The 208,429-nt window shown below is 49.2% G+C and overlaps 4 protein-coding genes across 16 annotated transcripts; 3 read left to right on the top strand and 1 right to left on the bottom strand.

The window, feature by feature from the left end:
• Window positions 1–28,600: 28,600 nt before the first annotated feature.
• On the top strand, window positions 28,601–36,373 carry UPK3A (uroplakin 3A). The gene is made up of 6 exons (XM_086711815.1): window positions 28,601–28,732; window positions 29,748–29,903; window positions 31,017–31,293; window positions 32,372–32,454; window positions 34,315–34,447; window positions 36,048–36,373. Exons 1-6 carry the CDS (start codon window positions 28,681–28,683, stop codon window positions 36,193–36,195), a joined length of 849 nt encoding a protein of 282 aa, XP_086567941.1. The 5' UTR covers window positions 28,601–28,680; the 3' UTR covers window positions 36,196–36,373.
• Window positions 36,374–43,334: 6,961 nt separating this feature from the next.
• On the top strand, window positions 43,335–68,219 carry SIRAL2 (SIR2 antiphage like 2). Of its 5 annotated transcripts, none has more exons than XM_086712028.1 (9): window positions 43,335–43,455; window positions 53,339–53,394; window positions 54,159–54,414; window positions 57,395–57,616; window positions 59,263–59,391; window positions 60,672–60,957; window positions 62,832–62,864; window positions 63,661–63,744; window positions 66,996–68,219. In XM_086712028.1, the coding sequence occupies exons 2-9, from the start codon at window positions 53,348–53,350 to the stop codon at window positions 67,013–67,015; spliced, it is 1,077 nt and encodes a 358-aa protein (XP_086568154.1). In that variant the 5' UTR covers window positions 43,335–43,455; window positions 53,339–53,347; the 3' UTR covers window positions 67,016–68,219. The 5 variants fall into 5 exon arrangements, with proteins under 5 accessions (XP_086568154.1, XP_086568156.1, XP_086568155.1 ...); XM_086712030.1 differs by having other exon boundaries at window positions 43,336–43,455; window positions 54,162–54,414; XM_086712029.1 differs by lacking the exon at window positions 43,335–43,455 and adding an exon at window positions 44,566–44,790 and having other exon boundaries at window positions 54,162–54,414.
• A 1,686-nt stretch (window positions 68,220–69,905) lies between these two features.
• SMC1B (structural maintenance of chromosomes 1B) lies at window positions 69,906–146,785 on the bottom strand. Of its 7 annotated transcripts, none has more exons than XM_025926719.2 (25): window positions 146,615–146,785; window positions 131,332–131,520; window positions 128,523–128,635; window positions 128,232–128,435; window positions 124,810–125,048; window positions 123,279–123,537; window positions 122,186–122,326; window positions 117,297–117,379; window positions 116,294–116,501; window positions 113,423–113,608; window positions 112,064–112,243; window positions 103,925–104,071; window positions 95,994–96,131; window positions 95,603–95,719; window positions 94,110–94,216; window positions 83,780–83,921; window positions 82,808–82,953; window positions 81,358–81,511; window positions 79,276–79,374; window positions 77,330–77,486; window positions 76,704–76,858; window positions 75,514–75,665; window positions 73,632–73,701; window positions 71,408–71,518; window positions 69,906–70,197 (listed from the first exon to the last, which is right to left on the bottom strand). In XM_025926719.2, the coding sequence occupies exons 1-25, from the start codon at window positions 146,721–146,723 to the stop codon at window positions 70,096–70,098; spliced, it is 3,708 nt and encodes a 1,235-aa protein (XP_025782504.1). In that variant the 5' UTR covers window positions 146,724–146,785; the 3' UTR covers window positions 69,906–70,095. The 7 variants fall into 7 exon arrangements, with proteins under 7 accessions (XP_025782504.1, XP_086568143.1, XP_086568144.1 ...); XM_086712017.1 differs by lacking the exon at window positions 146,615–146,785 and adding an exon at window positions 145,339–145,747; XM_086712018.1 differs by lacking the exon at window positions 146,615–146,785 and adding an exon at window positions 145,151–145,254.
• Window positions 146,527–165,683, top strand: RIBC2 (RIB43A domain with coiled-coils 2). Of its 3 annotated transcripts, XR_015253235.1 has the most exons (8): window positions 146,527–147,168; window positions 148,425–148,506; window positions 151,265–151,609; window positions 155,707–155,825; window positions 159,018–159,245; window positions 163,991–164,157; window positions 165,136–165,394; window positions 165,497–165,683. XR_015253235.1 is itself a non-coding variant. In XM_086712024.1 (7 exons), exons 1-7 carry the CDS (start codon window positions 147,055–147,057, stop codon window positions 165,573–165,575), a joined length of 1,134 nt encoding a protein of 377 aa, XP_086568150.1. In that variant the 5' UTR covers window positions 146,530–147,054; the 3' UTR covers window positions 165,576–165,683. The 3 variants fall into 3 exon arrangements, 2 of the variants coding, with proteins under 2 accessions (XP_086568150.1, XP_086568151.1); XM_086712024.1 differs by lacking the exon at window positions 165,136–165,394 and having other exon boundaries at window positions 146,530–147,168; XM_086712025.1 differs by lacking the exons at window positions 163,991–164,157; window positions 165,136–165,394 and having other exon boundaries at window positions 146,530–147,168.
• Window positions 165,684–208,429: the final 42,746 nt, after the last annotated feature.

The raw sequence follows: 208,429 nt of genomic DNA, 5'->3' as shown, positions 1-208,429 counted from the left end.
ACACGGGGATTCTCACCTGCGTGGGGGATGGCACCCCTAAAGCCCCACATCCCTCAAGGATCAGCTGTGCTCTTCTCCCCCACCGTTGTGAAGCCTGTTCCCTCATTTCCCTCAGGTCCCCGTGGCACCTTTCCTGACCATCTCACCTGAAACCCCGCTTTCCCTCCGCCTCTAGTCCCTTACCCTGCTTTATTTGTCTTCACAGCACAGCACGCACCTCCGGGGACATCACACTGCATAGCTATGAATTCTGTTCAGTGTCTGATTCCTGCACGGCTCACAGCTGGTACCTAGAACACTGTGGAGACATGGCGGACGCCCTGTAAATGAATGTGGGAGGAATGTATTAAGAATGGACCGGAGGGGTGCCTGGGTGGCTCAGTCGGTTGAGCGTCCGACTTCGGCTCAGGTCATGATCTCGCAGTTCGTGAGTTCAAGCCCCGCGTCGGGCTCTGTGCTGACCGCTCGGAGCCCGGAGCCCGTTTCAGACTCTGTGTCTCCCTCTCTCTCTGACCCTCCCCCGTTCATGCTCTGTCTCTCTCTGTCTCAAAAATAAATAAACGTTAAAAAAAAAAAAAAAATGGACCGGAGGCCTGATAGGAAGCAGGAAAGCCTCTTGGACGAGGCAGTAAGGAGGCCTGGGACCATGGGGCATAATAGCCTGGGGGAGGAAATGGGTGGTCTGGACCCTGCTTCAGGCCTCACTGCTGGTTTGGGGCACCTGGGCCCGTGTCTGGCCCCACTGTGCCCTCAGAGCCAGGCCTGGGGGTGGGGTGGGGGGCATACGGCCACCAGTTCTGAGTCTGGACAGCTGGGCTTCGGGCTGGTAGAAACGGGAAATGAGACTTGCCGAGGGCTGCCAGGCTGGCAAGTCCAATGGTCATACCCCTGCCTGCTCCCCCTGCTTCCCCTTTGCTGATGCTGTCCTCCCCCGCCCCCCCCCCCCACCACCACCCCGGGGCCTGAAATCCCCTCGTCTCCACTGAGCTTGGCTTCAAGGCCCACCGTCAACCGGTAAGCCTTCTGGTTAGTTTTGGCCAATGCGTTTGTGTTCTTACCTGCTTCGCCATCAGCTCCACCTCTCCCCTCACGGTCACCTCCGTAGACTGTGCCATAGGACCAGCACTGGATCAGCTCACGGTCTTTACCCCGGTATCCAGCCCAGGACGGGTGTCAGAAAATATCTGTTGAATGGGGGCGCCCGGGTGGCTCTGTCAGTTCGACTTCGACTCTTGGTTTCAGCTCAGGTCATGATCTCAAGGTTTCGTGGGTTCCAGCCCCGCGTCGGGCTCTGCACTGGCAGCAAGGAGCCTGCTTGGGATTCTCTCTCTCTCCCTCTCTCTCTCTGCCCCTCCCCCACTGCCCCTGTCTCTGCGTCTCTCAAAATAAATAAACTTAAAAAAAAATTTTTTTTTAATTTGTTGAATGGATAAATGAACGTCGCTTGTGCCCTCTGGTTTTTGTTTCAACGATACCCCAGGTATGGTTGACATAGGGAACTTTTAAATATCAGCGAATGTTGAATCGCGTCTTTCGCTTAAAGTGGGTGTGAGCAGGGACCATAGAACATGTTCTGTTTCTTGACGTGGGGGCTGATTACATGGAAAATGTACAAAAGGAGCTGTACTTTTGTGAGTTAGGTATTTTTGTGTATATAAATATTCAGAATATAAAATAGAACTAAAAATAAACAATTTAAGGGGTTATTGGGGAGCTCAGTTAAGTGTCCAGCTCTTGATTTCGGATCAGGTCACGATCTCACAGTTGGTGAGTTTGAGCCTGGCGTCAGGGCTCCACAACGACGGGGCGGGGCCTGCTTGGGATTCTTTCTCTCCTCTCTCTCTGCCCCTCCCCTGCTCTCTCCCTCTCTCTCTGTCTTTCCCTCTCGCTCTCAAAATAAATAAATACACTTAAAAAATCAAATGCAGGGGCGCCTGGGTGGCTCAGTCAGTTAAGCACCCAACTTTGGCTCAGGTCATGATCTTGCGGTCCATGAGTTCAAGCCCCACATCGGGCTCTGTGCTGACAGCTCAGAGCCTGAAGCCTGCTTCGGATTCTGTGTCTCCCTCTCTCTCTGCCCCTCCCCTGCTCACACTCTGTCTCTCTCAAAAATAAATAAACGTTAAAAATTTTATAAAAAAAAAAATCAAATACATAAAATTTAAAAATAAAATAAAATACATTTAAAACACAATAAAAGATCCTTGGAAAAATTCTGGTTTAGCCATATTTCCTATGATGATGAAAATGTTCTTTTCTGCAAATAAATGAGCTGTGCTTTTAGAAAAGCCACGTGGGGGGAAAAAAGTGTAGGCCCACTAATGTCCCCCAAAGATGTCCAACCCTAATCCTTGGAACCTGTGAATATTTGTTACAGGGCAAAACGGACTTTGCAGCTGGAATTAAGGGTATGGACCTTGAGACAGAGAGATCCTCCGTGATTATCCGTGGGGGCCCAATCTAATCACACAAGGTGGAGGAAGGGGCCACAAGTCAAGGAACACAGGCAGCTTCTAGAAGCTGGAAAAGGCCGGGACACAGGTTCTCCCCTAGAGCCTTTAGAAAGGAACACAGCCCTGCCTGCACCTTCGTTTTAGCCCAAAGTGTGACCCCAGTCATACTCAGAGAACTGTGAGATACTAAACGTATGTTGTTTCGAGGCACTTCTTTTGTGAGTTAGGGCAGCGAGAGGAAAACAATACAACGAGCCAACAGAGGGAATCACGAAAGCCCTACAGCTGAAGCCTCTTTTCCCCGAGTGGCGATTGCAAAACACACTAGGGCAACCACTAAGCAACGATGAGCAGAAGGAAAAGTCAGCCACAACCCATCTGCTTTACTAGGTCAGTTTTCTCGTTTTCCAACGTTCTTGCCGGGGCAATGCCCAAGCACCATTCTTGTGTACACAGCTCTCTTTTGTAGCCCTAATGTTTGGGGGCTGAACGGATTCAAAGAGCCAGTGTCACCAAGAGATGCTCCCAGAGAACCCTTCTCCCGGCGGTTCTTACACAGCTGAAGGCCTCAGGGGCTCGTGTGAAATGGTGCCACCGACCCTCTCTTTTCCAGGCTTCTGTCTACTGTCTGTACGAGGGTGGACAGGACCGGATGACGGCTGAGATTCCCTCCTGCCCGTACAGTTCCGTGGGTCTAGAGTTGGGCTCTGATCTTTTCTCCTTGGTCCTCAAGAAGAAAAGACTGTTCCCCGGGGGTAAGTTAGGTCTGCACAGCCCCACCTTCGATCATTAAGCACAAGAACCACAAGGGTCAGGTTCAGAGGCTTTTCATTCATTCCAGAGAATCTATTAAAATACTTTTCACAGTCATGTGAGTTTCCCGGCCTGACTTCTCCCGCCTTGTGACTCACTTACGGTTCTCCTTTGCTGAAATCCCTGTCCCTCATCCTTCTGTTTTTCCGGAAATCGAAACCCGACCGCTCCCAGATCTCGATCGCAACAGCGCCCGAAACACTGGGGTTTTCTCACCTGCCGCCAGGGTAGGGGTACCGCCCGAGAAGGCTCACCGCCTCCCTCCTCCCCTCCTCCGGCCCTCTTTCCACCATCCGCCCCGCCGCACACGAAATACTTTCACATCCTCAGCTGCTCTGCTTTTTCAAAATAGATCCCTGCTAAAATTCTCCTGGAGGGGATAACCTCAAAGTTATTTTAGGCACCGACACAGTAGCGAGAAGAAAGGACCTAAGAAGGTTTGCAGGAAGACACGCCTGATAGGACTGGGGACGGGGGACGTGCTCACATTGCCCAAGGAACTGCTTTATGCCGGAAGCTCCTTGAACGTGGACAAGTACGGTCCTGAGCCCTGGACGGCAGCTTGTATTGTCTTCATGTGTTGGGTAAGACCAGCACCACCTAGGGAGGCTGAGTGATGCTCAACATCACACAGCAAGTGAGATCTGGAGCCAGGATTTGAAGCTTCCGAAGGAGGAAGGGAGAGGCAGCCACACACACACCATCTGGCATCAACTCATCTAGTTCTAGGAGGCAAGGGCCGTTGGAGAACGGACGTGGGGTAATGAGTTTCAAAGGGAGAAGATTCGCTTCGAGGAGCTGCAAGGCCCCGGGGTCATTGCTGGGAAGTACGGTCTTGGGCTACCCCGGGACGAGGCCAAGTGTGGGCAGGGATCAAACAGGGAAAGAAATTTTATCATCAGGAGCGGGGACCTGGGACCAACACAGTTCGGACTTTGTCTAGTCTCTTTCGCTCCAGAGCCCTGGGCCTCCCGTCTGTCAGTGAGGAGGCTGACTCAATGTCCCCTTGTACCTTTCCAGCCCCGACATCATGGAAGGACCGGCGGGGTGAGCCAGGGCCGAGAGCTAGAGAGCCTGCTTCCGATTCCGTGTCTCCCTCTCTCTCTGTTCCTCCCCCACTCACGCTCTCTCTCTTTCTCTCTCTGTCAGAAATAAATAAACGTTAAATTTTTAAAAAAATAATAAATAGAATTAATAGATGCTTCATTAAATACCTACAAGATATGACACCGGATCATCTTTATGTTTGGTTTGACATTCATAGAAGTTTCACGACATTTGAGAACTCTTTGTGGGTTCGATTTTCTCAGGCAGCAAGGATTCTGAGAATGCCAGACAGCCAATGGGAAATCAGAAAATAAAGTGTACTGATATGTGTTTCATCTTATTTAGCAAACATGGATGCAGGACTTACCATGTTTTCTGACTTTGCAAGTGCTGACATTGAATTCTGGGACTTGGGGCCATCATTCATTATCCCTCTTTCAGAGATGAGCAGGCTGAGGTACAGAGAGGCTAGGTGACTGGTCCACAGTCATCAAAGGCAGAATCAGGGGGCGCCTGGGTGGCTCAGTCGGTTAAGCATCCGACTTTGGCTCGGGTCACGATCTCGCAGTTCGTGAGTTCGAGCCCCGCGTTGGGCTCTGTGCTGACGGCTCAGAGCCTGGAGCCTGCTTGGGATTCTGTGTCTCCGTCTCTCTCTGACTCTCCCCCACTCACACTCTGTCTCTGTCTGCCTCTCTCTCAAGAATAAACAAACATTTTTTTTTTTAATTTTTTTTTCAATGTTTTTTATTTATTTTTGGGACAGAGAGAGACAGAGCACGAACGGGGGAGACGCAGAGAGAGAGGGAGACACAGAATCGGAAACAGGCTCCAGGCTCCGAGCCATCAGCCCAGAGCCTGACGTGGGGCTCGAACTCACAGACCGCGAGATCGTGACCTGGCTGAAGTCGGACGCTTAACCGACTGCGCCACCCAGGCGCCCCTAGAATAAACAAACATTTAAAAAAAAATTGTCTTTTAAGGCAGAATCAGGAAGCCAAGTAAATTCCAGAGCAAAATTATAAAACTCCTTTCAGTTTTTTTTTGTTTTCAGTACACTTGAAAAAGGTACGTTCATGTTTGAGATGATATGGGCATCCCCATTTGACAGGAGAGTAAACTGAGGCTCGGAGACACCAAGTGGCTTATTCACACAGCCAGGGAGCAGCAGAGCTGAGATTTGAGCCCACGAGCCTGGAGGAGAATGCTGTGACTGTATTTGTACATTTTGGTCTCGCTTCGGTCCTGGTGGTATACTTACTAACACCTGCTTTGCGAAGGCTTCTTGCTGAGCGTTTAGAACCCAGCAGCTGTCCACACCCACTGCTGTCCTCTCCTGGCGGATGTGTTGGGAGCAGTGGTGCACCCTGGGAGTGGCAGGTAAGGGGCTGGTTGGAGGCCCAGCCCCTGCAGGACCCTCAACCTTTGGGAGTCACCTCTAGATGCTGGAAGGTGTTTCATAAGTGAGACCAGGGTGGGTGTGTGGTGGCTGATGACAGGAATGTATTTCCCTCTCGGCTCTAGAGGCCAGAAATAAGAATTCAAGGTGTTGACAGGGCTGAGATCCTCCGGAGGCTCCAGAGGGGGACCCTTCCTGCCTCTCCAGCTCCTGCTGGCTTCAAGTACTCTGTGGCTTGTCACCACATCACCCAGTCTCCGCCTCCGTTGTCACATGGCCTCTCCCGTCTGTGCCTCTGCCTCTCAGAAGGACACTTGACAGTGTCCTTGGGCCCATCCTAAACCCACGATGCTCTCATCTCAAAGGTCTTAACTTAATTGCATCTGCCATGACATTTTCCAAAGAAGGTCACTCACCTCCCCGGATTCCAGGTGGGCGTATCTCTGGGGGAGCACAGCGGGCTTCTGCTAGCTTTGTGGGTGAAGCACACGTTCCATCTTCTGGCCAGGGGTCTGGCTTTTCCCACTGGGACCCACTTGGCCCCCATTTCGGTCCACCTGGGGTGAGCACTTGAGCCAGAGCTAGCCCATCCGAGCAAAGCATCTCTCTGGCACGGTGATGGGTCCAGGGCTGGTCCAGTCGGGACCAATGTGGGGCTCTGGCTGTCGCTGCAGCGGGGCTGTTACGAGACCAGGTGCTGGCTTCCTCCGGAGGCCGGAGACCACACAGAGGAGAGCAGGGCTGAGAGATGGCAAGTGATACCCATCAGGGTATCGGTGACAGGGACTGACACACGCCCCTTCCTGCAGAAGCCAACTGAGAGGCTTGTCCCTTGCTCAGCTGTTTCGGGCCATGACCGAAACAGAATTGCACCATAAGCGAGCCCTCGCTTAGCCGAGGGAGGATTCTGGTGGACAGTGGGATCAGGGCCCTATTCACCAGCCATGAAAACGAGGTGCAGGCAGTCAACTGTGCGAGGCACCCGGAGGCACCGTGCGAGGGCCCGCGGAGGCCTCTGTCCCATCTGCTCGTGGCACAGAGAGGTGGGACCTACCTGCCCGAGGCCGCCCCTGCGGTGCCTGCCGCCTAGAATGCCCCCTGACCCTCAGACCCTGACCCTGCTCGCCCTGCAGGGGGCCGCCAGGGGCCCCATCCGTCCTGTTCCGCGGAAGGGCCCTGCAGATTCTGCTGCCCCAGCTTACTGACGCTTTCTTCCTCCTTGGCGATGCTGTTCTGCTCACAAAGTGCACTGATTCACGCCTCATGGTGGGAGGGAGCTCCACCTCACGATCTTGGGGTCTGCGGATAGAATTCCCGGGAGGCCTGGGCACTTGGGTGGGAACGACATCACATGCTTATGTTCACTGACTTCTGACTCAAAGCTAGCATCCGTCCACCACGGTTGCAGGCCACAGGCCACGGAAATGTCACAGACCACAGCGGTTATCTACAGCTTTGCCGGCAGCACCCACGCAGGGCCCGGCAGGCAGGGGGGCGGGCAGGGGGCGTCAGACATCGTTCCTGCCCTCTCAGAGCTGTCCCAGGAGCCCAGGGAACCCCCCCCCGCCCCCGCCCAAAGACGCCAAGCAGGGACATGATCTCAGATTTGAGTGTGCGAGGATGACCATAGAGAGTGGGCGTCAGGGAGGCCCCTTAGGGGAATAAGTTGCTACACCGGGTCAGGGAAAGGGCCAGGAGTCCTGGGCTGGGGGTATCAGTGCCGGGAACGGGGAAGAAGACCGAGTCCAAAGGCAGTGAGGAGGGCACAGCGGGCCCAGGCTCCGTCCGGGGCCCTCCTCCTCACTCCCATGGCGCCAGCCCCCCCCCCCCCCCCCATGCTAGCAACTGCCCGCGTGTGCCTCACCTCGCCCCGGGCCCAGCCAACGGCGTGACGAGTTCACTGCCCGAAACACCCCAACCTCCTCCTGCAGGTCCCCCACGGCGGCCGCTCGAGCCAAAAATCCAGCAGGCTCTGCCTTCGCCTCCTCCCTCCTTCTCGTCTCTAACCGGTCAAGCGATTTATCTTCTGAGGGCTCCTGAGCCCCTCTCTTCACTCCGTCCCCACTGTCACCGCCCCGATCCACACTGTTGGCTCTCTTCCGTCTGAACTCTGTTAACATGTATTTGCTTCCTGTCGCCCTGTAACAAAGCACCACACACTTAGCGGCTCCCGGCCTCAACAGTTGTCGTAGGTCAGAGGTTGAGGCCCAGCACGACTGGGTTCCTTCCTGCCCGGTCTGGCAGGCGGAAATCCTGGTGCCAGCAAGAGCCGAGGTCTCACCTGAGTAGAATTCCTCATGGAAGCTGTGTCTCCAAGGCCACAAGAGTGCCTCTCTCGGACTTTTCCTGGTCTTTAAGATGCCCTTTGAGAGCTCACCTGATTAGGTCAGGCCCACCCTGGATAATCCCCCTTTGGATTAACGCAACTGACTAGGGATCTGGTTTACACCTGCAAAATTCCCTTTTGCCATCTAACAGAGCCAATTATGGGAGTGATATCGTCTCATATCTATAGGTCTCACTCACACTCAAGGGGAGAAGATGATACAAGAGCACTGGTGGTCATTTTAGAGTTCACCTGCAACAGAGAGCCTCTCCACGGGGTCTCCCAGCCGGGGACGCCTGGGCCCCTCCACCCCCAGCCTCTGCTGGACAACCAGCGTAACCTTGCCTGTCCGTCTGTCCGTCTGCCTATCTATTCATCTACCTATTAATGATCTGTGTTCCCTACTTTTCCGTTCTTTTTTTTTCAGTTTCACGTGAAATATTTCAAATAAACCCCCAAACTGAGAGAATAGGAAAACGGACACTTCTTACACCTATCACCCAACTTTAAATAATTGTTCACACCTTGCCTCATTTTCTTTATCTTTTTTCCTTAATATTTTGAAGTCGGTTTCGGATGCGACGATTGTCCAATTCTAAATGCTTCGATATGTGCATCATTTTTTTAATTTTTTTATTTTCAATTTATTTATCCGAATTCAAGTTAGTTAACACACAGTGCAGTGTTGGTTTCAGGAGTAGAATTTACTGATTCATCACTTACACGTAACGCCCAGCGCGCGTCCCACCAAACGCCTCCTTAAATGCCCATCGCCCATTGAGCCCACCCCCCCCACCCCCCACCCCTCCAGCCACGATATCATCGCCTCCTTAACAAAATCAACGTTAATCCTCTCGCCCTTTCTTATCACTGGCCACATTCAAATTTCCGAATGTCTCACCTCCCCCAACTCCTGGTTTCCCCGGCTCGGCCTGAAGCTGGTGACAGCCACCTGCCCCTTGTGTCCCCTCGCTCACCCCTGCCCTCCTGCCCGCTGGCCTTCTTTCTGCTTCTCAGCAAGCCATCTCTCTCCAGCTGCTCACCCTCACATCTGTTGTTTCCTCCACCTGGAACTTTCTCTGCGCCTTCTCTTCCAGTTCAGCCGCCGTTCCCTCGGGGGCCCCAGGAATCTCTGAACCAGGTCCCATCCCCGTCTCCTCTGATCTCTCGGAGGGAACCCTGTTTTCGCCCTGAACGCACTCCTGTCCTTCAGAGCACCCACCGCGGTCCACGACGACCCGCTCGTGGGCGTGACTTCTTGACTGCTCTCTCACTCCCCGCCCAGCCTGGGACCCCTGAGAGTGAACGTGTCTGTTTGCTCACCATCATATCCCCACCTGACTCACAGCCAGGGGCTCGATAAATACACGCGGAGCCCGTGGACGAGCGCGTGAACCGGGTGTGAGTGAGGTCTGTGCCGTCATCACGGGAGCCTGCGAGCCCTGCTGACCAGAGGGGAGTCGACGACAGAGGGGCGTGGCCCCTAAAGGACAGGGCCAGCCACGGGGGTGCTGTTGCTCCAGTGGTCATTATGAGGCGCTAACAGCCCAGCACACCTCACCTCAAGGCCCTGGAGAGAGGCCAGCTGGAGCTAACCTTCCTTCTCTCTTGTGCTGCTCTTAAAGCGGGGGGATGCCTTGATGATGGGGGCGCAGGCAGGGCGAGCGGCTGGCAGGGTCCGCGTGCTGGCCGGGGCCTCCGTGCTGCTCCCTCTCAGCAGCCCGGGCCACACTCGCAAGGGTGTCTGCCGACCTTCCCCAGGTCTCCCAGAACCGAATCAACAGAGAGATGCCACGGAGAGCAGGGGGCCTCCCTCTCAGAGGAGGAGACGCTGATGTGGGGCAACATCAGGGCAGAGGGTTCCCGGCCAGGTCGAGCTGGAGCTGAGGCCTGGAGACGGGAGGTCTCTGTGGGAGACCAAGCGGGGGAGAGGCAGGGCCCAGAACAGGTGGCTCAAAGATGGACTTCGCTTTGGTCCGCATGGCATGTTAAAAATATTCGAGTTAGCTGGAACAGAACTAACAGTCCAGAAATAGACCCACACATACACGGATCGGTGGGGAAAGAAGACGGTTTCAGCAAATAGCATTGGATCAATTGGATGTCCAGATGCATAAAACAAAACAAAACATGAATTTTCACCCTGACCTCGCACTACACACAAAAACTAAATTTTGCGTCTATGAAATGGGTCATAGACCTTAATAAAAATAGGACACGGCTACAAGAAAAAATAAGAGAAAATCTCGGTGGCCCAGAAAGCTGTACACAGAATGCACAAGCTATAAAAGGAATGATTGATAAATTGGACTTTATCCAAATTTAACATTTTGCTCTCCGTGAAGCGTATATCCAACAAAGGCCCTGCATCCGAAATGGTGTTTCCCAGCCTTCTTTTCTCCCCACCCTCCCCCAGGGACCCCTTTTCCACATTGCTCTCCCAATTGCCCCTATGAATGTTTAATCCCACATATGTCTGTTTCCATCCTGCGTGTGTATTGTGCTCTCACATAAAAAGAATGATTTTTTGGGGCGCCTGGGTGGCTCAGTCGGATAAGCGTCCGACTTCGGCTCAGGTCACGATCTCGCGGTCCGTGAGTTCGAGCCCCGCGTCGGGCTCTGGGCTGACGGCTCAGAGCCTGGAGCCTGCTTCCGATGCTGTGTCTCCCTCTCTCTCTGCCCCCCACCCCTCACTCATGCTCTGTCTCTCTAAAATAAATACATGTTTAGGGGCGCCTGGGTGGCGCAGTCGGTTAAGCGTCCGACTTCAGCCAGGTCACGATCTCGCGGTCCGTGAGTTCGAGCCCCGCGTCGGGCTCTGGGCTGATGGCTCAGAGCCTGGAGCCTGTTTCCGATTCTGTGTCTCCCTCTCTCTCTGCCCCTCCCCCGTTCATGCTCTGTCTCTGTCCCAAAAATAAATAAAAAACGTTGAAAAAAAATTAAAAAAAAAAAATCAGTACATGCCAGGGGCGCCTGGGTGGCGCAGTCGGTTAAGCGTCCGACTTCAGCCAGGTCACGATCTCGCGGTCTGTGAGTTCGAGCCCCGCGTCAGGCTCTGGGCTGATGGCTCTGAGCCTGGAGCCTGCTTCCGATTCTGTGTCTCCCTCTCTCTGACCCTCCCCCGTTCATGCTCTGTCTCTCTCTGTCCCAAAAATAAATAAACGTTGAAAAAAAAAATTTTTTTAAATAAATACATGTTTAAACACTTTTTAAAAATGAAAAGGAGAACTTTAGGGGCGCCTGGGTGGCTCAGTCGGTTGAGTGTCCAACTCTTTGATTTTGGCCACGATCTTGTGGTCTTGAGATCGAGCCCCGAGCGGGCTTAAGATTCTCTGTCTCCCTCTGCCCCTCGTGCCCATTCACACATGTGCTTTCTAGCCCTTGCTCTGTTTCTCTGAAATAAATAAATAAATAAATAAATAAATAAATAAATAAATAAATTTAAGAAGAACTTTAAACACCAGGCTTTGGACTTAATCTGGGAAGAGTGATAGCTCATCAATTCATGATGGACATCGTACCATTGGACAAGACCACTGTCCCGTTCTACTAGGATCACAGGGACTGTCTGAATGGATGAGGGGGTGAGGAGGGTGGCAGGACTTGCACGAAGACTCCTTTGTACACTATTTCTGTGCTGGGTTGTTGAGTCCACGGCTGGCCTAGAGCTCTCTGCCCACACGCCCCTTCTTCCCCTCTTGCTGGGGGACGCGGGGGACCTGGCTTTACTCACGTCTCTTGCTCGGTGCCTCCATCGGTCCAGCTGATATAAATATTTGCAGAATTGACCCCTGTGGCATTAGCCACATCCCTTCCCCTCTTCCCTGCCTGCGTTTCCCCACCGCTAAAGGGGAGGTAGGCCTGATTCTCTGAGGATACACCTTCCCCTCTCAGCCTGTCCCTCTTCAGAGCTGCTAATTACCAGGATCAGTTGGGAAACACGAGATCCGAAGGCTCTAGAAACCGGTTCCATCCTGTGACCCAGAGTTTGCCCAGAGTTCTGGGCTCTTGTAGTTCACCCAAATCTGGGGGACATTTGAGACCCCAGAAATCTCGAGGAATCTTGACTAGTGACTCCTCACTCCTTAATAGTGACGCCTCACTATTCTTATGCACTGAACTAATAAAAAAAAGCGGATGATTTCCCTTTGTGCTCTGGTTTCCAGGAAGCTCGAAGGCACTTCTCCTTGACTTAGAAATGGTGGAGGGTCTCCTCCTATCTGCCCGTGGGTTTCTACCTATGAGCCCTGAGGAATGAGGTGGGATGCTGGGACACATGTCCAACGTGTGGTCCTTCAGGAGGACGGCCTGTGGTTGTTGATGGGGCCACGGGGGAGAGAGAAGGGGCCCAAGGCAGGGGGACAGAGGGGAGGGGAGACGTCCGGGGGTGGGGGCACCACATGGCTTCCTAGCTGGGCTCCCTGCTTGCACTCGCAGGCCAGGCGGCCCTCCACCCCACAGCCAGGGAGGGTCCCCATCCGAACCGTGCCGGGGGACGCCGCCAGGGGGCGCCCGACACCAGAGCGTGGCTCCCACTGGGCCGCGAGAAGGAGCCGGGCTCGCCCCCGGCGGAATCCTGCTCTGCGCTCTGGGGGCTCGGGCCCTCCGCACCAAAAGCACACTCTGGGCACCTCACCGCCTCTCTTCCCCATTCGACACCCAGTTGAGGTACCATCGCCTCCAGGAAGTCATCCTGGGTCTCAGGCTGGGCCAGGCTTCTCCTCCAGCCCCCAGAGCCCCCTGGGCTCTGTCCACACTGCCAGGCCCTGCTCCCTTCTTCCAAGGGAGTGGACAGTGACACCCTGGGCAGGGATGGGCCCGGGTCACCCATGACCCCAGAATGGCCACTCTGGCAATGGTATTCAGGTGAATACATCTGGGAGCTGGGAGCCCCACGCACCTTTCCTGGGTCATCAGTGGTGGAGGTCCTGGCCCCCCACCCCTCCCTTGCTTAGGGCCTAAGTGGCTACAGACGGTCAGTAATGGGTTCCCTGGCTCCCACCCCCGTCCTATCTCATGTCTGTAACCTCTGAGGAGTGCCCTCCTAGCCTGCAGGCTGAGCCCTGCCTCAGTTTCCCCACCCCTTCCGGCTCCCAACCTCTGGCCTTTGCACCAGCTGGTCCCTCCACTGGGACGCCCTCCCTGGTACCATACATCTCTGCCTGCTGTTTCCTGCTTAAGAGGAGCGGTCAGCTCCTGACACTCTGGCAAAGGACTCAGAGATGTTTGGAAATGATTTTCTTACAATTAATAAATTCGAGAGGGTTCCGGCTATCTCTGTGATGATCTGTTTCCCTCACGTGATTTGACCTCACAGCGGTGGCTGCTCTTGTAGACGTCACGTGTCTGGCAGGCAGGATGGCTTTGGAAAGGCTGCGTCTGAATGTTCTAGAACATCCAGACCCCCCTCCCCAGGGTCCCTGCTGGCCTCTGGCTCATACACGCACCACGTAGGGGATGCGTGATGCACGCTGGAGAGACACCTCCTGGGTTCGGGTCCCAGCTCCATCCAACTCTGGCTCGCTGTGTGACCTTAGGTAAGCTACTGAACTTCTCTGTGCTCTGATTTCTTCCTTTGCAAAACGGGATGGTGATATCGAAGCTACCCCCCAACCCCCAGCCCCGGCCTCCATTCTCAGGAGGGTTAATGAGACCAGGCCTGCAGAGGACCCAGGAGAAGGCCCAGCACAGAGGAAGGGCTTAGAAGTGATTCTCCCCTGCAGCCTCCAGGGGGAGCACGGTCCGGCCGACACCTGGGTTTCAGATGTTAGCTCTGGAACTGTGAGAAAATACATCTTGGGGGTTGGAAGCCACCATCTTGTGGTGATTTTTTTTTTCCAGCCCCAGGAAACAGACACACCTCCCTTTAAAACGGGCATAATAAGAGCTCCGACCACAAAGGATATGGTGAGGACCAGATCCAAGGTACAAAACTCTTCGAACAGCACCTAGCTAGCACATAGTTGGCGCTGGATGTGTGAGACCCTTACTCTCTCCTGGCCCCCTTCTTGGCCAGCGGGGACCAGCGGGGGGCACAGGCCAACCGAGGCCTGGCTCCAGGGACTGAGCAGGGGAGCAGGGAGGATTTGACCCTAGGAAGCGTCTCCCACTCACAGTGACCTCCGCTCCGGTTCCCGCAGGCTGATTCGGCCCAGGCCCCGCACTGAGACGTCCGTGCTCTGAACCTTCTGCATTTAGGGCACTGTCCTAGGCTCTAGGGACATAGGGAGCCCGGTACAAATGGTTTCAGCTGTAGGCAGGGGTGGGGTGGGGCGGGGAACAGACAGCCGAACAAGTGATGATTTAAATACGGTTTTCAGAAGCCGGCGAATGGGGGTCAGGAAAAGGTTTCCCTTCCGGGGGGGTGGGGAGGGACGTTTCAACTCGGATTGTCAAAGATTAGTGGGGGTCAGGCGGGCGCAGGTGAGGACAGCAGCCTGATGCAGAGGACAGCTGGCCCATGCGGCTGAAACTCAGCACGGAGGCCACGAGGTGCAGGAGGGGCTCCCTGGAGGGGTGTCCAGGGTGGCAGCACCCATGCCTGCCAGGCTTGGAGGGTCAGGGGAGGATTCTGGAATTTTCCTGAGATGAACAGGAAGCCATTGCAATACTCCAACCCAAACGATGTGATCTCGCCAGGGTTTTAATTTTCAGAAACCTCTCTGCGCGAGGAGATACCGTTTCACGCCTACTGGGGCGGCTGCGACAAAAAACGACAGTGTGGGTGAGGCTGTGGGGACAGCGGGACCCTGGGGCATTGCCGGAGGGAATGTTAAATAGCGCAGCCGCAGTTTCTCAGAGGGTGGCCTGGAGTTGGCGCCAGTCCCAGCAATGTCACCCCAGGTGTCTCCCCGGGAGAAAGGTGCACCTGCCACGCAGACACTGTGCCCCAATGCCCACGGCAGCGTCAGTTCCTGATGGCCCCAAGGCGAGAACCACCCAAAGGCCCATCTTCGATGAGCGGATACAGGCAATGCGGGTTGTCCGTGCGATAATAGACGGCCGTCCGTAAGAAAGGAAGGGAGTCCTGACAGATGCCATGACCTGGATGAACCTTGAACGTGTTGCGCTCAGAGAAAGGAGACGGTCACAAAAAGCCACCTGTTGTCTGACACCCGTTGTGCAAAATGCCCGGAACAGGCGAATCCCCACAAAGAGAGGCCAGACCAGGGAGAGGGGGCGCAGGGGTGACTGCTAATGGGCACGGGGCTTCTTTTTGGGGTGATGAAAATGTCCAGTAGGGGTGAGGACTGCGCGGCCCCGTGGATAGACTGAAGGCCACCGAACTGGGCACTTTACGTGGGACGGAGAGGTCCTTGGGACGCTGTCTTTGCTCGGACGATTCGCTGCTGGGGCTCGTTTTTCCTGGGGTGAGGGTCACAATTCTGCTTTCTTTCCGCTCCCGCTCTCAGTGATGCTTGTCCTGCCGTCCCAAGCTCGGACCTCGAACCCACATCCACGAGTGCTCGTGCTGGCTGGGCTGGGAGACATCGCTCTCGCTTCCACCCTCCCTCGCCGCCCAATTCCAGTCCATCCCACAGTTCCTGCCCCCCCCCACTCACCCCCAGCCCTTCCCCCGTTGCCCCGGCACAGACCCCGTGGATGCCAGGATCACTGGCTCCTCCTGCCCTCCGGCTTCTCACTCCTACTCTCTCTCACTCCTTCCGTGGCCCCCTACTTCGTGAAAGCTCTCCTTTACTTCTCTCCCCTTCTTCTCCTCCTGAGCGGAAGCCCCCCCCAGTCCCGCATCCCTGGGGCCTCCACATCAATGACTCTGGTGGATGCTGGTCAGCCCCAAGCAGCACGCAGCCTCGGGCAACGCTGTCCCCTCCTGATTCGGCATGATCCCAGAGTGGCCCCGTAGAGCGGACCCCCCTCTCCTCCGCGTGCTGTATGTTGCCCCCAAGAAAAGGCCCAAAGCTGGAAGCCCCCCGGGATTGAACCATCACATTATCCGCTCAAACCGAAAGCAAAAGGGAACAATCGAACTCACTATTCATGAAGGGACTGCTTACAAATCACGCGGGGCAGGGGGGTTAACATGTGCCTTGAGAGCAGAGCTCTTGGGGTCCCACGCTGCGGGCACTGGGGGCTGGATCATCCTTTGCTGTGTGCGGTTGCCCTGTGCGTTACAGGATGTTTAGAGACATTTCTGAGCCCCACCCGCTGGATGCCCCTCCTCATCACCCCGGATGGGACAACCAGCGCTGTGCCCGGACATTGCCACATGTCTGCGGGGGGCAGAATGGACCCCTGCTGAAAACCCTCTGCTCTGGAACAAGCATTGGATAGAGCATCTTTGGAAGGTGCGTTGGGGTCCTCCAGAGAGACCTGGCCACAGCAGTGTGTGTGTGTGTGTGTGTGTGTGTGTGTGTGTGTGTGTGTAGAGAATGAGATTTTAATAAACTGGCTCACGGGATTGTGGAGGCTTAGTAAGTCCAAGGTTTGCAGGGCAGGCCGTCAGGCTGGAGACCTCGAAGAGCTGTGGTCGAGGTCCAAACACCATCAGGAGACAGAATCCCCCCTTGCTCAGGTGAGGTCAGTCTTTTTTGTTCTCCTGAAACCTTCAACTGATGGGATGAGCCCCACCCACATCATGGAGGGTAATCTGCTTTTACTCAGAGTTCACTGACTCACAGAAACATCTAGAATAATGTTTGACTAAATATCTGGCGACCGTGGTCTAGCCAATGTGAGGCATAAAATTCACCGTTGCAACGGGATGCAGCTTCCCCTAAAAGAAATCACTTAGAAAACTTTGAACTTGATTCGGTTGTCCTCCTTCCTTCCTTCCTCCCTCCCTCTTTCCCTCCCTTCTTTCCTTCCTTTCTTCCTCTTGGTTTTTATACTGGCAGAGTTATTTTCGAACTATTTTATTGTATTTTAAGCAAAAATACAGCTAAGTATATATGTTCATGGGTTAGGAGTCAAGATTTCAGGTAAGAACATAAGTACCAATCACAGAATCAAATAATGTAAGTAAGAATGTGAGAACTACATTAGAAATATTGACACAAACTCATGATTTTAAATAACTACATTAACAGCTATTAATGATTATATATATATATATATGCCCCTGTGTCCCTGTGTGTGGGCCAGGAGCTACGCGGTGGACCTGTAACACCTTGGTGAGCCACAGGGCAACAAGGCTTTTAAGGATTCCTGGGGTCACGTCAAGAGGACACAAGAGCTTACTTAAGGGACTCCCACTGGCCAAAGTCCTGACGATTTGGAGCTCAAAAGAAAAAAAGTGACTATACTTGAATAAAGCACACTAACGCTTTGAAAAACCAAGCCCATAATGATATAGAACATTAAAAAGTTACAATAATGGGGGGGGGCTGGGGGGCTCAGTTGGTTAAGCACCCGACTCTCGATCTTGGTTTGGGTCATGATCTCATGGTTCACGGGATCCAGTCCCTGCATCCAGTTCTACACTGACAGCTAAGAGACTGCTTGGGATTCTCTCTCTCTCTCTCCCTCTCTCTCTCTCTCTCCCTCTCTCTCTCTCTCTCCTTTCTCTGTCTCTCCCCATGCTGACTGGCTCACTCTCTCTCAAAATAAATAAATAAACATTTTTGAAAAGTTACCATAATGTCTTACAGAAGGTGACCATAATAGAATGTGCTTGTGCTGTCTCATCATTCATTTGGTTATTGTATCAATAAAGAATACCTTTGTTTGGGGCACCTGGGGGGCTCAGTCAGTTAAGAGTCTAACTTCGGCTCAGGTCATGATCTCACGGTTCGTGGGTTCTAGCCCCGCATGGGGCTCTGTGCTGATGGCTCAGAGCCTGGAGCCTGCTTCAGATTCTGTTTCTGTCTCCCCTGCTCATGCTCTCTCTCTTAAAAATAAAATAAACTTTAAAAAATAGTAATAAAAAGAATATCTTTGTTTGAAGACATTTTCCTACTCGAAGGCAAGGACTCAGTAGAATAGTCCAGTATTCTGTAACTTTCATAATGGTAAATTAGGGTTTGTTGAACAATAATTCAAGGGGAGGGACAAGTGGGTGTGAGGGCAAAGTAAGATTAATACAAGAGTTGATAATTGTCACAGCTGGGGGGTGGGCACAGAGAACTGTTGTGCCATCGGTCGACTTTTGTATATATTTATAATTTCCATAAAAAATTTTTAAAAATTTTTTATTTGATTTAAAAAAATTAAAAATATTTTTTAACATTTATTTATTTTTGAGACAGAGCATGAATGGGGGAGGGTCAGAGAGAGAGGGAGACACAGAATCGGAAGCAGACTCCAGGCTCTGAGCTGTCAGCACAGAGCCCGACACGGGGCTCGAACTCACAAGTCGTGAGATCATGACCTGAGCCGAAGTCGGACGCTCCACCGAATGAGCCACCCAGGCGCCGCTCGTGAGAAAAAATGTTTAAGTCAGAAGGACAGATGAAACAAAGTGGGCCAAGTGTTGACTATGGGTGAGGCTGAGCCCCAGGCACACATTCTCTTATCTCTACTTCTGTGTGCGCTTTACGTTCTCCGTAACAAAAATCGGGTTTTCTAAGTGTTCGCGTTTGTTAGCGTCATACGTCAGAATCTTAGGTCTGCAGGCTGAACTCAAACACCGAGGAGACCCTTAGATATCACTTCCCGTGGTACGTTCAGCCATCCAGCCCGAAGGGAAAAGACCAGGCTGATCCCTTTTCATCTTCCCACCCTCCTCTGGGCCCCCTGCCCCCCATGGGCTGCACCATTGGGCTCCCCACTCCCAGGCTTCCCTTAGGGTCCAGCAGCGGGGGTCCTGGCTGGAGATGGCGGGGGGCTAGAGGAGAGTGAGCTGGGTGTGTCTGGCTCTCCTGGAGGCCACCGGCAGGAGCCAGCTCTCTGTCTTCCAGCAGATTCTCTCCTTGCCCCTTGAGGCCTAGGAAAGGCCACCCCATGCCTCGTTTGTGCGCAGTCCCAAATTTCCCATTCTGGTGTGCAAACCTTTCCTGCACGGACTCAGGACCCCTCTGCCCAGCCAAACCTCATCCCCCCCAGAGCCCAGCCTAGGTGCCGCCTCCTTGGGGAGCCTTTCCTGCAGCCTGGAAGGAGTCCAAGCCCGATTCTAGGCTCCCCGAGCCTCCCCCTAGGAGGAGGTTTGTTTTTTTTTTTTTAAATGTGTTTCTCTGTGATTATTTGATGAATGTCCCCTTTTCCTAATACAGAGCATCCTGGGCGCAGGGGCTGTTTCCCCCTGCAATGTTGGAATAATGGTATTCCCAGCACACAGTTGTAGGCACTTTGTAAGAAGTTTATTTATTTTTGAGAGACCCAGAGACAGCGTGAGTGGGAGAGGCAGAGAGAGAAGGAGAGAGAGAATCCCAAGCAGGCTCCATTTCAACCCGACCCGGGGCTGGGGGCTCGAACCCCGGAAACCGTGAGATCATGACCTGAGCAGAAACCAAGAGTCTGGCGCTTAAGCCCCTGAGCCACCCAGGCGCCCCAGCACTTAAGCGCTTGTTGAATGCATATTCCTTTGAAGGAAGGAATTAGTGAGGCGGTTTATCCTACAAGCAAGTGGCTTAAGGAGCTGAATTTTTTACTTTAATTTGGATGACCTGTGAACAGCACGTGTCCGGCGGCTACGGAATCGGACACGCGGGTCTAGAGAAAGGGGCGGGGCTCAACCATACGGATGGATTTGAGGAGCAGCCGCAGACCCGCCCCTCCCGAAACACACCCTCCTCTCTTCTCCCCTCCCCTCCCATGGTCTAGATGATGCGATCGGGTTATTTACTGCCCAGGATCTGCTTATTCAACCTTTACCGGCTCACTTAATCCTCACAATTGAGTCCTTTGTTATATACATTAGTTACTGATTTTATTATTTTTTTAAAGTTTATTTGTTTTTCAGAGAGAGTGAGCAGGGGAGGGGCCGAGACAGACAGAATCCCAAGCAGGCTCCGTGCTCACAGCACGGAGTTCAGTCTGGGGCTCGAACCCAAGAACCGCGAGATCATAATCTGAGCTGAAATCAGGAGTCTGACGCTTCCCCGACTGGGCCACCCAGGCGCCCCATTCCATGAGTCTATTTCATCCTTAGAGCAGACCCATGAGGGAGAGATTATGATCATTTCCAAATGAGGACATCGTGTAGCGAGTATTTTATTTGCCCAAAGCATAGCCTGCAGGGGCTGACAAGTCCCTTGGGCTTAACCCGGGTGCCTCCTGGCCTGAGTATTTTATTTGCCCAAAGCACAGCCTTCAGGGGCTGACAAGTCCCGTGGGCTTAACCTGGGTGCCTCCTGGCCTCCGGAGGGAACTGTCTAGGGAGCCCTGAGGCATTCACGGATTCACAAGAACTAGTTTGTCCTGCCTTTCCGGACAGGGGGTGGAGTTAGGGTGGGGACGCGACACTGAAAACTCATTTTAGATGTGCGGTTATTGGCAGGGTGTTCAGATGCAGGAGTAAAACCCGAAGGGCAGTGTCAGAAAACACCAGATTGATCGAGATGTGGGCACACATAGGGCAAGAACAGGGGTTTCTGAGCCTACCCTGCTGGGCTGTGCTGCCTGGCTGTCCCCGGCTCTTCCCTCCGGGCCTTGGTGGCTGTAAACGCACACGGGGCGGGGCTTCCAGCTGGCTGGGCAGTGCCTGGGTTGGGTGGGCTTTGGGAGGGGGTGAACAGCAGTAAAATCAGGCCGAGGCCTGGAGTACAGGCTCCCAGTGCCCAGCCGTCACCCGAGGTCTGGGGGTGCCCCAACCTATCCCTCCATCCACAGCCCCCGCCCCCGCACCCCCACCCGCAGAAGTCCTGAAACACACAGTCAGCGTAACAGAGCGTAAACAGAACCAGCGGCCTGGGAAGCAGGCTCAGCTTCCAGCAGGAGACAGAGGAAGCCACTGCAGCTTGTGAATCCTGTTTTCGCCCCTGTAAGGGCAGGGGTGGGTGTGGGGGGATGAAGGAAGGAAAGCGAGAGAGGGGGGAAGCGCTTGGAGCTAGAAAGTCAAGCCTCTGACCCACCCAGGTTGGTTGGGGGTGAGGGGCCAGTGGGGACTGAGCCATGAGGCAGAGGGAGAGCAATTCTGAGCCAACAAGGACCATTTGGGGCCGGGCAAGAAAGGGCCCCATGCCTGCCAGCCTCCAGATCCCACAGATAAAGAGAGATTAATGTCTAATCCAGGCTTCATTCCAGAGATGGATAAACCAGTTTGCCAAGGCTCAACCAGAGAAGCCTCACCTTGCCCACCCCTCCCCTGCCCCCTGCCCCGGGGCAAGGGGGTGGGGGCCCGAGCATCCATCTGACCTTCCTGTGCCTCGAGGCAGAGCCCTTGACCTTGACTCTCTGTGGCAGGAGCAGTGGGGGATGGGGCTCCAAGAGAGTCTCCAGGACCCAGCGGGTCTGAGGGGCTGCCCTCAGTCCCCTGCGCCCTAAGGAACTTGGGGACATTCGGTAAATTCGGGTTGTAAATCAGTCCCCTCACCTCCTGCCACCCTCAGGTGTCCCTGGGTGGGAGAAGCTGTTGCTGGCCCCAAGAGATCCCCGAGACTCTAGGACAGAGGACCAGTCTCGTAGACCCCAAAGTGGACGCCGTCAGGAGCAGGACGAACATTGTAGACGGATCACTGCGCTGGGCTCCGCGTGGCCTGTTCTAGCCAATTTGCTTCTTTCCCGGAGCCTCACCTGGGAAAAAGGGAATCCAAAGGTCTAAAACTGACATCTTGATTCCCTGTCCCCTCCAGACCCACTCTTCCTGTGCCCCTCGTCTCCGTTTACGGCCACTCCAGCCGGTGGATGGTGGAAGGTGGCCCAGCCTTCAAAATATATCCTCAGGGGGAACATTCCTCCTGCCCCCGCTGATGCCAACCTGCTCCGTGCCTTGCCATAGCTCCTTCTTTCATTCATTCAACGCTGATGGGCACCGGAGTCACTAGAATAAAGGAGACTCCGTCGTGGCCCAGGGGGGGCTCTTATTCTGGGGCTTGGGGAGCAAGACACGCCAGTGGAATGACGTCATCAGCGCTAGAGAGGTCGTGCGCGGAGAGCCCCGGAAGGAAGACCCCCCGGGAGAAGGACGGATTTGGGCTGGGCCTTGGAGGACAGGGGACCCCCAGGCAGGATCGTGGCCCAGGCACCCCAAGCAGTGGGCACAGGGGAGGGGCCTTGAGAAAGCATCAGCTATTGATATCAAAGTTGGGGAGCACAGAGAAAGCTCTCATTTTTGGAGCCACAAAGGGCAAAAGAGAGAGCATGGGGAGCTTGGGGACATGCCAGCGCCCAGTGGGGCTGGTGGCAGGGGTGAGGGGAGAGTGGGGAGGCAGACAGGTTGGCGGGAGCTGACCCACCATGCAGGGCCTTGGGCGCTGGGGTAGGAAGTGTGGCTGTATCCTGAAGACCGTCAAGGCCCCCAAGGGGGTTTTCTGCACAAGGGAGGTGACAACCAGATTCATATTTTAGGACGGCCCCTCTGGAAAAAATAGTTTCAAACGGAGACGGGGGGCAAACCATAAGAGACTCTTAAATAGAGAGAACAAACTGAGGGTTGATGGGGGGGAAGGGGAGGGGGAAGTGGGTGATGGGCATTGAGGAGGGCACCTGTTGGGATGAGCCCTGGGTGTCGTAGTAAGTGATGAATCATGGGAATCCACTCCCAAAGCCAAGAGCACAATGTATATATACACTGTGTGTTAGCTAACTTGACAATAAATTATATTAAAAACAAAAAAAAAAAAAAAAAGGAAGTCCCCGCTGGCTTCTGGGTAGAGATGCACTGGAGGGTGACAGGTTAAAGAGACCCAGGAGGAGGCAGGGCGGCATAGTGGTTAGGGACTGGGCACTGGGGTCCCATGACTTACATTTAAAATCTGCTTCCTACTTCTTACCTGGGGGCCACTGGACACACCTATTTGTCCAGCATAGCGGCCGACGCTGGATGCTGGGGTTAGAGACTCTGTTCCAGAGAGATGTTTACATTCTAGGTCCTCAGCCTCAGTTTCCCCATCTGTAAACTGGAGGCAATAATCATACCCGCCTCCCAGACCAGATGTGATAAACGAGTTAATATAGGTCAAACGCTCAGCATAGTCCCTGCCCCCGGGGGGGTCCTGCTGTTACTGGTTACTGGTCCAGGCAAGAAGGCACGGACAGAACCAGTTGTGTTCCCCCAAATGCACATGCTGAGGTCCTGACCCCCGGTGTCTCTGAAAGTGACTGTATTCGGAGACGGGGCCTTTAAAGAGGTAATTAAGGTAAAATAAGGTTTGGAGGGTGAGCCCTAATCCAACGTGACTGGTGTCCTTAGAAAAAGAGGAGGTCGGGACACAGGCACACAGAGGGATGTCCACGTGAGGACACAGGGGGAGGACGCCCAGGAGAGAGGCTCAGAAGGAAGCAGACCTGCCCACACTGTGATCTCAGACTTCCAGCCTCTGGAACCGTGAGAAACAAGGTTTCCATGGCTTAAGTCCCCAGCCTGTGGAATCTGTTTCTGCAGCCCTAGCAAACTGATACACACACCAGGCAGCGTAGCAGGACCGGAAAGGAAGACACGGATATGAGTCGCTGGGGGGAACTCGTGTGCCCAGCACACAGTAGGTGCTCATCTGTTGAATATGGTTGGATCTGGCAGGACAGGGACCGGGAAGGGAGGGCTGAGGACGGTCGAGAGAAGGCAGGACAAACCCGATGGCACTGGGCAGAGGCAGATGAGAGCTCTAACCGCCAGCACTGCCCAGCCCCCAACCCCCAGCCACACAGCAAACACTTCATGCCTCTGCTCTGCCGGGGGCACCTTGAGAGCCCACATTTACTGAGAAAGACACTAAGGCTTTGGAAAGGGGCAGGGACTGCTCCCGAGGGAAGCAGGGGCAGGGGCCTCCGGGACCACCAGGGTGGGGACGCTCTGCAGGACAGGTGGCTGGAGCCTGGGAGAGAGGTGGGAACTTCTGGGAACAGCCTGGAGCTGGGGGGGGGGGGGGTGGGGGGGGTGGATGGCCAGGCTCCCAAGGCTCAGGGCTCAGGTTATCTTACTTACATTCATTTCATTTTGTTTTCACCTGACTGGATCCAGGGGCACCTGAGTGGCTCAGTCGGTTAAGCGTCTGACTTCGGCTCAGGTCATGATCTCACTGTTCATGGGTTCGAGCCATGAGTCCGGCTCTGTGCTGACAGCTCAGAGCCTGGAGTCTGCTTCGGATTCTGTGTCTCCCTCTCTCTCTGCCTGTCTCCCACCCATTCCCTCTCTCCCTCTCTCTCTCTCTCAAATATTAATAATAAACATTGGGCACCCAGGTGGCTCAGTAGGTTAAGCATCCGACTTCAGCTCAGGTCAGGATCTCACAGTCCATGAATTTGAGCCCCGCATCGGGCTCTGTGCTGACAGCTCAGAGCCTGGAACCTGCTTCGGATTCTGTGTCTCCCTCTCTCTCTGCCCCTCCCGCACTCATGCTCTGTCTCTCAAAAAATGAATAAATGTTAAAAGAAATTTTTTTAAATAATTGAAAAAATGAATAAACATTAAAAAAACAAAAAAACAAAAAACAAAGTGACTGGGTCTCAGCACCTTGGAAAGTTTCCAGGACTTTTCAGACGTAGCCAACACTAAAGGCAAGAGCTCACTGCGGTGAGGGCTTCTGGCAACTTCTCTGGCTTCTAAAGAAAAGAGTCATGGAAACCAGAGGCCCAGGCCTCTCTGGTGCTTGGAGAAACATGTCGGGGTCAAGAATTTCCCACCCGTAAATTCCCCACGCTTCAAGTTCAGAGGAGGTCTGCGCAGGGCTGGGGTTTGCATAACCTCTCACATCCCAGCTCTTCCTGCTTTGCGGCCTCCTGACAAGCTTGTCATCTGGGCCAGGGTTCACGAAGATGGTCTGATGCACCGAGACACACAAACAGATGTAAAGTCAGACTGAAGCTCGGTGCCCTGGAATTTGCTTGATCAAAAAGGGAAATTAAAAAAATATATATATATATATATATATATATATATATTTTTTTTTTTTTTGACAAAAACGGTTTTGGAATGTGCACCCCGGGGCGCTGGGCACAGGAACCCCCTGTCAGGGCCTCCTGGTTCCCCATTTCCCTCCACGCACACCAGCATGGTGTCTCCCAGCCAATGTGCCACAGTGACCCCATTTCCCCTTGCACTTGTCCCTCTTCAGAATTCACCAAACAAAAGGCAGCATCTTTGAAGTGGATGTTTATAAATCCAAGACTTTTTTTTTTTTTTTTTCCCAGAATGTTTGGAGGCCTTAGCAGATTATTTTAACTCTTTTCTCCAGATGTTCTTGCCATATTTGGGCAAGACAAGAGACAGGAGGGCTTTTTTTTTTGTTTTTTTTTTTCATGAGAAACTGCACTGTCTGGGAGAAGGCCACGGGTGCCTGGGTCTTCTCTCTCTCACGGGCGATTCTGGGCTGAACCTTCACGAACAACTCAACCAGGTCCTGTTCCAGTCCAGGTACACAAATGATCATCGGACGGGAAATGTCAGCCTGTAAACATTTTTGGAGGAACCCCCCCAGCACCTTGCCCAAGAGATCGCTATCTCTGGGGCAGGGACTTTCTGTCACTTTCTGTCTCCCAGAGATAAGGATCTGATCATCCACTCGGCATGGCAGGGCTCGGGGCGATCGGACTCGTGCCCATTTCACAGAGGGGAAAGCGAGGCCCAGAGAGGGGAGCCGCGTGTCCGGTTTTTAAACACATCTTCGCGTGGGCACATTTCAAATCTATAGACACGTTTCAAGAACAGTATAATGAATACCCATGTTTTTTTACCAAATGTTAACATTCTGCGACATGCGCTTTCTCTCTCTTTCTCTCTGTCCCTCCTTATTCATGTATCTGCTCTCGCTTCGGAGGTGGTGACATCGTCCGGCATGCAGCTCCTTCTACGTGACCACGATACTGTGACTGCATTCTGGAAATGGCAGATCTACTCAATATTATTATCTGATACGCATTCCATAATCTGGATTCCCCTCATTGTCCTACTAGCCGTAATAGGGCTCTTTGTAGGTAGTTTTCATCCAGGAATTAATCAAGGGTCACCAGGGGCAGTTAGTGGTTGAGCCTCCTTCAGTCTTCAACAGTTCTCAGCCTTTTGTTTTGTGTTGTGTTTGCCTCTGGCTCTGCTGATATTAACATTTTCAAAACACCCAGGCCAGCTGGTTTGCAGGAAGTCCCTCAATTTGTGTTTGTCCGGTTGTTTCCTCTTGGTCTGATTTAGGTTAAACTTTTGGGATGGGAACACTGCAAAGAAGATCCTGGGCCCTTCTCAGAGGCATGACACCAAGGAAGCACATGAAGTCAGTCTATCCATTATTGGTTATCTTACGTCTGATTACTTCCCTAAGCTGTTGTCCCCAGATTCCTGCACATCTTGTTCCTTAAAAAATCTTTCACCTATGGGGCGCCTGGGTGGCTCAGTCGGTTAAGTGTCCGACTTCGGCTCAGGTCACGATCTCGCTGTTTGTGGGTTCGAGGCCCGCGTCGGGCTCTGTGCTGACAGCGCAGAGCCTGGAGCCTGCTTCGGATTCTGTGTCTCCCTCCCTCTCTGCCCCACCCCCGCTTGCACTCTGTGTCTCTCTCTGTCTCTCAAAAATGAATACACATTCAAATTTTTTTTAATTTTATTTTTTATTTTTTAAAATTTACATCCCAATTAGTTAGCATATAGTGAAACCATGATTTCAGGAGTAGATTCCTTAATGCCTCTTATTCATTTAGCCCATCCCCAAACATTAAAACATTTTTAACAAAATGTTTCATCTATGGTTTTAACATTCATTGAGATGATTATTTCTTGAAATCAGTTATTACCAGGATGTTTGCAAAATGGCGATTTTTGGTTTGTCATTCCTTGCACATTTATTAGTTGGTGTTCTCCGAAGAAAAATGTTCTCTTTTACAACATTTAAAAAATGTTTTTTTTAATGTTTTTATTTATTTTTGAGACCGAGAGAGACAGAGCATGAGCAGGGGAGGGGCAGAGAGAGGGGGAGACACAGAAACTGAAGTGGGCTCCAGGCTCTGAGCTGTCAGCACAGAGCCCAACACGGGGCTCGAACTCACGGACCGCGAGATCATGACCTGAGCCAAAGTTGGACGTTCAACCGACTGAGCCACCCAGGCACCCCATACACGTTTTGTTTTGTTTTGTTTTTACTTTTTAAGTTTTTTAAAGATTTATTTATTCCGAGTTCGAGAGAGAAAGAGAGAGAGAGCAGAAGAGAGGGGCCGAGAGAGAGGGAGACAGACAAACCCAAGCAGGCTCCACACTGTCAGCACAGAGCCCAATGCAGGGCTCGAACCCACAAATCACAGATGATGACCTGAGCCGAAGCCAAGAGTCAGATGCTCAAATGACTGAGCCACCTAGGCTCCCCTGTTTTATAACATTTTTTAAAGTGCCAGTATTGGCCCGCGGATTCATGTTTCACCCAAGGGGCTAGATTTGTTACTTTTATTATTTATTTTGTGTGCAAACTTTCCATCTGGCCGCTGGGCGCCCCTTCAAGCCCCTTCTGGGCCTGCACCTTGGACATAGTCCCATCGTTTTCCAGTACTTTAGTTTCTAGGCTCCTCCTGACATTCTCTGTCCCAGCCCGGAAGTTACCATCTCTCCCAGGGGGCCCAGTGCCTTTTACTGGGGAAGGCTTTTGCAGGACCCAGAGTGCTAAGTGACTGTGGCTAGGCCCTTTGAGCAGACAGAGCTAGGGAGTTGCTATTTTTATCTTAGCAATACTACCAATTCAAAACTCCCTGAGTTCTCCTCCCCCCCCCCCCCCGGCCCCCCAAATCTCCCTCGTGCTGTATTGAGGACCTGGGTCCTGACACCAGTTCTGGGGCACACCCAAGTCGCTGCAGAACTGCTCTGCCCTCCCCACCCCTGCTTCACTCCTGCGGTCCAGGCCTTGGCTACAGCTCTCCCTGCCTTCGCAGTGCTCTCTACAAGGGAGCACAGTCAGACAGGCCTCGTCAAGTTTCTAGGTAGTTTTCTGCACCGGGTTATGTCGTTCATGCTATACCCGGATTCCTTACTTTCTGTTAAGTTTCCAATTTTAGTTCCCCCCCCCCCCCCGCTTGTTGATTTATTTCTTGTATGTAAAATACAGTATTTAAGACACACTTGGAGATTCCTGACGCTGGAAGAGTGTGTGTGCGGCCTGGAGAGTCCCTGGCCGTCCACCTGTGAACCCCAAGGGTCACAGCGGGGTCTCTGGAGAGCTCACAGGCCCGGGACCTCGTGGTCTCTATGACAGCGCTTTTTCTCATTAGCCTGTTTAATCTTCACAGGAGCCGAGAGAGTATCTGGCACCTAGTAGGGTCTCCGTAAACAGCCGTAGGAATTAGAGGCCCATTTCACAGGGTGGAAGCCGTGGCTCAAAGAGGGGACGTCTTGCCCGCAGAGGTCTCATTAGGGAAGAGACGCTGTGAGAGCGCCGCCCCAGCTCCTTGCACACAGTAGGCGCTTCGGTGGAGACGCGGGGCGGGCGTGTGCCCCGGGGAACCAGAGTTCTGGGTAGACGGGGCGGGGCGTATGCAAATAGCCAGCGAGGAGGCCGGGGATTGGCCGGCGCGGGCGGGGGCGGGGCGCGCCGAGGGAGGGCCCAGGCCGCCAGGTGCGCGGACCCTGAGACGCGCGGTGCCCGCTGGACCGCGCGCCCCGCGCTCCCCGCGGCTGGTTCAAGGCCATGCTTCCGCTCTGGGCCCTGCTGGCCCTCGGCTGCCTGCGCCTCGGCTCGGGTGAGCGGGGAAGGGGAGAAGGGGCCGTGCCTCGGGAGGGCGGGCAGCTGTGACCTGGGCCCTGACCCTCCCACAGTCCTCAGAGGAACCTGGATGCAAAGGAGCATTGGGAACGGGGAGCTTCGCGTGTTCTCTCCAGGAACGGGCACGCCTGCCTGCTCTGTGCCAAGCCCTGTGGATCCTCTGGGGATTCGGGTGTTGCTAACAATAGACCACACTAACTAATAAGCTTCCTCAGGTGGGATTCCAGGGCTCAGGGATCACAGATCCCTGTGATGGGTGCTGTGAGAGACAGATGCACAGGGGGCTGCGGGAGAGCAGAGAAGGGGCGGGACTAGACCCTGGAGAGGCCTGGACTGGCGGGGATGGAGGGGCATTGCAGGGGAAGGGGCAGCCCCCGCAAGTTCAAGGAGGGAGGCAGTATGGTCTATCCTGGGAACCTCCCGACCACTGTCCATCAGCGTGGCTGGAGCATAGGGTGGGGGTGGGTGGGGGGCGTGCTTTGGGGTGAGGCCGCAGGCCCAAGGAAGCAAAGCCCAGAACCTCAGGACTTTGATGCCCCTTCAGAGGGGCTGGACTGTGTTGGAGTCCCTTCCAACGCAGTGGGGAGCCACAGAAGGGGCCCAGGAGGAGAGTGACAGGGTCAGGGTTGCATGTTAGAGAGCCGAGAATGGGGGAAGGGTCCACGTGAAGAGAGTGGAGCCGCTGGACTGGGCTGACTGCGTGAAGAGATGCTTAGGAGAGGCAGTGGGGTTCTTGGCAACCGAAGAGAGAGAGGGCAGCAGGGGGCTGGGCCGCTTGGCTTCAGGGGGTGGGAGGGGGGGTTGTGGGGGCAGGGGTGCCGCCTGTGTCTGAGACAAGTTCCTGAAATGGCCCTCGGGGAGGGCGAACCCCAGTGCCCGGCACACTCTGGGTGTCGGGAACCCTGTGCAGACATGGGGTGGGGGGCAGAGTGTGCCCAGGGGTGTGGGCCCTTCTGCTGGGGGTCAGCTCCTGTCCCCATTGCCTCCTCTAGGTGTGAACCTCCAGCCCCAGCTGGCCAGTGTGACCTTTGCCACCAACAACCCGACCCTCACCACGGTGGCCTTGGAAAAGCCTCTCTGCGTGTTTGACAGCTCAGCGGCGCTCGATGGCGCTTTTGAGGTGTACCTCTATGTCCTGGTCGACTCAGGTAAAGGCCTTCTTCCCGCGGGCCGCACTGAAAGGGGCGTTGACCTGTCTGCAGGGAGGAGGAAAGGACACGCGTAGTGGGGTGCTTTAGCACCGGAACGCGACTACCCCCGTGTACCTCGCTGACAGGCAGCCCTGGGGGCTCCGTGCCAGCCCTGGGCGGGGAGCTGAGGCCACATGTATGGACTCGTCCCCGAGAAGCGTCCAGTCTAGCGGAGAAATAAAGGCAGCACCAGTCACTGAGCACCTGCATCGTGCTCAGTACTTCCCACACCTTAGAGCTAATGTTGACAACCGGCCGGCAGGACAGCTGCTAGGATGCCCACCACAGAGCAAGGAATCAAGGCTCACAGAGGTGGAGTCACTCGTGGGAGCCCCCAGGCTGGAAAGGGAACCCAGATCACTGTGGTGTCTCAAGCCCCGGCCCTTCCCCAGGCTCCCCGAGGTGGTGCCTGATTGGGGTTTGCGAGGGAAAGCATGCACTTGGACCCACGTGCTCTGGCCCGGCCTCGCCTGCTCCCTGGGGCGATCCTGGGCTTCTGAGAGAAAGAACCCAGTGACGACCTCTGACGTTTCTGGCAGCCCGTTCAGGGCCATCATTTCATTCTTTCAGCCGACACTTCCCGCCTGCCTACCTGCGCCCGATCTGTGCCCACTGCAGGGGGGTTCTCTCCCATTTTACAGACCAGGGCCCAGAGAGGTACAAGGGGTTGTCCAAAATCACCCAGCAAGTAAGGAAGGGACCCAACGCAGGTCTGTCTGCCTGCATGCTGTTTCCCCTGTACCGTAGCACCCTCCTTTCTCATTTTACGGAAGATCCAGGGCTCTCAGGGGAAAATGGTGGAAGTCTGTTGGGGCGGGAGGGTCTGTAGGAAGAGGAGGTGGGTGAGAGCCGGGAGCCGGGCACGGCGCCCGAAGCCGAGAGGTGATCCCGTCTGCCCCCTCCGTTGCACAGGGAGCCCTCGAAGCAGGGCTGAACCTGCCTCGGCCTGGGACGCAGGGCCCAGCATAGCGCTGGCTCAGGGAGGTTGTCCGCGGGTATTGGGTGAATGGCTGAGTGAGTGCCTTTGAGCTGAGGTGGCCAGGAATCTCACTCCGGACCCTGTCTCTGCAGCCAGCTCCAGGAACGCCTCCGTGCAGGATGCCAAGACCCCGCTGAGCTCCACCTTCCAGCAGACAGAGGGGGGAAGGACAGGCCCCTATAAGGCAGCGGCCTTTGACCTGATCCCCTGTGGTGACCTGCCCAGCTTGGATGCCATCGGGGATGTGGCCCGGGCCTCGGAAATCCTGGACGCCTACCTCGTCAAGGTGGGCGCCAACGGCACCTGCCTTTCAGACCCCAACTTCCACGGCCTCTGCAACCCGCCCCTGTCGGCGGCCACGGAGTACAGGTGGGTGTGGGCAGCTGTGGGTGACTGACCGTCATGCCCCAGCCCTGAAGGGCCAGAAGGGCCCAGAAGGGCCACGTTTCTTGTACCAGGACTGGCCCAGGGCTCACGAAGGGGCCTGCTTCAGGGCGTGTGACCATGCCAGGGCCCCATGCACTCAGAAGGACCCCTGCTTGGCTTAATCCTCTGCCTTTGTCATCTTGAAATTCTTTTATTATTTTTTAAATCTTTTTTGTTTTCACATTTGTTTATTTTTGAGAGAGAGAGACACAGAGACAGTGTGAGAGGGGGAGGGGCAGAGAGAGAGGGAGACCAGAATCTGAAACAGGCTCCGGGCTCTGAGCTGTCAGTACAGAGTCCGACACGGGGCTCGAACTCACGGACCGTGAGATCATGACCTGAGCCGAAGTCGGACGCTCAACCGACTGAGCCCCCCAGGCGCCCCCCCCCTTTTTTTTTAAGTGTTAAACTAGAGGCTGTTGATTTTTTGGTTCTCAGAATATCCACTGTTTTAAACTGACCATGTATGAGACCGTCAGTGGGCTCTTGGTACTTTGTGCTGATTCTCCTTTATGATTAGAAACACTTGATTGGGGTTTTCTACATAAAAATATAGCCCTGTCCCAGGAAAGTTGAGTTGGGAATGAATATTATTCCTTTTTTTTTTTTTTTCTTTTTTAAAGTCCCTTTTGTGTGCCAAGGACCAAGCTGGGAATACTGGAAGGCAAAAATACCACCAGGACAAATGGGTTAATACTCAGCCAGTATGCTACAGGCCTCGTATAGATAATAGAGAAATGGTGGGGGCGGGGCTCCCAGAGGGAGAGCTGACAGGAGGGCCGTTGGTCCCTTCCCGGAGGCTTCCTGGAAAGAGTCCAGGGGCAGGAATATGGGGCAACGGTGCCGTTGCCAAATCCAGCACTGTCCTGTCGCCCAGAGCCCACCCTGTGGCCGCCTAGATTTCCATCTCCTAGAAGTACCCCGTCTGTCCCCCAAACCTGTCCTCCCAACCCCTCCCACCTGCCGGTGGCTGGGGCGCACAGGATGAATAGAAGTCGCCCTTTCCTCCGTCTCCTTGCAGGTTCAAGTACATCCTCGTCAACATGTCCGCGGGCTTAGTACAGGACCAGACCCTATGGTCCGACCCCATCCGCACCAACCGTCGTAAGTGGGGGGGGGGGGGGGGGAGGGCTGCGGGGCAACCCTCAGGGGAACCCGGGGAAGCAAACTCAGCCTGTCATGGGGAAAAGTCTCCCCAGATGCAGGGCAGGCTGTTGGGTTGATGAGGAAAGTGCATCTTTAAAAAAATGTTTTTTAATATTTATTTATTTTTTTGAGAGAGAGAGAGAGAGAGTGCGTGCATGTGTGTGGGGTGGGAGGGAGGGGCAGAGAGAGAGGGAGACAGAATCCGAAGCAGGCTCCAGGCTCCGAGCTGTCAGCACAGAGCCGGGGCTCGAACTCACGAAGCATGAGATCATGACCTGAGCTAAAGTCGGATGCTTAACCGACCGAGCCACCCAGGGCCCCAGAGGTGCATCTTAAAATGGTTTACCTGACACTTGCCCCCTCCCTTGTCTGAGGTGTTGTAGCGGGTTTTGCTGGAGTAACTGAGGTGGGTGTGGCGTTTGTCCTGCATTCCATCCTGACCCCCCCACCCCGTGTTGAGTCCAACCCCATGGTAAGCTGACGGGCCATGCAGTAGCTCTGAAAGGTAGCTTGAAGTCACATGGCTAGTGACGGGTGTGGACAGGGCGTGTGTGCATGTGGCTGGGGTGGCTCCCCACCTGCCCATGCGTTGTGCCCCCCCCCCCCCCCCCCCCCCCCGGTAACAGTGCTGCCTTGGGACCAAGAGTCCCGAGTTCAAGCCCAGCCTCTGCCCCTCACTGCTGTGTGAACCCTTCAGAACCTCAGTTCCCACATCTCAGAAGTGGGAGGAAAAACCCTTGGTCTGCCTCCCCAGCCGGATTCCTTTGAATTATCCAGGCAAAAGCACCAGGCCCGGTTCTTTTTGGGCAGGGCCCGAGGTCAGTTTGTGGGAAGACTGTGCCCTTTGGGACTAGACAGACCGGCACGTAAACTCGAGTCTAGAGTCCGAGCGCCCTGGGACAGGAACTCAATCTCCCTGAGCTGCAGAAAGTGATCTGTAGAATGGGCATCTCGTGGGTCTATATGGGGCAATGACCAGAAAGCAGCTAGTTCACCGTAGGACCTGTAAGTTGTTCACTGAGTTCTAAAGGGTTACTTTGGTAGAGGGGTGGAGGGGTTCTGTTAGACCAGGGCCATTTGCCTCATCTTTAAAAGTTTTTTTTTAAATTTTATTTTTGAGAGGGTTTTGAGAGAAAGAGAGTGAGCAGAGGAGAGGCAGGCACAGAATCCAAAGCAGGCTCCAGGCTCTGAGCTGTCAGCACAGAGCCCGACGCGGGGCTTGAACCCACCGACCACGAGATCATGACCTGGGCTGAAGTCAGATGCTTAACCCACGAGCCACCCGGGTGCCCCAGGCCTCATCTTTAATTGCGGATAATCCGTATCCCATCCATTTCACCAGAAGAGTTGAGTTAGGTTGTAATTTAAAATTATGCAAAAGGCCAGGGACACCTGGGTGGCTCAGTCAGTTAAAGCCTCGGACTTTGGCTCAGGCCATGATCTCACAGTTCGTGAGTTCAAGCCCTGCATCGGGCTCTGTGCTGACAGCCTGGAGCCTGCTTGGGATCCTCTGCTCCTCTCCCTCTGGCTCTCTCTCTCAAAATTAAGTAAACATTTTTTAAAAATAAAATTATGCGGAAAGACAGTTAAGAGAGGAAGAGACGAGACACGCGAGGTAGTTGGGACGTGGGTGTGGAACAAGCAAGATAATTCCGCCTCAGACCTGGGGGGGGGGACAGACACCGACCCGGCTCCCTGCTTCATCCTGAGATCTGCGGCTGCCAGGCCTGGGGGTGGGGGGGGGGGTCCCCTGTGTGTCCCTGGGAGAAGGCTGAGGGGTGCAGTGTCTGGGGAGTAAGTGGGCCCGTGTCCCGTTAGCCACCCCCTACTCCGCGATCGACACGTGGCCGGGCCGGCGGAGCGGGGGCATGATCGTCATCACGTCCATCCTGGGCTCCCTGCCCTTCTTCCTGCTCGTCGCCTTTGCTGGTGCCATCGTCCTCAGCCTCCTGTGAGTAGCCGCGGGCTGGAGGGTGCGACTCGGGGTGCACACCAGGCACGCTCCTCCTCGAGCGTTCCCCCCCCCCCCCCCCCCCAGGCAGGGGAGAGCCCAGAAGGCCATGGAGCTGCCTTCCACCCCGGGGTGGGGGCGGGGCCAGGGGCTGGTGAGAGAGGAGCAGTGTCCTGGGGTGTCCGAGGTCAAATCATTCAGCTGGGTAGGGAGGGGCTCGGTACCCGGGCTTTGCGGGCAGCTTCCGGCTCCGACACCTCTCCTTCTGTGCCTCAATTTCCTCATCCGGGCGACGGGGATACGAATAAATACTATCCTCTTTGTGGAGTCTTGAAGGTTAAGTGACATAATCCCTAGAGTTTTCAGGGCAGCAGCACCTGGACACTCAGGAAATATTAGCTTTGTTGTCGTAGTTCAGTTCACCTACTTGCTGTAAGATGGGGAAACTGAGGCCCAAGGTCACAACAGCCAGTTAAAACAGAGTTGAGCTCAGAGCCCTGGGCTTCTGAAGCTACCAACAGCTCTGATGTTGGACGAGGACTTGAGGTCTCCCGTGGGGGGTCCGTCGCAGCTCACAGGGCTGCCTGGTGGGAAGTCAGGTGTGCCCACAATCCACTCGTCCTGGGACGATGGCGCAGGGGGGGAATCAAGGCACCGGCAGGTGCTGTGGGAATCTAGAGGAAGGGGAGGAAGGTCCTGGCTGGATCCCTGCCAGGGAGGGCTTCCTGGAGGAAGGGGCAGGAGGAGCCGAGTCTGTACAGGGATGAGTCGTCAGGTCCTATGCAGAGTGCTGCTCAGAGAGAGGGAGGCTCTGAAGGGGGAGAGGGTGCCTGCCCCAGTGCTGGTGGGAGGACAGATGGGAAGTCCCCTCGGAGCAGGTGAAATTAAGGGGACACAGAGACCAGCCAGGTGGGAAAAGCCCTGTGGGCTGGGTGGGGGATGGGGAAGGGGACAATGAACTTGCAAATCAGGTTGCCCTCTGCCATTTAAATCCTTAAAAACACAAATAACAGATGAGATTAGTCACTAGGAGACTGGTCTGTCTGGTCAGACTTGGGAGCCCTGGGGACGCGGGTATGTCCCTCCCTCCTTGTGGGCAGCACGTTAATCTGGCACCAAAGGTCCTGTTACCTGACGTTAGCCTGGCTCTCCCATTTATCCCTCCTCTATCCCCATCCCAGCCCCAGCGACACCAGACTGCCCACTGTTACCCCAGCCCTTCCTGTCACCTGCCTGGAATGCCTTTCTCAGCCCCCTCCTTCGGGATCTATGACCTGTCCCCTCCTCCAGGAAGCCTTCCTGTCCGTTCTGTCTGGTCATTCTTTCCTGTGGCCTGTCTTCCACAATCTTAGCTCTTTGGGGATTTGGGACGGCGGCCTCCAAGTGTCCAGCTCATGGCAAGATCTGTAAATCGTCTGTTCCCGCAGTTCCAAAGGGGGTGCCCCTTCCCTTATCCCGGGGCCCTGGCACGCAGTGAGGGCTCTGGAAAGACTGGTCTCTGGCCGAGGGCAGCGTCTAAGTAGAAAGGTCCCTGAGCAGCTGCAGGGGTTTAGGCTTGCTCTGTGCCCCTAACCCTTACTCTCTTCCTCTGCTTGGTCAGGGACACGGGCGGTTCTGACAGGGAAACGACACACGACTCCCAGATCACGCAGGAGGCCGTCCCCAAGTCCCTGGGGACCTCGGAGCCCGCGTACACGTCTGGGAACCGGGGGCCGCCGCTGGACAGGGCTGAGGTGTATTCCAGCTAGCTGCAGGACTGAGCCCGGGCCCGCTCCTGGGCGGGAGGCCTTCTCCCCACTGGCCTTGCCCAGGGGGTGTGCGGGCAGCCGGTGCCCTGACCCCACCCACGGCGGAACGGGGTGTGTTGGCCCAACCTGCGGGAAAACTGTCAATAAAATCTTCCCAAGGTTTTGAGTTCCAAATGAATGAGGGACAAGACAGATGAATGAATGCTTGAGTCCGTGTTGGGCGGAGGGGCCGGATTGTTTCTCTGGAGGGTGGGGGCAGGGGACTGAGTTTCCATCAGAGTGGAGGGGGTGAGGGTTAGGAAAACGGGTGTCAGAACCCCTGGAACATCCGGAAGATGGGGGAAGCAGCACCCCCCGATCGCCTCCCGTGAGCTGGAGGGGTCCCGAGAGACGGGCCAGGCGTGCAGCCACTAGATGGTGTTTGGGGTTCGCTGACTCCGAGGTGCTTGAAGCTGAACTGGGCCCCACAGGGGCAGCGGCCATCAACTCCTGTGTCCCCCAGCAGCCATCTCCTTCTCTCCGGGGCTCAGCTTCCTCATCTGTAAAATGGGCTGATGTGTAAATGGCTACTTTCAAGGCTCCTTCCCTGCTTTCCCTGAGGGCACCGCGGTGGGCGGGCCGAAGAGGCTTCCGGAAACAGAAGAGGAGCACTGAGTCCACTTGTGGGGGTGCCGCAGGGACCCTCCTACTCCTGCTTCCCGGCTCAGAAGACTCAGTTCTCTCTTCTGAGCCAGGTAGCAAGACCACTTCCCTCTGGGGAATGTGCAAAACGAGTCATGGTTTTCCCATCACGGAAAGGAGAAATTTCTCCGAGCAGGGCTGGGTTAAAGCAGGCACGCTAACCTGTCAGCTGTGAGGTTGACAACACTCCTGAGAGGCGGCGGTCTCCCCGCTGGCCTTCGTCAGCAGTGGCTGATGGGGTCCACTGAGACCACCAGCTCTTCCTCTGGGGGTACGGATGCTGAGACCAGCACGGGTCCACCAGCGGGTTCCAAAGCCAGGAAGGCAGGAGGCAGAAGCTGTGAGAAGAAGCCTAAAGGCAGGGAAGGGTCAAGAGAAGCCAAAGCGGCTGAGGGTCCATCAGGGTGGCCTCGGCCACGGGAGCTGAGAGGAATCCAGTCCCTGGGCCGTGGGGAGGAGGGAGAGGTGGCACAGACTGGGTAGGCTCCGGCCAGCTCTGGATCCCTCGACACTGTATTCCAAGCCCAGGAGCACTAGCCTGGGCGGCCACTGTGCTTCTGTGCTAATTCGTCCTCCCCGAGCCCTGCCTCCAGTAGGGCTGTGCTTCCAGAGCTCCTCCAGGAGAAACCCCAGCGGCCGCAGAGGGGAGGCAAGGCTTCCGGAAGTCTGCCCTTGTTAAAAATTCCTGCAAATGTGCATTTTGGTTTTTTTCCCATTTTTTAACAAGTAATCTCTACGCCCAGTGTGGGGCTCGAACTCACAATCCTGAGATCAAGAGTCGCACCCTGCCTTCTGTTTTGTAACATGCCTGTATTTATTTTAATTGAGGTGGGCTTCACATAACACACAATTAACCACTTTAAAGCAAACAGTTCAGTGGCATTTAGAACATTCTTGATGTTATGCAACCATCACCTCTGCCTGGTTCCAGAATGTTTCCATCACCCCAAAAGGAAACCCTGTACCTATCAAGCAGGGACTTCCTGTTTCCTCCCCCCCCCCACCCCCCAACCCGAGTCCCTGACAACCACCAGTGTCTCTGGACATTTTGTACCCACGGACTCATACGACGCATGGGCTTTTGAGTCTGGCTTGTCATGTTTGAGTCTTTGGTCATGTTTCTGAGGTCCAGCCACACCGTAGCAGGTGTCGGTGCCTTGTTCCCTTTTTACGGCCGCGTAGCAGTCCGCCGTATGGCCCTGTCATTCTTCGGTGGACGGACGCAGGGGTCGTCTCCACCGTTCGCTGTCGTGTCGCTGTTGTGGGGGGCAGTGCTGCTCTGAACGGCCACCTTCACGTATTTGTTTGGACACCCGTTGTCGGGGGTCTTGGGTGCATACCTCGGAGTGGATGGCCGGGTCATATGGCCGTTCTGTTTCACGCGTTGAGGACCCACCAAATTGTTTCCCACGTCGGGAGAGGCTGCTGGTCCCGCGAGTGAAGCACAGCCTTTCTGGCATCAGATCTGACTTACCTGTCAGCCGGAAGACCTTAGGTGAGCCGCTTCGTCTCGTGCAGCCTCGGTTTCCCCGTTTGTAAAAAAGCTTTGGGCCCTCGGTTTCCCTCTCTCTCTGCCCCTCCCCTGCTCATTCTCTCTCTCAAAAATAAAGAAACATTAAAAAAAAGAAGAGGAAGACAGGGCGCCTGGGTGGCTCTGTGGGTGGCTGAGCCGTCTTCGGCTCGGGTCATGATCTCACGGTTTGGGAGTTCGAGCCCTGCTCTCGTGGGCTCTGTGCTGACAGCTCGGAGTCAAAATCTTTGTGTCCCTCCCTCTCTCTCTGCCCCTCCCCCGCTCACGTTCTGCCTTCTGTCGTGCTCTCTCTCAAAAATAAATAAGCATTATAAAACAACAAAAAAAGGCGACTCGTGGAGCAGCTCCCAGCCTGTACCCAGAAGCCCCTGCACATACTCACATCGGCCGCGTAGGCAGGGCTTCCCCACGGCTGCTCCGAGCCTTGGCCACACGCCCTGTGACCTCCAGGACAGGCGAGCACAGGAGGCGCGGGGGGTCCGTGCCACAGAGCCGCCGCCAGCCTCCGCATCTTCCCTGGAGGCCGCCAGGGGCCGGGTTCCCATCCCGGGTTCCCATCCTGGGTTCTGATGAGGTTTAAGGCTTCCTGCCTTACGGTGCTGCTGGAGCAGGAAAGTTCAGTCCAGGAGTGTCCCCCTACTCATGAGGCAGTGGTCTGGCCCCTGGTGATTCTGGGTCAGCCTGCAGGATCGCAGGGGGCTGGGGTCTCGCCCGGCTTTCCTTGGCTGTCTGAGTCTAACAAGGAAATTCGTTTGTTCCCCACCGAATCTGCCAGCCTGGCCTCGGCAGGTCTGTTACGGCATAACCCACAGACTTTCTTTTTTGTTTTCTTTTGACTTGTTTTTTTTTGGGGGGGGGACGCGCAAGTGAGTGAGGGGCAGAGAGAGAGAGAGAAGCAGGGCTCACCTGACGCAGGGCTCGAACCCACGAACCGCGAGATCGTGACCTGAGCCAAAGCCGGACGCTTAACCAACTGAGCCGCCCAGGCGCCCACAGAGGCTGATGCGCGGAGCACACATGATGTGAGAGGCCCGGGGACTGGCTGAGATCACTTAAGGGGGATACAGAGACTGCAAGGGACCGAGCGCGTCCGCAGTGGGGCCGGGATGGAGGGACGCCCAAGAGAACAGGAGGAGAACTCACCGGAAAGCTGCACCCTACCTTCTGTGACCCCGACGCGGTCTCTGGCCTCTGTTCTCCCGCTCGGCCCCCGAACCTCCCCATCACTGAGATGGTGACAGTGTTGCTCCCATGTCTCCAAAACCTCCTCCCCAATACACACTTCTGTCCACAAAACAGCCTCTCTGGGGTCCTTCGTTTGGTCCCTCCCGTAAAGCACCGGGGGAGAGAAGGGAAACCAGCGTCTTTCAGAGGGTGGGTTTAAGGGGGAGGCCAAGGCCCTGCTAACTCCCAGCCAGCTCTATCCCGTCGGAGCAGAAGAACCCAAGCAGCTGGGCGGGGAGGTGGGTGGAAGATATCGCGAGTGGTGCATGCGTTCTGGGCTGCACTAAGAAGGCTCTCGGAAACTCGTCATTGTAAATACCCACAGGAGCGATTTTCCTGGCCCCTCCCCCGCCTGCCCCACGGCTGAGATGGCAGGACCTTCAAAATGCGCTTTCCATCTCCGCATAGACACGGCCTCAGCTTCCCTCCTACCCCAGGCGTGGCTCGTCAATGAACTAATCACATAGACGTGCTGTGTGACTTGGGGCAAGGAAGTAACCTCTCTGGGCACCCTTGACCTCATGGGTGCAGAGAGGGTCGGAATGCTTGGGAAGCCCGCTCAAAGATAAGTCATTTTTTTTTTTCCCTCAGATCTGATCAATCACAAAGTGATGTCATTCAGTTCAACCCAATAGAGCCCTGAGCCCCAGGCTTGGGAAAGCTGGCCAGAACAGAAATGCACAGACGAATTGTCAGAGCAGAGCCTTGGACAGAGCACGGTCTGGCCTTAAACACACAGGTCGGGCTAGAAGTCCCGTCGGATTCGGAGGTATGATCCCCTCCCCACCAATCAGGGCCGGAATAGTCAGGAGGGCTTCCTGGAGGAGAAGGTACTTTTCTCAGATCCCTACCATCTCTAACCCAGCTCCTGAGCCCCGAGGCTGTATTCCACGGCCCTGTCACAGGTAGATAAATGCTGAAACAATAGGAACAAGGTCTCGGGACGTTGTGTTTCTTGTTCTTCCATTTTAAATTCAGGATTCTGAATTTTACAAGCGACACAGCACACTGGCTGCTTGAAGAGGACCGAGGAGGCTAGGGTGCTCTTTGGCGGGGCCTCAGACCTGTGCCCCGGTTACTGATCCCTTGAGCCTCCTTCCAGGCCCCTCCCCAGAGCCCTCTACCTGGCTGGAGAGGTGCCTACAGTCACTATCCCCCCTCCTTTGTGGGTCGTGTGACAATCTGACGATGGACATGGAATTACTGTGGGACGTCTCTGCCCCTGGGAGCTCAGGAACACTCGCCGGGGGCCCCTTGGCACACAGGGCCCTGCTACCGCTCGACCTCGCCCCCAAAGCTCACCCTCTCTTCCCACCTGCACTGAATGGCTGTGCCCTGTACGACAACCCCAGGCCTCGGAATGCGAAGGACGGTTCAACCTTCCGTGGCAAGGGGCAGGGGGAGAGGTCTGTCCCAAGTCCCACGAGCTCTCATCACATCAAGAATGGCCCAGGGGAGGAAACTATCTGGACACAGATGCATCTGTCCCTGTCCTCCAACACAGCTCCTGCTTCCTTCCTCCGTCTTCATTCGGCTCTCCATGCAGCAGTCAGGGATGCTGTGAAAATGTCCTGTCCGCACGTTGGCTGCTCCTCCCCCCACCTGCCGGTGTCCCCGTGTCTCCAGGTGTAGAAGCCAGAATCTTCCCACGACTGGGAGAGACGTCCTACCCTGAAATGCCATCGGCTGCTCTCACTTCTCTCTGGCCACAGCATTCACCCAAGGAGGGGCTCTCGGGCGTTTCCAGTTCGGGGCTATTCTGAACACGGCTGCTGTGAACCTTTATGTGAGGTTTGCCACCAACACAGTTTTCATTTCTTTCCCCCCTGGGATGAACACCCGAGGGTGTAATTGTTGGTCTGCACGTTCACTTTTGAAAGAAGCTGCCACGCTGTTTTCCACAGTGGTTGGAAACCATTTACGGTTCCCCCAGCACTGGATGGATCATCCGGTTTTTCTGCATCCTTCCCAGCATTTGGTGTTATCGCTATTTTTTATTTTAGCCTTTCTGATAGGTGGGCACACCTCACCTGCCCAGCAGCAGAGTGTGAGTTCTGGTTCCTTCGCACCCTAACAACACTCAGTATGGTTAGTCTTCTTAATTTTGGCCATTTAATTTTACATCCGTATGTAAGGCTATCTCTTTATGGCTTTGAGTTGCATTTCGTCAGCGGCCAAAAAGGTTGAGCATCTTTTCAGGTCCTTATTTGCCGTCCCTGTATCTATACTGATGAAGCATGTGTTCAAGTTTTTTTTTCTTTGTTTGTTTTTTAATTGGGTTGTTTGTCTTCTTACTATGAGTTATAAGAGTTCTTTCTATATTCTAGGTTGGGTCCTTAGAGAAATGTTTTGCAAATGTCTCCCCAGTCTGTGTATTGCCCTTTCATTTTCGTTCTCCTGTCCGCCCCTCACCCAACTTCCTTTTTCTTTACAGCCTCGTCACGCCCTGACAGGTATGTTTATTGCTTGTGTTCCCTTCTACACAGACAGCTCCATGGGTTCAGGGGATGTTTTTCCTGCTCTGTCCTTGGCTCCTAGCACAGTGCGTACTCAGGACATATTTGTTCAGTGGCCATGCCGGGCTCCCTGGCCATATCCCAGCTGCTAAGGGGCTGGAGGGGCACATGAGCTGGTGTGTGGAGACCTTAGAGTGGGCTGTTGCAAACTTCCAGGTCAGCAGTGAGGAGTCCTCAGCTGGGGCATGGGCACGGGCGGGGGTGGGGCAGAAAAGGGCTGGAGAGACTTTCCCAAGGTGCACGTGCCAAGCTCCCTTCCTCCCTTCTCCTGCCGGCGAAGCCATCCCACTCCGCACACGCCCCACCTCTGCCCGGTGCTGGATCACAGCCCTCCCTGCCTGTTGGCCTGCCCAATGGCAGGGCAACACAAGTTTCTACAGGAAATTGATGGGGGGTGGTGTCCAAAAGGTATAATTAGCTCCCTTTCCGTCAGTGTCTACAGTGCATGTGTAATTGAGGGGGTGTATACACAGAGGGTGAGGGTGTGTATGTGCCCTGCCTGCTATCTATGGAGGGTGTGGTCCAGGGTATATGATGTGTGGACATCCGGCCTCTCACACCAGCGCGGGGCGTCCGTGCGTTACGTGGGTCCTTCCATGCAATAAAGTGACAGGCTCCTCTCCAGGATGGAAGGATTGTTGGCTGGTCTCTGACGTCTTTTCTGGTCACCCCTCCTGGGACCCTGTCTGTGACTCTGGGCCTTCTCTCCTTTCTGACAGTGCAAAGCTCCCTGTGTGGCCAGACAGCCCCTGGCAGCAGTCCCAAGCAGATGCTTGCTCGCCAGCTTGGCTTAGATACTCTGAGTCCCCTGGGTCTGGTTTTCAGTCTGTTGAAGGGGAACGATAATACCGCCTGCATTTGGTGACTGTGTGGATGAAGCAGGATGTGCGTGAGAGTTTAGAAGGTGGCCCTTAGCAGGTGCTCAATAAACGGGAGCGAACACACGCGCACACAAGCACGCCTGGTCCCTGGGCTCCGGGAGCTGAGTCTTGCTGTTTCACCCACAACCATATTTACTCCTTTGCTCAACGCACACTAGGACACGCTCAGGCCGGCTGGGTGGAGGCTAGGACGCAGACAATCATAGCCCGCAGCGCCCAGCGTGCTGTGACACACACACACACACACACACACACCAGCCCACCAGCGCCATTCCAGTCCCTTATCTGCCCTGACAATGCTCCAGGCAGCCAGGTGGCACTACCTCTCAGTAATTTTCCACAACTTGAGAGAAGACGAGCCTCTCGCACACTTTCCTCTTAGGGTTGCTCTGAGGACTGAACGAAGGCACGCATACAGCAGGCTCAGGTGAGTGCCTGGCACCACCCAGGAAGCCCACCTCTGCCTTGTTTATTACGAAGCCACAGTTCCCCACAGTGCTCTGGCCCCCCCCCCCCCCCCCCCCAAAGTTCACAGGCTGCTGAAACGCATGAGCTTCGCCGGGTGGGCTGGGGGGATGTTAACAAGCAATTAACGCCAGGCAGGGACAAAGATGCCAAGGAGGGAAGGAAGAATCATCAGCTCTGGCTGGCTTGGGCAGGGCAGGGCAGGGAGAGCGGAGCTGGACAGGCTGCGCAGAGGAAGTGGTTTTTGGTCCAGTTGGGTCTTGTTCGCGGAAGGAGATTTCCAGGGGCAGAGAAAGGGGGGAGGGAGCCACTTGAATAACAGGCGACGAGTCCAGCTGCGTGTTCCCGTGCCAAGTGCAACCACGCGTGATCTTGAGTTCGCTCAAGCACCCCGTTTTACGGACGCAGACCCTGGGGCACGAAGGGGACCCGAACCCAACTGTCAGACCCTGGGGAAGGGCATTTCTTGATGAGGGGAGAGCGCGGGGGTGGGGGTGCACTCGCGCATTCACAAACGCCTGGCACCGACCGCCCGGCTCCGTGCTAGCTGCTGGGGACACAGGGGGGTCCTGCAGGCAGGGTCCCGGTTTTCTCGGGCAGGGAGGCAGCAAACAACAGGCGTGCGCGGTTTCAGAGACGGAGGAGGGCTCTGCAAGAGCAGAGCGCGGGGCTGGGGCCGGGGGCTCGGCCAGGAGGCGCATTTGGGACCCGCAGCGAACGCCTCGGGGGTCGGGAGCGCCCAAGCCGCGCGCGAACGCGCTTCGGGGCGCGGCTGCCGAGCGGCGCTTCCGGGCTCACAGAGACGCTCGCCGCGTCCCGGCAAAGTGCGCCTGCGCCCATTTTGCAGATGCGAGAAGCGAGGACGCGCAGCCAGCCCCGGCAGGGCGGCGGCGCGGACGCCGGGTCGCGGGCGCGAGCTCCGTGCGCGCGAGCTCCGTGCGCGCCCTCCTCTGCGCCTGCGCGGGAGAGCCCGAGGAGGGGGCGGGGCTCCGGGGGGCGGGGCCGGCGGTTTTGGGGCGGAACCTCCGCGCGGCTACGGCGGGCGTGCGGGGGAAGGCTTGGCTGCGGAGCCGCGGCCGGCCCCCGGGAGCCGCGCGGCGTCCGCTCGGGCTCCGGCTCGCGCGCCGGCTCCCACCCCGGCTGCGCGCGCAGCCCTCGGGCCGCGGGCCGCCCTCCTCCGGCCCCGCCCAGCGCGGGGAGCGCGCGGCCGCCGCGAGAGCCGGAGACGAGGGCGACCGCTGAGCGGGAGGCGGCGGCGGGAGCCCGAGCTCCGGCCAGCGGCGCGGCGGCCCGGCAGGTGAGGGGACCGGGCGGGCAGGCCCCGGGGGGTCCGGGCCGAGAACCCCTTCGGGAACTCCGACCGACCTCGGTCCCCGAGACCCCTCCCAGCCTTCCCCTGGGGACCCCAGCCTCCCGAGACACCCTGGGGGCCAGCCCGCGCCCCTCCGGACCCCTGGTCCCCGAGACCCTGTCGCAGTCCCTGGGCCACCTCTGGCCCCCGCCACTTGGAGGACCCCGCAACCCGAGACCCTTCAGGGTTTCCCCTAGACTTCCAGACACCCCGAGGACTCTCGGTTCCGGAAACCGCCCCCCACATCGCCTGAGGACCCCCTGAGCCCGCCCCAGGTTACCGTCCCGGTGCGCGGGGCTCCTGAGAAGCCCCCTGGGCCGCGCAGGCCCTCGGTGCCCTCTCCCCCCACCCCGGGGCTGCTCCCCTGCCCCTCTCTCTTACCACCTGCCCCGAGTGTCCACTCCCCCTTTGGCTGGTCTCCAGGCTGGGTTTCTCAAACCTGAGGTCCGTGGACCCCGAGGGGCACCCGTGAGTCTTCGCCTGGGGTTTGTGAATTCACGAGTACCCAAGAAGTGGGGGCCTGTAACAGGTCAGCCGATGAGCCTCTGTAACAGAGCAGGGGGTGCGACCTCAGCCCCTGCAGGATCATTTGTGTTTGCTGTTGCATTGAAGCCAGGGCAGGGACAGTGTTTAACTTTTAATGCTCTTTGATGAGACTCACATGGCCTCACAGAAGAGTCTAGAGAACAGCGCTGATGTGGTGGAGGGAGGGAGAGCTGCGTCGGTGAGGGAGTTAGGGCAAGTCAGCCTTTGAGGTCGTCTCCTCGGCTTAATCTTTTCACTGGTGGGACGCGTCTTTTTTCTCTTGAAGGCCTGATCATTAGGAGGAATTGACACTGGAGCTGGGGATGACAGAGTCCTTGCTCTCGGGGCCCCATGCTGGAGGGGTGGGGGTGGGGGTTAGGAGGCTGAGCAAGTGGGTGGTTTTTCCAGCGTAGTGGCATTGAGCCCGGCTGGGGTGGGAGCCGGATTCTCAGGAAGTGGCGTTCCGGAGGGCTCGTTGAAGGGGAGGAAGCCTGATGGGTAACAGGTGAGCGGATTCTTGAAGGGTGGGGTTGCGGAGAAGCCTGCCAGAGCAGTTCCAGGGAAGGGGACGGTGTGTGAAAAGGCACAGAGGTGTTGCCACGAGGCACAGCCGATCTTGGAAATGGGAAGTGTGGCTGGAGACGCGTTGCCTCCCTTACTGACGATGTTCTCGGGGTGGTGTTGGAGAATCCAGCTTCGTTCCCTGAGGCTCATGCCCTTGGCCCTGTGCTGATTTACTGCCTCTGCCGTCACCCCAGGCAAGTGGTGATGCAGCGCAGGGCTGAAGGAAGGGAGGACTTACTTGGTGGGTGGAGAGGAGGGAGGGGGATTCTGGGGAGACCAGAAGGGGGGAACCCGGCAAGTTTGGCCGAGGGCGGGGTTTGAGGCAAAGAAAGGGGCGGGCGAGGGGGGTCAGGGTGAAAGTCCGGAGTCAGAGTCGAGGCCCGCTGACGCTGACGGGTTTAAGGAGGGAAGTGAGATGGTTTCTGTGTTTATGAACAGCCACTGGCTGCAGGGGGGTGGGAGTGGGTGTTGTCTGGAGGAAGCCGGGTCATGGGAGCACGTGAGAGAGGGGTCCTGGGCCGGGGTGGTGACAATGGGGAACGTGGCTTGCTTCCTCAAGTCCAGAGCCCCGGGACTGCCGTTCAGCTCTTTCCTGTCTGAGCCTACAGTTTTCTGCCCGGGAACTGACTTTGGAACTTACTAGTTCCTGGAGGAGAGGTTTTGTCCTTTTTTAACTTTAACTTTATTTATTTATTTTGAAAGAGACAGCGTGTGAGTGGAGGAGGGGCGGAGGGAGAGAGAGAGCGTCCCAAGCAGGCCCCATGCTGTCAGCACAGAGCCCGAGAGGGGCTCCATCCCACAAAACTGTGAGATCAGGACCTGAGCCGCAGTCAGCCGCTTAACCGGCTGAGCCACCCAGGCGGCCCTAGGCTGTGTTCTTTTAAGTGTTACCGCTTTTAATGTTTCCAGCAACGCTAGCAGACGGGGAGATATTATTCCTCTTCTTACAGACGGCGGAGATAGAGACTCAGAGCGAGTAACTTAGCGTTAAGAAGGACCACCAGCACCTGGTTGCTTAACTTGGAAGGCCGGGCTCTCCCTGCTACACCCTGCATCCTACATCCTACAGCCTGGAGCATCCCCTGGCCCAGAGAGGGAAGTCCTGGGAGGTGGTGTTGGATCCCCGGTCCGCCCTCCTTGCCCGTCCCTGCGGAGGTCGGCGGCGTAGACCAAACAAAACTGTTGTGAACTGCTCGTTTTGCCTGCCGCTGCCTCTGCTGCCTCTTCGATCTTCCTCATAGTGGCCTCTTTTAGCATTTCTGGAAAATGAGTCACGTAAGCAAGTGAAACTAGCGGTCAGTAGCGAAACACCGTGGCTTGTTATTTGTGGAGATTTGGCGGTAAGAAGAGGTACGTCGGATGCAGTGAGTGCCTTAGATGGGGGTTTGGGGTCACGGTGGAGCAGGCGGTGCCCAGGGTAGTGCAGAGTTATGGGCCACGAGCCAGCGGTGAGTGTAGAGCGGGCCCCTGACTCTTTGGGGGGCCTTCACCAGGTCACTCCCTCTGAGTCTCCATTTCCGCTTCTCTAAGACGAGGGCATCTGGCATCCCGTACCTTTCGGATCCCTCCGTAATGTTGCATTTCACTAGAGGTGGACTTTCTAGAACATCTCTTCTTTTTGTTGGGTTGGAGACATGCTGGGGGTTCGGCCTGCCCTTGGCCTTGGCACTGGTGTGTCTTCACCATTATTGGCTTATCATGAAGTAGCACATCTGTTTGAGTTAATTCGACGTGTCTCGTCTGATGATGGACAAACTCAAACAGCCAACACGTGATTAGTTAGCGGGGTGCCTGGGAAAATGTCAGGTATATTTGCTGTTCTGGACCACACTCGTGTTAGGAGAAAACATCATGGTGACTGGCCTCTTCGAAGGGTTTAATGTCAGCCTTGGCCGGATGAGATGTTAAGAGAAATAGCTATTTCAAGGGGTTATTGGGAGGATTAAGTGAGAAAATGCATGCAAAGTGCTTGGTACTTTCCCCTGAATCTCATACGGGAACAAAAAATGTCAGTAACAAATGTGGTTTTTGGACTAAACTGTGACTTTTATGTTTTTTATTGGTGGGGGGTTTTGTTGTTTTCTTGGTTTGGGAATTTTTGCCCAGTTTATGCCCAAGCAACTCCAGAGGCGTGGTTCATTTATAACTGGTAAAAATAAGCATTTTTTTTTTCCCCTGTCGTAATTGATTTTGACTGAACTTTAGAAAGCGATGGGTTAAGTGTCATGTGTTCAAATTAAGGTTCAAATTAAGTGTCATGTGTTCTGTAAAGTGAAGAAAAACAGTTCGTCCTGGAGATCCCCTATTAGGGATAGCTGGGACGAAGTTTAAGCTGCACTGTGGGCAAATTAGGGTGTGCTTGTGCTCCGGCCCTGGCACAGTGGTGTCTCGGAAATAAGCTGCCCGAGGCTGGGGGAGGTGAGCCGGCCGGTAGCGGCACCCCCTTTCCGGTTGAGTGAGAACCTTTTCGGATGTTTGGCTCACCTGGAGTTTTCACAACAATCCAACCGCCGGTGTGGCTGGTGGATTCCCAGGTGACAGACTTGGAAACTGAGGTGCAGAGAGCTCTCCCCAGAATCCCCCTCCCTCCTCTCCACCCACCAAGTAAGTCCTCCCTCCCTTCAGCCCTGCGCTGCATCACCACTTGCCTGGGGGTCACCCCCAGGTGACTCATTTGTGGTTAGAAGCCTGGCTGTCAGCAGTACTTGAAAGCTCGGGCTCTTCTTACCCGGTGATTTGTGCTTCTGTGCCCCCCGCCCCCAAGTCTGCGTGGGAAGCCGGGCTGCCCTGAAGAAGGCGGTTTGTGGGAGTCACGTCGGAGTAGGAGAGGACAGCGGTAACCACGGGTGTCCGTGCCGGGAGCCGTGGGAACTGCCGTGGGACGCTGCTAAGTGGGAAGTGCTCGCTTCGGGGCTCCCGGGCTTTCAGACCCGCCTTGGTGCAGCCAGAGTACAACAGGTGGCTTTTGGCCTCCTCGTAGGACATCCCGGTCTTTAGGAACCCACGCTGGTTCCACGGATTGCACTCATCCTTGTACAGTTGACCCCTGAACCACACGCGTTTGAACTCTGTGGGTCCACTTGCCTGCAGCTTGTTTTCAGTAAATGTATTGGAACATGTTTTTTTAGAGTTGTGAGTCTGTGAGTTGAAAGAACACAGACAAGCCACATAGCCTAGAACTGTCACAGGAACTCAGAACAAGTCAGGTATGTCTGAATGCATAAAATATTTGTAGATACCAGTTTATTTGATCAGTTAACTACCATAAAGCACACACAGATCCATTAAAGAGTTAAAATTCATCAAAACTGGCAGACTGTGTGTGACTTCATTCTCCGTGGAGAGAAATGTCGACAGACGTAGAAATGCACTATTAAAACTGCATAAAATTACCTGTAGTCCTACTGTACTGTCAGTATTTTGTAGCCACCTCTGGTCGCTGTTGTGGTGAGTTCAAGTCCTGCCAGTATCTGCTTAAAATGCCACGGGCACCGATCTCCCCGTGAGCATTTCATCTCTCTGTGCATTTTGTGTCTCGGTAAAAAGCGCTCTCTTGTGGCTCTTGCTGTTGGTAGTTAAGTTTTGGGGGAGTCAAAAGTTCTACGCACATTTTCAACCATGTGGGGTGCTGGTGCCCCACCTGTCCAAGGGTGAGCTCCGTCCGAGTCTGTCTCCTGTGAGCAGCACATTTACACATCTCTCCGTGTTGGGTTACTTCTGTAACAGTGGTGGCTGTACCGTTGATGGAATGTTGTACAGAGGGCCGCCCTGTTGCCGGGCCTTTGTGGGAATCCAGTCATCTGTAGTCACGATGGCCGGTGTCACCCTTGAGCACACCTGGGAGCATCTCATTCCGTCGCTCTCTGGATGGACTAGAGGTGAGGTGAAAGCCAACACGTGCAAACTCTGGCGGATGTTTGCAGTACCTCCTCCCCTGCTGTGTGAAGGGATTATGTTTTGAGTACCTGTCTCTTGCCTGTGATCAAGGGCTGTACGACTTGAGAGCTCTCCCCACTTCCCTGGGTCGCTCAAAACCCGTATAATTCACTTACAGAAAGAAACGAAGGGGTTTGTCTAAGGACGTTTGTTGATCCCACAGACTAATTCATGGTTTGTGCTGTAATTTGTAATAGAAGGTAATTAGTTTCAGTTTAAGGTTTTTGTTGTGCTAATGCAATAAAGACCATTCTTGACAAACGTTTTCTCCCTCTGCCTCAGCACTCCAGATCCAAGCACTCATTGATCCGTTCTCTTGACGCTTTGGTCTCCTTCCTTTGCCGTCTCTGTGCTCTTCGTGGTGGTGGAAAACAGTGGTGGTGATGGGCACTCCAAACTAGGGTCGGTTCTGCAGCTCAGCGTCTGGGCCTGCTCCGGCAGGTCGTTGGCTGGCCTCCTGGGCGTCACCCCTGCCCTTGTGCTGATCTGGCTGCTTGACTGGCACTGAGTGGCCCCGGGTAGCCTCTTCTGTGTTGGGTCGGGGGTGGTGCTGGGTTGTCACATGGTGTACCTCAGCTCTCCCCTGGGGGCTGTTCACCCTCCCAGAAGGCTGGACTGCACTTGACAAGGCCCGAGTTCCAAGAGGGCTGGTTCCAGTGTCAAAGTGCCCCTCAAACTTTTGCTCACTGCCTGTGTCCCATTGGTCAAAGAAGTCACATGATGATGAGGTCCAGAGTTAGTGAGGGGACCGTCCAAGGGCGTGGTTATCAGGAAGCAGGATGTTAAGGGGAAGGTCCTTAACAGTCTGGCACAGTGGGGTTAGGGAGTTGGGAGGGGGCCTTGTTTTGCTAGCCGTAATCACAAAGACCATGGTTGTAGTTTATTCTTTTTTGCGTTGGACTCCGTTTGATGAACATTTATTTCATGCTGGATGCTGGGGGTTCAAAGAACAGGACAGTCTCTGGTTACTCTAAAGCTAGTTCATAAACTGCATGATCTCAAATTAAAAAAATTTATTTTTAATGTTTTTATTCATTTTTGAGACAGAGACAGAGCATGAGCAGGGGAGGGGCAGAGAGAGAGGGAGAACAGAATCCGAAGCAGGCTCCAGGCTCTGAGCTGTCAGCACAGAGCCCGACGCGGGGCTCGAACCCACGGACCATGAGATCATGACCTGAGCCGAAGTCGGACACTTAACCGATTGAGCCATCCAGGCGCCCCTCATGATCTCAAATTTTAAGCAGAAAACATCCTGTTAAGACTTTTATTCGTGGTTTTAGAGAAAAAGGACGAGAACTGCTTATACAGATCTGTGCTGGGGCCTGATTCCACTTTCAGAAAATGCTGATAGGTCCTTGAAGAAAAAAAAAAAACGGTTGCTCTGGGCCTGCACACTGGTGACGACATGGTCACCAAGGAAACCAAAAGATGCAGCTTCTAAAAGGTCTCTGAAGGCTTTTGTTACTGTTGTCTAGAATCTGATTGGCTTAGCAGAATGGTGTCGGGGATGGGACCAGACTGCCAGCGGCCTGCCCTGCGTCCTGCTGAAACTTCTAGGATCTGGCGCTAATGGCCTTGGAAATCTCCTACTCGGCCCTTGGATTAAGAAGAAGGAGCGCTTTGGGGGTACTTTCTGGGTTATGGTGAGACTTGGCTCTGCTGAAGATTCTGCTGAAAGGACAGGAAATGAGGTAGTGTCTGTAGCGTGCAGTGTTCAAACGAACCGTAGATGTCTAAATATGGGCAGCTGTGCGGTTCATCTTCACGGTTCTTGGGTTGAGTTTTAATATAATTGAGTGCTTCCCCTGCTGGCTCCTTGGATTCTTAAAGGTGCACAGCAGTGTCTGTGTCTCAAGGCACATCTGGCCATTGCAGTTGGAGCCCGTGACTCGGTCTGAAGTGCCGTCTAAGGAGCTGGCTTCTGACCTTCATCGAGCTCCGGCAGAGAGAGGTTTGAGCACTTAATCCAGCAACAGACCGCGCGGCAGGGCAGGCTCTCATCTGTTATGTAAGCGTTCAGCACTTGCCGGATGAGTTCCTTTGGCAAACTTTGAAATCACATAATTTCGGAGTTCCGTCGAGCCTTCCAAAGTTTAAATCCTTCATACTTTTTGACAGGTGTGTCAATGCAATTTTTAGATTTCCAGTTTGTAACTAAGGTCCTGCCTGTGTGGCGAATCACAAGCAGTTGAACAGAAGTTGGGAGAACGGCAGACAGGTGGAAGGAAGGTTTTTACCATGGAAACAGTTTGAGGCATTTCTGAAGTCTTTGGTTGACCAGTGACTGTTTAAGAAATATTCTAAAATGTTGCGTAGAGAAGGCCGAGGTGAAAGGCTCCTCCCCAGGAGTAACTATTTCAAAGCGGTGTGTGTTATTTTGGGGGGGAGGGTGGGAGGCAGCTGGATTGGTCAACCGATAAGCATCTCACGTTAACTTTTCTTTTTTTTTTTTTTTAATTTTTTTTAACGTTTATTTGAGACCGAGAGAGACAGAACATGAACGGGGGAGGGGCAGAGAGAGAGGGAGACACAGAGTCTGAAGCAGGCTCCAGGCTCCGAGCCGTCAGCACAGAGCCCGACGCGGGGCTCGAACTCACGAACTGTGAGATCGTGACCTGAGCCAAAGTCAGACGCTTAACCGACTGAGCCACCCAGGCGCCCCTAGTTCTGAATCTTTTTAATAAGGAAAGGAAAATGCTTTTATTATAACGCATGGAAAAAAAGTAGGGTATGACCTTTGGACTCAAGTGATGGGAAAAATGTAAACCGTCTTGAGGGAAATGTACAGATGTTCCTAATAGTTCTTGCCCATAGGTAGCAGAGTAATGGGCTTTATAAACTTGATTTTTCTGTATATTTCCTTATTTACAGAAGTATTAGTTCTGGAATTGGGGGAAAGTGATTCTGTAAAATTCGTAGACTATGGAGATAGTTTGGCTGTAGAGACCTAACTGGTTTAAGATGCTGGTTTTACGGAAGCTAAGAATCGACCTTTTACTTAGTTTGTATCTTTGGACTAGATTTCAGCCTGGCTGCAGGAGGGCTCCGCGCCCTGGAGATGTCGTCCCCCTGGCTTTGCTCTGGTGGGCAACTTGCCATCCTTCCTCCGGTGACCAGTCGTTTGTGCGCGTGCCCACGGGAAGCCCTCTGGAGTAGAGTCCTCTCACGGACCGCCGTGCCGTCTGCGCTGGGCACATGTTACTTTCCCTTCCCTTTCTGCCCAGAGTAGAGCTTCGGAGAGTCTGAATCTGAGCCTCCGCCTGGCCTGGTTGGTCACACGGACGTGGGAACGGTGGCTTGGGAAGCATTCTGGATGTATGTGTTTTGTATATGGCATTTTTTAGGTATTGTGATTTAACAAAGATCCAGGACCTTTGATTTGAATTCTAGCTCTCACTCTTCCAGAGTCTTAACGAGAGAACTTTGATCTGGGAAATAGAAGGCACGGCTGACTTATTTTTCTCTCTAGGATTTACAGATGGATCCAGTGGAAAAGACCACAAACAGAAGTGAACAAAAATCCAGGTAAATAAAGTCAGCTACACCTTCATGCAGGTGTAGAGCACCTGTCACGGGTCTCCTGAGCTGGTGTTTAGCCCCCGCACAGGGAAAGTGGAAGGAGAACGTTGTGTCAGGAGGGATGCTCGGGCTGTGTAGCCGCCCTTTGCTTCAACATAAGAACTGTTCCAGAAGGCAGTTCTCTCTTTGCCTGAGCAAGTGACTGTAACCTGGTCTCCAGACCAAGCAACAAGGGAACCCGGGGTCACGTCGGAGACTGGGAGGAGACTGGGAGTGCCATGCTTCTCTGGCTCAGTGGACCGCGGGTTACGGGCGTTAAGTGGTGTCGGGTTAAGGAGGTGTCAGCCTGGGGTGGGTTGCGATGGATAAGCGGCAGAAACCTGGTTTGGGCCGGGGACTTTCTTACCTGTCGCCGCCAGCAGGATCATTCTGTCATCGCGGTTGGTCTTTCCGAGCTCCCAGCAGCGTCAAAAGAGTTAAAATTGCCAGCGTGTTGTCCCCGTGTGTAGATGACTTAAGTACGCGCTGCCCTCCAGGGGGACTTGTGACGACCAAGGCACAGCCGGCCCCAGCTCCTTTGTGGACGGAGGGCAGAGCGCGTGAGATAAACCCACAGCACAGCATGATGGGCGGGGCCTCTCTTCCAGCAGTGGCAAGTAGGGGGGTGACCGTGTTTGACCTGAGCCCCGCAGGTGTTCCTGGATGTCACGTTCCCTCTGACTGTGGTCCTTCCAGGGTGACTTTCGCGCTCTCTTTCCCTTGTTTTTAAGCAGAAAGTTTTTAAAAAGCCTCATCCGGAAGCAGCCCCAGGAGCTGCTCCTGGTCATCGGGACGGGCGTCAGCGCCGCGGTGGCTCCGGGAATCCGCGCCCTCTGCTCGTGGCGGAGCTGCATCGAGGCCGTCATCGAGGCCGCCGAGCAGCTCGAGGTGCTTCACCCCGGGGACGTCGCGGATTTCCGCAGGAAAGTGATGAAGGACCGGGACCTGCTGGTCGTCGCCCACGACCTGATCCGGAAGATGTCGCCTGTAAGTCTGTTTCAGAGGGCCGCTTCGGGTCTCCCTGGGTCGCTTGCTTCCGGACGGGGCTGCAGAAGAGGGCGGAGCTGATGCGAACGCTTGCACGAGCCCGCGTCGCGTTCTGTTCTCGGCCGGGCCGGGCTGACGAGCCACCATGTTCGTGTCCTTTAGAACCTGAACCGTCCCTTCCGACAGCGGTGATGCGGGCGCACCGCGGGGCTCCTGAAAGAGCCCGTGCTGAGTGGAGCCGGGATACGAGACGTGGTGACTGGGGTGTCATGCCACACTGGGGATGAACCTTGGTTTCACGCCCATTTAGCAGACGGGTATCCTGGAGGTGTGGTTTTGGTTTAAGCAGGCCAGCCACGTAGCTTCGGAGGACAGGTGGTTCCCGAAAACATTTTAAGATGGGGGAAGCTAGAGCGTCTTTGTCCGCAGGGGGACGTGATCTGGTGGAGAGGCAGAGCGGTCCCCTCGAGTCGGGGGTGCCGGCGCAGGGCTGGGGGTCCGCCGTGAGGCAGCCGCTGTGGACAGGCAGGGACGCTGGGAAGCTACACGATGTGGAAGGGGCCAGGGGCGGATTTCCTCTGGTTACTTCTGGGTTTATTAGAGCACAGCCGTCACCTGAGCGTTGGGGGTGGGGGGGAGGGTGTTGGAGACGCTGCACAGAAAGCATGAGAGGGTGTCTGCAGGGTCATCGGGGAGACCGGGAGAGTTTAGGCCGCTGTGCCCCCAACTACTGACTTAATGTGGTCACATTTGTGTCCCCCACGTGGAAGTCCGGGCAGGCAGCCCCGGGACAGCATGCTGGTTTGCCAGGGCCGGGGCCCCCGGGCCTTGTTTTGTTCCTCTGCCAACATGTGCCTGTCCGGCAGGGCAGGAGGGGAGCGGGGAGGGCTCCCGCCTCACCCCTGCCTGACGTGGGAGCCGCATCTACCGCCTGTGTTCTCGTCGCGCCGGCCTGAGTCTCCAGCGTCTGGGAAGTGTTTCGGCTGGGCAGCTGTCCCGGGGGACGTGTTCTGTTGGCTCGGGACAGCTGGGACGTGGGGCCAGGTCTGGCCCGCTGCCTGTTTTGTAAATGAAGTTGCCGGTGCCCAGCCACGCCGATCATTTGCGTATTGTCCACGGCTGCTCTCGCGCTCAGGCGCAGGGTCGGGTAGTTGTCACAGAGAATGAGGCCCACAGAGCCTGAGGCAGTTGCTGTCTGGGTCTTTGCAGACGGGGTTGCTGAGACGGACGGGGACGAGTCAGTGGACAGAGTAGTGTCGCGGGGCGGGTGGGGCGGGGCTGCGTGCGGTGAGAGGTGGTTCATTTGTTGAGAGGCCACGAGGCAGACACTTGGAGCTCCCGCACAGATGGAGCCTTCATCTACTCTTCTCTTTACTTCTGTGCGCTTTTTTAAACTTCGTAAGACAGGAGTTAAGGTGAGGCCAGCCGGAATGGTTGTGTTTCCCCAGCCACGGTCAGCAGGTTGAGAACAGGTATGGGGTAAGTGGCGAGTTTTTCCAAATTGCCAGGAAATACTGGCAAAGGACGGGAGGGGCAGCGAGGTTGAAAGCTTGGTCAGGGGAATAGTTGCGGTGATAGATCATGGAATGTAAGCTGCCTCCTGGGAGAAGGTGGGTGGCCGGGGGGGGGGGGGGGGGCGGGTCCGCGGGACCCGATTCGGTGGTGGGCGGGTCCTGCTGGCTTCGGGGTGGCCCTGGGCACCGAGGTGCTGGCAGGGTGAGCAGGCGCGAGGGGAGGCCCGGCCAGAGGTTCTGAAAGGGCCAGGCTCTTGGTGGTGGTGAGGCTCGGGATGTGACAGCAGGCCGGTGGCGGAGATGGGACGCGGTGGAGGGAGGGAGGTGCTTCGAGGGTCAGCTGAGTGGCTGAAGGAACCGGCAGGAACTGGCCCAGAAGTACAGCTAGAGAGACTTGATGGGGAGCTGGGTCCACCCCTGTGCTCCCAGGGCCGGGCCGGTTTTCAGTGGCACCAGGAGGTGGACGCTCACAGAAGTAGGTGAACGTGTGGGAATTTACCGATGACGGGCCCATGGGAACAGGGGAAGGGTTTTTGGGGTCGGGGAAGGAGTCGAGAATGTCAGAAAAGGGGGTCGAGCGCCGTCCTGGGGTCTTGGGACCTGGGACCTGCACCGGGACAGAGGTGGCTTCTGATGGACAGAACTGAGGGCGGGCCGGCGCATGTCGTGTCGTGTGCGGTGGGGGTGGCCGGGAGGCTCAGCCTTCCCGAGTGCACGCTGCCGCCTGACCCCTGCGCCCCCCTGGCTGCCCCCCAGCCCCACTCCCCCGCGGCCCCTCTCAGCAGGGCTCTTCAGAAGCTTGTGTGTGTTTGCGGCTCCCCCGCCCTCCTCTTCAGCCCGGGCTTTGCCCCCGTCGCTGCACGGAAGCGGCTCTGGTCAAGGCCGAAGGTGACCTTTGGTGCTCCATCCAGAGGCCGGATCTCCTTCCCGTCCCATTGAATCACCCAGCAGCATGTGCCTTACTGTCCTCCGCCTAACTTTAAGATGCTGTGGCACCGAGAAAGAGAAAACCAGCACCTCTGCAGCTCCTCACAGGGAATCTGAAGTCCGCAAAGCCCCACGTGATCTGGTGCCCGGTCACCTCACCTGCCCGCCCTTACCCGCCAGGGCCCCGGATCACCCTCGGACCCACCTTTGCTGCTGCTACCTCAGTGCCTTTGCGTCCGCTCTTCCCTCTGCTTGGGCCGCTCCCAGAGGGTGTGTGCTCCAGTGTCCCCATTCCTAGTGCCCTTTGCCCCCAGCAGCGCCGTCCCCCTTTTCTGCTTTACTTTCTCGTAACGTTGGCCACCATCGACGTACCGCTTATGTTTTGTACGTTGTCTCCCTCCTCCAGGGTTTTAGGAAACTCTGTCAGGTCGGGGTTTCCTTTCTTTCTGAAATCAGCAGCCAGAAAGAATGTTGCTGCCTAGGTGCTCAGTAGTTGCTGCGAGAGGATGTTTTGGTAACTCTGTTCCCCCTTTCTGTAGCGTACAGGTGACACCAAGCCCAACTTCTTCCAGGACTGCCTGATGGAGGTTTTCGACAACCTGGAACACCACATCCAGAACCCGCTGGTGTTGCAGTCCGTCCTCAGCCTGATGGACAGGGGCACAATGGTCCTCACCACCAACTACGACAACCTGCTGGAGATTTTTGGGCAGCAGCAGAGCAAGCCCATGGAGTCCCTGGACTTGAAGGACAAGACTAAGGTGCGGGCTGCAGGGTGGGGGGCGGGGGTGTCTTACCCCCTCCGCAGGCCGACCGAGCCCTCCCTTTCACGGCAGCACATTAGCGATCGCGACACCGGGAGGGCGACGACTTGTCTCACCTGCGCGTTTCCTCTGTGCCTTTGTCCCACGCACGTGCGAGGGCTGCTCACGTGTGTGTGTGTGCGCGTGGCAGGCCCTGTGGGAAGGAGGGCCAGTGGTTTGGGTAGCCCCTCCCCCTCGTTCTGGATCGGGTGATGCTGTGCGTGATGTTGTTATCTTGATATTTTTCCCTTAGTACCGTACTTGGAATGTTTCCTGATCACGAAGCTGTTTCTAAAAGCATGCTTACAAACGGCAGGGCGATGGGAGAACTGAACCAGAATTGCCATCCTTTCTCTGTTATTATTAGCGTCTTTGCACAAGTACAAATAACACTACCGTGAAGATGTTTACACTGTGTGTCTTTCTGGTGACTTCTTTAGGGTAAAATCTCAGAAGAGCGGCAGGGTCAGAGGGCATGAGTATGTTAGATGATGTGAATCACCAGGTTGCTTCCCAGAAGATAGCCAGTTCCTGCCCCCACCAGCCGCGTCAGAGAGCACGCGTGTCCCACCTCTTGTCAACACGTGTCACCAAAAAACAAAACAAAACACATTTCTCCCGTTGAGGTGGAAATCGGTGAACAGTGTACGTTTCTGTTTCTCTTATCGCTAAGGTCGATCCTGGTTTCATTTTGTTGACTGTATTTCTTTTGTGAAATGTTTGTGTCTTTGTGTGTTTGCTTAAAGATGTTGTGTCATTACTAACGCCGCTGCTGGGTTATCCAGCTCATCCGCCCAGGAAGCCGAAGCGCGTAGAGATCGCGCCTTGACGTTGAGGGCTGCTCCTTGCGCCCTCCCCCGCGGAATGTGGCGAAAGCGCGTGCCGGCACGGTCCTCATGGTGGGGTCACGCCCTCCCCTGAGCTCTTTGTGACACGTGACGGAGCGCCTGCTCGCCGCACCCCAGCCACGCGGTCCCATCTGCGAGGCTCTCTGGCTGCTGCTGTTGTAAATCGCGTCCCTGGAAATCCAGTGCAAAGGGCCTGTGGCAGAAGTGCCGGCCCACCTCCTGCCCGGTGCCCACAGAGCTGGGCTCCTGCGGCGTGTCTGGTGGTGCCAGGCCTGCCCGCCGATGTGACGGTGGCCCTGGCGTGAAGACAAAATGGAGTGTGTGTGATGTGCAGCTTTTCAAGGGCCTTGTTCTAGATCTTGAGGTGAAGTCAGTCCAGGGCTGTTTGATAAGTTATGGGTCCACACGTGTGCTTTTCTGGGCGTACAGACGACACGTCCACGGCAGTGACTAAAATAGAACGTGTCACTCAGAAGCGAAAGTCCCCTTCATCCCCCTCAAGGAACCGGTCTCGGCAGGTAGCTGGCATCTCACGTGCTGAAAGCCATCTGTAAAGCAGTTCTTGGTCCGACAGGACTCAAGTGGCACAATAGCCCGGTTCCTCTTAGGCTTTAAAGGTGCGATTATAAAGTGAAGTATTTCTCTCGCTCTTTCCAAGGAACGGTTGAAACCCGCGAGTCCGGCGTAGATGTCTTCCTCTTCTGCCTCCTTTAAATAATAGCTTTCTCCCCTCTGTCCTGGCTTGCTGTCCCACAGGTCCTTCAGTGGGCGAGAGGGCACATCAAATACGGAGTTCTCCACATTCACGGCTTGTACACCGATCCCTGCGGGATGGTCCTGGATCCGTCGGGGTACAAAGATGTTACTCAAGACCCGGAAGTCATGGTACGGCCCCCCTTCCTCAGGCACTGCTTGCGCCCCTTGGGACTTGGTGGCCTGCTGGCTGCTTGCTGGCAGTCCGAGCGGGTTCCTGGCCTCCAGGCATATTCCTGCCCCTCTGTCCACACAGCTGGCGCTGTTCTCAGCTCTGTCTCCCGGGGCTGGCGCGTTGAACGGATGCCCGGTCCTCGTGCGGTGCGGCCCGGCCGCTCGGGGACGCAGGTGAATCTCTTCGGCGTGATCCGCGCCGGTTTTCTCCGGCCTCTCGTCCCGACCTCACGTGGTGCTTTTTTGCATTCTTTCAGGCCTCCCCTCTCCTTTCTCTGCTTGGCATTCTCTCTAGCTTTCAAAACCTTGTTTTACACTTCATTCCTTCCCTGTGAGGCTTTTTTGATATCCTGGACAGAACGAAGTGTGGGAAAGCTGCTTTTCAGCTTTCTATAAACTCTTTTAATTAGAGCGCTTACAAACCACAGTATTCTCACGGAGTCACCGGCAAGCTCGGGGTCGGGCGCCGTGGTCCTCGTGCCGATCCCGGCCCGGGGCCCAGGTGTGGCCAGACGGGTGGCCGGGCTGATGCTCCTCAGCTGCGTCGGTAATGCTGTGAGGACGTCTGGGTGGACACCGGACCTCCCCCTGGGGTGTTGGGCGTCTGAAGGGGCAACTTCCTGCCGCACGCCCGAGTGACCGCGCAGAGTCCTGATGGCCCCCTCTGGCCCGCTCCCTGGGGTCCCTGTCCTTGGTCTCCCCCCTCCTCAGCTCTCTGCTCTCACTCCCAGAAACCCAGTTCTGACCGCGGCACCCGTTACCGTCTGTGAGCCACGGAGACACGTTAATTCCAGACCGTCATACATAACAGTTCTGGACAGAAACAAATGGAACGTCCTTAGTTCCCGTTTCGAGAATTTAAAATTGTACTTAATTCCAGGAGATTTGACTGGAGGGACTGCACCACAAGGTGGGTGGTGGGTGGGCGTCAGACTCTCCTTACTTTAAGGCACATCTATGCTGGACGTCGACTGGGACCTGGATCCGTGACCCCGGCTTGGAGAGGAAGGGGCTCCCGCAGGTGCCGAGCAGGGAGTGTGTGTGCAGCTCGGGCCTCAGTTTGCTCACACGCCACACCGCGTTGACGCGAACGGCTTTGCCTCTCACACTGGGGACGGTGTGGCTGGTGGGGATGGCCTGTTGCCAGGCGACATTCTAAAGGGGCAGGCACGCGGCCGGGCCGGGACCTCGCCGTCTTTCAGACGAGCGTCCCTGTCTCTCGGCTGGTTTCTCCGCAGGAGGTGCTCCAGAACCTGTACCGCACCAAGTCCTTCCTGTTCGTGGGCTGCGGAGAGACCCTGCGGGACCAGATATTCCAGGCTCTCTTCCTCTACTCGGTGCCCAACAAGGTGGAGCTGGAGCACTACATGCTGGTGCTCAAGGAGGACGAGGACCACTTCTTCAAGCATCAAGCGGACATGCTTCTGCACGGGATCAAGGTCGTGTCATACGGGGACTGTTTTGACTATTTTCCCGGATACGTGCAGGACCTCGCCTCTCAGATCTGCAGGCAGCGCAGCCCAGGTACCGGCCATTCCCCCTTCCGGGCGTAAAGCGAAGGGGTTCTTTCTGATTTTCCTTTCTTGGGGATAGAACGTACGTACCGCGAAACGAAGTGGAGATGTAGTTTTACACACCCTTACGTTGACCGGCCCTCCAGCCACGTTTTATTTATTTATTTATTTATTTTTAATTTTTTTTTTTTCAACGTTTATTTATTTTTGGGATAGAGAGAGACAGAGCATGAACGGGGGAAGGGCAGAGAGAGAGGGAGACACAGAATCGGAAACAGGCCCCAGGCTCCGAGCCATCAGCCCAGAGCCCGACGCGGGGCTTGAACTCACGGACCGCGAGATCGTGACCTGGCTGAAGTCGGACGCTTAACCGACTGCGCCACCCAGGCGCCCCCAGCCACGTTTTAAAAGGGTCCGTGTGTCCGTTACAAATCGGAGGCTGGGGCGAGTGGTCTGATGGTAACGTCTGCGAGCGGAGCCTTAGCGTTTAGCGCTGTGCGTGCAGGAGCCCCCGTGTACTCCTCTGTTTCCGATGGCCGGCTATGTCCCCGCCGAGGCCCTTAACCAGGAGAGCAAACTGCCCAGCCGGCCGCAGCCGTTGAGATGCTGAAACCCCAAAAAGTGCAGAGACCTCATTTATTCTCACCGTGTCGCTGCAGCTCACGACTTAGAACCGCAGAGACACGAGACGATTTCACGAAGACTTTTCTTTTCGCAAATAACATCTTTTCCCCGTTCTGCCGCGTGCAGCACACCCTCGTAGGTGATTCCTGGCCCGGCTGGGGGGCAGTTGTTGACCTGCCCAGGAAGGACCAGGGTAACTGAGCAGCTTTTAAGTGGGTCAGCCTGTCAGAAGGGCAGTTGATGGCTTGGAGGTCGGGGACGTCAAACACGGATGATGGTGGGCGTGGAGCGGTCTTTACTGGCTGCCATTTAATTGCAGCCAGAACCTCCCCCCACTCCCCCCGGGCAGGGGACTTGGGTCAACCACGTGGATGGCTGCACGTGGCCGCTGTGACCTGGAAGGCCAAGATTGCGGCCGACCGGATGCGTACATGGTCCCGACAGCTCCGTCTCTCCCCGCTCGTCCTAGCGGACAGTTGGCTTTACGTCGAGGGCAGTGGTCCGTGTCGTAGCCGGAGGAGCAGCGGGGACGGACCCTCACGGGGCCCCACCCGCCGTCAGCTTTACCTTCTCCACCTTCGTGTTCGGTCACAGGACCCGGGGCCACGAAACAGATGATTCGATAGATGGCGAGGCCAGCTCAGAGGCGAATCACTTGCCCGGTGAACGCCCAGAGGTTTCGGAGCCGGAGCGGGATCCGGTGTGTCCCAGGCAGGCCCGCGCGGCCTCGTCCTGCCCCTCCCCACGGCCTCCCCCGCCTCCGCACGCACGGCTGCCCCGAGGACCGGGGCTCACGAAACCCGAGTGCCTTCCTGTCCCCGCTAGACCCCCTTCCATGACCCCGGGTGCATCCGACGAGCTGTCAGGGCCAAAAGCTCTTTTGGACCCGGAATCTGTGACCGTGTCCTTCAGGACGTTTGTGCTTACCTTCGCGAATTCTCTCTCTTGACCGGAGGGGGTGGTGTCCTGGCGAGGGCAGTCGTGACAGTGACCGCGGGTACCGTACCTTCCTCCCCGTGTGCCAGGCTGGCCCAGACATGCCGCACGTGGAGCCCCTCGGTCCTCACGGTAACCCAGGGAGGAGGCAAGGAGGGGCGCTCCTGGCCCGGGGCCCCACGGCACAGCGGAGCTGGCGCTCAGGTCCCCTTGTCGTGCTGCCTCTCCGAGCAGCCCTTGCCGCCGTCCCTGCCGCTGCCCTGAGGATGAGGACCAAGGGCACGTGACGTCTCGGTTCTGCTGACTCTCTTCTTTCTTCTCCAGATGCTGACCGAGTGGACAGCACCACGCTGTTGGGTAAACAGATCTTGATTTCTGCCAGCCCGTTCTTTGCCTACACGTGCTGCTAGCTCGCTGCCACTGTTGCAGAATCACCAAGTGTTTCTCGTAGTAAATACTTAGCCTGTATTGAAACGGCCCCCCCAGAGGTGATGGCCAGCCCCGCCCTCGCGAGGGTCCCTGCCACAGCGTGGGGGTTAAAAACGCATCCCCCCAGCAGGGAGGCGCAGCTCAAACACGGGTCATGTGCTGGCACCCGAGAATAATTTCCCGTCTTACAAGTGAGAGTTGCAGGGCGACCAGACGAGACTCCGTCTAAGGTGTAGCAGGCCTGGCCCGGCCCCCTCAGAAGTGTCCATCGCCAAGGTTCTGAGCTTTCAGATCAGTTTTTCTGCTTGCTGCTTGTTGGAAAGGTGCAGCTTCTCGCTGCCAGGCCCTCTCTGGCCGGTTACGAATTTGCAAGACAGAGCCGGGCCGGCTGGCGGCCAGTGTCCTCCTGTGGGCGGAACGGGCACCGGGCTGTGCACGGAGGTGGGCTGGTGGGGGAGAAGGGGCTGGTCTGTGCGGCCCTGGTGCCCCTGCCCTCCTGGCTCGGCCCCTCCGCTTTCCATTCCTGCCTCGTTTCCCTGTGAAAGGACGCCTTCGTTAGACCCTTTCCCACTTAAACGTGACTTTCTGATCCGTCCCTTTCTTTGGAAGAAAGCGCAACCCGTGGGGCACGGCAGGGGTTATTTGGCTATTGTTTCAGTAAAATCCGATTTATTGGCCCTTGAAGGGTGGATTCTAAAACAGATTAAAAATTTTCACCTCACAGGTAACGCGTGTCAGGACTGCGCGAAGAGAAAGCTGGAAGGGAACGGGATTGAAGATTCAAAGAGGCCCCGACGGTCCGGTGCAGGTGCGCGTGCTCTCCGTGCAGCGGCCGCTTGGCCACACACAGCCGTTGGCGGCCCCTGTGTTTTGTCCGGTCATGAGGCCCCTTGCCGTGGGCGGGAGGGGGGAGGACACGTGTGTCCGTTGAAAGCGGCACGCGCTTGAGGAAGCGCACGGGAGGTCAGCCCAGGCTTCTCGCAGTGAGCGCTCTGTGCCGTCACACCCGCTTCGAGAAGCAGCATCGCTGGGAGCCTGTCCCCCCCCCACCCCCGCCGCACCCCGGCTGACCACCATCCTGCCTTCTGTCCCTCGGTCCGCAGGGAAAACCACTTCAGGTCATCTGTCTTTTGTTCCCCGTGTCACCGACAGGGAGTCACATAAACTGTTGATTTAAGCGGACAACGTCCGTGGCTCCGGGAGAGGAGACGTGGCGCCCTCACGCCTGCCTCCAGGTGTCGGCGCATCACCTCTAGTTGCCCACGTGCCGGCTCTGACTCCCGAACCGGCCCCTGCTGGTTGCCAAGGTCATAGCACGGATTGTGCCCTTTGGTCTGTCTATAGGCGGTAGAGTTTAAAAGGTGAAAAACAAAAGCGATTACTTTATTAAAACGACGCAAACGTTTTTTTTCTGGCCGAGCAGCCATCCCCGGTGCTGTGTTAACGGGACCAGTGTCAGCGGCGGGATGTTGTCAGTATCGAGGGCAAATGTGCTCTTTTGCTTGTTGCGTGTCGGTGCTTTTTATTTTTGAGGGATTTTCAGATTTCTCTTTGCCCTTGTCCAAAAAATAATGTTTTGCGGTATTTTTTTTTTTTAAGTTTATTTATTTATTTTGAGAGAGAGACAGCCAGAGCCGGGGAAGGACAGAAAGACAGGGGGAGAGAGAGAATCCCAGGCAGGCTCCACAGGCAGCACAGAACCCGACGTGGGCCTTGAACTCACAAACTGAGATCATGACCTGAGCTGAAATGGAGAGTCAGACGCTTAAGCGACGGAGCCACCCGGGCGGCCCACGTTATTTTCCAATGGATCATCGTCTGTCATAGGGCCCCTCCCTTCCCGTGACATTCGGCCTTCTGCCCGGCTCTGGACTGTGCACACTTGCCGCGTGGGAGCTCTCTCGCTTCCTAGGCCACTGTTGCAAAGACCTGTCTTCCTGCCCCGGCCGTCTGGCCAGGACCTCCTCAGGGGGCGCTCACAGCCCCGTGGGGTGGGGGGGGGGGACACCCCGGCCCTCGGGTGTCCTCATACTCCACTCACGGCCTGGGTGTGGGATTCTGCTGGGAAACCCACCGTCTCAAGGGTCCGTGTTTCCTGTTGGAGATGGTCTGTTGCCAACCCAGTTCTCAGTGGTTTGTAGGTGATCTGTTGCCTGCCTTTCTGGAAGCTTTCAGGATCTTCTTTTTCCTCCTGTTCAGAAATTTCACGAATTTAGGTGGAGCTCTTTTTTATATACGTTGCTCAATTTTTTTTCCTGTGTCTCCAGCCCCAGGGATAATCTCTGGTTTCCCTGATTATGTCTTTCTGCTGTGTCCCCTTGTCCTCAAATTCATGCTGGCCGGGCCTCCTGGATTGCGTTCCGAGGTCCTGCATTTTCTCCGATGTCTTCCTGTTCATTTTGTGTTCAGCTCTTCAGAAACTTTCTGGGAGATTCTCAAAATCGTGTCCTAGTCTCTGGGTTCCGTTTTTATTTTGAGAGTATTACTGTTGATTTCTGGGAGCTCTTCTGTGTTCTGATTTACTCTCTTTCGTGGCATCTTTCCTCCCCTCCCCCCAAGACCGTGATCTTTTCAAATCTTGAGGGATACCAGAGGCTTCCCTGGTTGTCTGACTCCATTCCTGACAACATTGGGATTGAAGATTTTCAAATAACAGTTTATTTTTTTTGCTTTACATAAGAAAACCGAAGCAAAGTGCTCCTAAACGTAATAATCCTCTAAGAATTTCTAGGCCTATGAAGCAAGTAACTCATCAGTTTACCTATTTATTCGGCACCTAGAAGTTACCCCTCGGTGGGGCTGCCGTTAGAGTATCTTCCCCTTCTACATCGTGGGGAGCTTGTGCTGTCGAAGCGGCCTGGCACAGGTGCAAAGATTCACGGTGAATGCGGAGAACGCTTAGTGAAAGGAAGCAGTTTTATTTGATTTATTTATTTAATGTTTTTATTTGTTTTGGAGACAGAGACAGAGCATGAGCAGGGGTGGGGTGGAAAGAAAGAGGGACACAGAATCCCAAGCAGGCTCCAGGCTCTGAGCTGTCAGCACAGAGCCCGACGCGGGGCTGGAACTCACAAGCTGTGAGATCATGACCTGAGCTGAAGTTGGATGCTTAACCGACTGAGCCACCCAGGCGCCCCAAAATGAAGTAGTTTTAAAAGTGGGGCTCCGTGCAGAGTGTCATCACCGGAGTAGGGCTGGTGACAAGGGGAGACGGGAGGCTGTGTCCTCGTTCATACCGGTTGGATGGACACCGAAGGGGCAGGCGTCCGGGTCCTTCGGCCGATTTTCTATAGCTTCAACACACTTCCCTGTAGAGAGAGGATGCCATTCCAGGAGCAGTTCCTCTGAAGTCTTTTGGCAAATATTTGGGTTGTGAATTTCGCTAGTGGGGACATTTATAACCAGACAGCGAGGGAAACGATGAAATTAGCGTTGACCTGTTTCCTCCAGGACAGGTGGTGGTTTCTGCTGGTCTGTCTCCTCCGTTTTCCTCCTGTCTGTCTGGGGCTCCTCCGTCGCCTGTGATACTTAAGAAGGCAGATCTTCTGGTCATTCTCTGCCGGTAGTGTTTCTGCTGCCACTGCCGCGCGCGTGCGCTTCTCCCGTCCAGGGCCTCCCCTGGGTAGCCGGCCGTGTGCCCGGTGGCCGGGCTCACCGCCTGGCAGACTTCACGGGATCAGCGGACGGGCCCCGCGTGCCGGCACCCGCTGCTCCCCAGGCGGCCGTGAGTGATGCTCAGAGGAAGCCCTCCGGGTCCGCGCTTAGTGCGGTGGCCCTTCCCGTAGGCAGGCGGCGCGGACCCGCTGTTCCTCCGAGAAGGGAAAGGCGCCCGTTTCCACGGGTGGCGATTCCCGTCGGTCTTTGCAAACCTAGCACGGTGATTTACTTTGTTCCCGATGGCGCGTACGGGTCACAATGCCGTTTCTAGACAGTGGCCACTGTGTCAAAGTCTTCAGCGTGTGCAGAAAACCGAACGGTGTGGGACGCCGACGTCCCGTCGTGGAAGCTCCTCCGAGCTGAATCTTAACATCTGGGTCTTTCTTTGTTTTGTCGCAACAGACGATGCCGGAGGGTCTTGAAATCTTTAAAACCGCCAAAACCTGCCACTTGAAGACCAGCCTTGTGTAACCGCAGTGCCGTAACCCAAGCAACGAGGAATGTTCAGAGAACTCCGCGTGGCATCTCTCGCTCCAAAACCATCCTACACCCCGGGAGAGCCGCGCGGGCGCCTCGGAGGCCGGCTGCAAGTTCCACCGTGTGGTTCGCGCGTTCGGGAGGTAGAGCCTCACACGGGCCCCGACGGACGGCTACCTCAGGGACCGGCGTGGTGGGAGGGAGACCGGACTCCTGGCTTCTGCCCGACGGGCCCCCTTCGTCAAGGTGGTTTTTCTAGTAAAAAGGGGAGGGTGAGGACTGTCCAAGCAACAGTAGTTGCCAAAGAGGAAAAAAAAAAAAAAAAAGACACTTAAACTTACGATTTTTACGTGGAAACGTGTTACTGTAGAAAAAAATTCAAAGTACGGTGGTTGCGTTGTTCACTAGGAAAGAACGAGCGGGTGCTTGTTTGAGGCACCGAGCCTGCTGCTGTGAGAGTGGTCGGTGTTGAAGAGGAAAGGCCAGCTGAGTGGGGTCGCTTTGGAATTCCCTAATTTTGGTGACTTCGGCTCCAAGGAGCGGCAGGGCCCAACTGGCCGCGGGGCCCCAGGGCCTTTGCACGAGCGCAGCTCGGCGCTGCACAAGTCGGTGTTGCGACGGGCGCCTGAGAAATGACCAGTGGAGCGCGAGACCAAGTTTGCAGCTTTTAGTTAGAATAGAAATCCCACGTTTTCAGAGTCTTTATTCTATGGGGGAAGGTCCAGCCTTTCTGTTCTTATCTCTTAGAAGTGTCTCCCCAGGGCCCGTTTGGGGTTTGCCTGGAATGAGGTGGGCAGACCTTGTCAGGGGCGTTGGGGTTCACGCAGGCAGGAGAGCACCACGCTGGGGGCAGGGCTCACGCCCGATGGTGGCCATGGCGGTGACCCTGGGACCCTGCTTGGTTTCCTCCCAGAGGCTGCCTATTTTGGATGTGCTGTCCTTGCCAAATTCCATGACGCTCCCCATTGATGGCGCTGGCCCCCCTCCCTCCCCCCGGTACAGAGAAAGTTAAGAACAAGAAACATAAGTTTGGAACATGTTGCGAGTGAGAGATAAGCCAGAGACCTGCTTGAGACACTTTTTTTTCTCTTTTTGAAGCATGAAAAATCTTTTATGTTACTCTGGTCATAAATAAAATTTTAACCTCGACTATGTGTGCTCGGCTTTAGTTACGACAAAGCTGGGGGTAGTGGATTTAATGAGAACTTTGGCCTTGACTTCTCACTCAGCTGAGAAGTGACTGCTTGTGTTTAAATCTTCTAAAAAGCAGAGATTATAATTTGTTGGTTTTTAAAGACACATTTCCCAAGTGCAACCAGAGGCGAATGTCTGCGTCTGGAAGTTGGCTGGACGCGGGGCAGGCCAGAACGACCGGCGTGGAAAGGGACACGGAAGAGGAGAGGTTGGGCCAGCTGTGCGCCACGCTCCAGGCCGTGAGGCCTCATCGCCGTGACGGGTGGCCTCTGCAGTCGGGTCGGCTGTCCACTGAGCGAATTCAAACGCACGCTGGTTCCAATGTCCTTGGTCTGCTAGAGGCACCTGGAGCATGACTCGCTTGTTGGTGGCTCGCCGGCTGGCTCCCTGGGCCCGTGGTGGCACCCCAAGCACGAGTTTCCCGCCAGCCTGTGGTTTTCAGGAACGGGGTAGCCGGTGCCATGACAAACCGTGCTGTGAAGGATCACCGACGGCGTGGGTCCCGGTGAGAGAGTGAGAGTGGCCCAAGGTGCGACCGGGGTCGACTCAGCTCACGTGGCAACGGGGACGTCTCGGCGCGAAGCTGATGTTGTGTAAAGCGGAGGAGGTCCGTGAGGCAGAGGTGTTGCTGGTGTTTTCTTAGGAACAGGAGACAGAGTGGCCTCTGCTCTCTACGCTCGATAAGAGATTGATTGGCTGGGTGAGGGCAGGAAGCAGGTCTTCTGTGACTTTGGTCTAGGTGGGCACACGGGGCACTTCGTTTACGTGAAGCAGTGGGTGTTCAAAAGTGGCCGCGTCCCTGCTTCGGGAGGCTGCTCCCTCGTTAGCACTTGGGTCCAGCCCGTCTTAAGCGGAAGACCACCAGCATCTCGGAATTCTTTCTGTAAAGTTTGAGAGCGCACACACGAGCGTGCGTGCGTGTGTGTGTGTGCGTGCGCGTGCATGAGCACGGGAGGGGCAGGCGGAGAGAGAGAGAGTGCCTGGTGTTCAGGCTTTGCACTGACCACCAGGAGCCTGCTCGGGATATTCTATCTCGTGAACTGCAAGATCACAACCTGAGCAGACGTTGGACATTTAACCGACCGAGCCGCCCAGGCGCCGCTGGTCCTCACATGTCCACAGACCCTGTGTGGACAGGTAACTGTCAGTAGATTGCAGTGAGGGAGCTGCTCTGCTGTGTACAAAACTCTAATCCATTCTGAAAGGGAAACGAAGTATTATTGAAAATGCTGCAACTTTCCTCCCCAGAACCACGTATTTAAGCGGAGGAGTCAGTTGTTACTTAGGAAAGCCTGTGTACGATGTTTTCCCAACAGATTTATACTTAGAAAAATTCAGATTGCATTGAAGCAGACATAATTGTTTCACCTTAAAAGAATTTTTGTTTCTAAAATGATAGATCAGAGACATCTGCAGTTAGAATATTCTTTACTGAGATTTCCTGTATTGACATCAGTTCCCCTGAAATAACTTCCCATAAAACCCAGGTTCAACGTTCTATAACTAACAATATTTGAGAACCAAGAGTTTCCCTGAAAGATCACTTAAACATACTAGGCAAGACCTAAGTGAAAATAATGCAGAATCCAAAATTATTCTGACTGGCTTTCAAAATGACACAAAATTACATTTTTTTTTAAAAATAATTCGCTCAACACTAACTCAGGAAACCGTACCCACGGGAAGGGGGCCCGAATGATGGACGCGAGCTACAGCGGCCCAGGCTGTCCCGACTGCTCCAGCAGTCTGTCATTCAAGAGCAACAACTAGGCAGCCGTGACCGTGACCCAGGTCACGGACACCCCCAGGTGTTCAGGGGGCACTCGCGGTCCTAACGCGACTCTTGGTTTCTTTTGCTGCTTTCTTGGCCTTCAGTGTCTGGATACTGAGAAAGATCCAGGGTCAGAACTCTGCTGAACATGCAGTCATCGAACTGAAATGAGAAAAGACCGCTCAAGTCACCTGTCGACTTGGGGGAGAAATGTGTTATTAAACATAAAAGGAGGCCACGAGCGAATATGGATTTGCACTTAAAAAGGAATCTCCTTATAACCACGGGTCTCCATTTACATCAGCTTTATGTTTTGTATTATCTGGTAAAAGGTCCCAGCGCGTGCCATCGCGGCGCACGGACTGCTCTGAGCTAAAGGCTACCGCGAACCAGCTGACACAGGAGCAGCTCTAAGGACCGAGCTCCATATTCACAAAGGAAACGTGCTCGATGTAGGAGGCCCCGCTCCGCTCTCACCAGCTCTCACCGGTGGAGAAGGCGCCCGCTTCCACACGCACCACAGGACTTGCTAAGCGATCCGTGCTTACCACGGCTCCCCTCGCCTGTCCCCCAGCCCCCGCCCCTCGTGTTAGCCTGGAATGGTGTGTAAGCGCGGGGTCTAGCCGGCAGCCCTTGGGGTTACTCTTCACCAGGGCCTCTACGTGTACATGTGTGATGCACGTGTTAAGCCGTTTTCCTCCTGTTAATCTGCCTTTTGCCAGTCTGATAACAGGGCCCCAGCCAGAGAACCTAAGTGCGTAGAGGAAAAAGGTATTTTTTGTTCCCCTACGCTGGTGTGAGAATTTCCGGTGCTCCCTTGCATCTTGTAGGCACAGGAAGGGAAATTTTTATCTTCGTTTAGATGAAAACTCAGGAGGTAAAGCCTTACTGTCCCCAAACTGAATAATCTGAATTAGCTGCTCTACTCCATTAGCTCAGGTAAGTATTTTGAACAGCTGTAGGTGTGTTTGAATTCTAAGTTACTATACAACTTGGAACGTCTGGTGAATTTGTTTTGTTCCCCCTCTGGTCCTTTCTGAAAGATAAATGGGCCCTTTAGTGCTACCCACAGTGCATTTGTTTGGTCTAAAACATGCAGACATTACGGAAATATGGAACACAGTATTAACAGTTTAGTGTGTACCTTACAGCTGTGTAATTTTGTTTGCTTTTTCACTTCAAGTCCATCTTAAAAATTCTGTCTACTATCGTAGAAAAATAAGTCGTTTTAAAAAATCCTATTTGATTCAAAAAAAATCACTTAAGCCTAATAGTTATCAACTGCAGAAATCAAACAGCATGTGCAGACCCCACTGGTACTTGTAATTTCACTTCGGGTCACAACAGGGAGACTCCTGGGGCTGCCTTTTACCTCCGGGTAGATGCCTATCAGCGCATCGGCCTGGGAATAGAACTCCTCTTTTAGGGAAATGATTATCATCTGAAACTGCTCCTGAGTCTGCTCTTTGATGTAACTTGAGACCTGGGGGGGGAGGGGGACAAAAAGCACACATTTCACCAGCAAGGAAAGGCTTCCTTTCTAAGGGCCCCGGGAGGGTGACTGTGCCCATCTCTGCCCATTGTAGGGGACAAAGCACTTACTTGCCTTTCTGGTAACTCAGTAAACCCAGTAGAAGTGCAGAAATGGAAACCGCTCAGATTAAAAGGTGAAAAAAATTGTAAATCTTATGAAATCTGCCATCTAAACTTTAAGAATATTTTAAAGAACAAAGCTCTAACTTAAGATATCATCAAGTGAACATGCAATCAGTTTTCATAACAAGGTAAAAACGACCACTCAGACATTGAGGAAGGACCGGTCTTTAAATTTCCATCTTCCTATTTTGCTAATAACTCAGAGCCAGAAGATGGGAAAAGTGGCAATTATATATATTCAGGAACCATCCTCAAATCCAAGGAATGGGAGGGAGTAAGATAGAAAGGGGTCTTGTTGAACGAAATCTGCTGAGAACCCAGAGGGAGATGGAGAAGGACCGGGCACAGCCTCCCAGGATATTTGCCCACCCCCCGCACGTCTCTGAGGGGCTGGATGGCTCTGGGCTGCGCGTACGGGTCCCGACTGTGTGGGACTATGGCCCAGTGCTGGGCGAGGAGTCACTGGCGGAGGTGAGGGACCAGGAGGGGAAACTGCTTCTGGTGAAGGGGTTGAATTCACAGGCAGAAAGAACTCGGTTCAGCATCAGAGGCAGCGGTAGCCACTGTGGAGCGGCTGTGAGCGGCTGTGAGCGGGAGGGGGGCGGGACGCACTGTGTTTGCCGAGGTGCACGGCGGGCACCCCGGGCACCAGAGGGGGTGGCCGTCACTTGGGAGCCGCTCACACGTCCGCCCGTGCTCAGCATGGCAGCGGAGCGGTCGGCAGGGTGGATCCTGGGGGAGACTGAAAGGTGACAGGTCTTTAATACACAGGCTGGATGCCACAGAACAGTCTTAAGTAAGACCTCGTCCCTGGAGAGGCCAGTAATACAGCTCCATCTTGCTGGAAGGCAAGGATACCTTAAAAGCTAATGAGAAAAGAGCCCACAAAAATAGACCCCCGCCCTCCCACCCCAACATACAGAAGATGGGCTACAAAGCGCCAAAATTCACCTCTTCGGGGGAAGAGGTCTCCTAAATGAGGCCGTTGAGTCCAATCAGCCGATGCACGCTGGCCGGCGTTCAGGAGACAAACAGATTGTCTTTTGTTCCTGTTTTCTTTCCCTTCCCCAGTTAACCTGATGCCTGGCAGGTCACAGAAGGTGGCTCTTTCCTGTCCTCTACAAAGTTCAAAGGGATCGGGGATCTGGTTTTTAAACCTCTGACTACGGAGCGGACGTGTTCAGAACGCGGGGATGAGAAACCTGGGCTGGACGAACACAGCTCGGGCAGCGCTGAGTGAGGCCACGTGGGCCGCCAGAAGGGCCTCAGCCGCAGCTCCCGAAACCCCCCCGACTCTGGCATCTCCTGGCGGGCTCCAGGGAGCCCAGCGTCAGGGACCCAGGACTCCCTCTCTCAGAGGTGGACTCCTCAGCTAAGCTCACGAGACTAAGGTATATATGCCACGATGCCAGTTTACAAAGGGCCCGGTCGTCTCTGGAAGATGAACGTGCCTGGAAGCGGAACCAGGAGTCCAATTCGCCCAACTCCAGAATGGACGGCTCTGGCAGCGGGACCGTGACGCCAGGAGTCTGCAGGCAGAACCGCCCCTCCTCTTTGGTCGCGCTTCCACGGCTGACCCCGTGCTCCCGTCAGACTCAGAGTGGGGAGCTGTGGCCTCACGGTCCGTCTCTTTCAGGTGGCTTTACACTGACGTCTAGAACCGGGGAGAAGCCACCCGCCAGCAGTGCTGTGGATTCAGCACAGCGATCCTGACCTGACTCCCTGTTTTGATTCCCCAGCAATTGACTGAGGATCCCCTGCCCTGCGAATGAAAACTGCTCCCCCACAGCATCTCCTGTTTAGATCTTTAACTTAGATTTGATTTTTAATCAGCCGTTCTCCAACCAACTGGGTGTTCCAAGGTAGGCGGCCTTCTGACCAGCACGTGATCCTTGGACCACAGGTGCTCTTTTGGAAATTAAAAGCAGGGAGACACTCACTTTGCCAATGTTCGTGTTGTCCAGGGCTGCGTCCACTTCATCTAAGACAAAGAACGGAGCGGGCCGAAAACTAGGAAGAAATTACAAGTAACAGCTTTGGTTTTCGAGAGACCTGGAGAAGATTAACAGTATTCAGACTGAACAAGATCCATCCCCTTGGATGCTTCCGCCTCAGTCACCAAGTCACCAGTGACCCCGACGGTGCCGAACCCAAGGGGCAGTGCTCAGTCGGCGTCCCGCGTGACCTTTGCGGGTGGCATTGGGGGCTGCCCCCACCTGGCGGTCTGATGTCACAGATGACCGTCTACTCCCCCACCTCCCCCACCGCTCCTTCCGGGTCTCTTCCGCCAGCCCCTCTCTGTGCGGTGCTCGAACGTTTTCACACCGCGGTGCCCTGGGGCACGGTCCATGGTCCTTCCACGCTAATTGGCTCGCGCGTGGTTTCATCTCATCTCTGGGATTTAAACACCACCCGTATACCGATGGCTCCCACACCCTACCTGCCTCATGTGCCCAACAGCTTGCCCGACGGCTCCTGGCGGGTGTCTGATAAACAGCTAAAGCTCATCCCAAATCCCACTCCTCAGCTGCCCCTCCAGACCTGTTCCCTCCCACGGTCTTTTCACTCGAGCTGGTATGTGTCACCCCTGCCGCCTCCCTCTCACCCCACACCTTGTCTGCTCAGCCGACACTCACCCTGGTCCAGCCCCTCTTCCCCTTTCTCCCTGACGGCTACCACAGTTCCTATCCCTGTGTCCACCACTGTTGCATACGGCCCATTCACTACGGATGCCGGCTGTCTCTGGCCTCAGGGCCTTTGCACATGCTGTTCCTCATGTCTAGAACAATCTTCCCTTAGCTACATCCACATGACTTGCTCCCTTCATTCCTTCAAACTTTGTTCAAATGTTGCCTTCTCAAATAGGCCTTCCAGGGTGACTCTAATATTGCAAATCCCTCCCTGCTACTTACTGTCTCCAATTCCCTACTTTATTTTCTTCTCTATAGCATCTGCCATCTCCTGATAGTCTCTCTGTCAGAGAGTTAGTTTACTAAAATACCTTCTCCTCTGTCTTCCCCAACAAAAATAACATATCTTTGAGGCAAAGATTTTGTTTTGTTCCCTGCCGACTCTCCGGTGCCTGCACCACCACCCGACACACAGCAGATCTCTAATCAGTATCTGTCGAATAAATGGATGGTAACAGTAATTACTAGTAAGGGACCCCTAGTAATAGTCTTATTCTGCTGCGATTTGCTCAACACAGGCTCACGTTTCGATTCCTGCTGCCTGCCTTCCCCAAAGTCTCCTGCATGAATGGTGGTATTTTCTTTTCCTTTCCTGTCCTGGCCTCCTCTTATGAACATCAGCTGATGCTAATCCTTCTGGTCGTGAAAGTAGAGAGGGAGCACCATGCACACCCGGGCCTTCATCTAATGACTGGAATGTTGAACACTAGCCGTCCTGATCTTAGCCGACATCTTCTCCATTTTCCTCACAGATTGCCACCACCATTAGTGGAGAGGAGGAGGTTAAACGTTTTTTCAGAAGAAATACTCTGTGTAACATTCTCTACCTAAACACGGCTCTCTGAATATATACTAGGAAAACAACACACGGGTTGGATGTTTTGTTCTGTTTGTTGGCAATCCTGATGTCACATCTGTCCATCCCAGGATTTCCTTTTCTTTCCTTTCTATAAACTTGGAATATTAGTAGCCTCTGGTAGCTGCAGAAATTTAGTGAAAATCTGTCAAGGACTGAATTACGTATTAGATTTTCAGTCTAACTAACTATAGGCCTAAAACAACCTGAATTGTCTGGCTGAAGAAAACAGTTTTGTAGCACATATGCTGAAAGACACTTCACTGTGGCCTTCACCTGTGCACCGCGAACAGGAGGGCCAAAGCCGCCACACACTTTTCTCCCCCCGACAGATTGTCCATTGGCATGAACCGTTTGCCTGGAGCCACGCAGTTATAGCCGATTCCCTCTAGGTAAGGCTCTTCTGGGTTTTCTGGGCTAAGAAATGCCTGAAACACAGGTTATTTATTAGCAGTATCACAGAAGCAATTAGTAAAATTTCGACTTTGGAAACTGAGAGAGGTTGTGAAATATTCTATTGGTGAGGTTTTCCTCCATTTTGATGGGAAAATACCAATGCCTGTAAACAATGTGTATAGCTGTTCATGCAGTCACAGGAAATAGGGTTGCGTGGGTGGTAGGAGAGGGAAAACATTCTAACACACACAAAGGAGCAGGCCTTCCCGTAGGACTGCCATTCAAACGTCAGCAGCACATGTCGCAGTCTGACAAAAACAGTCTTTGTTCAGCTCACCTGTTGGCCCGTCATCAACCACTTATTGAATAGCCGTTGCGGGCCAGGTACTGTAGATACAGGCAGGAATCCTGCCTTCAAGAAGTTAATGGGTTTATTTTAGTCTTACTTTACTGAAGATAAGTAAATTACTTTCAGCTAAAACCCTAAGTGTCTGATCCAGGATCAACTTTCAGCCATGAAAGAACACCAGCAGAAAGGTAAAAGCAGGTGTAGAAGTCCCCATGCACCCCTTGATTCCACGCTCAGTGCCACGGGGTCTGCTGTGGGTACTGACCGCGTCACGGGCAAAGGTTATAGCAAACGGACTATCGACACAGTCCTGCCTTTGGTTCCTTCCTCTCCTTTGTACTCCGCCCAACTTGTCACAGACCCCAGGTCAGCCATTCCCAAGACCCTCTACAGAACGTGACCTGTACTACAGAGACCACTGACTGTTCCATGAAACCAAATTAGCACCAGGCAACAGAACTCAGAACTGAAGAGAATCTGGAAACAAATGACTGAACCCCCTCATTTTTCGGATGAAGAAATAGAACCAGAGAGGTTCTGCCTTGTCCAGGCTGACCAGTGGGACAGTGAGTGGGATCTAGAACACAGTTACTATGGCAACCAGTCTTCTGGAATCGACTGGAAGTGGGTCACTCAGATAACGCGGTGGATATTTATTTCCCACCAGAAAAAAACGACCAGCAACACGGTTTCCAGCAGCATTTGGGGTGGAAATACCTACTTGGGCGCTGACGTTTCTGCAGAGCTTCTTGTAGATTTGATCAATGGAGACTGAGACGTGCTCAAAACACTGGCTGAAAAGGTCGTATCTCCTTTTTTTCACCTGTTCAAACTCTTGCCTACACATTCTGGCTTCCTTTCTGCTGGCCTCAAAAGCTGAGAGAGAAGCAACGTTCTTTACTTTGAAGACCACTGGGGGGAGGGCTTCTCTTATTGCAACTTTAAAGCATAGAGTATCTTAAAAACTGGATTTTGAATTTGGTTGTCTTGAGTAAAATCTACCTTTAAAATACCCCAATTGTTATTAATTCTAAGAACGTGGCTCTTAAAATTGATGGGCCCTTTTTCTAATAGGGCTAATTTTTAAATAATAGCGACAAATTCTGTGAAAGAGAATCTAAGATGGCCATCACACTGGTATAAAAAATTATGTTCTAAAATAACCAGTATACTTGTTTTTTTTTTCCTTAAAGCAGAGCACTTTTTACAAAGGCAGCAACTAGTGACTCAGTACTAAAAGTACACATTAATATGGGATGATAGAGAAAGATCTAAGTTAAAAATAAAGAGACAGAACCCACGACCCCCAGGAGTGCGGCCTTGCTGACAAGTGCCGCCCAGCCTCACCGTCTGTGGACTCCTGGAACTTGTCCCTGATGGTCTTCAGGTTCTCCAGGGCTCTCAGGTTTGGGGCCGCCGTCTTCAACAGGACCTCCTCCTGGGACGCCACCTGCTGCAGGAGGAGTCTGAGGCTGGCCTCCACTTCTTTATCCGTTTGTAGAGCCTATTGACAGAGAACAGCGGTGACCGCTTGCCTTTCAGATCCTAGCTGCTGAGTAATTAGGCACAGGGCCCTTCAGGACCAGGTCCCTGCCTCCCTTTCTCCGCAGCCACCCCTTCCCTCCCTTGGCGCCTCGGAGTCTGAAACACAGTTGGGCCGCGCTGTCCGCAGCTCCCTTAGCCAGCTGTGCTGTGCCGTGGCTCCAGCGTTCTAGATACTGCTCTCCCGGAACATGCTTCACCTCCACACTTCCTAATGTGGGCAAAAAGCAGCAACTCCTAGATCGCATTTTCTCATTCGTTAAAAAATACTGATCGTTTACTTATGGATTAGACCCTGAGGATTCAGTGATGAAAACTGTTCTGTCCTTGCTCTTAAAGAGCTCACTGGGAAGTCGGACACCCAGGCTGGCATTTACAACAGTGTGGAAACCCTCTAACGGTAAGCGGAGGTGCTGCGGGGCAGGGAGAAGGCATCCAACCAGTCTGGAGGGGGAGACGCTTCAGCTGAAACCACCAGGATGAAGAGACCTTAAGCGAGGAGGGAAAGGAGGAAGGGGTGTAGGCGTGACCTTCCAGGAAAGCGTTCTTGGCCTCCCAGGGTGGTTCATTAACATGAGGAATGTGACGGTTTTAAGGCATTGAGAAGAGAATTATTTGAAAAATGTTGGGTACACTGGCTAATTTAGGTAACTTCTTAAAAACAGATACTTACCTTATGCCACCTACCAAAATAAACTTCAGACGAATTAAATAGGTAATGAAAACAAAACACGAACAATATTTAGAAATATTTACTCAGTAATAATGTGGGTAAGGGTTTTCTAAATATGAAAGCACTAAATAGACTGCAGAGAAGACAAAAGCTGTTTTGTGACTGCCTAAAAATAGAACTGCGATCCAAGAGCCCAGCAAATCTCATAGCACCTGTAAGAACATGTGAAATTGAAAGGTGGACATTGCTACCTGGCATCTAGTCTCCACCCCTGTCTCACAGAGCCCATGTTTGAGCTTTCCTCCCTCACGGGTCCCTTGTAGCAGGGGGCGGGGGTCCCTGCTCCATCTGAGGCTCGCCAACCCTGTCCCCCCGACGGTGACTGGTCACCAGTTCTGGCCACTGTGATGCCAGCACAGCTCCTGGGGCTCTGTCAGAAGAGCCCTTCTTCACCCTTGACACACCACTACGAAGGTGGCCGTCTCCTGCCTGAAGGTTGCGGGGCTGTGTGGCCGGAACGCTAGGACCGGCTGGTCGCTGTGCCCTCAACGGGAGACGCGGCCTCAGGAAGGAGGCAAAACACAAACGCAGTATCGGAGCGCGGCTCACAGGGACGACGGAGCAGCAGAGCCAGAGATGCTGGATTAGAGACCCTGAAACCGGACCCCAGGTCTGTGCTCTGCAGCTGTGACGGATGGGTCTGTCCCCTACTGTGGGGGCCACACCGGGATGGTGACAGGCCGACCCAGGCTCCTGGAGTACGGTGGTCACTTGTGTCTGCTGCGGGACTTCTCAGAGACTAATGGTCACTGTAAATCTCCAAGGAGACAGCCTTTCAAAAAACTGGCTGCCCACAGAAGACTTCATTTGGGAAGCATTTCCATGATACTCACGTTCTGTGAACAGTGAGAAAGGCTGACAGAAACATTTTTAAGAAGTTGTCTATTTATACCATTTCTTCAAACACCATTAGCAAATCTACTTTTTCCCCTGAACCTATGGTCAAAAAACTCTTCTGTATTATATGTAAATATTCACTGTCACCATGAACTAGCCCTAACGGAAATCCTCCATTTACCTTCAAATCCTCTCGTAGGGAGCTGTAGTCTACCTCAATGGCTGCTTCTTTTTCATAGATGTCACTTGTTGCCTGGGTACTTTCTGCTTCAGTTCCCAACTGAAAAACAGATGAAGCCCCTCCTTTGTTATGTGAAACGGGGAGCTCTACTCCTCCACCTGTCCCGAGCCCTTCAGTTGATCGCCACCTCACTCGGGTAAAAAGTTAAAATCCTCACGTGGCCTGCAAGGCTGTGATGACCCGGCAGCAAGACCCCCAGATGCTCCATGTGCACAGAATGATTTTGGAACTAATGATCCGACACAGTCTCTCCCAACATAGAAGAGTCTTCTAGGAGAATCCTGGAGACCTAGGGAACATACCCTGTCTCCACACCTCCAGTGGAAGGGAAATCTCAGGTTCAGCCTCAAAACAGTGATAAGACAGTTACTCCTATGACAACTGTTGAAATGATTTCTACCTGGTGTTCCTTGTTCAGCCCTCTGGAGAGAGACAATTTCTACCTAGTGCTTTTTCTATTTTAGCCTTTATAGAAGATCTTATATTGTCTCCCCATTATGTGGCCACTACCAGACGTGCTTACCAAATTCCAATCAGGGAACTCACCACTCAAGTAGTGGTAAAAGTGTTCCCTAGGAGAGGAAAGCTGTTTCTGTGGCCTCTCCTTCCCAACCCTGTATCCACCTTGGGACCAGAAAGAACCAATGTGATCTTTCCTCTGGGACAGGCCATCTTCTATTGGAGGAAAATGATCGTATTCCCCAAGACTTCTCTTCCCAGGACAATATGGTTGGGACCTTTTCACTCTCCTCAACACTTTATTCTTAAGAAGCATCATGCTTTAAAAAGTGAATGCAGGGGCTCCTGGGTGGCTCAGTTGAGCATCGGACTTTTGATTTTGGCTCAGGTTATGATTCCAGGGTCGTGAGATTGAGCCTCATGTCAGGCTGCTGCTTAAGATTCTCTCTCTCTCTCTCTCTCTCTCTCTCTGCCCCTCTCCCCTGCTGGAGCGCTTGCTCTAAAAAATAAATTAAAAAAAAAATACTATTTCTCTTTCTAGAGTATAATGACTATTGTTTTTCTGCTTCCATGTACTTCTGCTGTTAACAGACCCCCTCCCTTCTCTCTCTGCATCTACACAAGTGGACCTGTGACCCAGAATGAGCCAGAGTTCTTCCCCAGGATCTTCCCAGCAGAGAGTAGGGGAGAGAGTTCTCTTTCCCCTCTGGTCAGAACTAGTGGTTACAGCTGTAGCCTTGTGGGGAAGGCCCATTTGGGAGAATAAAGCCAATATATACTGAGCCAGAAAGAGTTCTTGATGGTGTTCAAATTCCTGGACTGAGTCTGGCATGAGATCGCCTCCATTCCAGTCCAGTCCCTTTACGCCCTTTAAAGCCTCTGAACTGGGTTTATGTCATTTGTGGCCTGGAAAGGGCTTTCTCCTTTCCTTACCTCCTGTCTGGAATGTGATCTCTGCTAAAATAGAGAAAAAAGACAAAGACTTGGAGTATAAGGTCGTGAGAAGTAGTCATGTTAGCAAGGACGAAGGGCTTCTGGAGTGGAGGGTGGACGGAACAGAGTAGATGTCTGACTGCCGGGCAGAGCAGGGCGGGGAGGAGGGAGGTAGGGGGGAGACCCCAGGGAAGAAAGGGCTCAGAGAGGAATGACCTGAAAGGCAGGACCAGCCGTTTCTGTTGCATCCTGTGGCGAGCTAACCGGAAGATACTCTGTCTGAAGCCACAGCACAGCCTTCCTAACATCACCCCCAGAGGTCGCCAACTCCAGCGGCTCTCACTCTACTCTCGGGTATCTAATGTGTGGGACAGAAACTGGCCCATCCCGCGGGGGCTCAAAGGGCGTGGATGCGCAAGCGATGGAAGAGACGGCACAAGACGCCCAGTCCTCTGTAACGACGATCCTTTTGCCCCTTTTGCCTCCCAGGAGATGTCTCCTCCACTCCTGACGGGGCTCTGGGTGGGGCCAGGGGAACCGTCTGCAGCGCTGGGACTTGGCTAAGCAGCCACCGGGCGTTACACAAGTTCCCCACAGCTGCGTGCATTTTGAAGTCACGTGGTAGAATACCTCCACTTCAACGATGTCGTCCAGCGATCCCAACAAAAGAATTATTTCAAGGTCTTGAACTTTGCAGTCAAGCAGCATATTGTGCTTCTCTAGCCGTTTCTGTTCCAAAGAAGTCTGAATGATGACAACTTCTTTTTGCCATTTTCCCACTTCCCTGTAAATACACAGATATGAGAAGTGATTATATTTTACCCATTCGAGCTGTACCAGAGAAGAGAAACGAATGTGTTACAAATAAAACTGCATGGAAAAGATTTTTTCCTAAGAGTGCTGTAAGTTCTAGAGTTATCGCACTGATGCTGTTATGTAAACTTTAACGCTCTTGAGAAAGGCCATGAATGTAATTAATTTATCCAATGGAGCATTTTCAAATAATAAACATAATTACTTTCATCGGGCTAGTTTGGCTTTAAAATCTATATAATTTTTCAAGCTGCATTTCTCCCTCAATATAAGCTCTACACTTTAGAGCCTCAAACCAAGAGAAACAATCTTTTAACAAGAGAAATGTCTTACCAGGTAAGACATGACATACCTATGTCCTACAGCCCCTATTAATGTAATGCCTTCTGTCTTAAATGAGGGTTTGGGGGTTTTACCAAGTAAAACAACGTGGTATTTTTAAGAGGTCCCAGAAACAGGACCAAAAAATAAAATAAATGAAGAATTATGTGGTTTTCAAGAATATGATGATAAACAGAGATGTGGTTCTGTTTAAATACAACCATGAAAACAATTCAAGAGTAGATGAACTTTAACTCCACTCAGAAACCTTAGACAAAGAACTTTCTGCTCTATCTCGAAATGCTGAAGGGCTTTGAACAGTGAGGAAAACTACGCAGTGCCAAGAGTGGAGCAAAAACAGCGCACGTTTCGTCTGACCACTTACGGCTGAAAAGCAGAGGTCGCTGGGGTGCGACAAGCCACCTGACTCCAAGTGTCCTTGTCACCATCACCACAAACACACATGCTCATCACGTGCCAGGTTCTAAGTGTCCTATGAAGAACCCCTCACTGAATCCCGACAACCGTCCGGGGAGGCAGGCACTATGAGATCCCCACGTTAGTATTTCCTTCTGAGGAAAGGCAGGCACAGCGTGTAAGCAGCAGAACCGGGGTACCAACCACACGGGCTGGCTCCAGATCCCCCCCCCTGGCCCGCCGTGCTTCCTCACCCAGACGGACTGTAGGAAGACGCTGTACACCAGTGTCAGAGGGACTCAGGGTAAGGGACTCTCTGTTCAGGGCCACGTCTGCATCTGCCAAAAAGAACTATGCATTCTCAACAACTGACCGCCTCTTTTGGTTTTCCCCTAAATGAGAATGTCTGAAAGGTGTGATGTGGGACACATATTCAAATAACAAACTGCCTCTAACAGATTTTAAGTTGGTAGTAAATGTCTTTAAAATTTTGGTTATGGTCCTTTAAGCTGACAAACTTCTTCATTACCTATCAATAGCCAGAACTTTCTTCCGTTCTTCTTCAAGCTGAGCTTGGACCTTCTCCGTGTTGGCATTCTGAGTGACAAATACGTCCTTAAGTTGCTGCCGCTTCGCCATGAGTTCATCCACAATTTGCAGACAAGTTTCTTCAGCCTGAATGAAGATGATTTGCATGTAGACTTAATTATCTTTTACGTTAACAAGGTCAACAGATCATCTCATCGTCAATAAAGCAAAGCAGTGATTCTGTGTGCTGCTTGAACTTCTATTCCCGAATGTGACCCACTCTTGTTCTACACTTCTTGGAGACTGGTAATTACTACCTGCCTTTGTCCTTCACTTTGGATTCATTCCTCAGCTTGCTACCCTCTGACTCTGTTCCATTGGACATTGTCCAATGAAAATGTTTTTGCAAAAATGACCTCTTAATTGGCAATTAAGCAGACATCTCCCAGACTTTACCTTTTTGACAACTGTCCTCACTTCCTCCTTCCCGAGCTCCCCCCTCGCTTCACTGTTCCTCAGCATCTACTGCTCTGTCTGGGCGGTGGGGCGGGCTTGGGGGGTTGGGGGGGGTGAGGTCTCAACCATGCACATATGGCTTCAATCTACTCCCATTAACCAGCCTGGGCTTCTCCTGTTCTCCACGTGCCCTTCACCTGCTAGAGTTTGCTATCTAGATCTCACACAGGCAACTCAAGCTCTGTGGGTCCAGACTTTCCTCTCTTTAACTTGCCCCTCTATCCACGAATTGCCCAAATTAGAACTCAGGAGTCCTCAGCGGCACCTACCCCCCACACGCCTCTCCCACTTCAACACCTAATAATTTGTGAACCTGCTGATTTTACTTCCAGTATTTCTCAAACCTGCCCCCTACCCTTCCCGTCACTATGAGAACACTTCAAGAGTCCAACAGTGTTTACGCAATGAAAGAAATCATTTCAATGGCAACGCACTTCAGCCGCCTATAATTAGTTACCTTCTTTAGGTTATCGATGTCTTCTCTGCCTTTTTCGATGGTTTCTTCTAATGTACGGATCTTATTCAGCTTCTTCTTCAGCTGATTGCGACTATATTCAAGTTGAATATTAAGCCGAGTTTTCTGTTTCTCAAATTCTAATCTAGTATAACAGAGTCAAGTGTTACAAGTGGTCAAGAGCCTTTAGTTCTTTATTTTTAATTGTTATCGTGGAAAATTTAAAAAAAACTACAAAAGTAGAAGGAATACTATAATGAATCCTGTTTCATCTAGAACTCTACTGGGCACTGCTCTCCAGCACTGGGTTATTTGAAGCACATTTCAGACATCATATCATTTCATTTGTCAACATTTTAGTATGTGTCTCTGAAAGTGAAGTGACCATTAGAACAAAACCACAAACTACTATAGATAGAACTGATGACAATTCCTTAATATTAAATTGTGATCACTGCCAGATTTCCTGAGTCTCATTAAAAAAAACAACGACTGGTTTGTTTGAATCAGAATTCATACATTGCATATGATACATGTTTCTTCAATCTTTTATTATCTCCCTCCCTCCCTTCCTCTTTAAGTGACAATTTATGTGCTTATTCTTGTTTATTTAGTCAGTCTTTGCAAATGGCTAGTCGTCCACAAACTCCAAACTTGGGAACTAAAGAACATGTTCCTTCCTGAAGCACTTCCTACTTTGCCAGCTTCACAGACTCCTCGTAAAGAATTCCAAGACCAACTGTAGCTCATTCTTCCCATCCTGTCTCCCTCACATACCCTAACAGCAACAGTCAATCCAGAAACATTTTACAGCACTGTTATCAGAGATTGTGCTAGATCCTGCTGATACACAGACCGCAACAAGAACAGGAATGATAAAAACCGAGTGCTATTCCATGAGAGGTTACTACATGCCAGCCGCTGTTACAAACACCTTGATGTGATTTAACTCACTTAAGTCCTATGACTCTCTGAGGTGGGTGGTAGTACTATCCCTGTTTACGATGAGGACGAGCAGACCAAGGCAGAGCCAAGTTTCCTGCCCAAGGCTACCCGGTCAGGACATGGTGGAACCAGGCGTGACACCCTCGGAGGCTCTGCTCTTAGCCGCTGACAATAGCGCCTGTGGTGGTGGTTAAGAACAAACCCCCGAAGGACTTATTTCTGCTGCAGACTCGTATGCAGACCACATATGAGTGAGACACTTCTTCACTGGCTCTGGACACCACACTACTCCAGCTTTCCTCTCCCCTCACTGGCTGCTCCTTTAATAGTTTCTGGTGATCTCACCCAGGCACGTGGCTTTAAGTGCCATCTGCATACAGACCCAGACTTTATACCTCTCCCTGCACCTCTCCCATGAACTCCTAGCCTGGACATTCAACTGCCTACTCCACATTTTCAGTCGGATGTCAGAGGCATCCCAGGTACATAATAGATAAGCTACTGGAGGTAACGAGAGATTTTAGCAAACTTATCATATGTTACATCGATCTAAACGTCGATAGCATGTTTCTACACCAGTAGAAACCAACTAGAAATACAGCATAAAAAGAAATACTATTCATAAGAGAAAAAAAAAGCCTCTAAAATATCTAGGAAGTAAATTATGATAACACAAGATCTCAATGGAAAAGAAAACTTTAAAATTCTAATAAAGAATATAGATGATTAGAATAAATGAAGAGTCATACTATGTTCTTAGATGAGAGGACTTGATATTTTGAAGATGTTCTCCCCGAATATATAATCAGAACCAGAATCTCAATCAGAATTCCAGTTGGATTTTTATGAGAAAGTCAATAAACAGTAGTAGACATAATTCTTTAGAAAGATAATCTACTGAAGTTCAAGCAGACTTCAGAAAAAAAGAATATGACAGGGATAAAGAGGGGGGCATTTTACAAGGATAAAGGGATTAACTCAGCAAAAAGACCTAATGATCCCAAATATGTATAGACCTAATCACAAGGCTTTAAAATACATAAAGTTGGGGCGCCTGGATGGCTCAGTCGGTTAAGCGTCCGACTTTGGCTCAGGTCATGATCTCGTGGTTTGTGAGTTCGAGCCCTGCATTGAGCTTTGTGTTGACAGCTCAGAGCCTGGAGCCTGCTTTGGATTCTGTGTCTCGCTCGCTCTCTGCCCCTCCCCTGCTCACGCTCTGTCTCTGTCTCAAAAATAAATAAGACATTAAAAAAATTTAAATTAAAATAAAGTAAACTCACACCACCAGAAGAAGAAATGGACAGATCCAAAAGTACACTTGGAAATTTCAACACCCCTCTCAGTGTTTGCTGAACAACCAGGCAGAGGACCAGTAAGTTACAGAGAGGATTCGAGTGACTAGATTTAACTGCCACCGAGAGAATACTCCACCCACCCCCCAGCAGGTGTCTATTAAACAACACACTTCTGAACCCCAGAAGGGTCTTTGGAAGAAATCACATGGGACGTTCGAAAATATTTTGAATGGGATGAGACTGAAAACACAACATACCAGAAGTAGTGGGATGCAGTATAAGCAATAGTTGCAAGGAAAGATACAGTTCGAAATACTTATATTAGAAAATAATGCTTATGTACCAAAATAAGTAGAAGGAAGAAAATAATAAAGGTGAGAACAGAAATCAACAACATAGACAAACCACAGAGAAAACCAACGAAGCCAAGAGCTGCTCTTAGAAAGGATCAATAAAACTAATACACCTCTAGCTAGGAATCAAGAAGAAAAGAAAGACGATAAATCACCAATATCAGAAATAAAAGAGATGATATCAGTACAGATCCTACAGGCATTAAAAAGGATAAAAAGTGATTATTATTAATAATAATGTTATTATGTTAATATTATTTATGTTATTATGTTATGTTATTATGTTAATATTATTTATGTTATGTTATTTATGTTAATAAATTTGACAACCTGGGTGAAACACATAAATTCCTTGAAAGAAATAAACTACTAGAACCCATTCAAGGAAAAAAAATACCCTGACTAGCCCTACATCTATTAGGAAAACTGAATTTGTAACTAAAAACTTTCCCACGAAGAAAGGTAGGTGGCCTCAGTGGCTTCACTGGTAAATTTCACCAAACTTTTAGGAGAGAAGTCATCTAATTCTACAAAAACCCTTCCAGAAAAAACAAGAGGAGAGAACAATTCTTGATTCATTTTATGGGTTTGGCATTAGGCATTACCCTGATACAAAAACATGACAAAGATATTCCAAGAAAAAAAAAAATATGTATACCAATACACTCATGAATGTAGATGCAAAAATCCTTAACAAAATTTTAGCAAATCAGATCCAAAAATATTTGAAAAGGATACAGTAGAGTACGACTGAGTCGGGTTTATCCTAGGTATATCAAGTTGGTTTAACATTCTAAAATCAATCAGTATAATTTACTACATTAATAAACAACAAAAAACCCCAACCATGTAATCATCTCAAAAGACGACAGAAAAAGTATCTATTCATGATGAAACATTTAAGCAAACTACAAATAGAAAGGAACTATCTCAATCTGCAAAAGGGCACCTTAAAATTAAAACCATATCTAACTGTGAAAGACTGAATGCTCTGCCCCTAAGACTGGGAATAAGGCAGGATGTCTGCTCTCAACACTTTTACTTACTCGACATCGTACTGGACGTTCTAGCTAGTGCAGTAAGACAAGAGAAAGGAATAAAAGGCACACTCATTGGAAAAGAAGAAATAAAATTATTTTTACTGAAATATGATCGTTTATATAAATAATCCCAAGGAATCTATAAAAAGAGCTCCTAGAACTAATAAGTTTAGCAAAGTTGTAGTATACAAGGTCAATTTATAAAAACCAATCTTATTTCAATATACTACCAACAATCTATTTGAAATTGATTATTAAAAACAGTTCTATTTATAATAGCATAAAAATATAAGGTACTTAAAATTGAACAAAATATGAATAAAATTTGTACACTGAACACTAAAGAACATTAATGAGAGAAGTTAAGGAAAATCTACATAAGTGAAGACGGTGACTATTCATGCATTAGCATTAAAACATGTCAATTCTTCCCAAATTGATTTATAGATTTATACAGTCCCAATCAAAATCCCAGCAGACTTTTACGAGCAACTGAAAAGCTGATCCTAAAATGTACATGGAAATGCAAAGGACACAGAATAGGCAGGGGCTTGACCTGCTTTGTCCACTGTTGTAGTGTCAGTGCCTAGAAGAGTGCCTAACTCATGGGAGGCTTACATTAAATAGGTGTTGAATAAATGAATGGACTATGAATTATAGAGAATAAAATTAAAGGAATGGGCCAAAATATTGATAGTTTTTTATTTCTAGACAATGGGATGATGACTGATATTTTTTAAAAGTCTTTTCTATGTTCTCTAGGAGGTACATATTACTTTTGTATTTAAAAATTATATTTGATTATATGAAAAACCCACAACTAACATTATACTCAATGGGAATAAACTGAGAGCTTTTCCCCTAAGGTCAGGAACAAGACAAGATGTCCATTCTCACCACTTTTATTCAACATAATATTGGAAGTCCTAGCTATAGCAACCAGACAAGAAAAAGGCATAAAAGACATCCAGGCACCTGGTTAAGTGTCCAACTCTTGATATTGTTTCAAGTCATGATCAGCTCATGGTTCGTGGGATCAAGCCCTGCATCAGGCTCTGTGCTGACAGCACAGGGCCTGCCTGGGATTCTCTCTCTCCCTCCCTCTCTGTGCCCCTCCCCCACTTCTCACATGCATGTGCATGCTCTCTATCAAAATAAATAAACATTTAAAAAATTAAAAAAAAAAAAAGTGGGGCACCTGGGTGGATCAATCAGTTGAGCATCTGACTTGGGTTCAGGTCATGATCTTACAGTTCGTGGGTTGGAGTCCCTCATCAGGCTCCATTGCTGACAGCTCAGAGCCTGGAGCCTGCTTTGGATTCTGTGTCTCCCTCTCTGTCCCTCCCCTGCTTGTGCACTCTTTCTCTCTCAAAAATAAATAAACATTTAAAAACATTTTTAAAGAAATAAAACGCACCCAAATTGGTACTGAAGAAATAATACTTTCATTATTTACAGATGACATGCTAGCATATATAGAAAACCCTGAAGACTCCACCAAACAACTACTAGAACTGATAAATAAATTCAGTAAGGTTGCAGGACACAAAACCAATATACAGAAATCCATTGCATTTCTATACACTAATAATGAAGCATCAGAAAGAGAAATTATGAAAACAATCCCATTTACAATTGCATCAAAAATAACAAAATGCCTAGGAATAAACTAGGAATTAACCAAAGGGGTGAAAGACCTATACTCTGAAAACTATAAAACACTGAAGACGATACAAAGAAATGGAAAGACATCCCATGTTCATGGACTGGAAGAACAAATATTGTTAAAATGTCTGTACTACCCTAAGCAATCTACATATTTAATGCAATTGCTACCAAAATACCAATAACACTTTTCACAGAACTAGAACAAACAATCCTACAATTTGTCTGGAACCACAAAAGACCCTGAATAGCCAAAGCAATCTTAAAAACATAAAACTGCAGATATCACAACTCCATATTTCAAATTATACTATAAAGTAGTAATCGAAACAGTATGGTACAAGCACAGAAACAGACACACAGATCAAAGGAATGGAATAGAAAACCCAGAAAAAACCCACGATATGGTCAATTAATCTTTGACAAAGGAGGCAAGGCTATACAAGGGGAAAAGGACAGTCTCTTCAACAAATGGCGCTGGGAGAACGGGACGGCTCCATGCAAAAGAATGAAACTGGGCCACTTTCTTTCACCATACACAAAAATAACCTCAAGATGGATTAAAGACCTAGATATGAGACCAGAAACCATAAAAATCCTAGAATAGAGGACAGGCAATAATGTCTCTGACATTGGCCAGAACAACTTTTTTCTACATATGTCTCCTGAGGCAAGAAAAATAAAAGCAAAAATAAACTATTGGGACTACATCAAAATAAAAAGCTTCTGCACAGCAAAGGAAACAACCAACATAATTAAAAGGCAACCTACAGAATAAGATACTTGCAAATGACATATTTGACAAAGGGTAGTATCTAAAATATATAAAGAACTTATACCACTCACCCAAGAAACAAAACACCCAAAAAACAAATAATCCATTTAAAAATGAACAGAAGACATGAACAGACATTTCCCCAAAGGAGACATATAGATGGCCAACAGACACTTGAAAAGATGCTCCACATCACTCATCATCAGGGAAATACAAATCACAGCGAGTTATCACCTCACACCTATCACAATGGCTAAAATTAAAAAAAAAAAAATGCAAGAAAAAACAGGTGCGGGTGAGGGTGTGTAGAAAAAGGAACCTTCATGCACTATTAGTGGGAATGCAAACTGGTACAGCCACTGTGGAAAACACAATAGAGGTTCATTTTTAAAAAGTTAAAAATAGAACTACCCTACAGTCCAGTAATCACACTACTGGGTATTTACCCTAAGAATATGAAAACACTAATTCAAAAGAATATATGCATCCCTATGTTTACAGCAGATTTACAATAGCTAAACTTTGGAAGCAGCCCAAGTGTCCATCAACAGAGGAATGGATAGAGAAGATGCAGTATGTATATACAATGGAATATTAGTCATAAAAAAGAATGAAATCTTGCCATTTGCAATGACCTGAATGGAGCTACTTACAGAGTATTATGCTAAGCAAAACAAGTCAGTCAGAGAAAGACAAATACAAAACAAATGAACAAAGGAAAAGAAAAGAGGCAAAGCAAAAAACAGACTCTTAACTAGAGAACAAGTACATGGTTACCATAGGGGAGGTGGGTGGGAGATATGTGGAATAGGTAAAGAGGATTAAGGGTAAGTACCCTTATCTTGATGAGCATATGGTGTAACACATAGAGCTGCTGAATCACTATATTGTATACCTGGAACTACTATAACACTGCATGTTAACTACACAGGAAATAAAAAACTTTTACAAATAAGTAAAAATAAAAATTATATTTGATTTTTGGTCTATGTGAGATGATGGATGTTACCTAAACTTATTGCGGTAACAATCTTACAATGCATGTAACTCCGACCATTATGCTATACACCTTAAACTTAACACAGTGATGCATGTCAATTTTATCTCAATAAAACTGAAAAAAAGAGAAGTACCTAATACAAAATAAACCAATCATCTAGATGAGTGTAAGTCTAGACCTTAAATAATCTGCAATCATAAATGCTTTTGCGTTTCCTGTTTCTGCATGACTTTGACTACTTTTAAACATAAAATGATTACACCCCTTGGGCAAAGGGACTGTCCTCTGACTTACGGTACAACCTTGTCATTGTCACTATTGTATCCTTAAATTCAGAATTTATAGTCCTATTGTCAAAACAATCACATTTGAATAGATAATACATGGATGTGGTACAAAATTAAAAAGGTGCAAGAATACACAAAAAGTAAAATATCTCTCTCCCACCTTGTCAGTCTTCTCAGAGGCAACCACTCTTTACAATTTCTAAACATATATGTGTACATATGTTCTCCCCCAGATTGTCATTTGTCTTGATTTTCTTCATGGTACTGTTGCCATGCAAAACATCTTTATTTCTATACCTTTGCATTTTATCCTTTCCTTTATGGTTCCCGGTGTTTAAGTCATACTGAAAGACCTTCTCTAATCTGAGATTATTTTTGAAAATTCTCTTATGGCTTATCCTAGTATTTTTAGGCCTTCATTTTATTTACTAGAATGTTTGGCATTGATCTGGGTCTGAAGAATGAGACAGGGACCCAAGTATGTTTTTCCAGGTTGGAAACACATGTATCCCAACATGATTTACTGGAAAAGTATATTTTTTCTCTACTTATATGAAATGCCAGCTTTATATTAACTTGAGTTTCCCTTATACATCTGGACTCTATTTGTGAGCAAGTACCTCAAGATTTTAATTAATCCAACTTTATACATGTTTTCAAATCTGGGAGTCCTAGTCCTTTCTCATTACCCTTTTCAGATTTTTTCTTAGCTAGTTCTGAATGTGAACTCTAGAATCAGCTTACCCAGTTTTTTTTTTTTTTTTTAAAACCTTGTCCATACATGTGTTGAGATGAAATTATGGCTTAAATTAGGGAGAACCAACTTCTTTATAATACTGAGTCTTCCTATGAAAGAACTAGTATGCCTTTCTTTTTTTTCTTTCTTTCCTTTGTTTCCATTTATTTATTTTTGAGAGACAGAGACAGAGCACAAGTGGGGGAGGGGCAGAGATAGAAGGAGACAGAATCCGAAGCAGGTTCCAGGCTCCTAGCTGTCAGCACAGAGCCCAATGCGGGGCTCGAACTCACGAACTGTGATATCATGACCTGAGCCGAAGTCGGACGCTTAACTGACTGAGCCACCCAGGTGCCCCTGTCTTTTCTTTTTATTCAACTTTATTATTTCTCTGTCTTGTTTAAATTTCTTTTTTTAAAAAAGCTTATTTAGTTTTCAGAGGGGTGAGGGGCAGGGAGAGAGAGAGTGGAGAGAGAGAGGGAGAGGGGGAGAGAAAATCCTAAGCAGGCTTCCACACTGCCAGCACAGAGCCCAATGCGAGGCTCAAACCCACGAATTGGGAGATCGTGACCTGAGCCGAAATCAAGATTCGGACACTGACTGAGCCACCCAGGTGCCCCTAAAAGTTTCCTTATATACTTTCACATTTAGTAGCTTTATTCCCAAGTACCAAGTATTTTACACCTCTTTCCTAACATAATTGAGATATTTTCTCCCTACACATTGTCTCCCTGGTAGTTTCTATCTAGAAAGGCTACTAATTTTAAAATTAAATTTTAATCTAAAATTTTCAGATTAATATTTGTATTCAGCCACATTACTGAATGCTTTTTTGTTTCTAACAGTTTTCTAGGAATTTCAATTTCTAATTTGTTTTCTAGGAATTTCTAGATATATATCATATAACCTGCCAACAGTGGAAGTTTTGTTTCCTCCTTTGCAAATGTTTATGCCTTATTTATATATCTTGTCTAACTCTACTGACTATTATTTCTAGGAGCACATTAGGTAACGGTGATACTGAATATTCTTCTCATTTCTAATTTTACTAGGAATACTTCTAGTGTTTTCCAACGTTACTCATGAAAACATAATGCTGATTTAGGATAAGGTATATTTTCTCATATTACAGATACCTACTCACATTGTAAGAATTTCAAATCAAGAATGGATGCTGAATTCTGTCTAGTTCTCTTAGTCATTTCTAGAGTTGATTGATTTTTTTCCCCTTTGATCATTAATATGGCAAATTATAGCAATAATCCCTGATACGGAACCATCCTTTTATTTCCAGAATGAAATCTACACTGATGATGGTGGAATATTTTGCTGTTGTTGTTGCACTGCTTGTTTCCTTTTAAAACTTATTTGGTTATTTACAGGTAGGAATGATTTAGATGTGTATGTACATACCTTTTTTGGATTTTTTGCATCAATATTACTCAATATTATATTATGTTCATTTAATAAAAAGATGTTCATTTAATAAAACTTCCTCTTCTATACCATGAAGAAGTTTAAATATCGAACATTCGTTTAAATGTTAAATGTTGAAGTTCCTTATGCCTTTAAAGTTTGCTGGGATGATTCATTTGTGAAACCATACATGCCTGGTGAATTTGGGGAAGGGTGTGGTGGGCAGAAAGCTTTTTTACTTTCCTTTCTTATGGTAACTGATTTTTCTATCCTGGTAATATGTTATTTCTTGAAAATTACAAATTTTATCCATATACACGGATATTTATAGAGAAATAAGTAAATTACTGCCTTATTATTCTTTTAATAACTACTATGTTTGTGTAAGTATATCCTCATTCTCTTATTTCTTATATTTATGCTTTCTCTCTTTAAAAAGTTACTGAATAGGGGCACCTGGGTGGCTCAGTCAGTTGAGCTACCGACTTAGGCTCAGGTCATGATCTCATGCTTCGTGAGTTCGAGCCCCGGCTCTGTGCTGACAGCTCGGAGCCTGGAGCCTGCATCGGATTCTGTGTCTCCCTCTCTCTCTGCCCCTCCCCCACTCATGCTCTGTCTCTCTCTCTCTGTCAGAAATAAACATTAAAAAAAAAGTTACTGAATAAAAGAATTCTATCTCTATTAAGAATATGAATGTTTACTAGATATTTCTTGATGAACTGAAATAAAGATTCGTTCAGCCACAATTCCCTTAAATTAAGAAATAATAGTTACGTTTATATATGTGTAAGTTGCTTACTAACATCTTCTGATAAAAATACCTTTTTTGATCAATTTCTTGTTGCTGTTTAACATGTTTCTTCTCAAATTCACGAATATTTTCCACACCAATTTCTTCACAGAAGTGTTGGAAAATACCATCTTCAACCTTTTAAATTATTTCAAAACAACTGGTTTACTAATTAATTTTTAGAAAGTATATAGACAATGCTTAAATCTAAATTCTTCCCACCAAGAACTTCCTGTATTAGGCTAAATACTAATCTGAAACGCATTATTGTACTCTGAGGAGCCAGTGATTTCTTTCTCTTTAACTCCACAAACGACACCCATCTATTTTCAAATTTCTTACTCTAAAAACTAAATAAGAAAGCTCATAATTGGCCTTATTAACGGTTTTGGCTTTATGAAGTGTTTAACAAAATCAGAAATATTTCCTTTACGTTAGCTACACCATAATATAACATTCTACATAAATAAATAAAATATTCTTTCTATGTAAGTAATGCTATAGAGTCTTGGGCAATAGAAGCCATGAAGACTGGAACATTGAATTAAGACTCAGAAGGATCTGGAAATCCCAACAAAATAACATTTAACCTCAATATCTTTAAAGCCCTGCATTTATTTATGTACAATTACAGGATAAGAGAAACTTGTTGTTTTAAACAGCAGGACATGTTAAAAACTTTCAGGTTTTAGTTGAATATAAATTAAGCATGAATGTGATATCATTCATGCAGTGGTAAGTCATAATTTACATAACTAGATAATCAAAACTATGGAGAGTTATAGTTCTATGTGTTGAGTCCCATGGTACTCTGTAGAGGTCAGACGATATTTTGGCCTTAAACTTTGTTCTGGGCGTTGATAAACAACAGAGAGCCCAGGGGATGGCTGCCAGAGCTGGTCTGAAATCCACGGTCAACATACATGATTAAAGCATTAGGGGTACTTAACCTGGAAAAAAGCTAATTAAAGTAACATAAGTGTGGTTTCAAAACCTGTGACACGAGGCAGAACCAAAGCAATGAGTGGAAGTTACTCAGCGATGGTGTGACAGACAACTTCCTCAGGATTAGACAGGATCAACAGCGGCATGAACTGAGCCACAAAGTTCCTGTCATGTTACCAGCAGAGGCTAGATGACCAGATCTTTGTTGCCCCAGAGGCAAGCACTGTGCCTGGGATATACAATAAACGTTCAAGAAATAATTACTGAGGGAAGAAGCAACTTTAAAAACGAATCTGAATGAAAAGTTCTTTCTTTCTTGCCGTTAAGGGCAGTGGGAGAAGAAAAAGGCCCTCATTTTTACAGTGGGCAAGGAGAAGAGAGCAGGAGTAAGTGTGCACTGGTCATGACCTCTCGAGAGGGGCTGCAGTGGTTCTCCAAAGCCGCAAACTCACTTGGCAGACCAATAAAGCCAGGCACTTGTCGAACTGCTTTAGTGTATGTGCAAGAAGCCCTAAATCTGCTATCTGGTTGAGAACTCTACTTGACATGCCAATCGGTCATAAATACACGATGCGTGACCTTGTCTATCTCCTCTTGAAATTCTTTGATTCGTTGTTGCCGTTCTTTCACACCTTCACTCAACATAGTACATTGAGACTCAATGTTCAGCAGCTCACTCTGTAGCTGAGATTGCTCCTAATTACGAAAGAGAAAATTTTCTTTTTAAAATAGCGGTTTTAGCTTTAGATGGTGAAGCAAAAAAAGGTGACAGGAATCTTTTGGAATAAAAAGGGAATCCATGAGATAAGGTAACTGCAGGCACACCTGTATATCCAGATTAACAACCATACAAATATAATCTCAATCATGGGATAAAGTGTAGAAATTACATGGTGTTATAGATATAGAATTCCTGAAATTCTCTGTCCTGGTTCTAATCTCCACCAAGTTTTATGTAAGCCCATATTACCCGGTAAAAAGCAGCAAGTTGCTTCTTTTTAATCATCTCTAGTTCACTCTGGGAATATTTGAGTCGTGTATGAGTTCCTTGTACTAGAGTCTGTATTTGTTTCAAGTCAGCTTCCTTGCGAAGTATCTTCATGAGATCCTAACAAGGGAGAGAAACATGAGAACGTTTTAGAAGAGAACAGCACTTTCATTTACCAGTGATCTCACTGGAATAATTCACTGATTTTTATATATAACCACACCCACACCCCACCATCCCTTCTTCCCTCTTTAAAATTTATTTATTTGAGAGAGAGGGAGAAAGAGAGAGAGAGAGCCAGCAGAGGGGAGCAGAGAGACAGAGAGGGAGAGAGAGAGAATCCCAAGCAGGCTCTACACCAGCAGGGCTGAGCCCGATGCTGGGCTCAAACTCACGAACAGTGAGACTGTGACCTGAGCCAAAATCAAGAGTCAGACGCTTAACCGATGGAGCCCCCCAGGCACTGCCCATCTTCCCTTCTTCTGATAAGAGACTGGCAACTAAGTACACAAGCCATCCGGAGTGCCCACGATGCCCTACAACAAGCACCCTCAAAAACTAACGCACTTCCGAACAGGAAACAGAAATGAAAAACGAGGAATGGGAAGCGTGTGTTCCATACAAGGCACGTAAGCGGCTGAAATGGAATCAGCCTTGCTTTTAGCGCATCCCCTTCCTCCTTCGCCCACCCTATTATGCAACCAGATTAACTTCCTAGTATATGTCCTTCTGTATTTTCCTCCTAGTCTTTACATGAATACATGCGTACACGGAGTCACTTCTTTTACAAGTTTAGAATCACGTTGCATATGTGTTTCTGCCTCCTGTTTTTCTCAGTTACTCACAAAAGGCAATTGATTAAGCTCTGGATCAATCCTTTCAATGGCTGTGTATTATTCCAGAGCGTACCTGTACCAAAATTATCCAACTGTTCTCTTAATGATGGGCTGGGTTTCTGCCACTGCCAGCAGCTGCAACAACATACCATTAAGTGTTCACATTTTCATTTCCATGCAATAGATCCTCAGGGTGCGATCAAGGGGTCAAATGTATTCACGTGTTTAACAGCAGCTACCGCTGCTTTGCCAAAGGCTAGAACTCTCCTTTCCATAAATAACGGAGGAGTACATGTCTCTTTACTTCTCCTCCAGCATTTATATATATTTCCAAGCCTTACGGATAGGTATGAAGTAATCTGAACTTGCTTTGTATTCCCTTGAGTGCTATATTCTATACTGAGCATTTTTTCATGTTTATTGGCCAATGGACAACTTCTTTCCACAAACTGTCTAATCTTATCCTTTCCCCAGATGTTCTATCATGTCTTTTTCATGTCAACTTGGAAAGAACTCTTTGATAAGCAGAGAACCTAGTCTTCATTTTAAACTTAAAAAACGGTATACGATGGGTTTTATCCTCATTTAACTTTTTTACATTCAGGCTTTTAATCTGGAATTTATTTTTGTGTTATAACACGGGGCATAGCATTACTTTCTCTAGATATGCCAATACCATTTACTAAATCATCTATCCTTTTCCCACCAAACTGAAACATCATCTTTGTTGTACACTAAGTCGTCAGTATACTGGGAGTATTTCCAGAATTCCTCTTCTGTTTCATTAATCTGTCCATCCCTATGTCAATAATGCATCAGCTTGACTGCAATGGCTTCTCATGGTATTCTGTACACCAGCAAGAGAAGTTCTACCTTCCCCACTTTTGTCACATATTTTCTTTTACTAATCTTAGGGAATTCTTCATTTGTAAAAATTAGAACGTCATTTTATCAAGTTAAAAAGTCCTCAATAAGGGGCACCTGGGTGGTTCAGATAGTTAAACGTCTGACTTCAGCTCACGTCATGATCTTGTGGTTTGTGGATTTGAGCCCCGCATTGGGCTCTGGGCTGACAGCTCAGAGCCTGGAGCCTGCTTCGAATTGTGTGTGTCTCTCTCTCTCTCTCTGCCCCTCTCCTGCTCACCTCTGCCCCCCTCTCTCTAAGATAAGTAACATTTCAAAAAGTTTAAAAAGAGATTCTATGTTTAAAAAAATCCTCAATAACATTAAAATTTCTTTTTCAATGTTTATTTTTGAGAGCGAGCAAGCAAGCATGAATGGGGGAGGGGCAGAGAGAAAGGGAGACACAGAATCTGAAGCAGGCTCCAGGCTCCTAGCTGTCAGCACAGAGCCCAATGCGGGGCTCGAACTCACAAACCTGTGAGATCGTGACCTGAGCTGAAGTCGGATGCTTAACCAACTGAGCCACCCAGGCACCCCTCCTCAATATTTTAATTAAAATTGTATTTAGTTTTATATTAATTAGAAGATTTCTAACCCAAGAATATAGTATGCCTTTCCTCTTTGTGTTTTTCATTAAGATTTATTTTCTAGAAAAATTTTTTAATCTTTATTTATTTGAGAGAGAGAGAGAGAGAGAGCGAGCACAAGTTGGGAAGGGGCAGAGACAGAGAGGGAGAGAGAACTCCAAGCAGGCTCTGTGCTGTTCACGCAGAGACCAACATGGAACTTGAACCCATGAACCCTGAGATCATAGCCTGAGCTAAGATGGAGAGTAGGACGCTTAACCGACTGAGCCACCCAGGTGCCACCCAGGTGCCTCAGTTACTGTGTCTTTAGGTTTACAGTTATTCCTATTGTGAGAATCTTTTCCCACTTTTAGATGTTTTTTGATAATCCAGAGAAAAACTAGAGTTTTGTTTATCTACATAGCCCTCCCATTAGCTTATTAAATCTAGTAGTTTCAAAACTATAATCCTATTATCAGCAAAAAGTTAGTTTTTTTCTTTTCAAAGACTTATACAAATTTCATTTGTGCCTAACTATATTTACCATAATTTCCAAGACCACATTATATAATAATGTTGATAATAGATATCTCAGTCTACTTCCTAATTTTAACACGGCTTTAATGTTTCACCATTTAAGCAATTACACCTGTTAGGTTTGGGTAAAAGCTATTTATTTAAATAATTTCCACCATTTACTCTTTTAGTTAGCACTTTAATTAGAGCTACCTGCTGAACTTTACCAAATACATTTTTACATATAATGATATGATTTTTCTCCTGCCTTCGATTTGTTATTATAATGGATTATGTTGATTGATCACTTAATATTGAATTGCCCATGTTTTCCTGGAACAAATGCTATTCAGGCAGATGTATTTTTCTGTTACTACATTACTGAATTCTCTATATTGATATTTAATTTGAGAATTATGCATTTATATTCATAGCAGAAGTCATTTCCCAGTTTTATTTTTTTGTATTATCTTCATAATATTTGAAATTTAAGTTATACTAACTTTATAAAATAAGCTGGCAAGTTTCCGTCCTTTTCTATAATCTAGAATGCCTTAGTGAAGATTAGAATTCTATTAGAAGTCACCTGGAAACCCACGAGGCCCAGAATCCTGGTTTCAATTGTGGTGAAACACATAGAACATTCACCATGTTTACCATTTTCAAGTGTGCAGTTCAGTGGTGTCTAAGTTGCATGTCTGTTGTTGTGTGGCCCTTCTCCAGAAGTCTTTTCATCTTGTAAAACTAAGACTTTTGCCCACTGAAGAACTTTATGCTCAGTGAACAACAGTCCGTTCTCCGCACTCCCGAGCCCCGGCACCGGGCAGTCTACTGTCTCTATGAATCTGACTACTCTAGGGGCCTCATGTACGTGGAATCCTACAGTATTTGTCTTTTTGTGACTGGCTTATTTCATGTAGCATCACGTCCTCAGGTTTCCACTGTGTAGCAGGTGTTGGAATTTCCTCCCTTTTTAAGGATGAGTATTTCACTGAATGTACAGAACACATTTGTTTGTCCATTCATCCAGCGATGAACACTTGGGTTGCTTCTACTTTTTGTCTGTTGTGAATAATACCGTTAGGAACATGGGTGTACAACTATCTCTTCTAGACCCTGCTTTCAATTCCTTGGAGTATACACCCAGAAGCAGAATAACTGGATCATACAATGATTCTAGTTTGAATGTTTAAAGGAGCCACCACACTGTCTTCCACAGCTGCTGTCTATTTTACATTCTGGGCGTGTTTATTCAATGGTGGGTCACCCAGCTAGCAGTGGCTTAAAAAAAAATGTGGGTTTATTTTTCTCACACAAAAGCAGTGTGGTGCAGGCTGATGCAGTTCCTCAACAACGGCATCTAACTTTTAGTTTCCTAGTACAGTGGCTTTATCCTCATGCTTGCTGCCTCTTGGTGCAAGATGGCTGCTGCCTCCCCAGGCCTCTTGACTGAATTCCGGTAAGGAAGAAGAAAATGCAAGTGACTACCAATAATTCCATCTGTATCTCGAAAACGGTCACGTGGCCACTGGTAGCTACAATGAAACTTAGGAAATCAAGTTGTCTTAGTTTTTTTATGATTCTGTAATAGAGCCAAGCAAGAAAGGAAGATGTTATGGATGGGGCCTGGCCAGCAGACTGCACCACTGCCTAACTTTTCAAATGTCCCACTTCTTTTCTAGTTGGTCGGCCTCTCTATCTATCTATCTATCTATCTATCTATCTATCTATCTATCTATCTATGTGTGTGTGTATGTATGTATGTATGTATGTATGTATCTACCTATCTTCTTTTAAGTAGGCTTCATACCCAGAACAGAGCTCAGTGTGGAGTTTGAACTCATGACCGTGAGATCAAGAGTTGGACACTTAACTGAGCCACCCAGGCGTCCCTATATTTATCTTTATATTTTTAATTATATTTTTCTGAAAATATCCCATTTCTTTCAGATTTTTTATTTTGTTATTACATAGTTATTTGCTTTTAAGATTCTCTTTAAATGATTTTAATTTTCTCATTTGCAGGCTGTATATTTTTGCTTCTAATTTTTCCTCCCTTTATTAAAATTGCAATTTCTTAGCCTTTCAAAAGAACAGCTTTTAGATTCACTAGTCTTTTTTCTATTTTGACTTGTTCTCTAATTAATTTTAGCTTAAAAAATTGCATTATAAGTTTTTTCTGTTTATTTTGTGGCTGTTGTTCTAATTTCTTAAAGTAATAAATGCCCTTATATTGAATCTTTCTTCTGAAGGTATTTCCTCTTGATGTAGCTTTTATGTCTCACAGACTTCCCATTTACCACTTTAGAGACATGTTGTGATCTGCCTTTTCATTACTTCTTTGATCCCCAAACTACCTATAAGTACATTTCTTAATTTCTATGCAAACGAAAATTTTTTTAGTTGTTACTTCTAACTTAATTTAATTATAATCAAGGTGACCTTTTAAAAACCTATTGAGATTTCTATTATGGACAAGTATATGATCAGTTTTTATAATTATTTCATGGATATTTTAAATAATATCTCACATTTATTGAGTACTTTGATCAGTGTTCTATAAAGTTTACATTTATTCACCCACTTAATCCTCTTAACAGTGCTATGAAGGTGCTTTGTTACCCCCAGTCTCAGTTCAGGGTCCAGGGGAGGGGGCCAACCATAAAGAAATTTGGAAGGTGATAGAAATGTTCTAAATATGATTGTGGGGGCAATTACATGACTACATACAACTGTCAAAACATACTGAATCACACACTTAAAATTGGTGCCTATTACTGTATATAAATTACACCTCATTAAAGCCAACAAAAAGTCACACAATATATTTACAACATATATGACTAAGAATTAATTTACTTATACAAATCATTCTTTTTTTTTTTAAGGTTTTCTATTATTTATTTTTGAGAGTGAGCGAGCGAGCGAGCCAGGGCACACACAGGTGGGGGAAGGGCAGAGAGCAAGAGAGACACACACACAGAATCCGAGGCAGGCTCCAGGCTCTGAGCTGTCAGCACAGAGCCCTACACGGGGCTCGAACCCACGAACCATGAGATCATGACCTAAGCTGAAGCCGGATGCTTAACCGACTGAGCCACCCAGGTGCCCTGAAAATAATTCTTAAAGTAGGTAATAAAATAACAAGCAGCCTAATAGAAAAATGTGCACAAGAAATAAGTGCTTTATAGCAAAAATTACAAAGAACCAATGAATATATGAGGAAATGCCCAACCCCAGTTATAATTTAAGAAATGCATATTCAAACAATCAGATATTTTTTTTAACCAATCAGATTGGCAAAGATTAAAAATCTGTTAATATCCAATGTAGCCCTCTAGGGATATACACATTCTACTATAGGTTTTCTTTTGATGGGAATTTAGTAACATACATACCCTTAGACCTGGAAATCCCACTTATAGGAATTCATCTTAGATATGTATTTATACAAAGATATTTTATTTATTTATCTACTGTTTATTTTTGAGAGAGCGTGAGTGGGGGAGGGGCAGAGAGCGAGGGAGACACAGAAGGCAAAGCAGGCTCCAGGCTCTGAGCCGTCAGCACAGAGCCCAACGCGGGGCTCGAACTCACAGACCATGAGATCATGCCCTGAGCTGAAGTCGGACGCTTAACTGTATGAGCCATCCAGGCACCCCCAAATAAAGGTATTTTAAAGAATAACAACAAACATGTATACAGTACTCACACATGCCAGATACCATTTTAAGTATTTTAACTGGATTATCTGATTTAATCCTTAAAATAACCCTAAAAGGAAGGTACTTTTATTCTCCCCATTTTACAGGCAGGAAAACTAAGATACAATGGGGTTAGGTATCTTGCCCAAGGTCATACTGCCAGCAAGTGGCAGAGCCAGGATTCAAACTCAGGCAGTGTGGCTACAGAATTTATCCTCCTAGGTACTTTGTTTTTCATCCTCTAAAGACCATGTAATGAGGGGCACCTGGGTAGCTCAGTTGGTTAAGCGTCCAACTCTTGACTTTGTCTCAGGTCACGATTTCCCAGTTCGTGAGCTCGAACCTTGCATCAGGCTCTGTGCTGACAGTGTGGAACCTGGTTGGGATTCTGTCTCCCTCCCTCTCAGCCCCTCCTCCACTTGCTCTCTCTCTCTCTAAGTAAATAAAAATAAACTTAAGGGCGCCTGGGTGGCGCAGTCGGTTAAGCGTCCGACTTCAGCCAGGTCACGATCTCGCGGTCCGTGAGTTCGAGCCCCGCGTCAGGCTCTGGGCTGACGGCTCAGAGCCTGGAGCCTGTTTCAGATTCTGTGTCTCCCTCTCTCTCTGCCCCTCCCCCGTTCATGCTCTGTCTCTCTCTGTCCCAAAAATAAATAAACGTTGAAAAAAAAATTAAAAAAAAAAATAAACTTAAAAAAAAATTTTTTTTAAATATATAATGATGCATCATTTGTAATAGCAAAACCCAACACATCCATTATTGGAGACTGATGCAATAAACACAATCTATATAATGAAATACCAGGCAGGATTCATTAAAAATAAGTGGTTCTCTGGGAGCCTGGGTGGCTCAGTCGGTTAAGCGTCCGACTTCCGGCTCGGGTCATGATCTCGTGAGTCCGAGCCCCATGTCAGGCTCTGTGTTGACAGCTTGGAGCCTGGAGCCTGCTTCGCATCCTGTGTCTCCCTCTCTCTCTGCCCCTCCTCCGCTCGCATTCTTTCTCTCCGCCAAAATAAATAATAAACATTTAAAATAAAAAAGTCATTCTCTGTATGCTAAGATGAAAACATGTCCGTGTCATAACATTAAATGAAAAAACTTGTTGCAAACATTATTTGTAGCAAAAGTCTATCATAAAACAAGTAGGAAAAATAATATATATGCTTACATATACAGAGAAAATTTCCAGAGGCTATATATCAGACTGTGTTTAGCAAATATCATGGAGATGTAAGGATAGGTAAGAGAAAGATTTTTATATTTTAATTTATTCTATTTTGCTTTACTTGAATTTTTTTAAGCAGGCATAGTCCTTGTATTAGTCCAAAAATGTGTTTAAAAACACAATTACTCTCCTTAGTATGCCACAATGTCTACAGCATGGGCTTACCTTTAATTCCTGGATCAGCTGGGTTCTTCTGTCTCTTAAGTTCTTTATCTCCTTCTCATCCCAGCATCTAGCCTTGTATTTTAAGTCACTTGATCCTCCAGAGATCACCCCAGATTTTAAAAATAATGTTCCATCAAGAGCTACTGTCTGTAAAATTAAAAACATTTTATCCTGGACAGATGCACATAAGGAAGATAAAGATTGGACATAATATGGAAATTTTTCCAGCTGAGAATTTATAGATGAGAAAAACCACTTAATGAAATTTATGAATAAAATACCCAACTTATGAAGGGACAGACACTAGCCAATAAATGAACCACAAATACAAGTCCTGTTTTGCTAAGGCCCAAAGCAATTCTAGGCAACAGATTAGCAGCAATTAAAAAGTTTCAAAGTAAATTGTACATTAGTTCCAAACATATTCAATAATGAGAGGCAAATTTGGTATCAAATAGTTTGCATTATATATTCCTGTGTTTTGAAGAATTTCTTACCACATGCCAGTGGCATATTATGAAAACAGCCTTAGATACCAAGCATATCACATTCTCCCCGATGCAAATGAAACCGGGAGGAAGAAAAAAATTTAAACAGAGTCAGAGGTACAAAATAGCTTCAAGTTTATAGTCCAGTGAGTAATCATATGCTTTATGCAGTAAATGATTCTCAGTGTTTTGCAAATGTTTCTAATTATTTGGTGAAAGCAGGTGCAGACCAACTGTGTAAGACTAAAACCATGCAATGTGAGCTTTAAAAAAAAAAAAAAAGTCAACAAATAGGAATCTCATTCATTCCTTCATTCAGACAAACATTCCCTGCGTGCTACTGTATTTGAGACGTTCCATACCGGGATCCAGAGTGACCAAAGAAGTGACATATGGTACTGACCCTCAGCAAATCACTCTCGTGGGGAAAAGAAACATATCATTACAACATAAAGCGATGAGAAGCTAGAATCATACTCAGAATAACCTGGAAGCATAAAACTGGAGGATTCCAACCCAGCTGCTCTGCAGAAGGCTTCCTGAAGAGGCGAAGGCTTCCTGAAGAGGCGAAGGCTTCCACTGTATCTTATCAGAGGAACTAGTTAGACGTTAACTAGCTATATTTACCAGAAAACTCAGTTTATTTCTGTCTCACAATTACAGAGGTACGCGTTCCGGGGTTTTTATGGTGACTCCAGAGTTAACAAAAACCCAGACTCCTGATAGAATGTTGCTGTACCATCCTTAGCATTTGGATCACTCTTCAAGGGAGACAGCCTTGTTATTTTCTGGAAGGCTTTAGGGGCTCCTTTCCTTCCCAACTGTCGGCTTGGAGATCAGTTTGCTCATGGTCTGAAATGGCTCTGGGGAAAAGCGTTACATCTTCACTGGATAGCAACAGCAGTGGCATGGAGACTGAGCTCCTAACGGGAAGCTCTCTCTGAGCGGGAGGGCAGTTTGGGAAGCCCACTGGTACACACCTTGCTGACTCCTCTGACTTCTTCACAACAATGTGCAGTGATATGGAGGCAGCATCCCTCTCTGGGAACACTTTTAGCTGGGGCTATGTCTGCCCGGCCAAACCGTATTTCATTCACACCGAAGGAAAGGTGAAGAACCACATAGGCTCCTCTCCTTTTCCGCTTTTAAGTTCTCCACAAAGCTTTACTTTACGTTTACACTATGTGTCACTAGTGACGTGTATGTCTGAATCTCTTACGTGACCGTTTCAGAGTCATTTGGTAGTCCAGGAGAATCCTACAGCTCCAGCTACTGTGCCTATGTTTCACAAAAGGAGGTAAAAGTTCTATTAAGAAACTTTCCTGGCAGGACTCCTGATGACTGCCATTTACTTCCAATTGTCCCCCCTAGATTGTCACGCAGGAAGATCAGGCTTCTGTTAGTAAGGAAAACAGGGAAAGGGATACTAAGCAGGCAACTGCAGTCTCTGACACACACAGGTAGGAGGTAGGCCAGAAAAGGGCGGTGGTGGAATGCAGGCAGCGGGGCACGGACACACAGACTGTGCGTACGTGCATGTGTCACAGGGGTGGGATGGAGACAGAGGCAACGTGAGTTTGGAATTCCTAGAAAGTAACGCGACAGTGAAGGAACAGCACAGAGGTACGGCTAGCAGGCAGGGCAGATCGTGGAGCTCTTTGTGTGCCCTCACGGGAAAATGGGGACTGAACACCACTAAGGACCAGGGAGTTTATGGAGGGCGCGGAGGGGATTAACATGGGATGGGATGGTAGCACATAGGAGACAGAAGTGATCAGACATGAGCTTTAAACAGACCATTCTGGCAATTATTTGAAAAACAGACTGGTCCAATAGACTGGGATTATAGAGGTTATGAGGAAATCCTTGGGGAAAAACCAGAACTTCATTTAGCTAGAATAGTGGTACCAAGAATTAAATACAGGAGATCAAGATTTAGAAAGGACATTAATTTAGTTTCAGACATACTGATTTTACAGTGCTTGTAGGCTAGTATTTTATTTACTTATTTATAATGCATATTTTGATTACTTTCTAAAAGAAATTAGATTTCATAAATCATAATAAAGATTATAATAAATATAAATATGCAGTAAGATAGCCTCAAATAATAACTAGAGATAAGAAATTATACTAGGTGGAAAAAGAACCAAATATAATAATCTATAATGAGAAATCACTGAAAAAGAGAAAATGAGAAATCACTGAATTCAATTAAGCAAGCAGAAAAACAAAAATTATTCAATATATGATATTGGGATAGGTAATTAACCATTTAGGGGGAGAGAGCTAATACCTATACCTAATAATACACATCAAAATAAATTTCAGATTAAAATTCAGAACCGGTACCACCAAAAAACATGAGAAAAATTAAGTAAATATATATTTGATTTTATAGTAAAGACCCCATTAAACATGTAAAAACAATACTTACAAAAGTTAAGAATGATAGAACTGCTTCCTAAACATATAGCTTATATACCATAGTACGCACTAGAGCTTGCTAGGGTATGGTTGCCAGATTTAGCAAAGAGACAAGCAGCACACCCAGTTACATGTGAATTTCAGATAAACAATGAAAAAAATTTTAATACAGGTGGTATGTCCAAATGTTTTCTCTGGTAACTCTAGGAGACAAGTTAGGGATGGCTTTCATTTTCCTTTTTGAGCTCTATTTTCCCAAATCTCTGAATTGCACATTTATTAACTTGTGTATCTGATATACAAAAGCCAAACATAACAGTGAGGAAAAACCTCACCGGGGCTGGCGTGGAGAGGGGCACAAAGAGCTCTGCGCTAATGAGAATCTGCCATATCGTGCATGGGAATACAATGCCAGCGCCCTCTTCCCAGCTACAAGTCAACTTCTCCTCTTTGAGCAGGGGTACAGTTTTCTGAGGCTCTTTTTACTTCATTGCTTGGTTGGCTGCTGCTGTTGTTACTACAACGGTTTACTACTGCATATAACGTGCTCGGCACAGTACAGAGATGCTGTTTAGTTCTATGTTCACAACCCCATTAAGTAGATACTATTTCCATTGTACAGATAGGGACCAAAAGATATTAGGTAACTTGCCTAAGGCCATACACAGGGACCAAAGCCCAAGTTGGCTGAACATCTATCCCCGTGTTCTCACCGACCATGTTATACACTTCCTTCAATTCCAAAAACATTGTGAGCACCAATCACAGAATTATGAATCTTACTTGTTTTAATAGTTTCTAGGCTTATTAAAATAACATTTCTTCTCAAGGTAAATGTAATCTCCAACAACCTATTTTCATTTGATTTACAGTCAAATTCCTATTCCAGAGGACTATAATTATAACTTCCAGCCTGCAATTTCCTTAACTTAAATCTTACATTAGTTGGTCAGGGTAGTAATCCTAGTCGGAGGTCACATTCCTGAAAAATACCTTGGCTGGCACAGTTGGGATTTCATAACAGAAGAGTGGGAGGAATTTTTAAATAACACTAAATGAAACTTCTAGAGAGTATGTGCTAGAAAAAAATTCTTAGGCATTAAACACTTATTCTGCAGGATTACCAACCAATCCACCGAATCAGCTTCGACTGTTTCAAGAATAGCGTTTCAGTCTTACAAACTGCTAAGGTAGATTCTCCCATAAATTTTTGTGTTATGCAGATTCTACAAATTTTTAACGTTCCCTTTCAGTGGTATGAAAAATAATATACTTTAATATTTTATTTCTGAACGGAAAAGATATTCACTGAATTCAAAATCCAAAAGATACAAGACTGTAGAGTGAAAAATTTCCCTGGCCCCTACCACCCACATGCCCTCCCCAGAGGTTATCAGTGATGTGATTCTCCCAGAATGTTCTTGCATAAACAGATGCATGCAAACATCTCTTATTTCCCCCAATGTTTTACACACATGGTAACACACTACACACTAGTCTACATAGGACTCTTTTAAAAAACTGAATAGATCTTGGAGGTGGCCTCATACTTGTACATAAAGGACTTCATTCTTATTTAAGGTTGCACATTATCAGTATTCCATTCTATGAACACACTACTTTCATTGAATTAGTCTTGTCTGGAATGTTTCCCATTTTTCCTGTTACACAGAATGGTTCAATAAATAAATCATTTCATGTACATGTGAGTTCATCTGTGTGTGAAGTTCCTAACAAGTACAACTGGTAGAACGGCCCTTCGCAGAGCTGATACGAATTTTATACTCTCAGAGCAGGGGATGGAAGGGTTTCTCTCCTCACACGGTGTTAGCAAACCTTCCAATGTTTATCAACCCGACAGGTGGAAAAAGCATTGAGTGCAGTTTTAGTTGGCATTTCCCATATAAAGGGAGAATGAGTTTTCACATAGAAGAGCAATTATATTTCCTTCCACGATAATACATTTGTTCAAATCCTTCATCCATTTTTCTGCTTTGTGTTCTTTTTTTCCATTGATTTATAGGAAAATTTGCTCTTTACTCTGAGCTGCAAATATTATCCCTGGTTTGCCATGTCTTTTGATTTTGCTTGTGGTTTGTGCCATGCAGAATTTTTTATGTGAACTTACCCATCTTTTATGGCTTTGGGTTTTTTTTTTTTTTTTTTGTCATACTGAAAAGGTCTTACTATCTCTGACATTAAGAATAAAGCCCCGGGGCGCCTGGGGGGCTCAGTGGGTTGATCGACTGACTTTGGCTCAGGTCATGATCTCGTGGTTTGTGGGTTTGAGCCCCGTGTCAGGCTCTGTGCTGACAGCTCAGAGCCTAGAGCCTGCTTCTGATTCTGTGTCTCCCTCTTTCTCTGCCCCTCCCGCACTTATGCTCTGTCTCTCTCTCAGAAATAAACATTAAAAAAAAATTAAAAAAAAAAATAAAGCCCCATGCTTTCTCTTAGTAGACTTACAGTTTCATTTCTCGCATTTATATTTTGAATCCATCTGAAATATATTCTGATATAAGGTATGAAATTTAGATTCAACTATGTTCTGTTCTAGATGGTGCCCAGTTTTTAAATTAAAAAAAAAAAATTTTTTTTTAACGTTTATTTATTTTTTTATTTTTATTTTTAAAAAAAAATTTTTTTTTTCAACGTTTATTTATTTTTGGGACAGAGAGAGACAGAGCATGAACGGGGGAGGGGCAGAGAGAGAGGGAGACACAGAATCGGAAACAGGCTCCAGGCTCTGAGCCATCAGCCCAGAGCCCGACGCGGGGCTCGAACTCACGGACCGTGAGATCGTGACCTGGCTGAAGTCGGACGCCAACCGACTGCGCCACCCAGGCGCCCCACGTTTATTTATTTTTGAGACAGAGAGAGACAGAGCATGAACAGGGGAGGGGCAGAGAGAGAGGGAGACACAGAATCGGAAACAGGCTCCAGGCTCTGAGCTGTCAGCACAGAGCCCGACGCGGGGCTCAAACTCACGGACCGTGAGATCATGACCTGAGCCGAAGTTGGACGCTTAACCGACCGAGCCACCCAGGCGCCCCTTAAATTTTTTTTTTAATGTTTATTATTTATTTTTGAGAGAGAGACAGAGTGAGAGTGGAGAGTGGCACAGAGAGAGAGGGAGACACAGGATCCGAAGGAGCTCCAGGCTCCGAGTGGTCAGCCACAGAGCCCGACGCAGGGCTTGAACTCACGAACCGTGAGATCATGACCTGAGCTGAAGTTGGACGCTTAACTGACTGAGCCACCCAGGCGCCCTGGTACCCAGTTTTTTCAATTTACTGTAGCCTGCATTTTATTTTGTTTAATGTGCATAATTTTTGGAAAAATGATCTTTTCACAAATTACTAGCTAGCTCATGACATTTTTCTGGGTCTGTTTTTTGCTAACCATGTTAAAAACATAAATATATCTTTCCATATACTTTTTAAAGTAAGTCACCCAACTTATGGGAAAGGAAACAAATTATTATTGTTTCTCTGGTTAAGGGGAATGGATGGAATAATCACATGCATTTAAAGAGAGTCCAGATTTTAAAATGTGTTATATAAATTTAAAAATATTTAGAAATGGAGTTATCATAAAAATCTTGATGACCAAACTATAGCTAGCAGAACTGCTATAACTTATATTATGTAGTTCATATATACTGTGTAGATTATAAACTAGCCCAAATATCATTTTGTGACGTCACTTGCAGTATTTGAATTTAGAAACATTTTAAACCCAATATCAAGTCTGTAGAAAGATATCAAGTCCATGGAAAACCAAAAGCACAAATTGAAGACATTTTCTGTGAAATGTGACGTCTACACAGAAAATTCTTTAAGTGGAACAGGAAGAAGATAAAGTCCCTGAAATATACTTAAGATACAAGTAAGACAAACGAAGCTAATTAAAATTTTGAAATAATGAAAAGAACGAGAGACAGCCTAGAGGAGTAAGGCGTGTTACTGTGAACAAGATATAGGGCCGTGAAAGTTCGTTGAATGAAAGAATAAACAGTCTTATCTTCATGTGACCTCTTTAAATTGACCATACAAATCTTCAAAATCAATTTTACAAACATATTTTACAAACATACAAAAATCAATTCTAGTATAAATAGGTAGCAAAATATCTTAGTAGCTCACTTATGATACCTCCTTAAATTTAATGTGTAGAAGTCAATGACAGTGACCAAATTACGATTACTGAAAGAAGTACTAAAATGTATGAGAAATTAATCATGTTAGGTAAGTTAATAAACTCAATACTGGAAATTCCTACTTCTCATAACAATAGCCTATTTTGTATTAATCTGCAATTCTGGACATTCCAGATCTGATGTGTAAATTAGCTTAGTACTAAATAAAAAAACAACTGGCACTTTTTGAGAGCTATTTGCTAGGCACTGAAATGGCATTTTGCATGTTATTACTTAATTTAACCCTCTAACCCTATGAAATGGGTACTAGTATTTCTCCAATTTTAAATGATAAAATTAGATGTGTAGAAACTCTCTGGAAGGTGTATCATTAAATACTAAGTAGCATCACTGGTCTTACCTCATAACTTATGCTCTCAGACTCTATGTTATAATTCATAACAAATGTAGTTCAAAAAAACCCTATGTCAGATAATTTGAGGAATTTAACACTGCTTAACTAAATATAAATTATTCAACTGAGTAAAACGGTATTTTTTAAATAAAAATTATCCTCTTGAGATTAGCATTCAGTAAGCTCATTTCAATTGTGTTCTCCTTAGAACTTCAAGTGTGCCAAAACCGTGAATGTGTAAAAGGACAATGTCTGCGTTGAGCTACGGAAGAATTAATATAAAATATAAGCCCCTAAAACCTTTTTCCCGGTATCCAGAAACACATGTATGATATATGAAATGCCAGGAAAGTCAGAGATGCACCAAGGACATTTACTGCATGTCAGGTAAAAAAAAAAAAAAAAAAAAAAAAAAATTAACTGCGTTAGGCTATGATTACAATAGATCTAATTTCTAAAATACAATTTATGATAACAGGGAATACTACAGAAATTAATTCTTTGAAAATTCAACGAGACATTTTAACAATCACCGAAGCCGTAACTGTCCTAGGTTCTGTTAGTTTTCCTTCTAAAAGAGAGCATATGAGCATATATAAATATTTGTGTGTATAGTATGTTAGTCTCATAAATACTGCTTCAAATTATCCCAAGGTGTGATCTAAGCCTCTTACTTTCCGTCTTTCAGGTCCACCGAATGCAATATGCCTTGCTTCCTCCACAGTCTCACAGACAAGGCCATTTCCACACACGAACTGAATTACTTTCTTCAGCTGAGGAAACTGAGTCTTTATGACATCAATCATCATTTTACAGCCTTTAATCTCCCTCAGTCTTTCATTGATTGGCTTGATCTGAAAGGTTAAAAAATACTTGTTATATTAGATACACTAAAATAAAAATGCAATATTTAGTACATGCTCAAAAAGCATACATAAGCATGACAGCAAAAAATTAACAGAATGAACTTATATGCAATAAAATTTGACAAGAACCTGATGAACTATATCCCACTGACTGGCCCACGTAACATTTAAAGGAAACACACTTGAGCAAAAGCCAGAAGATACAATTTCCAGATTCAACTCTGCCACCAGCCAGCTGGGCCAAAGCAATGGCTGACCAGGGTTCCAGGCTCTCAAAATGAGAAAATCTAATGGGAGATAACACCCATTTACGTATGTGTCAAGAGAGTGGCACATCATGGAACTCTGAAAATCATTTTAGGCTTAAATGACCAGGAAAGCCTTCAGACCTTTTTCGACATGACTTTTAGGCTGGGTGTGTAAACAGATTTTTAAAAAGTGTCTGCGATGATTACTGGAAAACAGCAGGTAGGTATGACCTCACTGTTACGAGAACAAGCCAGTGAGAACTAATGACAGACAAGGCGGAGAGTCAAGTGCAGGGCAGTCCAAGTCTAGGGCACAAGCTCTAACCGCTACACACACTGCCTGCAGCTCAGGGTCTTGAAAGCTGGACCAAGCAGAGCATTTTCTCTAGGAGGCAAAAAACCAGTAAAGGACGTCAATTATGATAACGACAAGCCTCCTGCTATGGGAATTTACTCTGGATACTCTAAGGCCTCTCAATACATAAGGCCCCAAATTTTGTCTGCTCTACCAAAGACTGATACGTGTTTCCTGCGATGTATGTAAATACGTGATTGCATATTTAACAACTGAGACCCAGGGTTGGCATTTCAAGGACAGACTGATATGTCTTAACTGTTCCTACCGTTTGCTACAGAACAAAATGAATTGCTGGCTAGCAGGCAGAGTGGTGTACCACTGGAGTCATGTCCTCAAAATCATCAAGGTACACTTACAGCAAAACTAAATTAGAAAGAAATGATATTAAATCAAGAACTACTATGCTTTGCCTACCAATACTCTAACACCAGCCATTTGAGTGACTAACAGGCATTCAAGCTATGACTTTTTTTCTATCACTGCCTAGTTTTAGGCAATAAAGACATGCTTTAAAGACAAGATTTTGTCACCACTAAGTAATAAACATTACAAATCTCTTACATCAAGGTAATCTAGAGCAAGGAATGTCTCCGGTTCAGCTCTTTCCTCCTTCAGAAATCGAATACAATCTTTTGCTACCTTTTCAGAGGCTACAACAATGGCAACCATGTAGCGACCAAAAAGTTTAGTAACAGCCAGTTGGTATTTCTTATGAATAGGGTGGCAGAGGTCAAGCAGTCTTCCAAACTTAGCAGGTGTCAAAACAGGAGAGAACAAACACATTATTGAGGGACAAATAATTCACTGTTTTTCAATGTCACAGAGCATAATGGACCATAAACTAATTTTACAGAACTATAAATAACACATCTGAACGCTGTCTCATTCAAATGGACATAGGTTTAATCAGGAAGTATCCATTTAGGTGTGCCACACTTCATTTAAGAGCAATGAGGAGAGACTAGCCTTACCAAGGTATCGAAATGCTTCACGAAGCCACGGTAACTCGTCCACTCTCTGAGTATTAAATAAGAATCTATGAGGTGCCTGCTGCATGCAGTTTACTGAGCTAGAAATTGTGTGACCATCACTGAACAAGTGACCTTACAAGGCTTTCAGTCCAGTAGAGAAGATATGAATGACAATTACAAGCATGCACAAAATAGAGGGATAATATACACTGTGATAACACGAAGTATTCTGAGCGCGTGTAACAGGGACCAGGTTGACTGGAGAAGCCGGGGAAGTCTTCCTATGAAGAAGTGTTAGATGAGATCTGATGAATGGCCAAGAAGTAATTAGACTGAAAATCAAAACTTTACTAGAAAGTGTCAGCATATCAACCGTCCCGTATCATCACTGCTCCCTAGAATATCTGAAGATTCAATTTTACATCTTTCTACTCTTTCTTCATTTAATAGGTTCTATTTCAGGAACACCAATTTCTTTATGATAGGGCATCGTTGTCTTTAATATTCATTATCTTGCTGTTTGTATTTTTCTTCTCCGCTCAACCTGTGATTAACTCAAACCTTACTTCCGGGTCAGTCATTTGACTTTCAGCTACATAACCCATTCCTCGCTACTTGCAATTTACTTATTAGTTCAGCAATAATATTTGTTCTTGATTTGTTTTCTTGGCTCTATGTTTTACTTTTTATTTTGTTTTAGCTCAGATGTGAATCTGGTTTTATGAATTCAAGCTCTTACTAAATTATCCATAGCACACCATACTTAAGGGGGATTTTGTTCAGTAACCTTCTACCAGACTAGCCTCTTTGACTCCTAAATGCTTTTTTAAAAATTTTATTTAAAAAAATTTTTTCAGAGACAGAGCGTGAACAGGGGAGGGGCAGAGAGAGAGGGAGACACAGAATCTGAAGCAGGGTCCAGCTCCAAGATATCAGCACAGAGGCCGACATGGGGCTTGAACCCGCGAACTGTGAGATCACGACCTGAGCCAAAGTTGGACGCTTAACCAACTGAGCCACCCAGGCGCCCCATTCTAAATGTTTTTTAAATTGCTCTTTCTTTTTATTATTGCATGTACCTACAGCTGTTGTATTGATTCTTTTCAACTTGCTTACGTGGGCAGCTCTGTTCAGACCTTTAAGTTGCTGTGGTGGATAGCTTTCCTGAGTGCCTCACCTACAACTGAGAGCACCAAGTGGTGGACTAAATTAGGTATTTTCTGTTTTATCTCCTCAGTATTTTCTGGTCTGTTTTCTATCACCTAATGGCGTGGAGGATAGGGGCAAGTGAGAGCGGAGTTGAGGCTGTGTAGATCTTTTGTCTGAATACTTGAGCTTTGCTCTTTCTTCTGAGTTTTTAATCAATATCCAATACCAAGGTTCCTCTGCCTCGGGGGAGGAGGGAAAATTCCATTTTGGGTACAGGGTTTTGAATTGGCCTTTACTTCCATCTAAGAACATCAGAGGTTTATGTTTGCTGACCCGCTAGTTTTGAATCAGAAGGAAACAAATATATATAATATATATACACACATACATACACACACATACACACACACACACGTATATACTTGTGTTTACTTGTTGCTATATTAAGGGATACTAGGTGAGAACTCTCAGGAATTTGTCAGTTTTCCTTCTGCAGAGTTAAGAACAAGAAATGTTCAATTTTTTTTCTTTTTTTTTTTAAATCATGGACTATCACCATTTTCTGAAGTTTACGGCATTAGATGTAATAGCCCCGTTCCTTTTTTGGTTGTTAAACTACTTTTTAAAACTAGTTTCGTCATTTTGTTTGGTACTGGGGGGAAGGATTGTGTGACCCAGCCTTATTCCTCCCCCATCACTACCCAGAAGTCAAGACCAGTTCAAAACAGTTCAAGAGGTTGCCAGGGCCAAAAGCTAAGAACAGGCCCTCCTAAGAGAAGGACTGCACGGTGTCCCCTGGTGTTAATGACAAGAGAGTGAGACACCACAACCCCGACAGCAGAGGAAGTCATTCTGTGAAGCTGATGCCCCAACAACCGGAGCTGTCCTGCAGCTAATGAAATGTATCAGCAGAAGCGGATATACAGATTTAGAGAATAAAACATCATTATTTCAAAAGTATGCCATTGAGGTTAACTGAAAATACTAAAAACAAAACAAAACAAAACAAAACCAAGAAGAACATGAGGCTTGAGGCGATCTGTTGTGACCTATGGGGATAGTGGTCATAACTCAGACTTTCTGGGTCATACTGTTAATGTCCAGGTTTCTCTCAGATAATTACTTATCTTTAGACACTGTTGGAAGTTAAATTTTGTCACAATTATCTACTATTATATTTTCAATACAAATAATCAAACACAAAACTAAAAGACTTCTGAAATAATTCTGCTTCCTAATAATGGTAACTTTTTAAATCCCAAATAAGAAAGCTTAGCCCTTTTGTTTCAATTAACTATTCACTTCTAATTACCACAGAATCTGGGTAAAGTCTTTTAAGGTGTTCTAGAACTTCTGCTCTCTTCTGCTGACGTTTTCCCTCATGGTTATCAATTCCAGCATTCTGCAATTCACTTCTAATAAGGTTCAATTCTTCATTAACTTCAGACATTCTTGATTTTGTGTTTTCAATTTCAACCACTAGGGTTTCCTCTTGCTGTTTTTTCTCTTTCAAGCAATCCCTAAATAACAATAACAACAAGTTACTAGCAAAAAGAAAAAAAAATTAATTGCAAGATACAACATACTGTGGTCTGGCACTGTAGGGGAATGGAATAGTGCTTATCAATTTTAAATGATGAAAACGACAATAAAATAAGCTTAGCACCGGACATGGGCAAAGAGATTTTGATCATTCTTTGTTGATTCAGAAGATACACATTTCTGAAGACTGAGAGAGTGAAAGTAAGGATAGATCACTATAATCAGAGGAGTCGTTGTGGGCTTAATAAGAAGTAAATGCCAATGAAAAACAAAAATCTTAGTGGGAGGATAATCAGGTCCATGCCAGCTATCGTGACATAACTTATTATAAAACATCAATACCAACATTTCAAGTTTCATCACTTGAAAGTTTATATTTTAAAACTTAAATAGTGTATTTACTTATGTGGTTAAGTCTAATTTTTAATTATCTACAATGAAATGAAAAAAATGGAGGAGTGAGGGGCCCCTGGATGGCTCAGTTGGTTAAATGTCCAACTCTTGATTTCAGTTCAGGTCGTGATCTTGCAGTCATGGGATCGAGCCCCACATTGGGCCCCATGCTGAGTATGGAGCCTGCTTGGGATTCTCTCTCTCTCCTTCTCTCTCTGCCCCTTCCCCCCTCAAAACAAATAAACATTTTTTTAAAAAAGAAAAAAAATGCAGGAGTGAGAACATTATGATACAGTGGAAGCTTTCATTTCACAGATATACCCCAAATATACCAGACCCTTGAGACATAAGAAAGCCACAAGAATTTCCCCTGTACCCACATGCATGTTTTTGTATATTCTTCCAACTTCTCTATTCGTTTTTTATGATCTTCTATCTGCTCTTTTATTTGTTTTAGATTTTCCTAAAACAGGAAGAAAACTTAAAATCAATTACAGCAACTCCAAATAAAGTTATTTTTCACTATCCTCCTAGAAGTTACTAGAGAATTGTAAGATGTTCTAAACTTGAAATATATCAAATATAACCATATGAAAACACCTATAAGCGCAAGGTTTAACTCTGAAAAGGCAGTAAAGCATAGAGCTTTGAGTCTGTAAGGGTCAAGGTTCAAATCCTGGCTCCACCATTCACTAGATATTTGGCAACTCCAAACTCTAAGGGTTGATCTTCAAATGTCTACACATTTCTTATCCGTCCCTCAAACTAATTCATTCAATAAATATTTATTCCCTGGCTGCCATGTACTGGGAACTAGAGATATAATAATGAACAGGAGAGAGTCTCTGCTCTTAAGGACTGAGGGCTGGTGGGAGACACACAAGTAGACACTAATTCTAGGGCAGCTACTTGGTGTTACAAACAGCATAGGCACCCGGAAGGCAACCACGGGCTTGTGAGACTAGGACTTTGCAAAAGTCTTGCTCCATTCACTGTATCACTAAATACAAGTACTGTGCTAGCCTTCAAGGTTTCATATCTAACCTTTCCCGTATTCACCCCGTGCACTACAGCCAGATTAACCTTTCTTACTCCATTACTAAGTGATCTAAAACCAGGAGCGTACCAAAGTAAAAACAATTCCTTTTCAGTATATAATAGCAGATGAAATGACAAAATTTTCATCTGGAAAAGGAAAAATATATTCTATGAAGATAATTATGTCATTTTACTCATTTGTAATACAAATTCACTGAATAAACATCTACTGTGCTAGGTGCCGGAGTTATAAAAATAAGCAAGACATAGTTTCTTTTCTCTAGAACTCACACATTTCACAATTAGAGTCGTTATACTGAAATTCTATTATCACAAACTTAAGAATTCCATTCAAAGAGGGGCGCCTGGGTGGCTCAGTCATTTAAGCGTCCGACTTCGGCTCAGGTCGTGATCCCACAGTTCATGGGTTCGAGCCCTGCGTCAGGCTCTGTGCTGACAGCTCAGAGCCTGGAGCTTGCTTCCGATTCTGTGTCTCCCTCTCTCTCTCTGCCCCTCTCCTGCTCATAGTTTGTGTCTCTTTCTGTCTCAAAAATAAACATTAAAAAAATAAAACTTTCAACAACAAAAAAGAATTCCATTCAAAGAAGCAAAAACAAGATGAACGAGGCATACCAAATTAAGTCAATTGGAAACACCTGCCTCTGCCTTTGCTCTGGCCACTCCCAGGGCTTGTATCACGCCAGCTGGGCTCCTTTGTGGTCAATACTTATCAAGGTCACCATCTGTTATGCCAAGAGCTCAGAACAAACTTCAGATATGGCTTAGTTTAAAGAATGGGCTTTAATGAAGAAAATGGAAAAGGCCAGGGTCTTCCCATGGAGAAGTGGTTAAGGCCTGGGTGTTCTGCTCGACACACGATAGAGGATAATCAGACAGTTTTGGTACCAGGTCTTCTGGATTTGAGATGCCGGCTGATCACGCAGTTGTCTGGGAGAAGCAAACACCGCCCAGAACCTTGTGATCTCAGGATCTGTGGGAAGTTAAAGCTCCTCCTGTCCCGTGGGAAACTGAGTCTGGGTACAGACGTCTCCATCTGTCTCCAACCTGACATGTTCTTCTACTACCGATGTGTTTGTATTCAAAAGACAGCCGCAGGGCGCCTGACACTCGATTTCAGTTCGGGTCATGATCTCACGGCTCGTGAGATCAAGCACGGTGTCAGGCTCTGTGCTGACAGCATGGAGCCTGCTTGGGATTCTCTCCCTGCCTTCCCCTCTCCCACTCACGTGTATGCATGTGTGCTCTCTGTCACATAAACATTAAAAAAAAAAGACAGCTGCAATTCAACCACCACTTACTGACATCTAAGTACATGGTTTACAACGAACACTGTTACAAACCCTGCCTTTAAAAGCTTCCAGTCTAGTAGAACTGGTACCAAATGAACTGTACTTCTTATTCAATCTGATAAAAGCCCTTAGATGCAGATTAAGCCCAATGAGTAATTAGATGAGGAATAAATTATTTTCAGGTTTTTGGTGGGAAGGAAAAGTGGGCCCGAGAAGGCTTTGCAGTGTGAGTAACTACAGAATTTAATATGTAAAGATGAGGAGGTTTTCCCAAAACTAGCGTGTACCAAGGCAAAAATGTACAAAGAGTATTTACTGAAATCAGTGTACAACTTCATAATGTGATGCAAATGATACAAGTGTTTTAAAGTAGTTACTGCTTTGGTACTGCATCTGTTTTTCTCCTTCCACAAAACGTTCCCTCTTCCACTCATGATTATCAAATAGTTCGCCTTTCATTCTTGGTCGTCTTTTCACCTGCCAATTCACAACACGCCTAACGTGAGAGGCAGTGCAGCGTATGGTGAAGAAGACTGACTGTGGAGACAAAGCGCCTGGAACCAAATCCCAGTTCCTCCACTTACTCGTTTAGTCAAGTGAACCATGTTGTGCCTTGATTCCTTCATCCGTGAAATTCGCCCATCGAATATTTACTGATTATCCCTTCTGGATAAGGAACTATTCTAGACACTTGGGTTGTATCGGGGAACAAAACAGACAAACATCTCCCCGCTTTTGTGGAGTTAACTTTCTAGAGGGGGAAGGCAGACAAATATAGTATGGAAATTAAATCATGTGTTAGGAGAGAAACACTTTGGGAGAACAGAGCTGGGGCAAGGCCAGCAGAAGTGTGGTGGGTACTGTAATTTTAGATAGGGAGGTCAGGGTAGGCTTCAATGAGAAAGCAACATCTGAGCAAAGACTTGCAGGAAGTGAGGGAGTGGCAAATGAAGAAATGTAGGGCAAGCTTGTTCCTAGCAGAGGAATAACCGGTGCAAAGGCCTGAAGGCAGAAATATGTCCAACATGTTCCAGGAGGCCAGTACAGCCAGATCACAGGGAGTAAGAGGGAGAACAGATAAAGCGGAGATTTGAAAGGTAAACTGGAGGGGGAGGGGCAAGCGACCAGGTAGCTCTATGGAGGGCACTCGAGGACCCTGACTTTGTGTGTGATGGCGAGCTACTGGAGGAAGTAAAAAAGAGCAAGTGTCATCATCTTAGATATGAAAACCATTTCTTTGGCTGCTGTGCTGAGGCCGTTGTAGAGGAGACGACAGCGGAAACAGGAAAACCTGGCAGGCTATCAGAGTGGTACAAACAAACAAACAAACAAACAAACAAACAAACAAGAAGATGGTGATCGGGACCAGCAGGGCAGTGGAGAAGCGATATGAGACTTGGTACACGTACAAAGTGGAGCCGGCACAATTCCCTAAAGGAGTCAAAGATGGAACCCAAGTTTTCTGGTTGGAGCAACCAGTAAGAGTGAATCTCATCACCTAAAATGGGAAAGATTACGTGTGGGAAGCATGTGGGGGTGAAGATCAGAAGCTCGGCTTGGATTAAGTTTGAGAGATCTATTCAACATCCACAAAGGAGGTGCTGACAAAGCAGCTGGATATATGAGGTTGTGAGGAAGAGATACGAATTGGGGAGTCATCAGCGGATGACATTCAAATCTATGGGAATATAAGTCACCAAGGCAGAAAACTTAGAAAAGAGGAAAATCCAGGATGAGAACATAATAATACTAGGATCTACTTCATAAATTTGTCTGAATATTAAATAAATAAATCGGGTTCAGAGCAGTGCCGTAAAATGCTATATACGTGGTATGTACAAATAAACACTACGCTATAATATTATTGCTGTTTTCTCTGGAAAACGTCAGACCCATTTCCACAGACATATTTCATTTTGAAATCCCAATCCTCAGTTTCCTCATCTGTACCCTAGAGTAAATACCTACTCTTTGTTATTATTGTGAGATGTACAGGAGCCAACGAATGCAACGTGCCTGGCAAAGTAATCAATCAACGTTTTCCTCTAAATTCCAAATATTTACTTATAAGTCAAATGTATATGTAATTCAGAACCATTTACCCTTTACAATTCTTATCAGAAATGGTCATATTTTTAGGATGGCCCACCGACTGTATAAAATATCACGATTTGTGATCTGTTGAATTGCCATAATAATTTTGGAGTCCAATTCTCACTCTTTGGAAAACGAGGTCATGAGGCATAGAGGAAAAGACCAGACACTTCGTATATTGTCACACGCTTTCATCTTATTCAACCTCCCGTCTACCAATGAGTCTCATTGGTAGACTCATTGGTCCCTCTTGCACAAATGAAGAAATCAAGGCCCAGCCCAGACAAGTTAAATAATTTAGTTACTTCTCAAGACTACACAGACCCGTGACAGGAGGAGACTGGCCGGAAGCCAGGTCTGCCTAACTGGAGGGCAGAGCACTATCATGCGGCCTTGATGGTCACTTCCCATGCAGTGCAGTAAGCTCCCAGGCTCCTCCTGGGCTGTGTCCTTGATGTTTCCACAGGGCCTTGCATTCACCTCTGTTAAGATACTTGTCTGTTTTTTCTCTTTATTTATCCTCCTCCTCACCTCACTGAACTAAAACACATGAAGGAAAAAAAAATTGTGTGATGTGCTCATGCCCATCACCACATGGGTGTGTAGAAAACACTGATTACATGAAAGAAGGTGCTTTCTGCTTCTGTCTTAGACCATGATGAAGGAGCACCTGAAGGACACTAAGTGGCAAAACAAGGAACCCAGAACTTTTAAATTAATTGCTTATGCCTAATGTGAATCCATTCATATACTGAAAAGCTGACACAAAAAGAGAATGCCATTTCATTGATGGTAACTCCCCGTCGTGACCGCACAAACAGAGGTACCTGAACTTCTCCATGCCTCCTCTTCTCGAATGCCAGTCTTTCTTTGTCAGCCCTCTGTTCCCACTGCAGCTTTTCCAGTTGTTGGGTCATTATAGCCACTTTCTTTCTTACTTGTTCCTTAAGTTCTTTATAACGATCCAGCTGTATAAGGAGTATTAAAATATTACTAACTCACAGAAGAAACACGAGAGGAAATTTTTATGTGACATCCTTTGACTAGAAGATAATCTTATCAGTTTTAAGTAAATCGGATCATAACTGGTTATCTTTTCCAGGTAAGATAATGTGAACGTAAAATGAACCTCTTCTTATTTAAAACTGCCTAGATAGAGAGACAGATAAGGATTCAAAACCAACTCTATAAAGTCTCTGCAAGAAAAACTTAAAGAGAAAGGGGATTAAAAAATAAAACAAGAAGGGGATTAAACTCATTAACAGTCCACATGCAAGGAGTTCAGATAAAATCAAATATTTTATTTATACAGTTTTTTTGGTATATATTTTATGATGTAAAATTATCATAACATTAATGAAAGATAAATGATAAAAAGTCAGTTGAGAGAATGTTTGAAAACTCTGAATTAAAAATTATGGGAGCTCTACTACCAATTTGTCATAATTATTTTTTTCCCATTTGTTATAATTAAATCTTACATACCAAATTGCATATTAATTCACCACCACATTTAAACCACCTCAAACAATCAACTTCCCTCCTGCCAATTAAGTGGTCATGTTTCTTCAAAGCCACGTATATCTGATTTTTAAGTTTTTATAATATCCGTAAGGAAAAATGATTACCTCAAAAACATAAGAATATCAATTACCTAATTTTATTACAAAATGATACCATGTGGTCTTGTTGAAGTATTTTCTATGACTTCAATGAACTCATAAAGGTTATAATGCCATCGAATCTTATAAAACAAAAATACCCTAAAGATACATTCTGCATATAGGCTGAAAAATTTCAATCCCCATCACTGAGATGAGGATTGTCTGAGGTCAAACTCTTAAAGTATCAGAGAGGACATCCTTTAAGTTATTTCTAAGAAGCTGAAATAATAGTTTTCTCATATGTTGACTTGTTCACCTGACTGGCTTCTAGTTCAATGTCTCGCCTTTTGTATAAGATTTCTTCCTCAACCTGCTTCTCAAAACTTCTCCATGCACCATCTAAATCAACCAGCTCTGTCTCCAGGGCCTTTATGTCATCTTCCTGTTTAGAACATTGTTTTTCACTGTCCTTTATTGATTTCTTAGCCACATCTAATTTCTTGAGGTGGTGAGAAGTATTTTCTTTGGCTTTAATGTATTGAGGCCTTTTCTGATTTAAAAGTGCTTCAAGAGATCTAAAAAGAAAATAAAGTTTGCTTTAAACTAAATTAAATCTATACCATATAAGGGAAGAAAGTTCTTTTGATCAAATCATACATTTTAAAATAAACTTTAAAAATTGACTTTCAGAGACTATAAGCAGATCAGTGATTTCCAGAGGTTGGGGGGGAGGTGCTGAACAGGTGGAGCACAGGGAAATTTTTTGAGTGGTAAACCACTCTGTATGATACCATAATGGTGGATATAGGACATCGTACATTTGTGAAAACCTATAGAACTTCATGGCACCAAGAGTGAACCTTAATGTAATGTATACAAATTAAAAAAATCACTTAGGAGGCTAAGGGATCCAGATGGAATACAAAATGTGACCAAAGAATCTACTGTATTACCAGTGTATGAAATCACCTTCCTGAAGGGGATTGGGAGGAAAGGTGCTAACCTAAGTAACTCTGAAAATGAGTCAAGTCTATAAAACTAAAAGCAAGAGGACCTGTGCACAGGCACTGTACTCTCATTGCCAAAGTTGCTCCCCATGAGGGTATGGGTTAACATCAGCAGTACCGCCACGGATGATTACTAGAACTGAAAATGACTGGCTGACCGTGGAAGCCAGGTTGCTCGCTATTGCCATGGAGGTTACGGACAGGCGAGAGAAGGTCAACAGCAACAATGATGGCAACTCATATTACGATGTATTAGACAAATGCTAGGTCATATAACATATTATATGTAGATATTCCCGATGTGATGAGAAGGACATTTTACCCCCTGCGGCCTTCCCCTTCAAAATCCGTAAACCTTGACTAATGATGAGAAACTATCGGGCAAATCCAAATTAAGAGACATTCTACAAAAAAACCTGACCAATATGGCTCAAAATTATCTAGGTCATCAAAAACAAGGAAAGGCTGAGAAACTGTCACGGCCAAGAGGAGCTCACAAAAACAGGTTAACAAATGTAACATAGTGTCCTGGACCAGAGACAAAAGACACTGGGGAAAAGAGAGAAAATATTAGTCAACCATGGACTTCAGTTAACAGTAGTGCATGAACACTGGTTCACTAATTCTGACACATGTATCATATTAATAATGTTATTAAGTAGGAGAAACTGAATGTGGGGAATATGGGAACTCTTACTATCTTTGTAATTTTTCTGTATATCTAAAAGTATTCCAAAGTAAAAAGTTTATCTAAAAAATCAACTTTCAAAATGTCATTTATATTTTTATTTATCAATGTACATAAAACCTAACTGGTAATAACTATGTTTTAAAACTCACTTTAATTCTTTTTCTGTTTGTTGTAGTTTTCTAGTTAGCATTCCATGTTCCTTTTTCTTGGCTTTAACTATGTTTTCATGATCAGAAAGAGACTCTTTTGTGACACTCAAATTCCTGTTCACACGCTCTAACTCGGTGTTCAGAAAATTAATTTTCCTTTCATTATGATATAGTTGGAAAAGCTGTAATTGTATTTTGTTTATTTTCAGTTCTTCAAGGAGACTCTGGTAACGTTCTGCCTATAAAACAGTACAGTTCAGTAACAGTTAAAAGGGAATATACTGAAGTTGACCTTTCATAAACTCAGCGAGAGTACCAACAAATGATCTCTAAGGAATCAAATTATTTATTATTTAAGTATCATTCACAAGTTATCAAATTTATGAAGTTAATTCTTGTCAAAAGTAGCATTATTTGGAGGCTTCTGGGTACACATACACAACAAACCAGTAAACCAGATTTTATTCTCATATACTCAGTGATATGGTGGTAAGAACAATGAAGTGGCACCTGCTAACCTGGGTCCTCATCGCATTTCTGTTTGGACCTTGGACCTCAGAGTATGGCAAGTCCATTAACGTTTCTTTTTTTTTTTTTTTTCAACGTTTTTTATTTATTTTGGGGACAGAGAGAGACAGAGCATGAACGGGGGAGGGGCAGAGAAAGAGGGAGACACAGAATCGGAAACAGGCTCCAGGCTCCGAGCCATCAGCCCAGAGCCTGACGCGGGGCTCGAACTCACGGACCACGAGATCATGACCTGGCTGAAGTCGGATGCTTAACCGACTGCGCCACCCAGGCGCCCCATGTTTCTTTTTTTTAAAGTTTCTAGTTATTTATTTTGAGAGCCCGCACACGCATGTGGGAGGGGCAGAGAGAGAGGGAAGGGGGGGGGGGGAGAGAGAGAGAGAGAGAGAGAGAGAGAGAGAATCCCAAGAAGGTGCCGCACTGTCAGCACTTAGCCCAATGTAGGGCTCAATCTCACAAACTGTGAGATCATGACCTGAGCCAAAATCAAGAGCTGGACACTTAACCAACTGAGCCACCCAGGTGCCTCACCATTAACATTTTTGCTATCAGTTTCCTCATTTGTAAACTGAAGAAAGTTGAATGACTTATAGGATCCCTAGCAACATTAAATCCAAGAATTCCAGGTAAAATTCCTGCTATAAGATATAATTTTTCTATTAATAGAACAGGAATATTAAAATTCTAAAGTATATGGACAATGGAAGAATTTCTTTACCATTTGTACTCTTAATAAAGGAATAAAGGAATGGGCTGCCTTGACAGAAAAGCTCCTAATCAATGACGTATTCCAAGTAACAGGTAAAAAGCCATCTGCCATGACACCGTAACAAATAGGAATTTCAACGATTCTAACTGTCCTCATAATGTTTAATGTTCTGCAACTCTACTTTCTGAAAGCTGTTTCAGTATATTATGAAAAAACGTAGTCTGACTCTCACCAATACCACCCCTTACCACTAACAAACCCAAGGACACATACGCACATGTAAAAATATGAAGAAACAAACATCACAGTGAGAAACACAACACTTTTATTTCTTCAAATATTATTGACTGCCTACTATGTGCCAGGCCTTTGCTGCTGGGAATATAGGAAGGAAGAAGACAGAAAAAGTCCCTACTCTTACAACCTTATAATCTAGTTGTTTTAATGGGGGGGGGGGGATTAGAGATTAAACAAGCAAACAAATAATAAACAAGATAATTTCATGCAGCAATAGATGTTACAAGAGAAACGATAGGGTAATACAGCCGTACCAGGGAGGGGAAGGCCAATTTAGATTGGTGGTGTGGAGAGCAAATGCCTACCTGAGAAAATGGCAATGAAACCTTGAATGAGAGAGTATTGGCCATGAAAAAAATCAGGCATACAGCTATCCAAGCAGAGGAAATAGCAAAAGCTTCAAGCTAGAAGTGAGGACGGTATGTTCAATAAATAGTAAAGGCCAGTGTGGTGGGAGAGTAGAGGAAACCAAAGCTTGAGAGGTGGGTGATGGTCTAGGTCAGTAGGCTGGACAGGGACACTAGTGGGAAGCACTGCACTGATGGAGGTTTTGTGCAAGAGAAAGACAAAATTTGGGGCGTCTTGGTGGCTCAGTCCATTGAGCGTCCAACTCTTGGTTTTGGCTCAGGTCATGATCTCATGGTTCGTGGGTCCGAGCCCCACTTTGGGCTCTGCACTGACAGCGAGGAGCCTGCTTGGGATTCTCTCTCTCCCTCCCTCTCTGCCCCTCCGCCACTCACGCTTGCTAGCTCTCTCTCAAAAATAGACATTTAAAAAAAAAAAAAAAAAAGAGAACAGAGTCTGATTTGCATTTGACAAATATCTAAATTTTTTTTAATGTTTATTTTTGATGGAGACAGACACACACACACACAGAGTGTGAGCAGGGGAGGGGCAGAAAGAGAGGGAGACACAGAATCCGAAGGAGGCTCCAAGGTGTCAGCACAGAGCCCAACATGGGGCTCAAACCCACGAACCACGAGATCATGACCTGAGCCAAAATCGGATGCTTAACTGACTGAGCCACCCAGGTACGCTGACAAAGATCACTCTAAACGCAAAGAACTATCAACCATAAAGGAGGTACTCTACTAGGCATTGTAAAGGGCACCAAGAAATACCACAGAACAGCATATGCAAAGCATGCCTAGGGCCTCCTAGAGGTTCCCAATACCCTTTTAGGGAGCCCCTGAAGTCAAAACTCTTTCCATAATAATAGTAAGACTTCATTTGCCTTTTTCATTGTGTTGACATTTACACTGATGGTGCAAAAGCCAATGGTGGGTAAAGCTGCTAGGCCTTCACATAAATAAGATTTAATACAGAAGGCGATAGGAGCCTTCACCTGTCTTCCTTTAAGCCATATATTAAGGAGATTATAAATATGTAAAACAACGTCACCCTTCTGGTTAGTTTTACAAAATGCTATTATTTTTCATAAAAGTATGTTGTTTATATTAGTGTGTAATGTTTCTTATTGCTGTTTTTACATTGATCATTATAATATATTTCTTAAATTTCTCAGTTTTAATTTCAAACACAATAAATATCGGTCAGAAACTCCTCGGGGACCTCAATAATTTATGAGAGTGTAAAGGGACAAGATCCAAAAGTTGAAAGCCCATGCCATGTAAGATATACACCCCTCAAGCTTATTTTTAGTTGGGAAAATCAGACATTTTTGTACTTCAGGTAGCAATGCCTATTTAGGAAGCAAAACAGTAGAGACTACGTCAAAAAGCTTATTTTTGATGAAGAGTGGGCCTTATTTGTCTTACATCATAAAAAAGAAAATCTTTTTAGTAACCCAAAGCCAATACCTAGCAATGCTGACAGACAAAAGCCTTTGTGTCCAACAGTTACTGGTTCCATCTCCACGACGCCTTACCTCTTCTTTCTCTAACTTTGCATGTTTGCGCTCTGCAGCCACATTTTTTTTCTTATTAAAATTAAACTGTGCATCCTCTTCAGCTTTCAGTAACTTTCTTTTCTTTTCCTCATATTCTCCTATGAGCTCTCCTGAAGTGCTGATTTCCTCAAAAAACTGGGTTCTTTCTTTGGGTTTTTTCATTGAAATCGACTCCACAGTTCCCTTTCAAAAACAGTAAAGCACATCAACATAAAATATGTGGATGCATGTTCAAAATCATGAGCCAACTAAACGAGTACAGCTCCTTACCTGAAACACGAGACAGTTCCGTGCTTTGACCATCACGCCTATCTTTTCCAACTCGGCTATGTAAGCAGAACGAGTCACTGGATTATCATCAAAATGAAATTCCGAGCATCCCCCTAAGAGAATAGAACTGTTATTGGAACTATAAATGCCAGACATGTAACAACTATTCAAAGGTCAGTAAAATTATTTTTCTTATTGAAGTGGCCAGTTATGTAACAACATAGGTGTTATTAATAAACGCATTCAATCAGTCAACAATTATTGAATGTCTACTCTATGCCAAGGAGAATTCTATAGCAGTGAACAAAACGGAGGACAGTCTGGATCTCAAGGAGCCTATATATCCCACAGTGCAGACAAAAATGAGATATGTAAGTACAATAAAGATGTGAGAAAATGTTAAGTGCTAAGAAGTAAAAGAGAGCTGGGAAGGGGATATGGAAGTTTCTGTGACAGGGAACAGACATTACAATTTTAAACAGGATAGTGTTGCAGGATGAATGCTTATGTCTCCCCCCCGCCCCATTCATATGTAGAAATCCTAATGGTATTAGAAGGTGGGGCCTTTGGGAGGTCATTAAGTTGTGGCTGTGGAGCCCTCATGAATGGGATTAGTGGGCTTATAAAAGAGACCCCACAGAGCTCCCTAGTTCCTTCCACCATGTGAGAACACAATGAGCTGTATGCAACCCAGAAGAGAGCTCCTCATCTGACCGTACTGGCAACCTGAGCTTGGACTCCCAGCCTTCAGAACTGTGAGAAATAAGTTTCTATTATTTATAAGCTATCTAGTCTGTGGTGTTTTGTTATAGCAGCCCAAACAAAGACAGATGGGCTAAGAGCAAAAACAAAGCTGAGGCATTGCACTTCTGGTCTGAACATATATTACAAAGCCACAGTAATCCAAACAGTATGGCACTGGCATAAAAACAGACACAGAAACCAATGGCACAGAATAGAGAGCCCAGAAATACTGCATGAATGCACCTATATGTGGAATCTAAAATAGTCAAACTCATAGAAACAGAATAGAATGGTGGATGCCAGTGGCCAAGGGGAGAAAAAACGGGGGGAGATGTTGGTCAAGTATTATAAAGTTTCCATTATGCAAGATGCTAAGTTCTGGGGATCTAACATAGAGCAATGTGACTACAGTTAACAAGTTGTATTATAAACTTCAAATCTGCTAAGAGGGTAGATCTTAAGTATTCTCACCACAAACACACACAACAATAGTGCCTGCATGCAAAGAAAATGGGAACTATGTAAGGTGGTACATGTTAATTAGCTCAACTGTGGTACTGACTTCACAGTGTATATTAAAGCATACAGGTTTTAAATACACGCAATTTTGTGAAATTAACATTTTTTCTTTTTCTTTTTCTTTTAAAGTAAGCTCCAGGCCCAACCTGGGGCTCAAACCCACAACCTCAAGCTCAGGAGTCACATGTTCCGCCAACCGTGCCAGCCAGGTGCCCCTAAATACATGCAGTTTTTTACCTGTCAATTATACCTCAATAAAGATGGGAAAAATAAATTTATGACGATTTAGTAAATAAAGAGTAGGCTAGAGAATCCTTACTGAAACAGAGACTTTTGAGTAAAAACCCAAAAGTGAGAAAGAAAATTCACCAATAAAGATACCTAGGTGATAAAGTGGTAAAAATACTTAAATTACACATTAAGGTATAGGTACACAAGTATTTATTAATAAAATAGTATTTATACATTAGAAAATTAAGTCCATGTTCTAGTGCACCAGAATGAAATATCAAAAACAAAAAACCAAAACCAAGACATGCCTATATTATGGAGGCTCTGTAAACTCTGAACATATAGAAAAGATATTCATAAACAACTCTCAATCTTGCTTCTTCAGGAAACAGGAATTATAGGATTTAAATCACAAAATACAAATTCATAGATTTCACTCAAATTGCTACTCAGTGGTACAAAAACTTTCTATACAAACCAAAAATACAGGGGCATCTGGGTAGCTCAGTTGGTTAAGCATATGACTCTTGTTTCGGCTCAGGTCATGATCTCATGACTTGTAAGACTGAGCCCTGTGCCAGGCTCCTTGCTGACAGTGTGGAGCCTGCTTGGGATTCTCTCTCTGCCCCTCCCCTGCTCACACACGCATGCATGGTCTCTCTTTCTCTAAACTTTAGTAAGTATGTATGTGTATGTGTATATATATATATATATATATATATATATATATATACACATATACTCAGTTCATCACTAAGAAAAAGTTAAACATACGTAAAGAACCTCCATCATTTTAACCTAATAACCAGTAGAAAAATGCTATCTGACAGTAGAGAAATTTGAACAAATATGTCTGCTTTAAAAAGAGTCTTAGTGGAGGGGCGCCTGGGTGGCGCAGTCGGTTGAGCGTCCGACTTCAGCCGGGTCACGATCTCGCGGTCCGGGAGTTCGAGCCCCGCGTCAGGATCTGGGCTGATGGCTCAGAGCCTGGAGCCTGTTTCCGATTCTGTGTCTCCCTCTCTCTCTGCCCCTCCCCCGTTCATGCTCTGTCTCTCTCTGTCCCAAAAATAAATAAACGTTGAAAGAAAAAAAAAAATTAAAAAAAAAAGAGTCTTAGTGGAGACTCATACAGGTTCTATTATTTACTTCTGAGATTTGCAATCGAAGAGAGGAAAACAAAAAAACCTCCAAATCTCTAGTTTACTATGCCAGTGAAATAATAAATCACACCCTTCAAATAAATAAAAAACAGGTCATCTGACTTAACTTTTGAAAAATCAAAGGACTCATAAGCAAGTATCTACAAAAAAAATACCTCGGATAATCCTTGTAAATGTTTTCTCCTCTCCACTTTCCTCCACGTACACAATTTTTACACTCGCATAAGAAGAGACAGGTTTTCCAATATGTGCTCCATAAATGAGTTCTTGAATATTTTTCACTCTTAAATTAGCTGTTTTCTCTCCCATTACAAAACTAAGTGCATCCATTACATTAGATTTTCCTGGGAAAGAAAAGACAGAGAGAAAAGTTATCCCTTGTTAACAATAAAAAACCTTGCCCAGAGACAAAGAAGCCAACAATGAAAGTGAAATATAGCCAATACACATGTCTAAAGAGTAGTACTGTCTTGTCTATGTTTAAAATGCATGTGACCAATTTTATATAGATCACCGCGTTCTTCCATGCAGCTATGGCAGAGTATTAAGTGGCCTAAATTTAAGGATCTAAGCAAGTGGATCTAAACCCAACTCTCTTCCATCATTAAATATTGTACTATGGCAACTCATTTAACCTCTCTGAATTTCAGTCATTCCATTTTATGATTAACTATCACCTATTTTTTTTTTAATTATTTTTTTCAACGTTTTTTTTATTATTTATTTTTGGGACAGAGAGAGACAGAGCATGAACGGGGGAGGGGCAGAGAGAGAGAGACACAGAATTGGAAACAGGCTCCAGGCTCTGAGCCATCAGCCCAGAGCCCGACGCGGGGCTCGAACTCACGGACCGCGAGATCGTGACCTGGCTGAAGTCAGACGCTTAACCGACTGCGCCACCCAGGCGCCCCTTTCTCTTTTTTTTTTTTTTTAATTTTTTTTTTTTTTTAACTATCACCTATTTTAAAAAATGGCTAAGTATGTCCAAGATATCCCAAGGACTAGAATAAGGTTGCCGGAATACTTATGATTGTAGGAGGTGGAGGTACAGAAAAGTTATAGAGCAGGTCTGAGCCTGCAATCCTTTGAAAGGCCTGCTCACAAGATTGGCTGTCATCTGGGGATTTGTATTTTGGGAGAGTTTCCACCACTTTCTGGTAAGAATGTCTCACTGTGCCGAAAGTGTTTATACGACATGATTGATGCTGGACACCTCGCCTGTTTTCTTTTTAGGAGTCTGGAATTTTGGTAGATTTTGGTTTGTGCTAGACAGAGGGTGCCTAGCTGACCATTCCCCAATAAAAATCCTGGGCACTGAGTCTTTGCTTGAGGTTCTTTGGTAGACAACATTTCATGTATATTGCCACTACACATTGCTGGAGGAGTTGCCTGTCCTGTGTGACCCCACTGGGGGAGGATTCTTAGAACCTCGTGCCTGGTTTCTTCAGTTTGTCCCATGTGCCTTCCCTCTTGCAGAGTTTGCTCTGTTCCCTTTCGCTGTAACACCTAACAATCCTGAGTACAACTACACGCTGAGTTCTGTGAATCCTCCTAGCAAATCACTGAAACGGGGGGGGGGGGGGGGGGGCGGGGGGTGTAGTCTTGGGCATTCCTGATCCAAAGGCCAAATTGTTATACAATCATGAGCCCACAGTTTGCTCTAAGACAATTTCCAAGGTGCTGTGTCATTGCTACTGCCATCTGTATCTATCTACCTATCAATCAATCAATCAATCAATCACATTCCTTCTCCCATATCTGCAAGGAACTTAAATTTCCAATGCCAGAACAGGAGGAAGAGAATACAAAGAAAATACTGCCAGCCAGTGGAAATATGGCTTAGTTTTAGAAGTTTACGATCTTGGCTTGAACTCACAACCCTGAGATCAAGACTCGCATGCTCTACCAACTGAACCAGCCAGGCGCCCCAGTTTGTAATCTTTCTAAAAAGAATCAGAAGTGGTTAAAATGCTATAAATTTATTCAGCTAAGTTTCAATTAATGACTGGGTATGAAACATGGCTTTTTGGGTTGACTGAAAGCTATTATAAGCCAGATAGGACAAAGTGAATACTAATCGAGTTGAATTAAATCTCACTGTAACAGAATTAAAGAGAAACCAGTTTTGGTCAATCCTTATTTAAAATCTGCCTAAAATAAACACTTGCTTACCCAAATTAATTTATTCCATTAATATCTTTTGAATAGCTATTATGTTAATAGCTATTAAGGATATAGCAAAAGAAGAAGACAAAAAACCTCCCAGCCTAATGAAGGTTATGTTCTATTAAGAGAGACAAAAGACAAAAAAAGACAATTCCATACTAGAGTTAAGTATCGTAAGTAAGGAAATAAACTGGGTGATGGAATAGAGGGTAACTGGGAGACATAACTTCAGATAGGATGGTCAGGAAACATTTTAAGAGCCTACTGACCAGCCAGTGTTAGCTTAAGACTCATCTGCTGAAAAGAATGAATGAATGAACAAACGAACAAACAAACCAAGATTGATAATGGTCAGATAGGGGACCTCTGCTGTAAAAACGCAAAATCAACATAAGGAAAATAATAATTCTGGAAGAATTATCTTTTAGGTCATCATCACTCAAAGATATAAAAATTACACTATCACTCTCCAGTCTCCAAACCTCAATATTTCCATTCATTTGCTTTTTTTTTTTTTTTCAACGTTTATTTATTTTTGGGACAGAGAGAGACAGAGCATGAACGGGCGAGGGGCAGAGAGAGAGGGAGACACAGAATCAGAAACAGGCTCCAGGCTCTGAGCCATCAGCCCAGAGCCCGACGCGGGGCTCGAACTCACGGACCGCGAGATCGTGACCTGGCTGAAGTCGGACGCTTAACCGACTGCGCCACCCAGGCGCCCCCCATTCATTTGATTTCTTAACTAACATGCTAAGTCCCTTTTCATTCCAATTCTGCACATCCTCCTCCCATTTCCTCCTTCTTTCCCATCCTTCTGCCCATTCAAGTCCTTGTTGACACCACATTCAGGTGTCTCCTAGCTGTACTCCTACATCTGTTATCCAGTCTTTGCAACAATCCTATGAAGTAGGTTTTAATTTGTGTTTCATAAATTAAAAAGTAGAGACTCAAAGTCAAACAAATTGTATGTTTTGGAGGTGTCTGAATCCAAAATCTATATACTCTTCCAACAAAAAGCAGAGAATTATAATCCACTATAGTAAGTTCTAAAATAAAATTAACACACCTAGACACACTTAAGAGAAGCACTAGCTACTGGAGGCTCTGAGTAGACTTTAGCAGGAGATGATTCGGGGCTAAGTTTTAAAGGGTAATTAAGAAGTTTGGGGAGGGGGTAAACATACCATCCCAGGAAAAGACAACAGCTTGGTCATAGGAACCGAGAAGAGAGCATGGTACCATTTCAGTAAAAAATGGCAAATAATTTTATATAGGTGGAGCAGAGCTTATAAGAGAGAAATTAAACTTTATGCTGAAGATGATGTGAAACCATTGGAGGATTTTAGGAATAGCAGTGAATTTTTCAGACATGTTTTATCAAGATTTCTCAGACAATAACCCACCAGAAAAATGAGCAAAGGATATAAAAAGGCAATTCAGAGAAAAATATAAAAGGCGCCTAAACATATGAAAAGATACTTAAGCTCAGTCATAATAAGAAAAATATAAATTAAAACTGTATTGACTACCAGTTCTATCGTACTGGCAAAATTCCAAAACTTTGAAAACACGTGCCTTTGGTGAGGCAGAAGGGAAACATACCCTTTCATATATTGTTGTTGGAGTTACAAAATGATGCAACTCCTATAGAGGGGAAATTCGGCAATAGCTAATGAAATTATAAATCCATTCATCTTTATTTTTTATTTGAATTCCAGTATAGTGAACATATATTAACTTCAGGTATACAATACTGTGATTCAATAGTTTCATATATTACACCATGCTCATCATGATAAGCATACTCTTAATCCCCTTTACCTATTTTTTCAATCCTCCTACATACCTCCCTTTTGGTAACCATCTGTTTATTCTCTATAGTTAAGAATCTGTTTCTTGGTTTGTCTCTTTTTTGCTTTGTTCATTTGTTGTTTCTTAAACTCCACATATGAAATCATATGGTATTTGTCTTTCTGACTTATTTCACTTAGCATTATACTCTCTTGCTCCATGTATGTCTTTGCAAATGGCAAGATTTCATTCATTTTTTATGGCTGAATAATATTCCACTGTGTGTATGTATACATATATGTATGTATATATGTATGTATGTATGTGGTATATATATATATATATGTATGTGTGTGTGGATATATAAATGTAAATATATATATATATATATATATATATATATGTATCACTTCTTTATTCATCACTTGATGGACACCTGGGTTGCTTACATATCTTGGCCAATGTAAGTAATGCATCTATAAACATAGGGGTGGAATATCCCCTCGAATTTGTGGGGGGTTTTTTAAATTTTTATTTATTTTTGAGAGAAAGAGAGAGAGAGAGAGACACAGTGGGCAGGGGAGGGGCAGAGAGAGAGGGAGATGCAGAATCTGAAACAGGCTCCAGGCTCCGAGCTGTCAGGACAGAGCCCGACGCGGGGCTCGAACTCACAACCGTACGATCATGCCCTGAGCTGAAGTTGGACGCTTAACTGACTGAGCCACTCAGGTGCCCCCAAATTAGTGTTTTTGTATTCTTTGGGTAAATAACCAGTAGTGCGATTGCTGGATCATAGGCTAGTTCTGTTTTTAACTTTCTGAGGAATCTCTATACTGTTTTCCACAGTGGCTGCACCAGTTTGCATTCCCACCAACAGCGCAAAAGGGTTTTTTTCCACATCCTGGCCAACACCTGTTGTTTCTTGTGCTTTTGATTTTAGCCACTGTGGCAGGTGTGAGGTGATACCTCATTGTAGTTTTGATTTGCATCTCCCTGATGATGAGTGATGTGGAGCATCTTTTCATGTGTCTGTTGACCATCTGGATGTGTTTGGAGAAATGTCTGATCATGCTGTCTGCCCATTTTTAATTGGACTATTTGATTTTTGGGTGTTGAGTTGTTTAGCTTCTGTATATATTTTGGATACTAACACTTCATCTAAATCCATTCATCTTTTGAGCCAGCAATTCCACTTCTAAAAATCTATCTCCCTGATTTATGTGCACAACTGTACAATGGCAAATACACAATTATGCAATTCATTACAGGTTGTTTCTAACAGAAAAAGACTGGAAACAACTCAAGTGTCCAAAAATTAAGGGAATGCTTGAAATAGCTGTATAACAGCTACACAACGGAGAATTACACAGCAGAAAGAGAACAGAAGAGGATAAAGTAAAAAAAGTGCATAACAGCATATATAGTAAAAAACTAACTATGAACTTTGATGTAATGAGAAGTGAGGAGTTAGAGATAGCAATACATACATATTTGCTTGCATCTGCAAAAAGAAAACACTGAAAGACGATCAAGAAATGAATGGTCATCTATACAAGGTGAAGAGCAGGACATGGAAACTGAGTTGGATACCTGTCTGCCTCTCCTGGTCCACTTTCTTTTCTTTTCTCTCTCTTTTTTTTTTAATTTTAAGTTTATTTATTTATTTTGAGAAAGACAGAGTCAGCACAAGTAGGGGAGGGACAGAGAGAGAGGGAGACAGAGAATCCCAAGCAGGCTCCACACCATCAGCACGGAGTCTGACACGGGCTGGAACCCACTAAACTATGAGATCATGACCTGAGCCAAAATCAAGAGTTGGACACTTAACCAACTAAGCCACCCAGGAGCTCCTCCTGGTCCATTTTCTACCCTGCTTTCTGCCCTGTATCAATAGGTTCTCATGCCTTTTGGCTTCTACTTGGATTGGGCCAATGGGGAGCTCTGGCAGGAGGGAAGGAAAAGAATAGGGTCAGGGTATTTATTCCCTTACTTCCCTCTCTGTGAGGTGGCTTCTAGTTAGCTGTGTCTTTCGATAGGTCACCACCCTTTCAAATTTCCTTCTGGGTTCCTTCCTCTCTGGGCCTTGGGTGGTGAAAGATCCATCATGCTAACCCTGCAATTCCTCTAGTCCTTCCAATTCCTTTATAGCCTTACACACATTTGTAATTACTCCCTTTGTAAACAAATCTTCCACAAATTGTCCTCATCTGAGTGTGCCACCTGCTTCCTGTTGGGACCCTACCTGATAGGGGAACAGTACAGAAGCAAGATCTCTTGGTGTATACCTTTATATAGAGTTTTGAGCTTTGAAATATGTGTATGTAGGGGCGCCTGGGTGGCGCAGTCGGTTAAGTGTCCGACTTCAGCCAGGTCACGATCTCGCGGTCCGGGAGTTCGAGCCCTGCGTCGGGCTCTGGGCTGATGGCTCAGAGCCTGGAGCCTGTTTCCAATTCTGTGTCTCCCTCTCTCTCTGCCCCTTGCCCGTTCATGCTCTGTCTCTCTCTGTCCCAAAAATAAATAAACGTTGAAAAAAAAATTTAAAAAAAATGTGTATGTATTGTCATTTTTTAAAAAAAAAAACCTAAAATTTAAAAATTCTATAAATGAAGGGCGCCTGGGTGGCTCAGTCGGTTAAGCGTCCGACTCAAGCCATGATCTCAGGATCATGATTTGAGCCCCACATTGGTATCTTAAGTCTGCTTAAGATTCTCTCTAAAAAAATTAAAAATAAAAATTCAAAAACAGAAATAAGTAAACTTAAGTGAATATTAAATTGGTGATAGCCATATTGAGAAATGGTTTATTTCAAGGGACCTCAGATCACAAAATTCTGACTGTACATTCTTAGTGGGATGTATTTCAAGCACCAAAAAGAAGTATAAAAGAACTTTAAATTTCCTTTAGTATCTTTATTGTTTGTAATGATACTGGCATTGGTAGTTTTAAGATCATTTTCTCTGTATTATAGATTTAAGCGAATAAGTATATTAGTGATGTTAGGAATTATTTTCAAAGTAAGAAAAAATATTTGCAATGACAAGAATCAGGGCACAGTTATGTTAAAACTGAATGGGGGGCACCTGGGTAGCTCAGTGGGTTAAACGTCTGACTCTTGATTTCAGCTCAGGTCGCAATCTCATCGTTTGTGGGATTAAACCCCATATTGGGCTCTGCGCTGTGAGCATAGAGATTCTCTGCTTAGGGTTCTCTGTCCCCCCCCACCCCTGTCCCTACCCTGCTCACACACAAGTATGCACATGCATGTTCTCTCTCAAAATAAATAAGCTTAAAAAAAAAAAAGCCTCAGTTTTATAAACCTTAATGAAATGCTGATTCAGTCATAAATATTATTTGGCATTAAAACCATCTGGGTAGCACACAGGGTAATGTCTCTGACATCAGCTGTAGCAATAGTTTCTAGATAGGTCCCCTGAAGCAAGGGAAATAAAAGCAAAAATAAACTATTGGAACTACATCAAAAAAAAAAAAAAAAGCTTCCGCACAGCAAACAATTAATGAAACTAAAAGACAACCTGTGGAATGGGAGAAGATCTTTGCAAATGACATAGTAAATGATTACTATTTAAAGTATATAGAGAAGTTATACAACTCAACACCCAAAATACAAATAATCCAATTGAAAATGCGCAGACAACATGAACAGACATTTCTCCAAAGAACACATCCAGATGGTCAACAGACACATGGAAAGATGTTCCACATCACTCATCATCGGGGAGATGCAAATCAAAACTACAATGAGGTATCACCTCACACCTGCCACAGTGGCTAAAATCAAAAGCACAAGAAACAACAGGTGTTGGCCAGGATGTGGAGAAAAAGAAACCCTTGTGCACTGTTGGTGGGAATGCAGACTGGTGCAGCACTCTGAAAACCAGTATAGAGGTTCCTCAAAAAATTAAAAATAGATCTACCCTATAATCCAGTAATCACACTACTGGATATTTACCCAAAGAATACAAAAACACTAACTCAAAACGATATATGTACCCCTATGTTTATAGATGCGTTATTTACATTGGTCAAGGTATGTAAGCAGCCCAGGTGTCCATCAACTGATGAATGGATGAAGGAGATGTGGCACGTACATACAATGGAGTAGTACCCAGTCATAAAAAGGAATGAAATCTTGCCATTTGCAACAACATGGATGGAGCTAGAGAGTACAATGTTAAATGGAATAAATCGGAAACGACAAATACCATATGATTTCACTCATGTGGCATTTAAGGAACAAAGGAAGAGAGAGAGAGAGAGAGAGAGACAAACCAAGAAACACTAAGTATAGAGAACAAACATAGTTACCAGAGGATAGATGGTAGAGGGATGGGTGAAATAGGTTATGGGGAGTAAAGGGGATTAAAGAGTATACTTATCATGATGAATGCTGAGCAATGTATAGAATTTTTCAAACACTGTATCATATTAAAATTTAAAGCTTAATAAAATTTAAAAAACTTGGGTAAATGCTTGATAAAGAACATTTGTATAATGTCAAAGCAATACTAGGAGACCAGACTAGTTAGAAGGGAAAAACTAATTGCACAATGTAGTGATCGCTGTCACCACCCTAATACAGGGGTCAATCTTAGCATCACTAGTGGTAAAACAAATAGGTGTTAGGTGATGTAATACCATGAGAAATACACAACATCACCTATGATGGAATCTAGCCAAAACTGTTTAATTTGAACCCATCAGCCTTTTAGGTATTGAATGTTTTCAAATGTCTTTTCCTCATCTATCAAGAAATAAAATGGATCTTCTTTCTTGTGGAAACAAATGAAGATTACTGAGGGAACAGAGTGGCACACAGATTAAAGTAGGGTAAGACCAAAGATTGGGAACTCAGCTAAAAGATTACTGCATTAATCCAAGGAAGAAATGATGAGAGCCTGAAACCCTGAGAATAGTGGCAAAAGAGGGAAGAGCACAGGTTAGCGTTCTGGGTGTGACAGGGAGAATTTATTTAAAGATGAAGGAGAATTCATTTAGGTGGCAGCCATATGAAACTCCGGGAGTAAAGCATTCTAAATCCAAGGAACAGCATATGCTAAGACCCTGAAATGGAAATAAGCTTGGTCTGTGTAAGGAAGACAAAAAAGAAAAGCAATTCTGACCAAAGCATAGTAAACACAGCGAAAAAGAATATTAAAGAAGAGAAATACACAGAGGCTAGATCATAAAGGCCTTTGTGGATCATGGTAGAAATACCGGATTTCATTCCAAGTGTGGGGGAAAGCCATTCGAGAGTTTTAAGCTAGGCAGTGCTCTGATTTATAGATTTCCTTTGTTTGTTAACCACTCACTCTGGGTGCTGTGAAAATGAATTGTAGGCAGACAAGCAAGCAAGCAGAGGGATGTGTTAGGAGGTTATAGCAATAGTCCAAATGAGAGCTCTAGCATCTTCGATTGTGATAGTGGCGAAAAATGGCAAGAAACAACTGGATTCAGGATGTATTTCAGAGGTAGAGTTATTCGGATTTATAGAAGATTAAATGAGGGAAGTGGAGCGTAGAAGGAGGAATAAAGAATGACTCTGGGTTTCTGGTCTGAATAAATGAGTAAACCGCATCCCTTACCAAGCAGGTAAGACCTAGGAAGGAATAAGTTTGTCTCGTGGAAGTGGGGGAGAGGAACTTTGCTACTCTTTCTGATTATAGTACTTTTATTTTTTTTAGATTTTAATTTCTATGCCCAACGTGGGGTCTGAACTTGACTGAGCCAGCTAGGCGACTTCTAGGTCTACTAGAAGTAGCAAAAAATGAAAATATGCTGAATATTATAGGCTAGATATATAATTTTGGAAGTCAGTAGCATAAAGATGGCATTTGAAGCCATGAAACTGAATAAGATCGTGTGGGAAAAGAACACAGGGAAGAGAAAGACAAAGGACCTATTTCCAGGGGGTGGGAGGATTCTAGTGCTTAAGAGACCCAGGGGAGAAGCAGCCAACAACTGAGGGCTTGCCAGTGAAACAGGAGAAAACCTAGTCGGTACACAAAGTCAAAAAGAGCCAAGTGACCCAAGGGAGGGATGAAATGTGATCTATCATGCCACCTAGACAGCAAGACCTTCCCTTGACCAACTTCTTTAAAAACACCCCCAGTACTTCCTATCTCTGTTTCTATTTTTCTCCTTATTACTTAACGCTTTAATATTCTATATACTTTTCATATTTAGTGTGTTGTCTGTCTCTCCACCTTTGAATGTAAGTTCTATATGGAAAGGGATTTTTATGTTTGTTCACTGATGAGAATGGTACATGGCATATAGTAGGCATTCAATCATTTTTAAATGAATGAAATACCACTGATATATCAAAGGGAATGAGGATAGGAAATTGGCCACTGACTCTTACAAGATGTAGGTCAACAGTGACATAGAGAAATTTCAGTGGAGCTTGAAAACTTGAAATCACACTTGAAAACTGAATCAAGAGCACTGAGAACGGCTCAGAGTTTCACTGTATTGATAAACTGGGGCAATAGCCTAAAGAGACAGTGAAGTTCAAGGGATTTTCCCCCAAGCATTTCATAAAATTTTTTTTTCAACTTATTTATTTTGAGAGAGGCAGAGAGAGCGAGCGCAAGTGGGGGAGAAGGGCAGAGAGAGAATACCAAGCAGACTCCACACTCCACGCTGGGCCCAAAGTGCAATCCTATGATATAGTAAGATCATGACCTGAGCCAAAATCAACAGTCAGATGCTTAACCAACTGAGTCACCCAGGCGCCCCTATAAAATTTTCAAACATACAAGAAAGTTGAAAGAATTTCATAGTAAACATCCATACATTTACCACTGAATTCTACAATTAACATTGTACTATACTTTCTTTTCATACAGCTATATACCCTCTATGTTATAAGAGTGATAATAAGACATGTATTAATGCCAATGAAAACTACCCAATAAGGGAGAAAGATAAAATCCAGAGAAAGAATTACAAAATAAAAGGGGGAAGGATTTAAAACAGAGGTGGAGAGGACTCAGGTACACTTGTAGTACTTCTCTGCTAAATATGCTTCAAAGTCTACCATTTTCTTCCATAAAGTTAAATATATCACCCTGGCAAAGACTGACCCAAAAGGATTTCAACGTTATATCCTGCCGCTCCTCTACACATTCTCGCCAATTTGGACTATTAGCTGTCCCACCGACAGACCTTCTCAAACCCCCGGAAAAATACTCTTTACTCTTTGAGCCAGTTCAAATGATAATTCCTCTAGAAAACCTTCCCTAATCTTGACCTCTTCTTGTCCATACCTCCCCAAATCAGATCTAGTATTTTCCTTGCTTAAAGTTCTATAAACAATGTTACTGGGTCTTCTATTTCAATTCGTGTATTTTCTTATACTCCCTAAACCTTGAGAGCAGAAGCTGTCTTATAATACATACCTTCTTCTGCTTCTAACACTATGTATATGCAAAAACTATTTGCTAAATTCAAGTGGAGAACACTAAGGTTAAAATCAAAATGAGATTTTTCCCACTACCACAAAAAATCAACATTAGATTTACTAAAAACAAATGAGAACATGTCAAATTTTGACAGGTGGTGACAATAGGAAATTATTACAAAAAGTATGACTAACTAGCTAAATTGAAGTTTAAGAGAAAATGAATGTAACAGGTAATTACCAATTGGTTTAATAAAATCTACCTAAATGTGCCAGCAATTCCGTAAGATTATTTATTTATTTATTTATTTATTTATTTTAATTTTTTTTTTCAACGTTTATTTATTTTTGGGACAGAGAGAGACAGAGCATGAACGGGGGAGGGGCAGCCCAGAGCCTGACGCGGGGCTCGAACTCACAGACCGCGAGATCGTGACCTGGCTGAAGTCGGACGCTCAACCGACTGCGCCACCCAGGCGCCCCCGTAAGATTATTTATTAAAAGATGACTTATTAACAAGTGTTCCAATGAATATAAATGAAATACCACCCATTAAATTAGTCTTGGATGAGTATTATACTGAATTTTAGCCTTTGTATAGAAGGAGAATGTGAATAGCTCATGCAAAACTCAGCAATAAGTAAACCAGAAATTTTTGTTGTAGAGAGATTATATGAAAGGCAATGCTAAAAGAACCCATGACTGGCTTTCTATGGTTCCAAGCAAAGTCTCTGGGTTACCACAAATTCTCAAGAGGGAAGTGCAGCTTCCAGGGCACCGGGACAAGAGGAATTTGTGAAGGCATTTGCACAATAACCTTAAGATTTGTTGCTAATCACAATATGTATTGTTGAATTAAGATAAGAGATAAGAATATTTTGAAACTTACAGTTTGGCACTAGTTTTAAAAAGTTCAAAACATCACTTCAACAGGATCTTGAGTGGTAATGGGCAAGTGTTTTAGGCTGACTGTCGTATAAGATTTCACGTAAACACACATTCAAAATATTACACTGTTGTAAGTACAAAACACAATTGAGCAACCCTTCACATAATCACCAGTTAAAAGGTGAAGAAAATCAACTGACGGTGGGTCTGGTAACCTGATACATGAGTGAAGGTTAGGGTAAGAACGTAAGGAATGTTTATAATAATTATCTTTTCAGTGTCTTTTTGACAACAGAATCAAGCGTGAATGAGGAAGTATATTACACAGAAGATTCATGAAAATCCTCAATTATGTGCATATTTCCAAGCTTACCTATTCTTTCACATATACTAACTGCAAAGAAAACATTAAACAGTAGTTATCTTTATAAAGCAACAGAAGTTTCACAACAGTTTCATAATAATTATACATCAGGTTGGAGTGCCAGGAAAACACAAATTTCAGTTTCCTACTCAAGGTCTGTCAAATAAGTTAATTTATTCAGGCAAACATTATCTTTCAACCCAAGAATGGTTTCCAGGCTCAGAAAGGAAATCTGGACTGAGAGAGCCAAAAGAAGACTCGAGAGTTAGGGAAAATCTCAAAGTAACTATCATTTCAGGCCCTCCAGCAGCCGGGGTCATTACATCTCTTGTTTCTTATCACAGAGCAGTGGGGAGCCTGGTCAGGCCCGAACTCGAACTCAAGTCCAGGCTCTGCCCCTTACTGGGCAACATTGGAGAGTCATCTGGCCCTTCTGAACCTGTTTCCTAAACCATAAAATGGGATAATACCCATTTATGAGGGTTAAACAGAAATAGGGGTGCCAGGAACTTGGTGAGACTCCATGCATGCCATTATTATTACAATATTCCTGTGTAGAAAGTTCCTTGAATCCAAAATGTTTTTCAGCCTCCTTAGAACCAATTATTTCCTTCAGATCTCACTCTCCGTCTTTGGATGAGGAAGGGAAGGGGATGGCGAGGAGAAGTGTAGAGAGTAAGACAGAGCCACTCACGTCAAGCAGGGGCCTGTGTCAACGACAGAGCAGCTCAGGGCACTGCAGCTGAGACCGGATATCGCCCAGACCAGCATCAGCCGGTGACACAGTCAGAACTGATAACCAGCAGAAGGAAAGAGAGAGGACGGCAAAGGCCAGGCCTGATCAAACCCCTTTAAAAAGACAGGATGTGGGGGACACCTGGGAGGCTCGGTCAGGTAAGCCTCTGACTCTTGATTTCTGCTCAGATTGTGATCTCACCATCAGGAGGGTAATAAGCCTTGTGGGGGCTCCAAGCTGAGCGTGGAGCCCGCTTAAGAGTCTCTCCCTCCCTCTCCCCCTGCCCTCCCCCATTTGGGCACGTGAACCTGCACACTTTCTCCATCTCTCTCGCTCAATTAAGAAAAAAAAAAAAAAGAGGGTGGGGGGGCGCCTGGGTGGCTCAGTCGGTTGAGTCTCCGACTTCGGCTCAGGTCATGATCTCACGGTTCATGGGTTCAAGCCCCAGGTCCGGCTCTGTGCTGATGGCTCAGAGCCTGGAGCCTGCTTCGGATTCTGTGTCTCCCTCTCTCTCTGCCCCTCCCCTGCTTACGCTCTGTCTCAAAACAAACGTTTTTTAAAAAAGAGGATTTCTGCAGCCAGGTGTCAGACTCCCCAGACACTGACCCCTCTATGTCTGACCACTTCCAAACGGCAGCTGGTGGAAGGCTCTGCAGGGTTGACCTCAGGAAAGAACAGAGGTCGTTCCCCGCTTGGATTTAGAAAGCGGGAAGTACTGAGCAGAGACCCTGACCGAGGCCTCCTCTCAACAGGGCGCTCAGACGGACTCCAGGGTGGGCTGGTTAGCTTCCTACCTCCTGTCCATCTCGCTTTTTTGTGCCTTGTGCTTTGCGGGACGTGAAAGAAGCTAAGTTACACGGGTGGCGAAATGTCGCTGAGTCTGGAATCCCGAACCTGCTGTATGGTAACCTCGCTTTATAACTGAAATGAGCGGACGCTGTGGGAAAAGACACAACCCGCGTGTGCGCCGTCACAGCGCGCTGGTGACAAGAGGGAATGAGGAGGGCGGGAGAAGCCACCGCGAAGCTCGGGGAGCCAGCGCAAAGGAGAGGAGGGGCCTGGACAAACCCGGGGTTGGTGTGCGGGAGGGGTCGTGGCGCAGCTGCAGAGGGCGCGGGGGCCAAGGGGTGGAGGGTCTGGGTCCGGACGCCAGGGGGCGGGGGCCGGCGGCAGAGAGCAAGCGGCAGGGGCTGGGAGTAGAGGGTCAGGCGACGGAGGGGTGGGGGCGGAGGGCAAGGGTGGGCACCCGGCGGCGGGGTCTGGGGGCACAGGGCAGGCGTGGGCGGAGGGACGGGTGCTGGGGGTGGAGAGTGGGGGGGTCTCAGCGGCGTTGGGCCGGGAGCGCAGGGTGGGAGTCTGCGCCCCGCGTGGTTGTTGGAGGGTCTGGGACTGGGGCGGAGGGGTCACGGTTCAGGAGGGGGAAGGGCCAAGAGCGCTGGGTGGGAGTTGGTGGGGGGGGGGGGGTTGGTGGCGGAGGATGAGGCCCTGGGGCGGAAGGCACCTGGTGGCTGGGGGCACAGAGAGGGGGTGGCCCCCCTGGGGGGGTTGGCGGAGGGCTGGGGGTGGAGGGCCAGGGGCTGGGGGCGACGGTGGGCACCCAGCGGCGGGGGTGGGCGCTCGGGAGGTTTGTGGAGGACGGGGGGTGGAGGGTGGGGGTCCCAGCCGGCGGGGGGGCCGGGAGCGCTGGGTGGGTGTCGGCGCCGGGGGGGGGGGGTTGGCGGAGGGCAGGGGGCACCGGGCGGGGGTGGAGGTCGGGTCGGGGTGGAGGACGAGAGCCAAGGTGGGCACCTGGCGGCGGGGACGCAGGGCGGGGGTTGGCGCCCGCGGGGTTGGCGGAGGGCCGGGGGCTGCGGGCGGGCACCTGGCGGCGGGGGCCGGGGGTGGAGGACGAGGGTGAAGGTGGGCACCCGGCGGCTCAGGGCGGGGGGTGGGCGCCCGGGGGGTTGGCGGAGGCCCACGGCCGTAACCCGCCCGCGTCCAGCCTGCTAGGCCGCCCTCAGGTCACGTCCCCTCGGGCAAAATGGGTTCTGGGTGACCCGGGAGGGCAGAGGCGTTCAGGGTCCCAGTTACCGGAGCCGTTGGGGCCGATGATGCAGGTGAACCTCCTGAAGGGGCCGATGACCTGGCGCCCCCGCCACGACTTAAAGTTCTCCACGAGCAACACCTCCAAACGGCCCATGGCTGCGCCCTCCGCGCCTCAAGCGGCGTCCGCACACGCCGGCGGGAAAGCGCGGGAAGTGCTTGCGGCATCTCGCGAGAGGAGAGCGAGACTCCGGCGAGCGCCGCGCGGTTCCCAAGCAACCGGGTTGTTTATGTTTCCGAGGAGAGCGGAGCTTGGAGAGGTCGCAGAAGGACTGCAAGCTTGCGGAGCCGGCTCAATTCGCACCCGCCCGGCCTCCTCCTAGGGAGCCAGCCTGGCTTAGGCTGCAGCTTGTTTTATTTTGGTTGTCTTTCCTTTTTCATCTCGTTTGTCTTAAAACCCCCTCAGGGGTTCTTCGCGATTTCCAGCCATGGAGATAGCGCAGCCCAGAGACCTGGAGCGGTACTTAAGCCTGGCCAAGAGGAGGCACGGGGAGCTGTGCCGGCAGAAACGGATCTTCAACGCCAGGAACAGGATCATCGGGGTGAGGCCCTCTACCCGGTGGGAATGGGGGGGGGGGCAGCGAGGGGCGGGCGGCGGAGACCAGGGATGAGCCCTTGCAGCGAAACTGCTGATCCAAGCACGGCCGCAAAGGGCACCGGCTCGTCGTGTTAACTGCCGAAGAGGGGGAAGACCTTCGCAGACACCTACCCTCTCACTTGCAGGACAGGCAAACTGAGTCCTGCAGCAGGGACGGAGCTTGCCTGCAGTGAGTGGCTAGTCAGAGACCGGAAGGCGGGTCTCGTTTCTCTGAACCGGATTTTCTGCACCACCAGGGGTTCCTTCCAGTCTATTCATTTGACACATGCCAGCGAGTTACTATTTTGTGGCACGCCTCAGCTGGGCACAGGAAATGAGGAATATGGCAATCCCTGCCTGACCTTGCAGAGTTCATGGCCCGATGGACTCTGGCATTAAAACGGTCACATTAGCAAACCGTGAGAGACTCTTAAATACAGAAGACAGGGCCGCCTAGGTGGCTCGTCGGTTGAGCCTCGCGCTTCGGCTCAGGTCATGATCTCACAGTTTGTGGGTTCGAGCCCCGCATTGGGCTCTGTGCTGACAGCTCAGAGCCTGAAGCCTGCTTCAGTTTCTGTGTCTCCCTCGCTCTCTGCCCCTCCCCCACTCACGCTCTGTCTGTCTGTCTCTCTCTCAAAAATAAACACTAAAAAATTATAAATACGGAAAACAAACCGGAGGTTGCGGGGGGGGGGGGGGGGGGGGGGGCGGAGCTGGGCTACATGGGTGATGAGCATTAAGGAGTGAGTGCACTTGGGATCCGCACTGGGTGTTGTATGTAAGTAATAAATTACTGGGTTCTATTCCTGAAACCAATACTGCACTGTACATTAACTAACTTGAATTTACGTAAATAAATAACACACTCTAAAAAAAAATTAACTATAGTACAAAAAACAAAAATGGTCCACTGCTCACAGCAGTGGAATCAGGGCTGTGAGGGAGGGGAGCATGGGGTGTCAGGGGTGCACAGACTGAGACTGGGAGAGGACATCAGTGCTTCCTAGAGGAGGAGTTGCCCTGTTCTGCAGATATCTATCAACTAAGAGAAAGGGAGAAGGAGGCTCTGGGGACAGGCTGAAAAGGTATGAAAAGAACTGATGTGTCCCTAAGACAACTAGTTAACAGTGGAACAAGGCTTAAAAAAAGATCAGTAGGATTGTTATCAACCGACTAAAATTATCTGGCTGTAACTCCACTCCCTTTGTTTTCCATTTCCAGGGAGACACAGACGCCTGGGATGCTCAGGTTCATGACCAGAAGATAAAAGAAGCAACCGAAAAAGCTAGACATGAAACTTTTGGTGAGCATCTCTTAAAGCCTAGCTAGCAGTCTGGGGCTGTATAACTCCAGACTCCGGTCCTCATTGCTTCAAAAGTGTAAAAGCTTGTCATTTTCACACTCTTCATCCTTTTAAAATTTCACCATTGTTTGTGCTCAGTTAATGTGCTGATTCTTTCTCTCTTGAAAGGAAAACAGCTATTGAATTCTATGGGGGGTGTAGGAAATGTATTGTGAGGGTAAATGTACATTGTTCTCGGGAACATAAACCCGAGAACATAACCCCGAGAACATAAAATTTTATGTTTATTTTTGAGAGAAAGAGAGGGTGTGCGCGAGCCGGGGGGACACAGAGAGAGACACACACACGCAGAATCCCAAGCAGGCTCCACTCTCTGAGCTGTCAGCACAGAGCCCGATGCGGGGCTGGAACTCACGAACTGTGAGATCATGACCTGAGCCGAAGTTCGGACGCTTAACCGACTGATGCGCCCAGGCGTCCCTGTTCTCAGTTTTCTTTAAAAACCGGACATGAACACCCTTAAACACACACACCATTCTCTGCCAAAAAGTTTCAGACCTTCTCCTGGGGACAGCTGCTTGCACTAGAGGACACAGGGACACTCTTGGTTCACACTGGCTGTGGTGACTCAGAGCAAGATAAGATACTGTCGGAGCTCTGAGATAATTCCAAACAGGGGCGCCTGGGTGGCTCAGTAGGTTAAGTGTCTGATTCTTGATTTTGACTCAGGTCACGATCTCATGGTTCATGGGATAGAGCCCTGAGTGGGGCTCCTTGCTGAGTGTGGGGCCTGCTTAAGATTATCTCTCCCTCTCTGCCCCTGCCCCACCTGTGCGCAAGCTCTCTCTCTTACAAAATAATAAACATTTTTTAAAAAATTCCAAATAGAATTCACTTTCCCACATCAGGTGCAACAAGTCCAGCTTATTTCTTCTTAAAGCACTATAAGGATTTTTTAAATAGGAAGAAGCAGGATGCAAAATTGTATATACCATGGGCTATCCATTAAATGTTAAAATATATAAAAAGAAATAAGCTTAGAAAAAGACAGAAAGGCAATAGACCAAAATGTCAGCAGTGGTGATGTTGGGATGATGGAATACAAGGGAAATATATTTTTTTCTTTGTACCATTCTCTAGTTCCTAAGCAGTTTACCTTTGTCGTGTTTAAAAATAATTCAAACCTGGGGCACCTAGGTGGCTCAGTCGGTTAAGCATGGGACTCTTGATTTTGGCTCAGGTCATGATCTCACAGTTTGTGGGATCGAGCCCCACATTGGGCTCCTCACTGGGCGTGGGGCCTGCTTGAGATTCTCTCTCTCTCTCTCTCTCTCTCTCTCTCTCTCTCTTTCTCCCCCCCCCGCCCTTTTCCCGCTCGCACACTCTAAATAAATAAATAAATAAATAAATAAATAAACAAACTTGAAGAAAATAATTGTTACAAGATAAATAAAACTTACAACAATGAATTAACTGCAATTTTTTTATTCATTCCCATATGGGCAGATTTTTTTCCAAACCCCGCTGCATGCCTATCCAGGCATTATGTCCCTAGTGTATGCAGGTGAGAGATACCATAGAAGAGGAACTAATACGTATCGGGGTATGCATGTTTTCAGGTTTATGGGATATTGGCAAGTTGCTTTCCAAAGTTATAAGTGCACCAAGTTACATTCCCACAAGCAGTAAATGAGAAATCTTGTTTCCTTACTGTCCTTACTAATGTTCTTACTAATATACTCTATTATTAGCATTGTAAATATTTTGCCAACTTATTAGATGTTTCCCATCTTGTAAGGTCAACCATCTTTTCACAACTTCTTGATCATTTGGGTTTCTTTCTTTTTTAATTTCTTTTTAATGTTTATTTATTTTTGAGAGAGAGAGAGAGAGAGATCACCAATGGGGGGAGAGGGGCAGAGAGAGAGGGAGACACAGAATCCAAAGCAGGCTCCAGGCTGTGAGCTGCAGCACAGAGCCTGACGTAGGGCTTGAACCCACGAGCGGGGAGATCATGACCTGAGCCGATGTTGGTCGCCCAACTGACCCAGGCACCCCCATTCAGGTTTCTTTATAGTGATTTTCCTGTTACTATTCTTGACCCATTATTTTCTTTGGTTGTTTGGTTTTTTAAACTGATTTGTAGGTACTCTTTGTATATTCAGAATACTAATTTTGGGGTGCCTGGGTGGCTCAGTCAGTTAAGTGTCCAACTTCAGCTCAGATCACGATCTTGTGGTTTGTGAGTTCGAGCCCCACGTTGAGCTCTGTGCTGACAGCTCGGAGCCTGAAGCCTTCTTCAGATTCTGTGTCTCCCTCTCTCTCTGCCCCTCCCCCGCTTGCTCGCTCGCTTGCTCTCTCTCTCTCTTTCAAAAATAAACATTAGGGGTGCCTGGGTGGCTCCGTCAGTTAAGCAGCCGACTTCGGCTCAGGTCATGATCTCACGGTCTGTGAGTTTGAGCCCCACGTCGGGCTCTGTGCTGACAGCTCACAGCCTGGAGCCTGTTTCGGATTCTGTGTCTCCCTCTCTCTGACCCTCCCCCCTTCATACTCTGTCTCTCTCTGTCTCAAAAATAAATAAAGGTTAAAAAAATAAATAAAGATTAAAAACATTTTTTTTAAATATTCTTTAATGGTTGTGTTACTCTTTTGAAGGCTTATATTACTTTTAGAATCACTAGAAATTATTTTTTAAGGTGGATTCAAATTTATTTTTTCTCTGAACCTTAATCTTATGGGTATGCTGTGTCTCTTCTAGCTGCTGAAATGAGGCAAAATGACAAAATCACATGCATATTAGAAGGCCGAGAAAGGAGAGATAGGAAAAGCCTCTGTAAAGCCATCAATGACTTCCAGCAGACCTTCCAGAAGCCAGAAACTCGCCGTGAATTTGACCTATCTGACCCCCTAGCCCTTAGGAAAGATCTCCCAGCCAGGCAGTCGGATAACGACATTCGGAATACAGTATCGGGAATGCAGAAATTCATGGGAGAGGATTTAAACTTCCACGAGAGGAAGAAATTCCAGGAGGAACAAAACCGAGAATGGTCCTTACAACAGCAGCGGGAACGGGAGAGTGCCCGTGCCCACCAAAGATGTGCAGGTAATGAAGCCCAAAGGGACAAACCGGTCCCAATACTTTCTCCGACCAATCAAACCCGTGGGTTTCCCCCTGCTTTGTTTGGTGTCTCATGTCCTACCACTGTGCTGTGTTGGCCGCCGGGGAAAGAGCCTGTGTTCCAGGATGTAAACGTCTTCATTTCTGAGCTTGCAACTCTGTGCTCCCCCTGGGCTCCAGCCAGGTGCAGGTGCAAAACCCACCCTGCCCAAAGGAGGTGCCCAGTCTGCTGGGAAGACAGTGGGAAATACACAGGTCCAGTTGGGTCTTCTGGGGGCTGTGTTAGAAGTTCTCGCAGGGAATGGGGGGCGGCGGGGTGAGGCCTAGGGCTCAGGGGTCACGTGTCCTCACCAGGACCCTCCAGGCCCAGGGAACCTCTCTGGCAAAGCCACCAAGACCTGGGACAACCTCCATCCCTGAGGCAGTTGCGACAAGTCCAGTAAACTCTGCCTGCACTAAGGTGACCGGTGTTTTCTTTTTTTTTGTTTTAAAAAAAAATTTTTTTTTTTTGGTAATTTTTATTTATTTTTGAGAGAAAGAGTGCGAGTGGGGGAGGAACGGAGAGAGAGGGAGACACAGAACCTGAAAGGGGCTCCAGGCTCCCAACTGGCAGCAACAAAGCCTGACGCGGGGCTCGAGCTCACGAACGGCGAGATCGTGACCTCAGCCGAAGGCGGACGCCTAACCGACAGAGCCACCCGGGCGCCCCAAGGTGACCGCCAAGCTTCCGCATCCGAGCTCCGTTTTCAGGCGGCTCCTTCATCTGCGGCCTGTGCCACAGCTGGTCATCTCTTCCTCCTGGAAATATTTCCTCTGCCAGCTTCCAGGACCCGCTCTCATCCCCCGGCCCCCTGGTTGGTTTCTCCTCCCCTTCCGAACCAACCTCCGGGTGTTGTTGCTTACCAGTGCCCTCTGCGCCCTGCCTGCCTCAACCACACTCGGTCTCTTGGCGCTCTCAACTAGTCTCGTGGGTTTAGATACCACCGATAGGCCATCTTTCCCCCAAACGTACCCTTCCAGCCTGGATTCTTCCCTGATTCTCAGCCCACACGTCCTGTCACCTCTGGACGTTTATCTGCTCTTGGGTGTCTAACGAACTTATCAGAGTCAACACAAGACACCCTGGCCTGCCCCCCCGTGAACCGCCACCCCCGTCAATGGGAACTCCATTGTTCCAGTTGCGCAAGCCCCAACCCCAAGGCGTCTTGACTCCTTCCTTTGTCTCAAATGCCATGTCCAGTCCAGCAGCAAATCACCCCAAATCACAACCGCCTCTCTCCACCTCCACTCTTACCCCTCTGGGCTAAGCTGTCAGCATCTCTCAGTGCGATTATTGCAATCGCCTGCAGGTGGTCTCCGTGCTTCTGCCCTTGGCCCTCTATAGTTGCTTCTCAACCCAGTGACCAGGATGATCCTGCTAAACATTAAGCTAGATCTTTTGCGCACACCCTTCCAATAGCTTCTCATTTTACTCAGAATAAGCACCAGATTCATCTCAAGGACCGGGAAGGGGATCATCTGGAATGATCCCCTACCACGCTGCCTTTCATTCCTTTCATCCTCGCCACACTGGCTTCCTCACTCAGAATGTTAAGTGTGTCAGGCTCACTTCTGCCTCAGGGCCTTTGCACCTACTGTTTCCTCTGCCTGGAAACATTTCCCCATATATCTGCATGGCTTGCCCCTTATCCTTCTTTGGGTCTTTGATGAAATGCCATCTTACCAGAGAGGTCTCTCCCCTGACCACTATTTTAAATTGCAACCCCGTACCCTCCCCCATGCCCATACTCTGTATCCCTTTCCTTGCTGTATTTTTCTGCAAAGCCCCATCACTGACATACTGTATGATTATGTATTTGTCATCCCTCTCCCCAGCATCCTATCCCGGGCTCGTTGAAGGCGGGAGATTTGCTCTGTCTTAGTCACTGCTCTGTCTTTCCTTCTCGGCACATAGATATCTGTTGAACAATGCATCCGTAGGGCTTTCGAGATCTCCGCCACCTCCCAGGCTCTCCACATGTCCATCTCTGGCTAAAAGACTTTGTCTCAGCCTTGGACTTGGTCCTTGAACTGCCCCCTGGACATCTCCCCAGGCACTTCAGAACATCCTGGAGAGTAACCCTGAACTTCCCTCTGGCTCTGCTCCTCCCCCCGCCATCCTCCCCTCCATCAATGACACCTCCTTCCCTAGTCAAGTCACAAACCCAGGAGTCCTCCTTGAGCCACCCTTGTTCTCAGGCCATCCTCAGTTCCCGTCCTTCCACCTCCTGCATGTATCTTGAATGGCCCGCTTCTCCCTTCCCTGCTGTCACCACAGTGATGAGTCACCACCTTTTTTTTTTTTTTTTAATCACCTGGAGGGACCACACCAAGGGCTTTCTAATAGTCCTTCATGTTCTTTCTTGTCCTTTCTGGTCTCTTCTCAACATAGCAGTCAGAGTGCTGATTTTTTTTTTTTTTTATTTTTTTTTTTTATTTTTTATTTTTTTTTATTTTTGGGACAGAGAGAGACAGAGCATGAACGGGGGAGGGGCAGAGAGAGAGGGAGACACAGAATCGGAAACAGGCTCCAGGCTCCGAGCCATCAGCCCAGAGCCCGACGCGGGGCTGGAACTCACGCGAGATCACGCGAGATATCGCGAGATCGTGACCTGGCTGAAGTCGGACGCTTAACCGACTACGCCACCCAGGCGCCCCATGATTTTTAAACAATGTCACCCCTCCTCCCTCCATCCCAGCTTAAAACCCTCCAATGGCTTCCCTCTTACATCTGGAACAAAATGCAAAATCCTCCGTAGCCTACAGGGCCCTGCGTGCTGGGCCACTGCTCAGCCCCTGTGTCACCTTATGCCCCCTATACCCCACTCACTGTGTTCCAGCCACTTGGCTTCCTTTCACTTCTGGGTGCCGACAGACCCTTGTTCATGTCAGACCCGTTGCACCTGCTCTCCACCCAGCTTCTTGTCCTTCCAGACCTCAGCTCCAAGGTCACTTCCTCCCAGAGAAGCACTCTTCCTCTCTTCCTCCCCATCCCCGTCTGCCTGAGCCAGGTATTCCCAGCGTGTCCCCTCCCAGGAGGACCCTTTCCCCCTACAGCACTTCCGCAGTGTGCATTCATAGATCTCTTTCGGGGTTCATCTGTTTGTGACCTGGCTCATCGCCCAGACAGTAAGTTCGCCAAAGGCAGGAAGAACCCTTTCTGTCTTGCCCGTCACTACACACTTTGTGCCCTGCAAAGGGCACAGTCCTGCGTGGACCTCCTCGTGGCGCTGTGTCAACTGAAAGGATGAATGAAGGAGGGGAAGACAGATGAAGCTCAAGCGGAACGGAGGCCCCTGCCTCACGGCTGGAGTTTGCTCTTGTGTTTGGACATCAGGAGGATGCCATGGGGCACAAACACCACGTGAAGGACCTTTGGATCGGTGGCTTTTTTTTGTTTGTTTGTTTAAAGTAACAACCCTGCAATGTAGGAGTTGTCCTGCTTCCCAGATGAGGGCTGGAGGCTCGGAAAGGTTGGGTAATAGTTCAGGTTTGCAGAGCTAGGGAGTGTCTGGGCTGGGATAGGAGCCTGCTCTTATCTGAGTCCAGATCTTTACCTTTTGTTGTTTGCATGTTCCACGTTAACCTCTTCTGATGCTGCTGCTGCTCATTGGCCTGGAAAAGTCCTAGTGTCACTGCATGAGTATCTCCCCACTCTGACACCCCTCCTCTGCGGAGCCCCATCTGCTCCCCACAGCAGAGCTCCCTTGTCCATTGTAAGAAGATGGATGAGGGCCCCAGCCCAGGACCACAGCAGACATCACCAATTCCCAGCAGAATTTACCCATCCCCAGCAGACATCACCAATCGCCAGCAGACCTTACTGATCCCCGGTAGTGATGCTGACCCTTGGGGCCTGCAGCCAAGAGCTCTACCTGAATCACCTCATCTAAGTGTCCCAGCAGCCTTGAGCATCCCCTCTCTCCGGGTGAGGGCAGGATAAGAAGAGACGCGTGGCTGGACACTCCACAGGGTGCTCTGCGCACCTGGGAAGGAGCTCTGGGCGGGCAAGCGAGGTGTGACTGCGTTTCGTTTCCTTTCAGAGGACCTCTACTTCAAGACAAGGCTGCAGTTTGATGAAACGGCCAAGCATTTACAGAATCTGGAAAGTGCCACCAGAAAGGCGGTTTGTGCAGCTGTGAAAGAATTCAACAGGAACCAGGTAGCTCCCGGGACGCCCCAGTCTCCCCGTCCCAAGTCCCAAGCTCAGCCCTTCACCGACTCACACCACACAATCCACATGGCCCTCCCGGGGGCTGCCCTGGTACAGATTGAGTGCGCCCCCGCCCCTGCTCCTGAGCTTGGGAGCCTGGGGATGGGGGGGAGGGGGGCGCGGTGGGCTTGTCTAAACTCTGCAAACCTCAGATTCTTCTCTAACACCGAGGACAGTGACATCTACCTAAACGGCCATCCAGCACTGCTCTGGCATCCTGTCTTGGTCTCACTTCTTTGTCACCTCTCAGAGCTCATCCTCATCAAGACCAGGTCCTGGCACTCACTAAGGGCCACAATCATCATGTTGATGATCGGGGCTCCTGACACCTCCCTCCTCTCTAAACTCTGCGGGACCTCCTCCCAAACTCTCCACCTCCGGCCTTTTGCTCCGCCCGTTCCCTCACTGGCCTTGCTTCAAGCTCTCTATTCCTCCAGTTAATCAGACCCCGGCTCCAGACTTCTTTACAAATGCAGTTCTACTTCCTGGGTGGGATGGGGGCCGCCCTGGATTCATTTATCCGGTGAACTGGTTGCCCAGAACTGTGGTCTGTGGAGTAGGGCAGGCGGGACGATGAGCTGGAGAGCAGGAAGGGATAGGAGAACTCTGCTGCAGTGTTTTTGCAGCCTCGCCGCGTTTAACTCCCATGTGTGCATGTGTATTATGAAGCACTGTTCATGTGTGGTCTAATGGTGTCACGCTGTGAGATAAATATATTGGAACACAAGCTCAAAAATGTCCTGCTGGTGGGACATTTATGTAATCAAAACCTCCGGGAGAGGCGGGACCAGAGACCAGAGACCAGAGACCAGAGAGAATGTTGGTTTTCAGCGGGGCAGGGGTTGGGGGTGGGGCGGGGACCGAGGAGGACAAACTGCCGGGGATGGGGGGAGACCAAGGGCAGACCGAGGCACCAGCCGGCAGACCGAAGGCCATCTTAGACATCCTCTGGTCCTTGCCTTGTGTGCAGACGATGCCCAAGAGGAGAGGTCACCTGCTCCAGGGCCCGCAGAGAATTCATGGTAGATGGGGCTTTTGTGTACTGTGTGCTGGGTACTCTGTGCCGTGAGCTGGGTGCTGTGAGCTGGGTGCTGTGTGCTGGGTGCTGTGTGCTGGGTGCTGGGTTCTGTGTGCTGTGAGCTGGGTGTTGTGTATTGGGTGCTGGGTGCTTGGTGCTGTGTGCTGTATATTCTGTGCTGTGAGCTGTGTGCCGTGTACTGTGTGCTGGGTGCTGTGTACTGGGTGCTGGATTCTGTGTACTGTGTGCTGTGAGCTGGGTGCTGTGTACTGGGTGCTGGGTGCCGTGTGCTGGGTGCTTGGTGCTGGATGCTGTGTACTGTGTGCCGGGTGCTATATGCCATGTACTGTGTGCTGCGTACTGGGTGCCGGGCGCCGGGTGCTGTGCATTGTGGCCGCTCTTCCGGCCATTCATTTAGTCGCTCGCTCAGTGGCTCAGCGGATCATTTAGCGAGCCCTCCCGCTGGGGGACCGCCCTTGGCCTTCTCGGAAACCGTGTCGCCGCACTCGTCGACGCTCTCACTCGGTAACCTCCGCGGCGAGCGCCTGCACCGCGCCAGCCCTCACGGGGGGGGGGGGGGGGGGGGGGGGGGGGTCCCCCAGCTCCGCGCGTGCGCGCTGCCAGGCCAGGCCACGCCGCCAGGCCACGCCCCCCGCGCCCGGGGAAGCCGCCGTCGGCTTTTGCGGCTCTGCTCCTAGGTGGAAACAGGCCGGAGCATCCAGGCAGAGGCCCAGGTAACCGTCCTCCGGAGCCACTTGCGGGCGGGCCGGTCCGGCTCCGCAGAGGAGGCCCGCACTGGAGCGTGTCCCCCTGGGAGGAGAGGGCTGCTCCTTTCCCCGGACACGTGCTGCGGTTCAGGGCCGGTGGCAGACGCCGGACCCCGACTGTGCAGGCGCCAGGCCGGGCTCTCGTCTGCCGCCTTGGGATGACCCGGCTCAGTGCCTCCGTTTTACCATCTGTAGAGTGGGGATAATGGCAGCACCCAGCAGTACCAGTCAGAGGGAGCCAAGCCTGCAGGTCGGCTGAGGGCTCTGCTCCTCGTCACCCTCACCCCGAAGCCCAGGGCCCCCAACCGCAGCAGCACAAGAGAAGGAACGTGTCCTGTCCCTCCCCCCACCCCCCCAACCCCGCCTCATCCTGCCACGACGGTCACCTCTGCTCACACTTCACGGGCCCGAGGAAGCCACGTGGCCACGAGCGCTCTAAGCAGGTGGGGAAGTACGGCTGCGCCACCTTGCAGGAGGAGCTCGGGAGGTAGTTTGTGACCAGCGGCAATGACTGTCACACGTGCTCGTGAGGTCGTCGTGGGCTTAAACGAGTGAATACACGCAACGCGTTGGCCCGTTTAGCGCACTGTCCTCCAACTACCTTCCCCGGCCAGAGGGGTGTGATTAGTCGATAAACAAACAACGAATTGTTTAATTAATTAACTCAGTGCGTGAGTCTGGGCTCGTCCCACCGCAAAGCCCGTGCTGCCGCGACGCTGTCGAGCTGGCCTTTCGCGAGCGCGCGCGGCGTGCGGGCACCTTGCCCAGCGCCCTGTTTGCTGCTACAGAGAACGGGTAACACCGAGCCGAGAACCGGCTGCAGCCCAGAGAGGGGGCGTGACTTGCTCCGGTCACATGGCCAGGGCCCTGTCCCTCCACTCCTCACCCTCCCCGGAGCAGGGATCTGACCCGGAATCTGTCTGTCCCCGGGGCCCGTGGCCCACGTGCATCGAGAGCATTTTCACCTTTGTGGGGTCGCCGCCGTTGTGAATCACTCTGGCGGGTGTTCTCTGTGGCCTGCGGCCACCCAAGGGGACCAGGGCCACTGGGAGGGGCACGCAGCCCTGCCCTGGGGGAGATGGCGGCCTAACCTGGGGAGGCCGCTCCCCTCTTCGACAAATCAGTGCAGAGGGGGGCTCCCTCAGCCCAGCCCTCGTGCCCCCCATCACCCAGGCTGCCAGGGGCCAAGGGCCTCCCCACGCCCGCCTGCCGACTCTCCGCCCCCGCCCCACCTGTCCCAGGCGCACTTTACCATTGTCTTCCTTCAAGAGACCCCAGTGAGATGCGCCAGCCTTGCCTCAGTCCCCACGGGGTCACCCAGGGCATCTTCCTCACTGTCCGTCCTCCCCTGTGCAGGCCACCGAGTCAGTGGAAAGGAAGACTCGGGAGAAAAAACAAGAACAAGAAGACGACTTGGCCGAGATCTCCAACCTGCTGCGTGGGGACCTGCTCTCCGAGAACCCGCAGCAGGCAGCCAGCTCCTTCGGGCCCCACCGCGTGGTCCCCGACCGCTGGAAGGGCATGACCCGGGAGCAGCTGGAGCAGATCCGTCTGGTTCAGAAGCAGCAAATCCAGGAGAAGCTGGTACCTGCCCGCCCATCCCCCACCCCAGCCCCCAGCCGCAGACCTGTACACCCGCTGCCTTCCTGCAGCCGTCTAGTTCTCACCGCTGCTGTACTTGTCCCTAGAAGCAGCTCTCAAGGGGTTTACGTTTGGGGAGGTAGGGAGATATGTACTGGGGTGGAAGTAAGGCTGGGCCAAGGGGATGGAAGGTGCTGAGTTTGAGAAGGGTCCCCAGGGGGCTGGGAAGTGACATTGGAACAAAGACCTGACGGAGGGGAGGCAGTGCACCACGCGAGTATTGCAAATATTGCAAACATCGGAGGAAGGACCACCAGGGGGTGAACTGCAAGGACAAGGCATTGAGGCAGGAGTAGAGAAGAGCAGGGAGCCTGGTGGGCTGTGGAGGAATGAGGGGGGAGGGAGAGGAAGAGGTCTGGGAGGGGGAAGGTCAAGGTCCTGGCAGCCCATGGGGAAGAGCTTTTCTGTGATGGAGATGAGGAGCACTGGAGGGTTTTGAGAGGAGTGACACGTGTGGCAGGATCCCTCTTGCTGCTGTTTTGAGAAAAGGCTCTATTGGGGTGGGGGTGGGGGTGGGGGTGGGAGGAGAGGGCCTGTTACGGAGGCTGTTGCAGCGGTCAAGGTGAGAGATGATGTTGGCTGGTCCAGGGCCCTGGCAGCCAGGGTGCTGAGAAATGGTCAGATTCTGGGTCTATTTTGAAAGTAGAGTGAGCAGGATTGGTTGAAGGGTTGGGTGGGGCATATGAGACCCAGAGGAGTTAAGGATTACTCCAGGCCTTGTGGCCTGGGCAATGAGAAGGATGGAGTTGGCATTTACAGAGACAGGAAGAGGGCGAGAGGAGCAGGTTGATAGGGGAATGGAAGTCACAAGCGCAATTTTGGAAGTGACGTGTGTGCAGTGTGCGTCACACATCTATATCTGTGAGGATTCCATGCCTGAGCATGGCAGAAAACCCTAACTAACAGCATCTTAAATAAAACAGAACTTTATCTCTGGCATATAGACATCACATGGCAACTCCAGGGTCATTGACTAACATTCTGCCATCCTTGGCAACTGGCTCCCTCCTCCTAGTACATGATGGCTGCTTGAGCCCCAGCCCTCACATGCATATTCCATCTAGCAGGAAAAGGAATGAGGAAGAACACTCTAAGGACATTTCTCGGAAGTTTCACAGGACACTTCCGCTTAAATTCCACTGGATAACACTTAGTCACAAGGTTGCCCCTAACTGGGAAATGTAGTGTTTATTTCAGGCGGCAAGGTAGCCGGCAATGGTTTTATTGTGGAAGACCGAAAAATGGCTACCGGGAGGCAAGTAACATTTTCTGCCACAACCTAAAGCCAGTAGGCAGTTGGATACATAGTCGGGAGTTCAGAACAAGGTCTGGAGACATAAGCATAGAGGCATGGCCACACAGAGAGTATTTAAAGCCGCGAACCTGGCTAAGGTCACGCAGGGAATGAGTGAAGACAGGGAGAAGGGGACTAAGGACTGAATCATGGGACAACCCCCACCCCCACCTTCATTTATAGAGAGCGAGGGGGGCTGAGAAGGAGCAGCCAAAGAGGGAGGAGGGACCCGGCAAGGGGAGCCCCCAGGTCAAACCCTGTGGCTGGGCTGCTGGCTGAACCCAGGATCCAGGGGGCAGTCGCTGGGGACTCTATCAGGAGCATCTTTGGAGGAGGCGTGGGGGGATGGAAAGGTAACAGGCAGGAAGGAAGTGGAGACCCACCGATGCAGACGCCGCTTTCAAAGTGTTTTGCTGAAAAAAGGAGCAGAGAAATGGGGTGGTAGCTGGTGGGGACAGTCGTTTGCTTTTTCTGATTATGGAAATAACAGCATAGTTGTTATGCCACGAGGGCGACGCGGTAGAGAGGGGGAAATTGATGTCAGAGGGGACTTGCTGGAGCCCGTGTCCCCAGCAGGAGAACAAGGCCCTGGGAGCACTAGTTGAAGCTTGGGGTGGGTGGGAACTCAGGCTGATCGTCCTTGGCCGTGGGGGTGGGCTTCACTTCTGGAACCCCTATTTTCTGGGGAAACAGGAAGGGAGGTCAGCAGCCGAGGGTGAGGGGGTCAGGTTGGGGGTTCGAGGACTGAGAATGGTCATTAGGAGAGCTGGAGAAGAATGGCCTAGGAGAAAGGGGAGGGATGGCCAGGCAGAGCCAGGGCTGGAGGTCATGCACTTGAAGTGTCCTCAGTGAGTGCAATCAGATGACGTTCCCCGGCCACGCTTGGCTGTACAGACCTGCCCGGCATGTCTGACCCAAGTGAGAGTTTCGAGGGCACCGAGGGCATCTGCGCCAGGGGGTGTCAGCCGTGGACGCCGGGCCGAACAAGGAGGGAAATGAAGTCACAGGAGAGCCAGGACAGTAGAAAGCGCGCGGTCAGTGGGTGGCAGGTCCCGGGGTGGGGCGAGGACTCGAAAAACCGGGCTGCTGGAGAGAGGGTGGAAGAGGCAGATCAGAATGGTGGTGGACGGGACACTTGAGGGTGACACTAGGGAGGCTGACATCCTTGGTAATGACAAGGTGGGGGCAGATGTTCTCGAAGGGGGGGGTCTGTCTCTGGACCGGCAACATCGGCATTGCCTAGGAACTTGGGAGAAATGCAGATTCTCAGGCCCCACCCCAGACCTTCTGAACCAGAAATCCTGGGGCAGACCCACAGTCTGGAGCCAGGAAAGCCCCCCAGGGGTTCTTCTGATGCCCACTGGAGTTCGAGGATCACTGGTAGGCTGGGCCCAGGGGGTGACAGCTGATAGGCTGGCACTAGGTCTTTGGAGAGGAGGGGGGATCACGGAGAAGCCAGGAAGAAGGAAGTTCTCAGGCCTGCAAGGGTGGACGGGGCTGCCCCAGGGTCAGCAGATGACCACCCCAGGTGGGGTGCTGGCAGGTGCCACGGTCAGTGTGAGCTCCTGAGCAGGCAGGTACTGGGGGAGGGGCAGCGGCCTGGCTCAGGAAAGGGGGAGCGGGTAGAAGAGCTCCCCTGCTGGCTCTGGTCCAGGCGCACAGGGTCAGCGGTGTGGGAGGGAAAACAGCCCCTGCGTGAGAGGGGACAGCCGGGGGCAGGCAGGGAAGTAGCCCAAGGTGGCAAGAGCCCCGAGGTTGGCAGGGAATGTGGGTCGCCCTTGCCAGGCACTGCTCTGTCCTTCACTCCTACGATTCAGCCCAACCGGCTGGCAAGGAGGGACGGCCACCTGTCCTGAGAGCAGCATTTTTGTCTGATTTTCAATCTTCGTAGAAAATTAAGACCGAAAAGCGCAAAGGGGAAAAAAGCCTAGACCAGGCCTCACCGCTCAGAAATCCGCCTGCCCCCTTCCGCACCCCTGTATGCCCTCCGGAGCACTTCCCCCCTCTGCATGGAGACAGTCTGGAAAATTGAGGTCAAAGAATAGGTAGGCTGTCTGTCTCTTAGTCCAGGGCAAGCAGGTCCCCATGGCACTCCATATTCTTTTTTTTCCCCAAGTTTATTTATCTTGAGAGAGAGAGAAAGAGAGAGAAAGTGAGCGAGCAGGGGCAGAGAGGGGGAGAGAGAGAATCCCAAGCAGGCTCCGTACTGTAAACTCGGAGCCCAACTCCGGGCTCGAACCCACAAACCCTGAGATCATGACCTGAGCTGAAATCAAGAGTCAAACATTTAACCGACTGAGCCCTCCAGGGTGCTCCAGCATCCTGTATTCTTTAAAAAATTTTTTTAAACATTTATTCATTTTTGAGAGAGTATGAGTGGGGGGGGGGGCAGAGAGAGAGGGAGACGCAGAATCCCAAGCAGGTTCCAGGCTCCCAGCTGTCAGCACAGATCCCGACGCGGGGCTCCAACCCACGAACCGTGAGATCATGACCTGAGCTGAAGTCGGACGCTTAACCAACTGAGCCTCCCAGGCGCCCCAGCATCCTGTATTTCTTGACGAAAACACCTTGTGTTATGACTCAGGGCAGCTGTGAGTAGCCTCACTTTACAGGTGAGGAAACTGAGGCTCAGACAGGCAAAATGACTTGCCCTGTAGGCGGCAGAACCGGGCACCAGCTTCCTCTCGGTCCTGGGTGGGGGGCCAGGCCCTCTACCAGCCCGTCTGCACCCGGTGGCTGGCAGGCCCAGGTCGGGGGGGGGGGGGGCACCGCTGAACACTCTACTTCTGCTCAGCGGTGAGCAGAAGCCCCGCCCTAAAACCCACGGAAGGGAAGGAGGTGTGTTCATCTTCAGACCTGGTGTCACCTGCTTTTGCTTCCTTTTGCAGGAGAAGGCTGAGCTGACCAATAATTCAGACTCAGGACGGCCGGTAGAACGGCTCACGTTTCTGAGAGCGACCCCTTCCCTCCGCATTGATGGGGTTCCTCTTCTAGGGCTCAGTGGTTTTTATAGAGGGGGCTGGAAGCCAGTGAAGAGTTAGCTGAGATGCAGAAATTCACCCCCAAGGCCTTGAGCCCGCTGGCCTTGGGTGGGGCTGCCGCTTCAGTAGGTTCTAGAAGCCACCAGGTGATCCCCGTGTTCAGCAGTGCGCCCCACTGGCAGCGTCCGGGTAGGAGGGCGGGAGGCACGCAGGCCCTGCCCGCGGAGCCCTGGGCTGGCAGGTGGCGCTGGTCTCCTCTGATGCCCTGCATGATGTTGCTCACCTGCCTGCCCCCTCTCTGAGCCTCAGTTTCCCCATCTGTGAAATGAGAGGCCGATTCTCCCGGGCGATCCCCTGGATCTCTTCCTGGGGGAGGGGGGGCGGTGGTGGTGAGTCGCCTCTCCCCCCTCCAGCGGCTTCGGGAAGAAGAGTGGCAGCGAGACAGGGACTGGGACCGGCAGAGGGTGCAGAGGGCTCGCTCCACTCTGCTCGTAGAGCGGCAGCAGAAACGCCAGCAGCGGGACCTACGCCGGGCACTGGACTGCGCCAACCTCAGCCTGGCCAAGGAGCAGCGCTCGCAGTGAGGGGCCTGGGCCAAGGGGCAGGGGCAGGGGGAGGGGGAGGGGGAGGGGTGACGGCAGAGCAGGTGGGGCCGGCGGGGGGCACCAGAGCCGAGATCCCGCCGAGTCGTGGGGAGTCGTGGGGACGGTCGGGCAGCGCGGGCCCACCTCCCCGAGTCTTTCCCACGCAAGGGCCCCAGGCCCCGGCTGTGTATCTCACCAAAGCCCCCTCGCAGCAGTGACTTGGGCTCGGACACAGCCTCCTGGTAGAGAATTCAAGCAGAAGGGAGAGAGGGGCTGAAAGCTACAAGCCGGCAATTAAGTGCTTGGAAACCACTGGTGCCAGCACAGGCCAGGAGACCCTCTGTGGGAGGCGCGCATGTGGGCATAGCGCCCCCCAGCGGCTCAGACATGGGTGCGGGTCGTGGGGTACACCCAGGGCCCTGGGAGCCCCAGGGGGAGGGCTCTTGGGCCTGGGGGAGTCAGAAGGCTTTTCTGAGGAGGTTGCTTGGCATAGACATCGGGGGGAGGCGGGGGGGGGGGGCGGCAGAGGCAGGGCGGGACCGTGCCAGCCGCTGCAGCTGCCAAGGGCAAGCTGGAGTCTCTTCCTCACACTGACAGACCCCACGCATAGTTCAGAGTGCCAGCGACAGAAAACGTCTAATGCAGATCCGTAGGTGAACTTGGTAAAAAAACAAAACAAAACAAAAAACACAGTATTGGGGCACCTGGGTGGCTCAGTCGGTTAAGCATCCAACTCTTAACTTCAGCTCAGGTCATGATCCCATAGTCATGAGATCGAGCCCTGGGTTGGGCTCTGTGCTGGGCATGAAGCCTGCTTAAGACTCTCTTCCTGTCCCTCTGCCCCTCACCACCCTCTCTGAAATCCCCCCAACCCCACCCCAAACCCTACATTACTTATTGACTTAGTTATTTGTGTGTCCATCAAGCTCTTGGCTTGAACTCAGAAGAGACCCACCAGTATTTTCTCTAATCAGGTGTCTGTTCCCTGGCGGGTCCATTGCTGGCTGGTCACTTCCGCCGGGGGCCCCAGAGGAGCAGTAGAGATGATCCCACAGAATGGAATGAACAGATGTCTTTACAGCCACGTCCACAGAGATTTAATTCTAAGACCTCTGCAGACTATGCCGGTGCCAGTGCCCAGTGTAACCGCAGGGCGATGATAAAACACATCCCTCCCTCACCCTTGAGCTCCTCGGGCTGGAATGTATTCCGTATCCCGGGGCTAACACACGGGTAAAAAGTCTGTGGCCTTCTTCCTTACGTATTAAAAAAAGATAGATTCCTTAGGAAACCAGGCATTTGCTGATTTTTTTTTTCTCCTTGTTTTATTTTCAGGAAAAAATATATGGAAGAAGTCTGTACAAATCAACCCACTGAAGGTTATTTCACGCAATTTAATACAGGAAGTCGATAGTGAAAAAGACACGGTCCTTGTCTTCTGAATTGTTCATGCATAAAACGCAGCAGCCTTTTGAAGAGTCGCATTTATTACAAAGAAATACACCCCGTGTTTCAGGAGTGACTTTCGACTCCGCTTTTTCACGGCGGGCAAACCGTGTTAATCCCCTCCCCTGTGTGTGTACGAGGTTTCTGTTCAGCTCTGCCCCGAATGTGTGTTCCCGGAGCAGCCGTGGGGGCCGTACAGGGAAGGCATAGACGTGGCCCTGCCAGGACCATCCCAGAGAGAGTGGCATCCGAGGGGGCCTGTGTGTCACCGGCACCCCGGGTCCAGCTGCCGTGAAAGCTAACGGGAGCACTCACTATATGCAAGGCATTTAGAACAATTTGACCCTCGGGGCGGCTAGTGGCGGGTGGGTATCTTTATTACTCATCTGCTCTGGGAGAGGAGCCTGAGATACAGACATGTTAAGTGTCTTGCTCAAGGTCACGTGGACAGGCAGTGATGGGCCTGGGGTTGAAGCCGGGGCGTCCGGCTCTCCTGGTTCTGGTAACAGAGACCCCAAAACAAGAGTGGCTTCAGCAAAGCAGTTTACGTCTCGCTCCCGGAGCAGCCCTCTGTCACTTCTCTGCCAGCTCCCGTCCTGTGGTCCAGGGATGCTGCTCCGTGTCATTGGGCCACAAGGGAGCAAAGGGGGCAGTCCTGGCCCTCAAGGACGAGCCACAGACAACGTACACTTCACCTCCGTTCACATTGTATCGGCCAGAAACCGGCTCACGAACTGTGAGATCATGACCCGAGCTGAAATCAAGAGTCTGACGCTTAACCGACTGAGCCAGCCAGGTGCCCCAAATTTCCCCTTTTTGTAAGGGTACCGGTCGTATTGGATTAGGTCCCACCCCAGTGACCTTATCTTCACTAATTACATCTACAATAACCTTATTTCCAAATAAGGTCACGGCTGAAATACTAGAGGTGAGGACTCTAACATATCTTTCTGAGGGTGGAGGGCGGGGCACACAATTCAACCCGTAACGGGGAACGCAGGGGACACCTGGTCCCATTGCCTCCCAGGATGATCCAATTCGGAATGTTGCTGGCCAGCCTGAACAAGCCACACTTTGAGGGAGGAGGGTACGGGTGATGGAGGAGAGACGCCCCATCCAGATGGTCAGTCCTGCCGCGTTTGGGCAGGGAGATAAAGTGAGAAATGGGAGGTAATGTCTGTCCATCCGCTGCACACTGAGTGCTCTCCGAGGCCCTGTGCCAGGGTCCCCCACAGCCCGGCAGGGGTGCTGATGAAGGAGATCCTTGCAAAGGAGTACAGGGTGAGTCGTACAGGGGCCGGCGGGCACAGGCGAGTAAGGGAGAGAGAGAGCTCTTGGAGCCCACTGCAGCCATCAATAACACGTCGGTATGACTGGGATCATGGCCCTAGTGTGGAGAAGCTTGCTTTAAACGCTGAATTTTGCATCATTTTATGGAAAATATTCCAAGGGGAAGACCCGGTTTGGAAACCTTGGGCGCTTGTTTGCTTTGCGTGCACCCTCTGCTGGTGACCGGAAGTATGACACGTTCCCCGTGGTTCTCAAGTGGGCAAGTGACCCCAGTGATTGAAGGACCAGCCAGGCCAGGCGCCGGACAGGTTCCTGCCACAGCCCTGACACCTCCGGGTGTGGTGATCGACCTCCCGCCAGGAGAAAGCAGGAGAAGGGAGCTCAAGACTTGGCTCTGGCTGGAAGGCGGAGCCAGGGTCCAGGCGCCGGGCATCTTCATCACTGCTCTGAACGGCCCCGTACGGTTTTACACACACAGACACACACCCTCCGGAGGGTTTGGCTTTGCTTTGTCTCACTTTTCCTCAACATCTTATTATAAAAATTTTCGAACCTACGGAAGAAAACCAGAATTGTACAGTATACACCCAGGCACCACTACCTAGACCCTGCAGTTAGATTTTGCTCTACTTGCTTCCTTTATTATCTCCTCACAGACTGGCTTTAAAAATTCCAGTTAGAGGGGCGCCTGGGTGGCGCAGTCGGTTAAGCGTCCGACTTCAGCCAGGTCACGATCTCACGGTCCGTGAGTTCGAGCCCCGCGTCGGGCTCTGGGCTGACGGCTCGGAGCCTGGAGCCTGTTTCCGATTCTGTGTCTCCCTCTCTCTCTGCCCCTCCCCCGTTCATGCTCTGTCTCTCTCTGTCCCAAAAAAAAAAAAAAAAAAAAAAGTTCCAGTTAGAGGCACCTGGGGGGCTCAGTTGGTTAAGCGTGTGACTTCTGCTCAGGTCATAAGCTCACGGTTCGTGAGTTCGAGCCCTGCGTCGGGCTCTGTGCTGACAGCTCGGAGCCTGGATGGAGCCCGCTTCGGGTTCTGTCTCTCTCTCTCTCTCTCTCTCTCTGTGCCGTAGAGTGTCATCAGTGATCAAAAGAAACGAGCTATCAAGCCACCACAAGACGTGGAGGAAACTTTGGTGCACATTACCGGGTGAAAGAAGCCAATCCGAAAAGGCTACATAATGAGTGATTCTAACTATATGACATTCTGGAGAAGACAAAACCGGTAAAATGATCAGTGGTTGCCAGGGAGTCGCAGGGAGGGAGGAATGGGCGGGAGGAGCGCAGAGGATTTTGAGGGCAGTGAAACTACCCTGCATCATACCGTGATGCTGGATACAGGTCGTCATATATTTGTTCAGACCCATATAATGTACAGCTGTGGCCTAAATGAGCAACATACGTTTGTGGAAGGAGTAAAGAGCGGGCCGTGCTCCAGTTCGTGGCTTCCCCTCACTTCCTGTATCATCAGCGATGCCGCGTGCCCGCGCCACCTGTTGCCAAGCACACTACCAAGTGCCAAGTGCGTTCCTTCCGCACACCTCAGTTCTTCGCGACGGTTCTCACCAGTCGGGATTATTGCTCCCATTTGCCGCAGATGAAGTCACTGAGGTGGAGAATTTCTGCTTCCAACGCAGTGATCCATATGGCGGGTCGAGCGTCCGTCCCGGAAATATTTGTCCGCCACAACTCCACTAGATCTTGGATTAATTACAGCAGCGATTTTTGTCTGCATTGCTGAACACACAAGGGAGTAAATGAAACCGTGAAAGTCATTCATACGCATAAGAATGAACGGTGGATTGAGACCAGAACAGTGAACGTTAATAAGGAATAGAAACTGGGGCTGCCCTGGTGGCAAAGGATGATAACAGGAATCCAGAGTTTGGGGGGTTAATAATTAGGAGAAAAATAAGAGGCCCTCATGAAGGGGGAGTATCAAAAACTGAGACCTCTGCACTAATCTGGGACCTTGGAAGGTGGCTATGCCCTTGATAAAAGGGAGGGATAGAAAGAGACTGTGGAAAGCAATGAGTCTTCACCCTGGTTATGGGATAATGATGATGGTGGTGGTGATGCTGATGGTGATGGCAATGATGGTGACGTTGATGGTGATGGGGATGATAGTGATGATGATATGATGGTGGTGATGATGGTGATGGGGATGGTGGTGATGGGGATGATGGGGATGATGGTGACGTTGATGGTGATGGGGATGATGATGATGGTGATGCTGATGGTGGGGATGGGGATGGGGATGATGGTGATGATGATATGACGGTGGTGATGGTAGTGATAATGGTGATGACGATGGGGATGATGATGATGGCGGTGATGAGGTTGATGATTGCAGTCCTTGAGAATTCACACCCATATGCCCACTCTTGTATAGCTCCAGAGTTTCCGTTTTTCAAAGAGGTGAGAGAAATCCCCAGCAGAAAAATTAAACCTAAGTGTTCTCAGATTAATTTTACCTCCATGGAACCTAGTAGGGGCTAACATAAATAATCTCAGGACAAAAGCAGTCCCAATTTAGACTCCTCAGGGTTCTCCCAGATTAAATTCAACCAAAGACAAGCTCTCACAAACACAAAACATGCAAGCAAGGAAGTCACCATGAGTAACTATCTGTAGAAACCACCATTCAGATTTGGATCTCCCTGGGACTTTAGACAATAAAATTATCGAATATAGGTATTCTTATTTATTTATTTTAACATTTATTCATTTTTGAGAGAGAGACAGAGTGCGATTTGCAGGGGGAGGGGGGGAGGGTAGAGAGAGACAGAAACACAGAATCCGAAGCAGGCTCCAGGCTCCGAGCTGTCAGCACAGAGCCCGACTTGGGGCTCAAACCCGTGGACCGCGAGATCATGAGCCAAGCCAAAGTCGGCCACTTAACCAACTGAGCCACCCAGGCGCCCCCCGAGTACCGGTATTTTTTTTTTTCAACGTTTATTTATTTTTGCGACAGAGAGAGACAGAGCATGAACGGGGGAGGGGCAGAGAGAGAGGGAGACACAGAATCGGAAACAGGCTCCAGGCTCCGAGCCGTCAGCCCAGAGCCCGACGCGGGGCTCGAACCCACGGACCGCGAGATGGCGACCTGGCTGAAGTCGGACGCTCAACCGACTGCGCCACCCGGGCGCCCCATGGTATTTTTAAAAGTGTTGTTGGTCTTTTGCTTCCAGCCTTGATGGAGTAACAAGTACTGGACTATCTCTCCTGCTTTTAAACAACAGAAATCTGGACAAAATAAACAGGACAACTATTTTCAGGTGCTGGACGACAGACAGTGCAGGACTGTGGTCTCTGAGAGAAGGGGGGCAAGGTGAACTGTATGCTCACCCAGTGCTTCTTCCGGAAGGCATCACTGTGCTTGGCAGAAAGGAGGACCCCAGGCAGAATACGCTAATGTCACTGAGCCGAGGCAGAGCCCAGAGCCCGAGAAGTCGGAGGCATCAGTAATTTCTAAATCAGATTGACCATGTGACCCATCAAGTCCCCTCCTCGTGGTATGCCCAAGAGAATTAAAAACGTATGTCCACACAAAAATTTGTGCACGAATGTCCAGGGCAGTCAGTGTTCGCCAATGACAGGGTGATGGGGATGATCACAAAAGTCCATGAGACAACTTTTTTGGAGCGGAGGAATGTACAGAAAAAAGAAACAAGGCTCTATTCCCCACCCCCATCAAATAAGCGAAGGAAGAAGCCCTAACACACCTGCTACCAGATTCCTGTGGAATGAACTTGGTGGCTGTCTGCAGTGCCCATGACCACCAGCAGGTGGCACTCTGTCTTGCACGCATCTGCCCTTTGCAGGGCCATCTTGTCTCCATGTATGCCTCTGATCTCTCTAGCAGATAGACGAGGCTGGTGGGGAGGCTGTGAGTATAATCCCCTGTGACAGTCACCTTGGAGTGACGCTGCAGAGAGGAGACGACCGGTCCCCATGCTTCTTGCCTGGTCACAGGCCAGAGCACGGCGGCTGAAATAACGGCGAGAGGACTTTTGAGTACATTTTCCATAAGAGGCGTCTTCTTGACCTGTGATGTGTCCACGTGGTGTTAAAACAATGACAAGAAGGGGCTGGGAGAAGCTGAGAGAGGGCAAGACCCTGGGCCCCGTGGACCCACACGGCCTTCCTCTGTGCTTACCCCCCACTCGGCAAAGGCCCAGGTGGTACCCTACAGCCTTGTCCGATCACCCCCGGGCTCATGCTGCCCTGTCTTGGAACCTAGCCACCCGTCTGCCAAGCCCTGGCGAAGTCAGTTTTGCCTATCCTGTGCCTGGTAGGTCTGGTTTCCTTCTTTTCTTTTGCCGGACGAAGGCAATCCCCAGCTAGCACTGCTCATGGCCCCAGTGTGGAGAGATGGAATGTCTGGGATTTAGTGGGTCTTTTCTTCTTACCAGATGTTCTAGAAAGCTCTCCAAACACTCTTGTTCTGACAGTGCCAGAAGGGACTTCAACCCTATTGTCCATAATTGTTGGAGATGGAACATTCCAACACCCATTGGAGAAAGAGGCAGCTCGGGACATCACACCAGGCTGAGCTGTGAACTAGTCACCTCCTAGGGTTCCCATCTTGGGCTCAACAAATGTGCCTTTGTTGACTGGACGTCCAGTGGGAACTCGCGGAGCCTTAGGATGGGGCTGACACTTCTCCGGGGTGAGAACTGGTGCAAGCCAACCATCATCAAGGTGACTCTGTCCTTGGCTGGGCCTTTTGGCTCCAGGGCCACCACTGGTGAGGCTGGTCTCATTCCCAACTCTGATTCGTGACTGGGGAGTCTGATTAGACCCAGTGGTCCTTTAAAATGGACAGCCTTGAGGCTCCTGGGTGGCTCAGTCGGTTAAGCGTCCAACATCGGCTCAGGTCATGATCTCATGGTTCGTGAGTTCGAGCCCCGCCTCGGGCTCTGTGCTGACAGCTAGGAGCCGGGAGCCTGCTTCGGATTCTGTGTGTGTGTGTGTGTGTCTCTCTCTCTCTGCCCCACCCCTGCTCGTGTTCTTTCTCTCTCCTTCAAAAATAAATAAACATTTAAAAAAATGGTTAAATAAATAAATAAATAAAATGGGCAGCCCACAGGTTAAGGTTTCATCCCTGTTCCCATCTCTGTGGCCAGGGGGATGTGGCTCAGAGTGTAAGCAGAGGCAAAAGGGGGGTTGGGGGGCTTGCAGCAACCTTAGCACTTCCAGCAAAACATAATCGTGTCCATAGCGGAAGCTCGTGGAGCCTAGAGCCACACCGACAGGATACACGCATCATGGGGTGAAAACCTTCATGAATCTGGAACACGTTTTGGCCAGTTTTATTTCCCAGACGATGAACCGAGACGTAAAGACTAGAATTAACTACCCCAAAGTGGAGCTAGGCTCCCGGAAGTCCCAGGAGGAATGGTGGGCAGAGCCCCAGGTCACCGGGACGGGCGGGAGCTTCTCCGATGCACGTCGCTAGCCAGACCTTCGCCCTGGGATGCCAGGCTCAGCATCGAATGCCCCCTTGCTATCTAAACAGAGTGAATGTGTCCAAACGGAATTCTGCCCCCAAACCCATTCCTGCAAATCTCCACCATCTCCGTCAAGGGCGGTCCCATTCTCCCAATCCCTGAGGCCAAAAAGTTTGGATGCACCCCTGGGTTTTCTCCCTCTCACATCCCACATCCCCTCCGTCAGCAAATTCTATTGCCTAGATTTCAAACTAGTGTATAAATCTGACCACTTCTTAACTGCCTTCATGGCTAACTCTTTGTGCAGCCTGTTCTCTCCGGCCTGGATGATTGCATTAACCTCCTCTCTGCTGTCCCTGCTGCTCTCCCTTTGGCCACACACAGCCCTTTCCCACAAAGAAGCCACAGAAACCAAGTTGAAATGCACGCCAGGCTGTCATTTTGCTCAAGCCCTCCAGGGACTCCCCGTTCACCCAGAGTGAAGCCAGTGGCCTTCAAAGCCCATGTGACCTCACTCCCTGCCATGCGTCTCTCTGACCTCCTCTCCTGCCGCCCTCCTCCTTCCTCACTCCGCTCCGACCGCACTTGCCTCATTACTATGCACTCAGCGTGCCAGCCTAGCTCTGGCCGCCACGGCTTCGTGCCGGGTGTGTTCTCCAGCTCAAAATGCTCTTTCTCTGGATGTCCAGGTGGCCGACTCTATCCTCTCCTTGAGGCCTCAGCTCAAAGTTCATTTGCTCAGTGAGGCTCTTTCCTGGGTCCTGCATCCGATGAAACCACTCCTCCCCCAGAACACCCTTTCCGCCCTGCTTTAGTTTTTTCTCCACGGCATCCATCACCTGGGATGTGTGTTTCGTCGGCCCTCGCCTGTCTCTAGACGCCGAGCCCCGCGAGGGAAGAGACTTTGCTCCAATTCCTGCCGTTCCCAGAACCCGGAACACTGCCTGACATATATTTGTTGCACCGATTAATGAAGCTTTAGAGCCTAAGCCTGAGCCGGTCCGCTCGGCATTCAGGCTCACTCGGGGCAGGTCCAGAGAGCGAGTGGTAGGAATCCACTGGGGACCCATTTGTATGATGCTGGAGGAGCTGCCAGGGAGCAATCCCCCAGGGGGGAAGGGCAGTCTTGGCACACAGTGTGCCCTAATTGTAATGGCTTTGCCGACAATGGAGAGAGACGTGGCTCAGCTCTGCGGGACTCTTGTCGGAGATACAGGGGACGGCACCAGGAGTCCACGGGCCAGTGTTCCTTGGGGCGTGTGAAACACCAGGCAGCGTGACCCTGAGTCGTACCAGAGAGGTGTCTCGAGATGTCAGAGAGCACGACCAGCCAGCCTTGGTGGTACGTCCTGGGCCGCGGCAATTAACAAGACACGCCCACTAACTAACTCCTATTAGAAAACACACGTGGGTGGGGGGGGGTGCCTGGGTGGTCAGTCGGTTGAGCGTCCGACTTTGGCTCAGGTCGTGATCTCACAGTCCGTGGGTTCGAGCCCCGCATCGGGCTCTGTGCTGACGGCTCGGAGCCCGGAGCCTGCTTCGGATTCTGCGTCTCCCTCTCTCTCTGCCCCTCCCCCTCTTGTGCTCTGTCTCTCTCTCTCTCTCTCTCTAATGTAAATAAATACTTAAAAAAATTAAAAACAAACAAACAAAATAAACAAAGCAAGACATACTCCTGTCCTCATGAGGCTTACATTCCAGCGGGAGGACGGTCAACGAACAAGATACGCAGGTAAACCTGTGCGCGAAGAGAGGGAGGGACCCTAACCAGCGGAGAGGGAAGGGGTTAGCGGGCATGTGTTTGAGGAGGCATTGTGCCCTTGTAGGTAGGGTGACTCACGTCAACGGGTTCCCTGGGAAGCAGACTGATTTGGAGATTCGTGCACAGGACGTTTGTTCGGGAGGACAGCTGGGATCAGCATGTGTGGGGGGAGGGGGGAAAAGGCAGGATGGGGCTGAGGCGGAACTGAGCTGTGACAGGGCCCAGCAGAGACAGCAGCTGGCCCCACACGGAGCTCTGGAGATGGACGGGCCTTCAGAATTGCCGAAAATCAGGCCTTCACAGACCGTGTTGATCAGTCCGTGGGCCAGGCTGCTCCTGGAAGGAGGTGTGGCCGAGGGTGGGCTGATGGCAATCCTCAAAGGGACCAAGAGGAATCCGGGCGGCGCATCCCAGTGTCCACCACGCCGAGGAAGTCGTCAGTGAGAAGGGGATGTGGAACTAAGACCCTGAAGGCGACGAGGGTCAAAGCCTTTCCGGACAGGAGGGGACAGCAAGTGCAAAGGCCCCGGGGAGGAATGACGCTTTGGGTGTTCAAGGAGGCGGGTGTGGCTGGAGCTGAGTCGGTGCGGGGGCGGGGAGGGGAGAAGGGAAGACCCCACAGGCCTTTGCAAGGATTTTGACATTTCCTGGGAGTCCGATTGGTGCCTTTGGAGGGTTTTGAGCAAGGGGCGAGCTGGCTCGCATGTGGAGACGGCTCCTCCAGCTCCTGGGGCTGCAGCGCGCGAACGAACCCAGCAGGGATGAAACCGGGCCCAGAGGGGAGCCCACGGGAATTATCCGGCTGGGAGTGATGGCGCCTCGGGACCAGCTGCAGAAGTGGGGGCGTGACGCGCTTCTGGACAGATCTGAAGACGGAGTGAACAGGAAGGCCGACACGCGGGTGCACGGTGTGAAAGGGCGTGAGGGTGACCCCCCGGTTTGGAGACTGAGCACGCGTTTGAATGGAGTTTCTGTTACAAAAACGGACGCCTTCTCCCAGAACACGCTGTGTCGGGTCCCAGCCTGCCACGCAGGGCCTGACCCGGGCAGTTAAGAGTCAGTCTTTCTCCAAACCCTTTGGTTCGTTCTCCGAGTGGGAGTCGCCGAGCGATGGGTGGGTGGTTTCACCGGGGGGGGGGGGGTCGGGTGAGCAGGGTGTCATGTATGGAGGGACCTCACACAGTGCAGGGGTGTAGACAGACCCCACCATCCAGCTGGGTCTCCTCTCCTCTTTGGGGACACTTCTACAAGGATACTGAGAAATTAATGCACTGAGTGGCAAAACCCGGTATGGATCTCGTAACTACTGTAATTTTGAAGTAGGGGTGGCCATTGATCGGTGACAGGTCACGGGTGCCACTGATGTTCCTCTCGAAGAACGTTCCGTAGCTTCGTGACAGAAGGAAATGCTACATTTCAGTTGTAAGTTGGTTGAAATAAGGACGTAATTTCTCCCCACCCTATTTCACGGAACTTCCCCTCGGGTCTCTCAGGATCCCACGGACCCAGGTGAAAAAGCCCTGTATTGCACCAGCTTTGCTGTTGGGGTGCGTAAGCTGAGGCTCAGAGAGGTGAAGCGATTTGCTCGAGGCCACACAGCACTGAGCCGGGATGGGGGCCCGCCCCGTGCCGTGTGGCCCCAAAGCACTTTGGATCTGCTTTCCGTCTTAATTCGGAGGTAAGCCCGCTTGCTCGGCTGGGCCAATGGGAAGACGAACACTGCATGTACATGAGGCAGCACGGTCCATGCGGGGGCTCCATGACGTGCCCCTCCCGGATCCACAGACCACCAGGCAAGAATGGGCCCCGAGAGCCTGCCCCACAGCTGGCAACATCCTGGATGACTCGGGCTGTTTCGGGGAGAGCCCGGTTCTCTCTCCTGGGCTCCAACTTGGCAAGATGAGCGGTAGGTCCTCGTGGGGGGGATGGGCAGGGAGCCGTCCGGTCACAGAAGCACCACGAGGAGTGGGAGAGGTTTTCCTGACCTTGACTCCAACCTGCTAGGCAAGCAAGCCCCAGAAGAGGGACAGAATTGAATCTGTCTCCCAACTCCTTCCGCACGGTATGCACAGGCGGAGGGGTGGGGGGGAGACGTCCTCTGGAAGGTGTCGCTGTTTGGATCTGGGGGTCCCTTCGTGCCGAATTAGCTGCACGTAGTCCGTTCTCTTTTGCTTCCTCTCCGGGGCTCCCTGAGCCATGCCCGGCTCGTCCACAACTGCACCGAGGCCCCAGAGGGTTCTGGGGGTTCCCGGGGCTGAGGCCCTCCCCTGGCAGCCTGGGTGCCCTGGGGAAGCTGGATGGAGACCTGTTGTCTGATGGGACCCGTGTAGTCCCTGTGCAGCGATGGGGCCCAGGGGCTGAAAGGGAAGAGTAGAGTCCTGGGGCTCAGTAGGTTAAGCCTCTGACTCTTGATTTCTCCCACTTTGTGAGTTCGAGCCCCACACTGGGCTCTGGGCTAACAGTGCCGGAGCCTGCTTGGGATTCTCTCTCTCCCTGTCTCTCTAAAGTCCCCCCCGCCCCGCACCATCTCTATCTCTCTGTCGCTCAAAAAAAAGGGGGAGCACCTGGGTGGCTCAGTCGGTTAAGCATCTGACTTCAGCTCAGGTCGTGATCTTGTAGTCCAAGAGTTTGAGCCCCGCGTCGGGCTGTGTGCTGACAGCTCAGAGCCCGGAGCCTGCTTCGGATTCTGTGTCTCCCTCTCTCTCTGCCCCTCCCCCGCTCATGCTCTGCCTCTGTCTCTCTCTCTCTCTCAAAAATAAACAAACATTAAAAAACAAAGAACAAAAAACAAGAAAAGGAAGCAAGCGGAAACGGTGGGTAAATGGGTGATGGAGTCACACCCCCTAGGTTCAAATAGCATCCCTGCCTCTTGCCGGCCACGCACCTTTGGAAAAATGACCTTCCCGGGCAGGTTCCCACATCTACAAAATGGGGATGATGAGCGTATCATCATACCAGACTAGTGGGGATAAAAGGGCATGGCTCACTGAAGTGCTCGGCACATAGGAGAAATGTCATAAATGTTAGTGATTATGCTGTAAAAATACACTTGGGGGTGTCCCGGGCTCGCTCGTGAGTGCTGTACCAGGAGTGGCACTGACGGGACCCAAACCGTGAGCACGGAATTTGACAAAGGCAAGGATAAAGTTCTCCATCCAAATTCAAAGCGTTGGTTCTCTGTAAGTGTTTTTCCATCTGTGTCTCGGAGAAGAGTCACCTCTCCCTGTATAAGCCCTTGAAACCTTTGGAAGGAAATGTCGAGCGAGAAAACCTAGCTTGTCCCGACTTGTGGGACTTAAGCCGTTCCTTTTCTCGGTCAACAGACCCCGCGTGAGCAGCGTCCGTGTGCCTGGCTGGCGACACCCAGGGGACAATGGCCAGGCCTTTGTCCCGAAAGGGTTCACCATCCAGGGCTCTAGGGGCCTCCCCGGTGCAAGTTCAGATGAACAGCCTGAAATTTACCGAGAGGCTGGCTTTCTTCCACCCAGAAACTCACGGAAGACGGCGATTCTGGAGGAGCGATCCAACAACCGTTTCTTGGAATCATAAATGTCTGAGCGTTGCTGCAATCCTTTCTATTATCTTGTTTTCTTTTTCCATCGGAGCCAAGATTTTAATGCTACATCTGTGTGAGTATCTTTTGGTAATAAGAACCAAATGTTGTCGGTGGAAATGACTGGAAATTACACTGAGGATCAGAATGTGGGGTTTTAGATTCCCTTTTGGAAGGCAGTGCTGAGAAACAAACACACAAGACGTTTTGCCTCTAAATCACCTCGGGTCGTTGCGACACTCAGGTCTCCCGCCTCCTCCCAGGCATCGGGAAGACGGGGGTGGGGGGAGGTGGGGGTGAAATGTCTTGGGTGCGGGCGTCCCCCAGCTGGCAGGAAGTGTCCCAGCGTGCAACTGAAACCTCTATTAGAAGTCTCCACCCAGATGTCCCACAGGCACCTCAGACTCAACGTGTCCAAACTGGATTCATCATTCCCCCCAGACCTGCTCTTCTGTCTGCGAATCCCCCACTGGGGAGAGGCACCACCTGGTCCTGGGCGAGAAATCTGGGACTTGCCCTCCGCCACCCGTGCTGCCCCACATCAGTCAAGGGCTGGTCCCCCCCGCCTTCCTATCGCCCTGGCCGCTGTCCTGGCATGGGGGCCTCCTCCGAAGTCTGGACCACTGCAGACCACAGCCTCCTCTTGCCCACCTCCGACAAGCCCACTCCTCACCCTTCCAGCCAAAGTGACCTCTGGAAAAATCCAGATTCCACTTGGTCGTGGCTCTTTTGGAGACCTGAACTAGAATCGGAATCCTTTGGTGTCTCCCCTTGGATTCCACCTTCGGAGTAAAATGTAAATAACAACAACACAAACTCATATGTGGGGAGCTGAGACCAGGATGCTCCGGGTGGGTCCACGCCCCTTCCTCCGGTCCACTATGTTAGACAGATAATGCAGAGCACAACTCCTTTTCCAAATATTAGTAGCCTTCCACTTGGGTTTTGCACTTGAGAGTCACGAGGGGGGACAGAGACCACCCTGGGCCCCATCACCCCTCACCTGGGACCGGCCGCTCGGGCCTGGGCCAGCGTCTCCACAGCGCCGTGCGGCCCGCTTGGGGCAGCCTCAGGGGCTCTGATGAATAACAGATTTGTATCGTTTGCTTTGTTTTGCTTTGTTCCTAGAAGGCAGCCAGGGAGCAAATATTTGCTAGGTGAATGCATAAACCCTGCTTCCCTGGGATAGCTCCCCGGCCAGTCTGCCCTGAGATGCCCAAAAGGCAACCCAGAAGACTCCCAGCGAGAGCTCAGTGTGGGTTTTGTCAAGCTGGTGGTGTCTCCAGGAGAATCCTAACAATGGCCAATGGCTGCCCGAATTATTTCATGTGATCCTGACCACAACCTGTGAGCTACACACATCGATCACACCCGTCTCCGGATGAGAAATTGAGGCCCTGGTCGGCTAAGTCACGGGCCCAAGGTTTGCATGGAGCACTCTCTCTCTCTCTCTCTCTCTCTCTCTCTCTCTCTCGTCTCTTTCTCTCTCTCTCCTCCCTGCCTTGGCAAATTCCCCGGCTGGCCGCCCCGGCTGCACCTATGGAGTCGTGGGTGCAGAGCCCGGAACAAAGTCGGGTCAACCCTTTCACCCAACAGACGTTGGCTGAGAAGAGTGTATGGATGCATCGGTTAATCCGATGCCAAACAGCCTCCTCCTCCCACAGCGCCCACCCCCTGCAAACCCTGCCCTCCCCTCCCCGCACCTCTTTTGGATTCAGTACTAAAGCTCCCCCCCCCAACCCCCGACAGCTGTAAACTGATATCTGGGAGAGGAAGTCCTCACTCTCCATTCATTTAACATAAACGGCTCAGACGCCGGCCGCTCCCAGGAGTCAACAGCTCCGCGGTCACCAATTTGTTGAACATCCGCGAAACGGTCACCCGTTTCAGCGAACTCATGACAAACGACGTGTGGTTTTCCTGCGGGGAGTGGGCGTGGGCTCCGGGCACCGGCGGATGGCAGAACGGACAGGGGGGTGGCCTCCCAAGGCGCCCGCTGCCAGCGGCCTCTAGCCGAGGCCTCCTTCCCGGAGCGCGTAATTGGTTGTGCATGCTGTTGTTACGGCCTGTGTGGAAATCGGGACGAAAAGAATTCGGTGGGAAGGTTGTTGTCCGAGACCGCATGGCTGACTCCCCGCGGACGCCTCCTCTAACCTGCTCCCAATTAGGGGTTTGGCGGGAGGGTGCGGGGTGTGGGCCCAGGGCCTGGCTGTTGTTTGCACGGCTCCTTGACCCAACTCTGCCTCTCAGGGCCCTTTGTGGGGCCGTGCGCATCTTCTCGTTTGAAATGCAGCCTGGGAAAAGCCCCGGGGAGGTGAGGAAGCACCAGATCTCATGGGCCAGGCCGCTCTATTGGATGTCATGCGAAGGGCTGCGAAGTCGTTGAGCCCCGTCCCTCCCTCCGCCGGCCTGGGCCTAGCATCCAGGTTAACGGGGCTGACGCTCAGAGTCTGGATGCTTCCAGAAGTGGCTGCCACCTCGATTCGAGAAAAGAGCCGGACGGAAAATTGGGAAGACGCGGTATTTTCTTCCAAGGCTTGGGCATCGTTCCTGCCATCTACGAAAATACTCTTGGCTATATTTAGGCAGTGCCATTAACAGGACTCTCTCTCTCTCTCCTCTCAAGAACGTCTGTCAGTTTGTTTTTGTCATTTAATATTCTCTCCTGGCACCTGGGGAAGCCATCAAGCACTCACATTCCAGAATCAACTTTTCCTGCTGTTGGCTAATTAAAATAAACCTCTGGCCAAATTACAACCTTCGTGCCAGTGGAAAGTGTTGGTGGATGTTTTCCCCGCCTCGGGTGGAGAGGTGTTGCTAGAGTTTCTGGGGCGTCGGCTCTGGGCCAGGCACCGTCCGCATTGCTGTTCATCTCGGGCTCTTGTCTACCGTGCGTTGTGAGAGCTGTGCCATCATCTCATCAGGTCCTAGGCGAGGACACCAAGCCCTAGGGGGTCAAGCCACAGTCGCGGGGGGAGTGGGGACACTGAGATTTGGAACCAGGTTTACTTGACTCTTAAATTCTGTGTTGAACACGGCGTTCAGGTAGAGGTGGAAGAGACAGACATTGGGGACACTCACTTCCGAAGTTCTGTGGGCTTCACTTTAAATATATATATATATTTTTAACATGTATTCACTTTTTGAGAGACAGAGATGGAGTGCAAGCAGGGCAGGGGCCGAGAGAGAAGGAGACACAGAATCTGAAACAGGCTCCAGGCTCCGAGCCGTCAGCACAGAGCCTGACGCGGGGCTTGAACCCACGAGCCGCAAGATCATGGCCTGAGCTGAAGTCGGATGCTCAACCAACTGAGCCACCCAGGCGCCCCTCTGTGGACTTCATTTTAATGTGGAAATTCCACAGGGCATCTAATAGCTCCCGGAAGTGTCCTCCACGGAAGGGGCCCTGACCTGGGGCTCAAGGGGACGGACCTCTCTCCTGGTCGCCCCCCCACCCCATCAACACTACATCGAGAAGTCTGCCTGGCTTCCAGCCCTCACCCCCCAATGGAAGCAACAGTGAAGTCCCCATCACTGTTCCCAGGGGCCCCAGGACGTCAGGTGTGAATTTAAAGCAGTCCCCCAGGCTTCTCTCCGAATGCAGAGCTTGGCACATTGGAAAAAAGCGCCTGCTTTCTGGATGGGCGTAGTCCCTTGCCAGCTTGCAGCGGGTGGCATCTGGGCCGCCATTCACCTCTTGGCCTTGCCACTGTGGGCAGCGAAAGGTTCACACTGTGCAGCCCTGACTTCCCTCGGCAAGGAGGCTGTCAGTCACAAGTGCACAGCCACATTTTCCAGAACCTTCCTTCTAGCGTCAGGGCCCGACAGACGGCAACAGAGACATAAGGAAATAGGTCATATTGTTCCGTGCCTACGGTGTGCCAGGCACTGTTCAGAGCATGTCTAGTTGTATTTTTTTTTATTTTTATTTTTTTAACGTTTATTTATTTTTGAGACAGAGAGAGACAGAGCATGAACGGGGGAGGGTCAGAGAGAGAGGGAGACACAGAATCTGAAACAGGCTCCAGGCTCTGAGCTGTCAGCACAGAGCCTGACGCGGGGCTCGAACTCACAGACCGAGAGATCGTTACCTGAGCCGAAGTCGGACGCTTAACCGACTGAGCCCCCCAGGTGCCCCAGGTTGCATTAACTGGTTAATCCGCACCATCACCTTATGAGGTAGGTTCTGTTATTATCCCCATTTAACAGATGAGGGAACCGAGGCTGTCATTTGAGAATACAGGGACCGTGGGGCCAGGCTTCTTTTGAAAACGCAGATCCGTGGGGCCAGGATCTTGTCAACCAAGTCTCCTGGCTTTCCCCCGACACTGACTCTGCTCCAGCAGCACCCGGAAAACCCTATCATGCCTCTGGATCTCTGCACAGGCCATTTGTCCCCCAGGCTGCCCCTCCCCACTTGGTCTGCCTGGCAAACACCTCTTTTCATCTTTCAGTAACTATGTGAGCAGCACTGGTTTGATCTCTTTCCAAGAACAGCTCCCTGCTTGCTTCCTCTGGGCCCCCGCTGCTCTGGCCACACACAGCTGTCAAGGGACACCTTGCAGATTCCCCGTGTTCACCGTCCACTTCCTGGAGTCGATGGTGAGTCCTGAGATCCCAGAGATATCCCAGAGGCGGGGTCGGATGTGTGCGATAGGGTCAGAGGGAAGGGCTTGGCGGGAGCTGTGCATTTGGGAGCCAGTGACGAAGAGATGGTAACCAGAGCCACAGGGGAGGAAGAAAGGGCTCAGGAGAAAGCGGGGGGAGAAAAGAGGAGATCCAGGACCCAACACGACGGGAAGGGCAGGTGGACGCTGTGGCCGGTGGGACAGAAGACCCAGGGGCGGGTGGAGTCACAGAAGGGACTCCAAGGAAGGGATTGCTTTCAGGAAGGGGGATGGCGGCCATGTTGAATGGCCTCCTCGTAGGAGCAGACGCTTTGTTTCCGCCTGCACTCAGGCCCTTCCACGTCTTCCACAAGATGGCGGACAGCGTGGGGCAGGGGCTTAGTTTTTGCTTGTATCCACATCCCCAGCATTTCACCACCACCCCCGCCCCGGGCTGCCTCAGGAATGGAGACATGGAAATATCCACTTCCGGTTTCCCTGAAGCAGGTGTGAATTTGTTTCTGGGAAGCGGGGCTACTTTCTGGGAGTTAAAGACGGGTAAATGTGTCCTTGATTGCAAGAGGCTCATGCTCTCCCCAAGGAACCCGTGGCAGCAGACAACTGTGGAGTAAAATGAAGCACCCAGATGTGCTGTTCTACTTGGAAGGGGGAAAAAAACCCCGGCTGTGCTCACTGTGGCTTTGTTTGGCTTTTTTTTAAATTTTTTTTTTTTTTTTTTTTAACGTTTATTTATTTTTGAGACAGAGAGAGACAGAGCATGAATGGGGGAGGGTCAGAGAGAGGGAGACACAGAATCTGAAACAGGCTCCAGGCTCTGAGCTGTCAGCACAGAGCCCGACGCGGGGCTCGAACTCACGGACCGCGAGATCGTGACCTGAGCCGAAGTCGGCCGCTTAACCGACTGAGCCACCCAGGCGCCCCCTTTGTTTGGCTTTTAAACGCCGATTGGTCAAAGTGAATGCTGTGTTCCAGATGCTCCCATCTCCTCCAGTCTGGAGTCCGGCTGGCCAGCTGGGCCCCCGCCGTGGGCCTCTCCTTCAGTCCCTTCTCCGGGGCAGCCAGACGGTCTCCCTCAGGCCCAGCTTCCACCCACCTCGCTGTGGCCGGGGCTGTGACCTCGCTTCCTGCCGCAGAGGAGGGCTGGCCAGGTGGCACCCGTGGGCCCTTCCTGTTCTCACACTCTGTAGTTGGGTGCCTCCTGGGCTGGCGACTACCGGGCATTTAAGGACGCCCGGGGGGTCAGCAGTAGTGATGCCTTTTATTTGAAAAGTGCTTCGTTCTCTTCGTAGACACGGCCCTACAGGTCTGTCCTGAGCTGCCTGCCCGGCACCACGTCCTATCGGGAAACCCGCCCCTGCCAACGTCAGCCCCACGCCGACTCCTGCCTCTGAGCTGCTGTCCTTTGGAATTTAGGACACCCCGCCTGGACTCGATGGGTAGTTTTCTTCTCTCGGGGTAACCGACTTTCTTAGATTCTGATACTTGCAAAACACTGGCGAGACACCTAGGCTGACATTTCTTTTCTCACCTTTTGTTTTGAAATAATGATAGAGTCACAGAAGGTTGCAAGAATAGCACAGAGGCTTTTCCGTCCCGGGTGATGGAGGCGATCCCTCCCACGAGGCACAGCTAAAAACTCTGGACATTTTGTATAAAACGAGTGAGGGGAAGATTCTGCAAGGTGGAGAGAGGCAGGAAGGCCGACGAGGGGCCTCAGGACCCGAGCAACGACACGACGGTGAGCTCCCGGGGTTCTCTTTGGCCGTACGCACCCTAGACCTGGGGCTGAGGCGGCTGCCATCTGGAAATGCCAGCGGGCACAGACAACCCGAAGCCCGACAAAAGCTCGTTCTCTCTAGCCACAGGACCGGGAAGGGGCAGCCCAGCAAGACAGGAAACTTTGAGACAAAAACTGCCCTCCTTTAGCTAAACACACAGAAGAAAACAGGGCTTTGCCCAGGCCCACCCCAGGCTGTAACGAGGGCCCGACTTCCCTACTGGGGTGGTGTCGGGGATGGCTGAGTGGGGAGCCAAGACTTTCGTCCCCGCCAGCTGGGAATGAGGCCCCTCTCCCATGGCGGTGTCAGTAAAGACACGTGGGGAGTCTCGACCTCTACCCCAGCTCGGCAGTAACAAGGCATTTCTCCCCCTCCCCATGGGGGTTTGGTCAGAGGAGGCCAAGGAGGGTCGGGACCTTTACCGTGGCCCAGTGGTAACAAGGTCACCCTCCCCCCCCCAGCCCCCCCGACCCGGGACTCCAGGTGGGGAGAGTTAACAAAGCACCTGTATCCCTCCCAGCCGGGGAGATTTCGGCGCAGGCTCGGTGGGGAGCCAGAACTCCTACCCACCCCCCAGTGGGAATGGGAAGCACCCACCTCGGGTGTCAAGAAAGGCTGAGTGGAAAACCAGCATTTCCATCTCCACCTGGCAACAGTAAGGCAGCCCCCCACTCCCCCTGCCAGAGTGGTGTGAGAGAAAGCCAGCTGAAACAGAAGGTTTAAATCAGATCCAAAATCGCATACGTAATATGAGAACGTCCAGGTTTCGGCTGGAAATCACTCATCAGACCAAGAACCAGAAAGACCTCAGACAGAATGGAAAGAGGCAATAAATAGATACCAACCCCGAGATGACAAGAGATGTTAGCTTATCTGGCAAAGATCACCAAGCACCCATGAGAGAAAGGCTTTGGCAAGCAGTTACGAATGTGCTCAGAGCAAATGAAAAAATAGAAAGTCTCAGCAAAGAACTAGGAGATAGAAAAGGGGACGAATCTGTAAACTGGAAGACAGAACGATACCAATCACCTGATATGGACACCTGAGGGACAACAGGCTGGGGGTGGGGAACGAACAGAGCCCCAGTGACCCGCGGGATTGTGACAAAGGATCAGATCTTTGTTACATCGGAGTCTTAGAAGGGGAGGAGAAAGAGGGGGGAGCTAAAATCATAACCGAAAGCTTCCCAAATCTGGCAAGAAACATAAACTATAGCTTCAAGAAGGTGAGCACGTTCCAAATACGATCAGTCTGAATAAATGCACACCAGGACACGTCATAGTCAAAATTCTGGACACTAAAGACAAAGAAAAACTTCTCAAAAGCAGCAGGAGGAAAGGGACATCCTACCTACAGGGGAAAAAATAGGAAGACTAGCACAGAGGCAGACTCCTCACTAGAAATCACAAAGGCCTGGGGCTCCTGGGGGACTCAGTCAGCTAAGCATTCAAGTCTTGATTTTGGCTCCGATTATGATCTCATGGCTCATGAGTTTGAGCCCTGTGTTGGGTTCTGCACTGAGCATGGAGTCTGCTTGGGATTCTCTCTCACTCTCTCTGCCTCTCTCCCATTCTCTCTCTCTAAAAAGGAAAGAAAGAAAGAAAGAAAGAAAGAAAGAAAGAAAGAAAGAAAGAAAAGAAAAAAAGAAGAAAAGAAAGAAATCACAAAGGCCAGAAGGAAGTGGCAGGATATTTAACAAGGGCTGAAAGGAAAAATTCAGAATTCTATGTGCAGAGAAAATATTCCCGAAATGAAAGGAAACCAACACATTATCAGACAACGGAAAGCTAAGAGGAAGTTTTGTCAGTCGACCTGTCCTAAAATAATTGCTAGAGGAAATTTTCTAGACAGAAAGGAAGCAATGAAATGAGAAGCCTTGGAATATTGGGAAAGCACGCAAAAGTATGGGGAAATACAATGGGTTTTTCTTCTCCTCTTTAGTTTTCTAAATTATGTTTGACATTGGCTGATGTGTTTCCAAATATATGTAGAAGAAATATTTAAGACAACAATAAATGGGAGAGTAAAGGAACCTGAAGGGAGGTATGATGTCTGCATTTCACTCTGACTGGTAAAATGATCTCGAGAGACTGTGATAAGCTTTGTATCTATAACACAATAATAGCTAAAGCAACTTCTAAAATAGTTCTACCGAGCAGTATCTTAAAAAACATGACAGACAAATGAAAACGGAAGTCTAAAGACTGCTCAAGTAACTCACACGGGGCAAAATGGAAACAAAGAGAAAGGGAATAAATATAATACGCAAGCCAAAGGCAGACTGAAGCCCTAACATGTCTGTCAATAATGAAATGTAAATGGCCATTTACCACGTGAAGACAACTAAATGACAGAAGTTGGCAATTAAGAGACGGGAGTTAGCATCGTGGATTTTTACACTGACCCAACTGTATTCTGTCCACAAGAAACTCACTTACAATGGTGTAGGCAGGTTAGAATCAAAAGAGTAGAGAAAGGTACATCGCATAAATATCAATCAAAGGAAAGCAGTGGCTACATTAATGTCAGACGGCGTAGATTTCATAGCGAAGCAAATTACCGGAGGTACAGATTGTATGATGATGAATGGACAGCTCTACCAACAAGACGCACCAATTCTGAATGTGCATCAAAGAACGAAGCCACAAATTTTGTGGAAGAAAAGCGGGTAGGCTTGAGAGGAGAAATAGATCACTCTACATTTGTACTTGGAGACTTCAACGTGCCTCTCTCCATGTTTGAAAGAATAGCTAGACAGACTATCACCAAAGACACAGATCTCAACGACACTGCTGACCAACAGGACCTACACAACACTTGTAGAACACCCTACCCCACAATAGCAGGACACATATTCTTTTAACTTCCAGGAAATCTACACCAAGATAGACCATATCCTGGGCCATAACACAGACCTCAAAATAATTAAAAGAATTGAAACCATACAGTATGTTCCCTAATCACAACAGGAGCCAACTAGAAATTAATGACAAAAAGCTAACAGGGAAATCTCCAGACACTGGGAAATGAGACAGCATGCTTCCAAATAATCCATGGGTCAAAGAAGAAGTCTCAAGGGAAGTAAAAAAAAAAAAAAAATACACGGAGCTGAATTAAAGTAAACATATGACATATCAAAATGTGTGAGACACAGATAAAGCAGTACCGAGAAGGAAATTTATAGCATGGGATGCATACATTAGCAAAGAGGAAACACCTCAAATCCACAATCCAGGGTTCCACCTCAAGATGCTGTAAGAGGAAGAGAAAAATAAACCCAAAGGAAATAGAGATAAGGAAATAATAAAGAGTAGAAATCAGAAGATAGGAGAAAAAAAAAAAATAGAAGCAGAGAAAAACCCACAACACAAAGAGTTGGTTCTTTGAAAGATAAGACCAACAAATGCAGCAAGACTGACAAATGACAGAGAGAAATATACAAATTGCCATGTCACTCCAGATCCTTCCTCTAAGGGTTAATGAGGGAAATCTATGAGCAACCGTGTACACATAACATTTGGCACGTTAGATGAAGTGGGTCACCTTCTCCGAAAACTCACACTAATCACAAATCACTCAATATGAAACAGATCATTGGAACAGCCCTACAACTATTAAGAAAACTGAATTCATTATTTTATAACTCCTAGAAAAAAGAAGTCTCCAGGTCGGGATGGTTTTACTGACAGATTCTGCCAAATGCTTAAAGAAGAATTAACATTAATTCTACACTGTCTCTTCCAGAAAATAGAAGGAGGAACACTTTCCAAATTCATTTTATGAAGTTAGTATTATCCTGATATCAAAACAAGATAATGACAGGACAATAAAAAAACATTTTACAGACCAATATCCCTCATGAATTTAGATACAAACATCCTTAACAAAATAGTAGTAAGGAGAATTTAGCAATGCACAGAAATAATTATATACCATGACCACACGGGGTTTATTCCAGGAATGAAATCTGGTTCAATATTTCAAAATCAATCGATGTACTTATTAATGAACTAAAGAAGAAAAAAATGATATGATCATATCAGCTGAAAGGTCAGGTTCAGGGCAAAATCTGTTCTGACCATTTTTATTCAACATTGTGCTGGAGGGTCTAGTCAGTAATAAAAAGCAAGGAAAGGAAATAAGGAGCATTAGAGATCAGAAAGGAAGAAATAATACTGTCCCTAATCACAGATGACATAATTTTCTACGTAGAAAATTCCAAGGAATCTGCAAAAAACTCCTGGCACTAATAAGTGCGTTGAGCAGTACCTCAGGATATAGGATGAATATACAGAAATCAAATTTTTCTATATACTAGCAATGAACATGTGGACACCAAAATTAAAAATACAATGCCATATATCATCACTCAAACATGCAGTACTTAGGTATAAACTTAATGGAGCATGTATACGATGAAATTTAGACAATGCTGATGAGAGAAACTAAAGAACTAAGTAAATGGAGAGACATACATTGTTCCTGGATCGGAAGATACAACGAGGTAATGATGTGTTGATGTGTCCAAACAGGTATACGTGTTTAATGCAATTTCTATTAAAGTCCCAGCAAGATATAGACAATATAGAGATATAAAGATTATTCCAAAATCTATATGGGAAGGCAAAGAAACTAGACTAGCTAAAACAATTTTGAAAAGGAAGAATAAAGGGGGGAGAATCAACATGCCCAGTTGGAATAAAAAGCCTAGAAGTAGAACCACATGAATACGCCCAACTGACTTTTGATAAAGGTGCAAAAGTAATTCAATAGAGGAGAGATAGCCATGTCTACAAATGGCGCTGAAGCAATCGAACATCCATCGCCTAAAAAGTAAATACATAAGTAAATCTCAACCTCAGTTCCACACCCATCAAGAAATTCAGTCAAAATGGATCACAAACTTAAGCGTAAAACGTAAAACTTTCGGAAAAAGAAAGCATGGGAGAAAATCTGTGGGAACGAGGTAAAATCTGGGACTAGGTGAGGTGTTTTCAGAGGTGATGTCCCCGGCATTATTCAGGAAAGGAGACATTCGTGAATTTGAGTCATTAATATTTAAAAATTTTGCTCTGAGAAAAATCCTGTTAAAAACGTGGAAATACAAGCTACAAACTGGGAAGAAATATTTGCAAACCCCATATCCAACAAAGGACCAGTATCTGGAATACATCAAGAGCTCTCAAAGAACAAAACTCAACAGCAAAAAAAAGCCTCCCGTTTAAATAGAGAATGGACAAAAGACACGAAGAGACATTTCATCAAAGAAAATATACAGAAAACAAATAGGCACATGAGAAAGATAGTCAACACCCTTAGCCATTAGGGAAATGCAAATGAAAGCCATAGTGGGAGGGGCTCCTAGGTGGCTCAGTCGATTAAGCATCCAACTTTGGCTCAGGTCATGATCTCACGGTTTGTGAGTTCGAGCCCTGCCCATGGGGCTCTGTGCTGTCAGCATGGAGCCTGCTTTGGATGTCCCCTCTCTCTCTCTCTCTCTCTCTCTCTCTGCCCCTCCTCTGCTCATGCTCTTTCTGTCTCAAAAACAAGTAAACATTTAAATAAATAAATAAATAAATAAATAAAACCACAGTGGGATGGCTCGGTACACGCCTATCAAAATGGCTAAAATAAAAAACAGCGACAACACCAAATGCTGGTGAGGATGTGCAGAAACTAGGGAATGTAAAATGGTACCGCCAGTCTGGAAAATAATTCGGCAGTTTTTTAAAAAATTAAGTGTTCAGCTACCATATGTGCCCCCCCCCCCAGCAATTGTCTTCCTGGGTACGTATCCCAGAGAAATGAAGATTCATGTTCACACAACAACCCATACACTAATGTTTATAGCACCTTTATTCTTAACGGCCCAAATCGGAATAACCCAGATGTTCTGGAGTATTCACTGAGCATGGTCACGGTCAGTCTGTGTGGAGGACCTTTATGAGACTGGGGGGGCTCCTTTCTGTTCCTAGTTTGCTAAACTTTTTGTTTTTTATCACGAATAGATATTGAATTTGTCAAATGCTTCTTCTGTATCTATTGAGATGATTATATATAATTTGTGTCCTGTGGTGAATGGCATCGATTAATTTTTAAATGTTAAACTTGCATTTCATTTCCATGATAACTCCAACTTGGCCATGATGTATTATCCTTTTGATACATGGCTGGATTTGAGCAGACAGTATCTTGTTAACGATTTTTGTGTCTATATTCATGAGGGATATCAAGCCGCAATTTCCTTTTCTCCTAGCCTCTCTGTCTGGTTTTGGCACGAGAGCAATGCTGGCCTTTGAAAACGGCTTGAGAAGCATTCCCTTCTCGGCTTTCTGAAGGAGTTTGTGTAAAATCAGTACCCCTTTTATCTTAGGTGTTTGATCTGATTCGCTTATTAATCTTCCGATCTTCCCTCTAACTAACCGCCAATCCCGCTACCAATACAGTAGGTCCTTAGCACACGTGGGATGAACGGATGCGTTGCTTCTGGATCAACGGTCGCACATTCGAATGGCTTCGAGGCTGAACCAGTAAAGTAAGTAGGTGAATCGGCTGAGTCCTTAATAGGGAGCGGTGGGGCCTGTGGCTAAAGGGTAAAGCCTTCAGATTCAAACTGTTGAAAAAACTTACTTGTGGATCTCGCCCGCAGACCTGTGGTTTGCAACCCCTATCGGCAGTTCTAATTCCCGTTTTGCGAAGACCCGGGGAAGATGAGAGAGAGCGTTCTGCGAGCCCTCTCTTACTCAGAGATGAAAACTGTGTACACGCCTCCCTGCTCCCATGTCTCTGATGCGACCCTGCGGTTGCGAGCTCCTGCTAAAGCCTTAGCTTTCAAACGGAAGGCAGGGGGCATGGTGGCATTATGCAGCCAGGCGAAGTGGCAGCTGCCTCTGCAAAGGTCGGGCAGGTGGGAAATGCCACCGTTTGCCCTTTCTAGCCCAGGCCCAGGTGGGAGCCTTGCCGGCAACACACGGTATTCGGTATTCGGGCAGCGTTTTGTGGCTAGTGGGCCAGAAGTGCGCAGGAGTTGCAATTCTCTCTCTGGGTTGTCCTGGAACTTTTGTTCTTACCCCCAGGTATCCGGGGAGCGGATTCACTGAGCCAAGCTCCCGGAACGTGCAATCGCGTGTCCCAGACTTCTCAAGCCACTCTCCCTTGCCTCTCCTTCTTCTGAGTTGCGTTCACGGGCAGGGTCACTCGGCAAAACTTCGGACAGTGCGTATCCGTGCTGGGTGTGCAGGGAATAAGCTGGACACGGCCCGGCCCCTGAAGTCCCAGGACCGTGTCCCGTCACCGTAATGGCTGGAACCCTTCAAAGAAAGACACAACAGGCTCCCACTGTGCTTCCCGAGGCAAGGCCATGTATTGAACATTTAAAAAATCTTTCCGGGGGCGCCTGGGTGGCGCAGTCGGTTAAGCGTCCGACTTCAGCCAGGTCACGATCTCGCGGTCCGTGAGTTCGAGCCCCGCGTCAGGCTCTGGGCTGATGGCTCGGAGCCTGGAGCCTGTTTCCGATTCTGTGTCTCCCTCTCTCTCTGCCCCTCCCCCGTTCATGCTCTGTCTCTCTCTGTCCCAGAAATAAATAAACGTTGAAAAAAAAAATTTAAAAAAATAAAAAATCTTTCCGTTCAAAATTGTCAAAATAAAAAGCAAAGGCTTGTCTTCTGAAGGGTTAAGTGTCCACACGGGAGAAAATTGCTCATGTGGAACTAATTCTTTTCCAAACAGGCTTCGTCCCTGAGGGGTTACCGGGTGGTGTTTTTAGGGAGTTGAAATGTTCTGTTACGGCACAGGGGGGGTCGCGCTGGCGGTATGGACTCTCACTTGGGTCTCGGTGGTGACTTCAGGGTTTAAAACGGTTGTTTTGAGAGGCGCCTGGGTGGCGCAGTCGGTTAAGCGTCCAACTTCGGCTCAGGTCACGATCTCGCGGTCCGTGAGTTCGAGCCCCGCATCAGGCTCTGGGCTGACGGCTCGGAGCCTGGAGCCCGTTTCCAATTCTGTGTCTCCCTCTCTCTCTGACCCTCCCCCGTTCATGCTCTGTCTCTCTCTGTCCCCAAAATAAATAAACGTTAAAAAAAATATTAAAAAAAAAAACAGTTGTTTTGATCAGCTCTGAAGTCTTACGAATTCTGAACAACTCGGAACGACGAATAAATTCTCACTTGTGCCTCTAAAGTAGAGGTCATCTCTTTATGGGCTGTTTTATTTTTCTATTAAAGTTTCAGAAATGTATTTTGAATTTTCCCTGGCTCAGAATGAAGTCATAAGACCTCCGAATTGCCAACAGACGCTCTCTTGCTAGAACGTGAGCGTGTGGGGAAGTTTTATTCAAGTGATTTTCGTGTGCGGAAGATGAGGCACGTATAAAACCTGCCACGAAAAATCTCTGGGGAGGAATGTCTCAGATTCGATTTCGGGGTTCGGTCTCGCGTAGATAATGACGGTCTTTAACGTACACACGTATTTGCCCTCTTTTTCCGCTTGGGCTCCTTTTTTGTTTGTTTGGCCTGTGTCCCTGCTGTGACTCTAATATTGCCGAAACTTGAACCTGGAAAACTGGTGCTTGAGATTAGGCATAAAATTATAAGACTGTATACCTCCAAATGTTTTTCATGCACTTTGGATGAAACTGAGTCTTCAGCTCCAATGTTCCCTTGTGCCAATAATGAGCATGTGCTGGGACTAATGCAGGTTGTTGAGGGTGCTTGCCAAACGTACTTCTAAAGCTAACCCCATTAGGGGAAAAAAAAGAAATAGCATTACAGCACGTTGGCTCGAAAGCAGTTTACCCAATGGTTGGCCCCCAAATGTTTCTCATTAAGGATCTTCCCCAAGGACAGGCCTGGGACTTGTTTATTCCTTAAATCTTCAGTCCCTAGCTCAGGGTCCGACGGTGTTAAGTGCTCAGCAGATACCGGCTAAATGGATTCTTTGAAAACGTTTGACACCAACAGGTGTGTGAAGAGGATGGTCCCCAGGAGTACGATCCACGCCTCAAGGTAAAGGATGCTATTCCGCCTTTCGTCTTCAACACGAACTATTAGAACTCTGAGCGGATGGTGCCCTGACGTCTTGGAGGGAGGGAGTCTGGAGAGGGGAGGAAGAGAGTTTAATGCTGCCAAGTTCCTGGGTAGGGCCTGTCCCTCCCGCAGAACTTGTTGGGGGTGATTGACTCCCAGGAGAAATTTTGGGGAATGCTGAGGAACAGGGAACTTGCCCTTTGGGGGGCCTGGGCTGTGGGGTGGAGGCCGTCTTGGAGGTCGGCGCAGAGAGGTTTTGCTGGTGGCCTCTGTCTGGACCGTCCTCCGTCTTTCCTCGGTGCTCCCTCTCTGGGAAGACTATGCTGCCCCCGTCTGGGTTACCTGTCTCCTCTCTTCCGTGCCTCCATCTGCCGTGAACAAATCACGTGGTATTGGAATCCTGTTTCCTTCCCATCCCGTGAGCTCCGTTGAGAGGGACCGTGTCTTTGCGCCTCTGTGATCAACGCAGTGTTCTTAGGTTCCCCACTGCTCTTTCAAGGTTCTTGCAAAGATATTGTATTTTCTCTGCCCCGACGCCTACTTCCAGCTGCTTTCGAGATTTTTCTTTGTTACCATTGGCCATTCTGACAGGTGTGAGGTGGTATCTCATTGTGGTTTTGATTTGTATTTCCCTGATGATGAACGATGTTGAGCATCTTTTCACGTGTCTGTCGGCCATCTGGTTGTCTTTGTTGGAAAAGTGTCTATTCATGCCTTTTGCCCATTTCTTCACTGGATTATTTGGTTTTTGGGTGTTGGGTTTGATAAGTTCTTTATAGATTTGGAAACTAACCCTTTATCCAATACGTCATTTGTAAATATCTTCTCCCATTCCGTCGGTTGCCTTTTAGTTATGTGGATTATTTCCTTCACAGTGCAAAAGCATTTTATCTTGATGAGGTCCCAGTGGTAGGGCACTTGTTGGGATGAGCACTGGGTATTTTATGTAAGAGATGAATCACTGGGGTCTACTCCTGAAACCAACACTACACTGTGTATTAACTCACTTGAATTTAAATAAATTAATTAAAAAAAAAAAGATTTTTCTTTGTGTTTGTTTTTCAACAGTTTGACTATTCTGTGCTTAGAATATGGTTTTCTTAGTGTTTATCCTGTTTGGGGTAAATTGAACTTCTCAAAAACATGGGTTGGGTTGACATCTTTTCTTGTTTGAGGCAAATTCTTGGCCACAATCTGAATACTGTTTTTTCTCCTCCCTTTTTTTCTGGAGCTACAATTACATGTATGTTAGAACTTTTCTAAAAAAATTATTTTATTTGAGAGAGAGAGAGAGAGGGCAAGCAGGGGAGAGGCAGAGAGAGAGGGGGAAAGAGAATCTCAAGCAGGCTCCACATTCAGTGCAGAGCCCAACGTGGGGCTTGATCCTAAGACCCCGGGATCATGACCTGAGCCGAGATCAAGAGTCGAATGCTCAACCCACTGAGCCACGCAGGCACCTCTGTATGTTAGACCCTTTGACTACATCACATAGGTCTTTTATTCTTTGCATTTTTAAAAATCTATTCTTTTTCTTTCTACATTTTAGTTTACATATTTTTTTACTGACTTGATTTCCACTCACTTTTCTTGTGTCATGCTGTGCCTAATCTGTTGTTAAAACTTTCCATTGAGTACTTAATTTCTCACTTTGAGAAGGTCAGTTTGGTTATTTGGTTCTTTCTCTTTAAAGATTCCAATTTTTTAAATGTTTATTTATCTCTGAGAGGGAGAGAAAGACAGAGTATGAGCAGAGGAGGGGCAGAGAGAGACAGAGACACAGAATCTGAAGCAGGCTCTAGGATCTGAGCTGTCAGCACAGAGCCTGATGCGGGGCCCAAACCCCCAAACTGAAAGATCATGACTTGAGCTTAAGTGGGACACTTAACCGACTGAGCCACCCAGCTGCCCCAGATTCCAATTTATTATTATTATTACTATTATTATTATCTTGCCGTTGAAAATCTGCCTTTCATTATTTTGCATGCATGTTTCTTTTTTTATTAATTTTAAAAAAAATATTTATTATTTATTTTTGAGAAAGAGAGGGAGAGAGAGAGAGCGCAAGCAGGGGAGGGGCAGAGAGAGAGGGAGACACAGAGTCTGAAGCAGGCTCCGGGCTCCGAGCTGTCATCACAGAGCCCGACGCAGGGCTTGAACTCTCAAACCATGAGGTTGTGACCTCAGCCGAATTCGGCTGCTTAACTGACTGAGCTACCCGGGAACCCTTCATACATGTTTCTTTATTTCCTTTGACATTGTTATTTCAAAGCCCTGTTGGCTAAGTTCAAGGTCTGCATCAAGTGTGGCTATACATCCTTTGCCTGTGTTTTCTCTCCATTATTTGTCATGTTTTCTTCACTTATCTCATGTCTTGTAATTTCAACTGAGTGCTGGACATCATGCATGGAAAGCGAGGGGGCTCCCTTCCCAAAAATATTCCTGCTTAACTGAAAGCAAAACTGTTCTTGTTAGACAAATAGTATGAGGGACTTTGCACCCAAATCCAACCAGAAATTGAGCAGGGAAGGGGCTGGGTTGTAGTTTTAGTCATGGCCAGTGTGTCTCTGGGTGTCCCCGTTCCCAGAGCATATCCTCCTGAGCTTTTGATCGAGAACCTGGTGAGACCTTGTCTCCGTGGCCCTGAAAGCCTTCGGGAGAGTCAGCTCTGCCCTGCAGGGGCTCCAGCCCAGCTCTCCCACTTCCTGCCAGGTGGCTTTGACAGCTGGCAAATGTGTGGAGCAGGGGGTCAGAGAGTGTGTTTGAGGCAGGCTTCTCCCCAGCTGGTCTGTTGTGCCCTAAGCCCTGCTCTGCCTTCCAGCTTTCCCCTTGGCTCCCTAGATCCCTGCACAGCATGAGAACTCAGCAAACGCACCACCAGGAGGAATGATCGGTGCGCCTGAACTCTCTCAAGCTTCCTCACCCGGCTTTCCACGTGACCACTGGAATATTTGCTGGTTTCTCTTCTTCCCTGGCAGAAGCTCCTGGCCAGAAACAGCTTGATCCTTGGTCCTCAAGAAAAAAACAGTGGCTGGAGACGGTCAGCTCTCCTCAACATCTCATTTCTTCTGCAGCTCTACCATGCCCTTTAAAAAGATGATTTCTTTCTCTCAAAATAAATAAATAAACTTAAAAAAGGGGGGGTGCCTGTGGGGTGCCTGGGTGTCTCAGTCGGTTGAGCTTCCGACTTAGGCTCAGGTCATGATCTCTCGGTTTGAGAGTTCAAGCCCCGTGTCGGGCTCTGTGCTGATGGCTCGGAGCCTGTAGCCTGCTTCGGATTCTGTGTCTCCCTCTCTCTCTCTGACCCTCCCCCCTTCATGCTCTGTCTCTCTCTGTCTCAAAAATAAACATTAAAAAAAAAAAAAGCTGGGGAGAATTGACCACACTGACCCATTGGAGTCTCCTGTCCATTCTCTGGTGTTTTCGTGGCTGGAGCTCTGGACTTGGAGCCAGAAAAGCCACGGAGGGGGAGCACCTGGCGTGGCCCCTTGCTGGTGGCATGACACCTCGTAAGCCCCTGGTCCTCCTGAGCCTCTGTTTCTCTACCTAGACATTGGGCACAGTGTTCCTATCTCACGGGAGCGTTTGAGGACTCAGGGCCGTGCTGTGTGCCGCTTGCCAGAGCTCAGCCAACTCTGCCTTTGAGCCACGGGGTTGGCAGGCATGAGCGGATGGCAGCTACGGAGGCTCAGGTCACCGGTAGAGGGACACGTGCTCGACCAGGGCAAGGGGGGGCCGATCCGATTAGATGCATTCGCCAGTTAGGGCCATCCGTTCATTCTCCACGTTTCCACGGGACACTAAATGTGGGTGAACACAAGCCTGAGCCGGAGTCTGAGAAGGACGAGAGGCAGTTCTGCCCCGTGGTCAGAGAGATGGGGGAATGGTCGATGCCAGCACGGCTGTGAGACTCGGGGGAGCAGGACCACGGCGACCCAGAAGAGGGCCGGTGGGAGAGGACACGTGCATCCCAACCTGCCCCCCCAGACCACCCGACTGTGCCCGGCATCAACCCCGAGATCCCAGAGGGAGCGAAAGGTGTTTGGTGGTCTGAAACACGAGGGCACGTAAAACGTGGCCATAAACGAAGTCAGCCTCGTAAACTGAGAAATCCCAAGCGCAGGCCGACTCTCTCCACGTCAGAGTAAACACTGCACATTTTCTAGGAAGACCAAAGCTAAAACCACACAAAAGGTCAGAGCCCGTTCTGTGGCGAGATACAAGCCCCTGTGTCCGATGTGCCTCCCAGATCGAGAAGCTTCTGTTCGTGGTCAGGGCGGGTGGGCAGGGGCGGTGCTGAGGTGCCCCACCCCAGTCATCAGACGGCTCCTGAGGAGTCTGGGAACACTTGGGGGGGGGGGTTGCGGGGAATGGAGTTGCCAGGAGGGAAAGGGTTTCCCAGGTGAGGGAAACACAGCCACAGGTGAAGGAAGGATATTTCGGGTCCGAATGGAAGTCCCATCCGCCCCCTCGCCGTGTCAGCTCCAGGGAGGCAGGGTTTTGTCTGTTTGGTTCCCTTCCGCGCCTAAAACGGTGCCTGGACATAGTGGTCATTCAAGAAAATGCTTGTTGCACGAATGGGTGAACAATCAATTCGCTGAGGACGCAGACAGAAGAGGTTATAGAGAACGGGCAGGGCAGAGCGTCCCAGGGGCCTCATGTGACAGTCTGAGGCCTGGACATGGTCCCGCAGACAGCAGGGAGCCAGCAGGGATGTTCTCGGTGTTGCCCAACTGCCCCAGGCGCCTGGGGCGGGGGTGGGGGCGGCCGTGGGGCTGCTGCACCCTGAGCACTGCCACGGCCACGGCCACGGCCACGGCCACAAACACGGCAGCCCTCCAGGACAGCCCAGGGGCCCGGCCGACGCCTTGTGTGCATGCGGGGCTCCTCCTGGCCACACCACCACGTGGCCATGCGGCAAGAAGGAGCGGGAAACGAACGGCAGCCAAGCCAAGCGGCCGGAACGAAGGTGAAGGGCAAGCCAGGCTCCGCAGACAAATGCAAACCCAGGAGAGGAGGCTGCCCTGGGCAGAGAGCGCACCGGGATGCAGAGGGACAACGGTGCCCCCGTGCCTACCTCTGCAAAATGGCAGCTTCCCAGCCCGCGGGGTTCTAGGTGATGAGCCAAAGTGTGGCACAGCGCTGGCCCTTGGTCAGGGCTCACACCAGGATATGGGGCACCTGAGCGGCTCAGTCGGTTAAGCATGTGACCCTCTCTTTTTTTTTTTTAAGAGAGAGAGAACGTGCACACATGAGTGGGGAGGGGCAGAGAGAGAGAGAGAGAGAGAGAGAGAGAGAATCTCAAGCAGTCTTCGTGCTCAGCACAAGCCCGACTCAGGGCTCAATCCCATGACCCTGGGATCCTGACCTCAGCTGAAATCAAGAGTTGGACGCTCAACCAACTGAGCCACCCAGGGGCCCCAGGCATCTGACTCCTGATTTCAGCTCAGGTCATGATCTCATAGTTGTGGGACTGAGCCCCGTGTCAGAGCGTGGAGCCTGCTTAAATTCTCTCTCTCCCAGATATTTGCAAATGACCTATCGGACAAAGGGTTAATATCAAAAATCCATAAAGAACTCACCAAACCGAACACCTAAAAAACAAATAATCCGGTGAAGAAACGGGCAGAAGTCATGAATAGACACTTTTCCAAAGAAGACATCCAGATGGCCAACAGACACATGAAAAGATGCTCAACGTCACTCATCAGCAGGGAAATACAAATCAAAACCACGATGAGATACCGCCTCACTCCTATGGAATGGCTGAAATGAACGACTCAGGCAACAACAGATGTCGGCGAGGATGCGGAGAAAGGGGAACCCTCTTGCGCTGTTGGTGGGAATGCAAGCTGGTGCAGCCACTCTGGAAAACAGCATGGAGATTCCTCAAAAAATTAAAAATAGAACTACCCTACGACCCAGCAATTGCACTACTGGGAATGTATCCAAAGGATACAGGAGTCCTGATTCATAGGGCCACATATGACCCCAATGTTTATATCGGCGCTATCAACAATAGCCAAAGGATGGAAAGAGCCCAAATGTCCATCGACTGACGAACGGGCAAAGGAGATGTGGTTTCTATATACAATGGAATACTACTTGGTGATGAAAAAGAATGAAGTCTTACCATTTGCAACCACGTGGATTGAACCGGAGTGTATTATGCTAAGCGAAACAAGTCAGAGAAAGACAGTTATCGCGTGATTTCACTCACACGTGGAATTTGAGAAACTTAACAGATGATCGTAGGCGGAGGGAAGGAAAAAAAGATAAAAACACGGAGGGGGCCAAACCGTAAGAGACTCTCAGATACAGAGAGCAAACTGAGGGTCGATGGGGGCGGGGGGTTGGGAGGGGGGGGACAATGGGTGACGGGCATGAAGGAGGGCACTTGTTGGGATGAGCACCGGGTGTCGTGTGTAAGAGATGATTCGCTGGGTTCCGCTCCTGAGGCCAAGACTATGCTGTGTGTTAGCTAAGTTGAGACGAAAAAGAAATTCTTACTTTATATCCCCTCCCACGCCCCCCAAAAAGATTCTCTCTCTCTCTGTCTCCCTCTGCCCCACTCCTCTCTCTCTCTCTAAAAAAAAAAAAAAAAAAAAGAAAGAAAGAAAAAAAAGAAGACACTTCAGGATACAACTGAAAATGACCCTCCTGGGGTGGCCGAGGCATCTCTGCAAACCTTTGCCGTGTTTCCCGCCGCAGGTGCCCTGCCCTCCCCGTCTGCGTCCTCCTCCCAGCTCTGGTTTCGGGACCTCCACGAGGCCCTTCAAGCTCAGCTCTCCCCACACATCCTTCTCCTCCCCTACTTCTCCATCCCAGCCAACACTTAGCAGACAGGTCCCTGTGCTAAGCTCAGGTCTAGAAGCCCCCCACACGTTGGTTACCCTATTTAACCCTCCCAACATCGGTAGGAGTGTGATGTCATTCCCTTTATTATAAAGAAGCCGCTGCAGCTCAGAGCCGGGGAGTGACCTGCCTCAGGTCGCCCATCCCCGGTGACGGGGAGGAGCAGAGTCCAAACAGAGGCCTGTGAAGACAGAGCTTGCTCTTGGCCATCAGGAGACTTTGCCGGGTGGGAGACCTGTGACTGTGGTCTCTAACGTTGTCCTTGGGTGCTCTCCGTGGACAGGGGGAATCCTGATTATTCTCCACTGGGGTTGGCTTTCCATGTTCGCCTCCACCCAGGAGACCAGGAGCTGAGGTTTTTGAGAGCCAGGCCCATGCCGCACTTGCCCAAATTCACCACACTCTCCTCCTGTGTTTCCTCCTTTCCTCGCCCGCCTGGCATGCTTCTGTGAGCAACGTCCGGCCCCGTGCTGGGGCTGCACAGCTCTCCCTGGTACTGAAATGGCCGGGGGTAGGTCTCCCCCAGACCACGAGCTCCTCGAGGGAGGTCCTGGCACAGGGCTGTGCTCAGCGTCTGCGGCGTGAATGAATCTGGTCCAACGTGGCTTGAGAGCGAAGCGGCCCTGGGGACTAGACCGAGTGTTGGTTTTGCTGTTGAGTCACTGCGGGATCCCAGGCAAGTCCCTTCACCCATCTGAACCTCGGTTTTCTCATCTGCAGAATGGGGACAAGTTGCGGTAAAGAGAGATGAAGACCCTTGCCACGCTGAGTTGCGGGGTGGCCTGATGGGGGTCGGGAGGGATGATGGTGGGTCCCCAGCCAGCTCCGGTGTGCGCTTGCTCCTTGCTAAGCAAAGCGGACGCTTTGCAAGGCTCACAGCTGCACAGATTTAATCATGAGTCAATACAAAAGATTGTTGAGTTCCTTTTAGGAAAACACTACCTACGGAGACTTTTGGCACTGAGCCTTTAGTTTGGCAAGTTTGCCCGGGTGGCAGAGACCCCAGTGGCTCCCCCTCCCCCCCCCCACGCAGCTGGAGCCTGTGGGGAAACTTTGGGCCTTTAATTGGAACCATCTGTCCTTCCAGCAAATGGCAGGTGACTCGGCCAGCTTAGGGAGAGACGCTCATTGGAGCAGCATGTGCCCTTTGACTCATTCATCTGGCTTCTGGGAATCCGTCCTAAAGAAATAACCCCCAAAATGAAAAGCCTCATGAACAAATAAACGGTCTTTGCAGTATTTCTTATATCAGCAAAGAAACTGGAATTAACTCAAACATCCAACAGGGGAATGAGTTGATGTCTCCCCCACTTGATGGCGTCTTGTTGCCCATCGAGAAGGAACGGCTAAGGAGGCTTCGTGGCCACACGGGGCACGTTTATGATAGACTGTAAATTAAAGACACCGGGTTCCAAGACTCTGTGCCCTGAGATGAGCTACGTAAACTGTGCGTGTAAAATCCTGGCAACAGGCTCGGGGCACGTCTGCTTGTGTCAGGGCGTGGGATTATAGGAGATTTTTCCCCCCTCCATCTTCCTGATTTTCTGCAATGTGGTTGTTGTGAAAAGTATATTATAAACCTGAAAAGTCAAAGCAAGGAAACAATGGCTGGTCTTCCTGGGGTGGAGACTGAACTCCTGACTTTGTGAAAACAAGTTCTGAAGAAACACTGGTGTGGCTTATCTTAGATTTTTAAAAATGTGTATTATTTATTTTCAAGAGAGAGAGAGAGAGACAGAGAGACAGAGTGTGAGCAGGGGAGGGGCAGAGAGAGAGGGAGACACAGGGTCCGAAACAGGCTCCAGGCTCCGAGCTGTCAGCACAGAGCCCGCCGTGGGCCTTGAACCCGTGAACTGTGAGATCACAACCTGAGCCGAAGTCGGACGCTTAACTGGCTGAGCCACCCGGGCACCCCTAGATTTTATTTTTCTTCAGTGAAAAAGTCATACGTGTAGAGAGTAAAAAAGTCATCAGTGCAGAAAGATCTAGGAATGCCACTGCCCTAATGAAACAGCATTTTTCTTCCAAAATTTTCTCCATATTCATATATATCATATAAAATATATAGATTTTAACAAAGCCTAGTGTGTATATATATAATAGTATATATATAGTGTATATGTATATATAGCATATGTATAGTATACGGTATATAAAATATACACTTTAACAAAGCCTACTGTATATATATTATATATATTCAATTTTAACTTATGCCTTCATTTGCATTTTATTTTATTTTATTTATTTATTTATTTTAATATATGAACTTTATTGTCAAATTGGTTTCCATACAACACCCAGTGCTCATCCCAAAAGGTGCCCTCCTCAATACCCATCACCCACCCTCCCCTCTATTTGCATTTTATTAAAAAACAACCACCTCTGTTGTCACGGTCTTCGTACAGAATTTTAAAAAGTTACGTGATATTCCATAGCAGGGATATGTCACGTCCTTACTTAACTATTCTCTCTCCTACACACTGGTGCTTATGTTTCCTTTTATGCTCATATTCCTATTATAAATCTCATAGTAATAAACAAAATTGCCCGTGACTCACATATAGCTGTACATATTGGATACGTAAAATCTCACAACTTTCCTTTATATGAGTGGCCACCACTTAGAAACCACGGTAGAAAACACACGCCATTCAGAATGTCAATGAAATATAGAAAGCACTGAGAGATCTGCCCTTGTAAAAAATGCAAAATTTTAATAAGGGGTTCAGCTGTCAAGAGGGAGCCATGGCAGGATAGGATTCCCCAACGGTGCCCCTGACCTTCTGCCCATGGGCTGTTCTCAGCACACTAATATACCTCTCTCTCTCTCTCTCTGTCTCTTTGTCTCTCTCTGTCTCTGTCTCTGTCTCTCTTCAAGCTTGTCTGTGCTGAACTCAACCCAACAATCTCACGTACAAAGTTGTACATTCCTCCCACCGGTGGCAACCAAAGTCACGTTCAGATACCCCATCCAGACGCCCACCGGAAATTAGAAGCACTCTTCTCACTGCTCACCATCCGTAAGGGAATGCCTGTTCCTCCTCTAATTCCGTAAACAATCCCAAGTATCAAGCAGGATTCTCGGTTGCCACCGACTCTGGTCGATGTAAATGGAGAGAAGTTCATTGGAAGGGTCCTGGGCAGCCCGTAGAACCATCGGCAATACCGCAGACCAAGCCTAGAAGCTGGGCTAGACCAGGCACATCTGGAGTAAAGCCAGGGCCACAGCCAAATTCAGGCCCGGAAATTTCACGTTTCTGCTGCTGCTGCTGCTGCTTCTAGCTACCCACCAAAGGGATTTGCCACCAGGCCTGCCTCTTTCCATTACCAGCTCCCACTACAAAGTCTGGGGTGGTTGTGTGTGGTCAGCTCCCCTCGGTCACAGGCCAGCACCCTGGTTTTGAGGGAGGCCGGTGTGGGAAAATACAAGTTTAGACTCTGTAGTGGGAAGAAATCAGGGCTCCCTCAAGAGCTCTTCAGTGGAGAATCCCTCAAACAAGGGGAGAAAATGAGAGGTGCCCGTCAGAATCCCCACTCCGCAACTCAGACTAACAGGAAGTTTCGAGATCGCCATTCCTCGGCAGTATCTCCGGCAAACAGCGAAAGGACCGGCAGGTCTGTCCTGAAGCAAACAAAAACCCAAACAAAAGGCAGTCTGAGTTTCCACCACTGTCCTCAAGGCATCGGGGCAGGTTTTCCAGAATTTGTTCAGTTAGATTCTCTCTCTGTCTCTTTTTTTAAAGTAGGCGTCACCCCCAAAGTGAAGCCTTGAAGACGGGCCTTTAAAAAAGGGAATTAAGGGGCTCAGTCGGTTAAGCTTATGACTTCGGCTCAGGTCATGATCTCATGGAGACAAACATGGCTCCCAACGCGGGGCTTGAACTCACCACCCTGAGCTCAAGACCTGAGTTGAGATGAAGAGTCGGATGCTCAACCAACTGAGTCCCCCAGGCGCCCCCAGCTTCTCTCATTCTTGTCAACACGATTACATTTGCTTCAGCATGCAGCAGCTTTCCTGTCCCTTTAACCGCATGAGCTCTGTGCTTTTAATCTCTTTGATTATCATCTGTCCCACTTGTGCTTAACTACTCTTGGGACGGCCCAAGCATCATGCCCGGTCTCCCAAAGACACAATCCCGTTGGCTTTTCTGTTTTCTAGGCTTCTGCTGGTGCCACGGGAGATCCAGGCTTCAAAGCAGAGGGCAGCACTCCTAGAACTCTGTTTCACATAACAATAAATGCGGGTGCCTTTATTTGCATTTGCCCTGACAGTTCTTCCTTGGATCCATAGAGTCCCAGGACAGCTGAGGTTCTAGAATGCCCTGGAATGTTGTACGCTCCCTCTCCTCCTTCCCTCCCTGGTTCTGATGCCCTTTACAATGTCCCAGACCACGATGCATAACACCTCTTCCTCACCCTTGTCTTTGTACCCGCTGAGGTCTGCTAAAGCTGTGTAACAAAGTACCATAGACTGTGTGGCTTGCAAGACAGAAACTCATTCTCTGACAGTTCCGGAGACTGGAAGCCTCGGATTCAGATGTCAGCATGGTTGCTTTCTCCCGAGGCCTCTCTCCTTGGGCTTGTAGACGGCTGTCCCCTTGTGTCTGCACATGGCCATCCCTAAGTGTGTGCCCGTGCATGCAAACGCATGCTGATCTCTTTAAAAAAAAATTTTTTTTTTGAGACAGAGCATGAGCAAAGGAGAGGGGCAGAGAGAGAATCTCAAGCAGGCTCCACACTCAGCCAGAGCCCGACGTGGGGCTCGATCCCACAACCGGGAGATCACGACCTGAGCTAAAATCGAGAGTCAGACGCTCAACTGAGCCACCCAGGCACCCCACCTTACTTCCTTTTTTAAAATCTTTGTTTTTTTTTTTAATATTTATTTATCTTGAGGGAGAGAGAGAGAGAGAGTGAGTGGGGAAGGGGCAGATAGAGGGGGAGACAGAATCCCAAGCAGGCTCCAGGCTCCGAGCTGTCAGCACAGAGCCCGATGCAGGGGCTTGAACTCATGAACCGCGAGATCATGACCTGAGCCGAAGTCGTAAGCTTAACTAACTGAGCCACCCAGGCGCCCCTTAATTCCCTTTTTTAAAGGACTGTCTCCAGATACAGTCACAATCTGGGGGACTTCCACAGGTGGAGTTTGGAGAAGCCTAATTCAGCACCCAGCTCCCACCAACCACCTGGCACAGTGCTGGGTGGGCACGTTGGGGTGATAAGACACACCCAAACTGCATCCCGGCCCAGCTGCTGGTCCCTATGAAGCCGGCAGCTTCCTCCAGGATCCTGTTTCATTCGCTGTGAAACAGGAGTCACAGAATTGGGGGCACGCCTTCCATACGGCTGGCCGTGTAAGTGAAATTAGATAGAAGGCCCGAGACATGTGTGGGTGCTGGACACTGGAAATCTGCAACTTTAGGGTCACAAGGGAGACAGAAATATAAGAAGCACCCCCCCGCCCCCCCCGCCCCCGCCACTGCCGGGGATTTCCATGGTCGTGGCCTTCCCTGATGATAGGAAGTTGTCGCTAGATGTGGGGCACCCAGCGTAGGCCTTTCACTGATGGCCGCTCCCCTGAGGACAAACATGTCCTTCTGGAGGGCCTTGATTCGGTGCCCTGGTGAGGAGGTGGGGTGGGGGGAGGCGGGGCGGGGTTAGGAGACAGATGTCTGCTGGGGGATCCGGGGAGCCCGGGGCTATACGGTTTTGTGTATAATTGTATATATCTGGCACAATTTGGAATCTCTAATTTTCTGCGGCCCCCTTGAGGGGACAGAATTCTCTAGTCAGGCCACTGCCCCAGGACCTTCCTAGTGAGGAAGAGACCCTAGGATAGAGCGGGAAAGGGCCCCAGAGGGGCCGGGAGGGGATCTAGGGGTAGAGGAGGTGGTTGGGCCACAGCACGGGTCCGCTCCTGAGCCCCCGGAGGACAGGGCCCAGGGAGCCACACTGGGTGTCGGGGACTCGGCCACCTCCCGAGCTGCTGTCTCCTTGGCCGTGATATGCAAGGACAGCCTCCGTCCCAGGGGGCATTGCGAGACCGTGCGACTCTGACGCTCACCACGCGCCACAGACAGCTGCTGGCGGCCACCCTCCCCGCGGGTGCCCCGCAAGGGTTTTGTGCGCACCGAGGATGTGCACAGTCCCTGCCCTCAGGGAGCGCATGGGCCTGTGGCGGGAGCGAAAATCAACACGTTGACCAGGACGTCAAGGAGGACCAAGAGGGAAAAGGGTCGGGAAGGGGTTGGAACTGCAGGGTGGGGAGCACCCAGGCCCCCCCCCCCCCCCCCCCGGGCGCTTGGGTTAGCACCACAGGCAGGGCAGGAAGAGCCCTGGGCCAAGTAGCGTCCTGGCAGATTCCTGGAGGACAGAAGGAGCTGGCGGAGCACAGACGCAGGAAGGCAGGGGTGCCTGGGTGTTGCAGGAGCCCAGAGCTAGGGATGCAGGGCCGGGTTGTGCCGGGAGGGGTGGGGGGGGGCAGGGCAGCCACAGCCTTCAGGGTGGGGAGCACAGGCAGGAACCCCAGGAGGCTTGTCCTCCAGAGTTTGGGCGGGCGTCAAAGCCATTTGTTTTCTGACTTGGAGAAAAACAGCCCACATGTGCCAACAATGAGCTTTCAAACAAATGGAGAGCTGTTTGTTTGGGGGGGCGGGGCGGGGAGCAAGGAGCTTGTGCTGCTCCTCTGAGATCCGAGAAAGCTGGGCTGTCACAGTGGGACATGACAAGTGGCTTCCTGCTTGGAGCACAATCCAAGGAGGGGGGGGGGGTGTTGTCTTGCCCCAGCACCCTCCCTCCCAACCCCCGCCGGGGGTTAGGTGGTGGGAGCCTCCCTGGTCCCTAATCCCCCCCGGGGAACCTCGCAGAAGACCAGTCCCATCTTTCGCAAACTACACACTGCGTGCTATTCATCAAGCGTCTTGACTCTTACGTAGACACCCAGAACTTTGGGTTCTGGTTAGAACTTTGTTCCGGAAGAACCACGTCTCCCCTGGTGAAATGGTGCACGTTCTTTGGTCAGAAAACACGAGCTGTATCAGTGATCATAACTCGGTCAAGTTTAGGTATAGGGATTATACCACTCCAGGTTTCTGGCACAATTATTCCTTTGTGTCGCAACTGTTCCTGAAAAAAAAAAATTAACAAAATTTTCACTAGTAAACACCATCTCCGATTTCTTTTCGTTCCCTTTAGATCTTTGAGCTACACGAATACAGTTTTTTCAGCATACAATTGCAGTGTGGACCTCTACGTTCACACTCAATTTTGCTTTTTGAGGTGTGTGTGTGTGTGTGTTTTTTACATAATATTAGTCCACAAAGATCGTATTTCTTTTTTTTTTAATTTTTTTAACATTTATTTATTTTTGAGAGACAGAGCACAAAGGGGGGAAAGGCAGAGAGAGAACGAGACACAGAACCCAAAGCAGGCTCCAGGCTCTGAGCTGTCAGCACAGAGCCCGATGCGGGGCTCGAACTCACAAACCGTGAGTGAGATCATGACCTGAGCCGGAGTCGGACGCTCAACCGACTGAGCCACCCAGGTGCCCCACAAAGATTGTATTTCTACTCAGGAATCCAATTCAGCCCTTTCAACAGCGGCACAATATTCCACTGAATCATGGAATGTTGGTAGAATTGAATCTAATCATACCCACCATAAAAAATAGCCTATTGTTGGACACTGTATTTGTTTCTAGATTGTCCCCTGTAATAAACAATTGGGTCATTACAAAAATAAACGAGTAAAGGTTATGAAAGAAGTTACAAGAAAAGAAATACACATGGCTAATAAGCCTCTGAAACATGTTCAAACTCTGTGGTGATACATCAGATGATGATCGATGGTACGGAGAAACAGCAAGACGCCCTTTCCTCTTGCCTGTGGAAGTAGCCCAAATTAAACAAAGATGTTACTCAATGCCGGAGGGTGGCGGACAGACCCGGGGCTTGGCCGCGTCTCTCTCTGGGGACGTGAATCAGTCCATTCCCGGGCGCGGCAATCACTCTTCAAGGGCATCCAGTTCTCTGCCGGGAGCTGAGCCTCGAACATGCGGGTTTCACCCCTCAACCCCCACTACCACCCCCCCCATTTGAAAGGACCTCCATGTCCAATGTCAGGGGAGTGGGGAAGCAAACGTGTGTGCAATTTTCATACTATTCACTCACTAGATGTGGCATGAAGATTTCTAATAAGACAGGGAAGACAGGGAAATGTTTGTTACAGCGTTCGGTGAAAAACAGAGCCTTGTTACGAGTCGCTCTCAGACGAGCCCGGGACTGGGACTCAGACTCCAAATCCTCCCATCTTGGCCAGTGACCTCACGTCTCTGAGCCTTGGTGTTCTCATCTGCAGAATGGGGGCGCTAATGACTATGGCTGTTGTATTAACAAAATAACGTGCAGGCGTGTGATACGCGGTGCTCTTCTGAACTGTAAACTCTCCCCAGGGACCCCTTACTGTCTCGTGGCTTAAAAAACAAAACAAA

Source organism: Puma concolor, chromosome B4 (assembly GCF_028749965.1).
Source record: "Puma concolor isolate L17-30 chromosome B4, mPumCon1.1.hap2, whole genome shotgun sequence".
Classification (NCBI taxonomy): domain Eukaryota; kingdom Metazoa; phylum Chordata; class Mammalia; order Carnivora; family Felidae; genus Puma; species Puma concolor.
This window is presented reverse-complemented; position numbering and strand designations above follow the sequence as displayed.

What these genes read in the sequence shown, in the direction of transcription:
- UPK3A (XM_086711815.1), top strand. Translation starts at nt 28,681, where the DNA reads ATGCTTCCGCTCTGGGCCCTGCTGGCCCTCGGCTGCCTGCGCCTCGGC. An exon ending in TCGGCGGCCACGGAGTACAG is followed by an intron (nt 31,294 to 32,371) that starts GTGGGTGTGGGC and finishes GTCTCCTTGCAG; the next exon opens with GTTCAAGTACATCCTCGTCA. An exon ending in CCCCATCCGCACCAACCGTC is followed by an intron (nt 32,455 to 34,314) that starts GTAAGTGGGGGG and finishes GTGTCCCGTTAG; the next exon opens with CCACCCCCTACTCCGCGATC.
- SIRAL2 (XM_086712028.1), top strand. Translation starts at nt 53,348, where the DNA reads ATGGATCCAGTGGAAAAGACCACAAACAGAAGTGAACAAAAATCCAG. An exon ending in ACTTGAAGGACAAGACTAAG is followed by an intron (nt 57,617 to 59,262) that starts GTGCGGGCTGCA and finishes GCTGTCCCACAG; the next exon opens with GTCCTTCAGTGGGCGAGAGG. An exon ending in GCCCCGACGGTCCGGTGCAG is followed by an intron (nt 63,745 to 66,995) that starts GTGCGCGTGCTC and finishes TTGTCGCAACAG; the next exon opens with ACGATGCCGGAGGGTCTTGA.
- SMC1B (XM_025926719.2), bottom strand. Translation starts at nt 146,723, where the DNA reads ATGGGCCGTTTGGAGGTGTTGCTCGTGGAGAACTTTAAGTCGTGGCGG. An exon ending in CATCGGCCCCAACGGCTCCG is followed by an intron (nt 131,521 to 146,614) that starts GTAACTGGGACC and finishes TTTCTTTCCCAG; the next exon opens with GAAAATCTAATGTAATGGAT. An exon ending in CAAACAGAAAAAGAATTAAA is followed by an intron (nt 123,538 to 124,809) that starts GTGAGTTTTAAA and finishes TTTTCTTTTTAG; the next exon opens with ATCTCTTGAAGCACTTTTAA.
- RIBC2 (XM_086712024.1), top strand. Translation starts at nt 147,055, where the DNA reads ATGGAGATAGCGCAGCCCAGAGACCTGGAGCGGTACTTAAGCCTGGCC. An exon ending in CCAGGAACAGGATCATCGGG is followed by an intron (nt 147,169 to 148,424) that starts GTGAGGCCCTCT and finishes TTCCATTTCCAG; the next exon opens with GGAGACACAGACGCCTGGGA. An exon ending in AAGAATTCAACAGGAACCAG is followed by an intron (nt 155,826 to 159,017) that starts GTAGCTCCCGGG and finishes TCCCCTGTGCAG; the next exon opens with GCCACCGAGTCAGTGGAAAG.